The 269,724-nt window shown below is 40.2% G+C and overlaps 1 protein-coding gene, 2 long non-coding RNA genes and 1 other non-coding gene across 5 annotated transcripts; 3 read left to right on the plus strand and 1 right to left on the minus strand.

Annotated features, from left to right (window-relative positions):
- Positions 1 to 2,733: 2,733 nt before the first annotated feature.
- GPR158 (G protein-coupled receptor 158) lies at positions 2,734 to 192,437 on the plus strand. Of its 2 annotated transcripts, XM_068171752.1 has the most exons (12): positions 2,734 to 3,866; positions 18,050 to 18,155; positions 83,148 to 83,250; positions 90,514 to 90,731; positions 107,619 to 107,687; positions 137,547 to 137,656; positions 168,613 to 168,851; positions 179,754 to 179,892; positions 183,857 to 183,962; positions 185,881 to 186,027; positions 186,780 to 187,602; positions 187,729 to 192,437. In XM_068171752.1, exons 1-12 carry the CDS (start codon positions 2,995 to 2,997, stop codon positions 188,232 to 188,234), a joined length of 3,438 nt encoding a protein of 1,145 aa, XP_068027853.1. In that variant the 5' UTR covers positions 2,734 to 2,994; the 3' UTR covers positions 188,235 to 192,437. The 2 variants fall into 2 exon arrangements, with proteins under 2 accessions (XP_068027853.1, XP_068027845.1); XM_068171744.1 differs by having other exon boundaries at positions 2,736 to 3,866; positions 186,780 to 192,437.
- LOC137461955 (uncharacterized) lies at positions 146,916 to 159,217 on the plus strand. Its single transcript, XR_010993540.1, has 3 exons — positions 146,916 to 147,155; positions 157,093 to 157,190; positions 157,391 to 159,217. It is a non-coding gene; the product is annotated as an uncharacterized lncRNA (long non-coding RNA).
- LOC137484158 (uncharacterized) lies at positions 151,882 to 153,337 on the minus strand. Its single transcript, XR_011004772.1, has 2 exons — positions 153,005 to 153,337; positions 151,882 to 152,097 (listed from the first exon to the last, which is right to left on the minus strand). It is a non-coding gene; the product is annotated as an uncharacterized lncRNA (long non-coding RNA).
- A 5,677-nt stretch (positions 192,438 to 198,114) lies between the features above and the next one.
- On the plus strand, positions 198,115 to 198,188 carry LOC137465378 (small nucleolar RNA SNORD66). The gene has a single exon (XR_010994629.1). It is a non-coding gene; the product is annotated as a small nucleolar RNA SNORD66 (small nucleolar RNA).
- Positions 198,189 to 269,724: the final 71,536 nt, after the last annotated feature.

The raw sequence follows: 269,724 nt of genomic DNA on the forward strand, positions 1-269,724 counted from the left end.
CCTCATCCTCTCCCTCTGACTCAGAAGTGCCAGAATAGAGACCAAACACCCAGAGCAGACTGATAGGACAGGAAAAAGAGATGCTTGTAATGCTTGAGATTAATGGAGACTTCCAGCATCTGGGAGATGTGCACCAACCCATTTGGGACTTTGTTCCTGGCATACCTTTATGGGTTAAGAACTGCAGCTTCTGAGATGTTAGTGAAGGACAAGGGGCAGGTGGATCGGTGGGTGCCACTGTAGAAGGGTATGTGGAAGGACCATGAGGTGATCTTACCATGCAAGTACATCAAGGGGATAGTTGATTATCCTGAGAATGTGGCCATTGAGCAGGCCTAGTGCAATTCAGACAGGTATTAATAGGCTAAAGTAGGGAAAGTGAATTTCCAACAGGGAACTAACCTTTCCTTTACAGCAGCCCTTGTCTGTCAATAAAGAGAATTAGCCCGGGCACAACATTAAAAAAATGTGCTTATTTATGATGCCAGTGATATCTCTCCATGTAACAGATCCCACGTTAGTTTAGCTCAGTCCTGAGAGCTGCTGCTGTCAAAAGCCCTAGTTCTCTCTTATCCACAGCAAATGATGCATCTTTAGGTATTTGCTCAGATCAGACTTGGAAATACAGACTCCCTGTGCTGTGCTAAACTGTAAATACCAGCTTCTGAGCTTCTCAGTATAAGCAGTTTCTAAATAATCTCACAAACTATTCACTTGAGGGAAAGTTCAGTACAAGTACATTGTTCTTACGTGTTGAATACCCTCTTCAACTGCATGCAGCAAGAGACAATAAGAATTTCTAACTTTCTCTCTTAACCAACAGTATTATAATTATTAAAGGTGTCCATAGGTGAAGACAAAGTGCATAGCATCACTAGGATATATGGACTGCACATGTAATTTACATTTAGCTATCTTAGAGTGACTATGCCATCAAGTATCATTTCAAATAATTCTAAAATAAGATTATGCTTTAAGGAGCAGATATAACTTGTCAGTGGTTTAAAATTAGATCACATATTCTGCATAACTGAAATCTGCTCCTAGGATGTGCATGCACATGTGTATGGAGGAGAAAAGAAAAAAAAAAGTCCTCTTTTACTACTCTTTTCATCTGCACTTTTGAATTCCAAAATGGAATTTTATATTAAATGAGAATGGAATGTAGTTAGGAGATTTTGCCGTGGACCACCTCCTCCAAAACTCACCCTTTGCTGTCTCCTGTCACAAATCCCTCATCCATTAGAAAGACATTGAGCAGATGCATAATTCTGCATAAGAAAATGTACAAAGTTAAACACATGTTGAAATGTTTCACTAAACCAGATCCTTATTACTAATCATGATGGCTTATCTGGAAAATCATAACTACATCTTCTAAGCATTTGTATTATTCCAAGGGGGTTTCCACAGAGCAGGAGGAAAGCTGAGTGATCAGCCCGTGCTGCTTCGGCTCCACACAGGTGCTCCGAAGGTCAGTGTTAAAAGCCACTGGATTAAGGATTTAGTTTTGAAAACAGCTGTAGGAATTAGCACCTTGGAGTTAAAACACTAAGGGAAAAAAAGATCATGGTTACAGAACTACAACCAGCCAGCCACCGTAGCTGCAGGGAGAGGGAAGGTGGCTCAGCGCCCGTTCCGGCGGGATGCTCTCCGTGCCCGGGGGGCGAGGGCGACGGGCCCGGAGGTCCCGACGGCGCATTTGCCCATTCCCACACAAACGTCGTTCCCTTCGGCAAACGCCTCCCTCCTGGGCAGCCCGGCTGGCCCCACGCGTCCCGGGGGCAGCCGAGGATCAGACCGCGCCCCCTCCACCCACCCTGGAAACGCTGGAAGCGGGAGCGCCTTCCCCACAGCGGAACGCAGCCCTGCCCACGCTGCGGATCTGGCTGGAACTGCCTTCCTCCGCAGCGCCGGGCTTCTCCTGCTCCCCGCAGCGGAGGGGGAGACACAGAGCGGGGTATTTTGGGCACCTTGACCGCCCCCTCCTGCGCTCGCCCCGCGGCCGCTCCGGCGGGTCCCGCCGCTCGCCCCCGGCGCGGAGGCGCAGCGGCGCCGCCCCAGGCCCGGCCACCAGGTGGCGCTGCCACGCGCCGCGGGAGACCCCCGGGCCCGGCGGAGCCCCCGCGCAGTCCCCGCCCGCGACTCCCGGGCCCCGGGAAAGCGGAGCGGCTCCCACCGAGACGGGCGCCTGCACCGCCTCCGTCCCAGGCTGAGCCGGCTGCAGGTGAAGCCAGGTGCCTCGACGCCTCTCCGCGGCAGCAGCACCGCCTCTCCCGGCAGCGCACGGCGCCGTCCTCCTGCCCCGTGAGTGGCTGCCGGCTGACTGACAGGCGAGGCGGCCACATAGGGCGGCCGCTGCCTGGCGTACACCTATAAGGGCCGGTGGTGAGGAGCGCCGCGCGGTGTGGGGCTGCCCGTGGCGGAGCCGCCCGGTGACCATCCGTCCTCCTACGGCCGGGCGTTCTTCGCTCGCAGAGCCGAGCGCTGGCGGAGGCGGGCGCCTGTCCGCTGGCTCCCCGGCAGCAGCTCGGTCCGCCGATCCCCGCAGCAAGTGGCAGTCCCGCGCCACGGGCCCTCCTCTCCGGCAGCGGCGCCCGAAGGATGCGGAGCGGCGGAGCGCGGGCGGCGGCGGGGCGCCGCGGGGGGACCCGCCGCTGCGCCGGGCGCGGGCGCCGCCGCCCCTGCGCGCTGCGCCGGGCAGGAGCTCAGTGAGCGCGGTGGCCGCGGCGGGAGGAGGCGCAGGAGGGCTCGGCTCTGCTGTCGCCGGAGGGGCTGCGCGCCGCTCCGCGCCGGCGGCGGGGCTGTGCGGAGCCCCGCGCTGGGGAGGTTGCGGGCGGCACCGCCACAGGTGACTCGCGGGCCGGGGGTCGCGTTCCGCCCCGCTGCCGCTCGGACGCCTCTGCGCGTTCGCACCCCTGCGCCGCGGCCGCCTGCGCGAAGCCCATCTTCAGCCGCCTCGCCGTGCCGGCGCGACCGGCAGCACCGGGGGACATGGCTTTGCTCCGGCTGCTTCTCCTCTTGCTCCTCGCCCAGCGCGGGCTGGGGGCTGCCGCCGACCAAGGGCAGGCAGTGCGCAGCCGGGAGCGGGCGCTCGGAGGGAAGCAGCCGATTTACAACCACATCAAGAGCCGGGAGCCTCTGCCGGCACCGCGGAGCCGCTCTACAGAGAGCACCATCTTGGCGCAGCGGCTCGCCGAGGAGGTGCCCCAGGACGTGGCCTCGTTCCTCTACACGGGCGACTCCCGGGAGTTGCGGCGAGCCAACTGCTCCGGGCGGTACGAGCTGGCCAGCCTCGCCGGCAAGTCGCGCTTCACCTCGCATCCCTCCCTGCACGGTGCCCTGGGCACCCTCACCCACGCCACCAACTTACTCAACATGATCCTCCAGAGCAATAAGTCGCGGGAGCAGAACTTTCAGGAGGACCTGGAGTGGTACCGCGCCTTGATCAGGAGCCTGCTGGAGGAGGACCCCAACATCTCCAGGGCCGCTATCACTTTCAGCACAGAGCCTTTCTCCTCCACTCCCCAGGTTTTCCTCCAGGCCAGCAGGCACGAGAGCCAGGTCCTCCTGCAGGACTTGTCCTCCACGGCTCACCGCCTGGCCAACGCCTCTGTGGAAACGGAGTGGTTCCACGGCTTGAAGCGCAAGTGGAGGCCACATCTGCACAGGAAGGTCTTAAACACGGGCCCCAAAACTTTGGAAAACAGTTGGAAGAGACGGGAGAGCTTCACTGCTGATAAGAACCACATCAGGTGGTCCTCACCATACCTGGAGTGTGAGAATGGGAATTACAAACCCGGCTGGCTGGTGACCCTCTCGGCGGCTTTTTATGGGCTGCGGCCAAACCTTCTGCCCGAGTTCAGGTAAGAGGAGTGTTCTGCTTACGTTCTGTCGAGAAGGGGAGGGGGGAAACAGGATGGGGATTTGGTTCTGCCCCCCCTCTCCTAGGGAAGGGCATTCTGGTCTCTGGGTGACCTGATCAACCCCTGCCGCACGGGCTGCTCGGTCACACCGCACAGCAGCCTCAGGCCTTCCTGTCGAGCTGTGCCTTCATGCCTTCGGGAGCTGTTGCTCCTTCAAAGAATCGCAGTCGTCTCCGTCTGTAAGACAGCGTTTGCTTTACCCGCTCCCATTGGAGCAGGCGTGCATGTGGGTTACATTCCTAGTGTGCTTGTGGGGAGAGGCAAGCAGCAGCTGCCAGTTGAAGTTTTTCTGTGTCTGCAAGTGGAAAATGCTCACCGAGTTGTTATTTCTTACTATACTGCGAAATTGAACCTAGCTGGACCCCGACTAAGCTTTTAACCTGCTGGGAAATAACATTGTGCTGATAAACTGCTGCTTCTGGTCTCCAGAGCACATCCACTGTGGGGTGCTCGAGCCTGGTCACTGGTAGTACACTTGCAGGTAAATCAGTGCTGGTGACCTCTGTTCTGTCATAGTTCATGTGGCTATGACCTGAAGTGGCAGTAGGAGAGCTTTCCTTTTGCACCACCAGCTTTATATTTGATACCTGGCATGTGTAAAGATTTGCTTATTTTTATTGCTTTATATACTTCTTGTTGCTTTTATGTACTTTGCCACTGAACTGCAACTAACAGAGAGGAAGACAGAAAAAGGCTCCTTCTTGTATCTTTGTATTTTGACACCAAAGAGAGATTTGCTCAAAGAATGAGAGAAACCTGTGGAGTGTGAGATGGCAGTTTTTCCCCTAGCACTCCTGCGAGAGGTTCACAGGCAGCTCTGTCCAGTGGGGAATGTGCACTGCTCAGAAGCAGCATTTCTCAGGATTAGAGAGAAGCACAAGATTTCTTTTGTGCTATGAGTTACTAGTAGGTAAAGATTGCTAAGAATGTAGCAGACACCAAAGAGATTTTGCCACACCTAGGTGGCTAGGCAGTAGCGGCTGCGAATGCTGTTTCTCTTGGCTTAGTCTGAAATCCAACGTGATCAAAGAGATATGAGTGCAGTCAAAAATCCCTGAAAAAACCCAAAATTTGTTGAATGGATAATGGCTGCTTATTTCTCTGTTGAATTACTTTTTGCCCTGAAATTTTCACACTTATGGGGATGATAGGGTTAAGGTAAAATGAGCTCAGCTGTAGGCTGTTTGTTGCTGAATTCCTCTTGAGACCAAAACCCAGGAATAGGTCTATTGTAGAGCTCTTCTGGACCCTCGGGAGTCCAGAGAAGTCAGGAAGCTTGTCAGAGATCATTGAAATGCAATGTTCAACATTTGATGAACTTCAGGATGTGGATGAAAGTTAATGTAGGCTGATATTCTCTTGCTGGGGATAGAGTTTGGCAGAACCACTAGGCTGGAGGTGTGGCAGCCACAAACCATCTCTCTGAGAATATAAATTTGGATATAAAGTTTAGCTCAAAGAAGGTCCTATCTTGACTTAATTGAAGAGGAAATAAACCGATGCTTTAAAGAAAAGAGTCTAAAGCTCCAGTTCCAGCTCTGTGCCAGGATTCTGTGATGCCAGGAAGCATCTCAGTGGTGTAGGTTTCTGCTGTGGTAGCTTTGGTGTGCAGAACACACCAGGTCTGTTTTGGCATAACCCTGGCCAATCACGGCAACCAGTAGATGTCCTCCTGGATGCAGTACAGAGCACTGCCTTCCCTGCCTCATCTTCCCAGCCTCTGCTTGCCACGGGGGGGTCACTTCCGCTGAGGAAATAGAATAACCTGTTATAACTCTGACACTTCAAGGGGCATTCACTGAGCTCATCTTAGCTTGGAGAACCACTTCTTATTTAGAAGATCATGAGATGGAGTATGCTGTGCAAGTTCGAAGTGTTATGTTGCTGTTATACTGAATAGTTAGGACAAAACTAACAAAGATTTGTTGTATCAACAGAGATAAGTTTGTAAGCATTTCTTAAAAAATGGATTGTTTTTTGCCAAACTATTAAAGAAGCAGGTAGAAGAAGTAAAATTATAAATACATACACATTCTGGCAAGGCTGAAGGATAGTTCCTGTGTTGCTGATTTGAGGTATGCTAGATGAAAGATGGGCTTTCATAAAAGGTTATTACTTGGGATATTGAGAAAGCTTCTCAGCTACACAGAAAATGGTATGCACAAAATATGCTTCCAAGACTTGTAGTTTGTCTCAATATTTACAGTGTTTTCAATACTTAATAGGTACACAGCCTCAATGTGAATTTTTAAGAGAAAAAATCGTTTAAAGCATGAGGACATAATAGAAAAATGTAACATCTAGTGTGGAAACATGAATTGAAAAATATAACATGTAGTTACTGGAAAATTAGTGTGTGAATTACTAGAAGATGCCTCTTGAAGTAAGCTTTACTTCCTCTCACCATGAGTCTTTGAGTGAAACAATATTTTGAATTTAAATTCTTATTTAAGGCCCATATGAAAAAAACCCATGTTTGTTAACCTCCATCTTTTGGATCAGCTATGTTGGTGCTCCCAAAAATATATCTTTGAACCATCTGTTAGAAACATTTTTATGAATCAGTTACCATGCTCCTCCAATTTAGTGGTCTGGTGTGAAATCATTATTGGTAATTTAGTGTATACCTCTTTAATATTCTTCTATCAGTTTCTGTACTTTCTTTGCTCACATTAGGTTTAATGCACGGTACATTAGGGTGAGATTCATTCAGGAGCATGCTCTATCCATGAAAGAGAGTTCTTTCACATTACAGAAGGAAAAGCCCATTACTCCTTCTTGGTATCTCTTCTGTGGCAGTAACAGATGGGTTTGTTCATGTGGCATAGCAATGGGAAGAGTTTACTGAGGGCAGTACTGATAACTGCTACTGGCCATGTTCAGTGCACGCTGCTACTGCAGTGCTGTTGTCAATGGCATTCTGAAAGTGCAGCACAAAGCAGCAAGCTTTGTTCTTAACATTGTAAAGAGTTACAGTGCTTCTGGCCTGAGGATGGGAGTGTTACAGGCCAGGGGGCTCTTGCAAACAGCTCATGTGTCTTCAATTTCACCTCTCCCCTTCCCAAGAGATTACTGCCAGACTGCCCCAAGTGAAGGCCAAGGAGAGAATGTGGTTAAGTGTAGCAGTGTGGGGTTTAGATGGTGGCTGCTGCTGCCTATATCTTATTTCCCAACACTGCTATAGTTAAGTTGTCTTGCCATGACTAACACTGTAAAAAAGTACTGAGGTGAAGTGGAGAAACCAAAGGCAACTTGATTGTACTGATAAATGTCCTAGAAGCTGTTCAGGGCCGCATTAACCTAGTACAATGCCAAGCTAGCAGTGCTGGCTCTCTGCAGCTTCTTAGCAGGGCTTGCTGGTATTTTGTTGTCTGCGTTTGCTGGTCTTTCCACCCAAAATGCATGGAGAGAACATTACTGCTACCTGCTTGTAAGATGCAGTGTAGGCTCTCATTCAGAAATCAGGATCCACAGAGACTCAAAGTAATCACTTGATGGCTTGCAACTGAAATTCATGACCTAATGTGCCTAATCACTCTACTCCTGTAGTGCTGCAGGGGGTAGAGCACAGTAGCATCTGTCACAGATCTTCTGTGCCCCTCCTCTGCTACTGCCTATCCCACAGTCAGAATGAACCATATCTTATGGCACATGAGGACCCAACTGTCCTCACTGCAGCCCTACTGAGAAAGTGGAAAAGTGTGAAAAGTTGCGTGTTATAAATACAGTTTCTTTTCTAAAAATATTTTCTTGGCATCTGGAGAAAGAAATGAGAGGTCTTCATTGCTTTAGCAGTCCAGGAGACAAGTGGGAAAGGTCATGTCTTCATCTAGAAGAAAGATGACTAAATAGTCAGCTAATATGAGCACACAAGTTAAAAAAAAAGTCCTCCTGGGTCACTGAGTCAGTCTTCTGCTGTCACATGCCCACTTAATGTCATAAGTTGACAAATCTCCACCTTTAAGTAGGTGGGTTTCTCTCTTGACTCTTCAGTTCACTGCCATGCTGGACCTAAGGGTTGGATGACTTCTCCTGATTTCTGATCTGAATTTATTCACTTGCTGTCAGTTCTCATGCATTTATTCTGGTCCAGATCTGTCTTCCATCTGACTTAGCACCCTTAGCTGGTGTTTACTGCCCTGACTTATTTATAGGCAGTGGCCCTTTCACCACCTTTGTTTACTAGACTACACAAACTGGCTTTCTTTAGTCTCTGTCATAAGCTCTCTGTTCCCATGGTCCCTCTTCTCAAGTCTTGTTCCAGTATGGAACAAGAGCATGGTTAGTCAGATTCATGTGCACTGTTTCAGGCTTGTGCAATGACATCAATTATCCCCAAACTCTGATGAATGAGTTGCTGCTTTTGCAGTTCAAAATGTTCCCTTGTGTGCTGTTCCCATTTTCTTTAACGTTGTGTTGAAATACGTCCACATTTTGGGAGCTGGTCTTTGGTCTTGTGTGATTTCTCATTGTGGAGATAAGGTTGTCTTCAGGATCCGAAGCACTGGCTTTCCTTCCCCCTCCTACCATATTCCAGCAGGTTTTTTGCCAAATCCAGCACAACATTTACTATCTTTTTTAAGTTTTTTAGGGAGAATCCAATGGAATAAAGTCTGTTTTGGCAGAAAGGAACTAAATTAGTAAGCTGAATAAGTTTGGAGTGGTTTTGTTTGGTTGGTTTTTTTTTTTTTTTTAATTTTATTTTATTTTGAATGGAAACTTGTTCTGGATCACTTACAGGTAACTTCATTCTGAGTTTTGGCCAGATTTTGCTATATCCTAATATTTTCTGTCTTCCAGAGGTTTGCTCCTCCTCTCAGTTATTGGAAAAATATCCCTTGATTCAAAGATAATCTTTACTGCACAGTTAAATTGAGCTGTTTCTTCCCTAAAGGCAGTGTAATGTAGTGATTTCTTCTCTACCATTAACAATTACTTGGACCACTCCAGAGTTAGACTATGATGGGACTCTTAGTTAAGGAAACATTACTGAAGGCAGATTAACTTGTGGGGGTAGAAGTATTTATGAAAAATTAGTAATTTCTAAGGGATTATATATATTATATGATTTATTATTCTGCTAAATATTTCACAGCTATTAAATTGCTTGGTAAAAAAACCCAAACAAATGTAGACATGAAAAAAATAATTTTAAAAATGGGTAATTTTTTTTCTTTTAGACATGGTTTAATTTCTTCCTTTAATCCTGTTTTAGTTTCCCCCAATTTCTCTTTAGTCTGAGTACTGAGCTAAGAGAAAATTAATTTTAATTGTCTAAGGAGACTTTTAAATTTTTTGTGCCATTGTGATATGACATTAGTTGTATAATACAGAAAATATTTTAAAATTGTGAGGTTGACATTTTTTATAACATATCCTGGCCCTTGATTGAAGGTGTGGGTGGATTTAGAACAGGTTTCAAAAATGAAAAGGATTAATTTATTTTTTAGAATTTCTAAAAGTCTTGGATTTGTGTTCCTGAAAAGAAGTTAAAACAAAAAAGCCTTTTATTATACTGTGTGTTTGCGGAAACCCTCAGGATATTTTAAGTATTTTCTAGGCAGTTACTTATGTCCCTGCCAGCATTTTTCATATGAGGTCATGAATAGGGGTAGAAAACTGGATGCTAATGAAACATAGGAAAGGAACAATATGGATTTCTCTTTCAGAACCATGGTTCAGCTTTCCTCAATATTGGAGAAACAGAAGTGGGTCTTTGAAGAAAGAAGTTAAATATGGCTGTGAGAGGATTGAAACGCACACTGCATTCGTGTCCACAATTACGTAGCACATGCTAAGTTAAAAGGAATTTTTGTTTTTTTGGGTCAAACTTCTGTTTCCAACTCCTGTGTTTTCCACCCCCCTCACCCTTGGGCCAGACTTCCAGCACAGCAGGTTATCAAAGCTCTTTTGAAGGGGTAGACATGTGGCAGTCCTTACTATCTGAGATTCAGCTCCAGGACTGTCATCTATTCTATTTGTGAGTATGGGCTGAGATAGAAATGTTCCTAAATGTAAGAAAAAAAGTATTGCTGTGTTAGGTCAAATAAAAGGTTTCCATAGCCCTTCCTCCAAAAGCAGCTTCTGGCAGGTACTGAAGGAAAAAATGTCAAGTTAATGCTATCCTGGTTATGTCCAATTTACCAATGATAAGCAACAAAAAGAAATTGTTTTCTTTCAGGCTTTATCTGAATGACTGGATAGTAAGCATATATTGAACTGACCTTCATGATTCTTATCCATGATTTAACACATTTTTGTCTTCTGTAATGTAGTTTGGCATTGTATTCCATAATATATTTTCCATATATAATATATTTTCCATATATATTCCATAATATATATTCCGTTATAGCCATCTACTGTGGGTTCCATAGTTTTCTAGTTTTAAACTCACTTCATGAATCTAAATTCATTGGGGGATCCCAGATTCTTGAATGAATACTTTCCAAAATGTTTTATTGCATCTTTTCTGCATCAGCCAGGTTTAGTTGTGGGTTATATTAAGCATTTTTATCATTTGCAGACTTTGTCACTGGCCACTCATTTGTGAAGTCCAGCTTAACTTCCCTGCACGTGGAAGCTGATTTTTGTTTCATTGATTCTTTCAAGATTGATGAAAATAATTCATTTTTGTCAAAAGCTGTCTCTGCTCTGAACAATTTTTGTATCTTGGTTGTGTATTGTGTCAGAGATTCTACTTCAGCCTTCCACTTTCTGAGGTATTTGAAATGTTTTTAGTAGAGCATATCCTTTTAACATGCGGTTTCTAAAAATATCTTGGTTTTGTCTTACATTCTTGTAATTTGTATGTTCCTCCTTGCCCAGGTTTATGACTTTCAATTTTTTTTTTTTGAGGTTGGCTTCCACTTACTTTTGAGTTTTAAAATGACCTTGTTATCTTTAAATAAATCTTCAGGGTCACAGGATTTAGTATAGTTAGGCTGAGACTATCCTGTGTAGGATTCTTCTATTTCAAAAGCCCTTTGTGTTCCTAATGTATTTTCTTCTGTTGTGCTCTGTTCCTTTCTTTTCACCTGCCTCTCTGACCCCATGGATGGTAATGGAAACATTAAAAAAAAATGTAACCCTAATTTGGCTCCAAGACCTCTTTTCATAGGGATAATCTAATGTAAATGGTACTCTACCATCACTGACTCCTAGCATTCCAATACAAGGGGATGCTTTGTGACAGAGTTAAGATGCTAGCAGCAACTTGAGCCATCCTCAAGTGGAAAAAAAACCCAAGTAACTCCAAAGCATCCTCGCTCCTCAGAGTATCTAAGAAACTCTCTGAGTAAACTGCAGGGGTATCCCCAGGGAGGTAGCACTGCATGCTATAGATATGAAGGCAGATTTAAATTTGAAATAATTCTTCAGACAATAGAATTCAACTTTAAGTATTCTGCCCTTGTAGTACTGTTTCAAATGGCCTAGAGAGACTTTCTTTGCAGGTGAATCCTAATTTATGTGCCTACACTGCTATGCCTTACTCCTCAGTTAGGTTTATTTGTAGTGAAAGTTGCTTCCATTATGAAAATATTGAAAAGCAGGAGTCATGCTATGGCTGAGGAATTAGGGAAGTGTCTGTCCTAGTCGTAAGGAATTGGTGCTAACTCTGTGACCAGACCAAAATCGTGTCTCATGTCCCAGTAGCCTTTTGTGAATCTGGCTGGCTATGCATGGTAACAAGTTTAACAACGTCCACGTGATGCAGAATCCTAAATCTTAACTTGCAAAGGCAAGCTGAAACTGCAAAAGCTGCCGTTTGTCAGTAAGACTTATGGCTGAAATTCATTTGTGAATTTGACACCAGGGTTATTTTTGGGTGCTCAGTTGATGGTACATGGGAGGGGCTTCAGGTGTCAGGTAGTGTGTAGTATTTGAAGATTAATATTCTTGAAAGCAGCAACCTCCAAAATGAGAGTGGTCAGAAAAGGTATCTGCTCTGGAAACACTGACTATGCTAAATACAGTGTGTATCTGTCTAGGGGAGTGGGCATTGCAGATTTCTGACAGCCGTAGAAAGATTTTCTTATCTCCTTGTTTTCTGGTAAAGAGGACTTACGAAGGACAGCATGGAGGGCTGAATGAATATGACAGCAAGAATCTAAGCAGCTGTTTAGATGTGGGGGTGATGCCCACTTCAGTGTGTGATAACCATCCCTTATATCTAGCTGTGAGTGCTCACAATGCTTACAGGCACAAAAGTAAGCGAATAAACTTAGAGGGCAAACAGCGTGTTTAGCTGAGCTGTGATGACCTCTGTGCCAAAAAAGCTTTTGAAGATCTATAGCACAAAGATACTGTTTATCACCATTTAAATATTGGCAGGCTATGATTTTGTACAGTTCTGGCTTAAGCTGACTAGGAGAAAAAAAAATGTTCCTCCTGATTTTTTTTTTTTATGATGTAACAGTAGAGGCAAAAAAATATTCTGTAGATAGGTTTTACACCATGTTGTTACAATGAAATATTATAACTACTGAAACTGTCAAGATAGCTAGTAGTTTAGGAAAATAAGCTTAAATCAATTTCTGGCACAGATTTCAAGGCAAGCAGCATGCCAACAAACAGTAGTACTGGAAGTACAGACAGGCATTAAAGCCTCTTAAATCAAACCTCTGACCTGACAGAAAATCCTTGATGACATCATTCTTCAATGATTATCTTATATATAATTCAACTAATTCTTTCTTAACTGCGTGTTTAACATGGACATGCAATCCTTAGATATCTCTTTTGTGTTTGTAAGGACTGTAAAATTGTGGCAGGAAACACATATCTATTGTTTCAAGGAGATTAACAAAATATGCTTACCTGCCAGATGGTCCACAATTACCAGTAATATTTTTATTAACTTATGTGGCTTGTGTTCAGCCAGGCAGCATTGCTAGTGTGGATGAATGTGTTACGCTGACAAGCTGAGTCTGCTCTTACACCCTTGATATTTGTCTTGATTGCTTACACCAAGATAGCAACACTGCAATTATTCCCAATTAGTTCGATAAATATAACACAGGGAGTCGGTCCATATACATTCCAGGAGGATGTGTTCTTTCATATGTTCCATTTTCTGAACGTTGAATCAAAAATAACTTAATGTGGGTGGCTAAACAGGCTGTGCCAGCTACTGTATTAATCACAGATGAATTTCAGAAATGTATCATATTAGTGTGCTCTGTGTAATAGCAGTGGTGTGCAAGTCTGAGATGGTGTTTTAAAATGGATCTCAAATGAATGCAGTAGAAGTCTTGTACCATCATGATACCTTTGCCACACATGCGCTCAAAGAAACTTTGCTTTTGACAGAGCGGTATCCTCAGGCAGTTTCAGACCCTGGTACTGCTTCAGAACTGTGACGTTACTATGAAACATGTATTGCAGAGGTCTAGTGAAAAAAGAATAATACGCACCATGGGGAGAACCAGTTGAAATCCTATGGCAGCTTGTACCTGTCAGGAGAGATTGCTTTCCTGCTCCTGCACTGTCCTGTTTCTTCTTGCTGTAGATTTTCACCCCAGAAACTCACAAAGCTCTGAGAAAAGGGAAAACCAGAACAACTTAGCCACATCAAAAGTTTAGGCTGTGCTACAGAAGAGCTGCAGATGGGAGAAGAGTGTAGGTAAAAAAGTTTGCATTGAATTAATGAAGATTGTCTTTTCTGAAAGACAAACAGTCTTGTAAGAAAAGCTTTAGTACAAGAGAAGCATAAGGAACATGTGTTTAGTTTGAAATGAAGGAATTTTGTAGTATTTCTGGAAGAAGTATTATGAAAATATTTTTGAGCTTGAATGGTTTAATTGTGATCCTGATATAATTTAAACATAAATTGAAAGTGTATGGGGCCAGATAACCTGGGAGAAGTGTGGAGATTCTCTGAGCATGACTGTGATCATGATTATCTTGTATCAGCAATAGTATGGCCAGCAGGACCAGGGAAATGATCATTGCCCTGTACTCATCACTGGTGAGGTTGTACCTCAAATCTCTTGTTCAGTTTTGGGCCTCTCACTTTAGGAAAGATATCAACGGTGCTGGAGCAAGTCCAGAGAAGGGCAGTGGAACTGGTGAAGGGTCTGGAGCACAAATCGTGTGAGAAACAGCTGAGGGAGCTGGGGGAGCTTAGTCCAGAGAAGAGGAGGCTCTGGGGAGACCTTACTGCTCTCTGCAACTGCCTGAAAGGAGGTTGGGGTGAGGTAGGGGTTGGTCTCTTCTCCCAAGTGACAGGACAAGAGGAAATGTCTTCATGTTGTGCCACAGTACTTTTCCATTGGATAGCAGGAAAACTCGCTTCACGGAAAGGATGGTCACGCATCAGAACAGGCTGCTGGGGTTGAGTAACCATCCCTGGAGATATTTAGAAGATGTGGCACTTAGGGATGTGGTTTAGTGGTGACTTTGGCAGTGCTTGGTTAATGGCTGGGACTCAATGACCTTAAAGGTCTTTTCAATGTCTTTACTACTGAATGGAAAAGTGTACTTTGTGACAAAAGATGTTGAGAAGTCCAAGAACTACAGGCTGATCAGCCTCACCTCAGTCCCTGGGAAGATGATGGATGGAGCAAATCATTGTGAAAACCCCTTCTGTAACACATGAAGAGGAGGTTTGTGACTGGGAGTAGTCAGCATGGATTTCTGAGGGGGAAATTGTGTTTAACCAACTGAGCAGCCTTCTGTGTATAGATAGCTGGTGACCAATTGGAGGTCAGTCACTTTTGATATACTTCTGGTGGGCACCAGTTTGACATGAATCACCAACGTGTGCTTGTGGCAAAGAAAGCCAACAGCCTCCTGGTTGGTGAGAGGAAGTTTTGCCAATGGGTTGAGGGAAGTGTTTACCCAGCCAGGTGAGGCCCATCAAGAGTGCGATGTCCACATCTGGGCTCCTCAGCACAGGAGAGATGGATGTACTGAAGCAAACCTTGTGCAAGGCCACACAGATAGTTAGAGTTTGGAGCTTCTGACATACAAGAAGGACTGAGTGAGCTGCTACTGTTCAACCTGGAGGAGAAAAGGCTCCAGGGGCATTTTATGTGTAAGTACCCAGTGTAAAGAAGAGACAGACCTTTCTCAGCCTTATTCAATGAAAGGATGGAAAGCCCAAGAGGCACAAAACTGAAATACAAGAAATTTCTTTTAAACATCAGAAATCTTTTTTTTGGACACTGTGAATTTGGTCAGTCACTAGATTGGATTTCCCAGAGATGGTGAAGTCTCCTTTATTAAAGGTATAAAAAAACCCCCAACTTAAAGAGTCTGCTTTGAGCTGATTGGATTGATCACAAGAGGCTTCTTCCAGTGATAATTGCTGTATGAATCTGATTTTCACATCTATTTTTAACAAAATTATTGTATTAAAGAGCTTTCAAATGACGTAAGTTCTTTAATCAGTTCTGATGTGAGAGGTCCTGAAGTATATTCCTTTCTTTCCAGTACATGGCTCTGAGTGTTAGGATGCTTTCCTGCTTTCTGATGCTTGTCCCATTGGAACATGCCATGAATTCTCCAAATTGCAGTACTTCTGGTACAAAGCCATACTCAAATGCCTTCTCAGTGTACTTAATAACCCTAATTTCTCTGGCTTGTGTGTGTTGTCTTTCTCACAAGTAACCTCTAGGTAAGTTTTCTTTGGAAAATATTTATATCCGTTTTTTACTGGCATTTTGCTTCTACAGGGCTTGCTCATGATACCACACAGCAAACTCTCAAAGGTGTTTCTTCTCTTTTGACAGTGATTAGTTTGTCCTTTATTTGAAATCTCTACTTCTCTTTGCAGAAATGTTTGAGGAGGGAAAGGTTAGTTTCCTCTCCTATTAGTTAAAAACAAAATGTACACAAGGGAAAAACTTTTCCATGTAAAACTTTCCATTTCTATTAAAGCTGAATCATCACTGCTTTTCCTACTGTATAAACTGTTTTCTTTGGAGTAGTTGGGATGATGCTAATCCTTGATAGCTTTGCCAATGTGACTGGTGTATAACATGAATTAGGAGAGCAAGGAGTAGTGTTGGTCCTGGTCCTGCTGCCTGCTTTGTGCCTGTATGCAGCCATGGAGAGAGAACTCATTTGCAGAACAGGTCCTGTCCTCAGCCCACACCCTAATATTTGTATTAGCTCATGAAGGTCCAGAAAAGATTAGAAACCTACCTGGTGGGATCTACACATGACCAGATGAGTGATCTGTTATCTCTACTGCTATGGGCATCTGAATCAGGCACCTTCTTGCCAGGTTAAATTTGTAATCCCTGACATCAGCATTTTAAAGAGATAATCTGTGCAGTATGGCAGTTTTTCCTCTTGAGCTTATTTCTCACCCGGAACAAGGAAAAAACAGTTCCTTGGGGTACAAACATGGTTTCAGCAGTCCCTGGTGAACCTGCTGTTCAAAACAAGTGTACAAAGGCAAAGACTAAAAATATATCAGAATATTCCAGAGGTGTGGTGTGTGCTATTTTAAATTTAACTTGCTAGAACCAGCACTTAAGTATTTAAAATAATTTCTAAATGTCCCCAGCATTAGCTTTAGATTCTAGTCAGAAGACTGAGTGGGACTGAGTGCTCCTGTCCTGTCTAATTTCCTACTGTCTTTTTTATGTAATTTTCTCATGCATTCTTCTGGCCACTTATATGATGTATTTGTGTTTTTGCATTTACTATATAGTATGAAGATGAATGTCCAAATTCAGCTATTGTGGACTCTTGCTGTACTGGGGTCAGATATGAGGGAACAGTGTTGTCCTGGTTTTGATCAAGCTCACTCTTATCTTCTAATTTTGCTTGTACATATCCTCTCAAATATATGGCTTTGTAGCTATCTTGTTACTATTATTGTGTTATGAGCATTAATTAAAAGAGGGAACACACTTTGAGGTGAATGAGGTGCTTCTGAGATAGAGGCTGGGCCATGCCCTTGTTAGTTCACAGCCTGAAAGAAGGGAGATGGTGGTGTTTATAGTTGTGGAAGTCCAGACTGTGGAAATGAAAACATCTGTTCCAAGTGGCTGGAATGATTGACTTGAAAGGAATGGTATTCTAGATTTATGAAATTAGCACAGAGCATTAATCCACTATGAATGTGTTTGTGTAATGATTTAGCAACTAGAAGTTGCATATTGACATTTTTGTCAAGTCTGGACCACAGCAAAGCAGTCATAGAAGACATACTCTGACAAAATGATGCTATAAATGTCCTAGGTCATTCTGAACAATATGTAAATCTTAGGCTTTTTAGAAAAGATATAGAACTACAATCTTGTACCTTTCTTCTTCTGATGATTTTCAAGTTTTTTATACAAGAGAGTGTCAGCTTTGAAATTGGCTTGTTAGTTTTTCTTTCAAAAGAATTTTTGAGGTAAACTGTTGATGATGAAACCTAGAGATTTCTCGGTATAGGAATTACACAATTCAGATGGTCCTTCAGGACATGTGTGTGTAGGAAACTTTTTTTTTGGCTTCACAGACATCAGTGGTCTTCACAGACCTGCACTGGCTTGTGCAGCTTTCTGATGTTGTATCAGGTTTTATTGCAGGGCAAGCTGGCAGAGGTGTGGGGAGAGGGCTTGGATGCTTGCTGGAGGAGGATGTTAAGCTGCAGAGAAGAGGCCTGAATGTCTCTGGAGGCCGGGTTGTCTCTGGGGAGAGTACAAAAAAAGGCTTTTTCCAGTTGTTTTGGCAAATGGGGTTCCCTGGAGGAAAGGGGAGAATGTAGTTTTTGCTGGATATAGGGTGAGGTGCAGTGTCTGGTACTTTGTACTCAGAACTGGCTGGGAAGGTTGCTGGTAGAAAATAGTACAGGTCTTTCACTGTATTTATTTTGGGTCTTTGCTGCACAGTAAAATGTGAAGGGCATTACATTGTTTGAACATAAAACTTGTTCTTAACTGCCACCCTAGTCTTAATATGTTAGATTTACTGAGCTCTTGTCCATAGTACATCTCAGTAAAATAAAAATGTGTTTGTGACCATGGCTCTGGAAGCACAAAACTTTTCTGGTTTTAGACATTTTATCAAATTCTATATTTAGAAGAAAGATGTAGTTCTGCTTTTCAGGCTACAGCATCATAAAAAAACTTAACCTATTTCTGTAGCTGTGTTCAAGGCTGTTTCCTCTCTGTTTTCAGAGGTGTTGTCAAAGTCGACATCAACCTGCAGAAGGTGGACATTGACCAGTGCTCGAACGAGGGATGGTTCTCAGGGACGCACAGGTGTCATCTCAACAATTCTGAGGTATGTCTGTCCCTAAGGGACCTCACTTCAGTAACACTGAGCAGTGTTCTGTACTATAAATGTTATTTGTTTTATAGACATTGAATGTGGTTTGTAGGGCTGAAGGAATCTTTCTGTGTGAGGTGTTAGGGAATGCATGAGTTTCAGGAGTGCCTGCATTTCAGAATTATTGATGATAAAGCAGAAGCAAAATTGTGACGAGATAACAGTTACAGGGAAAAAGATTACTAATGAAATAATTTGAGGGTCTGCTTTGCAAATCAAACAATTATTTTGTGCTCAAAATCAAAATAGGATTTTAATGTCAGTGTCACTTTTGCTTGGACAACTTTGCAAAATGTAGTAGAAGTAGCTGAAATGCTAATGGTAATTATTCAGAAAAACATTTGATAGGGTGATACAGAATAACAGGCAGAATTGGATACTGTAATTCCTTCTTCGTAGGAATGCCAACATTTTGACAGAGCTGACTGAAATGTTTGTGCTCAGCTCCTTCCTGCTTCCCCTTTCTTCTGAAGGTCTGTGTCTGGTTCCATCTGTCAGCAAATCATAGCTCATTCGGCTTGGCCTGTCATGTATTCAATTAAACTTTTAAACAAAATACATTTTGATTTTTCTTTTAATTCTCTTGTGTAAAGGTGATTTCAAAGGCACCCATTTGTTTTCTGTGAGAGCAGGTACCTTGTGCACTTCTGTACATTTGGAAAGGACAATTAAAGTGTAGGGGAAGTTGACATTTGTCTACCAGAAGTCAGGAGATGTTTGCCTAATTTTCTGCAAAATTAAGATTTATCAAAGCCAAGCCTAAATTTAGAAAAACAGTTGGTTTTGATGAATTCAGCTGCTAACATTTTTGAGCAAGAAAAACTCAGAATTTTTGTAAACTTTTTTTTTTGTATTTTTCTTTGATTTTTTTCATGAAATAAACTTGAAATGCAAAATCAAGTCTTTGATAAAGACTTATTTAAGACTAAGTATTTCTGCAAGTGAAAAAATGTATTTCTGTCAAGTACTTTTTGACTTCTGAATTGAAGGGAATACTTTTTAAATCGCTCATGTTTCTTCCTAGAAGAAAATAGTGTTTCCCTTGTGATCTGGTAAACCTTATTTTTTAATCCGTTCTAGTTATCCTAAGTGTGATAATATACTTTGGAAAGTACTCCTCCTTCTCTTAATGTCTTAAGAGCAAAATATGTTAGCAGAGGGGTGGGATTGTAAACTGCATCTATACAACCAAGAATAAAAGGGAAAAAATCCAATCCTAGGTCTCTTGTGGTTTAGCCCCAGTTGGCAGCTAAGTACCATGCAGTCATTCATTCATTTCCCCTGCCCCCTCTGCCATGGGGAGGAGAATTGGGGAAAAAAGACAAAACTGGTGGGTTGAGATAAAAACAGTTTAATAATGGAAACAAAGTGCAATATGGTGATAACAATGATAATAAAAGATACTATTACTAAAATAAGGGATGGGGGGGGAAAGGAACGTTAAACCCAAGAGCAACCAGATGCACAATATCACCTGCTGACCCATGCCTGTCCTGTCCTCCAGCTGCAAGTGACCCTTCCTGCCCAACTCTTCCCAGCTTATATATTGGGCATGGTGTTCCATGGTGTGGGATATCCCTTTGGCCAGCTCAGGTCAGCTGTCTTGGCTGTGCTTGCTTCTTGTGCACCTCCTCAGTGGCAGAGCATGGGAAACTGGAAAGCCCTTCAGTTAATGTGAGCATTGCTTAGCACACTGGTGTTTTGGCTGTTGCTATCAACATTACCCTCACAGAGAATTCAAATCACAGCACTGTACCAGCTACTGAGCAGAAACTACCACAGTCGAACCCAGGAGAAGGTCCCATGGGCTGCTTTCCATACTTGTTTCATTGGAACCCACTCTGTGTGGAATAAGTGTAACTTACATAGCTGTGCAACAATATTTTCCACACAGTTTTTCTTATAAATGTTAATGAAATCATATTCCCTGTGCTCTCTCTTATCTACCTAAGAGCAGTTAAACAAATACTTGCTGATGGTTGAATGCTCTGCCTTGATTTACAAAGTCTGTCTCCAGCAGAGTAGGAAGAGAATGGAGATATCTGGATTTCCAGTTCTGCTCTAGTTAGACCCTCTTTGCTCACTTCAGTTTTGTTAGGTGACTTGAGTATTTACTGCAGCATAGCCTATGTGCAGACTTTTTGATAAGCCTTTGCCATAGTGAATTTCTGATTTGGCTCTGAAAGTGTTTACTGCATAGCCCATACCCTGTGCCCAGTGCACCAATACCATTAAACCAAAGGCATAAAGTTCAATATTTCAGAATATTTAAAAATTTTGGAAATACAGCTCCCTTCCCTAATGCTATGAAAAGAGAGAGTGACTTTATGCAAGAATGAGAGGAAACGACCAATGTTGTAAATGCAGGCAAATACAATGGGAAGAGATGATGATGTCTGACTCAGTTCAGAAGGCTGAATGATTTCTTTATTATAATTATGCTAAAATACATTAATATACTATATAAAGGAAAATACAAAAAACTACAAAACCTACTTGTTCTAACTCTAACTCAGCTCGTGACCCTCTGTCGAGAGTCCAGACACAGGTGGATTGGATTGGCCATCAGGCTCAAACAATCCTCACCAGAATCCAATCAAGCAATCACTCCAGGTAAACAATTCTCCAAGCACATTCCACATGAGGAAAACAAGGAGCAGAAATAGAAATTGTTTTCTCTTTCTTTCTCTCTGTGTACCTCTATGAAAAATCCTGAGAGAGAAATGTGCTTGCCACAGACCAAAGTTATGGATTAATCAAAATGCTTTTATAGTGGCTAAAATCCACTAGACACATGGCAGACAAAATCTACTTTCTGTGCTGTTCTGAAGTGTTTATTTTCTAAATAAAAATCAGTTGAAATGAGGGAGATAGAGGTGCATGGAAACATATGGTAAGCCAGTGGTCTGTATGTGCTAGACAGAAAAAAGGGAAGGCATGGATGGGATCCAACTTCTTCCAGAAAATAGAGACTGTTGTTGAAAGTACTGTATTGCCTTCACATAGTCAGGCACAGCGGGTATTAGGAGATGATGCTAACTGTGGCACTGGGATTTGTCTTTGGAAGGTCATCAAGAACAACCTGATTGTGATGGAATAGTTGTAGTGCTAGTCCTTTCTTGGAAAAAAATAGTGTCAGGTTGAGTGATTTAGGAATATTATACTCAAATATGCAAAATGCTAAGATGTACTAATCTTCCTTAAACTTTATCTGTCCTTAGATTTAGGTGTTCCTTTTGATTGGTGGATCTTAAATATCTTGCTTTATGTATGGTGCACTTGAGTACAAAAAACAGAAACAAAAACAAGCACTAAGAACTTTGGATTCCCCATTTTTAAATTGACTACCTAAATTCCTAATATATAGTGGATTTTTTCCCTGATTTGTTCTCTTTTGTGGACAGTACACATACATCCCTGATTTTGTAGCAACCTAGATGAACAAGAGTGCCCTCCTCTAACCACAGGGTAACTGGACACTGCTCAACCTAATTAAACAAGAAATTAGGTGATGCTTAATACAGGAAAGCCAAATTGCAGCCATGGCTAAAGTCTATTTCAATTGTTAAGTTTTTCTCCTTTCTTTTAATAACTGGATCAGCCAAAAAGAGGCTGATGGCCAGGTGTTATTTTTGTGAGAGAGTTACATTCTGCTTCCTGCCTTCTACCTTGACTCCCAAATAGGCAACAGCTTCCCCAAAAGGTATTGGCAAGATATTCGGATTCTCTGGGGCTGCAACAAATATGACAGGCAATATCTACAGAGTTAGAAATAATTAAGTTTGGTAGACCATAAAATGATGCAGACAAGTCTGAAATTAACAAACAGAAAAAGTGTAGTTACCCAATAACAAATGCAAAGTAATTTCATTGTACAGGCAGTGCTGGTTATGGGAGTAAGAAAACATGCACTTTTACCCTGTTTGAAACCCTTGAAGACTTTTACTATATTGGATTTCTTCTCCATAAACGCTGACAGCAGCTGCTGGCACTTTTAGTAACAACTTTAGAGTCCTTGTGGAGCTACCAGCAATATTGTCAAGGCTGAGGAGCATCTGAAGAAATCAGCTGGTGTGGCCCCTTGAGTTCAGCTGGATCCTTCCAGCCAACAGCGTCAGTCTGTGAACAGTGGCAGCAGACTCCACACTGTTCCCCTGGCCTTAATGAGCCTTCCAACAGCTTGCAGTGTGAGGCAGGCTCAGCTGACATCCCTTCGGGTTTTAACAGTATTCCACAAATGACAGTGTGCAAAAATATCTAGAGGAAATGAGGGAAGCAGAGTAAACAAGAAAGCTGCATTGCTGTCTGTATACATTGGCTGCATATCTGTGTTTGTAGAAGGATGCATAGGCCTACTGTGTGTTTATTTATTGTGCACAAACACAAAGCCAATTGAGAAGGGAAAGCAAATGAGCAATGCAGCCAAAATATTTTTTTTATTGTTTAGCAAAACATTTGTGTCCATCATATTTTATTATTCTGTATGCAAGGTTACAAGCAGCTGAACAAGGGGAAGGCAGGGGCTGGTTAAAAATAGAATTGTAATGGGGACTGAATTGGGAGGGGGGCCGAGGGGAACCCAATGCTTTCCAGGTTTTTCAAGCAAATGCTTTTCAGTGCCCTTGTCAGACTGGGAAAAGGCTATTAATGTGCACAGTCCGTGGGAGGGGAACTGTGGCAAGAGATTAGCATCTGAAGTCATAACCCACTGGGTCATACTCAGCGTCATTGATTTTGCTTATTATTTGCATGTATTTTCTGTCCTATCCTTTAGGAAAAGCGCAGTCAGAATTAGAAGAATTTGAAATCAAAGCTGTTTGGTGATTCAGTCTGAGTGAATGGGTTTATGGACTATAGTTAGCTTCTAATTTGGAAATAATCATTCTTGAAGCTACAGATTGCATTCAACAATGGATAGGAGCAGTACCCAGCCAGAGCAGAGAGCATGTCAGGATATATTTTGTCTTAAAACAACATCATTAGTGGTAGGAAACAAATACTAAATGCTATATCAAATCCTGGGCTGAAGGAGGAATCTAAGGCTGAAAGGGCAGTGACTCATTTCAGTATGCAGGTAAAGAAAACATAGCCAGCACTTCATGGATTCAGAAGCAGACAGGTGTATCTGCTCTTTCCAAAGGCTCAGGGTATTTGAAGAGCATGCAGCAGACACAAAAAACATTTTGGATGCTATTTTAAAAATAACTTTTGCATCATCTGTGTTCATGGGAAGAGTCCCCTTATGACAGTAAACCAGATCTAATCTGGCACTCCCCCAGACACTGTTACATAAAATGAGGTGGAGGTTTGTTAGAGTTCTCAGTGATAAACAAGGTGCTATGAAAACCAGCTTTCAGTTTAAGGAAGAGCCAGGTTGCTTAGCTACAGCATCTTTACTTTAAAGACAAAAAATTTAAATGAGAGTGTGTTTTGCAGGAGCTAATCTTGGTTATCAATGTTTTCTTCAAAGAAGAAAACCTTTGCAAAAATTCCTTTCATCCTAGTTAGAAGTCTTAACTTGAGCATTTAAATTCATCTGGGTCAGTTCTATTTGCTTCTGTTTTTCCTTCCCCCAAAGTTAAACCATGAAAAGGGATAGATGGTTGGCTGAATGATGTTGTCTGTCAAATTAAAATAGCCAGGAGATTTTTGGTTTATCTTGCATATGACAGATGATGTAGCATTACATCTGTTTCCAGTTCTTTCAGGTCCATGACTGCAATTTTTGGATCTTTCTCTGCTGAACAGAGATGTTCAGATGGTCCTGTCAGGCGGTGCTGATTAGTTGTACTGGTGCTTTTTCCCGTTGTGTTTGGGGAGGGAAGAGGTGAGGCCCAGAAGTTTAGTTGGCTAGTGGAACATGAGCAAAACATACCTGGTGGGAGCAAAGGGGAAGTTGCAGAGAGGGGGATGGGTGCAGGGAAGAGCTCTTCCCAGGAGAGAGATTTGAAAAACTGTGGCTGGGGCAAGAGAAGGAAGATCAGGGTGTATTGGGAGGCACAAAAAACCTTACAGCAAGGAGCGTGGGGACTGTAGCCAGGTTGCACTATTCTCATGGCAGACTGGCTGTGAATTGCCTTTCCCAGAGTAAAATGGCAGAAGGTGTAGCAAATCCAGGCATAAACAGAACACGGCTTCATTCAGAGTTCTCATTTGTTATCACTATGTTCAGAGGCCTGTACTATGTCTGAAAAATGCCTCTAGTAGCATTAAGCACAATTAGAGACATGCATTTTGATAAATACACAGCAATTTGATTTCAAAGCATCTGGTCCATTCTGTGAGAGATTTGATAGGCTTATCTTGTGAGGTGATGCAAAGACTATTACCCCCATTTTACAGCTGAACCACAGGCAAAATTATTATCTCTAAACTGATAGACTAGAATTGAAGAGGGATCTCCAGGAGTGTGAATTACCTTCTCCAGAGTTTGATTTCTGCAGAGAGGTGTGCCAAGCATGTGAGCTGAGAGTCCCCATGTGCTCCAGCCAGGGCTCAGGCCGGATCATCTTCAGAATGGGGTTTTGGTGTGCATCACAGCATGTACCCATACCATGCTCTAGATACTTCCAGCAAGACATAAGCATCCTGATATATTTTTGAAACTTGTGTTTGAAGAGCTTCATAGTTTACTTAGTGATCTTGACTTGTGACAGAATTTTGGTCAAAAATTAAGTCACCCAAACTCCTCTTAGATAAACACACTGTTGCTGTCATTGCAAAGGACACAGCTTCCTATGAACTGTGCAGACTCTGTTCTTAACTGTCAGTTTACCCAGGTAATTTACTGCAGAGTTTTTTTTTTTCATCATTAAAATAGGAAAATTCTGCTCATACATACATACTGCAGTTAAGCTTTTCCTTTGAAAAAGCTTGGGTTTTTTTTTTTTTTCAAGACTTGAGAAACAGTTAACCAATAGAAAAAAAACTTATCTTACTTTAAAAAAGCTTTTATCAACTGTAGTAACTGTTTTTCCTGCTTTCTTTTCATACTTCATCATACATACACAGGAGTCAAGTTTAATTCAGCCTAGAGAAGAAAGGTCATTCATTTTTCTATAACAAATTAAAGTTAGCTTGAAAACATATTAAAGTTCTCATGAAGAAAAACTGGGGACAATAGCAAGTGAATCTTTGCATTCAAAACAATGTACTGAATCACAATAATAACCTTAATGGAAAAAAACTAATTTAGCTTTATTTTTAAACACAATTTTATAAAACTAGACATTCAAAGACAGTCTTTTTTGTTGGTGACTTCTGTTAGGTGGTAAATGCTTTTTTGCAAACGAAAAATGTCTGCTTTTGGATTATCTATGCTTTTGTTTAAATCTCAGTAATTTGTATGACTTTTTCTTCTGGTTTGCATTTGCCATTACTGTAAACTGATGGCTATCAAGGACTGATCTCCTGGGAATTTCTTAGTCTTTACTAACCTACTTAGAATTATCTGTTTCTTTAATACTTTCTTGCCCATTGCTGTTTGAGATAATGAATATACTAAGCATCAGTACTAATATGGGAATGCAGAACATTTGACTTTTGTTCTTCAAATTTTTGAGTATTACTGCCTTTTTGTGTTTTGACTATTTTGTAAGCTGAGTTTCATCCTACTGCATTTCTTTATTGTTCATCTGTAAGGATTTTATTCTTTTTTCTATCACTGAAAAAGTAGTGAAAGGAAATGCACTTCTTCCCATGTATATAAAATTCCTAAGATAATTAAGATATTTATTGTCTTTGATTATTCCTTAACTTATAAAAGATGGTGAGGGAAAGTAGATACTGCTTAGAGACCAATCAGACAATATTTGTTATACTGTGTTGTTTTCTTCTTGCCACAGGATCAGAATCCCTCTGAAGTTAAATTTGGTGCCCAGATTTACCACGACTATTCTCAAGGCAACCAGTTTTCATTTACTTGCATGAAATAGGTAGTAAGATTTGCTTACTGAGCTCTACTCTTTTTTTTTTCCCACCAATTCCATCTAAACATTTTAATAAGTTTAAATATGGTTGGCTAGGGGAAAAAGTATTCATGAAGAGGTATAACCGTGCCTTCTAATTTAAGCAAAGTGTATCCCATATCGTTCACTTTAACCAGTTATAGTCTTGCAGTACATTTAAAAATAAAACTAACTCAATTGGCTTGACCTGAGAAACAAATTGAACTTTGTCTATAGCTAATAAACTGAAATATTTGCAACCCTCAAATATTTTTGTATGTTTTTATATTAACGTGTATTTACAGCTAACATGTGTAGGTGTGCACGTGTATGAACATCATATAAGTGTGTGTGTGTCTGAACATGTATATGTACGTGTACTTGGAGCCGTGAGTTACTTGGGCCTTGGCATAGAGGCATTCTGCCAGAGCAGCTTTGTGCTGTTACAGAGGCAGGGGGGGAACACTGGACCTTGTTTTGCACCTCACCCCATGCACCAGCACAGGCTGCAGGGCTGAGCAGCTGAGAAGCAGCTTTGTGCAAAAGGTTCAGGGGGTCCTGGTGGGCACCACGTTGACCATGAGCCAGCAGTGTGCTCTTGCTGCCAACAGCCTCTGGGGCTGCGTTAGGCAGAGCTTTACCAGCTGGTGGAGGCTTCCTCTGCAGGGCTGTGTCCACTTCTGGGCTCCTCAACTCAAGAGATTGGATGCTCTGCAGGGAGTTCAGCCAAGAGCCATCACAGTCATCAAGTGTGTGGAGCACCTGTTGAATGAGGAGAGGCTGAGCAAGCTGGGACTGTACAGCATAGAGAAGGTTTTGGGGATTTTCTCTACATGAAGGAGAGACAGACTCCTCTCAGGGGTAGTCAGTGACAAGGCAAGAGGTAGGGCTTCAGACTGAAGCAGTAAAAAACCCCTTTTTTTGATTACACTGTAAGAGTGGTCAGGCACCAGAGAAGGTTGTCCATAGACGTGATGGGGTGACCACCATTGGTGATGTTCAGAATCTGAATGTATGTGGCCCTGGGCTACCTGGTTTAGCTGAGCCTGCTCTGAATAGAACTTGGGACTGGATGATTTTCAGAGGTGCCTTCCAGGCTCAGCTGCTGTGTGATTCTGTGGTCAGCTGCTCTTTCATCCTTTGTATGATACATTTTTCCTGTCTGATTTATGTCCAGAAAACATGACATCCCTTCTGAGCTTTGCATTTCCACTCTGCTTTATTTATACTTGTGACAAGACTGTCTTCCATTGCCAGCTGCTTTTGCTCATCACTTTTTTCTTTTAAACTTCTAATAAGTGTGTGAAGATGTGCATGCAAATTTGAGAAATCATTTGCTTTAGACACTTTTTCTCTAACAAGCTCAAGATTTCTTCTACTACAATAGAAGAAAGGGAATCGGTATATCCAGATTCTTATTTTTTTAGATAATAGCTGTAAGCATCTCAACCTACTTTCAAAACTTCTATGAAAGTTGATTTAGTAGAGATAACATTAAATTTTGAATTATGCTGGCTTGCTGCTTGTGCAAGGTTTGAAATATTTTTATCCCTTCATATATATTATCTAAGTATCTAATGGTTAAATCTTTGAGTGGAGGGAAGATCTAAAATACAGATTTGGTGGTGCATTTAATTGGAAAACAAATGCTGCATTATAAATTGGGAGTTTTCCAAATAGACTATAAGGTATAGAATACTGTCCTAGAGTTAAAGGATTGCTAGGGCTGTTTAGTATATTGTTATAGGTTCTTTTGAAATAAAGACATTCTGATACTTGTTTTCATCCTGAAATGCAGTGAAGCAACACCAGTAGTGCATTTTCCTGAATTAACATTTTTAATAAGTGTAATTTTGAAATATGAAAACATGTATTTCAGGTAGCTTTTCTTGGAAATTGTATAATTTGAAAGACTGGTAAAACTTGATTTAAAATGTACATTAATCTTAATCCTTTCTTATGGGGAGAAAATGAAAAAAAGGCACTTGGAGAGGGTCCTGCTGTATGATAATGGCAGATGGCTTTGTGATACATACTGAGCATTTCTAGAAACCTGTCTACCAGTCAAAGCCCCCCCAAATGCATGGTTTTTTTTTTTCCTTCTTAAAAGGTTTAGAAACTTTTGATACCATTTGTCCAGTTCCATTACTAATCATATTTCTCTTATGCTGTTGGATATTCATGGTGTTATTTTAGCTCAGCCAAAGCATCTTATCTCTCTTCCAAGAAAGGAAGTCAAAGAAAGCAGCACTCCAGAACTTGTAAGCTTTTACCAGCCATGATAAGACTACCTTCCAATATATACAACACATGGCAAAAATTGGTTTTAAACATGTGAGAGCAAATATTTGGTCTGTAGAGCTTAAACTCCTTAATTCATGTTGTTCCACTGCCCTTCAAATTAAATACACCAGCTGAAGGAGGCATTTCTTGGTTGCTTACATATACAGAATTTTTATATGGATTACTAACATATGATACCTGTTTGAAATAATTATCTAAATAAAATGCTGCTGTCATCCTGATATGAAAGTTTGGGAATATTTTTGTGAAAAATGGTGAGACTGATTTTTTTTTTCTTTTTCTTGGTGGTAGAATGAATTTTAATTTTTAAATTTGGGTTTTCTCCATAATAATGATTGCTTTCTATGGGACCACTTTATTGCTACATAGTTTGTGAATAAAAAGTAATTCTCATGAAGTATTATTCAGTAAGCTACTTAAGGAAGAAATATTTTTGCATGTTTAATGCACATTTCAGTTATGTTTCTTTTCCACAGGTGACTGAGTGTTGCTTTTAATTATGCATAAGTGGATTATTCTAACTGCTTTCTAACTTTGTTTTTCAAAAATGGTACATTATAGCATTTTTGTTACAAGTGTAACCTAAAAATATTTTCTTCAGTGATTACATGACAATATGGAGAGACGTTTTGCATCTTTGTCATACTGCAGCAAATTTAAGTGTTTTGCCTATTTGTGTATCTTTGTTGTAACACTGCTAAATGGTAAAAATGTTGAAATACCTGTAATAATTGAGATGCATCAATTTCGAAGTCCTTACTTCTCATTGAATTTTCTGTAGACTTTACATTAATTCTGTGTTTGAATTTGTGTGTGTGTAACACAAGAAATGACTGCCACGGGTCACAGATGTGGGAAAGAAAAGGAAGCTGGTGTGGGAGGGAAGCACTGTGTACATCACTGGTGCCACAGAAGCTGTCTCCATAAACTGGGGCCGCAACCTTCAAAGTCCTATCCAGGAAAGAGTGATGAAGAAGAGGAAGGCTTGAAAAGCATGAATTCTATACAACAGCTGTACACTTACCTTTTTAGTAAGAGTTACATGAAAGAGTAGCATTGTTATTACAAGGGAAGAATACCTCACTTGCCCATTGTAAGCATCAAGCATTTGACTGTGCTCTTGCTTCACTCCATTTGTTTTCTCCAAAGATATAAACACTGTTACAAAGAACAGATCTTGTGTTTTCTGAGAGTTTTTTTTTTTCCCTATTATTTCTTGCCTTGGTCAAGTCCCAAATAATTTTGGGTTGCAAGTATAAGAATGTTTGTAATTATCCATTCAGATAATCCATAGCTGTATGACTTTATAGCAGTAGCTTTACATTAGTAATTAGTCTTTTAGTCTGTAGCATGCAGACAGTTTTCACTAATATTGTTTGAATCCTTGTTGATGCTGAAGAACAGAGACAGTAATCTGTGACCTTGGCAGAGAGGAGTGGAGCTGCTGACCTGTTGTGTTGGCCCTCACAACTCCAGCTGTGCTCTGTTCTGTGACCAGCATTTTTGAGTGCATCCTCTGTAGAGAGACATTTTAGATCCTGGAGGGAGAATGAAGGCAGGTGGGATATAGTCTTCCCTCTTGCAGCAAAGGCTAATCAGCTCACTGTTCAGGGGATAATTCTCTCTATCACCTTTCCAGGTAATACTGAACTTTATGTTCAGTTTAACCATCAGTATAAGCAACATGCTCTTAGTAAATACAGTTCTGTGGCTATGATCCAAATTGTTAAGATCAGTCTGGTTTCTGGCCGGCCTTCATTCTGACTTCTGGAGTACCTTTGTGCATGTTAAAAGGAGTCTTTTTCTGCTTCCTATTTTTAAAAGCATGTTGCCAACAATTATTTTTGCCTTTTGATACGGTGTCATAATTGGGACAATCAGACCGTTTTCTTTTTGCCTTCTCCCCCATCAAATCCCACAACATATGTTGCCTTTATGGAAAAAAAAAACCAGCCCCAAACAACTGTATCATTTTTTTCTTGAGTCTGCAGTCTTATTTTAATTTGCAGTCTCTAGTTAGCTTAGCTTTGGGTTTAGGTTGTATTCCTTGTTTTGGGAAGTATGCAGATGTAAATGCTGCTACCTGTGTGCAACTCTGCCTCAAATCTGGTTTTGTTTTTCTCCTCTCTAGGTTGACTACTCAGTGAAAGGCTTTGGAGCTGCAGCTTTTCTAATATTATTTATTTTGCTCTGATGGCTCTGAGTGCAAATATGTAGTGATGCTGGGGACATTTGCATTGTTAACCAGGAAAATCAAGTACAAATATAGTCAAACTTCTCTCCCTGGTGTTTAAATGCAGACCAGATACCTTCCTGGAAAACCCGTATTAGCCATTCCCATGCCACTGGAAGCCAGACAGAGGTTTTATTTGAATTAATGTGGTCTGTTGTTGTAGGTGGTTATATTATATCATCTAACACTTGCTTTTGTCTTAAAATATACAATAGAGTCTCAGAAGTGATGAATGACTTCATCATAGATATCTTTGGCCCTGTGCTGCTCCTTCTGGGGAGCTCCACTGGACTGGTTGCATCTCTTCCTGAAAATAGTCTGTAAGAAGAACAACAACTAGCTTTTGGATGCCTGCCTGACATTGGCAGTTTGGCTTTTACAGAGGAAATGCTACAGACACAAACTGAATGAATCTTCTTCAGGATAGATAAAAGAAACATCCCAGCTTTTTAAAAGCAGCTTGCACAGTTTGCTCATTCACCTCAAATCACCATGGCCATCTGTAAGGAAAAAGTTCAGAGTCAGAACAGTGAGCATAAGACTAAATTTTCTTTTTTGCTATTTTTCTCTACTTGTAGGAGGTAGGTTCTGCCTTAAACTACTATTAGCACTGATCCTGTGAGAGTTGACTCAAGAAACTGTACTCTGAGTGACAGGAAAGGGTCATGTATTGAAAAGTTGCTGAGTTGTCAAAACACCTAAAAATATTTAAATTGCTTCAGAAGTGACTGCCAAGTACAACCTCATTTTTAAATTACTGTCCTTATACAAGAATTAAGTTAATGGCATACCTTTCAGGGACAGAGGCTGACAGGGTAGTTCAACTACTGTAAGCTGTATTCATAAATATTTTCACTGAAGTAATGAGAAAGAGCAGTTACATTCCCATCTGCCTATCCCTTTTCCTCGGCTTGAATACAGTATACTTAGTTACCTTTTCTAGTCTGATTTACAGTTGCTTCTAGGAGCACTTACTTTTGTGACAATAAACATGTCTGTATTCCTTATGTCTGTAATGTAAAACCCATCACACTGTTTCCCAGTAAAAGTGGGCTTTTAAAGCAAGACTTCTTGATTTTTGTTTCCACAGCTTCGTAGAACTAGAGTAACTCTGGCAGAATACAAAATATATTCTTATTATCATTTCTCCTGAAGAAACATTGCTGAGGCCCTCCCTGTGTAGATTAGATTGTGCCTCAACATTCCAGAATATCAGAACTGAAATCTCTCTCATTCTGACAGAGACAAACAATTCTTTGGGGGAGAGGAATAGATAAAAACACTATTTTGAAGGAGTGCTGAAAAAAAATACTCATTTTTGAATGTACATTGAAAGGACCGATGCCCAGTTTGTCAACACACCCAAGCAAATTCTGACAGAGAAGCCATGTACTATTGCTTTGTACAACACATTTCAGCATCTTCTAGGTGACAACAAGAAGATCCTCTCTTAAGAAAAAGAACCCCTAGAATTCAAACTTTACAATAGTAAGTAAAAGGTGCTTTCATATGTAAGAAGTAATGACGGAAAGAATTTAGCTAGAAAAAAAATAGTATAATGAAAGATAAATGGTAGGAGCCTCTTCTAGATGTAGCTATTTGAGAAAGCATATAGTGATAATATTAACTAAATAAATCAGATGGGGGAAGAAAAGCCATTTTATTAAGTTTCAAATATGTAAACTGAGAAAAATGCAGTCCTATAAATGTAATTGTTTTTATTAAGACAAGTGAACCATTTTTATTCAGTAGGGCACTCTGTAGAAAGTTATTACACACAAATTAGAACTAACTTACATTTTAGACTAAATTTACTTGTGTATAAACCTCTATCAGGCATTATTTTTTATTAGTAAGTCCCTGGGTGTAATGCTGCTAATTTTAGATTAGCTAGAATGAAAGTAATGCTGAAATTGTCCTGTAATAAGACTTTTTTTTACCCAATAAATATAATTCTGCCATTACAGGAGACAAGGATTCCTCATCAATTTTCAGATAAAGCAGAAGAAGAAGTTGTTCCCATTGCAATGCTGATGAGGACCTGTAAAGTTAGTTTGTCTATATATGATCTCAGGATTTTCAACTCTACCATGTGCCTGCACCTTAAAATCCTACAGAAAAGTCACTATAACAGTCTGGGCAGGCCAGGCAGCCCTGCACAGCTGCTGGACCAAACCTTCTGAGTTCTGGTGTACTGAATTTAAGCACTATTTGTAGGCCAGAAATTTAGCAACTGATAATTTATGTTTTGGGATGAAATGAGGGGAAAAATATGCTATGGTTGACTGAGGTTGGCTGTAATTTTTTATGACAGCGGAGTAGTTTCAGTTGAGAAGCAGAAAATTCCTTCCCTACTGTAGAATGTCATAGCAGAAAATTAGCCAGAGGAGCCACAGAAGAAGTGTGTCTTTTTGTATTGAGGTGAATGTCATCCTTTCAAGAGTAGTTTAAAATATTAAAAAAGGAAAAGAAGAAAAAGAAAAATTGTGTACCTGCACAGGTAAAGTCAACAGAAGATGGTCTCGTCAGGTGTTTAACTTTTCCTCATTGGAGGGTGCAGCTCTTGACTTCAGTTTAGGACTGAACTTTTCACTGCAAAACTTTGCTGTTCTAATGATTGAACATTATCAAACAACCTTTGAGTTTGTAAAGTAGTGACAAAGACATTTGAGGGCATTTAGAAGTTTCCGGGGTTTTCTAAAACACTTATTTGGAGAGAAATTGCTATATTAAGAGTTCACAAAAGTATGTGTTGTTTGTGGGTAAAATGACCCTAAACCTGTTAAAATAACCTCTGAACCTGTTAAAACCCCTCTGAAATACCTTTGTTCTTCTTTCCCCTGTGGAAGTTTTCTCTGCCATCTGAGCACAAATGGACACTTGTCTGCAATCTCCTGCCTGAGTGCTTGAGCTTCACTCATTCAATCAGGCAGAGGTGCCCAGTGATTGGTATCTCCCTGGGGGCAAAATCACCTGTGCTATTTTACAGGCGTACCTACAACGCCTGGAAGTTCATTAGTATTCTATAGCATCCTGTGGCCTTTCAATGGACAGGAGATTCTGAGGACTTGCTTGGAAGAAGGTGGGAAAACCATTATGTTTTGGTTTTGCTCTGCCTGAGAAGTCAAAGTAGATCAAATAACTCCATTATGCAAACAAGCAATGGATGCATTATTCATCTCTGTTGCTCCCATTTCATGCATTTTGTATATGATCTATTTCCTTCCATTTAATGAAGAAGATAAAACCCCCTTGGTCCTGCACTAAGTAGCTCTTTTTTTCTTCTTCCCCCCCCCCCCCCCCTTTTATTTTTGCAATGTTCTTGCCAGTGCTGTGTGGTAAGAATGTCTAGTTAGGGTCAGTTTACCCAAAGTGAAAAGGCTGGACCTACTTTTAATTCATAATTCCAGCAGTGGATTTGTTTTACTGCTACAGTCAGTAATGGATACGTAATCGCATGCCTGGATGGAATGAGAAACACTTGATTTGAGAATTGGGCATTCTAAGAAAGAACCCAACTGAATTTCTTTATGCCAATGAGCATATCTTGCTGCTTGTTTCACACTTCACTCTTACCTTGACAGGTATACTTGAAGATTAATACTGATAAGCTGATAAAGGGTAACATTTTTCCCTTACTTACACAGGGTTTACTTGAAAGTGACTACACAGATTCCAAGGAACTGCTTCTGAGTTAGGCTGTGAATTCATCAGCAAGTCTTATGTTTCTGGGCTATTTCAACCTGAGGCATTGCTCTAGCAACTGGCATGTGTAAGGTGTTTAGTTCCCCCAAAAGTTTCAAAACATGACTCAGAGATTTTTAAAATAATTGCTTCTTCCCTTCCTTGCTGTTTTATACTTGTGCCTACTACCTAATATCTGTGTTCATGATTTTTTGCAGATTGTCTACATTCTAACTTCTACCCATCCAAACTCAAGATCTCAAAATTAGTCTGTGCTCTGGCTTCTTTATATGAGAAAAACTCAGTTTTATGTTTGTCCAACCATATTAGTGTATATTATAGATACCAAGGATTGAATTCAGAAATAAGAATTAAATTTGTTTATCCACCTGAAACTAAGTTACTTTGTCTTTAAGGAACTTGAAGAGCATTTTTATTTGAGGTGGTGTGTGTGTTACTGCTAAAATTAGGGAGAAAGATTTCCTGAACTGCCTTTATATCCAGGTCTATTGCAGGACCAAACTTAAGAATAATTTGAACAATCCAGTATTGTTTAACACTGAATATTAATGGCAGGTATGTGTCTTAAAAATTTCCAGTCCAGTGTTTTAATGTTCCAGGTGTTGTTTTGGACTTGCTTTTCCCAAGTATTTTTATGCTCTTTTTCTACTGTATTTGTCAATTAATCACTAGGTAGCAATACCAGTAAAGAAAGATAAGCAAACTCATATGTACGTGTAGTCTGTGAAGAGGCCATCAGGGCTTACCCTGTATGCTGACTGTACCAAGATGGGATTTTTATTTATGAACCATTACTATAATTAAATTACTTTTTTTTTTCTTTTTAAGTTTGTGTATTCCGACCAGAAAATGAGAAAAGGAGGTCAGAAAGCATGACTATAAATACACAAACTGTTTTAGGAAGCAGAGTGCAGCTCTTACGGACTTTGAAAGTTCAGTTCACTTCAGACAGGTGCTGAGCAGTCTAAATATTCTTTTTCTATGAGCGTAGTGAATAATTAAGGAATTGCTTTTCTTGGGGATTTAATTCCAATTATCTGTGTTGTCTTTAGGCTGTAGGGTAGTAAGACCTTAATGACCTCATTTAAAAAATCCCACCATGTTAGGAAGCAAGGCTTGAAAGCCTTGTTTCAGTATAACAGTGCAAACAACACAAGAACCAGCAATAAAGAAGCCAACAGTGAGGTTGACTTTCACCTTTAATTGAAGACTGACCTTGAATCTTTTCTCAGATTGGTTCAAGGTCCTAGGTCAGACCTCTTCTGCCCAGAGAAGTTGTGGATGTCCCATCCCTGGAAATTTTCAAGGCCAGGTTGAATGAGGCTCTGAGAAACCTGGTCTAGTGAAAGGTGTCCCTGCCTTTGGCAGCAGAGATGGAACAAGATGATCGTTCAGGTTCCTTCCAGCCCAAAGCCATTCTATGATTCCATGATCAGGAACACATTAGGAACAGGATAGAAGGACTTAAACCTCAATCATATTGAAAAGCCATCTTAATTTTCAGCACAAGCTTAAGTGCATTCCTGATATGAAGTCTGGCTTGGGAGTAACTGAAGAAATGAGTTCAGCACACTGTAAAACTCGTCTTCAATAAGAAAATTATACAAGAGCATCTCTTTGGATTTATGGGCTACCCATCTTTGTAGTGAATCTTTTATATTCCTCCAGGAGGAGGCTTGTAATACTTTCAAGGTTTGTTTGATAGGAAAAGATATTTTCACACTTCAGTAAGGATAAAAGTGACAAAAGTTTGTCCATAAGACAACTTTCATCTGCCTAGACCAGTTAGCAGCAGTAGCGAAGAAAGATAGGTAACACAGAATTTGGGGCAGTTTACACCAATTCACACAGGTTTCATGCTGCCTGGTTCGGTATAGGCAGCTGAGTTGTTCCTGGTCATGCTGAAGATATGATTTCCTGAGTGTTGTATAAATGCATATAGGACACCACATCTCATAAGTAATGTCTGAACAGTATGAACAATATCAAGAGGAAAAAACCTGAGGAAAATACCACAATGGACTGCATAGCCTGTCTGTGGTAATCAAATGGATTTGTCAGCATTTTTCTCAGTAATTGAACACTAAGTGATTTAATTATGTTTGACAGACACAAAGCAAGCTATTTTTATTTGAAGACTGATAAAGGTATACAAAGAATGCTGAGAGTGCTTATATATAATCTAGTGAGCTTGGTGAGACTCCTCAGGAAAGGAAAACCATGTTTAGGATTTCTTTCATGGTGGGGACAATAAGAGAGGTTTGAGGAAATCAGAGATGGGTTGAGCCCTGTGGCTCTCATTTGTTATCAACTGAGAATCTTTTCTGTCTTTTTTCTCTGGCAAAAATGATATCTTCCCTACTGAGTAAAAGTCACTTTTTTTTTGACTTGTCAGCATTGTCACAGTAGTAGAATTTATTATTAGTTTTAATAGACCAGAAAAAAATACTAGAATTTTCTTACTGATGTGGGTCACTGTCTCTACATTTGCTTGATAAAAATATGGAAAATATGAAATATGGGAAGCTTTTTATGTACTCAGAATGATGTGTAAATTGTATCACAGCTTTGTTGCTAGAAGGATGATGAATACAAATTGAATGAAACACAGGGCAATTTCCATTGCATTTTCTAAGAAAGATGCTTATTGCCCTTCTCTATATTAGTTACACCTCAATTCACAGGTTAATGGGTATAGCAAGGTGATATTAGAAAAAAGTGCTGTTTAACGTAAGACTTGCAGAATCTGGGAATCCTGATTTCTTTGTTACACAAGATAGTGTCTATTTTAAAACATAATTTTTATTTAATGAGAAATTATTGGAAGCTATTTTCAAGCTTTTTCTTTTCTCCTTCTACCTTCAGTCTCATGTCTTAGTAGTCTTCAGGTTTCTTAAAATATAGAAACATTTCAGGCTGAACAGTACATTTTACAAGGTCTGGTATTAGCTGATTCCAAGGGATTCCTCGCTGAAAAGGGAAAGAAGAATATTTACTGGGTGTTTAACATAAATAAGATCTATTGCCCTCTGCATCCACAGCTTGTCCTCATTAAGATCAGTTGGTTTGCCATTGGATAAAGATTTATTTTTCATTAAGGCTTCATAAGGGCAAGAAAAATATCTAGTTTTATGACTGTCTTTTTGGCTTCTAAAATAATTTATTGCTATCTATTTTTTTTAATGAATAGTGATGCTGATTTATTTCTTAGGAGGAATTGTTCTTATTGTCACTCTAGTCACAGCTAGCCTTACCTATCATGAACATTAAAAGCAGACTTGTATTTTAAAGTCAAAAACCCCTAAGGGATTCTACTATCCATTTTTACAGAAGGAATAGCCATATTCCATCAGTCTGCTGTTACTTTTATTTCAGATTGTTTTTCTCTTGTTCTCAGGAAAGTTTTCATGGTTGTGTTCACTGTATTATTGTAATAGACTGGAGCTGCTCTTTCACAGTCTCCTACCTTTGCAGGACACAAAGACTGTAAGTGTTTCAAGGTGAAGCAAACAGTAATCAAAGGCTGAATTACTGAGAGAATTAAAAATCACGGAGTGGTAGCAGGCATAGGGACTGAACAAGAAGCATTCTCATGTTATTACTGAAAGAGAGTACCCCAGGTTTTTTTTGCTACACCTTTTGTGAAACAGTTCAGTGCAGTAATTTCCTGAGGAAAGAAGCCAAAATCCAAAACCCACTTCTGCAGCACAGCTTCACACAATCACAGAATATGCTGAGTTGGAAGGGACCTGCAAGGATCAATGAGTCTGACTTTTTCAGCAAAGAATCCCTTGGAATCAGCTAATACCAGGCCTTGCAAAAAGTAAAATTTAGCCTAAAATGTTTCTATATTTTAAGAAACCTGAAGACTGCCAAGATGTGAGACTGAAGGTAGAAAGATAAAACAACAACAACAACAAAAAAAAGCTTGAAAATAACTTTAAGTAATTTCTCATTAAATAAAGGGACCCAAGAGTCTCACCATGTTCCTGAGAGGGAAATCCCCTTTTGTTTTTAGCTTTAAATTGGAAAATTACCTGTTTGGTGGCGTGGTAGGTTTTTCAGCAAAAATAAGTTTCTTATTCTGTATCTCCTGTACTATTGGCTAACTTGTGCTATTGATACTTGGTAATCAAATGAAGTTTGCCTTGTTTGTGAAAATGTGTTTCAATCTAAACTATTCAGCCTTTTTTTATCATGAAGTAAGTCTTCTTGAAAAGCCCATTTTCTGGCATTCAGCTCATTTTTATGGGTCTTTCTCTGGATTTACTCTAGTGTGTACCACTGATCTGTCACAAAATGTATACACCAAGAATGGGCACACATCCCAGAATGTGCTTCACCAGGGCTGAATTCAGAGATGATGTAATATCCCTACTTCACTATTTGATATTTTTTGTGCCATTATAGTCAAGGATTATGTTATCTATTAGTATTTCAGTTGAATGGAATGTTTGCCTTTGAGGTTTTTGACATATTTTGATTTAAAAGTGGATCAAAACCTATGAAAGAGAAATTTTAAAAAATTGATTGGTATCTTTGAATGGAGCCTTTAGTGAAATAGGAAGTGGTTTTCATACATTCTCTATGCATTGATATTTTAACTCAGCTTTTTTATGCTCTTGAGAAATTAGAATGTGAATTACATGCAAGTATAGTGTTTGTATATCTGTAACTGATATGAAAAAGTAAAAGAAATGGAAATTTGAATTGAACTGCACTTTCAGATCCATAATGCTCCAGTATTTAGCTAGGATGTTTCCCTAAGCAGGTGGAATCTGCTTGAACCAGCTGTAATTATTTTTTGATTGGCCTGTCACTGTTATGTCTGTTACATTTTGCAGCACTTAAGAAGTCTCACTGAAAATAGTAGGTGGCATAATACCAAATTATTTTACTTAAGACCCTTCTGAGGCAATATTCTACAATATAACTTGCCTAGGTATGCCTTTTCCTTAAAACTTTCCAAATATTCCTAATTCAGGTTGAACTGGATGTTGTCAGCTACAATGTGTTACTCAGAGTCACTGTGCAAGTGCTTCATGTCAGGTGTATTGAAGTGAATCTTGGATGAATTACCTGAAATCAATGAAGTTGCCCTCATGCACTGGATTTTGAAACTTAGAAGTGAGAGGAACCACTGGTTTTGTATCACTTCAGTTACAAAATTTCATTTGTCTGTACGGCACATTTGTAATTACTCATTTGGTTTCAATAAGGTTTCTATAAAGGTATTTGGTCATGGTTGAATTTCTTAAAAGTCATCTCTTACCAATTGCAGGAGGCAAGAGGTTGTTTCAAAAGTCTCTAGATGGCAAAAGTAATAAACTTATTTACATTATGAGCTTATGTAACTTCAATTTCTAATAATTGAAATGACTCAGAACATTTTGTTGAATAAAGGCAACCAGTAATAGAAGTCTATCCAGCAGGAAAGTATTTTTGAAAATAATTGATTGTTGCTTTTTTTTTTAAATAAATTAGATTATCATTATCCCCAGCCTTTAATTCATTCCTGTAGCAGTTTTTGACTTCTTTGTTTTATTTGTCCTTATATTTTCTGATACTTGGATGCTAAGACAAGATGCTACCTTTTAATTATGGCTTCATGAATGCCACAATATGATATTAATGTTGTCTCTTCACTCTTGCAGTATTCCCCTTTTGATTTATGTCAGGATTAACTCTGCTGTGATAGCAGTCAAAAGTAATTGGTGATGATTTTTGATCACTGATTTCTAAACATTCAAAAGTCCTTCACCGTTTCCTTCTGCTGATTTCAAGTTCAGTGGTCAGCACATTCCTGTGGATTTTCTGACGACCTGAACTTCAGTCATGTTCTGTGTAACTGCTTTCCCTGACACTCCTTCATCTGTTTTAACTCTTTTAGGTGTAAAATTCCGATTGCATGCTCTGGGAACCTCCTTAACTGGCCATGAAATTCCTATTTTTCCTAGGTAGTCTTGGTAGCACTTTTTCTTATTATGCCTTCCTTTTAGACAGTGGTTTTCCAAGTTTGACCCTACATTTTCTATTACATCAGGAGGAGTTTCCTGTATGTTACTCTCTTGTGAAAGCTTTTTTATATTAACTACTTATGCTAAGGAAAGAAGGTGACTGAATTTATTTATTTAAATTACATATTCTCAATATATAGCTGAGTTGCCTATCCAAGTCCAGTTTTCATTTAAATATCATAAGACTTGAGTAATGCTACCCAGACTGCTGGACCTGGATTTCTTGCTTCTAGGAGTTAATGCTTGTTATTCTTCACAACTGAAGAATTTTGAATCATCATTTTGGGTAAAATTTTGTCCTGCTCATAAAGGTGGGAAATGTTTGCATTGGGAAATGTTTCTGTAGCAGAAGGGCAGTGTAGCCTATTGGACAAATACTCTTTGTAATTTCTGCAATAGCCTCGCAGCATCAGCAACCACGGCACAGATGAAGCTTCATGTCTGTAGTAGCTACATGCCAGGTCTAGACATCTCTGTCTGGCTAGGACAGTTCTGAAAACAGAATATCCTGGCATCCTAATGGAAATGGTCAGGATGGTTTTGTGCTGTTTCTCAGGGATGAGATTTTCTTTCTGCAGACTACCCCCCCTGCCCTCCCTCCAGCTGCAGCTGTAGGAATTAAGTGGTTCTGAGGCTCGAATGTGAAATGTAATCACTGCCCTGGGTTATGAAACCTGCCACAGAACAGGTCCCTGTCACATCTACTAAGTGGCCAAAAGGAATACAGGGAAAAAATTTACAAATTGCAAACAGGAAAAGAAAAAGCACACGTATTTAGTAACAGAAGAAATGACTTTGTGTTTCTAAGGTTGTTCATTGAATGTTTGAATTGCCTCTAAATATTAGCTGTTGCTGTTCATTATAAATCTTCCTTGATAAAACTGATTATTGCATGTTCTGTGGCCTTTTAAAATTGGCAGCATTTAATTTTGAAGACCTACAAATTAATAAGGTCCTGCCAAATGACTGAGTCACTAAAGAGATGCAACATCTTGTTCCTGTCTGTTCTGTAGCCGTATCATCACCCTTTTCTTCTGTGTTAGAGACACCCATGCACACTTTTGCTTCAGTCAGTAATTTGGAGCATAGAGATCACAGTAAGTTGCTGAAGCTCCCATCAGCTTGAACAATTTAAGATCAGCAGTGGGAACAATTCACAGGCTGGTTAGGACTAAATCTTTTCTAATTACTTTTCTAGATATTTTGGCCCACACTCCAAACAGAGTAGTTCGATCACCATTATCCTAAAGATGCTGACCTGCTTCTGCCCTGGGCTACTTTTGTCATCCAAATTCTCTCTCTCTCCTCTGTGATACCGTTAAATAGTTCCTAAAGGCTAACTTGGTGGGTCAGAATAAATCTTGTCATAAACATAAATTGAAAACTATATGAAAAATGGTGAATCCTTTACAGTCTGTAGAGTTAGGACAGTTTTTCATCCTGATAGAACTGTTGGCCTGGGAGAAGCAGATCTGCATCTGTTAGCACAGAAAGGGTAGATCTATGATCTTCAAAAGTATTCTCAGCTTTTTCAACCAAGTTCTGAGAGTTTAATCAATTCATGTATAGTGTAATATATTTTGCTTTTAGTGACCATTGCCTATGTAAAACTAGCATTTGCTGAAAAACAGATGTTTTCTATGACTGTATTTTTTGTTTTTTTCTGGAAACCTGCTCATTGATATTTTTAGCCTTTTCTTGTCTCTGCACGTTTCTAATTTTTGCTCTGTTTTTTTGCCTGTGTCTAAACAGTTTTGTTACTTCCTGCTGGCTAATGGCTTCTAGTAGGAATGGCTGTTCCTGTAGTAATGGGTATTGATAGGCACTTTTCAAAACTTCAGGAAAGCAAATATGATCTACTTAGGCTGTGTCTAAAGTAACAGAAGAAAGATAACTCCGTAGAACAAATGAAGGCCTTTGGTCTTATGAAATTTTGTTTTCCTAGAGCTGATATTCTGCTATGCTGAGAACAGCAAAACCACTAATTTTATTTATTAATATTCATGTCTGTGCTTTCTCTGTTGAAATCGACACACACAAAATCCTTCAAGGCTGATCAGAGTTCAGTGCTGACTTGACTGGGGTAAAAAGTCTTGGTTCCTCACCCCTGCTTGGTATAGTACATCTTGTGGGGGGAAAAACAGTTTTCTTCTGCCTCCAGCTGTGTTATAAAAAATTGTGAATTGCCCCTTTCTGTTCACTTGCTTGGTGTCTGTCATTCTGAAAGCATCAATAATAGCTCTAGTGAAGCAGGACTTAGCCAAGCTGGAGAGTTAGTGAAAACACTACTTGAAATACATGTCTGGTATGGTAAACACCAGCAGAGCCCACTGGATAATGTTTGAAAAGCAGAACACACAATTTGTCATCAAGCATCATTCCCAAATTTAATCAGCTACCAAGAAAGTAAACAGACAATAATTGAAACTAAATCAAATGGGAGTAAAATCAGAATGAAAAATCTGAAGTTGTTCTTGTTACGAATGTCTGATTATTTTTATTATTTAAGCATTAAATTGAATTTCATGTTGATGAAACACATAGTGTGAGATGGTCATGAAATGAAGAGCCAAGTGAGATGGTGAGTAAATAGAGAAGGGAAGAGTTCTTGGGATTCCCTGGTGAACATATCTCTATTCTTGTTTTGTATTGGTGAAAACAGCACAATTTTTTCATTAGATGGATAGAGTCTTGAAAATTGTCTTGGGAATGTGCCTGATTTTGACTGAGGGGTGTCTTTAAAACAGTGGATGTGAAAAGGCATGGCTCTATGTGTGTATATGTGTGTACATAACACAGCTGTTGAAAATTTGCATTTTATTTTGGAGAAACAGTTGTTTGAAGAAATGTTAACAGAAAAGGGTGTTTATTCCTTTCTCCAAATTACAAAATGGAAAAATGCAAAAACATTAAAATTTAAAACATGGTATGCAGCAAAATCAAAGTGCAGCTTTATTTTCAAAATAGGTGAAGATCTCTTAAGTTCAGATATTTTTTAAAAACAGTTCTGTACAGTATGGACTGGGTGCCTACAGGGAATTTTGTGTATGGTGTGTAAGAAGTGCCTTGTTGGAATGGGGCAGGAATGCTCATAGTGGCTGACATCTGGCCCAAAGTGTGCCAACGTGTGCCATCAGACAGACTGTGCCTTTCCTGGGCTCTCAGGTACAGGTCACCTGAGCTCCCTGTGTATTCATAGCCGTGGTTACCTTTAAGCAGAATCTACTCTCTGTCTACCAGGATGATATGACATTAGTGAGTGCCTGTGGTGACAAAAAGCTCTGCAATTTTTCTTCTTGTAGGCTGGTTATTTTCTCATTACTTTCAGCTCCCTTCCTTGGGATTAGCTCTATATTAGTTAAATTTTCTTAGTCCATGTTTATTGACCCTCACATATTTATTTAATTGCTTGCCATGTTCACCTGAGGAATGCAGTTGGAAGGAATTTTCTGGTGAAAATATGTTGAGCATTTCTGTTTCTCCTGGGAATATTCTTTCAGCATTTATGCAAAATTCTTGTTAAGTGGCTGGATATAAATACACACTGGAGCATGCACATAACTCCTTTGAGTGTGAGTAATTTTATTGATTAGTCTGTTAAGTGTATATAATGTTGCCTCCCATAACTCCCAAAGAGGCTGAGAGACTCAGAAACAATTCAGGTGCCTCTCTGGCTGTGACTCCTGTGGCAATGCCTTGACTTTCTTACAAGGGCCCAGGCAGGCAGAGCCCTGCAATCTCTGCTACTGACTACAATCACAACCACCAGCTTTAATTGTTTGCTACAGCCTTTTGGATACAGCTCTGTCCCAGGGAAGAAAGGTCTATTTTTTTCAGGTTGTTAGGAGAACACTCTCCTTCATTATCCTTCTCTTCCAACACTTGTTTTATTACTGTATACAGTAAGATCTGTCTGGTGGCAAAAAGAGAGGGTTCCTTTGTTTGCTGAATAGTTCTGCACTGAAATTCCTTGAAAGGAAGCACTGTGGAGGCTAAAATTCACACATGTTCAAAAACTGTCTGGACACATGAAGGGAAGCAAAATCAAATGGGGATTATGAAATTCAGTAATATGGCCTCTTCCCCCTGAGCTGGCAGTTGGGGGAGTGTTGTAGAGGAGTGTCACTGAATATTAATCCAGACCATATGGGCTTTCCTAGTTTTCCTCCTGGCCATGGGACCAGACTGGATGCTAAGCATCTTGTTGGTCTGATTTAATGTGACTGTCCTGTCCTCTTGACAATTTTCTTTAAAGGATGCTCATAATGATGCCAGATGAGGTCTTTGGCTCTTTGGAACATAAAATAGGAGAAATATTGGCACAGTGTAGCTTTCTGGCTTTATGGAGAATGAGAAGGGTTAAAAACAGTAGTGAATTTCTCTCCTTTACTTAATTTTCTGAAGTCTCCCCTTGTTCTCTATCACCATACCTTACTGAATCCTAAACCTATGTTTTTTTTTTTTTTTTTCAAGAGATCCTTTTAAGAGCAAATTTTGGACAGGACACACACAACTGTACAGGGAGGTCTTAGAGGTGGAAACATTATAAAAATTCATGTTAAATTGAAAATCTACACTACAAATTGCACAAAAATACATGGGTAGATTAAGAAATTGTATCCTTCTGCTGAGTATGGATACATTTTATTTTTCTGTTAAGTCTGCTGCATATGTGGTTATCTTTTGATTGTCAATGGCTAATAGCTTCTTGAGTTCTGCTACTGTCAGCTTGTGCTGTCCCTCAAGCCAGGAGTGGTTCCTAATGCATGCCTGGCCCACTGGTCTGCTCATCTGGGGCTGTGCTGCAGGTGATACAGGCTTTTCCACACAACTCTGGGTTTTCAGCATGAAAAAACTGAGTAGATTACCATTTCTTCTTTTCTCTGCAGTTTTTTTTTGAGCTGCCTGTCCTGAGCTGGCTACTCCTACCAACAAGAGGCCCTAGTAACTTGTCTGCAGCTCTCACTGTATGCAGGTACTCTCTTCCTGGAGCTGAGCAGCACCTCTGCGTGATGCAGCTTTCCATGGCGAGCTGTGAGCTTGCTCTTGCCTTTTGGCCTCTACGATTTCAGGACCATTAAGCCATGAACACGATCCAGCAGCAGAATTCTCCCACAGATGCAGCACCTCCAGGAGCCCACACAGGTTTAGCTTTGCTAGCCAGGATCTTAAATTATAGTTCTTTTCTTACCCAGTATACCTCCCAGTGTATCACGTCAGGCAATTGCTACTTTTCATGCTCCATGTGCATATTTGTGCCGAGTGCAAAAAATATGGCAAATGTGCTCCTTTTATTCTTTCATATTTTATGTACACCTAAAGTCTGTAGCTGTTTCAAATTATTATGGTATGCAAAAAATATATACTGTCATTCCAGATCTAGTTATTTTCAATTAAAGCAACGTGTACAGCAGTTTAATTGAAAGAATTCTATTTTTTGTTAGCTTTGCTTACTCAACCCTGTTTGTAGTACAGGGATCATCATTATTATTTTAACTCATCTACATGTTTGTGCAATTACCAGTCTCTCCTCAGTGTAAAGAAGTTTTGCCTGTTGACATGTGCATTATATGTTATTTCAATGTATGAAAATATCAGACTGTCTGAGACCTTGCTGAGCTGTCATAGTAACATAGCCAAAAATCCCACTGCCCATGTGCTCAGCTGGCAGCATCCCTCAGACACTTGAAGTGGTTTCTTTGGATGAAAATGGTCAAAAGATCATAAGACCTGTGATGATTCTTGCAGTAATGCCAGAGTGGTGACAAATCCCTTCACTGGTATGGAGAGATACTCTGGGTTCTCCTATGATGTTGCATTTGCACTGTGTTTGAAAGGAGATTTGGACATGGTTTCTCACAGAAGCTTGGATTGGACAGTAACACTACAAAATATCGTTCTACACTGCCATTGGAACAGGGTAAGATTGTTAAGATCAAAGTATTAAATAAAAAATTCTTGGTTTTTTTTTTTTTTAAATCTCTGTGTAAGTACTGAAAAAATAGAGACTTCATATTTCATGTGTAGTGGTTCGCTGGAAAATTGCTACAACTTCTGTATTGTTTCTGTGAATTTTCAAAAGAGATTCTAATTTATTTTTTTGGTCAATTTTGAGAATCCTTTAGAGTGAGACAGAAAGTAGGATAATTTTATTTAACTCCACAAATTTAAATTTCCTCTAGATTAGGCCTGAATAGAGCCTTATATTTATCCCCTTTTGCTGCCACTGGAGTGTGATATCACAGAAGGACTGAGTGTGGACCCTGTTTACTTGCCTTGGTCAAATTTAGCCTTAATGACATTTTTTTCATTAAGTGGTTACTGCAGTGTAAAAGCAATGAGATAATGAGTGTATTGCAGTTGGTTACAAAGTGCTTTATGGTGCTGCTACAGAAAGAGCTTTTAAGGTATACTTGGAAATTCTTATGTAACCTTGTATCATTTATGCCTTTGCCAGAGTATTTGCTTGCTGTGAATTGTGAGATGTGGCCCTTTCATAACTGCTTCTGATCTTGCCTCCTCCCAGTTCAAATATAACTTAAGGATTCAGTATATAACAATTTTTCTAAAAAATTAAAGGAGAAGGTTAATGCTTCATAGCCTTTGAAATGTTTTCAAGCTATTCTTGGCTAGTACAAGGATCTGATTTCTATTTCTGGCTGCACTTGAATTATTGGTTGCTAATATTGCATCCAAATTGAAATAAGGGGAAAGGAAAGTAAAAATTTTATAAAAATAAAGTTATGTGATTTTAATGTCTGCTGTTGTGCCACTTGCCAGGAATAGAACAAAATGCTTTCTACCATTTGGTAATTGAGAATTGCTGTGTTCCATTAGCACAGCCAGTGTTCTGCTGCTGCTGGCCCGTGACATATTAATTTTCCCAGCCTTGAACGATTTTCTGTGAGGAGCTGTGGAAATTTGAGTTCACCAGATCTTGCAGTGTAACATTTAATCTTTGAGTTCTTCAAAGACATAAATGTAATACAATAAAGATTAAAAAATTACTTAGTATTCCTCTGTCTCAAAATAATTGCAGGTTAATAAAAATAAATATATTAATGTTATTGTAAGAAAATATTGGTGGGTTTTGTTTTCTTTTCCCCCATACAATCTAAACCTGATTGTTAATTTACTTTAGGGCTATGGCTTGTGCATACATGAAATGTTTCCTAAGTTTGGACTTGGATTAAACCAAAATTGAGAAACATGTTCCTATGCAAGAATGATGGGTGTTGGGATCAGTCAGGACCTGGTAACTTGATGAAGTGTGCCACCTTAAAATTGTTCAGGATGGAGACCAGTCTGTAAAGTGAAATTTTAATTTGGAAAGTCTAGGCCACATCAAATCACATGTCATGGCCTCAGCTGTGGCTCACCAATTTCAATGCCACTAAGAGAAAATACAAATAACTTGTCTGGTCACCTGCATAATTCAAACCCCAAAATGTCACTGAGTAATTCCTGTTATGGAGGAAATTAATCTATTCTAAGATGTAAGTAAAAGCTGTCAAGTCTGATAAATAGTAACTGAACTCAGTATCTTTGAGAGAAACTTACCTTCTGAAATTAAAGATTAATCATCGAGAAATTCCTTAGTTCCTTTGGTAGTCACTTTGTTACTCGTGGCTGTGACTAGCTCATACTCTGCTGTTGGGCTGAATGAAGAAGTTATTTGAGTGGATTAAATGTATGCTAATGCTGTCCTTTGTCCATTTCTGCCTTTCTCCTACTGCAGTTTTTTCACACTGTAATTCTCAACTTGGTGAAAAATACGCACAGTGATCTGAAATGGCTAAATCATAGTAGACTGAAGACTAGCAGGAAATAAAATTACCAGGGAAAAGACAATGAAAGGAGAGAATATCAACCATGGAAAGCACCTCATCCTGTAATATAGTGAATATTGCAACTTCTTTGCCAATGGGTGGAAGTGGTGTGTATCAACTGAGATAATTACGTAGTGGTGTTGAAATCACCAAAGTTGTTTAAGTTTGATTGAGAACACAATTTAGCCACTTACAATCCATTTTTAGCATATTACTCATATAAGAACACAAAGATGGGTTTAGTTTTCTGAACAGATGTTCTTAATGTTTCTTTGAGCAGTCCCATACAAATATTCTGTAACTTCTGCTCATCATGCAGGGTATTTCTTGAAGCTCTAATTGCAAAAATCCTGGATAGAGGGAGAAGGATGTTAGGTCTTGCAATGGAAGTGTGTATTCAAGAATGCCCAACCAACCTGTATTTTGAACTGGGAATTGTGGACAAGGTAATAAGAAGTTATCTTGTTTATCTCTTTTTTGATTCAGGAAGGCTTGGCAAGGCAGGATTTTGAAAGACACATCTCTGGCTTTTGAATTTGTCAGGAGTCTTCCTTGTCTGCTGTGCTTAGTTATTTTTACTTTCTCACTAATTCTCACCTGGCCTTTTGGTAACTCTTCTGTTAACAAACTGTTAATTTCTGGATACTGAGCTTGAGAATGTTTTGCAATAGAAAATACTTTCAGAGGGGTTGTTTTTCCTAATGTCACCCATCTCTGTTACACTTCTCTCTCTCTGAAAATCTGATTACAAATGAATGATCATGCTGTAATTCTGGTCTGCAATATGGTGACACCATTTTTGGTACAGCCAAGTACTTTGTCAGAATTAATAAACTGTAAAGTGGTTTTATAGAGATAACTTCTGAATAGGACATACTGCAGGTTTCCATAGATTTTTCCAGTCACAGCGCAGCCCAGCATCTAGGATATGAAAGATGTAGTCAAATATTCTCCTTTATCCACATACCTTTACATTATGTTCCAAATCACAATATAATCTAATTCTGCAGATTTTGTAGTAAGAACATTTTATAAAAAGTATTACTTTTAATTTTCCTCAGAACATGTTTACAGTTATCTATGTATTATGTATATAACCACTGTACATACTGTTGTATTCTAAGCTGTGTTCTTAAGCAGTGAAAACCATTTACAATTTCCTTTTCTTTCCACTTTAATATGACAGTGGTCTAGTACTTTAAGGTATAGACTGATGCCTCTAGCAGTATTTATTTATTTATATTCAAGCATAATGCCAACAGTTGTGAGTTTAGTTTTGTCAGCAGTGTTGTTTTGGAGAATTTAGATGGGTTATCCTGATCCCTGAATGCAGGGGGGATCTTTAGCATCCATGTGCTCAGCAGCCAGGGATAGGCAGAAGGGACTTAGTTTTATCCTCTTATCAAGGCTATAAATAGGTTTATAATGGAAACATACAGCCTTTGTGAGTCGAGGTTCGGAAGTAATTTTGGTGTTGAATAGTATTGATGCCTTATCATTAGACACAGGGTCTGCTAATTATGTCTGATTTGAGCTGTGCCTGGAGTGTCCTGTAAATGAGGACCATGAATTTTGGCATTTTACAGACGTTGTGGTTTATTAGAGGCATTAGCACTGCTGTGCAGCAGCTCCCATTTCTGTTGTTGATGTAACTCAGGATCTTATCAATTGCCTGAAGAACAGCTTGTAAAGGTGGGGTGTGATGCAGGCTATAAGTGTTCACTGTTCACTCGACATCTTTGAGTGAGTTTTTGCAGAGGGAATGACAAGAGCTAAGGAAAGAGCAAAGTTTCTTGCATAGGGAGACTGGAGGGCTCACAGATTGAGCCAAGACCCTAATCCAGGTTTTAGCTCCCGGAGCTGCCGAAGTTCTGTTTATCGGTTCTCCTTAAGAATATGCGTGTACTTGCTGAGGTTAAGTGTGTTTTCTAAGCTACAGTGACTCCATTGTTCTCCATCCTAGCCTTACTTTGCAATAGCTCTGGAAGTCTCATATAAGTTATCCTGGCTAATGGGAGAAATAATAGCAGAGGGACATGCAGTGACACTGAAGATGCTTAAATATAAAAGAGCACCCAGATTAGGGAAGAGCCACTCTGGCTCAGAAAAGTTGTGCTTTCTTGGAGTAGCCTGGAGTTGAGTCCTGGCTGTGCTGCCTGACTGCTCTGCAGAGAGCATGGGCAGGCAGCTCTGCCTCTGCTACTGCTTGAACCTTTTCCATGTGGTTTGCACACTGGCTGAGAACAGCATCATTGCAACCTGCTTCAGCGTGCCCCCATCACACTGTGACTTTAGCACTATAGTCAGGGAACCAGGGATTAATGAAAACAAGTTTTTGAAAATCTTTATGAGTTAGCATGCCAGCCTGGGTGGATGTGCTGGTCCAGACTGGCACTCTGTGCTGCTGTGGCAGCATTGTTTCCCAGAGTGCCAGCCAGCCTGTTTAAAGATGGTATCTCTGTGCTGCACTGCGTCCTGCAGCATCAACACACCCACTGCCTCCCGCTGTTTGATTCCTTCTGTGCTCAGGGAAATAGGACTTTTATAAATACAAACACACTTATGTCAGAAGATTTTGTGGATCTCTAATCAATTGTTTCTCTTTTGCAGACAGCCCTCAAGCCACTGATTCTAGTAATATATATCAGAAAAAGTAGCAGTATCATGCAGTCACATATATACACACAGATTAGCAAGTCGCTTCAGCTTGTTTTGTACTTCTGTTTTATGCTTTTTCTTCTAAGCTGCCTTTACCTGCTGCTTCAAGATAAGTGCTTTGTGGTGTGACCTCAAGCTCGTTTCTAAGAGGTAACCAAAAAGTATGGAAAACTGAGAGAACTGAAAGGCAATATGTCTGTGTCAACTGAAGTAGAAAATATGCAAAAAGATGGTCCGAAAATTTCTACTAGGCAGTGGAAATTTTGCTGCATCACGCCTGCCACAGATCTCCTAATGAAGAAGAGTCAGGGAGACAGATTGAATGTTTTGGCAGTTAAGAGGGACCGGGGACTCGGCTTCCTTCCCATGACCTGCTTCTGGAGAGAGCTGACACTTGGTCTGTTTGTCAACAGGGCTTTTTCAAGTGTATCGAGCTGAGGCACTCTGGAATCAGAACACACCCAAGAACAGGCTGCTGTAGAAAATGTTACCAAGATCTACAAATACCTTTGAGGTAGCGATAGAAATGTCAGGGGAGAGCATTACTCCACCTGCATCCATAGGAACACAAACAATTATCTGAATTTAAGTCCAGGGAACTGGCAGATATTCCCTAGCAAACCTATATATGGTAGACTGAAGTACTGCTACCCTCACCGATCTGTATGTCCCTGCTCTCGGAGACTCCTGCCACAGGGTGCTACCAAGAGATTGTGGCAGGTACATTACCTGCATCAATTTTCCATCCTGAGCTTTAATGCAAACCCACCTTTACCAGCTGATGATGATAAGGCCATCAGTAATACATCTGTGTCTGAAGCAAAATAAACAGCCAGGGCAGCAGTGGCAGTAGCAGCTGGTGCCAGCCCTGCTGACTGTCAGGCTAAATATTCAAGATAATTAACAACAGGTAGGTTCTCCAGGGAATATCTGCAAGACCTGTCTGTTTAGCATGTTTATGTGCCTCCTTTCCCTAGGAAATAGCTGAACACTGCCAGCCTTTTGCACAGCGCTCTGACTGCCCGTGCTTTAGGCATGTGCTGTAAGCTGTGCCTTCAAATGTTGATGTGGTCTCAGAAAAATGTCAAAATTATGTTGGGGTAACAGACTGCTGCTTTTTATTGAGGCACTGTGACTATCAATCTGATAGACTCCCAGAGTGATTCAGTCTGGAAGGCCCTTAGGAGTTAATTTAGATATTCCTAGTTTTCCCAAGTGAAATGTATTAGGTTTAACCTTTTTGCTGAGGTTTTAAGTGAAGCTACATTGCTTCATAACTTCAAGTCAAATATGGGGAATTGGAACATAAAAATAAATTTAGGGGAAAGGGAAGCAGGTTGAAGAAAAGGGATTTAGAGACAGCCATTGATGAGTCTAGTCCATGAGACAGTGTGCTTAAAGGACATTGCCAGAATAGCCATGGGTATTATGGTCAATTTGAAGGAAGAAAAATCATATTTCTAGTGTCAAATGTGGCAGCAAGGGCTGAATCTTGAAGAATAGAGTGATTCTAACACTGGAAGAACTCAAAGGGCAGTTTAATAAACAGCAGTGCAGACTCTGTGGGCAACAGTAAAAAAAATGAATGAGTCCATCTTTGCATTATTTAGAAAAGGAAACTGTTGCACATTGTGGTTCGCATAGTCTGGATCACATATGATCCATAGGTGGGAATTAGCAGGACTAATTCCTGGACTAATTAGCAGGACTGCCATCACATTTAAATTGTGACTTTAGATCTTTGTACAGTTTCTGATAAGCAGACTTATCATTTCTAGTTTATATGTAAATTATAATAAGCAGACTTATAAGTTCAAACTGTTTCAGATTATCCTGTCTGATACTTCCATTGTGTGAAGCACAGTCAATAAATGCCCAACTGTGTTTACATCTAAAAACATTGAAATTTGTTATTCAATGTGTCATATTTATCCACTTCTGCTGACAGTTTAATGAACTGCAGGTCTTAGAAGTTTTATTTTCCCCATGGTCACTCATGAAATCTTTATTAAAGGGCCAATGGAGTCAGGCGACCAAGCACTTCAAGAAAAAACCTAACTCCATTTAATTTCCCATAACAAGAAAAGGAGGAAGCTATGTATTAAATGGAAGATCTAGTAAATATGACAAGTCACCATGTAACACGTGGGTTTCTTTTCTTTCAATAATATACATATTGTCTCTTTACTTTTTGATGATACAATTCCACATCACTCCTTGCTCCTCCCCTCCCCCTGATTCAATCTGCCCCTATGGGAAGGTCCTCTCTAAGTTATATATTTGGAAAAGTAGGACAATTTCAATTCTTCCTCCCAGAAAGGTGCCTTCTTCTCAGGCTTCTGAGTCATCATGGCTGTGACTCACATGGCTTGCTTTCATGAAGATGAGTCACTCCAAATTTTCTGGCATTAAGACTTTCCTACTCTCTATCAATGTGTATCTGCTGTACACTGGAAATGTTCTGAATCACAGAGTTTAAGTAAGCAATAGTGAGGGGTAACAAATGAGAGGGAAAATCTTCAAGTGATGGTTTGATTTATCTTCTTAGGGGAGACAGGAAGTGGAAGAAGATGTTGGTGATAGGTATAGATTATTCTGGTGACATTAGCCAATGTTCTTCCTTGGACTGCCAAGTTCTGTGGACAGCAGTTCAGGAGACTGTTAATGAGACATTCTTTGCAAGTTAACTGTGAGAAAGGGATAGAAGAATCTTTAAGAGGCTGAAAAAGCTGATGTCTGAAAATAAGAAGCCTTTCTGCCTTCCAATAGCTGTAGGAAGCATGTCAGCACGTATAGCAAAAGCCAAAGTAGGATAATGATCATGTGCTTTATAAACTACAAGAGTAAATATTTACCATTTTTGTGAGATGGTATTTCTTCTCTTCAAAGGAGCTAGAGGAGAGTGGTAACAGCAAAAATGGGTTTTGCTTTGATAATATGACCACAGACATGCACTCTGAAAAGGCTCCCCAAAGGCGGGGCAGGTTGTCTCTTTGAATGTTCCCCTTCTTGCATTTTTCTCTCCTCTGTCCTTTTTTTGAATGTGCTGAAGAGCTTCAGGAGCCTGCAAGGCAAACTGAAGTAAAGCTGAGGAATCTTAGGTGGCTGAGCTCTACTTCAGCACTGGAAGCTGGGAGGTCAGAAGATGCAGCAGAAAGGGCACTGGGTTAGGAAGCAGATTTAGATTCAGTTCCCCATTGTATGACTTCTGGCAAGTCACAGCAAAGAGGTTTCTTCTGTGGTGCTGAGCTCCCCCTGCATTACGGGCAGCCTCTTTTTATGTTTTCCCATGGAACCTCACCATGCCCCACTCTTTTAATTTAAAACACAGCTGGAGGGACAGTTCCAGCTAGTTTCCTCGTGCTGCAATAGCTCAGTAATTAAAGCTCTCAGACAAGAAGAAGGAGACCAGATTCCAATATTTTCCTGAGTTAATATAAAACCACTAGATCAGAGAAGTAGCATGCCACCTGGCTAGTGCTGTTCTTAGGTGGGACACCAACCTTCTTCTTGATTTGTTCCTTGTTAACCAAGGAACCAAGATGAATCAGATGGGAGAAAAGGGTTGTGGCTCTGTTCTGGAGCCAGATGGTCAGAGACCTCACTAGATCTGGAGGAAACTTGTCCTTTTCCTTCTGCAAATGTAATTTCTGGGTCTCGTACAATCAATCTTTAATTGTGTTTAATAATACTTCAGCTACATGGCTGAGGAGCACTCTTACCTCCTCCTGCCCTTTATCTCCTGTCACATGTGCAGAGTCTGGTGATTAATGCTTTTTCTTGGGATTTATATGGTGATGGTTGAACGTGTTCAGACAAGAGGGACCTAAATCTATGTCTTTCTGTGTCCTGTGCAACTGCTCTACTCCAAAAATAGGTAGAAAAAAGGTGGAGGGTGGTGGGATGCTCAACTAGGCAAATGCAGCAGCTGCCTTGGGCAGGGACCTGCTCCTGTCAGCACCAACGTGCCTGCCAGGTCCAGCTGCAGTAAGGTCAGGAGTACTTGAGTTCTGCACCTTCCTCAGGTGTCAGCATCTGTTCAAAGAGTGTGAAGACCTGGTGAGGTCTTGTTAAGGGACTCTGTCAACGGACCAAGGGCCTTCAGTACTCTATGACCCAAGTTCTGACTTTTTTTTTGCAGGGAATAGGTGAGTGGGTCATTCATTGGGTTAGTAATGGAGTGAGTGTTAAGGCTGAAGTCCACCTGCCATTTTTGGATGTCATCCTGAGTGATAATGGATATGCAGAGCTGAAGGCTAGGGAAGATTATGTCACTGAGACCAAGAAGTTTTCAGACTTAATAAAGATGTTTGAGCTTCCCTGCAGTATAGTCTTTTCTTTAGAGCAACCTCTTCATAAAATAGCAGCAATGGAGCAAAGAAAGATCTTTGCTTGGGAATGTTTGTGCTAAAATAGCAAAACATTTTAAGTAATTTAAAAAATTACATAATTTTGATTATGTAACAGAGTTTGCATAGTTCTTTCTGCTATGTACTTGTTTTGTCATGGTCATATTTTGTAACGGACTTCACAACATTGTGGAAGATAATTTAAAGGAATTCAGTTTATTCTGAATTAAAGTTATTTGCTGAAACATGCATTTTTGTAGTTATTAGACTTAACATCCAACACTTCCAAACACATGCTGAATTTGAGTCAAACCAGTTGATAATGTCTCTTTAAATCTATTGCAGTGCTTTCATCAAACTAACTAGCACAATAGTCAGTGCCATGAAGAAGATTAAAATATTCATATTTTATGAGTATTTCAGAGAAATGCCACTCAAAAAGAGAAGTAGGCTATATCTACAGCACTATTGCTTCACCTATTGTAACCTTCTCAGGGCTTTTTTTTAGATAAAAGGAAAACTGCAGTGTATGATCACTGCAGAGCAGGGTCAGAGATCATAAGAAGTGGGAGGAAAACAATGACTTATGTTTGAGGGCACTTACTTCTTGTCACCTTGGTGCATGCCGTCTGATCATCAAGCTGTTCAGAGCGTTATTCAAAGGTTATTGTTGGAGTCATTAAGAACATATGAATGTCCAACAATTGTTTCTGGGTTTTGGGGTTTTTTCCCCCTAAGTGTTTTGAAATGTTGGCTGGGTGTTTCCTGTGTTTTGTTAACTCTGAAGGCTTGTGACAGCTGGGAGCCACACTGGATTCATAAGATATATATAGCATCCTTTAGTCAGTTTCTATGAATCCCTGTGAAAACAGCTTTTCTCTTTAATGAGAATAAAGGGAAAGGTTTGCTAGAATGAAATGCAGTAGTTGCCTGTTTAAAAATAAACCAGCACAGTGTGCATCCTAGAATATTTACAGGTTAATTCATCTATAAAACACCACTGGGAATAGTAGTTTAGCTCTAGCATTAGGTAAGTAAAACCAAGTGCAACACACCTTGTGTTTGCTAGGCCACACAGAAATATGTGGAGCAGTACTGTTGCATATAAATATATAGGAAGAGCTGCAGCTGGCTTTATCCATTGGCAAAGGCAGCAGCCAGGGACAGGGGTGACCTCCACACAAGATGTAGCTGGTGTGTGCAGAGGGCTTTGGGACCGTGTGGCCGTGCAGGGAAGCCAGCAGAGCTTGTTCCTGCTGCTGGGGCTGAGTGATGTCAGGGTCTGTGTGACTGGGAGGCTGAATGAGCTCCTGGTGAGCCCATGAGGATGGTGCTCCATTGCAGGATGCTCCTAGTCTGTGAAAACCTGTGGGCTGCTGAGCCCTCTGTCCTAGGGTGACGTTATGATGCTCATATCCCCAGTCGTGTGTTCTGTTTATTCTGGATATTCTATTCTGTGCCTTCAAGATGGGCTCTGAGAGCGAAGGCGGGAGAAGAAGAAGCACAGAGTTTGTTATCAGCCTGCACTCACTCCTCCACAGCCTGCTGGAACACAGAACTCCACTGTGTTGTCTGGGCATGGAGGGGCAGAACACCGTGCTCCTTTGCTTTTTAGTTAGTTTAGCTAGCTGCGGCAGTCCAAGTGTTCCCTGGACTGGTTTTCTTTCCCTTTGCTTGGATCTGTTCAAACCTGCTCCAGACTGGGAGCCAGGGAAACACCGAGAGCTCGCACTTTGTGGCCTACCAGGGCGTACTGTGGGCAGCAGCCTTTCCCAGCGCCGGAGGGACCGGTAACAGAGGCACCACTCACCCGGGAGACTTTCCGAATTTGTCATCCCTTCAGAGCGGCGAATGAGTTTTGTCATCTGGTATTGTTCATTTTTTTGTGCTGGGGTGTGCTTTGCCTGTTAAATAAACAGGTTTTTTCTACTTTTCTCTGAGGAAATTCTTCCCGAACCAACTGGGGGGAGGGGCCTTGGGGGTTTGCTTTCTCGGGGGAGCCCTTTTTGGAGGTTTTCTCCCAAATTTGCCCTAAACCAGGACACTAACATTTATTTTAGATTTCTCATGAGGCGACCTTTTTAGGACTATTTACACTATTTAGGACTATATTTATTTAGCAGTTTTAGAGGTGCTATTAAGATTGCTCTTCCTGGAATTATTTTCCATTTTTTATTCATCGTCTTTGTTTGTATGCCATCTTTTCTTGTTCATGCTCCTGTTTGGCTGATCATACCATGTGTGATCATCAGACTGCTTCAGCTGGCTTCCCTCACAGCAGTAAAAATGTGTGATTCCAATAGCATCTGCTGGGCACTTGTTTCTTTCTTCTGATCTTTGCTGCTTGATTTAACCAAAATCCTTTGTGCTCAGGCTTTAGCAGACTCTACCTCTTGAGTAGAAAACTCACTCTCTGCTAGTAGAAAACTCTTGTTTTCTACATCTTGATAGGATAGCTGTCAGGAGGATTCAGGAGGAGTGCCCTGAGCTGCACACCTTCCTTGCAGCAGCTGTTGAGACAGGGCATGAGCTGTCCCTGACTATGATGGGGTTCAACCAAGCAGATCTCAGTAGAAGTACCATTCTTAATACTTCACTATGCTGACTTCAGACACCTTACATGCAGCCAAGAGCCTGACTTCCTGCGCATGGCATGTGAGCCTGGGCTTTGTGCTCTGGATGTGCAGAGTCTTGGATCAGCTCACTGGCAGGGTGAGCTCCAGATCGACTGCAGTACCCTTCGCAGCACAGGCTGGAATAGGAGCTGGATCTTCATAGTTATCTGAACCATGAAATCATCCTGCAAACCCTCTAAGGTCTGCCTCACTTTCAGTGTCCTGCTCAACTACAGCAGCAAATGAAACAAAGGTTAATCAGAAAGCAGGCGCTGTCAGCACTGAGATTTGTCCCAAATCCAGGTCTACCCTGTGTCCTGAAGAAGAAGAGGCAACAGCCCTGGACTTGTACAATTAGAGACACTATCATGTGATTCTGTTATCTCAGTGTTTGCTGGGCCATCCTAAATTTCTCTCCTTGTGTCTACTGTGAGATAAACCAGTCCTATAAGGGTCGCAGAAATATGAATTTCAGGAGGTAGAAGATGTGATCAGACAAGCCATACTAGAAACTTCATTGCTATGTGGAAAAAAAAAAATTAAAAAGTCCAGATAATTTAGTTGGAAATGGAAATGGGATACTGCTGGATGTGATTTGTAATGGAACAATCAGTCACAAAATTCAGAGCAAGTAGATGTGTAATATTTATTGTTCATAACTTGAGAAAATGGTAGGAAAAGGAGCCAGTGCAGGGCATTCAGAAATGCAGCTAATGGCAGGGCTGTGAAAGGGCAGTCCAGGGAGTCTGCAATGGCGAGCAAGGCAGGCATGCCCCCAGGAGTGTCACAAGATGGCCATCAGGAATGGTCCTGGCATGGTGTACATCTTGTACTCCATGTGTTGGAAAAATCAGAAAACAAAGGGAATCACAAGAGGGAAGTGAGGCTACAGTTTGCTCCCCCCAGCTTTCCCAGGAGCAACCTTTCTGCTGATGTCCCCTGCAGAGGAAGGAACTGTGACTGAGCAAGGGGCTCCTGGGAGCCCTGGCACTAGGCAGGGCTGGGACTGATAACACCTGGTGAGTGGTTGCTCCTTCCCATCGGTCAGAAGCTGCGGCAGAGCTGGTCAGAGCTGGGGGCAGACTGTTCACAGCTCACGCTGTAGTCCCTTGAAATGTCAGGTATATCCTGTGTTTGAGACAGACTCATGCCTTCTGCAAGTAGAGCATTCTAAGTATGGGAAGATGATTTTTGTAGTCTAGAAGTGATGGCAGAGAGACCAATGATCTCTCATGTTTCCGTGGCCTGGTTTCCACGCTCTGGAATTACTGGTTTATATACATAATGCTACTCCTGGAAGTCCTATAATACAGTTGGTAGAATTATGTGGAATACCTATGAGTGACATGACTTGCTTTGCATAATTTGAATGAGCAGAGTTTCTCTGAAATATTTCTAAGGTGATGGTCTTGTTGCTGACACAAATTGCTCAAATGGCAGGAGACAAAGCATAACTGTGAAACATTGAAGAGTAATACTGGATTTCACTTTTATGGTGAATAACAGGATGGATAACAGCTTCTAATGGGAATGAGTAGCCAATAATGACAGAAATGATCCTGGGCAGATTGAAATTATTCCCATATGGTCTGGGAAAGATTGGTGATATCTATAAATATGCAATTAATCTTGTGAGGGAAGGAAAAAAGAAAAATAAAAGAAGGAAACCACCACTACTTGAGTAACCTTAATCTTGCAGTCTAAAGTAGTAGTGAAATGGGAAAGGAGTCAAATACAAACAGCAAAGATGTTGTACAACCAATTATCTAGTAAGACAAAAAGAAAACAGGATGCTATGAACTATTTTTCTGCAGAAATCTGCAGTGTCTTCATGTTGATATTGGTTTAAAGCATGTTTCAAATGCTGTAAGACAAGTGGTGTTTTACTACTATTTTTTTTTGTTCTTTTATTTCATGTGTACTAGTTAGAACTGAAAAAAAAACCCTGAAAAATTTACAGGTTTGTTTTAGAAATTGACTTTGTAGAGATGTTTTTTTTTTCTTGGTTTTCTCCACAATGTAATATTCCAAATTCAAGCAATCTCTGTTGGTTTTCTTGGAACATATTTGTCTCATATGTTCTGTACTCTTATTTATCTTACAAATATCCAGCTATTAGGCATTTTTCATTTTGTTTTCAATGTTTGCACCATTGTTTATTTTGGTAAACTGTTTAGCTGTTTATATGTGGGAGTTTAAATTATGGGAGATTCATTGAAGCTTTTAATCATTCCACAGTATCTCATGAAAAATACTGTGAAAAGGCATCAAATTTCCATTTAATGATTTATAACCATTCTTATGAGTGATAATGTATATTTGGAATGATAGCTATTTATACTAATAGAGAGTTAAAGAAAACATGACTTATTTATGAGAGCAGTACAATGGTCCTAATATAAGCACTTTATTCTAAATAAATGCTTTTTTTGAACTGTACAGCCAAGAATGAAGAAAATATATAAAATTTAAATCCTCTTAATAATAGTGACTTCTGGAGAAGTATCAGCATTGTGTGCTTCCAGTCCACATCCACTGAGAAATTAAATGAAAAATCATGTCATTCCCAGCCAAAAAAAAAAAATCCTTACTTTAGCTGAAAGTGTAAATACATATCTGCTAATTAGAAATCATATTAGAGTGTTATTGGAATTTCCCAATATACCAAAAAGCAAATTTTAAGTTCAAACAGAGAGCTAAGCACAAATCCAAATGCATTACCCGCATCTTCACTGGAAGAAGTAGCAGCATATAAATCAAAGACATTTTTAGCTGTCAGTAAGGATAATGGCAAAACCCAATAGTGATCTAGTCAACCTCAAACTTTATTTTTTTAAGTTATAAAGTAACCATAGTGAATTGACACTTGAATTCCTGATTTCTTGCTATTCATGTGTTTCTGTTCTGACCTTGAAACTCTTTCTTAGTGAAGGCATCTAATAATTGTTAAAACCCTGGAGACTTACTAAGATCAAAAAGAAAATAGATGTTGCTGTGTCCTAGACCCTGACTTCTATTTCTCCTAGAAATCTTTTGACACCATAGTTGCTTTGCTTGGGGAACAGCAAAGCAAGGTTCCTCATATGTGGGAGAAAGAATATAGGTTTCTTGCTGTGTGCTTGCTTTTAAACATAGCAAACCAGAATGTCTTGAATTGAATCCATCAGGAAAACAAGACTAGAAAGTACATTTTTTTGTTCATAAGCATTTCTCTGTAATCCATTCTCATATTATATCCATAAAGTTGCATCTGCAGCCTTGGTAAGATTGAGGACAGCCTGATTACCAAGGTCTGTCTCAACAAGGTGCAGCAGTCCCCAGCTGTGAGGAAATTTCCAGTGATTCTCAAATTTCCAGTGATTTTCAAATTGGTGTGATGCAGGTCAAAGCTGCTCAGCTTCCTGTAAGGCTACAAAGGTGGCAGATGATGGATCAAATGCTAACGTGTTTTTTGGCTGGGGGTAGGGCAGTGGTACTTACCAAACTGTTTAGGCTGCTTGGTATTATCTTTGGACACTTGGATTTTAGGACAGATTCTTTTATACTGCAGACGAGTGACCACCCTGGTTGGGAAGGGTTTAATGAAGAAACAATTATGGCAATTATTAATGTTTTTGTTTTTGTTTTTTAGGAGGGAAGGGTAGAGTATCTGATGGTGAGACTGTTGGATAAATTTTGCTCAGGAAGCTGGTTTCTGCTGCTGATAAATTAATTAACAATCGATAAGCAATTTGGATTGTATTATGATCCTTGCTTCATTGCTGCTTTGAAATGGTTGGAAATTATATTATAATTCCCTTGCTCAGAAAGCACATTTTGGGCAGTTCTCTGTATTCCAAAGTTTTGGGTAATTCTCTGTCTTTTCAAGATACCATCAATCAGTAGGTGGCCATCTTCTTTCTGTTGTTGGGTACTTGCAGCAGCTATTAGTGTGCTAATGTAATGACTTTTATCTGATGTACTTCACTCAAATGGTGGAGCTGGACAAAGGAGACATGCTCTTGATTAACTATAGTGGGATGACCCAATCTTCAGCCAGGGCAGTGCTTCTACAAAATGTGGAAGCTATGGTAGAGATTCTAAGAAAAATAATGTTTTTTTTTTCTAATTTCCTGAAACTGATAAAATGTAAAAGATGTAGGAAACTTCCATATTTCTACTGTCACTTTTCTATCCAGGTTACACAGTCGAAGTTGTGATTCCAGAAATCTACAAGCTCAACAGTAAAGAAGTGCTGAAATAGAGCCCTCTTTAATCGTCTTCAGTGTAGCCCTGGGATAAAGAGAATGTGTTGTGAAATTTGTCAATACATTCCAATATCACAGTTTTACTAAACTGGAAGTTGGCTTGGAAGTATTTCAGAGGTCAGCCGTCCTGGTTGCGTTGGGACAGTCCCATAGCTCAGTGGGTAATAAGCACAACAAGCTGGGTCTGTGTGTGACAGGAGTGGGGGGAGACTGTGTTACTGTTGGATGTATTTCTTTTGTAATTTTAGTCTGGATTCCCATGGAAAATATTTATTCACCAACCATGTTCTGTGACTGCCGGGTCATCTCACAGAAAATTTTGAGCCGTTTGTCAATATGACAGTGAAGGCACAAATATGTTCTGGTCTTGTGTGTTTTATGAAGAGAAAGGAGGGGAGGAAAGGGGAAGCTCTCCTTGAGGTGAAATACAAGGGGTGACTTCATGTGTTTCAGGCAGGAGATGCTGTCAGAGTCCCAGCCATGTGAGATGATTGAAGTGGAGCTCACAGTAAAAGATGAGGTACATCTGTTGAGAAAACAGACTTCCTTCATTGTACTGACTATAGGGATTTTTTTTTTTAGATGGTAACAAAGGCATCCAGAGTAGCAGGAGAGATGTTAAATCCTATTGCCAAGCACGCTTTATATAGTCTAAGTCTAAAAGCAGGGACTTTATATTCTGTCAATGTTATAAAGCACTGCACAACCTGCATAGGAATTTTTCAGAAAAATAATTTCTAACAAAATTCGAGTGACAAAGCTTTGTGCCAGCCCATGAGCTTGCTGAATTCTTGCTTACTAACCACAAAGGGTAGCTCTGCAGATTGCTTTGATGGAGCTCTGTTTCTCTGTGGCCTTTTGACGATTTGCTATTCCTATAGCACACAAATGGGTAGTAAAGTGTTACACAAAGCAGCATTTCACTTGTCAGCTGCACCCCTGCTGTTGATGCTTCCCTCTAGGGAGCCATTGAGTTAAATGCTGCATAGTCAGCTGGATGTATTTTTCTTCTCTCCCATGCAATGACTTCACCTCCTTACCTCCCAGGTGTAACTGGATCTGTCTGCATCAGCAACCTGCTTCTGATTTTAAAGAATGAGTTAGAATTTATGACTGTTGACTGTGTGAGGCAGGGACATTGGAGCTCTAGCCTGTTTTAAATCTATAAGACCAACTTTCTGTTGCAATCACTGCTTCTGGAATTAATTGTTGGGCTTTCTTGGTCAGTTTTATTTTCAATTTCCACAGTAAAAAGTTGAAAAACACAGGAAAGGAAAGGAGGGCAACACTACAGAAGAAAATTAAAACTCTTCCCTGTGACTCCTGAGAAATGGTGCAGTAGTCTTAAATGTAATGTTCAAATAGTTCTTGCAGATCTCCATTTATCGGTTCAAAAAGTATGTTGCTAAAAACTGAAGTATGCAGAACATAAAAAGGCATTAGGAAAAGAAGGGAATCATACTGGTTTGTTTGCTTCTCTGCTCTAGCAGCTTAAATAACACAGGCTGAATGCTTTAAATTGCCTTTGTAAGATATGTTTGAAAATTCTAAAGCAGTTATTTAAAAATATGTAAATCCTTTCATTTCTATGGAGATGAGCAGTAACAAATAATAACAAGTAACAACATATAACAAATAATAACAAGTGTAAGCTGGGATGCAGTGTATCTGAAGTTAAAAGCCTGTGCTCTCCCAGGGTGTCTGCATTTCCAGAGTGCCTGAATCCACGCTGTCCACTGTGAGATTCCTTGGCATTCATCTCCTAGTAGGCTAATCCTACACTGACAGCTTTTAAGAAGAAATCTTTTTTTTGTTCATTCTCCCTCAGCATTCAACATAACCTATTTAATGCAGAGGCAACAGCTAAAATAAAAAATAACACACTCAGCTGGTTCTCTTACTCTTAAAGCCAGTGTAGAAACTGAAGAAGTTGGACCACATGGAGCAATTTCATGTGGATTTACAGCAGCTGCAAGCAAAGAATGAGTGGACTGAAAAAACATTCTCAAATTCTGTCCCCAGGTGTTGTTTCTTACTTCTGCATGTGGTGCTATTTGCAGCACTGTTTCTTACAAAGGCCAGGTGGGAGAAGCACTTGGGATCACTTAGTGTGCTGGTGCTCTACCAGCCTGCATGCCTTGTTTCTATTTCCCTTGGAGCTTACCAGCTCTCCATTAGCAGCTGCTCTGATGACACACGAATGCTCTAAGTGTGATACAGATCTCTGGAGATAAAGTGCCTGGGGAAGTGGACAGAAGTTGTTTGGGGTTGTAGGGAGCTGGTTCATCCTGCTGGAGGATGCCCAACTTCTACAGACAATGTAAAGATGCCTTCTGAGTTGCTGTTCTTTTTAGATTGTGTGGTTTCTTTGCAAAATAGCTCACATAAACCTCTTCTTGATGACTTCTTAACTCTTGAACAATTCATGTGACCTGTGTGTTTGAGTTTGTCATTCATTCATTAATCAGAAGTGGTAATCATATCAAACTGGTCAAACAATAGAATTGAAAACAAGGGAAAAGTAGAAGTAGAAGCAGAAAAGTAGAAGCAGAAAAATATTCTGAAGGAAATTAAAAAATGGAAAAAAAAAGGTCAGCATAGTAATTTCTGCAGATGCAGCTTAGGACTGTGAAGATGCCTCTTTCTGAAAGGCAAATGCTCTAGAAGGCAGACAGGAGAGGATGCAGCACTAAGTGAATTCCCAGGCAGAAGCCTGGGAAGGGCATATCCCAGAGCTCAGAAATGCTGACACTGACTGCTTCCACTATCCTGCTGCCTTGTCCCTGCCTGCTTCTCCAGGCTGTGAGTTCCTTGGGCAGGGATCATGTGTCTCTGCCATCCAGTGCTGTCGTGAGTGCTATAAAATATTTCAGTGTGCTGGTGAAACATGAAAACTGAGAGGGCACCTTGAGGAGGGAACTGTGTGATAAAAAATGTAACGGGGCTTTTGGTGTGAGGAAATGGGACACTTAAACTATACCCTACTAAGTGTCACTTAATAAATTACTTAGAGTGCTGCCATGAGGCACAGAAGCACCAAGGAGGTGTGAACAGATTAGCTGCCTGGTAGCTAAAAGGTGCATTTGAGAGATGAGATGCTTTTTCTAAGGCACATTTAGACACTTGAACTAAAAGCCCAGAGATAATTATTTTACATTGTTCTATTGAATCTGAGACAAACTACTTCCAGAATAATTCTGAGTGCTGGAGCAGTCTCTGGGGATGGCAGATGCAAGTTTTGGTCCTTCAATACAAGAGAAGGACCTGCAATGCCTAAAGTTCAATGGTAGGTGTAGGTTCTCCTGGGCTTTAGTGCCCACTTGGAAATGACCAGTTCTGCAGCCATTATTGAATCAGTGTTTTAATCATGCAAAATTTAAGCTTTCCCTCTCCTCAGCAGTATTTTTTCACTGGAGTGGATTCAGACAGTTAAATAATTTAAATATGACCTAGACAATTCTTATTTTGCAAATAATATTTGAAAAGTATTTGCTCAGCCCTGACTTAAGGTAGTGCTAGAGCTTTCCTTCAGCCCATATCTCATAGCTGTAAGTTAGCAAAATAGAAATGGTGCCCATTTTTCAGTGGAGGCCCTGGTTCTGCTCTCCTCAGTTGGTAGAATTCAAGTATTTGTGATACATCCCTCACATGGGAAAAATTGGTGTCACATCTGCATTGCTGCCATCAGCACTCTCAGGCAGATCTGGTGCACATCCATGGGGTAGGGCATGAAGCAGTTGAGCATGACAGGAGGTGTGGGAAGGGTCTTCAGTTTGATCTGCTGAGGAGGATGACAGCAGGAAATGTGTGTGGATAGCTGGGCAGATGGTTCTTTCCTCCTGAGGAAGGATGGCTGTGGTCCCTGTGTCATCAGCAGGGACCCCAAGCAGGCAGCTGGGTGTGGGCAGGTGTCCAAACCCTCCATCAGGCACGAGGGGATGGGGAGCACAGGGGAGGTCAGGAACATCTGTGCTGTTGTCTTCCCGTGTACAGGCTTAACTTCTCTTTGAAGCTGAACGTTTTCCTCTTGCTCTTGTTGAAATAAATAATACCTCTCCCAGGCATGCTTTTTAGGCAGGATTCTGTCTGGTTAAACTGGGGAGGACTATGGACCACAGCTTTTGCCACTGGGTGGGACTGATGCTTTCAGGACACTTACTACCTCCTTGTGATCTACATTAAATAGGGCAGAAAGTAACATAGTGCTGTACTAGGTATTTTTTGGCAGAAAAATTGCTATTTGCTGATGGCCTTTTCCCAGTTAAATGCTGTTCAACTGCATTCTTGTAATTAATATTTAATCAGACACTAATAGTACTTTATGCAGAATTCAGATGTGCTGGTGAGACCTCGGTGCATCTCAGAGCTTAGAGCTCTGCTGCTTAGAGAACAGTTGTGTCTATATCTTAAAATGGTACATTGACAGATAGCTCTGCTTGCATCTCTGCAGTCAATGTAGAGTAAATATATTATAACCTAGGTAAACCTGATTTCATTTTGCTTCGCTCTATGAAATTTAACAACACTGACAGAAAAGTAAGAGCTTTCGGGGCTACAGTTCCTTCAGAAGACTGGATAGTACATTTAGAAAAGTATAATGATTATTGGAGTGGAACCAGCATTTACTGTTTTGTTTGGTTTGTTTATTGTTGGTTAGTGTTCTGAAAATTTTACATACAAAATTGAAAGTTAATAAAAAGTTTTCCTTTCTTCCTACTCCATTCTGACCATCAGATCTCTTAACTGTGCTATCGAGCAATGTGTCTTGATCTCTTGCTTTCTTGAGAATAAAACTTTGGACTGCACTGCTAACAGGAAACCTCAAAGTCAAGCTATGATTAAAATAGTCAGTGAAATCAAACTGAAAGCTACATGTGTACAATTAAGAGAAATAATGGGGAAAATCAATCCTCCTGGTGAAGAGAGTGTTGACATAGTAGGCACTGCCTTTCAGGTTTGAATGAGACTGCTTATAATGTTTTTCTTCAGTTGTCATTCAATGCAATGTTAATTACACTGTGGGGTTTCCCCAATGACATGTTTGTTGAGCTCTCTGTAAGTGACAAGATGATTATGTCTAAATGATTGGTAAATGTTTTGGCTTTGAGGGCTTAAATATTTATATAAATGATTCCTCTAAAATCTGAGAAACGCTTGACATCTTCACAGGATAACAGCTTTGTTACACACCTTATTTTAGGGTTGTATTTTATTTGTCTTGCTCTTTTTGGTAGTTTCTTACACCAGGAAAGCAATCATAAGAATCCAAGGGCTTATTCCAGTGTAAGTAGTAAATCAGGATAGGGAAGGTGACAGACTCTCCCATGCAAAGAAGGAATTTCTGGTGTAGCCAAAAGATATATGCAGCCATGACACCTACTTGTCTTAAAACAAATGAGGAGAAAATCTATCTGAAGTTAGTGTCTTCAAGTGCAGAGTGCTTCTTACTTCTGTGAAAGGGTTTAATAGAATTTTGCAAAGTTATTTTAAAGGATAAAATATTGAATCCTGACTGAAATCTGAAGTGTGATCCTAATGGGAAGAATATTCCAATTATTTTCATTTCTAAGGAGCTGCTGACACATCGAGTTAAGGAGATGTGTAAGGAATATGAATTCCAGAGTGGTTGCCTAAAAATGTTTAGTGACTTTCCCCCAGTTTTTGTATAAATTAAGAAGCATGTCTTGGACTGAATTTAAAAGTGGAACAAAGGATTATGTGAAGTGGGAAGGAGAAAGAGAGAGTTTTAACCAGCACAATTTCAGGTTGTGCAGGTAGGAAAACCTTCCAAGGCAGCAAATGGACTGTAGACAGGAGGGGGAGAGGGCAAAGCCAACCTGTGCTTTGGGGCAGATGGCATTTCCAGTCCAGCAGGCAGCTCTCATGAAAAATTAGTTAGAGCATGAAAAGCACAGTGGATTTACACAGTAAAGGGTGAGGGTGCTGTCCATAGAGAGATCTGGGTGATGACTGAAATGGGAAATTCTCACAGCTCAGGTAAGTGTTACTGCTGTGTAGAAACCAGCTAATTTGCTGACAGGGAAAGGGACTGGGCTGTCAGTTCTGGCAGTGAAACTGCTTTTTTCAGATAGAGTATTTTGCAACTTAATAGCTACTTTGGTTGTCTAAGTAAATGGGAGTCAGGCAGAGCACAAAAGGCAACAACCAGAAACTGATGTGCAGAAAGTTCCACCTGAGTATGAGAACTTCTTTGCTGTGTGAAGGCCATGCACAGAAACAGGCTGCCCAGAGAGGGTGTGGAGTCTCTCCCACTGGAGATACTCAAGAACCATCTGGTCACAGCCCCAATTAACCTGCTCTAGGGGAACCCACTTAAACAGGGAGGTTGGACCAAAGACTTCCAGTGGCCCTTTCCAACCTTAACTATTCTGTGACTGTATTCTGAGCCAGCTTTTACTGTAATCTCAAGTGATGCTATAAATATTCCAAAGGGTCCTTGGTTTTCATGGAAAGCACTCACAGAACTGTATAACTCTCTTCCTCCCTGAAAGTTCCCACAATACACTTTATTGAGTTCAAGAATAGCTCAGGGACTTTTTCCCCACCTGCTAACACTGAAATCCAGCTGTTTTGATAAAACTTGGCAATTGGTTGTCGCCTCAAGGTAAGTTTGCACTTTACAGCAAGGAGAGGGGCTTGCTCAAGCTGTGGTTTGAAAAGGAGGATTTAGGCATTCAAAAGTTTTAGGAAAGTATTCATTGATAAAGCTGGAATTTGGTGGGGACCTGGGAACTCATGTAGCTTAATGAGTGTTATTTGCTAATTGGCAATAGTAGCAGGGCTGTCCTACTTTCTCATGCTTCTGGAATCTGCTGGAAGCTGGTGTCAAAGGTGGCACTTAATGCAGAGGTGATCTTCATTCTTTAGGTTTTATAACTTCTTAACAGTCTCAACAAATGAATTTATATTAAAGAAATTGAATATAAATGAAAGTATAAAAGCAGAAGGAGACAAAGTGGGTTTGATTCAAGCATCATTATCCAGTAATTTCAGTGAGGTAACTGGAAGCACTGGAGTCACTGGAATTTTGGTTTATTTAAAATAAGGGCAACTGAGAATAGAATTGGATCCTTCTCATTTTCTCTTTCAAGTGTCTGTTGCAATTAACCTCGTGTGACAAAGACTGTATATGTCTTTTGTTCTGTGCAGCCCTATGCATATTATTGTGATTCTGAAAATAGCCACTAATCATTTCCTGAAGAATTGTTCTTTTCAATGAACTGCTGTGTATTTTCAGCTGCCTTTGGTATGCCACTAAAAGCTGGCTTGCCTTTCAGATATGTTTCCTCAGTTCTAGTTTGGGGTTCAGCAGCACAGGATAAAAGGCTTTGTTGGGAAGATTTAGAGATTACAAGAAGTATGAGGAAAATACTGGATGGGGTCCTTTTTTATATTAACTTTATATGGTTGGTAATCATGTGGATTTATATAATTCATATTTATTATTGTAAATTAACAGTAGTATCTACTTTTATTGATAAGAGATTAGTACAAGATGAGGTTTTTTTCACTCTCTGTGTGTTTATTTTGGAGTTTTATAATAGGAGTTACTTAGGATATTTGACCGAGGAGCCTGTGACATATTTCTAGAGAGAAAGACAGTTTTAACAATATTAATATTTTGCAAGGATACCTGGATAAAATTTTGTAAATTGCTACAGAGTGCAGGTGAAGGTAGTTTCTGTGTTAAATCACCTGTCTTGTAGCTGTGGAAACTGTAAGAGAAAAGGCCTGATGGGTGCAGTATATCCAGGCCCACCCTTCTCCTGTCTCACCTGTGACAGCTGGAGGCACTGGCACTCCCCTGGCTGCTGCTGGAGGGATGTGTTCTGTAGGTGGGGGTGTTTAATTCCCCACTCCCTTCCTTCCATTTGGACCTCACACAGGGAACTTCATTTTCACAAAACTAATCACTGACCCCAAGCCTATAAAAATGGTGGATTGTAATTTAAAAAGTAGCCAAATGCTGAGTGCATCCCAATACGTTGCCCAAATTTGCTTTAATTTGAATAGAATTAATTTTAGTGTCTGTAATTTGCTGTGTCAGTACCAGCATCACTACCAACATTAACTGTTTGAGTGGTTTTTTACAAGTCAGAGTAATTATAAGCAGCATAACAATCTCAAAAGATGGCAAAACCCAAGTACAATTTAGCTTGTGAAGTGACTTTCTGTATGTCACAGAAATAATTAAAAAATATTTACATTACAGTGAGCAAGTTACTGCTTTTAGAGCAAGAAACCTTTCCTTTTTTTTTTTTTTCTATATTTCCCTATGGGTATGATGCTGACTAAACAACCTGGTATATATAACTACTTCACCAAAACATTTCTTATGGTACAAGGCTGTATGAAATCCCCAATTTTGAGATGTCTTGAGAATTTGAAAGTGGCATCAAAAAAAGAAAGTTCCCCACCCCAGAGAAGCCCATAGATAAGGAAAAGATGTATCATCTACAAGACAAGTGAGAAAGAAGCCTGTAAATAACTAAAGGAAACATTTTCCTGGTGAGAGATAAGTAAGGAGTGCTAGTCACACTGACAGTCTGTGGGAGCATTTGTCCCGGACTGTGCCTGTTAACTTCTGAACATTTTGAACCTAACCAAGAACCTCCGAACTTGACCTGGAAGCTTGCAGGCTCTGCAGGGCTGCCAATAGAGAATACTTTGCTTTTTCCTCTGATGTTTCTGAATATTTTGAGCTTTCAACACCTTGCCTCTGGGTTTTAGGGTTTTCATTACATTTCTGCAGCTGACTCACTTGAAAGGTTGACGTGAGAGAGAGTAGGATTTCACCATAATCTTCTGCTGTAGTCCATTCATGCAGTTTTGTAATTCTATAATACAGTGAATGCAATCCTATGATAAGATAACTAAGACTGAATTTTTGGATATAGTTACCTTATTATGGGATTGTATTTACTGTATAATAGAATTACAGCTTTAGTATATAGAATTCAGAAACTTCCCAGAATCTGTGAAAAAATGACAATACATTTTGAGAGTTTGCTCAGACTCAAGAAAATTCAATAGAAACTCTTGTCTACCAACTTTACTGGTTTATAATTTGCTTACCATACAGAACCATGTTAAAACAATTTACCTGTGGTTTGTGTTTGTTTGTTTTAATAAAGTGAATGGTTGAGATAGAATTTTTCAAGTCTCAGGATAGAAATCTGGGAGACCCAGTTTGTGTCCTGTTTGCACTTTTAGAAGATTGGCAAAAATACTGGTCAATGTATTTGACCTAGCAAGGCTCTTCAGACTCAGTGGGCTGGTTCCTGGACTTGTGTCTTGCTTCATAAGTGTTTGAAATAGGAGTCTGTTGGAGTGAAGCAGTGGGGAGTCTGTGCTGTTCCTGGGGATGAGGTGGGAGGCTTTTCTGGGGAGCTGGGTCACAAGTCCCATGCCCTTAGTGATGTGTTGCATTTTGCAGAGTGAGAGATGAAAGGACAGAGAGGGGAAAGCAGTAACAGAAAACATAGTAGTAAGGTAATTTTACAAGCCTCTGTGTTATAATATTCTTGTTCTGGAATTGTAAACCCAGGAAACTATGAGCAGTATTTATTTATAAATATGAAACGAAATCTGATGCCTTTAAAGTGCAGGTTAATGAAGTTACTAACCAGAAATTTTCTGTCTTAACCTGTAAGTTGTTTCCTCTTCCATTGTGAACTTTACAACATCTATGTGTTACCAACTAAAATCTATGGTTTGGGGAAAGGACTTGGTTCTGCCTTGATTTGTCCCAGCTTCACTGGTCTCCAGGATTTTGCTAGTGGATAGAAGTGGTAACTGTTGCCACATCTTCAAGTAATTGCAAAATGAGAGTTAAGATGCAATGATAGAGAGCGAGGGTGGATGCCTGTGTGCACAGGCCTGTGTCACATTAAGGCTGGCAGGTCTTTGGTGCTATTTCTGTAGTGGCTTCCAATAAAAATGGATTTGCTCTGTCACATGGAAAGTAAACTTGACATTTTGTTCAGTCTGAGGCAAACTCTTCCAAGCATCCTATTGTCTACTGATCTTTATATGTCTACAGTGTACTGCTACCAGATGCTGTTTCACCATTTCTGAGAGCTCTGAAAACAAGAGGGACATTTCTATAATTAATAATGGAAAACAATTTCACTTTTAATTTTCATGATATCAGAAAAGATCCAGTTCATCATGCTTTGTGAATCAGCTCCTGGCAGCTGCTGAATAATAGAGAGAAAACTCCAGCTTGCTTTCTCTTCAGATGATGTACCATGTTACTTGTTATTCATTAAGCTCTGTTTTCATGCAAGTTCATTAAATAGAATTGGTGAGTGATAGGTACTGTACTGCCTGAAGGCTACTTTGATTCCTGAGTTTTAGTGTTACTCTTCCACCACTCTTCTTGCCAGCACTTGAGTAAGAAATAATTGCAGTGCAAGTAAACGTGCTGAATGTTCTGGCATTCTTAATGATTTCTAGGAAACTGGCTTCCAAATTTGCAGTCGCATGTGTTTCAAATAGTGTTATCAGTAGTTACCCTGTCAGGAGAAGGAATACAAAGTTCCAGAGTTTCTGGTTCCAGAGACTGTTTGATGCTTTGCTTTAGCTTCGGGCTGCAAGCCGGAACATTATTGTATATCTCTGTGGTGTGGCCATCTGCTGTTTGGGTTAGCAGGGAACTCATTTTGGGATTGGGCAATCTGTCCCAAGGTTTGGGACCTTGGCTCAAAAACAGGGCACTGCTGATCCAAGGGAAAACAGCATACTGAACAAATTGAAAAAAAAGTATATTTCATACTTCCAGCCTCCATTTGAACTTAACCATCACTTTGGAATGTGTGGTGTTATACATCTCAGAAGATTGATTAAATGTGGCTGCACTTCTGCGGTGAAGATTAGTTATACTATAGATTCATACAAGAAGAAAGCTCTCCTGGTTGGAGGTCTCACAATGCAGAAATCTGTACTTCACAAGAAGAAATCTGTCCTGCTTAAAGATCTCAAAACAGAGGAGGGCTGCTTCCAAGGTTTTAAGCCACCTTGGCACACTTAGGAGTCTGGACTGTTCCATGGATTCCCTGACATAGCAGTGTCCCAAAGCTGCTGCAGGGCTCTAGGACCAGTTAAGCTGTGGGTGATGTGCTCCAGCAGACATCATCTTAGAATTCCTGGGGATGCAAGAGGACTCTGTGACACAGGGACTCCCTGTTGGAGACAGGACAAGGGAGTATTTCCATTCCTATCGATATCTGGACACAACCCTTATTCTTAGTCTGAATGCTCCTTACAGGGCTGTATCCAAGCTCATGTGACACTGTGACCTTCAGAGAGCAGCTTTATAGTGTGTAGCTTCGCTAATGTTATATGGAGGAAGGTTGTAGCCTTGTATGAAGGAGAAGCTCAGCTTGGGCAGGAAATGGCAGTTGAGCAGAACAGGGAAAAGTGTCTTTTAATCACCAGGGCACAGGAATAACCTTGTTGGAATAAGTGCAAACCTGAAGGAAAAATAATGATGGACAGAGAGAAGCATCATTAAATATCAAAAGCAGCCATTTAGAATGAAACTTCTAAGGAATTTACATTCATGGCCAAACCCCCCCATCTCCAGAAGGCAATGGAGGAGTGAAATATGAGTCATCAAGGCTACATTGGCTTTGCAAAAAAGTAACAATCTAGATTTGAAATAAGTGAAGCAGAAGAATAGAGGAAATATTTTCAAGGTGTCTATCTAGAATATGATGGCTTCATTTATGGGGCTTGATCACCAACACTTTAGCTAGGTTTAGACCTAAAAGTGGGGACTTGCCTATGGAACGGTTACTACTCAAAATCAGGACATTTTTCTTCAAATCTGAAAAAGGTTGCAGGAAAAATGCAAGTATTCAGAGGAAAAAAGCAGGATTTCATTTTCCTGGCTGATCTCTGAGGTGTCCTGGATGAGAAGCAGTAAGCAACTAGACAGATATTAATTTATCAAGTTTGTTGCTGTTTCGTATCAGGTTGTTAAAACATTTTGTTTCTGATTTGTTGCCCAAAAGTTTAACTGTCTTTCCCAGAGCATTTTTAAAAACTCTTGTGCTTGCCTAGTGCTGAAGAAGAGGTGGAATGAGCTATCAAATAGCTGGCAAATAGTGGGTGCTCTGTTTTCATGGTGCTCATGGGACATGCAGCACCTCTGTGGGACTTGTGCCTCATAATGAGTAAGTGTGCAGCTCCAGGCTGTGGAGATCAATGTGAAGGTGTTGCTGTCAAGTAGTGGGATTTGGAGAGGATCTTTTTCTGACAGCAACAATATGGTGCTTCTTCTCACTGTGGGATTGAAAGCAATCAAGAATAATCTGTAATTTAAAAGAGCTCAGATCATGGTTAAACTCAGAAACTGTGATCTGAACTTTAATTCTGAGGGACATTCCAACCCTGAGGATGGGAGACTTGTGCCTGAACATGGAAATATGCTTGACAGGTAGAAAAAAAAATATTCTGATAGTATCTTATAAGTAAGATTAACTTACCCGATGAGTTGACACATTGTCAAACTGTAGAGGCTGCAGTTCAGAATAAAGCAAAAATAATGAGAGGCTGTTGACCAAGTTGTGGACAGAGCAAGCACTCTGATGCAAGATTTGGCTGTCTTCTCAAATTAAAGAAATGTGCTTTTAAAATGCATGCTGCTGATGGACAGAACATAACAGAGAGTTTTATTTTACCAATGGCCAGCAAATAGACAGAAAGACTCATGCAATTAATTATGTTAGAGTCTGTTCTGTAGTAGAAGATGGTGTGTCTTCATTCAGGTACTAGGTAGGCATTTTCCTTCAATTTCTGTCTAATGTGACATCACTATAAAAGAGAAAAAATGCTGTAAAATTGACCAAATATATTAAAATCGGAGCCTTTATATAGCTGTCTTCTCAACCAGGTTTCACACAAAATCCTCAAGTAGAATTTCAGTAAGAATTTATTTTGTAACTAGGAACACAACTTCACCCAGTTGGACTCAACTCAAGGCTCCAGGTAGTCTTGAGTAGTCAAAACCTCTGGAAAAGTAGACCAAGTCCTAAAGATGGGCTGAATACCAAGGAACAGGAACATCACATTATTATAGCCTGGTTTCCTAATATATTATCACAGATCACAGAATAGGTCAGGTTGGAAGGGACCACAGTGAGTTTTCTGGTCCAAACTCCCTGCTCAAGCCAGGTTATTCTAGAGCACATTGCACAGGATTGTCCAGATGATTCTTGAGGGCTTGCCCTTGTTGAATTTCAGACAGTTCTTCTCTGTCCATCGCTCCGACCTGTCGAGGTCCCTCTGAAGGGCTGCACAGCCCTCTGGGGTATCAGCCACTCCTGCCAGCTTTGTGAACTGGCTGGAACAGAAGAAGTCTCTGCCCCTTCATTCAAGCCATTCATGAATAACTTAATACTGGGCCTGGTACTGAGCCCTGGGGGACCTCACCTGTGCCAGGCCTCCAGCTACACCCTGATTATCACCTGCCACTGATGATCACCTCTCTAGGACCTGCCATTCAGCCAGTTCTCAATCCACCTCTCTGTCCTCTCATCCAGTCCACACTTCCTGGGTTTGTTTATGAGGAAGTTATTCAGTTCACTGATGTTTAAGATGGCACCGGTGCCGGCTAAAGCTTTCCTTGTGACTGTGGCATGTTCAAAGAGCATTCTCTAGTGTCTAATAAAAGGTATGTCCTCATGATGTAGTCTCCCCCTCAGCAGGGACACTCAGAGGGTGTCCCTTCTCCAGGAAGATGTTATTTTCATGAAGCTTGTGGGAACTTAGCAAGTTTCTGACTCCTGCTGCACTGTCTGGAACCAGGCAGTAAGTCCAGAAAGTGACTGTGGGCTGGGAAAACAGACACAAAGTGTTGCAGATCTTTTCAACGTGGTTATGTATGTATTGCTAGTGTGTGGAATCCGCCTAAAAATCACGTTTTAGGAATAAAGAAGTAATTGAATGGTTGCTAGGAAATGCAATAGAAATGACAGATACATCTGCTGGCTAGGAAATGTTGGTTTAACAACGTTGTCCATGTTAACTCATTAAGATATCATGCACTGTTTTCCACCATTTTATTCCCCTCCTTGAATTATGTGTCTAAATTACCTACTGATTATAGCAGCTATTTGTTAGCTTTTGGATGAACCACAGGAATTTTTTTCCCTTTCCTGCTAGCAGGGCCAGCAGGCTGTCCATGCTGGAAGCACTTCAACAGTGAGACTCTTTCCAAAGAATGGTGCAGTCTCCCGAATGTTTGGCTGTGCCCTTCTGTGGGATGAGCTGTGCAATTCCTGTGCACCCCCACCTCCTTTTACTCTTTCCTATTCTGAATAAGTTTTCTGTGCTTAAGCACCACAATTGTCTTGATGATTTACTGGGTTGGATTGGCTATTCTAGTATTTCCTATTGCCCTTTGGAAGAAAATGTGAAAGTCTGGTTTTAGTACTGTAAATAAATATTTTTAATAAAATTTATAAATGTGTAAAATGGATTTCAGAATGGAAATAGTTTGCATTGTCATAGGGCCACTAATTTCATTTATTGGCAGAGATAGGCCAATTGAAAATTTGGTTAAAAATTTATATCAGTACATAATACAAAGTTAGGGGTTTCTGCATCTTCTGTAGGGATCAGGAATAGATACAGCTTTCCTCCCCTCCCCCCCTCCCCCCAAATGATTTTGGAAATGACTCACATTCTTGCAGATTTTGGCAAGCTTTCTTAATCCCCTGTCTCACTGTGTGGTTCATCTTTCAGGCAAACTTTGCAACAGTGGCTGCCAAGCTACAGATGAAAGCAGAACTAGCTGACAGAACCAGAGGTAAAGGACCTCTGTGTGTTTTGTCATATGACTTGACAGCTTCTGGAACTGCAGATAATGTTCGATATTTCCAGTATTACCCATGTGTAGAGCCTGGAATTACCCTAGTGACAGGAAAGAAGGAGTAGAGAAGCAGTATGAGGAGAATTCTCTCTTAATTAAGACACTGAGGAAGTGAACTTTGCTCTAAATGAAGTTTTAACCTGTGCTAATGGTGAAAAATATCTTAACTCATCTTCAAAGCCAAGGATATCTGGCCCTGAGAAAGTGCCTTTGAATTAATTACACTGCATTATTTAATGGCTATAAAATTCTCAGTCCCTTTGGTGTCTGTTAACAGGTTCCCCTGTAATTGCAGTGCAGTTTTCTAGGAGAGGAGACACTGTAATTTTATTGTTTAGTATGTTAACCAGAAATAAAGTTTAATGTGTTCTTAAATGACATTCAGGTTATCAATGTCAATTCCAGACTATCAAATAAAAAGATTTTTATTTTTAAAGTAGTCTGATGGTAATTTGCACAGGTGTTTTCAGCAATAATGAAAAATCTGCCTTAAAATATAATTGCTGAGAACCTATGAGTGTCCAAGCTACCTATCCTCTGAAAAATGCTGTAATTGTTGTACTTTGAATTGTCTGTAAAGAATCCTGACTGTGAGAAGCTTAGTTTGTAAACTGACCATGGGTTCTCCATGTGCAGGACAGCAGCTGTTGATGAGTTTTCTTCTCCTTAGCCCCACATTGGCCCCCATGTAACCTGCTTTCAAACATTAGTCAAGTAAACTTATTCCCTTTTCACCATTTTCCAAGAAGATACTATGATTTGTACATATTTCTGAACTCCTCTCTTCATTTCTTTGCAAAATGCTCCACTTCCACCATTATTTTTTTTCACTAGCGCTTGCATGTTTGCAGTGTTTGTCCACCAATGGGCTGATAACATCATCATCCTTGAAGACAAGGAGAACCAGAAGGGAGTCAATCCTGTGTGTCCTCAAACACAAGCCTGATCACTAAACTGAGACACATCTCAAAAGAGGTTAATTAGATGTTAAAGACTCTACAGTCCCATACTTTTAGTGAATGACATTAACTTTTCTGCTCATGGTTTGTCAGTAGTTATGTGTCACTTATTATTTGTGTGAATGAGCTGAGGCTCCTGTCCATCACTATTTATTCTCATCCTATGCTTAACAAAATCAGAATAATGAAAAAATCAAATTAAAAAGCACTGAAGAATTTTTAGCAAAGCATCAAAGTATAAAGACAAATATTGCCCTGACAACTACCTTTGCTCTAAGCTGTATCAGATCAGCTGTTGCAGTGCTTTGACTGACTCAGATGTTATTCTAAGTCTCCTGTTGCTGGAAAACACATTTTTAACTTGAATATAAAAAGTAATTAACTCCACCAGTGCATTCAGGAAGGAGGAGAAGAGCTACAGGGGCCTAAGTAACCCTGCAGCAGAAGTATAGAGTGGCCAACCCTGTCCTGTCTCTTTGAACCAAAATGTTGTGTTTGGAAAGTTAATGAGTAGTGTGGTTGACAAACTGGTTGCCTCCCAAGCTCTCTGGAGGCAAGCAGGGCCTTCCAGGTGATGCACAAGGTTCTTGGACATGTGGATGTGCTCACTGCTGGCTTGTGAGGCTGCAAACACTGTAACACAACACTCTGGTCTTGAAGGGTAAATGAAGTGAGAAAAGACAATGGGTAAAGCCTTTTCAATGACAAAGCTGTCATTGAAAAGACAAAGAGACTTTGGCTTTTATCGTCTTTATTTTAAAAAACTCTTAAAAAATTAATTAAAAAATTATTTTTAAAAATGTCATTAATTTCATTAATTTTTTTAATTTTAATTTTTAAAAATTTCTTATTGCTGTGGGGAGATTTGTTTGGTTTAGTGTTTTGTTTTGCTTTTTTTTTTTTTTAATTAATGAGTGAATGTGCTTCACTTGAGTAGTAAACAGTATCAGAAAAATCATCCTGGGGTTTTGCAGGACACCAACCTGCTCCAGCTGCTATTGTGTGCCAGGTACAAAATTACTCTATAAAAATTACTCTATTGCATTTTCTAGAAATCCCTTATGTGCTGCCCCTAACCAGGACAAAGAAGCATGGGCTGACTTATATTATCTTTGTTAAGCTTCATTTATCATGACATTGCTTTTACTTCATCCCTTCAACAAGGAGTTGACTTTAGAAAAGGGAGTCATTCTCACTGTTGTATGCATGTGGAAATACAGATTTTGAAAGCTGCTCTTTGAAAAACTTGAAGTACCCAACTCAAGGCTGGCTGTAATTTTAGTATTTTTTTATTTTCTTAATTTTTTTCTTATATTGTAAAATTACTGGTTTGCTCCCTGTGCTCCAGAATGCCACAGTATGAATTTGTTTAGTCCTTTATCTGAGTTTCTAAATTGCATGTGGAACACGATGCCACATGCTTTCTCTGAAGTTATTTGTTTGTTTTTGCCCTGTTCTCCCCTTCTGGATGTCTTGCCTGCTTTGTGTGTCTGCTGAATACTTTGTCACTTGGTTTCTGACTAATCACATCTGATGAAGGCCTTTGTCTCTCTTGTGCCAGAAGATTTGGCTCAGACTTCCAAAGCAAATGCACAGGTTATTTGAAGGGTTTATTTTCTTTCCAACAGAGGTAATCTTTATTGCATTAGATTTTACCAACTTCGTCCTTTACAACAAGCAGCATAAAATTAAACCAATACAGACTTAAAAAAAACTGGTTTAGATGTTGTGTTTAAATATGTTAGAATTTTGTGTTGATTCAAAAGCTATTTGTTTATATAATAATCTCCAGATAAATATTCATGGAATATCTAAGGTTTTTTTGAGCTGAACATATTATTTAAAGCTTACTATAAAAAGCTTCAGAGTCATTACATTATACTAATATTGTAAAGCTGAAAATATAATACCAGGGAACAGACAAGTGGAATAAACACACTCTGTGCATTCTACAGACACCATTACTCTCTCTTTAGCAAACTTGATGATAAAGCTGATCTTAACTGTAACCAAGCCATGTATAAGAACTGGAAGTTAAAGCGATACAAATTCCATTTAGGAGTGTGGTGTCCTGAAGGGCGTAGAGGTGAAGGATCACTCAGTAGCCACCTGCATCTTTCACTGTTTGCCTCAACACTGGCTGCTGGCACATAGGAGGTGTGATACAAGCCTAAATGGAGCTTCTGATCCAACCTAAGGTAGCTGCTTTTACGAATTGATTAAAGTATGATTTTTTTAAAAGCTGATGACTACTGATGAGATAAAAATACTCAGGAATATGGTGGGTTTATTCCCAGAGCTGTGCTTTCACATTTTTAATGAAATTTGAAACCAGGTCAGTTTTATGCGTCTGGTTTTTTTGCTTATGTGGAAGCAGGTATTTTCCACACATCTGCTTTTATTCAATGCTAAGTTCTATATGGATCAAATCTTAAGTAACTTAGCAGCAGATTAATATTTTACTGGCTGTGTCTACAGAGCCTGTTGTGCATCACTCAGTTCCTGTGCTTCCTGGGTTCCTGGGGCTGAAGCCCACAGCCAGTTCTGTGGGCTGAGCTACTCCAGCTTTGCAAGGCTTGGGCTCAGAGTCTCCCACTGGGGCCACTGGAACCAGGTGCCACTTGTCAGGCCAAGGCCAAAAGCTGCTTGCTTGTGCCTGCTATGTGTCATGTAGATTCACCTACACACAGCCAGGAAAAGCTTTATCTGTAAATAAATGTAACAAACAAATCTGGACTTCATTTGCTAAACTCTTTTCGTACAGCAGAAGACAGTTTATTTATTGGCTTTTTCACCGTAGTATTTGTCACCATTGGTTAATAAAATATAGCTTGTTAGATCTTTTGTAAAAAGAGTGATTTTTTTTCTTTCCAGAGAAGGTATTTTTTCCATTTTTGGCCTCATAGTATTTAGTGTTTTTTCCCGCCTAGGTGCTGCAATTTCTTTTAAAAAGTCAGGCTGTAAATAGTTCTGTTTCCGTGCAATGTTGGACACAGTAGAATTTCAAAGTTTGAAATGGCATCTAGAGGGGTCTAGGCTTTTTTCTGTCCTTCTCTCCATCGTCCTGTCAATATGATATTCTGATCCCTTACGCCTTTGCCTGGGATCATGTGGACTGCAAGAAACAATTTGACTGATGGTTTTTAAGCTGTATTACAGCTGCCAAATTCTGGAAAAAAGGATAATGTCTTAGACCAGTGAAAGATGACAGCATTTGAAGTATTTTGTCCATTTTCAAGTTCTAGACTGGTCAGAGACAATAAAATAAAAGTTACAGGTTTTTATTTGGTATGAATATTGAATGTTTGTGAAAGATTCATCAGTAAAACATTGATTTTAATGCAGAACAGATTCATGAGCCTGCAGCATAGTCGATACGAGTAATTCTGTGATTCTATAAATTTGTTCAGTGGCAAAGGATTATGAATACAGTACTTGGGGTGCTGCAGCATTCACATAATACAGTGGGAGCTACTTCTTTTCTTCCTTTTCTTCAAAAAAAAATGCAGTCTCTACAGCAGCATGTACCTTGATCCTAGAAAGCAAGGAGCCAGAACGCAGAAGAGAATTTTTATCTGAAAATGTCTTTTTACTACTATAACTATCTTTCTGTGCTTGGTTAAAGAGGCTTGGCTGTCATTGGACTTGCACACACTCTCATCCCACTTCAATTTGTCCTGTCCTCCACCCTGTCAACAGTCACATTTCTGCAGGGTGAAGATAAAGTGTGAAAAAAAAAAAGTTTTGGGCCTTTTCTTGCCTTTTTTTTTTTTTTATTTCTTTCATGCTTATACAAAGGTTGAATGAATTTTCAGTGCTCTTGCATACCAGTTTCCTACTTCCTAATTGTTTGCAATAGCACTGACATCAAATTGGCAAAGGGTGGGAGAAGAGATGGTGCTGTCTGGAACTGAGGCAAAGAAAAGCAAAGTGGCTTCCCCAACATCAGACAGAATTATGTCACAAAGCTGAAATTTGAGATAATAAGAAACTCTTAGCTTTTTTTTTTCCTGAGTTTTTCTTCAGTGTCTACAGTGCAGACTGTTCTGTCTTGGTGTACATTTGATTTTTTTATACTCAGGCATTTTTTACTGAGCTCTGCCCTCTGCATCTTCCTCCCAGTCACAGGCACTTGAATATTGAAGCATATCTTAAAGTCACAGACAGTCACAAATAAGTAAAAAATATGGAGGTGAGAGGACAGAGGTAGTTTTAGTTAAATCATTCAGTTGGTCTTTGGGGAACTGCTAATGTCTAGTTCATATTCATGGTGCACCTATGCTATAGGTAGCCATCTAGTCTAGTAGTCTACTTTCATTTGATGAAGTGAAACAAACTGTACCGGGAAACATCATTTTACAAGTGTTTCTACCTTTATGTTGCTGGACTGTTTCTTCCCTCTATACTAGGCAAAGTCCATTTGATGTACAGAAATTTTCTGACAGTAGATGTTCTGTCATAGTAATAAATTTGCTGTGGCTGACCTGATGTCAAGACCAAGCAAGAGTGAAGCTAAGTTTAAACAAAACTTGATTCACATATTGCTACCTTGAAAAATTACAAGATATTTTAAAAATATAGGGCTCCTGTTGACATAGATTTTTTCTCTTTCAGCCAGGTCAGATTTATGTCTGCAGCCATTTTCTCTAACAAGCAGTTGTCTTTTTCTTAGCTGGGCTAGCGCCACTTTTCTGTTGCTGTGGTGGCACCATCATGTGCTGCCAGCAGAAGGTTGGGGCTTAGCTGCAGGTGTTCATGTTCTTCCTCACATAGTGTGAGCTCCAGCTGTCTGAAACCCACCTGCTGTGTTGGGGAAAAGTGCTGGAAACCCTTCAGAGAAAAAAAACAAAAACAAAAACAAAAACCAAAAACCCAGCTGTCTAATGTCCTGCCTAGATCAAATGTGCAAGAGTCAAATTTGTCACTTGGTCAGTTTATCAGTGGGACAGGCTTGATTAGAGCTGTCTTTGCTGTTTGTTGGAGATGAACAGCAAGGCAAAAAAGCTGGAGTGATACATGACTATGGGAAAAGCTGCTGAGGAGATACTGTCAGTCTGGAAAGAGTGCCTGTTTGTTCTTGGAAGTCTGTGCAGAGTGTCTTGTAATGTTTTTATGCTTGAATGTACATCTGAGTATACAGTTGTGTGATCATCTGCATGACTTTTCTTTTTTTTCCTTTCTCACAGTGCATGCCAATTAAAGGCCTTGGATTTGTGCTTGGAGCCTACAAATGTATTTGCAAGGCTGGATTCTATCATCCCAACATCTTCTCAGTGAACAGCTTTCAGAGTAAGTGCCTTTGCTTGAGTTAAAAAAAAAAAGAACACAGAGCTAGCATTAATAATGCAGGGCTGCTTTTATCCTCGTCAGGGTTATACAGTAAAATCCCAGTGGTTTGCAACTCCCTGATTATATAATCACTTAAGGAGTGGTCCTTTGGTTTGTCATTCACGATACTCTTGAGGATCCTGTAAAACATACCCACTTGAAGAATATTTGATTTGTAAATAAATTAAAAAACATGAAAAGAAGCCTAGCTAAGGGGAAATAGACATTTCTTGCATCTGTGCTCATTCAGAGTATTCTGGAAATTAATCTACTCATTTTCTGTTTAGCCAGAGGAATTTAGAATGCCCTAGCCTCTGGCTTTGTGCAGGCTTTAATTGTTTTCATTTTACTTCATTTGCACAGGAGAATTCAAAGGAGTGTCCAAACTCTTAATACATGCTGATGCGGTAATAGAGATGGTTCAAGCCTGGGAGTCTGTTTGGCTGGATGTATGGATAACGTACATCCTACACATGCCCAGGACACATACTGTATGGTTCTTAGACTGAATTGCCCACAACAGGAGAAACAGAACTTGGTTGATATTAGGGAAGACAGACAAAATGCGTGCCCAAAGCTGATGTCTGTTACTGTCATCATGTGACCAAATCTCTGTATGGATTTTGTGCTGAAATTGTTGCAGTTGTACTGATAGAGCTCAGGCTGCAGTCACAGGTGCAAAGCTGCTGCTTGGAGGTGTAACAGGCATCCTTCTCTACCTCCTGCTTTCAGGTTCATCTCATGCCCAGCTTCTTTGCACTGTCCTTTAGCCAGCGGTTCATGGCATCAGCTCTCACTGTGAGATCAGTTTGTGTGAGATATCCAGGGAATGGCAATGAGTAGCTTAATCCAATCTTGGTGCAGGTCTGTGTCTGTTATCTCATGCCTTGTGTGAAAACAGCTGTTTCTGTTTCCCAAGAGAAATACCTCTAGTACTAATCATCATTTAATTTACACACAAACACACACACACACACACACACACACACACACACACACACACACACACATATATCTGGGATATAATGTCTCCTGTGCATATTTGTGGAGTAAATAGCACAGTTTGTTCAACAATTTATCTGCTGAGGGTTTCCCCTGTCTTTTCATATGGTAAAGTGTTGCAGAAGGCAGCCTTGTGATAGTGCTGTTTCTCTGGGCTGTGTGAATCTGTTGCTAGAGTAAGGAGGATGTTGGTTGTTCCTGAAGTGCAATGAGTTCTGGTGGAGTTAGGATTTAATTCCTTGAGAAAGCATATAAAGAAGACTTCATACCAAATGCCATAGAACACACACACAAAATTGTGACTAGAGATCAAAACAGCATTGATCATTAGGGATGAGATTAACTTTATTTCATATCAGTTGTGCAAAATATATGTGCTTGGTATGTGTTAGTCACCTAGGTTTCAACTGCTGTCAGCATCAAGAGCATGGCTCCCCTGGAGAGTGATTTGTCTTTAGATGGAAAAAGCAATACCTCCATCTTTTCTCCATTTGCTATAGAATGAAGAGCCTTAAAATGGCTATTTAGCTCCTAATAAAGTGAAATTTGTCTTAAGGAAGTTTGCAAATGCTGATATTGTAGAATGTAGGGGGCCAGTTTGATTTGAGCCTTTGTTTCTGTGAGGTCACCTGAGTTTTGAAATTGTAATGAAGAACTTTTTTAATTAATCCAGCAACTCCATCTGCCAAGTTGTATAGATGATTTCAAAAAGTGAACAGTGAGACTGGAAATTACTAAAGTAATGAGAAAAGCCTGTAGTTCAAAGGAAACTTGGCCCTGTTGCACAGCTGCATTCTCTAAAAAGAAAAGAGGAAAAAATTATATGGCTAAAATGGCTGAAGTATGTATTTGGTGGTTCAAAGTGATGTTAACATAGGAATTCTAGATACGAATTCTGCAAGCAATTTTGACAGAAACTGTCTGATCTGGAGATCTCTTTGTGGAGCTAGGTTGGTGAAATCTGATGATGAAAGAGATGAAACTGAATAGAAATGTTAATCATTTAGAAAGTATTCCTAGTGGAAGAAAATAAAGAAGCAGCAAAGATTTGCAGGTCTCAAGATATCAGAAAGAAGATAAAAAAAAAATTACCAGCTTTGTACTTCACTCAATTGAAAAATTGGATTGTATTATGTCTTGAAATGGGAGCATTTCTCAATGGTGCCAGGATTTTGCACAACAGCAAAATATGGATAACTACAGTTTCACATTGTGTCTGAAGTATCCAGCTTTTGAGTGGGGGAAAGGTTCTGCTTTCAGCCCAGATTAATGTTTTGTTTGAGTCTGAAAGATAACTGTATAATGCAGCTTTGCTGGGAATTTGTACACTCCACACAGTTTATTGGTTCACTCAGTGGGAACCTGCAACGTGACATAAACAGTGTCTGTGTAGGAAAGATCCTGCAAATCACTTGCTTTCTTGTCTTAAAGCAGCATGGTGTTGCTGCTCCCAGCAAGGCTGCACATGTTGCAGGTTCCCAAAGAGCGTGTGGGACAGGGGCACAGCTGGAATTCAGGCTGTTCTCTTAATGAATAAGAAGCCAGGTAGGAGGGCATTTCCCTCCCAAGTCTGCGTTCATTCTTCAGAACTGATGGAGCCAAAATATGTAAAACCTTTCTATTTTTTCTGCATGCGTTAATGAGGATCTTGGGTACTAGAAGGGGACAAAGTTATTACCATACTTCCAGGGTGTCTTTTGAGGTTAGGAATTGATTTTAGAAAAAAAACACATTTCTTGTACATAGGCTGTATTAACCTATAAGTACTTGAGTATGTGGTTATGCACTTTCTCCTAATGGCTCATTTTTAGGTAGCACTATTAGTATAGATAGAATAGACTAACTGATGATTACTTGTATTTTAACATTCCTGTAACACCCTTACACCCTTCTCTAAAGTACTTCTCTGCCTTAAGGGGTAATATGGGGTTTGCATTGAAAAATCTTTAGCAGAACAATGGTGCTTTGTTCAGCCTTGAAGTTTGCCCTTTAGCAATGCATCATCCATATACTGCAGAAATTCCCAGCTCTTGCTGTTTGGATGTGGAACCTGTCCTGCTTGCACCAGAAGTGTTTTTTTCATCTGAATATGGGACTTTGCTGTCTTTAACACTGCCACGATTGCATAAAACTTTCCAAGAGGAGTTTCCAGTTCAACAGGAAGTTTCATTTTTTACACCTGCTCTTTGGCTTTGTTTTGTTTCTTCAACAGAACCTGCACATGCAGATCTTTGCATATATGAAGGTTGTCACCGACTTCAGTGATCCCTTTCCGGGGTGAGGCTTATGACCATGGCTGATGGCCAGGTTTTGGTGCCAAAAGGTCCAATTACATTCTCACCAAATTACTGCAACATCACTGATGCCACTGGAGTGTCCCTAATTTACTCTGTTATAGAACAGGAGCAGAATCAGTCTTTTGTTCTGCTCATTTTGCTCAGCATGCACTGTGCTTTCTGTGTTCATGTGCTGAGTTCTGAGTGGAATGCAGATTATTTGGTTTGAGACAGAGCAGTCCCTGCCCTGGCTCTCAGCAGTCTGTGGTGCCATTCTCACTTTGCAGGAAGGTCTCAGCTGGAGATGTTGCAGCTGCTGAGGCATCCCTTGCGTGGCAAAGTGTCCTTAGGAGAACTGAAGCTGATGAAGAGTTACCCTCAGGAGAGCATTTCAAAAACAGATGGGCCAATCAGACAGAAAAATAAGACTGGGATAGAAGAAAGAAGAGCTAGGAAAAAAGTATGGTGGAGTGGAAATAGCTGAAACATTTAAGCTTTTTGTTTTATTATACTTCATGTTAGTTTGTGTCCCTATTCCTATTTTCTACCTACTGTGCTCGATTATTTTCTCCTTCCTTTTTATCCTTTTTTTTTGTTATTTTGTTTTATTTCTCTTCTTCTTTTCTTTTTTTTACACCTTGCTTATTTTCAGCTTTAACTTCTGCAGCAGTGTTTGCTTCCATCTCATTTGTGACAGTGCTGAAACTGCTACTGCCTTACACAAAGCAGGAACAACTTCTTGTCCATCTACCTTACCATGTCTAGAATCTTTTGACATCTTTTGAGGAGGAAAAATTGTTTTTATTCACTGCAGGAAACATGCAATTCCAAAGTACTGCTGAGACAGGACTAGGCACAATGAAACGTCTAGCAGTTCTGTTAGAGGCACTCCAGGCTTGGCTTGGGCTGTCTGTGTCTTGAACTGATGTTACGTTGACTTTGGAGAGGGGACAGGACCAGACCAAAAGGGTAGAAATGTTCAACTATGCATTGGGCAGCTGTGCCTTGAGACATATAGTTATGGCAAGGGTGTGGGTGGACAAGATCCCTGTCAGTGGTATATATAAGGAACAGTTCTTCCCCAAGAATTTGTTTTAGAGGGTCTGAAAAAATTATTTCTTTTTGTCAAGGAGAAATAATAAAAAAAAAAACCCAAACACATAGGAATTGTTAATTGTTCCTCACTGCATTATGGGAAATTTAATGTATATCCAATTTTTTTGATCTTTCTTTTATTAGCTATAAGGAACAATCACATGGAATCACAGAATCCACTAGGTTGGAAAAGACCTCTGAGATAACTGAGTCCAACCTGTAAGCAACCCCCACCTTGTTAATCAGACCACAGCACTGAGCACACATCCAGTGGTTCTTCAGACACCTCCACCTCCACCTCCATCTGATTGTCAAAAAACATTCAGAGAAAAATCAGTCCTGGCTGGCAGTGCAGACAGTGCAGAAGAGGTGCATCAGTGATCTTCCTTTGAATACAACAGACAATACCACAGAAACAATAGATTGGAAAAGACCTCTGAGATCACTGAGTCCACCCTATGACCAAACACTGCCATAGACTAGACCATGGCACTGAGTGCCATGTCCAGTCTTTCCATAACTCCTTCAGGGATGGTGTTTCCACCACCTCCCTGTGCAGCCCATCCCAGTCTCTAAACATGACACCAGACACATCTAAAGAAAAGCTTGCTATTGTGCTATGAAGTCATATTCGTGGGATATTCACTTCAACATGCAACTGTTTATTTAACTGTTATCCCTGTAGTATGTGATGAGCATCCACATGAAGTCACTCCCACATATGATTCTGATAAGAAACTGCTTGCTAAAATGGAATATAGTGTATTTGCAATGACTTTCAAGGTTGAACATTTCAGAAATAAAGTAAGTGCATCAAGTTTAGAATCATGCTAAATTATCAAGCCATATTCAGATAATATTTGTGACAAGTCGTGTCATAACTGTGGGTCTTGAACTATATTTTTCTGTGTGTAAGTTTTTATACTGCAAGTAATTTATTTAGTTGACACAATAAAAATATATTAACAAATGGTTTACAGGGCTCAGAAATGTGAGGTTTTAAAGAGATGGGCTAATTGAAGGGCAGCTGTAGAAATGAGAAAGGTACAGATATGTGGTGGAAAAGTAGGGTGACATGAGCTTAAATGTTGAGGAAATGGAGTGGAAAACTTGGACAGTAGGGAATGCACTCTTGGTTTGGATATGGAGATGGGATGTGGGAGACTGTGACTTCTGTCTCTGGCAGAGGATAATGTGGGTCTGTTGCTCTAGAATTTAAGAAAGCAGGGATCTGATGTTAGATTTGGAGAAGGTGGTTTCTGTTAAAGCTCTTGGAATGATAATGTACTGAGGTCCATGGGTGTGTGCTCTGAAGAGAAGTTCCAGTTCTAGAATATCTTCAACATTAGTGTTCCTTAGAGGTTCTCCATCTGCTTGGTATGCCCAAGCATGGTTATTTTCCAAGATTTCCATTCCTACCTCTCACAGTCTGGGTCAAAAAAGTACAAGAACTCTTCTTGCTGACTCCTTGTATCTAAAAATCTGACTTCCAACATTAGTCAGCACTACTCTGCTATATTCAGGTTTCTGACATGTTAGTTCAGAATAGAGCTCCAAGGAGAAATTCAGGAACTGCATGAGAAATACCATCCTGTTCTCTACTCACTCTGGGATGTGGGAGTGAAGCATCCTACACTGAGGACAAGGAGCATGGCCTCTGTCCTTTTCCCAGGCTTTGCCTGGTAGCAGATGTGTGCTCATGTGCATTTGGACATGGATTTGAGAAAGCAAGAAGTAATTACCCTTGTAGAAAACCTTCTGCTTCAATTGATTCAAACTAAAAGTCTGAAGAGAGTTGCATAAGACTATGTGTATGTGCAGCACAGATGGAATAGGTTGTCTCTTGAAGGACTCAGCAATGCATGATTTACTACTTTCCCTGACAGAGAAGGAGAATTTTGATCAAAGAAATTGAAGCAGTTCTCTAGAATTGTGAAAAGTGAGAGGAGTTATCACACATTGTAACGCACCCATTGATTTGGCTTCAGCCACATTTTGTTGTTTCTGTGAGCTCCTAAGGCTGTCTTGCCTATAAGAAACATTTTCAACAAGTTATTTTTTTCCTTTTAACTATACTCTTTTTTACCCCCTTTCTCTTTTACCTTTTAATTTTATTAATGGCCTGTAGGGTAAGCAGCCTTACAAGAGTTTATGGGCAAGTGTTATAGATCAGAAAAATTAGGAATCTTTCTGTGTGTGCTCTTGATGGGTTCACATTGATGGATGAGATGTCAGTTCAAGAGTCATTGATTTTCCTAGACAAAATATGTGTGTCTACTTCCTGGTGTGCTTATGTGAACAATAGAAAACTATACTTAATCTAAGTGCACTGGTTTTGCTTTGGGAACAGTGTAGTTCAATCATGCAACAGCCTGTTGAACAAATGTTAATTAAGAAGGTTTTAATCTAATTTGGAGCTCATTAATTCACTAGATATCATTTTTATAAAATTGAGAACAATCTGAAATGGGATCAGAGCTTGTAATATGAACATTAGGTAGTTAATGGGTCCGTCCTTCATCTGTCCGTGTAAAATCCATTCCGTATTCCCAAATATTTAATGTAATTTTTTCCTCATTCAAAATTCTTCATAGAATTTCCTGTGCCGATTTAGCCCACTTTAAATATAACAGGAAAGCACTTGATGTTTAATAAGCTCACTTTCCCTCATTGGTCTGCATTTTCTGAATATTACAAAGGGCGGTTTAGTGAGAAAAACAGCACTGGGCAAGCTATTTTGTAACCTATTGAGAAAGAATGGGAGGGAAAGAAAGCCCAGCAGAGGACTGGTGATGAACTCCCCATCCCCTACAGCTAAAGGTGTCTCCCTTCGCTCTTCTGATACTTTCAGGAAAGGATGCAGAAAATCGCTTTTCTGGTGGTGAATTGTCAGAGGAAGTCTACACCTGCCTACCCTGCAGAGAAGGATGTTCTTTCTGCACAGATGATACTCCCTGCTATGCACAGGAGGACAAGTATTTACGGCTGGCTATCATCTCCTTCCAAACGCTCTGTATGCTGCTGGATTTCATCAGCATGCTGGTGGTCTACCATTTCCGCAAAGCAAAGGTAAACCCGCGGGCTTTACTTTATTGTTCCTCCTCACCGTGTGGTACGCGCTCGTTTATCTGGGTTCTGTAGCTTCCCATTTTGAGGGTCAGTTTCTCAGGCAAGAAGCGCAGCTCAAGGGGAGGATGGGATTTCCAAACAGGAATGTTTTCCTGAATTGTTTATGTGGTTTTAGGGAAGAAGAAGAAGAAAAAAAAAAAAAGCTGAGCAATTTGTGTCTTCCAATGAAATATGCTTGCATTTATAGATGTTCAGCAGAAATCAAGGAAACTATTAAGTAATTTTGGAAAATCAGGCCAATTAATTATGCACATATCTAAAGGGAAATGGGGTTTTTAGAAACGTGGAATCTTGAAAGTCTCTGCATTACCACTGCTGGGAATGATGTTTGGTTTCAATATATTTGAGTGACTAGATGGAAAATAATTATGGCAAAGAGAAATCTTTCTGAATAATTCTAGTTCCTAGATAGTTTAAATGTGATTCTATGGTTAAAGATTATTATTGTTTTCACTAAAGCAAGAGTATACTAAGGAGTATCTGCAAATTGTTGATGCAGCATTTATGTACTAAGCTAATAAACTTTCTGCTTTTACCTCACTGAAAATCTGGTAACATCTCTTCGAATCTCACTGTTGCTTCAGTAAATGCAGAATATTCTCTGAAACTTCAAATTTACTAAAAAGAAATTAACTGGAGATGGCATATATTCACTACCTACATTTGAGAAACCTAGGTGTGCTCACAGTATGCTACATTATTGAAATTAATATCTTCATCCACTTTCTATAACTAGATAAGTATTTCCATTTTGGTTTTTGGAACACTTGATCCTACAGTCTTCCTGATCCTGCAGTGTCTGTGTTACAAATGCGTGGCTCATTTTGAAAGAGTTTAATATCCTGCCAGGAAATCACAGAACGAGCAATGACATTCCTTTTTTTATCTCTTCTGTTTCTGACAGTGTCTTTGTATTTAATGATATTATATTAAATGATTCAAATTACAGACTTAATTGTATTCATAAAGTTTTTTTTTGTTATGAAAAGTTTGTTGTAGACATCTGTTTAGTTGCTTGACATTAACTTAGCAGAAGAACTTCATTCCAATTTTGTGAGGTTTTAATCTGGTAATGTTACCCGCTTTTAATGTCATAAACAACATAATGGCAAGCATTTCTTGTGAGTGAAAACTATTTCTAGACTTAGAAAGTGATATGCAGCTATTGCAAGCTGGGCTTGACTTCTTTTTTACACACCACAGTATTGATTGTTTTACAGGGAATATTTATATTTTCTCACAAATAGGTTGAGAAATAGTTTTCTCTCTTGCACTTGTACAATTGCATATGTTCTGATATAGATATCTTCTAGAGTAAAAAGATATATCTTCATTAGACATTACACAGGAATCTTGTGCTTCACAAAACCTGCTAGTGATGAAAAGCACATTTTTCCATTTGTGATGATTAGTCAGTTCTCCATAGTAGTCTATGAGTGAAGAAACACATGGAATCCAAATCTTTAATACCAAAGCAATACTAAAGTTGCATATACACATCTTTTGTTGTCTCTGAAGTGCTTTTCAGTCATTAGGAAAAAGTTTGTGCTTTATTTTTTTTCCAGATTCTCTCTTACCATTCGTAATCATGACATATGAATGAGTGAGAATCAATCATAAAACAAAGCATTCTTTTTCCCTGAAAGAAAGAATATGCTTTTGAGACATTGCTGTTCCTTCAGTTGACCAGAGATGGATTCAATTACAGTTTTGGTTCTTTACAGGAAAGTTAACTTTTCTCTAAATGTGTATCTCAACGGAAAGGGGGAGGAAACATGAGACAAAAGAAATAATATGGTGATTAACAAACCTTTCCATTATGATTGATGTTTTCAAGGGAGAGAAACTGATAGATTTTCCATTGCTTTTCATGTCATTCAGTTGTGTTTTTCTTAGATATTCCTTTAGTGGTTTTTATCTTGTTTGTACAGCATGAAAAAGATCTTGTGTGTTTACCATGACATGAGAAGTTGTATGAAGGGCAAACATTCTGAGAACAATGAGTATTTGCATAAGAAAACTGCTAGTTACATTGGGAAATGATGGAAATTTGGAGTGAAGGAAGAAAAATAGTAGTTTACTATGTACTCTCTGCCAAGGAGGTAGAATCATGAAAATGAAAGAACACATAGTGAAGTATATTCAAAATATCTGCCCTTTTGAGAATTTCCAACTGTTAGTGAAGCAAACCACAGTTAGGTTAGTATATATGTCTGTGATTAAAGTTGCTGTGTTAAACTGCTCATTTCCATTGTGCTGTGTGGGAGTCAGAGAAGAGCATTTCTTTCTATTCTCTCCCACGTGTAGCACTACAATATTCAAATGGTTGCAAAAAATAGTTTTGAATGCACCATTTTAACAGAAAGAACAGCATACTGCTACTATATCAAGAAGCAAACTTCAAAGTGTTCAAGGGAGCAAAAGATGGGAGTTGAAAATAAAAGATGTTAAATTAAGGCCCTTTCAGTGCTGAAAGGAATAAAGAATAGATATATGACATTTTTATCTGTCTGTTGATCAGTAAAATCAAAAGGTAAACGGGATCAAGTTACCTCTTTGGTAAAAACGACTGCAGAAGGCTTCTCAATGCTTGTACTTCATGGGGGCTCCTGGTAATTACTACCTTCAAAAAACTAAGGTCCTGAAAAGTTAAGGTCTGCCAACAGAAAGCACTTGGGAAGAAACACCCCAGGCACCTTGGCAGTGATTTATAAAAATTCACAAAAAGAACGATAAAGGTTCCTAAGCATCCTTCAGTTTATGATGGAAGTGACATGACATTTTTTTGTCTTAAAAGAGGTCAATGTATCAGTAAGAGCAGATGCAGATCATAACTATTTTAGGGAAATTAAGAAATACTTCAGCTATTCAGATCATACTGGTTGAACTTTTTATGACCAAGCAGTACTTACAGTGGAAAATTGCCATCGGCCTAGTTTTGTCAACAGTGTGGAATATATGTGAGATCCAAGGCAGTTGCTGAAAGACCAACCATGGGTGAAAGATGGAGCACTGCACTGCCACAGAGCACGGCTATGAGAACAGAGACCTTTTTGACAATTACTGCCCAAGTGTTACTGAAAAAATGTGATGATAAAACTTTCATTTTGACACAATCATTATTACTCACCTAGGCCGTAATAATAAGACTCTACAGAGAACCTGGTAAATACCAGCTCGTGAGTTCCCATGCAGATCTTGACAAAATGAATGGTAATAAATAGGCAAAGCCTATAGCAAGCCAGAAGACCGGCTTTTAAAAGCCAGGCTTCTCTTTAGAGGGACTTTTACAATTCTCTGAAGTTGTAAGTCTCTTCTTCTAGAACTTCTTAAGGTTCCTCTGAAGACTCCTCTTCAAACTTCTATCTAGAAAACTGCTGAATTATTAATTGTGTAATAAGTTTACATTAATAGCAATAGAGGAGCAATGGAAGATAGGAAATGTGACATCTGTATTTATAAAGACTCCTTATAATAGTGACAAGAACTAAAGATCAATAGATCCAACTTTCACACTTTGAAATTCAGAGTAATGGTAATAAATAACAGAACTACTGGGTCCGTGGGCAAATGTGGGAAGTGGGCTTTTGTGAGAATGTGATGCCCTACAAATGTATTTGTAGCTCTGTGAAGGTGAGTTATGAGCATGTGGATATGAGAGTACTTCTTCCAAAGTCTGCCACCAAAAGCTCTTAAAATTTTGGTCTCAAGGGACTAGGTGAGCTGCACTATGTGTAGGTAACCAAGGGGAGGCAGGAAATATGTTATAAAATCATCTACAGTAGTGAAATGTTGATGTGCAAAAATAGATATATATTCATGGTTCCTCTTAGGGTATCACTAGAGGGATTAAGGATCAAGGGATCTCTCAAATGTTCAAGGAATCTCTCAAATGTTTTTTAAAAAAGAAGTAGTTGCATTACAAAACTTTTAGTTGCTTTGTGTCACTCACTGGCAAAGAATGTCACAGATCTCACAGTATAAAGCAATTCAAATAGGAAGGAATCATTTCTCTCTATGTATATTTCTATATATGTTTCTATATTTTTGGGTGTTTAAACACAGTGGTTTTGGTGAAATATCTGATGCTCCAAGGTCATAATTTTATTGTTGGAAACTTGGAGGATAGATCAGGAAGGATTATTCTCTGCTTCCTTAATAATGCAGTACAGGCTGTGAAGTGAGGTAGGACACTAGAGTCTAAACCAGAATGTCTTTTATTCTTTTGGTAAAGTGTCATTAAGTTAGATTTCATGTCTCTTCTTGAAAACCTTGTAGTTACTTATGTAGACTTGCACATTTGATAGGTGACAAAACAAAATTCAGCTTGTTCATCCAAAACACAATTGATCCAAACTACTGGTACCATTGACCAATCTGACCATTGCCAACTTGTAAATGTAAGTGCAGAGTAGCGACTTCAAGCAGTCATTGAAATTGGCCAAAAGAGCAAAATGGAATGGCAAAAAGATACTGTAACAAAGCTCCAATCAATGCTGTGGAATTCATTTGAGGCTTTGTCAAACACAGGTAAAAGTGACTCAGCAGTTCTGAGATCAGCTCAGCAGTGACATTATTTGAGTGCAAGAGTCATAACTGGAGAAAGTCACAGGCAGAAAAGGTGGCCCATTGCCAAGAGAAGGAAGAACTCCAAAACGATAAGAAGAAAAGAAATTTGGAAGAAGGCACAGAAGGAGTAGAAGAAGTTAAACCACTAGTGAAAAGCTTTGTAGGGAAACATAGAAAAAGCTGAAAATATAATAGATAAAGAGGAGATGCTACTGCTATAATGAGAAAAGACTAAACATTTCAGCAGGAGAGTAAATGCGGGAAATGTGCCAAAGAAAGAGAAAAGGGGAAAAATTATTCATGGCTAATACAGGAGGGAAATCAGATGTGTCTGTTACTTCAAAGAAATTTTTCTGTGGACAGCTCCCGTGCCAATCAGTAGTGAAAGCTGGAAGCCATGAACCTGGTATTGACACAATGTGCAAGAGGCTCAAAAACTCAAGGGAGATGAAAATTTGTGAAATCCCATCAGAAAAGCTGACAGCATCTGACAGCACCAGTTTAATGCCACTGAGGGAATTGTGTGATGAAGCCTGGGAAAAAGAGATCTTTCCTCAATAGTGAAAATGTTGGAATTCTATTTTGACTGCTCTGACAGAGTGACTTTCCTGAATATGACCCTGGAAGGTGGTGAGGCTTCTGCAGTGTCAGAGAAGTAAAGGGACACTGGATGCAAAACAGGGAACAGGTCAGTACTGTTGGTAATCGTGTTATGTGTCTTATCAATCACAAAGGAGTCTGTAAATGAACAGTCTCCTCTTATTTCCTTGGTTTTCAAAGGCTTTGACAGAATTTGAGGATCTTGCAGAATAACTTTCAGCCTTACCAAGTCAGATTTTCATGGCTGTATATAGAGGTGCAAAACATACCCAAAGTTGAACAACTAAGGAACAAAACAGCTCAAGGTGATACTAGCAAGCATCTTTATGTGCTGTGGCATTACTATTATTTAATAATGCAAACATCACTACATAAAACATGTCCAAAAAGTGTGAGGCAAAGCAAACAAAAGGAGCTGTTTAGACAAGGACAGAAATCATGGATATTAAAACAAATATTCTCAAAAATGAGAAGCTGAACAGTGATTTTGTAAGAAAAAACATAAACAAAATAGTAGCATTCATCTGTGTGAGCAGTGCTGTGTGGACCAAGGGAGAGCTCAAACAGGGAGTGACCAGCAAAGCTACTGGAAAGAAACTGAACATTTAAATAACTATGAATAAAAATCAGATTTTTAAAAAAATTCAGAGTTAACATAGGGCTACAAATACACCAGAGCCTTAAAGCGAAAATCAGCTGCATTGTAATCATGTTTTTGTAAAAGTACTGGACTGTGGAAGGACATTACCTGCAAAGAACCTAAAAGGCTTAATAGTTATAAGGCTGCCTTTTCAAATGAATCGGAAAGAAGAGCTGAAAATAACTGACCTTTGCATAGCAGCCTACCACCTCAAACAGGGAGCTCTTGGGTAGAATGCAACTGCTGTGAGGAATTGCAAGTGCCCTTAAGAAATGCCAAGAACCTCTACTGGCAAAGAGAACAGAGAAGTTGATCTCAGCCATAGAGTGGAAGAGATTAATTGCTACTTTGTGATGGAGAGATGAGGGTGTGCTGCCAGCCTTGACTCATGCTAGACCTTTTCAGAAGAGGCTTGTTTGCTGGGAATTCTCATTGAAGCTAAAGGCTTCAAAGTAGTAGCACTAAAGCCAAACTACTTTGCCCTCATCTCACCATCTTGTGGTGCTGCCAGGTTCTGGAAATAGGGGAACAGAGAGCAAGCATGGGGATCTGGTCTTTTGATCTTCCTGATGCACCTGTGGCCAGCGTCTCTGGATGTAAATACAGCGTGTCAAGGTAAAATTGGTAGTAGTGAGCACACTTGGAAAAGGTTGTTTTCGGCTCTGAAAAATAGTGGAAAAAATACTTAGAGCAACACAGTAATTTGGAATGGTGTTGTCATATGGCATTAACAATGATGTGATAGAGCCCATTGGAATGAAGGGGTTTGCCCTGTTCAAGACCATTTCCAATCTCAAATTTTGGAAATTTTTAACTAAATAACATTTTATTGTACTGGTCTTCTCAACGCCTGCCCTCTCCAACCCCCCTTTTATGAACATTTGGGAACTGTTGGAAATACAGAAATATAAATACTTTTAATGAGAGGAAGAAAATATGCATCTTGAACACCGATCAAGGTAAATAGAGGTAACAGGACCACACACCTAATCATCAACAGGAATAAATAATTTTCCCTCTCTTAAGGGAAATGTGGCAAATAATAGAGTACAGACTGTTTTTTTATGGTTTTTATTCTGTCAAATACATATTTTAATTTTGGAGTTCAGGGTGGCTAGATACACTCTGCCACCACTATCCCATTTTTTTATTTAGTGTAAATATATTGAAGTGTTCTGCTAAATATGATTTCAAAACTGTGAAGATAGTCCCTAAACAGTGCAATTTTAAACACTGCATAGAACTGCACATAGATGGAAAGACAACATGCAAATTTATGCTGTAGTTCCCCTTTCTAATATTGAGAAATCAGGAATGTCTTTTCTCCCTTACTGCAGCCGCAATAGGATACAGTAATTCAGAATGAGGTAATCACAGGCTATTGATGTGTGATACATCTTTAAATATTAAAGCATGCTGGCTTTGCAAACATACCTCTTTTTCTAATGTAAATCAGCCAATCCTTTTCCCTTTTTTTGACTCCACAGTGGCATCTTGATGTGCTTATGCCTGGATGGCTTTCATCTTTGGTGCACATTCTGCTTTTTTCTCCCTAGACAACAATTTCTGACATTTCAGCTGAAGTGGAAACTTGATAGAGGGAAGATCTTGTGCAGATGGAGCAGCTGTCTTTACATGCTGTGCTGGTGGGCATACCTGATAGTTCACTCAGCATATACACATTCAATGTAGTGCATTAGATACCCTTTCTTCATCCTATCCTAGGATGAACCTAATTTCTTGTGATTTCTCAGGAAGTTTATTGTAGTCTTCAGGTGTGCAAGTTTGAAGACATTGCTGATGTTGTTTTCAAAACTGTTGTTTTTAGTGGAATCCTCATTTCCTTTGTTTGCATGATGTCCCTTCCCATTTTTCTGTGTACTTTAGATATGCCTTAAGGGATGCTGTACTTTCTTGACTCCCACATAAGTAACTTAAGAGTGCCATATTGGCAAGATATGAAGTGGAGAGGCTGTTAGCCTGCAGCAACAGTTGAGTCTCAGGGAGGATGGAGTTCCCAAAGAACTTCAGGGCTGCTGGAGTTCCCAAAGACAGTAGGCATGGCTGCAGTGTTTGCAGGGTATTGTGTATATTCACTTCATATGGCCAAAGATTTCACATGAATATGTATCTGCATTTTAATACACAGTTTAGAGGCATCAAGTACTTGTGAATAGAAAAATAAATTACAGACACTTTAGGCCTAATGAAAACTGAAGTGTGAAGAAAATAAAAATCTAGATATGAAATATGTTCATTGTTTTCAGTTCAGCCTCATAAAGAAGAGCTTAAAGAAGAGCAGGGTGGTAGGAAGCAAAAAAAGGTGCTCTACTCCTAATGGACGTGGTAGGTCATAAAAATGACTTTTCATCAATACTCAGCAGTAGCTCTAAGGATTCAAAATCTTCTGCAATCTTCTCTATATAACTTTACATTAAGCCAATACTTGTCTCTACAAAGTTGAATTGTACAACACCTTAGGGGACCCATCTGGAAAACATTAATGGCTTTTCAAGGAGTGTACTGCCTTCAAAGTGATGTCAATCAGCCATGGATTGTGACACATTTGCTCCACTTTGACATTGAAACTGATTCCTGGCCTTTGCTTTCTTAATCTTGATGTTTTGCTGCATAAGACTTTGTGGACTGTTAATCATTGTTACCTTCTGTTCTACCAGTATTCAACAAAACTCTGCAATACAGAGCCCCAAAGTTCAAATGAATGGAGCTGGTAATGCACTGTCAGTGTTGGGTGCTGGCAAGGATATAGTTGTCAACTAAAAAAAGCTGTAGCAGCCTTGAAAGCCTATGTTCATTTAATTCTATCAGACTATGAGTTCACTTTAAAAATAAATTATGAAAAATTAAGTAATTGAATTCTTGAATTCCAGCAAATATTTTCCAACAATGACAGCTATTACCTCATAGAAGAGTTTTTCCGAAGTTGTTTCAAGAGTCATCAATTAAACTGAGCAAACTGCTAAGATTTTTGCTTGTCTGTTACTCTCTGATTCCTGCTGAGTTTCATATTTATAAGCCTTATAGGGTATCTGAGTAGACTGAATGGTCTGCCACATGGTAATAATCTTTCCCCACTGATTCTTTGATGCAGTAACTTTGGGACAGTTGCATTTATCTGGAGTTTCATTTTGGTTCCTGAATGGGCATTTACAGATTTGCTGGGAAGAGATTTCCTATTGTGTCAGCAGAATAACGGTGACATTATTTATTTATCCTGCTATTTGTCTTGGAGTTGTATCCTGCTATGAACCTTCCTTGTACAATCGATAGCAATAGCAAAGTCCCTGGTGGCTTTCATGAGGTCTTTGGCATGCCTCCTTCTCCAAGAGAAGACTTCTGTCTGAAGCAGACCTTTCTTTTTGTTTTAAGGGTCTAGTAGTAAGACCCTATTTTGATGTTGAAAAACCAATTTAACTAAGGAGAAGCTCTCATGCAGATGAGAAAATAGGGTTTTTTAGAAGTTTTACCCAGAGAGAAGAAAGAAGTAACGTAAATTAAGAAAAAGGGAAAGAAAACACTGGAAAAAATGAGAACTTTCAAATAGTTGAAATAGTAGGAAAACTCTTGCATTTTTTACTGCATATATGTAACTGCAAAACTTTTAGTTAATGGTAGAGTGTTCAGAGAAATTTCGTGCTGTTCTTAGTATTTTGGTTGTTTGGTTGGTTTTGGCTATATCATGTGGTACAAGCTGAACACAGATCACTCAGACTAAAACATATTCCTGTTCTTCATTCTTTTCCTCATTTCTTTGGGTAAAAGTTGAAGGTTTTTAGGAGCAGGCTCATGCTGTCAGCTTCTCAGTAGAACTTTGTGCTATGAACACAGTCACATTGCTTTTTGCCTTCCTTGTTACAGCCATGCCTCCCCCTGTCTGGAATAAAATCATGACATTTTTCTCTGACATCTTCTTATCAACTTCAGTATAGCAGAAAAGAAGCCTTGATCTCCTCCCGCTTCCCTCTAGGACATCCCATCTGCTGCTTTCATAGTTACTGTAGCAACCTGCTTGTTACCAAAGGTCGTTTTGGACTCTGGAGATCTCTGTGTCTCTGGCTATGTCTAAGCCTTGCTGAACTCCTTCTGAGCTCCCTTTTAATAAATGTTTTCTGCCAGTCTGCAGCCCTAAGTTTGTTGTCTCAGCTTGGTGTCTTGTGTCTTGACTATTGCCGTGTCCTTTCAGCTGGCCTTGGCAGATGTCTGCTCCTGTCTGTTTGAAATGATGCTGCCCATGATTTACTGCTCTGCCACTTTCTGCTGTCCTCACTGCATCTCCCTCTTGACATCATACATGAGCTGTGTATCTCTTTTTTTTTTCAACTCCCACTTGAGTTTTTTTCTGTCTCCTAATGCTATTTCTCTGATGCAGAAGTGTCAACACCAGCCTCATCTTGTTACCTTTTCCAAAAAACACCCCTTGTTCACTTCATACTTTCCTCATGCTTGGTGGAGGCTTTTTGAGAGCATCCTCTGCTCTCCATATTGTGTCTTCAGATTCAAGTGCTGACAAAGTATTTGACTTAGAGTGGGATAATGATAGGCTGGGACTAGCTACTAATTGCTAGCTCTGAAATGTGATATTGCCTTGTTGTTCCACTGTTCTTCTCATCTGCCCTTATCCATATGCTGTCCCTTGTCCTAAACTCCTAACTTTGTGCAGATAGCACAGCCATTTTAACTTATTCCTTGTGCAGGGTCTGCACTAAATGAGGCTTCCCTGGGACTGGGCCTTTCAGTAGTACATTGGTAGGAAGAATAATTAAGTTATGCAGAGCAGTATTTCCTTCAAAAACAAATGTGATTTTATTTCAGTGAAACATACATTCCATGATCTAAATATAATGAGAGATTACTTAGCTTAATAAATTCCGAAGAGCTGAAAAATCTCACCATTTTTGGGATTAGGATTTCTCAGATGCAATCATAAGGTATTAATTTGGAGTGGTTTAGCATTTGGCGCTTGTAAACTAAAAGTGAATAAAATAAACTGAAGTTGGATGATAAAATAAACCTTCCGAAGTATGAGGTTTTGACTGATCTGAATTTATTATAATGATTTTCATCTATAGTTAACTTGCCTTCTAAGTCATGAAAATAATGAGATTTTTTTTACCTCAATGAGATTTACTCTAATGCTTCTCACATAATTTTCAGTTTGTTTCCTCTGAGATGTTATGAATCTTGAACTTTGCAGTCAGGTTGTTTCTTTTATCCTTTTATCATAAACTGTTTATTTCTGTGTGATTGTACTACAATTTATACAGACAATTTTATTGAGCTGTGGTTTATCTTCTGTAATAGGTGAGGCCGTGTTGAATAAGAAAGCTGAAATATAGTTCAGGTATTCTGAAACTAAACAGACCTACCTCCTGCTCGTGAAATTTGGTTTCCTATTTCATCAGATTTTTTGTGTATTCAATTTAATCTCTTGGTGATTAGGCAATTATCAGTATTAGAGTGCCTTTTATTCTTGAAAGTAATGTCTTTGGATCTTCATTTAATTTCTATGTTAATTGAATGCATAACCTGGTGAAACAGACACTTTAAGTGATCCAGATTTTTGATGGTTGTCATTGTACATATTCATATTTTAAATTAACCATAAAGCGGTGAATAGACAGAAATTGAACTAGGGTATTTACCTCATTACTAATTTTCTTTGATGTATATATTCATCACTATTTGATGAGAAGCAGATGTCTTGATCTAAGCAGTATGTCCCCAAGGAGTTTCTGCCCTTACAAGAAAAAATGTCCCTGGGACATTAAACATTTTTATTGTGAGGGCTCTTCACCAGCAAATACTTTTTTCTCAAATGTCTATCTTTTAGGTGGTGTAGTGCAACTTAGATTCAGCAATGGCCATGTTTCTAAATGCAGAACAACTTACCTTCATCATGACAGATTTTGTTACTTGTATAATAGAAAGGATCAAGGGCCACATGAATTGAAAAATAAAATATTTGGGGATTTCTTGGATGCCTGAAATCTTGTGTACTTGTAATGAAATTGCTTTATGATTAATGGCCTTTACTTTTCCTGACTTTTTTTCAAGTAAAAAGTAAATTTAATAATTATATTCTGTTTGAGCTCAGCTATAACTAGTAATAGGGAAAAAATTGACCTTCATGTAAGTCTTCTTCAAAGGCTTGAAAGGGAAATGAAAGAACATGAGGATTATATCTATTTGGTTTAGGAATACTGCACAAAACCTGCAAATGCCAGAAAATTCTGACAATTTGTCAGTACAGTTGAAGTGGCAGCCTGTAAATGTAGGCCTGTTTTTGGAAAATTGGCCTTTGCTGTGAATATTTCTGTATTTGAAATCTGTATTCTATTAGGAGGCTATGATTCAAATAGGTTAAAAGTATTTGTTAGTGTGAGGAAAGGTTGAGCAGGACACACAATTTCCTCTTCCTTATTTCACAGAGAAATTTTCAAAAGACATATAACTTATTCTCCCTTGAATTGAAGAGTTTTCCCTGCAGTTAGCTGGGAATGAGTTGTTTGAATTTTGTACCTCAACCAACAATAATAAAATTAAAGCAAATCCTTGTTATGGAATTCAACATTTATGTTTTCATGGGTAGTGGTCCTCATTAGTCCCTGAATTTATTATCAAGACAATAAATAACTTATGACACTGCTGTTATAGGGTACTAACTGAGGATTCAGAGGACTCTTTCAGTTGTTTTATGCCCATTCTTTAGTCCTCAGTACCCCTTTTCCTGATGTGAATAGTATTTGGTTATGGTTCCACTCTTTTCTGGAACTCTTAATATCAGTGTCTGGGAACTGGAAGTCCAACTTCTATCTCTTAACAGAAGAGCCAAACATCTTGCTATTGCTCATCCTTGGGGGCAGAAAGAAGAATCTGTGCATTCTATTTCTTAAAAGCAAGCTTTGAGATAAAATTTCTGAAGTTTAGTTTTTCTACACAGCTCTTTCATTAAGAAAGACAACAGTGTCTTTGTGTTTGGGAAAAGTTATATGGCATAAGACAGAGGAAAAAGCTCATGGAAATCAAGACAAAAATATAATCATACTGGGAAAAATATTTTTTGTAAGGAAGGTGTATTTTAGTAAGAAAAGCAACTGGTAATAAAACATTTCAACCAGCTCCACTTCAGACCACGTATTTTCAGCTTGACAAAAATCTCTTCTCACTTCTTTAATATAGTAGAAGTAAAGAACCACCTTTTATTCCCACGAATAAAAAGAATTTGAACAGGAAGGGTTTTCAGAGAAGTAAGAGACAAATTTGGCAATATAGTCCTGTAAGGTCTCATCACATCTTCCACGTCCTCTTGTGCAGAGTGGGATGGATCTGCCAGACCTGCAGCACAAGGGTCCTCCTGGGAGCACTGCAGAGAGAGCACGTTGCCTTCACATCTACCTTTAGCTACACTTTTTATTACACTTCTTCTGAGACAATTTGCATAGTATTTTTTCTAGTCTCCTCAAATATATCAGCCTAGCACAGCAGAGCAAACCTGTGCCCATTCTCTATATTTCCTTCTCTGCCATTCTGTCGTGTATCCATATGTGCTTTCCAGTTACACATGGAGTGTAAATACACTTTCCAGTTTAATAAATATGAATGTATTCGAAGTTGAGATCAAAAAAAGAAGTATATCTGATTTTTTTTTTCTCTAATGGTTTCTGATATGCTTTATTTATCTGAAAGGCAAGCTCACATTCTGGTGAAACTACCTTTGTAAAAGGAAATTTTCTGTAAACCACAGCCCTCTTTGGTCATTCTTTATATTACAGAAATGGCAGAACTATTTAAGAGAAGTGAAAAAAAATCAAAATATGCCAACCTTTTCCCCTCACTAAGTTTCCATGGTACCATGCTCATATAATACACAGTGACATGTGGCCCTGGAGGAACCTGCAGTCTTCCTGGACTGACACCAAAAGTCTACAGTTAATTCAGTATTACACTGTGTAGCTGATACAAGATGACTTAAATTTTATTTTGGCTTTTATTTTTTCTTTCTCCACTATGAAAATACTCTGACACTCATATCTCTGATTTATGTGATGACATTTAGAAATTCAGTGCTAATTAATGTTGTTGTATTTCCTGGATTGCTTAGGACCACAAACAGGTGAAATGTAATATCTTCTGTGCTTATTTATACATCAATTCCGCTTTTGTTTTGTTATGCAGCTTGGGCAGCTACACTTTTTAAAATTTCCCTTGTGCAAATAATTATTTAACATTTATTTATGGCCCTTTAGCAGTGGCCAAGAGGCATGTATGACTTTCTTATGGGATTTTTCACAGAAATGGTGTTACTTTCTGAGATTCAAGGATACAGAATGACTTTATCTCAAAGACTACAAATGTGGTCTGGATAGAATGGATGAAGGCATGAATCAGTCCTTCAGAAACAGTACTCTTTGCAGACCTAGATAAGTGTGTGGTATAGGTAGCTACGTATGAAAGTTAGTATGAAGCCAGAAACAAATAAATTGCAGTATTACTTAGGTGTCAGCAATGTGTAACCATTGAGCAAGACAAGGAAATCCAGAAAGGACCGTTCTACTGACACAAATAGGTAAAGATGGAAATGAAACCCTGGATGGGAAATGAACACACAAACAAAGTGGCAATAAGCAAACTGAACATAAGATGAACAGCCAGAGAAATAAATAAATAAAACCAAAATAAATGCCAACAAGCAAGGCAGATGCAAAACACCCCAAGCAGCTGTTAAAAAGGAAAAGGAAAAAAAAAGAAAAAGCATGCAAATATTACACCCAAGTGGAAGAAATTCCCAGTGCACGAAATTTCAGGGCTGTGTCCTAAAATGCCCTAATTTATGGGAATTCCATCAGAAAATTTTATTTGTGCAGCCTGTATAGGTGGAGACTTTGGGCTATCATCCATTTCCTTTCTTTTGCTCATTTTCAGAGGAGGAAGGAGCAAGGGCATTTTTTCCTGAGGCATGTGTGCATATTCACTGCTGTGTATGTTGCAGGTGGCCATAAAGTGAAGCGTTTGTGGTCCAGCCCCCAGCCATGCCTTAAGGACCCGTATTTGCAAAGTCTGTACAGTGGAAGATTCAGCTTTCAGTGGGAACACTATTACTCACAGACTTCTGGAAATACCTGTATATCTAATAAAATATTTTTTGTAAAATAATTTCGAAACATTCTGCTTTAGTTTGGTTGTCTTCTCTTTAGTTAATTCCTGTTATTAAAGTTTCAGTGCTGGATAATTTTTTCTTCCTGGACTTCTTGGGCTATAGTGGTCATTATGGAAGAAATAAAAGTATTTTAAAATCAAGTGTTAAAATAGCTCTTTTTCTTTGCAGTAGACAAAACTAATCATTTCAAAAATGTAGTTTAGGAGAATTCTTATACTTAATTTACAACCTGTTTTTTTATTTTCGCTACACTTACATAAAAATAGTTGTACTATTTTTGCTTGGAAGTTTTGAGCTTTTCTTCATCATTGTGGATAGCACTCATCTCTGCTAGAATGTATATTCCATTTGCCAAGGAATCCTGTTTAGAAGAGCAGTGGTATCTGTAAACATTAGGTGAAAGTATAGTCAAAACCTGGATTCAAGCCCATTTTGAATTCCAGCATTGCTCTGTAAGCCACACTTCTTTTGGGGCAGGAAGCAGAAGCACATAGATAGAATTTGCAGAGAATGGTCCCTACAAGAACACAGGTAAGAAGAAATTATGAGATAATTTATTGTTATGGAAGAAGAGCTGGAAATGCTGAAGTTCTTTGTCCCAGCAGGTTATCTTATGATCATGCTGCCCAGAAACAAGCTTGATAACAAAAGACTGATCAGGATGTGAAAGACTTGTTTAGAAAAGAATGTCCACATGGGAGTTGAATGAATTATAGATGTTTTAGTTAATTTCCATCTTCTATATATGGAGCTCATTTCAGTTGCTTTTGTTGGTCATTCTGGTATATAGGGATGCTTTGTACATAATAAGAAAAGAAAATATTTTTTAGTGGCTTGAGTATTTTTCAGTCATGAGAGTCATGAGCTCACTGACCTCTGCTTTGTATGATGTTGGAGCCACTCATGGAAGGGAGGTCACTGGTATGATAAAAAGCATTATCCCACTTCTCAGGATCTGCTTCTTATTGGCCTCTTCCCTTATGTGACTCAAACCCAGTTTCTTGCTAAACTAAAGTTGATTTGTCGTGGTTGTTCTCTGGTGCTCACAGCCTTTGCACCTGGGGTGTACCTTGCATATATCAGCAAAGCACTCCTGCTTTTGCAATGGTCAATTCTGAGTCATTAACCCTTCATTTAGCATTTCAGTTTCTCACAAGGGTTGATATTTTGTCTCTAAGATAAGGCACAGTTGCACATAAATCATCAAACTTATTGGAATACACTTTGTATTAGGAAAAGAATTGATTTTTTTTTTTAATCTTAAGATTTAAGAAAACCATGTTGGTTTTCTTAACCAACATGTGGTGAGGAAATGGTGTATAATTTTACAATCCTGACAAGTTAATGAATCAACATCTTTGTACAAAAATTTCAGGAAAAGTAAATGCACTTGCAGTCTAAGAGCGCACTATATTTAAGAAAATTGTAGATTATTCGTATTTATTATGGAGGCTAAGTCATTAATATTAAATAAGCAAAAATAATCTAGGGACTTCCAGAAATTTAAACAATGCAGAACAAATTCTGCAGTTAAATTCTTGTCTGTAATTCCTGTGATCCCTCAGTCTTGACACTTGAGAGCAAATTTAGCAATTTCAAATCATATCCCGGTAATGTCTGTTGAATAGGATTTAACATGGGGAAAAGATATTTTAATTTTAATTTTGTAAAACACAACCATTGTAATGGGCCTGTGATTTAAAGAGTGTGGAGCATGCAAGCATGACAGACAGTTTAATAAGCATTACTATGGAAGTGTTACACTTACAAAAGTGAAGGTACCTTTATGAAAATGGCACACAGAATTTTCTAATATTTTGTGTTGGTTTTTGTCTTCTAGAGTATCAGGGCTTCAGGGCTGGTGCTGTTGGAAACCATTCTTTTTGGATCACTTCTTCTGTACTTCCCAGTAAGTCAAACTATAACTTTTTAAAAAAATTGTACCCTTGCTGACATTTTAAAACATTGTACGAATGACTCTGGTGAAAATATAAATGTAAAAACGATTTATTAATTATTAGTTTAATCAGACTACAAAATGTGCTGTGCTCTTCAAATATTCTTAAAAACACTCATACGTTTTACTGTATTTGTAATAATTCTCCATTTTCAATTTGATAAAAATTGCCAGTGGTTTGATTGGAAGTTTCTGGGTGTTCTGAATTAAGATGAGATTTTGCTTTGAAAGACAATACCTCTCCAATCTATGGTATGGGGTCAAAAAACAAGGTGTGTAAAAGGAAGACACTGATTATACCAAATATTTCTCTGGAATGTCCTATAAAAGAGATTAATTATTTCAGTGCATTTCTGGCATGAATTTTGATGTTTCTAAAGGTATGTGACATCTTCAATACCATGTCTTTGGGAAAATTAGATGGCATTACCCTTATCCTGTAAGTGAAAAAAAAAAAAAAAGTAATTTCATAGTCACGTGAGAAATATATCACAAAACTCATAGAAATATGTGTCCATTCTCTTTTCAAAAGTCCCAGAAAAACGGAGTTTGTTAATTGCCACATAAACCCCAAGAAATGACTAGAAAAAGCAAGACATCAAAGTGTATATTGAACAAAGTTGATAGAAAGCATACAGGTTGGGAGATAATCAAAGATGGAGTTGTGGACTATTTTAAAATATGTTTATGTTCTCTTTCCCTCAGTAGTCAGATTTTTTTTGCTTTTACAAACCATCATGTATTACTGAAAGTTGAGCTGGATAACAAAACTTCAGTAGCTGCTGAGCAAGTAGGAAATAAACTGCAGTAGAATGTTTGAAGAATACTATAAATAAACACAAACCCTGGTGGAATTTTAATACATTCTTTTTTGAGTCGTGTGGGCCTTTCAAGTTCCAAAGAAAAAGTGTGTGCATTTCTAGTATACTTTTATGTATTTTTTCATCTTTTACTTTGCAGAAGCCAGGGAAATTAAAGTTTTTGGTTTATTCACGTTGGACAAAAGTTTTTTACAACTTGCAATAAATGCATCTCCCATGAGTTCTCAGAGCTTCTTTCATATTTCTTTTCAGTGAACAGAACAGAAAGCCCTTGCACTGCTTGCTCAGCTGGTGCAGTGGAGCATTTACAGCATTCATAGCGTAAAGAATTATGCAAGGGGTTTCCTTTCATGGCTGTCTCCTCTTTGCTTTCTCAGAGAACCCTGGGGCCAGGTAATGGCTTCCCCAGGCAGGTGCTCAGTTAGAACCAGTCAGTATCTCTGCAGCCTCAGATCCAAAATGTGAGAAGCCTCATCATAGCTCATCAGAATTGTGTGTGCAGCCTGCTCACCTGTCACCCATTCTTCAGTTCGTTTCCCGGTTCTTGTCTCGGTGCTCCATTTGTTGTACTTCACGAAGGGCGAACGTCCTTTGGTGGCTGGCTTCAGGCTTCAGGTGCTCAGCACCTGGGACACTGAGATACTGCTGTGGAAAAAGACTTCTCTCAGCAGGTGACTTGAAGGACCATGGTGTTGCATGCAAGAGCTGGTGACCATCCACAACCTTTAAATGCAGAGGGAGAAGAAAGGAAGTGGTCCTGGGAAGGAGCAGTTCAATAACCAAAGCATCCCCTCAGCTCTCCACTGACATTTAAGTCCCTTTTCCTTTTTCACTGACATCAAGGATGTTAAATGTACAACGAGTGCAAAATGACAGTTTGATGTATTATGAGGAAAAAAAATTTTGCTGGAAATTCCTGATTAGACCATGTCCCTGATGGGATGCAGATACTTGACCAGAGTTTATCTTTCTATGCAAATCTCAAGCTCCTACTATGTAAAACTGTCAACTGAGAACACATTCTATTAGAAATGAATAGGCAAAGTGTGGCTTCTCTCTTCTAGCAGTTTTATGTTCCCACGCTTTTTGCTGGGGCACTCTTCTTTCTTATTCAGGGAATTACTAATCAGGCTGTTACTCCTACAGACTTGGAAAAAGAAAGAGAGCAATTCTATCATTTCTATTTTAAGGGTTTTAGGGGAGGGATGTAGCAAATGTGATAATGGGAGGTCCTTTGCATTTTCAGACAGAGAAATTAATCCTGATTTCACCAACCAGAAAAATTGCCATTTTGTAAAATCAAAGAAGATCAGAAAGATCAGCTTTCCAATATTCTTGTCCCTCAATTCACTACAAGGAAGTTTTCATCAATTTCTGATTCAGGGCAAGGCAGCGAAACAGTAAATGTGTGAAAGCTATAAGGCATAGTCTTTTTAAGAAAGAAAAGCTGCAAGGTGCGAATTGTGAGGGGTGGGTCCTTGGAATGTGAACTCTTGATGTTTTGCTGTACATGGACAGAATCTAAATGTGCTCACCTGCTTATTTTGTGGGAAAGAAGCACAAAGCAGAGCAGAATGACACAAGAAAGAAAACCTGAGCTTTAAAAGAGTCTTGTTTTCACCAACTGACATTCACACACCTATTCATTCATAGCAGGGTGTAGAGTATATGTTATTAATATATGTGTTGGTCATAAGTCATGTACCGACAAAGCAGATTTTATTTTTCCTGGCTCATATTTATTTACTCCTTCATGTTATTTGGTGTTTTTATTTGCTTTCGAGAAGAATTGGAAATATTTTGTGACCTAGAGATGTGGTTAAGGATGTAGTAATATGTGCCCAGAGGTCATTGTTTCAGCTCTTTGATTTGGTCCTCATTTTATGCTAGAGGAGTACATTAGAGCTCTAAGACTAGTTAATACAGATCTCACATCTTATACACCCAAATTAGGCTGTGTTTTCCACAGATAGTACAAAATGTGACTTAACATGTGTATTGGTGTTTGTAAGCACCACTGCAGTAGGGTCTTGTATTTTAACATAAGGCTGTTTTCCTTTGGTGTCATCTCTTCTTCTATTGTGATTTGGAATGTAAAACTAAAAAGCTTTGCTTTCACAATCAACCTAGTGTGGAATTACACAGCTTGGCTTAGTGCACGTAACAATGAAAAGATATTTAGGGATGGCATTTCAGTTCTAAATAATTGAAATCTCTATTCATTTGAGGATTCAGTGAAAAATTACACTCCTGTTTAAGAAACAAAATCCCCTTAGATTTTCTCAACACTGCTTTAAGTCTTTGTCATCTTTGTTCTCCACTCTTTTACACTTCCCTAATTTTTTCTTTTTCTAGATCTGTTTACTCAGTCTGGCTCGGATTGTTTTGAGAGCCTTCAGCATACAAATTTCACTGTATCTAGAAGGGGTTTATTCCATCTCTGACTTTCCCTACCCTCCAATTAAATGAAAACCAAAACATACTTTGTTACATTGCTGAATTTCTTTCACTAATTGTTGTTGTTTTCATGCCTACATGCAGTAATCTATTCATAGTGTAACATCATTAATTGAAAAATAATATCACCAGTCAGCTGCTTTTGGTGAGAAAAACAGCTGTTACAATGCCCTTCTAACCAAATGGGAAGTGCAAATTATGGTCTCCACCTAAATTTATTATTCAAGTTCTGCTATACTCATGACAACACTGATCTTTCCTGAATTATAAGCAGACAGATGAGCTTTGTCTATTACAAATGCTTAGATTTTTCTCAGAAGTTGCTGGGCAGCTCACATTCTGAAGCTCTCATTTCTTATATTTTCTGTAACCTCATAGTAACATCTCTAATTTGCCTTTAGCCTTTCCAATTATCAATGGATCTCCTCCAAATGACCACTAGACTTTCTAAATGATTTTGTTTATATTTCTTTGTTCTTAGATTTTAAACAGAAAACCAAAACCCAACCGTCATATGGATGAGTCCCTTCATTTCTGTACTTGGCATCTGAGGGGAGGAATCTCATTACTTTCCTTGTCCAGAAACTCTATTTTGAAACCTTTAGACCTTTCTCAACTCCCTGTCTTGCTAATGCTTGGAACACGCTACCACAAGTTTAAAGACTCTTTGCTTGCTACAAAGACCTTCAAGTAAAGTGGAAAGTATCATACTGTTGTAAGAGAGTAGCCTGTTAATTACATTATAGAGGTCAGATCTCAGGTGATTTTAGACATCTGTAATGGGCACAAGTTGAAAAATAGGAGATTCTAATAAGATATCAAACTTTTTTTTAACTGTGAGGATTTTCAATTACCAAAACTTTTTGTCCAGAGTTTATGAAATATCCATATTTGGAGGTGTCAGGACTTGACTGGGCCCAGGTCTGAGCAATGTGACCTAGATTTGGGCAGGGGGCTGGACTAGATGACCTCCAAAGCTCCCTTGCAAATGAAATTCTGTGAGACTGTATTTTCTTATGTATGCATCCATAGCTGAGTCAGTCATCCTATGCTCACCAAATCCTGAAGAGGAACTGGGCCTTTCATGACTTGTTTTAGACTTGGGACTTGAAGATGAAGTGCATCATGGCCAACACTTCAGGGACTATAAATGAAATCTGAGGTACTTGCCTCAAATAGTGATGAATTCCACCCTAGGCAGGTAGGATTGCTTGATATATGAAATAGTTCCCATACTGCTAGTCTACATTGATTGAAACTCCAAAATACATACAATGGATTGCGTGATATAATGATATGATAGAATTTCTACAGTGAGTGATTAAAGTTAAATGAGTATGATGATGCAAAGACCAAGGGAATAATTTCTTCTCCATGTTCTTGATATAGCAGATAAAAAGTACTAGATTTATATTCCAGCAAGTGAAAGTTGTTAGACAGTGAGGCTGAATCTTGTAACAGTGATGTCAGCTAGATCATAAGATGGATTAGCTTTGGAGGCTGCAGAGTATCTTTTTAAAAACTTTATGATATTTTCTTTCACTCTTCCTTTGGCTGAAAAAAAATCTAAATTCATTACAGCTTTCCCCTGTTTTTCCAAACTGCAAATTAGAAAAAGGCAATATTGTTATCAGTATAGAGAAATGGAACTGTGGGTTGGGGGGCATTGACTTCCTAATGTTCATGAAGAATTTCAATAGTGAATCCTGGAATAAACTTTGTGCTCAAACATCTTGTTGCATGTGTTAAGTGTTAAGATCTGTTTCTGGGGTTGTCTTACTCCCTCTTTCACACTCAAGCTAAAATCACCTACCCTTTTATGTTACAAGAAGTAATAGAAAGTGGGGAGTCGTGGAGCTTAGATATGGATATGGAGGGTTTTTTTTCCTCTCAAATGGTCTGTATGTGCATTAGCATGGAAGAAATGAGCTGTGAAGTCTGGGAGCATGAGACCATGGTAGGTGCATTAGTGATAACAGTCCTGAGCAGAGCAAGGTCACTGGAAAGCTCTGTTTTTGACATAAATGAATGTGAAAATAGAACACTGCAAAATACTCTCATGCATTTGTCCCTCAAATAAGGGATGTGTTACAAAAGCACAGTTGCTGTTTATTCCATACATATTGATGTGAACTGACGCCAACTGAAAAATTTGCTTTCTCCAAGACATTTAGCATTGCAAGTCTGCTCTGATACCCCAGATGTTTCAGGTTGAGTCTTTGTCAGGATGTAACCCCATTGCCCTTACAAAATAGTGTTTAAACTTTTAGAATGAACACTCATAATTTTATTCTTGTTCAGGTAAAGAACACACCTGTCTTTGGTGTTCATGTCACTGAAGTCCAAGGACACAATGTAAATATCTGCTCTAAAATAATCACTACAGATTTTCGCAGTACTCTAGGAAGGGGTCTTTTCATTTTATTTGGATCACAGGGGATTAGATATCCAGCCAATGCAAAAGGCAGAATTTAAATACCATGTTGCAACAATTTTATATGTATGTACATTGTATGCTTGGGCATAGAGGTGAGGGAGCCAGGCAGAAGATGATGCAGTAGTCTGTCTTGGTCAATGTCCTTGTCAAATGAACATAAAATAACCTTTCTGGAGTTAACATGCAACCAGTTATCCAATACCTTTATTTGAGAGCCAGCTTGCTTTAAATGCAAAAAGCAGAAGTCAGCTGATGTAGCCTCTGCATTACAGGCTACAAAGTACAGAAACCTCATAGGTACATAGCATTACAGGCTACAAAGTACAGAAACCTCATAGGTACTGGAAACACTTGTGTCCTTGCCCTGAACCATGCTAAGAAAAATGTTTATGACTGTTTTTACTGATAGGAAGCAAGCACTGAATATTTTCTGCATTTTGAATACATTTATTTTAAATGTCAGAAAAATAAGATACATGTGATAATTCTTCATGGTTCTGTTGTCATTAATCTGCATAGCTATCCTAAAAAATTTTGGCAGCTACTGTCAGGGAGATAGCTAGAGTCTGTTGTATATGTGATTATCCACATTAAGAACTGTAATTAGGCAGAGCTATATGTCTCTTGATCTTAGGTACATATTGGCATCTCTGTGTATATGACAAAAGTTTAGGGTATTGGAAACTCAGGCGAGCTATGCTAGAGCATAGTAGAGCTATGACATCATAAATTCTAAGAGATTATTCAGGTGGAGTTTGGTGAGGAGTACTGGTGTATGTTCTCTCTGCGTATGTCTGTGTGCTGTGCTCCCAGGTTGCCTTAAGCTGGAAGGGACCTCAGGAGGTCTCTACTCCAACTTCTGCTCAAAGGAAAGTCAGCTGTAAGACTTTATACGAGACAAGGTTACTAAGGGCTTTATTTTTATATGTCTTAAAAACCTGCAGGGATGGAGACTGCCCAATCAGGCGGTGTGCAGGCATGCAGTAAAGTCACATGGTTGTTTTGGATAGTGATAAAATAAGGGATGTTGCTGGAACACATCATGGGATTTATACATGGCAGGCTGAAGATAGGTCAGGTACAGGTACTGATTTTACTATTCTTTCACATCTTGGACTCCCATGCTCATCCCTGTGGCATTACTTGTGATACCATGACAAAACTCGATCTTCCCCTTCCATGGATTTGAAGGTGCAGTAGGTATTGCAGAGGAGGGCATTGCTATTTTTGCTACTCTGAAAGCTTCTTCTTGAGAACTAAATTCAAAGGTCACATTTGTCAGTCTGGGTTCACTGAATAGCCAAGTATGTTTGTGAAGGGCTTGACAGTAGGAAAGGACAGCAGCCAGTGACCTGAGCCAACTGCCACATTGGGTTTTCGGTGACCCTTTTATTTTAAATTAATGTCTTGCACTGCCACCTTGCAGGCACTTATGTGGTACAGTCTTGCCAGCCCTTCATTCAGAGAAATTAATCTTGTAGTGAGGGGAGCAGAGGAAGATCTTGTGGTCTTTCCTCCTTACTCATAATTCCACTGAAGTAACTTTCATGAATAAACTTACACATGCAAGAATTCATAGATAAAACTCTACATTAATATACTCTTTCCAAAGAAATTATGTAAAACCAGACTACAGTCCTGAAAAACAGTGCACAATTTTGAGTCAGGGGATTTAAATTTTTTTTTGATACAGCTTGACCAGTAACACATACATAAGTTAAAAATATGCTACATTTGAAAATTGAAAGTGTGGGGAACTCTTTCCTGATTACAAAAATCTTTGAAACAAAAATTATTAGAGGGTAAAATGTGAGTGCATTCAAATGAAGGAAAATAATGCTGGGACATATTCACAGTATGTTCCTTACTAAAGCTGGAACCATGTTCTAATAATCCATCCTCATTGCTCTGGTCTCTAAATCTGAGCCTTTGGGGCTTGGCAAGCACTCCAGCAGGAGACCACAGCAGGGCCACTTCCATGCCAAAGAATTTCTGAGGAACCCCTGACTGAAAAAATTTAATCAGTGAAAGCCTTCATTTGGCCCACTGTTTCTGCTGAATTAGAGTTAGAAAACAGGAAGAAAGTATTTTATATAACTCTTTTATGTTTAGTCTTTTATATATCTATTATATAATTCTTGTTGGGTCTCAGTGCATATAAGCTAGAAAGGAATAATTTTCTCAGCCAAACGTTTTGATGACCACATTGATCATTTGGCAAGTGAACTGAGTCAATAGCAAGATGCTTGGAATATGTTTGAATTTTACCCTAGTGACTTAAATTTATGAAAAAAATTACACATGAAAAAAGGTGCTCTCATGTATTAGTTCAAAATATGTGATAGAACTTTTACAGGAAAGATATTGCAAGACAGAATATTACATTTTTATTAAATTGTAAAAGCAAAGAGGCAAGAGGTTTTGATAGTATAGATGAGCCAGGATTGAACTGTTCCAGAAAGGAAAATATTAAAAATTTTAGTCACCACATACATTTTTCAGTAGGGCATAGCCCTTGCATCAGTGGTTTATCTTCTCTCATTAGTTTAACACCTGAGGGACTGCATATTGGTGGGAGATAAATTTCACTCATTCTTTTTCACTTATCCAATGTCTTTCAGTGAAAGTTGGGGGCATGTTCCTTTTTTCCCATCAAATGCCTTTTCTCTTTGTTTGTTCATGCTTTCATACCTAAGATCCAAGGAACAGCACCTATAGTCAAGTGAAGGGCCTGTAGGCTGTCTTTAATCTTGCTGGACTTGCTAGATTCAGCTGTTGCCTGCTTTGTGGTTGTTGTGATCTGCATCAACAAGAATCTGAAGCAAAATGAAAGCAGAAGCAGTTCATGCTTGAGCAAGATGAGTCAGATAAGCTGATACTACCACGCTGTTTCGGGGATGAAATTGGGTGCAGTTGTAAACCAATGCTGTCAGAGGAAACTGGCAATATAACTCACCATGCCTTGGAATATGAGGTTGAGATAAGACATTGACCAGCATAATATGTACAGGTGAGTGATAAAATATGATATCCTGCCTATATCTTCCATGTCACTTGCCAGACTACTCTGCATCCACAGAGTACAGAGAAAAGACAGAGTCTCCATCTAAAAGCCTGTTCCCTGTGAATAATACAGGAGCTGAATTATGGGGTTTTTTCTCCTTTGGTTTTTCTTCTCAGTCTCTCTTCTTTTATGTATGAATGTACTGGGTATTTCCTAACCATCTACTCAGATTTTAAGTGTTGCACCATGAAGGGTGATTAATGGTTAATGATTAGGAGAGATAAGAAATTCAATACATTACAACGGAGAAAGAGAAGAGTTGATGTTTTTGGAAGAGATCCTTAAGAAAGGAGATTTCATCCATCAAAGATGAGGCTGCCCATAGCCATTCTACAAGCTGAGAACTGAGAGGATGCAGGCAATGCAGGCAATGGTGTCTTTATGGTTTTTAATATCACCTCCTAGAAGTTGAGCAGTTTGCAGGCAAAAGTTTCACAACTAGTTTCACAACTAGTGAAATCTTTGCACTGGAAATTTTTTACAGAATTATAATACTGATAATGCAAAATTTTTATTAATGTGTATCACTTCTAAACATATCCTTTCTAAACTCTGAGTTAAGAGATCAATGGAATTTTAATCAGTGCTTTTTAAATAGGAAATTAGCTTTTTGCTTGTAGAGAGGAGCTGGAAAAAGTAATATAAACACTTATGAGAGTACAGAGAAGTTTACAATACAACATATAAGTTGCAATATGAAATTATCAAAACACATCAACAAATACCAGTGAATTACAGAATACAGCTATTCTGTATTTCTGTCAGGATTGATAACAGAAGAGTTGTTTGACAAAAATATCAAAATTTTAGTTTGCCAGGCTTAAAAAAATGAAGGGTTAGGGGCCAGCAGGTCAAAAATTTGCCATGTAACTAGCCAGATGGATTTCTGAAAATGAGACATTCCAACAGCTATTGCCTGGGTCTAAATCTACATCACATCAAGTAGGGAGAGATGAGATTTCTGTTCTTAAAAGTAACAACAGTACTGCAGATGCAACAAAAGATGTTCATTAGATCAAGCAAGTAGTCATCACAAAAAGCAGCCTTTTCCTATGTGATACAAGCTTTCTTATTTCTTTGATATAACTCTGCTTATTAGAATCACATACAAAAAGCACTGTTTTCAGCAAACAGTGTATTATACAAACTTTTTAATTTCTAGATTTTCTGCCTTTGTGGAACTAAGCACAGATCTGCAAATATATGCAAGTTTGGAGGAAACTATTAGGAAATATCATGTCCTTCATAACCAATATACAGTATCCATGTGCTGATCTCTCTGAAATCTGAATCCAAAGTAAATTTCTTGTAGTAGCATGATGCCATGCAGTAAGTTCTGCACATTTTTGGTGGTGGGGGGGGAAGCAAAGAGAAATATGCCAATTTGATCAAACCTCTTGTCAGAAATAGATGGCAGGATTTCCAAGCTAAAAAAATTTAAAGGAATTCCAAGGTAATACATATGGACAAAATACCTACAGAAAATAAAAGAATGAAATTAGTCTTTCATTGCACAAAAGCTTGTAAGTGGAAGAAAATAACATTTTATACAGTTTTCTCACATATAATTACGTGATAATTTATCAAACTTAAATTATTTCAATCATTCACAATTTTCATTACTCTTTGCTATTAATATTTTAAACAAGCCAGGATGCCAGAACCTTATTGCATATGGTTGAATCAGTAAAAGCAATGTAAAGAGAAAAGGAAAAAGAATGATAGTGAGAAAGTAGAATAGAGAACTTTCCCCCGAGAATTAAAACACAGCAAAAAGTCCAATATAGGAACTGGAAAATTAATCCAAAATTGAGCAACCAAACAATATAGAAATTAAAACAAGACACAAATGACATCTTGTACCTTTATACAGTCAGGACTCTTATTGTCATGACTACATGTTATAGAAGATATTTATAAAACCACAGATTGTACATTCAGTGCTTGTTCTTTGCTTACAGTTATTTCTCACTACTCCTTGCAAGCTTTCTTCTCCTATCCTAGAACACCACTTACATAATTGTGGAAGATAAATCTTTTATTCTTTCCTTTTGCTTCCTCTGTATTGATGTGTGGTTTCTCATCTCATATTTAAATTATGAACCCTTTGGTACAGGGATGTTTGGCATTGCTGCACTGTGCACAGCAAGGTCCTGATCAATGAGTAAGAATCACATTACAAATGACTGTTACTAATAATAACAGTGAAAGTGTTTAAAAATATTTTATTAATGGTGTGAGCAAGGACACAGTTAATGGTGAATTTCTTGTATCTTCAGAGGACTAGAAGCATGCAACTGTTTTTAGAGAGTATAGGTACTTTATGAGAATAATCTGAGAATATTTGAGTTATTCTTGAAAAGATTAAACAATAAAATTACTAATAGAAAAAAGCCTAATACTGGTTCCACGAGACACTGTTCTACTAATTTCTATGGAGCTGCACCCAACTTGTATGAGAAGACATGCATTAGGATGATAAACAAAGCAGTTGGAAAGAGTAGAAGAAAATTCATTGTGCTTAGTAGAAACCATCAGTCTGTGGGATTTAAGGTGACAGAGGGAATAGTGGAAATGCTGGCAGTGTGAAGGGGCAACAGCTAGAAGAGGTCCCAGTTTTACTCAAATGAATATTTCTGTCCTCTTCTGAATAGACATGGCATGTTGAATTTGTCAATTTTTAGGAGCCTGACCCAAGCTGAAAAGATACAGACTGTCCCAGTGAATGCCCTCAGGCATTCCATATAAACTGGAGCAGTTCTGTTGGTGTGGGTAGACACCAGGCCAGCTTCAGATTCCTGAGCTGCCTCACGGGGAGCATGCCTTTACACATAAGGGACTTTGGACTCTGTCAAACTAACCAGAGATTTAAAACTGCTTTTCCATGGTCTGAGTAGGGTTACTCGGTCCCTTGGTTTGGCCTTGCCAACAAGACTGGGTCATACACATTGCCAGCTGAAGAGGGCTCAGAAGGGAGTTAGGTGTTACGTACTTTGGCACCAGCATGAGTTGGGAGGGTTCAGATACACGCTAGATTAGACAAGGATTTCGTGACTTACAGCAGCAAAGTCTCGAAGCTTTAGTCCTTAGACCCCGTGGCAAGTAATGATTTCCGGGTTGCTTGTCTGGTTTTCTGTTATATATTGCTGACAGTAGAGGGTCCTTGCTTTGTATGTCCTGTGTGAGATTGACTCAAGGCTGGTGAGAAAGGCAGTGAGGCAGAAAGCAGGCAAAAGTAAACGTAAGCATTTACTTGGAATACCTGGAAACTTTATCAATGTCAGGGTCATTGGTTGTAAAAGTAATCTTGAAGGGTCAAATGCATTGGGAAATGCAAGCCATAGTCACAGCATACACACACTTAAATTCTGACATATTCTGAATACGTTGCACTGGTGCACGTGGGCAGATCCACCACAAAGGTCAAGTGTGTTCCTTGGGTCTGCTGCAGTCTTGGTGCTTTGTGGTGGAATACAGGTGTGTTAGGAATTTCTGACAGGAGAACATTCCCTATGCTGCTGCCATGGCTGGCTGCCATTCCAGCCACAGTGCTTCATCTCTGACAGTGTTTGCTGACTGAGAGGTTGTTAGAAAGAGGTTTGGGTCTACTTTGTGGTGTGTACAAAGTTTGGATAAGAAATATTTTTTCATAAAGGGATCTTAATAATTCTTTAACTTCTTTTTTTCTATTAAATTTGTATTGATACAGTTTTTCCTGTATGATCAAGGCATTTTTATCATTTTCTCTGAAAGAAATGTTTAAACCTGTTACATGTATATCATACAGGGATACTTTTTGTATAGCATATGCTGGTACTTATGCAGACTGTGATGAAATTATACAGGAAGTGTAAAATAGATAGCTAAGAAAGATGTTAAACCATTATAGAGTGTCCAGAGGAGAGCAATGAGGATGGTGAAGGGTCTTGGAGGGAAGCTGTATGAGGAGTGCCTGAGGTCACTTGGTTTGTTCAGCCTGGAAAAGAGGAGGCAGAGGGGAGACCTCACTGCAGATACAACTTCCTCGTGAGGGGAAGAGAAGGGGCAGGCACTGATCTCTTCACTCTTGTGATCAGTGACAGGACCCAAGGGAATGGCCTGAAATTGTGTTAGGTCAGGTTGAGGTTGGATATTAAAAAAAGGTTCTTCACTCAGAGGGTGGTTGGGCACTGGAGCAACTCCCCAGGGAAGTGGTCCCAGCACGAGCCTGGCAGAGTTCCAGAGGCATTTGGACAATGCTCTCAGGCACAAGGTGTGTTTCTTGTAGCTGTCCTGTGCAGGGCCAGGAGTTGGACTCAATGATCCTTGTGGGTCCCTTCCAACTCAGCATATTCTGTGGTTCTGTGATTCTGTGACTTTTAGGAAGAATGGTAAAGGAAGTTATGGTGGCATAAGGAAGTCCTTTCCACTTTTCCTTAATTGTGCATAAGTTGTCACATTAGTCAGAGTCAAACAAGACTGCATATATTCCAGTGGTATGTTTTTGAATATATAAATCTTGCTTAATTGGTTAACAACCTATTTTCCAGCACATACTGGAGTGCTGTATACAGAGCAAGTATTCCTAATGTTCAACTCTCTCTCTTAAATTCTTAATCTGACATCACCAGCATGCTGAACACTTGAAATGTGGGGTTTTAAAAAAATCTGACAGGGCTTGCTGGCCCCTAGAGTCAGCTCATCCTTTTTTCTGCCTTTATTGATGGCATTGCCTTGAAATCTGTAGAGAACTAATCTATAAAATTCTGTGTGGTGGGCTATTTAGTCAGCTATTTATATCCATATTTATTAAACTTATATCTACTTTCCAAGCCTTAAGGCATTTTTACATCTTTGAAATCATAATCAACATAAGTTACTGCCATAGTGGCAGACATTCTCTGTTCAAGTAATCACCAATTGTTGCTACAAGAAGGCAAAATGCTGTCATAACAAGTATTTTAAAACCCTAAGGAGCATTTTTATTAACCATTAGTTCAATGTAAGGCTCTGTTACAATATCACATATGCTCAGTTTTTTGGAGACCCAGGAATTTTGAAAGATAGCTGAATCAGAAACATACTCTAAATGCTTAGCATGCAAGTCTTAAGCATGATTAATAAGCTAATTATTGCCAACAATAATCTGCGAATTTCAGATAAAGAAAGAATACATAAAAAATGAAGTCCAAGAATATATAAATAAATAAAAAATTCCATTTTAGCTGCTCTTCATTTAACTTTTCTGGAACCAAAACACATTCCAAGTTACTAGATTTGCAGGACAAGAAACTTGATCTATCTTGATCCTGAGCTGAGATGTCTTTATATGGGCTGCAATTACTGCTGTTGGTTGTGAGATTAACAAATACTAAGGAGCACTTATTTTCTCAGGCAGGATATTTTGTCTCTTTAGGATAAAGGACATCAGTGCTTACTACATTTGAAAAGGAAACCTATAGCATATTATATTTTTCACAAGTGTTTGTGAGCTGGGCTAACCTGTTAATATCAAAAGCCTTTCATATCAAATGATGTAGTTGTAGTTGTGAAAGGCATTCATTTCTGGTTTGACTCTCCGGTGTGTATAGCAGACATCAGATGTGATCAAGAACTTGTAGATGTGAAATTGATAACTAATTATATTTGATACCATAATTAGTATGTGTTACTGTTAATAATAATAATAATAATAATAATAATAATAATAATAATAATAATAACAACGGATCAGATTAAACAAGGAAGTTGACAAAATGAATTTTTGAGACAACAGTAAAAGGGAGAAAAATTCTCAGTTACTTTCAACAAATGCAAGAAGTTTGGAACCTTGATCTAACTTCAAGTAATATTTAGTCTTAAATCATTAAGAAATAGGTTAGAGAACAGAAAGAAGTTGAAAAAAGTTGAAAGCATTCAATGTGAAAGAGAGAAAACTATATTGAGCACAGAGAAGTCCCCGTTGCTAAACACTGAGTGCTCTGTTGGTCTAGAGATCACAGCAGACATTCTTGGGATTTTGAGTTATCTTGAGTTATCTAAGCAAGCTCAAAGAAATGTTCTTTTTTTACCCTCCATGCTTATCTTTCATAAAGTAGATGACATTTTGTAGCATGATACACTGAATCTGCTAGGTTTATTTCCTCAGACTGTTTGAAGTAATGCATTTTTCTCAGACATGTCACAAGCAATCCTGTCAAAATCTGCCTGAATGGATTTGTTTTAAATCATAAATACTTGTGTTATATATAGTAAATGTTCAAGAACCTTGAAGAAAAAGAAGGTCATGGCCTTCTGAGTACTCACAGCTCCACAACTAAATATGAGTCTTGAAATGTTTGTTTTGGGCAGTCTCACATATGGGGTCTCACCACTTGGTTGGTTTATCTCATTGCTATGTCTCCATCTATCTTAGCAGATAGACTTCTCTTTAAAAAAATTGCTGTGTTTCTCCCTGGCCCACTGGAGTCCAGCTATTTTTGGTTTCACTTTGCCATCTCATTCTTAGTTCTGGTAACAACTGTTAATTTTGCTCTTAAATATTTTGCCCTTCTACTTTTATGCTCTTTTTATTGTACAGTTGTTTATTCAACACCACATGCATCTTGGTAGGGAGGGTGGAGAAGGAAGTTCATATAAATAAATAATTGCAGTTAAATGCAGAGGACTGCCTAGCAATGAAATGCAGTGGGATATGTCTCTCCTGCTAGAAGGTGGGCCTTTTCTTTGATAAATCAGTTAAATGTTTGGAGGACTCCCCCTGTGTGGAGTGAAAGGAATGGAGTGGAACATTTGAAGAAAGCCTCCTTCTGCTGTTTTGTTATCTGTTAATGAATGCATTTTGTGGACTGTGCAAGTGAGCTGTGCCAGGAATGCAAATAAGCAGTTTTCTTTGGGAAAGCTGCTATTTCTAATGCCTTGTTTTTGCAGCTGCAGCAACAGGAGGGAACCAGCAGGTTGGTTATAGGTATTTTGGTTGGTATCTCTCAAAGGAGGAGACCAAAGATGCTTGAATACTTTAGCCATTAGTAACGAACATGTTTCCTCATACACCTTCGATTTTTATCATGGCAAGTCTTTTAAGCACACAACTTGCCATTGGGTAAGCATTGCAATCACAGATTGCAGTGCTCAATTTTGGTACCTTGAGGTCAAGTGAGGTACTCTTTACGTGAGAGGGCTGTGTGCTCAGTCAGGGACACAGACAGCAGCACACCTGCTTTGCTTGCTTAGGCAGCTGGATGTCCTGGAGAGAGAAGGATTTGTGCTTATCATCTGCCTAGTTTTTCTGCATGGGAAAACATCTTCCTTCACCAGGGCTCCAGACTTGAACTCCTTCTTCAAGTGCACCATGCAATCTTCACTTTCTTACCAAGTGCAGGTGATAAAACCCCCAGCCTGTAGACAGCATTTTTATTCAATATCCCACTTCTTAATGTTTTCCTTCTGGATGTGACACTTGGGTCTTTTCCCCTCTCTGGCTCAGAAGACACAAACTCATAGCACCTTGAAAAAGGTTTTATTGATTTGTCTCTAGGATTCCATAGCATGGGAGATGTTCAGCCTGTTGTGGTGATACTGTTCTATTTCACATTGCTCCATTAAGCAGCAGTAAATGGGTATAAGCACAAGCATTAATCCAACTATAGAGCTGTAGGAAAGGTGTTGTACCCATTAGTTAGATTACATATTGGTTAAAATGGGGTGACCTGGCTTCATAACTGCTTCAGGGAATGGTTAAGTTATTTTTAGGTATGAGCAGAAAGTAGCATATGGGCCTCAACTCTTGTCACTGAAAAAACATAGCTTGAATTTGGTTGTTCTCCAGGTTAAATCATTCACTGTCAAGAGCTTTCCTCAGAAACCTGCTAATTGTTGCACTGTAGACAGGTGTGTTGTTTTGGCTAATCCCAGTGAATTTTCAAAATAATAAAAAATTGCTCCTCTGAGGTTTTTTCCCTTATTCACAATTAATTTCTTTATAGTTAATGTATATGTTTGAAATAAATGGCAGTTACAATCACATTAAACAAACCCTAAGCTACAGAGGGAGCATAACACAGCAAAACAAACTAGGAGTTCTGTGGTTGTTCTGAGTGTCTGAGCTCAAATCTTTAGGACCTGAAAAGACTTGATATCATGTGAAGAAAATTAATCCGGTTTTTAATGATAACTGAAAAAGACATTAAATATCAAAGATATGCTTGTCTAATGCAACCTTACACCTCAAATGTTTTTTTCGTGTCTCTTTCTTTTTGAAAAGCAAATTGCCCATGTCAAACAATTAAGAATTAATTCATCAATAAGTGCATTTGGTAATGCAGTTTTCTGGAAAACCTGAATTCTAGAAAGTCTAGAAAATGCAATATGAAAATGCAGTATTTGGAGATGTGCCTGTTATTCCTAAGGGATTTTACTGCTGCTGATGAGCAGTTACACATATTGTGGAGGTGTCATGAAGCTTTGTTTCCAAGAGGAAGAGAATTTACTACCCTTAGTTTCTCCCAGTTAATAATTTCACATTGTGCAACCTGATTCCTCTATTTCCTGCATCATTGCACTTCAGACTTCTGATCAACTATGCAGTGACCTCCACAGACTTTAAAGTTTTTTGAGTGTACACTCAACTTCCTGAAAATCTGCTTCAAGATTCATCTCTCCTACTTTCCACTTCTGTGCAGTGTTTCCAAGGGGAGATTTCTGTTCTGAGTTGTTCTGTTTAGTTGGTTGCCACCTACATGTGTTGAAGCTTTTGAAGACTGCTCTTTCAGAGTTGAGTATGTTGTTCTCAAACTCTTAAAGAAATATTCTTCTGAGGTTTGTAATGAATAGTTCTTCTCAGGCTCCTCTCAGTCCATCCAATTTTGGTGCTGATGCATTGCTTGAGATTGCTCCATGACACCTTGTATGCCTAATCTTGAGATTTCCATTTTAGGACTTTTTAATTTTTCTTCTGTAATGGAAATGTCACCTGTCCATTAAGAACATGGCCCTCAGTTTGCTAATATTTCTATTACTTTCTATACCATCTTATTTCTGAGTTTCTGCATTTTTCAAGAGTTGCCTTAAAATCCACGAAACATAACTTTTGTTCTAGGTCCATTTCATTCCAAACCAGTTCAATGTTCTAAAGTTCTTTTCTTTCTTTGAGACACCCAGTTTAGAATAACAATAAATATTAAATTAGGCTAAATAGTTCTGAAAGTTTTTCTAGCTTGTTCTCTTTTCTAGTATATCAGAGTTGAGGGATGGGCTTTACATGGTCTGACAGGTTACTAGGTGCTGCCTGCACTTGAGAAAGAGGAAGCACTGAATACTCTGAGTAAAACTTTGGAGTGGCTATTTGCAGTGCAGGGATTTTTGTATTATTATTACTTTTTTTTTAAATTAATTTTTACTCTGAACATCACATTTAAGTGTAGGCTCCCTTTAGTCTGTGGAGGGAAGTAGGCACCTCTGGAGGACAGCACTGAGGAGCCTGTAGAAGGATGATGTGGTCTGGCTTCTGCCTACAGTGCTCCCCATTGAATACAGAGGGAGCTTGGGCTGTCTTGGAATCTAATGATTCACTTGTCTTCCCTGGCTCAGGTGTGTAGAACATCTGCTCCAGATTCCTAGTCCCAGTAGAAATAGCTGGATTATAATATCAAACCACCCTCTTTGAATGTGGTGAGGAGAGTGAATATAGAGAGTAAGACTTTCTCACATGCTGTGTGAAGGAGTGTTTTATGGCTCATGGAGATGCCCTGTGAATCGTTCTGAAATAAAGTGTATTTCAGGGCTGCTTAGGATTACTTGAGACTGACACTGATCTGTGTTGCTTTTCATGAAGCAGAAAATATTGGCACAGATACACTCAAATTATGCTATTTTGGAATCCATGTTCTTTAGAATCAATGAGCATGAAAAGTAACTAACTTATTAAAGAGAATCATGATTTTACAAGCAAAAAAGAAATCACAACAAATGCACCAAATCTATTTCTGTATTTAAGTGTATATGTATTCAAATATTTATACAACCATGGGATTAATTTATGCTGTTCTTTAAAAATCACCTGGGTGGCATATGTGATTAAAATAAAATGACAGAAGAACCCGATCATCTTGAATATAGAAATTTATTTTGCTAAATTTGATTTAATTTCTCAGTTATATATTTTTTCAATATCTGTTCAACACTGTGTAAGTATTTTTCATGCATAGACTTCTATTAAACATTTTTTTCCCTTTTGACTAGGCCAAAAAAGTATATGCACTCTGGCCCTCTTAGCCAAGCAAACTGTCCAAACAATTCTTTTGGAAGGTAAAAATAATCACATCCATATGATTTAAGAACTATAAGAATGTCTTCCTACTGGGAAGAAAAATAGTGTTTCATTCCTATTTCCATACTTGCTACTATGGAGTGAATTTTGAGTTTGCAGATGTGGCTGGCTCCTTCTGGACTTCATTAATTACCCATAATGAATTAATTATGTTAATAACATAATTTGCTTGATATGATTAGCGTAGATTGAAGATTAATGTAGATCATGCCAGCAGAGTGTGTCACTCATTTTTGCAGTTCATCCAATTACCGGTAGCTTTGGTTTACCTAAAGCAGATTTATCAGACAGACATCCAGTCTTTATTAGGGAACATGAGAAGATGGAGTGTTCCCAGCACTTCTTCTGGAGGCTGGTCATGCTGTGGTCTCTGGCTTGTGCCCACTGCTGTTGTTGTTACAGGTGCATAAGCTGAAAATGAAAAGTCAATAGTTCCAGCAGAGACGTCTGCAGTAAACTAATCAACAACTGCTGGATTGAGATGTCCAGCTGGTATTTTAGTGGAGAGAGTTTTCTAAATTGCTTGTTGTCAAAATAAATACCAACAAAATTATCCTGAGGAGGAAAGCAGACAATTCTGTCCTGCTCTTTGCTGTGGTTTAGCAAAGTCCAGGTCTGTCCCCATTACCTTTTCCAAATAACCATCTTAATGGTTGATGTCAATAACAGTCCTACCTTGACTCATGAAACTGCCAACATGTAGTTCAGAGAGAGCATTTGCAGCAAGGAAGGAGGTATTTCTGAAGGACCTAAACCATCAGAGAGCTTTTTTTTTTTCTTACAAATTTTGTGTTAAATACTTCTCTGGCTTTGTTAGATTAAGACAAGGAGATAAGTATTTTTGGAACTCTAAATACTGCATGTTTTCTTTTCCCCAGGTAGGAGTCACTATTTGGAAACACTCAAATAACACCCCCCCCACACACACACCTTACTCTGTATATTTGGAGGGATTTCAGCTATAGTGTAACAAGATATAAAAGTCTTTGTGAGTCTCTTTTATGACCTGTGTCTTGCATTAAGTATACTTGACAAATTACTCTGAATAATTTAATCTATTATATCTTGATTTAGCTGCAGCTCTTGCAAGATTTATTTTTAATATAGACTACTTTACCATTATGTTTTCAAAAGATTCCTTTTCCCTAAAATCACAGATGTGGTCTTAAAATTAATTGTTAGATTGTCCTTGGTTTTAATAAAATAATGAAAATAAATATCCTTAAAACTATTATTAAAATGTATCAGTGATTTGGCAAATGAACGGGCTGAAGAGATGTTAGGGTTTAGACTTTGTTCAGTTTGTTAAAATGTTTCTCTTTCTGCTTCTTTGGTTACCACGTTTCTTTTAAGAAAAGAGGCAGTAATGCGCCCAATAAGTTTAGGATTTTTTTTTTTTTCACATGCGAAGTAGGTAAACTAGGACATTCAGTTGACTGTTGTGATTTACCCAAGTGGCGTGTCACATGGAAGAAAATGTATCTGAACAAATGAAAGGAGCAATTGGATTATAAAAGTTAACTGGCAGAAGAAGCAAATATTTTAGAAGATATTTTCACTTTGCAGCTTCCTTTGATTTTCCACTTTTAAATTTTGCACCAGCATGAACAATTTTTGGTGTGCCTATACATTGCTGAGATAAATCCTCTTGATGAAATTATTTCTATTAATTTTGAATTATGTTTTTTGAATGTAATGCAAACTATGAAAATAGAAGCTTTGAATGATTAAAGAGCTCAGCCTCTCTGTATTTCACTTGTGCTTCTCTTCTCAGCCTTAGTGTGCATGAAGCTGGAGCCCTGAATGCCCCATCTTCTCATCTCTGCTTTTAGTTGCTGCTGGCAGATCACATTTAATAATCTTCACTTAAAATCTGACTATTTGCTTGATCAGGAAACCCACATTTTCATGTATCTTTCAGTATTTAACTGGAAAGTAATTGAAGACCTTTTTGGATAAGTTTAAAAACACTGAATGAAAGAGTGCAGAGCATCAGTGCTATATACACTGCTCTTAGCACTCTTTTTGAAGACAGGAAGACATATTTTTTAAATATTTGGGTAGTTGCCTTTCAGTGAAGTCAACAGCTTCCAATCTCTTACTAGCCACTAAGTATCTTTAAAGTCAGATCTATTACTACGCATTAATTTTGTGCTTTCAGGCTGTGGTTGGTGACCTGCATGAGTCAGGAAAAGTATTTTGCTCTGTACACAGCTAGGTAGATTCTGGTAGGCTTTAAGTTTTCGAACACAACAGTTATTGTTTTTGAAGAATCTTGTTTAAACTTGAAGAATCTTGTTTAATCTTCTTTAAGCACATTTTAAACTTTCTGAGGTAGTGTCTTGATTTCAGTAGAAACTTCAAACAACCAGCCAAGTCCACTTCTGGCCAGTTCAAATGTCTGAATTACTGAGATGAGTCAACTTTCAAGTCCTCAGGGACTGACTACTGAGGCTGTTCAGGCTACTTTTAGGGTAACTGTATTAAAGACTGTGAGGTTGTCAGGAGGGAGCAAACATGGGTGTGAGAGATAGGCACCTACCAAAGACAGAGAAATAGCTGGCACATCAAAGCACATGTGTAAGAAGGTCAGTTGGGCCAACCAAGCTCAATATTTTTTGGACTCCCTGAAAAGTATTTATTTGCTTCTTTCACTTTATGGTACTGGTGAGTTAGAAGCACACTTGAGTGAGAACAGGGAAAGCATAATGTGCAATGCAGACCTTATTTTCTCTTCTGCCTTACATGGAACATGATTCAAACTAATAAATTTTTTTTTCAGCCTGGATTTTTCAGTGTTAGGCACTTTGTTCATTTTGCTACACTTAGGCACAGTCTCAGTGGAACTTCTGAGCCTCAGAGTCTTACCCCTGTCTTGTACTGCTTCTACAAGAGCATCCAATAACTAGCAGTGGTCAAGAAGACACCTTTCTTGGACAAACATTTGCCTCTAAGCTACTGGACTTTCCACCTCCAGCACCTCGGTGCCTATACCCTCTTAGACTGGGAGACCTCATACTTCCTGAAAAATCATGTTTAGTATCTCCACTCCCTGGGCCAATACCATTGAAATCTCTCCTTGTATTTGAGAAGCTTGCAGCTGAAGTTAAATACTTTATTCCATTACACTGAAAATCTAAGCATGATCTCTGTGTTTGGAAATAGATGCAGAGAACATACATGATAATCCAGTGTTTCAAGGTAATTTCTGTTTCTCCTCAGTTCCTCAGATGGTTCCCACAGCAGCCTGGGGTAGAGATCTAGTCCTCTTGGTAATACTTATTTTTATGTTTTGTTTTTCCCCAAAGAGGGTGTAGACCTGGTGTGCTGTCTTTCTTTGTATCTCTTTTCTCTTGTTGATTGTGAGTTGACACTTGGAGTACCCTTCAACCCTTAGCATTTATAACCAGTTCAGCCAGGGCATCAGTTGATGTCTCTCATAAGCTAATGAACTGTTTTGTGACAAAGTCCTGGATTCTCTACTGTAAAGTCCTCTTCTCTACTATGTGGGCCTTGTTGGGCATAAACATTCATTTGTTGTGATCAAATCTATCTACAGAGTGCAAGCATGTCTCTTTTTAAAGCCATTGTGGATTACATGTTAATTTTTTATTATTTGATTTTAGAATACTGGTAATTAGGCCAAGGAAATAGGAACAGTAAAGCTGGATCATTAGTAAGGCTTAAGCAAAGGCTAGAATTTATGGTGAAGTGCATTTTCAGGCCATGTGTTCAAGCCACTTATAAATAAATATTTCCAGAGCTGGTAGGATCTGTGGCATATCACTTTTTTTCTTTAAATTGGAGGAAATACATGACAGCATCTTGAAAATCATATGGATGTTTATATTCCTCAAAATAACCTTTTCAGGGTGTCTTGTCAATAATTAATTGAGATCTCCCTTATGAATACAGGAAGGAAAAAAAAAAGAGGGAAAATAATTGAAGATATATCTGTAAAAAAACATTCTAAGTATGCAATCTTTTGTCAAACCAGAATGATCTTAAAGATTCTGTTTGCTTGATCTCCAGTTAAATCTCTCAGGGGGCTAAATGAGCTCTACTGTAAAATATGTATTCCATAAAGAACTTTAGAGATCTGTTGTTACTGCCTGATGGGGATGAATCCATAGTGTAATAAAACCTAGTGATAGCAGAGCATTCTGATTAATGAAGTTCTAGAAGTCTGCCCTTTTATTTTACACTGGTGCTGGTGCTTATGTGCTTATACTGGGTCATGGTCTTCCAAAAAACTTTACAGGCAAGACATGTCTTTGCTGAAACACAGACAGAGGTTTAATATGTATTAATAGATATTATACAATAGGCAGTGAAAGAAACACCAATATCTACAGTTGAAAATATAGTGGGAGGGGAAAGGGGATTTCAGTAGGCAGAATTTCAAGCTGGACTTTGTAGAGGTGATGAGGAAAAATTTGTCTTCTTTTATGAAGAAAACCAGAAGATTTTTCTTAAATGGCTGCAAGGATTTTGCTTGTGGCATACATCTCACCTGAAATGCATTGCCCCCAGCAGCACACTGCTTCCAATGTTGTGTACTGGGAGGTTGATTCAGTTTCAATTCAGAGGCAAGAATAAAACCTATTGAGTAGTTACTGTGGTTTTGTGCAGCAAATGTGTGCTTTACAGAGGTATTTGAGCTAATGATCCCATGCTGCTCTGCTTTAAAATGGTGAGATTTGCAAGGATAGCAGGGTTTGATGGTTCTGTGTGCTCACAGGCCTATTATAGTAAGATGTAATGTCTTAAAAAGCACATGTGGCTTAAAAAAATGGGATGGAAATGGAAGGAAATGTTCTTACATAATTAGGCTAGGTATCTATTCAGCTGTTATCATACCTCTAAAATGTTGTGTGTGTAGCTGCACTGGAAATATTTGTGACTAGCACAGGGCTGGATAAGGAGCTGTGCCTTCGCTAATATTTAAGCAGATGATCTGAGCTGTGACTCATGTTTCGAGCAGTGGTGCCCATAGAGTGCACAGGCTCATGAACGCCTTCATTCATCCCATCTGTTGAGATGGCACTGTGCCCACAAACAAGTGGATTGGTCCCTTTCCTAGGAAGCGTAGTGCCACACTGTTATGATGGCAAGCTTATCTAACATTGCAAACAGCATCTCTGCTGCAGGAAATCCCTTATCAGCGTTAGGGCTGAGGCATTAATAGGTGACTTGATGTACCCTGGAGGATATTTGACGTGTTGGAAGAAACTACTGAAACATGGCAGAAGGAGGAAGGCTGCCCATCCCTCAGCATGGCAGGACACTGAGAGGAAGTGTCTGATGGCTTGTTGCATAGCAGAATTGCCTAGAGACAGCCCTAGACAGCTGTTGCAGTCAGGCAAGGACAGATGGTGTTGGGCAGTGGAACAGATCATATGGATCTCTTCACAGTATCTCCTTGATGCTTGTTAATGGAATTAGCCCAAAAGGCATTATCTTGAATGGCTGTGTCATGTCCTGCATTGAACTGTGCAGAGTACTTGCAGAAAATTCTGAAGTTCAATTTAAAAAAGTGGATAGTTTTCCTGTAAAGTCCTTTGGTTTAAGTGAGCACAATTTTAAGACTAATTTGGTTATTTGCAAATGAGAAAAAAAATATTACTTTGGCATCACTTTTGTCTAAAGTGGGTGACTTGCACCTCAGATCCATCAGCAGATGATGCTGGTGCTCAAATTCTAAGCTCTGAATTTCATTTCCATTCATATAACATGGATAACATCTCTGTCCACAGCACTAGGAACTAGATGATCTTTAAAGATCCATTCATTCCAACCTAAACCTTAATATGATTCTACAACCAAGGGCAAAAAAAAGAAGAGTTGAAAAATTCTTTGGGGTTTTTGGAGTTAAGGTCCTGCTCAATTTTTTTTTCTGTTTAGTTTTAGCATTTTTGGCACTGGCAATACATGTATTTTTTAAAGCTCTTTGGCTTCTAGTCTCTTGAGACATTATGGTGTTGCCCATTTCCTCTCAACATGAAGTATAGCAATTTGATGATTGTAGAGGAAGATGAGTTTTTGATCTATTCATGTGACTTCTATGGCTTAAGAATTGAAGTAAAAAGTGCTTGTCTTAAATACATTACAAAATTGTTACAGCTGGCTATAAAGTGCTTGGCTTAGTCCTCCTAATACAGAATATTAATTGACATATAGTGAAGCAAATTCCCTAAAATAAATGCTGTAGTGCCTTTCTAGTCAATGGACATGTGTACTTGAAGCCTTTAGGCCAAGCTCCTGTCCAAGCAGCTGCAGCTGAACTTTCTCAAGGTACTTGTTTTTATCCCTGGGTTATGTGTGAAACTTGCATTAGTAGGCCTGATTTACTAGACCCCTTAAAACAGTGTAGGAATAAATTATATGTTTGATTTAGGCAGACTGATTCCCAGTCACTGCACCCTGGGGAAGTGCACAGTATTAAAGTAGTTTTGCCTGGATCTAGTGCCAAGGTGAAGGGCAGAATTAACCATCTTTTAATGTGCACAGTAAAGTTAACCTGAAAGACAAAGGAGCATGTTGCTATGCACAGTTTTGCTCATTATTAATATTATATGGCTGTAATAAGGTTTTTTTTTAAGAATCTTTCTAAATGATGTTTATCTTTTAAGAAGCAATGGTACTGAGCCTATAAAACTCATCAATTCTCATTTTTTTGTGTGTGTGTGGACGAAATCTGTTATGTTTTTGAATGTTCAGTTTTTCTGTGTTAGGTCTCTTTGCACTTTTACTTTCCTACCTGTTTCAATGAGGAAAATTTGCTGTAATGTGTGAGCTGCTTTTATTGACTTCAGCTGTTGTCTTTAGAGAGTGTGTGTGTGTGTCTGTTCTTCATGTCAGATGAATAACTGAGCTGGCTGATCGCTGTGTCAGCAGGTTTAGTCCCTCTTCCATGTCTGCAATTCTCCAGCTCTAAACACACTTGACAGTTAGCTGGTGACCTTAGGAAGTCTTTTCATATCTGACTCCACAAGTGGTAGCGTGACTACAGGAACAATGTTTTGGCAAGGATAGCAATAGCTTAAACCATGTTGAGTTTAAAAGCAAACATCTAAACCTATTTGTCCAAATGACAAAGACGAGTCACAGTTTGTGAAGTCTCACGCACAGCTGCAGTAACTGGGACATGAACAGCCACTGTTTGGCTTATCTTCTAGTTTCCAAATAATTTTCCCCAGATCTTTTTTTTTCAAGTGGCAGAAACTGATGTCTAGTGCATGCCAGAAGCCGGCAAAACTGATGATGACACATTTCTTTGTGTACAGTAAAGATGTTTTGTTCCATCCATCAGCAAAACTTCCCAGCATTTTTAAGAAGATCATAGTCTATTGCATCGTAAATGTAAAAAGAGAAAATGAAATATTGTCAGATTTTTGGTGGGCAGGGTAGTCTTTTAGAACTGAGGGATTCCCTTGTTTTGCTGAGAGCAGCCTGGATGTGTGGGTGAATCTGGTGCTCATCCTAAGCTCCTCACTTGGAGCTCAGCAACCTTTTGTTGCACATTTGTTGTCACTTTAAGAAGACTTAGCTCTGGGGATAACACTAGGGAATTAGGGTTTTGATAAGGTAGAAGAGGCTGATATGAAACAAATCCAAGACTTCTCTGTGTTATGTTCCTCTTTTTTTTTTTAAATTTGGTTTGCTTTTGTTGTTGTTTTTTATTTGGTTTTGTGGTTTGGTTTTTTGTGGTTTTTTTTCTTTTTTTGTTTGGTTTTGTGGTTTGGTTTTTTGTGGTTTTTTTTCTTTTTTTGTTTGGTTTTGGTTTTGGTTTTTGGGTGGTTTTTTTTGTTGTTGTTGTTTTTTGGTTTTTTGGGGTTTTTTTTTGTTAGGGAGAATGAGGATTGGAGTGCAGCAGTCATACTTTGGGCCAGATTCTTTGCAAGAATTGTATTCCACTTGCATTAAAAAATTGAACAAGGCTTCCGGGGCAGTGTTTCTGTAGCCCCTTGGCTCCAATCCATTAAAGATTGTTCCATTTTAAAATTGTGCCTCTAAAATTCATGGTGCTTATAGGAGACGTAATTCTGACAAGAGCTTAGGGCAGTCACCTGAACCTCCTGGTGAACCCTGATGGGAATGGGAATGACATATGCTTAGAATAGCCTTCTGCGATGCCTAAGAAGAAAGCAAAATGTACATATAGCAATTCTGGCTCTTCAAAGCTTGGGTCCATGACAGACCATGTGCAAGAATAGGTAGAAATGGACTTTGTGAAGGCATTGTTACAATTCATCATCATATAAACACAGTAAGATCCAAAAGACTCAAACTTGGATGAAATCTTACTTCTGCAGTATCTTTCACCACAGGGTGAAGGAGCAGTTAAAATGTGTCTATTTCAAATGGGAAAATGAGAACAGTTTTCTCCAACAGAGCCTTGCCTCTACAGCCTTCACGGTGAGCGGTCACACCAGCTCACACCAGGCTGCATTTGAAGTGGTGGTTTCTTGGCTGATATCTAGCCAAATGCCTCAGCTGCTCATACAAATGATTCAATGCAAATCAATGAGATTTTCTAGACACATGCAGTTAATGTTTCAACAAGCAGCGGCAGATGAAATTGCTGTGTCAGACTGCATGGCAGAGAGAGCTGTTGCCCTTGTTCAGAAAATTCTATGCCTGGAGAGTTTTCAGACGTTCTCATTTCAATTATCCAAAAAATTCTGCTTTCAAATCAACTTTGAAATGTTCAGAGTCTCTGTATGCCAGTCTTTTTTTGACATTGATTTTTTTGTTTGGAAGAATCAAAGATGAAACATGGTGTTTTCTACTCCCCAGCAAACCTCAGAAGACAAGTTACTGCTACAGACTTTGCTCAGATTCTGCAACTGTCCTAATCTAGATAACTGTATATTAGGATAAGAGGTCATTGCTGCCATTCAGGTCTTTCTGAGAAACATTTTGCTGGATGCTCTATTTGCCCAAGCATGGTCATGCATATGTGGATGCATTTTGGCTTTCCAGCTGATTTTCCAAGGAGAAAAGCTGCTGCCTTTCCTACATGGACAGTTTGTCAGAATCCCAGAAAACGTCTACATTGAAGCATGCCAAATCAGGAAAAAGTTTTTCACCCAAAGGATGGTTGGGCAGTGGAACAGGCTCCCCAGGGCAGTGGTCACAGCACCAGCCTGACTGAGTTCAAGAAGCATTTGGATAATATCTCAGGCATGTGGTGTGTTTCTTGGGGTGTCCTATGCATTGCCAGTAGTTGGACTTGATGGTCTTTGTGGGTCCCTTATAACTCAGTACATTCTGTGATTCCATATCAGTCTAATAACAGTGAAAAAAAAAAGCAGATTAAATTTTGCATCACAGTTTGAGTCAGTAAATCATATTTTTAAAAGGAATAGTTTGATTCTGCTGTATAAAAAAGCATTCCTGTGAAGCACAGCAGCTTCCATCTCTCTCAGCCCACATCTGCCATTTTTGCCCCCACTCTTCTAAAGAAGTCTATGTCACCCAAAGGATGTAGTCCTGGGCTTTTGGCCAATATCCTGAACTTGAATTCCCACGCAGTAGAGCATTTACTTAGGAAAATAATATGTGGCAGCCAGTAGGCACAATACTATCTCTGCTGCCAGAATGTACTGACTGTAAATGAAGCTGTGACAGATGGCCTGAAATGTTTCAGTGCTTGCTTTCTCTAGACCAGGATTACCTAATTAATTTTTACTATGGTGCATTGGGTTGTTTTACCAGGTTCTGGTCAGACACATTGAATGCATGGGATCTAAGTTTGCTGGACCAAGCAGGGTCTACATGTATGGTAAGGGCAGTTTTACAAAAAATTCCTGGAACAGCAGGCTCCTGGTGGGACCAGATGAGTGGGAAGGAATATGGGATCAAAACCAGGACACCAGGGACAATGTCTGCTGGAATGAGAAGAAATGGACTCCTGATTCAAATTGTGACTGAGTTTACTGAGCAACCCTGTTTTAGAGAAGAGTAGTATTTTACTTGATAGTGAAGCTTCTATATGCACTATACCTACAGAAGTAGCTTTCTTTTACTTCTTATGGAGTGTTGTCCTTGTGCATGGTCCTCGGTAGACAGGGCAAAAGGCTGGTAGGACATTTTTTATTGTGGTTAGAGAAATACATAGGTGAACAAAAAGGTTATTTTCCTTAAGAAAGTGGTGATGCATAGGGAGATTTGATATAGCTTAAGTGAAATATATGGTGAACAAAGAGTTAAATGTGTCATAAATATTTCATATTTTGGATAGAAAGAGGCCAGTGCAATAATTCTTAGTTTGGCAGAGAAAAATGAGCAGCTATCATTTTGCTAGGTTTATTAGGAGTGACTTTGAAGTGTAACCTAGTAAATACAGCCTATCAAACCAGAATTAAACCAGCTGCATATCACTTGAATTGCTCAAGGAAAAAGTCCTTGTCTGTTCTATCCCCCTCTCTGGTACATGTTTTCACTCATTTAAGAAAAGTCAGTGGAATTGCATTTAAAAGTGTTGTCACTTCACAGTCTGTCACAGGGCTTTTGCCAGCTCCCTTCAAAAAGGAGTTGGTGCTTAGAACTGTGCCAGCTGGTTGATCTGATCATCCCAATGCTTTACTAGAAAATCTAAATATACAGCAGTACGAGCTGAAATGTGTCTGCTGTCCTGTTTTGCAACTATTCTGCATTTGAATGAAGAACTACTTTCTCATGAAAGCAGTACTGAAGCTCTCTCTATCTTTCTGTTCTATAGGTTGTCATTTTGTATTTTGAGCCAAGTATATTTCGCTGTGTTCTCCTAAGATGGGTTCGTCTTCTGGGCTTTGCTACTGTTTATGGAACTGTGACACTCAAGCTGCACAGGTATTTCACATATTAATTTCCATCTCTGTGGGAGTATGTGCAATCTGTGTGGGTACTTAGACAGAAGAGCTGCAAATATTATCATAAACAAGTGTCATTTCTGCTTTTAAACCCACCATGTATTTCTTCTCAATTTTCCTGCTCAAATTATATGCTACTAATCTGAGTTGAGAGCTATGAATCCTGACAGGATTTGATGAAAAATATATATACATTAACTGTTAAATTGTGCAAGAACCCTTTTCAGAGGAGGTGAATGTGTTTTCCTTGAATATAAAAAATACAGAAGTATTCATAGAGTGTTCAAAAGTTTCCCTGTGAAGTGTTCATAGAGAGATGCTTTTGAAGTGTTTAGACACAGCAATGGTGGGTAAAGCAATAGACCATGGTGTGTGTACTTACTGTGTTTTCTTATGGCTCTTAAGTCAAGGGCTGTTTACTTCAGGCAATCATAGCAGACAAACTACACACTCACAAGCATCTGTACCTGCCAGCAAAAATATGAGGCAGATTCTAGGTTCCATGGTGTTGGCAGTGCATTCACATGTGACTCAGAGATTTAGGATTTAGAGGCTCAACTTAAATTCCCACTTCTACAGTCCCCTTAAAAATTGAAGCCTTTTCTGTGTATGCTGGATAAAATCCTAATACTTTCCCCTATTTAATGAAAAAAAATTACTGGTACATTCTGTAAGTATCTTTATTCAAGCAAAGAGACAAGCAGTATATTGATACCTGAACATATTGGATGAAGTACGGTCACTCATCTTTTTGTCTTAGTTTCATTACTGTGTTGGCATGTTAGATAGAGGAGGTTTGATGTTATGCTCATAAACTGAATGAGAACTAAAAATATCTTGTGTTTCATGATGCATTATTGACTTGTCACATATTATGTGGAAGCCCCTGTTTTCCCATTTAAACAGAGCTCCTTCTTGCAGCTCCCTTTAATTTGTGTCCCTGGTTACAAGTGTACACTTAGTGCAATAGAGCCTCGGGGGTGGCTCTTGGCCTCCCCTCGGCACCTTGGCTGTGCCAGGGAAACTGCTGCCCCACCCCAATTCCTGTGTGTGCCCCCCCACTCCCTGTGTCTCACCCCCAATTCCTGTATCTGCCCTCCAATCCCTGCGTCTGTCCCTCCAATCCCTGTATCTGTCCCCCCCTCATCCCTGTGTCTGCCCCCCTCATCCCTGTGTCTGCCCCCCAATCCCTGTATCTGCCCCCCAATCCCTGTACCTGCCCCCCTCATCCCTGTGTCTGCCCCACGTTGGGCGCCAGTCTGTAGAGAGCGTGGGACCCCAGGACGGTTTGGATGGATGAGAGATCTCTGAAGTTAGGTCTTAGAAGATGTGGTTTATTAAAAGGGGTGAAAGGCCCTGCTTGGAGTTGCCAGGCACAACTCGTGGCATGCCAAGGGAGAGAGGGAGAGGGAGAGAGAGGGAGCGTGGGTTCCAGGTGAGGGTCCCAGGGGAAGGTCCAAGAGAGCGTCCGGTCCCTCCGGCACACCTTATCAGGGGGCTTCAAGGTGGCCTGAAACAGGACTTGGGCCAATGGGGTCACAGATACCTGATACTTCAGGGGAAGGTTACAGGTGTGGGATGAACCATACATTGGGGGTGAGACAGAGCATTCCATTTGACCTTTGGACCTATCTGCAGGTAAAGGGCATTGTTTAATCAGAAAGGGCGATTGCTTTCAACCTGGCTATACTATTGTTTTCTAGTTATTCAGTAGTCAAAGTTTGTTATTTCAAATCTAGTTCTCATCTCAATGTCTGTATTTTCCAAATCTTTTGCCAGGCAATCATATTTATAAGGTTTTCCTATTTCATCTTCCCCAACACTTAGGCTAGTAAACTAATTGTAAAATGCTGTGTCTGGCCACATCTTTGCATTGAAAATGACCAAGAAAATCTCACACCCCCATAGTATTTTCTGGGTTGAACAATTTCTGACACAAAAAGTAAAACAAGTGGAGCAGTAGAGAAGAGAGGGAGCTGGTGACTTTGCTTGGATGCTTTGTTATCTATAGCTCAGATAGATAAAAAGCCTGAGACTGTAGGTGGCTCATGTCATTGCAGTCCTGCGATCCTAACAGGTTCTTTATATGATTGTACATGATGTGAAGAAGTAGCTATCCTGACAGGACAGTTGATCTTCCATTCCTATTAAGTGAGGATAGGCTGCAAAATTGGGCAGAAAATCTTCTGCTTGCTCATTCAGCGGTTTGGTGTTACTTGGCACCTGTGCTGACAGGGCCAGCAAACAAGACAAAATTTAATAAGAAGCCAAGAATGCACTACATCCTCATCCTTGATCATCACAAAGCAGTGAAGTGTGGGAGGAGGTCTCGGAAGAGATCTACCAGGATTACCATGGGAAACTACTGTGGTGTAGGGGCATGGTAATAAGATTCCCGCCGTTCCCTATGTCCATCATTTGGTGCACCCTCCCCAGTTAATGTCAGTTAAGCAATGGTACCATCCCAGGTTCTGGAAAGTTCTTTATTCTAAGTTCTGTTATTGGTTCCCTCCTTGTAACCACTCCTTCCCTTATCTCCCATTGGTTTGTACTATCCCTATCCCTCCCACAAGATCTTACCCCATTGGAGGTATGTACCCCGACCCCACCTCCTCTCTCTCGGATATAACCCCTATCCCCTCCTTCGGGGGGGTCTCCGAGGGCTCCGGTCACTCAGACCTCGGAGTCCAGGCACTCAGGGTAGCTCCCCTCTCAAGAGGTTGTCTCCCTTTGCTCCTTTTACCTTTTCCTGCCTTTTCCTGCCTTGAATAAACCTCTGAGAACTGCAGCGCTCCGTGTGCCGACCCGTCTATTTGGTGGATTCGAGCTTTAGTCATCTGGGGCTCCTGCAGACCTACGACCGGCGGGCTCCCCCGCGGGACCTAGGTCCGGGACGCCACAGTGAAGGATAGCAGCAGACTGGACTTTACTAATGGGACAGCAGCCTGAAGGCTGAGGGAAGTGATCATTCTCCTTTACTCAGACCATATCTGCAATGATGTGTTCAGATGTCAGCAAACTTAGATGAGTTCAGTGGAAGGCCACCAAAATGGTCAAGGGCTTGGAGCACTGGTCCTGCAAAGAGAGGTTGAGATAGCAGGGCTTGTTCAGCATGAAGAAAATATAGCATTGGAGGGACATAACATGAGCTATCCAACACTTACAGGAAGGTGAAGCCGGGTTCTTTACGGCAGTGTATAGTGGGAGAACAAAAGACATTGACAAATTGAAATAGGAGATTTCAACCTTATGCAGTATGAATGAATATCAGGGTCAATGTTATATGAGGAAAGCATTTTCAGTGTCAGGCTGATTAAGCAGTGCAGCTGGTTGCTCATGGAGTTACTTGGAGGTTTTCAAGACCCAACTGGATAAAGCCCTGAGCAACCTGGTCTGGATTCATGGTTAACCCTGCTGTAAGCGTTGGCTGCCCTTCTGAATAATTTTGTATTTCTTTGTGTAACACAAAGAGGGAAAAATCCTATTTAGTATGTTAATCTAGAATTGCTTTGTCTAGGAGTCTGTCTTTTGTTTTCCACCCAGATATCCTGACCATTCCTTTCCTACATTAGTGATATTGTGGAATTTTTGGTTTTGAATATCTCAGTCCCAGAGTATGCCTTGCAAAAGATGTAGTTGAGTTATATATCTATTTTATTATACACATTCACAGCAGTTATGCTGTTAGGAACAATGTGATGTCAATAGAAAATTGGTAGAAAATTTTGGCAGATCTAATTCAATCCACAGGTCTTACAAGGTTGAGGAATGGCTTATTGCAGACATCACAGATACTCCTGACAAGCACTAGTTCCCTCCTGCAGCTAGGCTATGTCTTGCCTGGGGGAAGAACCAATTGCCAGCAAGTAACTTGTGATTTTTCTTAGTTAAATGGGAAAACCAATATTGTGTAAAGGTAGCTATTAATGATAATGAGAAAGCCTAATGCTATAGTTCTCAACAAATAAGATGCTTTGAGTAGCACTGGAGCGTGAAGGTTAACCAAAACCAGGTAGGAGTCACTAGACACGCCTGGGGCTTTTGTAGCTTTTAAAATTTTCCTGTAGCTCCTCACTTCCTAAGGAGGTCTCAGAGGTTTTCTTAGGGTCAAGCATCAGGGGGAAATCAGAAGAGAAGGCAAAAGCAGATGCTTAAGGAAGAGTAAAAGAACAGGGAAGTAATGTACTGATTCATTTTTTGAACACCTGTCACAGTCAATTTATACAGTGCCTCATCCTTAATTGCCTCTTTCTTATTCACTGTGCATTTTTAAATAACAAGCTGATGTTTATGGGGGTGGAAGGATGGGGGCATGGAAATGAGCTTAATTTAAGAAATCTAGCTGAAGAGCTATGAACATAAAATACAATACTTTCCTTAACAATGAATTTTTCAAAACAATTCTCTCAAGAAATAATGATGTTTCAAATGTAACCTTTTCAGTTTAAAAGAGCTGATGTTGCACCTTTCAGTAATTTCTGTAACTGAAGACTCTCTGTGTTCTTTTTCAAACCCTGTGTTTTATAAACAGGTTATCTCATTATTTTTAATAGTGTGTGAACTTCTCTCACCTTCATGTCAGGATTAATACAGAATCCTTAATTCTGGACTAAAGCATAAGAAAGAAACTAATTAACATAAATACGGACAAATGTATGCACTTGTGTGTGTATACATAGGATAGTTTTCAGAAATTTTAGGAAAAGGAAACCCAGGAATGGGGTCTCTAGTTTATGGGAATCTCCATTTCTGATATTAATAAGAGAAAGAAAGGAGAGTGGGAAAGTGAGGAGAATGAGAAGGTATGGGGAAAGTGATTTTTCAGGTTTCAGAAATATGACAATGACATAATCCCTGCTGTTTTGTAAGCAGTGATGGTGGGATGGGAGTGTTAGTGGGAGAACAAGATGTTAACACTATGATGCAATTCTGCATTTCATCTAAATGCTGTGCTAAGATTATATTGCTGTGCTTTGCCATCTGGTACAGTTGGAGCAAGTAGTGGACCTTCCTACAGGTTTTGGAGGTGGTAAAGAATGAAGTAGAAAAGCAGTGTGGGTAGTGTGCGGGTGTTTAGAGGCATGTTTTATTGGGGGACATGGATTAGTGGCTCATTTGGCAGTGTTAGATTTATGGTTGGGCTTGATAATCTTAAGAGTCTTTTCCAGCCTAAACAGTTCAATGATTCTGTGGTTCTCTGGGCTGTGGTTCAGTATCTTACTGAAGAGGACACTCATGCTAGCAGAGAACCCAAAGAAGATGTCAGTTTGCTTCTTGAAGCATCAGTGGTGAGGACATGGTGTCCTGTTCCAGCCAAGACAGGGTTAAAGTTAGCATCAGCTAGGAGGGGTACAGCCAGGACCCTGGGGTTATTGGGTATTGCCTCACTCCATGTGCAGGGGGAACCATGGGTGGAGGATGGGTGGCACATGGGGACCACTCACCTGTGAATTGTTTGCCTAACTTGTACACTCTGGTTTTAGCATTGTTTGTTGTTACTGTTTCTTCTCTTATTTCATTGATGTTTTGCTAAATTGCTCTTATCATGTGATCTTTCCCTTTTTGTGCTTTCATTTCTTCTCTTCATCCTGCCACAGGGGAAGTGAACAAGCAGCATGTGGTCTGGGGTTTTACAGTGGGAACATTAAATTTGGGAATACCATTCCTAATCACAGCACATGGCATGTAGGACCTCCCCTAGGTCAGCTAGGGCTGGTAAAGAGGATAGAGATGACCTTGTCTAAAAGTGTTTGGTGGGAATGTGGTGCAGAAGGGGGCAGAAGGTACCTTGTGAGTTGAAGCCCTTACGGCTGGATTATCGCATGGCCAATATTTCACAGGTCGTAGGGCCTGTAGTTGACAGTTCCATAGTGCCAATACGCCACTACCCAGTGGTTCCATGAAATGGGACACTGGTGATGAAGCGCTGCAGAAAGAAGTTTTGTCTTCGAGAAGTGGTTACTGTGTAACTCAATTTAAATTGGCAAGCAATGTGACATGAGCATCATCTGTAGTGGTGAACCACCCTGTTTTTTTGAAATGAGTCAAGCCCTCGTGGTTTGGTTGGTTGAGCACTCAAAAAAAGTGGAGGATTTACTTTCTATTGAATGATCCTTTTTTCTTGTGGATGGTGAGAGTGAAATGCCTTTAGACAGATGCATTCACTGTTGGATTTTGCTGCTGGATGTGGTCCATAATGATTTCTGTAGTTGCTATCTCACATGAAACGTAAGGAGGAAAAATTGTTTACAAGGCAGATGCTACTGTTGCAGAAACGCAGTGTACAGAATGCTGGTCTGATACTGCCTTTGTTGAATTGCCATTGCTTGGCGGTTTTACTGCTTTAACTGCAGTAAAAACCCATTGCTTGGGTTTTTACTGCTTTAGCTTGACTCACAGGATTTCAGTGTTTGCAATACAGGAAAAGGAGTGGTTTGGTCAAGCTGTAGAGATTTTTACACTGTAGGGGCTTTCTATAACTATTCCAACCATTTGTCTGTCTCTTCCCTAGAAATTGCATGTTTTAGCACCTGATGTTGTATGAACTGAGTCCTACAAAGCTTTGTGAAAAACAGTTTTGGGCAGAAAACAGATCTTATGCATGCTCACACAGAGCAAAGGCTGAAACCCACAACACCAGCAGGTCCTTCTTTGCCTGGTCTGTCCTGGGTGGTCAGTGGACACACTGTGCTGGTGGCTCCCACACTGTGTTGGTGCCTCAGGCCTGGCTGCTGGAGAAAATGGCAGAGAAATGAGGATTTTAGGGGCTGGGTACAGAGTAAAAGGCTGTGAAAGGCTGGGGGATGCAGGTTAGGGAGGGAAGAAGCTGGGCTTGCTGAAAAAGTGTCCGCACATACAGTAGGAGTTCCTAAGGAATGAAGTTTCACTAATTAGTCATGGAAAAATCTGTTTTCTTGTTAGCATGCCTTAACCCAATTAATTAATTTCATGAGTATAATTCATGCCTCATGTCTGCTGCAAACCTTTGCTACTTTGTTTACTTATTTTTATGGTATACAACAAAACAGGGCTTTAGACAGTAAACTCCATATAGCATTCTTGCATGATGCACATTCAAGATTAAATTCTTATTTTCGCAGTTCTTCTAGATTAAATGAGTCACATTGTTGCGCTGTGTTTTTTTTTCTCAATAAAACCTACATTATTAAAATCCTATTTAGCTCTTTTGTATCCCTGCCATTCTCAAGCAATATCTAGCCTTTAACTAGACAGTATAATGGTTCAGTTTCATATTTCTGAATACTTTCTTATGTATAAACTAGCAAAATGTAGCACAGCTGTTAAAAAACAGAATTAATCTTGATGGGGCACGATGTATAAGTGGGACTAATAAACATTGTCTTAAAGCAAGAAAATCAGCAGCATATAATGTATTTAATAGGGCACTGGGATTCTGGAAAATATTCTCATCCATACTCCTATTAATATTTAATTTGTAGAAATTGTTGTAGATACAGCTGTATAGTTCCATGGGCTGGTGTTTTAATCACCTTAATGTAGCCAACATTCTGCTATATCATAGCAGACTGAGTTTGGCTAGGAAAGTTCAAAGAGAAGATAAATTATCTGGTGTTTTAATATTCAATTGCATTGTTATCATTATTAGAAAAAAAACAGCAGTGGGTTGGAAGGCGCTTTGTAAAGATCCACAGGTATCACAAGACCTCTCAGATGTCTTTTGATGGCATGCAAGAGCACCCTGGCAGATATTGTGAGAAAGGACTGGTTTTGCACATCAGGTTAACATGGTAGCAGAAGGGCTTCAGAGCTGGAAGTGGAACCTGTCCTTTTCAAGGATATCCAAGTGTAGGACCTCCCTCAGGTAGCAAAATTTTGTGCTGTGAGGCAATACCTTCCAGGTAGGTGTGCATTTGTGCATGCCTTTGCAATACCAGTAATAATAGCTCTAGAGACTGGTTTTTCTCATTACATGGGAAGGATTGAATTGGTCAGTGGAACAAGGTATCTCTGGTGGGTGGATTATTGCATACAAGAGAAACCAGGCATTACACTGCAATACTTGACTTATAGCTATTTGTGGAGGAGCGGGATGAGGGCGTGAAGTATGTGACTCACAGACAGGCTGATCACAGTGGAAGCAGAGATTTGTAGATCACATCCACTGATTGTCAGTGAAGAACCATGACTGGAGAGGAGGCTTCTGGTGGGCTACTGTGAAGGATCAGGAGTAAGCCTGATACTATTTAGCATTTTCAGTTGCAATGAACAATCAAGAACACAATGATTACTCACAAAATTTGTGGATAACGAAGCTTGGTGAAATAGTAAATTCTGTTTCAGAAAGCCTAGTAGTGAAAAGTATTTTTTACTAGAATCATGGAATATCTTGAGTTGGAAAGGATCCACAAGATTCATCAAAGTCCAGTGTTGCATGCCGGGTTGGTTCGGTTAGGGATTTTAATAAATGTTAGTTAGTCAATTCTGTGTACCCCTATTTCCCCCTCACAATCTTTTGCTCCAAGCTGTCTTCCATAGGAGCTCTTATATGTCAATCTTATAGCCACCCCCTCTTCATTCCTGAAAGGTCGTGTCAGTCACCCCACCTCTGCATTCCCATTTATCCCAGAACGCTGTACCCACCGCTCTTATGTTCCTATAGGTTGCCGTGGTCCATGTTACTCCCCTGTCGTCTGTCCCCATTGGGTGAGGGGGGCTTCCACCCCTGTCTGCCCACCCCCTATTTAACCCCCTGTTCCCTTTGTCCAAGTCACCATTTTGCCCACACGTGCACCTGGGAACGCTGCTGCGACCACCGCGGCAGCCACACAGGAAATAAACAGTTCTCAGCACCGTGGGGCAGAGTGTGCCTTCTCTCTCCCTTTGTCTCGTCTCAGCATGCAGCTACGAAAGTGGCCAACCCATGTGGAGGCTCAGCCCTAGAGGTCCGCACACGCGGCGGCCCCGGTCTCACCGGAAAGCAGTGTGCCTAGCCAGGCACCCCCAGCTGCCTGGGACTGGGGCAGAGAAAAACCAACGCCGCAGTCCAACTCCTGCCCTGCACAGGACAGCACGAGGAATTCCACGATGAGCCTGAAGCATTGTCCAATCACTTTTTGAACTTAGACAGGCTTGGTGCTATGACCACTGGCCTGGGGAGCCTGTTCCAGTGTCCAACCACCTTCTGCGTAAAGAAAGTTTTACTAATATCCAGCCTAAACTTCCCTGACACAAACTTAGGCCGTTCCCTTGGATCCTTGGATCCTGTCTCTGGTCACCACAGAGATCAGTGTCTGTCCCTCCTCTTCCCCTCACAGGGAAGTTGTAATCGTGTCTCCTCTCAGTTTCAGACCCATGAGCCAGTTGCTTACCCATCACATGATGTGTTTATCCAGCTGTAAGCTGGACATCTTGTGCAGAAGGACACTGTGAGAGACAGTATTGAAAGCTTTGCTGAAGTCCAGAAAGATTATATCAACTGGCTTTCCTTGATCAACTAGGTGAACTACCTTTTCATAAAAGGAAATTGAGTTTGACAAGCAGGATTTTTCCCTCTTGAAGCCATGCTGGCTCTGACCCATGACTGTGTTGTCCTTCAGGTCCTTCAATAACTCGCAGAATAATCTTCTCCTGAATTCTACCAATCACTGAAGAGATACTAAAAGGCCTGTAGTTTCTAGGGTCATCCTTTTTGGGACATTGGCACATTAGCCATCTTCCAGTCAACTGGGACCTCCCCATATTCCTAAGACTGTTCAAAAAGCATTACAAGAGGCCTTGCAATGAATCATCCAGCTCTTTGAGTGTTCTTGGATGAATCCCATCAAGCCCCATAGACTTAGAGGGATCCAGCTGAAACAGCAGATCCTGTAGTAGTTCAGAGTCAACTGGGAGTTTTTCATGCTCACAGCCATGGTTCTGCAGCTCAGGGCACTGGGACCCTCTTAGCCCATCATCAGTGTTGCAGACAGAGGCAATGAAAGCATTAAACATCTCTGCCATGTCCATGGTGTTATTGTCTTAGTCAAAGAGATGCATTTGAGTGCAGCCAAAAGGCAAATTATAACTAGGGACTATTTAAAGACAAAATGGTATGGAGAATAGGAGGTTAATGAGTAGGGAGTTGATTTTACAACATATTTGAAACTCGTAAAAATGCAGTATGCCCTGTTCTTGAGATGCATTTTTAAAGGAGGTACACAATAGGTGGTTGTGGTTCAGAAAGTATTTGAGGGCTGGGAAAATTCTTGATACTGTGGAAGCTAATCTGGTTTTTAGATCCACAAGAAGATTGAGAGATGACTTCTTCTGTGGTGTATAAACAAGCAGGGAGAGGAAAAGTAGTCACAAAGGACTCTTTAATCTATTGGACTGAGGTTTATATGATCTGGTAGCTGGAAGCCAGAGCCAGAGCAATTCAAATGAGCAATCTGGCATACATTTTTCTCAGAAGGGTGTTTAGCTATTAAAAATCCAAATAAATTGGAGGAGCAATGAGAAATTTTTTGTGCTGTTTTCAGTTCTAGACTGATTTCTCTCTTGGAAGATTCTGTAGTTAAATATTACTACAAATGGCAGGAATTTCAATAGGAAAATGTAATGGTCTGTGTTATACAACTGATCAATCTGCATAATTTGACATATAAATGACACAATGGTACTGTTTTCTAGAGTGTACCCAGCTGCTTTGACATTCATTATTCCTGATCACTTACTCTAATGTAGATCTTAAGTACTGGGGAAACCACTCCCTGGACCAAATATTCTCACATGTTAGTTGCTCTTTTCTGGATTTCTATGAAGGCAAAAAATTGCCATTATGTTCTTGAAGAATTGAGTATCTGATCAGTGGTAACCAATAACTGGTGACATAAAATGCTGTGTTGCTCTGCTGTAACATACACACGAGTAAAGCTCATTTAGCACTGTACTGCTCTGCACATTGGTGAGTTATCCTCATAGATGCTTTTCTAAAAGAGGCACAAGATGCTCTAAGAATTTTACATGCAATATATTGGATCCATGATCTGACCTGGAAAGACCAAGATAATGTTGACTTGACTGCTTGAACCTTGGGAATGCATACACAGTAGGTCCAGTAGAAAGCTTCAATATTAATTTAGTTGTAAGTATTAAGCCATTCCTTTTAGAACTAATCTGTAACATTTTCACTTAATATTCAACACCAAAAAAATTTTATTAAAAATTAAAACTGTTTTTCTGCTCTAGAGTATTACAGCACAGGACAAGTTTTGGATGTTCTTGAGTCCCACCTCCTTTGTGTGCACACTGTGAGCCTCTGTTCATACTTGCATTTACTGTGTATGGTTCAAGATGGAGCCTCTGTTTCTGGCAAAACTAAAAATCCTAGCTGTTAATAATCAGTGTAAAATTTTGAGTGCCTGTTTCCAGTGTGTGTATTAAATTAGCTGGGAGTTCTCATACTGAGCTCCATTACTCAGGGGTCTCTGAGTCTCTTCCCAGCCATCAGCAGGGCTATGCTCTATTGGTTCAGGGCAACACAGCTGTCCTGGTGGAGCCATGTTCTGCTCTTGGCTCTGCTACAGCAATATCTGTTCTTCTTCTGACATCTTGAGCAAAAAAATCCTTTTCCCCCTTCCTGGGATTTTGGGGAGATGCCACCTGTTCCTCTCAAGTGTGCAATGGGGAGGTTACAATTTTGTATGAGTGCAGGGCTGCTGGTGGGGAGGCCCCTGCTCTTGGTAGGCTGTGTCTCAAGCACTGGCTTGCACAGAGTTGTTGGGAAGAGTGGTCACTCTTGTGACCACAAATCTTACTAAGTTTTTTGTTTCTCCTTGCCTGCCTTTTTATACAACCATTAAGCCTCTCTGACTGGTATCAGTCCTCACCAGTGCACGTGTTCTTATTTTCACCATTCTGTTCTAAAAATGTCAGGCACTGGCAACCACGGATTCACTGGTTCTGTCTTGTTGCTGTATGTGGATCAGGGCCTTTGTTATAGATGTTTTTCAGCATTTCTTTGATATTATTTTCCACTGTTCACTTGTGAATAATGCAAATAGGCATTGCATGTCTGAAATCATACTTCAGTTCAAACGACATACATTCATGGCCTCTAAACAAAGAGGAATGTCAGAAGGTATTGTGGCAATTTCACCAGGGCTAGTAACAAGAAAGTTGATATGTATAAGGATGTATGGTACCATTGTCTTACTAAAACAAGACTAAAAATCTATGAACTGTTTAGTTCCAGATGCTGCAATCAAATTTGTGAGCACATTTTTGCAGATATTCTGTTGTTCTTCTTGACATGCTTTTCTAGTTTTTGCATGTGACAAGCTTTTAGAACATTTTTCATGCTACTGTTTTGTGAAGTTATGTATTAAAACTTGATATATTAAATTATTTTTCTTACACCATGTATTTTTTAGTTCCCCTATGGTTTCCTTCAGTCTGTAATGATCATCATATATTCCTGAGATATTTCTCTAGCACCTCTGAAATCACTCTCTTGTTGGCTTTGAACAAAATTCCATATAGTGCTGAGAGGCTTGAAACTGATAAAAGAGTTGGAATTACACTGTCCCAGCCATCCCTTAGTAAAAGCCTTAATTGCTTTATGCAGGATCTTGCCTCAGCAATAAGTCTGCCTTCTATCTTAGACTGGGCAGGCTTTTTTTTTTTTTCTTTTAAATCGGATTAACATAATCCAGCTCTGGACTTTGCTTCTCTGTACTTTTTCAAATACTTTGGAGAATGTGGCTGCAATGACCAAATCTCAATTCTAAGTTTCTATCCAATTTGCAAATGCTACTTTCCTAGTTGAGAAAATGGCCTGTGTGTTGCTCTGGGATCCTTGTAGGGTGTGATAGTCAAACTTTTGTTAAAGTAGCAATTGATGGCTTCTGGTAAGCTGCCATTGGCCTGTAAGGAGCAAAAGCCCATTTTTGTTGATTGGTAAACCGTGACACTGTTGTACCCACAAAAAAGAGTCATTGACTGGTTTACCATGGATGAATGTATGAAAACAAGTTTGCAAGAACATATAGTAAGTACTGTTCAGGTTTGTCTCTGGCTCAGTCTCTTGTAATGAAATTTTGTCAGTGCGTATCCTCAGAAATACTGGATGGTGCTCAGTTTGTTTGCTTCCTAAGATGTTGCCTCAGGTTTGGAAACCCAGTCAACAAAATCCTACTGTTTTTTGCATTCTTTATTGAGATTTGCACTCAGATGTGCTGCACAGCTGCACCATCAAGACCACAGATGTGAGCAAGGCACAAAATCCATGCTGACCATTCTGTGTGTTTTCATGCTCTTTTTAATTTGGGTGGCAAACATGATGGTGATGCCCACTGATTATTTATACTTGTCTAATCTTTGTTTCTGTGCTTGCTGTTTCTCTCATGTGGCATTCTGGTATTTGTTTATCTTTGCTCAGAACTCTTAGGTCTCATCAGAGAGTCTCAGGATCTTGGACAACTATTATAACTGTCCTGGAGTTCTTCCTGAATGGTTTCTGTGCTAACAAATGGCTTTTATGTTTTTGGCTGAAAATTTTGGTTTGCCAAAGATAAACTGTCTTGCCCAAAGGCAAATGTGAGTATGTGCCAGGCATAGAAGCATGGGGCAGGTCTACCCAAACAAATGCTATTACTTGATTTTTTTCCACAGGATACAACATTGTGTGGGTACCTAAAGGCCATAGAAACCTGCAGCAGTGTGCCAAACACAGATTTATAGAATCATTTATGTTGAAAAATACCTTTAAGATCATTGAGACCAACCATAAACTTAACACTGACAGGATCACCACTAAACTATGTTCCTGTGTGCCACACTTACACATCTTTTAAATACTTCCAGGGTGGGTGACTCAACCACTTACCTGGGCAGCCTGTTTCAATGCCTGACAATCCTTTTCAGGAAGAAATATTTTCCTAATATTCAATCTAAACCTCCCTTGGCACAACTTGAGTCCAAACTAAAGAAAAAACCTGACTCTTAACCAATAGCTGAGGTGTGCATCTCACTAACATAGGGATGGTGCTTCCAGTCCTGATACTGGTGTGCTTTTTTGCTAATGCAGCATTTCTGTGCCATACGCATAATACGTCTCTTGAAGATGAGAGTATTGCACAATTGCCTTAGCACTGGCCTAGTCCATGTCCTCCAGGTTTTCCCTGATTAGGGCACCCAAATATTTCTTTCAAATTCGTCTTTGTATTTAGCCTTACAGAGGCCGGGTTGCATATTTAGCTGTCTTTATTTCCCTTCTGAAGAACCAGAACAACCTACTTCCTTGCTCGTTTGTCAGAGCACCAAGTGATTCTCTCCATTTAAGCTGTTGCCCTGTGGCAAGCAGCATAAATCACCATAAAACTATAGGTCATTTGGACTCTTATGAATGTGCTGTGTTCTGCCAGGATGTTCCTCACTTCTTTGTTCCTTGCTTCTCTAAAGCTGAGCAAGACCAAGAATGAGGCAGGCTATTATCCTCTTAATTCATACATATATTTGTTGGTAAAAGCTATAAACTGAGTAATTTCCAATTATCTATTTATCTATGTGCATATTTAACTTGCCACCTTACAGGATGTTTGATCACTAATTAACTGTGAAACAACACTTATTTTACATTAGCTGTACATTTACTTCGAGCACTAGGCATTATTTCAGCTACCATTTTGACTTGTGAGCCCTAGATCACCTTAAGCTTAATCTTATGATACTTTGTTGTTTCATTCATCACTCCTGTGGAGCCAGCAGCATTGCTGGTTTAGTCCTGTGCAGAGTGTAAGAGCAGGCAGGCTTGTGTCACTCTTCAGTCTTTCTTCCAACAGGCATAGCTCTAGGTAAGGCATCTTTTTCTTGAAACACTATGACCGGTGTTTGAAGGATATAGATGTCTTGTCTAGCACCGTCAGGTGCAGTACAGTTTTATGTAGATTTTTTCACTTGCCTTTTGCCCCACAGGTCTTCTGATCCCAAGTTCTGTTTGGGTAATTTAATCACTAGACAAATTCTAGTGGCTGTTTGAAGGGCTAATTTTGGGATCCCAGAAATTCCATTCTGAGTTCTTTTCAATTGGATGTCAGCCACAACCAGGTCTGTTGCTCAGTTTCTCCACCTTAAATGACAAGACCAATTCTTTCTTATAGGTACATTACAAACTCTCTTGTCCTCTCCTTCTTTGGGCTGTCTGTTTGAAATACCACTCCTGTGAAGGAAGTCCTGCACTTTGAAATATCAGTGCAGCAGTTCTGTAGCTTGCTGCCACTGTCTGTGCCTGCTGCCCACATCTCAGTGCTCCTGCTTGCACATGCACAGCTTGCCTGGATTTAACTCCAGGCACCATGAAGCATTTAACCTACTGGTTGAGCTGAGAAAGGTAGATTGACCACGGGGCACTGAGAGTTGTCTGTGTTTCATTTGTTTTCCTCCTGCAGTGTTCAGAAATCATGCAGAGCCAAAGTCTGCTTTACCCAGTGGGCACAATCCGATGTTGTGTGGCAGGAGGAGCACAGCCACCAGCTGCAGCAGCTCTCTGCCACACCTTCCTAAAGATGCAGATCCCCTCAGCTGACTAACACCTTGAACAGAGTCACAGGGCGGCCAGAATGTACTGTCTGTGACATCTGCAGTCCAGCCAGAGTTCACAGGCCTTCTGAGCAGAACCAAACAAAAAACCCAACCCAAAGCCCTTGAGACTTCAGCTGTGAGACTTTTTTGTAAGAAAAAAGGTAATATTTATAAATCAAGTCAATGAACTGTGTAGTTGTTTTCTGCACCTTTTTACTAGAAGTGTAGTGACAGTGACGTAGTAAAGTCACTGACAAAGGTCATTCTGCAAACCCAAACAATACTATTTATCTCAAATCCCAGAGGGGTTTCCTGGGTGGGCTCATCAGTTTCTGGAAAAAACACAAGACTGACAAGAATAGCAAAACTGAGTACCCTGAAAGATATTGGAAATCAAACTCAGTGAGACAGGTTTTGTAGCTGTCGTCTCAGAATGCAGTGAGCATTGAAGCTTAGCTGTTTCCTAGGCTTGCAGCCTGGATGCAGCCCTAGCAGGCTCGGGTGGATGAAGAGCTGGCAGCACGCCCTGCCCTGGACAGCCTCAGGTTTGTCATCATGCATCATTAGCATCAAAAGTCAGAGGCATCAATGTCATTTGCAAGACTTATCAGATAGAATACAGAAACCAAATTATGTATCAAGACTATTTTCAGTGAAAACAAAGTGTGTGTTCTGCTCCTTTTTGTCTCCATGCTCAGACCAGGCTTTTTTGTTTTATTTTCATCTTCATGCTACATGAAACACCACATTTAAGCTGTTTGTTATATTCAAGAGTCCAAATCTGTTTCTTGTGTTGCATGGATGTCACCAAGTCTGAACTTGAGTCAATGTCTGACTATTAATTCAAAAGGAGTCTTATTAATTCCCCTCCTTTTCCCCCTGTTTTCTTCCTTGGGTTATTTGTTCTGAAGCAAGGTCATTGCCACTGCATTTCTTAGCACTATTTGATGTGTCTCTAATTGCAATATTTATTTTTAAATTACTACTCTCTAAAAAACAGCTTCGTTATCAACACTTCTGATGTGTGTGTGACCACAAAAGGAAGATGGGACTCTGCCCTTAGTTTATCTTTGCAGATATTATGGAGCTTCAAGCTTATTGCATTTTACTCCCATTTTGTTCAGTCCATGTTGTTGGCAGTAGGGTCTCATTGCTCTAGATTACCTGTGGGTAGATTGCCTGTGTCTGTATTTTTTACATCTTTTACATTTAATTTCAGTGAGAATACAGGAGTGTTTTATCTATCTCATAGCAATCAACTGTTGCTCTTTTGTCCTGAAAATTGTGACATTTAGATTAGCTTTCATTATTCTTGTTTTTCTTGACAACTAAACCTTCAACTGCAATTTAAATTATAATTCCTTTCATTATTTTATGGTGAAAACAGAAAACAGCAGTTTATGGAATTCAGCATGTCAAATGATGCTATTTCTTCCTCTATGAGACAAAACACAGAAGAGTTAGTATTTCTTGCAATTGGCTTTTTTAACTTGAGTATTTTATTGCAGAATGACAAATACAGAGAATGTTTCATTTATTTATTGAAGTTGTATGTTGCAGGGATGTATATATAACCATGCAGAAGAGTCTGAGTAATTGCATTGCCTTCTTCATTAGAATGGGTGATGGTACTGTATAGTAATAAATTTGAAAAATAAAAGTGAAAATGTGTACTTTAATGGGCCCCTGAGAGCATAATTTGTGATGCTTTGTAGAATATTCAGTCAAAGCTCAGAAGAAGATCATAGAATGAGCTATACAAAAAGCTTCTACTGTTGAGGTTTTAAAACCAATACAGTTCTAAAGCATATAAAATCTTAAGATTTAAGGTCTGATTAAAAAGCTTGTTACAGAAAGCATACTAATAAAATATAGTTTCTTCCATCTATACATCTGTGTATCAACTGCACAAAGCTTACAGTCACAGAAAAGCTGAGGTTGGGAAGGACTTCCAGAGATCATAGAGTCCAACTCGCCTGCTCAGAGTAGGCTAAGCCAGATCAGAATGCTCTGAGACAAATGCAGTCAGATTCTGAATTTCTCCAAGGTTTTTCTTAGGTTTACATGGATTTTCCAGGATTTCAGTTTGTGCCCATTGCCTCTTATGTGGACATAGGGCACCACTCAGAAGAGTCTGGCTCAATCATCTTTACTCCCTCCCATCAGGTATTTATATACATTGTTAAGTTTCTCCCTGAGCCTTCTCTTCTCCAGGATAAACAGTCCCAGCCCTCAGCTTCTCTCCTTTGTAAGGTGATCAAGTCCTTCAGTCATCTTTGTGGCCCTTCACAGGGCTTGTCTCCAAGATGTCCATGTCTCTCTTGTACTGGGGAGCCTGGAGCTGGACACAGCGCACCAGCTCTGTCCCACCAACGGTGAGTAAAGCACAGGATCACCCCCCTCAACTTGCTGAACATGCTCTGCCTGGTATGGTCCAGAAGGCTGGTGACCTTCTTTGCCACAAGGGTACACTGCTGGCTCATGGTCAGTTTGATGTCCACCGGGATCCTCAAGTCATCCTCTGCAAAGCTGCTTTCCAGCCAGATGGCCCACAGAATGTGCTGCTGCATGGGATTGTTCTTGCCCAGCAAGTAATTATCAAGACATGCAACTTTAATTATTTTCAGAAAATTTCAAGTCAGACAGACATTCAGAAACCAGTTTCCAAGAAACTGTAGCTTCCTCAGAAGTACTCATGATAAACCTAATTAGCATTTTTTTCTGATTGCCACACATACTGAGAGTAAACATAGTTGATTGAGCATTTACCTGGCAATAGATCATGGAAGCTTATTAAAGAATTAATTTTCATCAGATATTGCTGACACTATACAATGATTCCGGACTACTATTCTTTAGATATCTTATATATGTTATATATTTCTTTTGTATGTTTTATTTTATATGCCAAAACAGGGTTCTTTTGTGTGCTGTGTACTGTGCTGCTTGCGCAAGTCAAGCTGAAGCTAATCCGAGCACAGGAATCCGTAGGGATACATTTTATCAGGTGTCAGTTTTATACAACTGGGGCTTTTTGACTGCTGGATTTTCTAGTTATTTGTCTTGTTACTATGGTATTATAAACTGAAGAAATGCATTCTTCTCCTTCTTCTTTATTTGACTTTGTTCTGACCAGAATTTTTTTTCTACTTTAGCTGAGAAACTGTTTTGCACATACTGATATTCATTTTCTTACACAGGCACTTGTTTTTCCATCAGGAGAGGTGTTTGGCATACTAAAGCACCTAAAAATTCTATTTTGGTCTGCTTACCCTTACTGTAGATTTTTTTTAACCTAAATTTCTTTGTGAAGGAAACAAGTTCGGCAATTTGTCAGGGAACTCGTGACTCTCAGCTTGGTTATGAACTAATGTCTGTTTGTCCTCTGCATCATCTGTATTTAGAAGAAAAGACAGGAGTTTGAAGTAATGAAGGTTTGGAACCTTTGTCGTTGTTGCCTTTGAGAGTGGAGAATATAAAATAAGATGACTAGCAAAGCAAGGGGAGCTCTGTAGTAGTACTGCAGCCTCTAATAGCCATCGCTGCACCTCTGTATTGATAGATTAGAGACATATTTTATATGATGTTGTTCCTTCACGTTAAGTATCTCCTGAGATCCTGGAACTTGCAGCAGTGAAAAACATGAAGCTTCTGCGGAAACCTTTACTATTTAACTTCATGTTAGATTTTCTATTCTACAGAGGGTCACTGCTCCTCCATGCCAGCAACTGGCCTCTTGCTTTCCCCTCTGTAGGAGATGCTGGACATAGTCTGTTAACTCACACCCCAACTGTACAAGGTCCTCAGTAACCTGCTGTCATTGATCTGGCTTGGATCAGAGTTGTGTCAGAGAATTTCTCAGTTTCTCTCTTCCAGCCTTGGCTATCGTGTGAGTTAGTGAACCAGAGCTGTAGTAACTCCCCAGATGCCTGATGAGCTTTCATACCCCTGCCAGCATTTTGACTCCATTCCATGTAAGCTACTCCAGGCACACATTTACAGAGGAATATTTTAATAATGACAATATTTTATAACATGGAAATTTTATTCAATGAAGTTAACATTGTTTATGGTTTCAATTTCTACTGGTGTTGACACTGCTATATCTTGTGACAGGTGGAGATGTTCCTGATTTTATCTGTTATAAAAGTGGTTTGAATCTTATCTTTTGCAGGCAAGCTGAAAAATAAACTTTCCTTTCAAATATGCATGAAGGCCTTAGCTATGATACCTGCAACACAACCACGAGATAAAGTTAATATTTATTCCACAAGTGGAAGGAGAACACAATGCTGATAAAGAGCTTCTTTTGCAGTAGAGTTGATACAAAACACTGCTGCCTGTCAATCACATTATAAATTGGCAAACATTTGTTTTATTAAATTGGGCACAAAACTAGCAAAAAATATTATAACTAAGTAATGCAATTACATGTTTTTCTGTACCACATTTCATTAACTCCTGTCAACTTAGCATCATGTAATAAGGGTGTTGGCAAACCAGCACCTCTTCTGAGCTCTGCTAAGTACAGCAGTCTGCACTGTGGATCTGAGGGAAGGATTGTGTCCAGTGGGTGTGATTATTACTTTTTCTCACACCTAAAGGAAGTAAAATAGTCAAGACAAGTTCTTTCTGCTACATCTGAGCTGTTTAATTATCGGGCATGGCAATGAAAGTATCTAATTGTGAGAGCACAACTCATCAAAGACTGGACCTTTCAGTGTATCCTCCTCCTCTGTCCTCATGGTTCAAAAGAAATGCATATTTACAATTATCAATGAAGTGATAAGATCAGGGGGATAATGTGTTTATAAAGTGAACATTTAGATGGCTTCATTTGGATATGTAAAGATGTACATGCTTCTGGTCATTCAAAATGGAAGCAATTTAGCCAGTTTACAGTAACTTCCAGCACTGAAACACTCTGACAGAAGTGAAAGGACAAAAACACATTCCAAAAGATAAAAGGGCATAAAAACGGTGGCTTGTTGTGGTGTATAAAGACAAGACAGGCTCCTGTCCCTTTGACTGCTGATGTTTGCTTGCTGCATCTTTAATAATGAATTGCCATTTTAAAGTAGTGTGTAAGAACCACATTGCACAGCAGAAAAGGAAGTAAGTGCTTGCAAGTAAGTCTGTGAGGAGACAGTTTAGTGCAAAAAGATTTTGTGTATGGTGCTTTAGTCAGTGCTTCACAGATAGAGTTCTTTTCCTAGTCTCTTTACTGGATTTTTTTCAATGCAGTATACTTAAACCAATTTATTTTGAAAAATACTTCTCTTGAACATCCTCTGGAAATGCAGCTGGACCCACAGTCAGTGATACCTTTCCACTGTGTGCAGCTGCTCCTGCAGGATCCTCTTCTGAAAAGACAAAGAGAAAACTCAGAGAATCACATTTGCCATGTGATTAATGAGTCAATCAGGTGACTTATTTTTATAATGGTAAACCTCAAAGCAATGAGATGCATCAGACCAGAAGTAGCAGTGCTTGTGCCTAATTCTTGATTCTTGTGCCATGCTCTTGCAGTGTGTTCTTGATTTGATCTGGCTTCATGAATTTTGAAGTTGCATCAAATTCTCCACAATCTTTTCTGTTTCTTTTGGAATTTTGTTTCCAGATTCCTGCATCTGCTCCAGGGTTCCTACTGTTACCTGCGGCTGTCTCCCAGATCTGAGCTTGCTCAGCAGTCTGTGGATAAACAGAGAAATAGCACTTCCATCAGAGAAGTCTACTGACCCCATTGTTTCTTAAAAAGTTGTATCTTTAATGTCTTACAAATATAGATAATGCCAGACATCACATGGAATTTGAAGATCCACAAGAAAATCTCATAATCATGAGAAACTTTATAAAGGAAACACAATTTGACTTCCAAGGAGAAATCAGTTTTCCTGCTTTTCATCTCCTATAACTGGAATATTCAAGAAAATTATTAGGTCACTGAAGCTTCTGTGATGACAAATCCAAACCCAGACTCTGTGGTTAGATCTTGTAAATCAATGTATTTGCTCCTTCAGAGCAGGGTTGGGAAGCTCCTCCTTGCTGGGGATGTGGAGACCGTGCCTGTACTGGTCTGTGCATTAATGGGGATTAATGCATTAATGACATCCCAGGGATGTCAGCCATGAACTGTCAGCCATGGTGGAATGAAGAGCTACGTCTGCCCTGCAGGATCTCAGATGCTGCTCAAGAAAATTCAGTAGCATGGTTGTGTGATACTATTAGAACACTATTAAATTATTTTAAATTTTGTTAAAACAGCTAATAAGACAAAAGAGATCACACAACAGCACATTTCATTTTATTCTGCTTTAGTGTAGAAACTTGCTATGTAATTAGAACTAAAAATAAGTAAAGGAGGAGATATTTTTAGTGAAAGCTTTTTATCTTGTTCAAATCCACAATGTAGCACACCCAAACTAACAGTTACAGTATCACATAACCACTAGTGAAGTAGGATACAAAGGGTAAAACAACTTGGTGTCTGTCTTTGAACATGAAAACAAAAAATTTATCTGTGAAATTATGATTGTTTTCCTTCAGCTGCCAACTACTGTTTAGTGCTGTTCTCAAAAAACAAAGTATAGTGATCTGTAAATATGCTATGGATATATAGTTCACTCCTGAATAAATGACTGCTAGCAGAGTGAATTATAATTCACTCAAGTCCAGTAAGTTTTTATTAACTATTTTTTGATCCAGTGAAAAGCCTTAGATGCTTTTTTGTATAGTACCTGAATAAATTATTCTAATACATTTATAGAAGTGGTGAAAAACATAGTACAGCTGCAGTGGATTGCTACATCTTTATTAAAGAGGCAAGTTTTCACATCATGCAAATGGACCAGAATATTTATCATCTTTAACTTAAAAGGAGTGAGGTGGTTTGGTTTTCTGGCCACATTAAAAATGCTGGAAAAGTACTGTCTTTTTAAAGTGGGGCTTATTCTCCAACCAGAAGTACAATGCTTGCCAGTGAACCTAAGGAGGAGAAGAAATGAAATAAAATCACAGAACATTCGGAACTGGAAGGGACCCCCAAGGATCATCAAGTCCACCTCTCAAGTGAATGGCCCATGAGGGGAACAAACCCCATCCTTGGCCTTATTAGCACCATGATCTGTCTACATCAATATAAATAGCCACTCTCCAATTTACTTGAGTTTGGATTTGGGTTTTATCCATTTCAAGACTTTCCCTGTTTGTAGTATGACATTGTTAAGAACAAAAGTGCAAGCTTTGGCATGAAGTTTTGCCCAGCTACCTTATTGATGATGCTAGAAAATGCCTCTGAAAATTGAAAAGGTTGTTGAAATTGTGTGTGAATGTTTTCAATGGTAGAGGAGCAGTGTAAGATAGAGCAGCACTAACTAGGAGGGGAATTTTTCATCCCAGCTGGTTTTACTCGTCAGCCTTTGTTAACTGAAACATTGTGAGCCAGGTTCATGAGGGGAGTTGCTTTTGTACATTCAACTCCACAATAGTCTGTGAAGCAAATTTTAGAATTAAAGCCTTGAAAATGTTCTTGACCTGTTGTAGGAAAAGATTACCAGGAGGCAGTTCTTGCATCTTTTTTCACAGTGTAAGCTTCCTGATAAATACTGACCTTGAGATCTTTTGTACTGCCTTTTCTTAAAGTCTTTGATAAGGGTAAAGAACTCAATGGCTTTCGATTTGCAAAAAAGATAATAACCACTTGATGAATTTTAAAAAGCAAATAATTAACTTAGCCAGACCTTATATAGGCTGGAGTTTTGGTCCAAACTACTAATGGCAGGAGTCTTGAGGATCTCTGAAGTAAAGTTTTTGTCACAAAATTACTACAAATCTGAATGAAGGAAAGACTTCAACAAGATTGGTTTGCTTATGGAGAAAATTGTCTGAGGAGCTGACCTCATTTTTCACTGAGTGAGGGATGTGGTTATTTAAACATATCTGTCAGGAGGAAAGTATTGAAATGGCTATGTTAACCATCCAATAGCAGACTTGAAAAGAGATGGCTTTGTGCCTATCCCAAGGACTTGGGATTTTCAGAACTTTAGGCATCTAAAAGTGATGTAACTAGGTATCTAAAAGTGATGTAACTTTAAGCCCAAGTAGTTGGCAAAGAGGAGACATTAAAGTGTTCAAGCTTGGATGGGACTTTCAGCAACCTGGTCTAGTGGAAGATGTACCTGCCCATGTCTCCAGGGTGGAATGAGATAATCTCTAAGGTCCCTTCCAAACCTAACCATTATGTGACATATCACTGCTAGTTGTCTGGGGACAGATTAATGGACTTTTTATTTCATGGCTTACGGTGTGCTCTGTAGCAGCTCTGTCTCACTAGAGTTTGACAGTGGAGTGTCAGACATTTCACTGGCACTCTGTAGTTCTGCTAATCTCAGCAGGATTCGTGGGGGTATTAGTGCAGTAAGTGGTTTATCAGAAGAGATAATTAGCACAAAGCAGATGAGGATTTAATAAATAAGGAGACTTGGTCTGCATCACTGAAACCTAGTTACGTGACATGGAAAATCCCCTTGTTGAGCCGTCTTACCTCTCAACTCCCCAGTGCTTAATACATCCATCAGCACACATTCAGGATGGGCAAATTCTGTTGAGGAGTGGCCATTTCTGATGAGACCTACCTGGATGATATGGTGATATAAATAAAAGCACTTCAAAAAGCAACACAAACACACACACAGGGAGAAGCTTCAATATCTCCTGCAATGGAAGCTGGGAGGCAGTTGGAACAGATGCAGGCAGCAGGGCAGTGAGCTGGGGAGCAAGGAGGCACTGCAGAAAAGCAAAGCTCAGCTGGTCTGTCAAAAGACTCCAGCTGCAGTTCTTGGAACTGGCTGCAGGCAGAGAAAGCTTTTTGTTCTATAATCCACCAGGAAATTGAGCTTTTCTCAGGTGGGAATTTAGACTTGCAAGTGAAAGGAGAAAATAAAACCTATGAATAGCATGAAAAATGTCAGAATCCTTGTCTACATTTAAAGAAATAACATTGTTTGCTCACTACAGATTGGCTTACCCACAGATTGGCAGAAAAAGCTACTTCAAATGAATAAATTTTCATCAAAGCAAATAATATTTTTAGACCTTTTCTATGTTATTAAATATGCAAGAATATGTTAGTCCAGTGCTGCTTACATGGGAGTGAGTGAGTGAATGAGTGGTTCTGATTGCAGTGGGAAATCTATTGTTGTCCTGTAGCCTCCCAATACCCAGAGCCTTTCCTTGAACTGCATGTGATTTCCCTCCCACCTTCCTCAGTCTGCTCAAACTCCTGGAAATTATGTCAGTGTTTATCCAGAAAGGGAACTTTCATTCAAGCACTGTAGGATTACCTTTATATGTGTAGCATTAAAACTAATAATCTAGAAAACCACTGTGCAGAGTAGGTTAGCATTAAGCATGACACGTCTCTTTGCTTACTATAGGTAGATTTTACCAGGCACTGAAGTAAAATACATCTTTCCAGCTTGTTATTCTAGCCATACGTTATAAATTTATATTGCATTAATTTCCCACAATAGCAAATCACTGTAAAACTCTAGGGAAGATGTGAAGGAAACTCTACTTTCAAAATCACATTTTTGAAAGTAAATACAATTTGTTGCAGAAAATGTTTCTGCAGCAGAAACATTGCAGAAAATGTTTCAGAAACAGCATTGCTTCTCCCATTAATCAATACACAAAATTATCTGATTGAGAAGTTTTACTGTACCATTAAGATATCCTCACATATTAATATTGTCATTTATTAAACACAGACCTCCAGGTAAGGATTTGAAATCAGGTACACCTCCAGTACAGGGGAAACAATTCTGCAGCATGATCTCCCTCTCTGTGTTTCCAGTACTATTGGTACCTGTACTTTACCTTGTAACTATGATACCATTAGTGGCCTCAGTGTGCAGACCAGCCTTCACAGAATCACAGAGTGGCTCCGGTTGGAAGGGACCACAGTGGACACCTGGTTCAGCCTCCCTGCTCAAGCAGGGTCATCCCTGTGCTCTAGCGCATTGCACAGGATTGCATCCAGATGGTTCTTGGATATCTCCAATGAGGGAAACTCCACAGCCTCTCTGGGCAACCTGTTCCAGAGTGTGATCACCTGCATAGTGAAGAATTTATTTCTTCTGTTCAGGTGGAACTTTCTGTGCATCAGTTTCTGCTCGTTGCCTCTTGTCCTCTTGCTTGGCACTACTGAGGAGAGCCTGGATCCATCCTCTTGATACTCTTGATACCCACCCTTCAGATACTGACAGACACCGATGAGGCCCCTTCTCATCATCTCTTCTCAAGGCTGAGCAGGCCCATCTCCCTCAGCCTTTCCTCATAAAAGAGATGCTCCAGTCCCTCAATCATCTTTGCAACCCTCATCTGGACCCACTCCCAGAGCTCCATGTGTCTCTTGTACAGAGGAGCCCAGAACTGGACACAGCACTCCAGATGTGGCCTCACCAGGGCTGAGCAGAGGGGCAGGATCACCTTCCTCAGCCTGCTGGCAAGCTCTTCCTAATGCACCCCAGGACACCAATGGCATTCTTGGCCACAAAGGCACACTTGTGCTCTGTTACCCCTTACAAAATCCAGTGCATTTGGATGGGTTAGTCAATTCTTCTAAGCATTTATTGTCTTTCATGGCAGTGTTCTTGACATGTATTTGCTATTACGAATTTCTTTTCTGAAATAAGAAATGTGGGAGATTTCATGTTTATACTGTAAGGTGTTGCATGCGTAGTGTGAAGGAATTGAGATAAATTGATGGCTGGCAGCGATATGTGGCCAAGTTTGCTGGCTACACACAAGATGGGGGCTCTCAGAAGTATCCATTCACCCACATAATTGCCAAAACTTAATTTTCTAGTTGTTGTATATTTTCACTGGATAGGACATGATGCATATGATGCGGGTCTTGCCCTGCTGTTGTCGGGCTGTTGACATGGCATGCCTCTCAGTCCAGGTTTGCTCAGGTTTAGTGTGGTCAGAATCAATAAAGCAAAAGATCGTCCCAAAAGAGTATTCTCTTCAGTGGTACACTTCTAGTTTGTTCTCTGTTAAGGTCTTGAGAAATCACTTGGGAAGCAAACAATGACTAATTTGGACACTTTCAGCTGGGAAGTTGTTTAGAAAGCTGTTCATTTCTCAGTTGGGTTTTATTGTTTCCAGTGAGAGCCAGTAACTCATGGTATGAGTCTATCTAAATATAATTTCTGAGGTCTTGGCCCTTAAGTGTTGATATTCTTTATTCAGTCATCTTTCCTATTGTGGAAATTATACCTGCACTCAGTATATGTGTATCTGTATGTGTCTGTGTATCGAGTGTGAAGTGTAGGTACTCTTTTGTACTGACATGGTGCCATACATGTCCCACTGGTACCTTTTCACTTTTAGGAGAATCACATCAGTTTACTAACTCAAAGTGACTAGTGGCATATTCAGTGTTAGTCCAGAAAAGTAGGTAGGACAAAATCCCTGCACTGTAGGAGGGCAATATACTTCCAAAGGGCTTGACCCATTATCTTTCTGATGTAGCTTTTTTATCATAATAAAAATCACCAGTCTGGAACAGAGCAGTTTGACAGAATGCCTCAGTTGAGTCACAAAATGACAGATGCTAGAAATAAACAAACTGTGCCAGGTCATTGCTGTCAAAGCAGGATCCTTCACCTGTAATTCCTGCTGTTTATGCAGTCAGTGGTAGTTTGGGGGCCATCTTTTTGTTGATATGACATGAAAACTTAATATGGTTTTATTTCTTTTCTAAGGTTACACATTGCATCTTAGGATATAACTACAGCAGCAGCCATATGCTTCACTTGATGTTTCCAAGCTGGCAATCCCAGCCAGTCCACTTGCAGCATCACTTCCCTTCCCAGCTGCTGGACTTCCCTTGGCTCTCAGGGTTTGCAACCAAGCCCTCCCCTTCTCCATTTATATGGAGCCAGGTACCCCAAAGAAAATCCTCAGACCATGTAGCTTAATTCTTCCCAGACTTGATGGTGCAGCCAGCAGTTGGGAGTTATGTGCTGTGGTCTCCAGGCAGTTCATTCAGCCTGAACTGCACCTTCTGTTTACTCTGCAAAAGGAATGGCTATTGCATATCAGCTTTAATCCTGGCTGTAACTGTCTGTGAGTCAAAGCTTTGCTTGAAGGCAGCTGTGTCTTCCAGAAAAGCAGGTAAAACACCTTGCACTGTTCTGTCTGATCTGCCTGTAAACAGAGCTGATGACATGTCACTGGAAATGATTTTTCAATTATCCAACAACAGTGCAGAAAAGTGAATTGCATATGCTGAGTGGTTTTAGGTAGGAGTATAGCTAGAAGATGCTGAGGAATATGGTTTTCTCTTCTGCTTTAGATCAGAGACCATACGTCTCAAACAGACCCCTGAGCTTCTACCGGGGCACTGACTGGCACTGCCTGTAATTTTGGCTGTAGATAGGGCAGAAGGAGGAGTCTATCCAGTTTGCCTTACTTGATACTCATAATTAAACTTTAATTTGCTCAGGAACTTGAATCTGCTATGTCTATATTCATAAATTAAGTAGCATCTGAGAACATTCCTGGGCACTGGGACTCCCTCCTCTGTCCTGCTGAATTGTAATGCTGTTCTCTACCAGCTGGCTTCAGTGCCAGGGATGACCCAGATACCAGTAATCAAACACCCTGTGTTTGCTGAGGCAGTCTGGTCTCATACTACAGCAATTCAACTTTTTTACAGTGAACTTTGATTGTATGAGTCAGAGGTATAGGAAAGATAATGACCCTCCAGTCTGGTGAGATGATGTGTCCTTGGGAGAGCAACTCCTGGGCAGTTGTCTCTGCTTTGATACATGTTCAATAATACACAGAAGATGAGAGCAGACAGAGCATGTAAGTCAGTGTTGAGGTGGTGAGCAATGAGGCTTTGGATTCACATTGTGGCAGGAGAATGAGGGAATTGCAACTTGGGAGCTTGTGTTCTGCTTGACTGCTTTTATACCACAACCTCTGAAAAGGAGATTTGCAGCATTACTGATCTAATGCAACTTTCTTTACAGCTTTTCAGAAAAAGAGTGTTTGAGAAAAGAAGCGTAAAGGTTGGCTTACATTTAAGCCTACAAGTCCAAGGTAGAAATTATTGTGGTGGAGGATGCTTATTTTTGTGAAAAAGAGGAGAAAAAAAGAAATGTGAATTGATCTAAATTGGAGAGGGTTTGACTGCTGTATTGCAAAATATTATTTGTTTCATTGTGCTTAGGTAAATAATGTAACAGCAGCCCACACATCTCCCTTAGAAAGCTGTCTCACAGGCAGCAGTTAATGAACTAGTAATGAAAAAAAATCTAATGGGTTCTGCCTTATTATGCCCAAAATAGGCTCACATGTTGACTTTCAGCAGAATCATCAAGAATTTACTTTGGAGCCAAAATACAAAAAGTTTCTAATAGTTCTCAGCTGGTTTGTGTGATTTCTCTAATAATTCAACATTCATAAAAATGTGCAATGAGATTTTTCTCAAATGACAAATTATAGCTGTGAAATTTTCCAGTTAATTACAAAAATAATACATTTTTCTTCCCTTCAGAGAAGCTAACTATTTACCAGCATTCACAACCGGGAGAAGGAAAGCCTTTGCTTCCAGATTTTAGAAAAAAATCAGGAATTTAGTGTTTAGAAAATGAGGGTTCACCAGTGCTGCCCTGAAACAGTAGTGCTGTGGCTGAGCAATGCAGAGGGAAGTAGCCTGCCTTGCCTCTGTGGAGTTTTCTGTCTCTCCTGGATGAAGTCTTTGGGAGTCTGCTTCCAACATAAAGCACTTAGCATCTGTAAAGGGAGAGCAGAACATCTAACAGACAGGGGAAGATCAAAATCTGTGACTCCCTGTGGAGTGACTGTTGGGAGGGAAACAGCTGAATAATGTTGAACATATTCAGATCTCTGATTTCACCTAATGCACACTGTGAAGGCTGTGTTCGTAGTCAAATGCTGATTCATTGTTATGGATGTGGAAAACCTTTTGTGCTTCTTCCTTTAAGACACTGCTGTATTAGTTGTTTGAGAGGCAGCACTGCTTCTGCCTTTTCTCAGACAAATATAAGCATAAATGTTAATCTGAAGTGTGATTTTGTATTGCTGAAAAGGCAGGCCTGGTTGTAGAAGGTCTTGGGAGGTGGCTTGATGCTTGGTACACTGAAATAATTTAAGAGCTGATAAGAGCATTTAATAAATAAAATATAGGAAAAAAATAATCATGATACTGAAACCTCAATGAAAATTTGTCTCTTCTTATATATACTGGACATGCTCATGCTCAGGAGTCAGGAACCACTGAGGTTTTGAGGACAAAATCACTGAAACAGTTGAACTCTCTGCTTTGAAAGACTCCTCACCCCAGTGTCTAAAACAGCCTTTAAACTTCAGCTCTTCTGCTTCTAACAGTCTGGGTACATAAAAACTTCCATGATAGCCTTTCCTCAGTGCTCAACCTTGTTAGCTTAGCAGGGCCAAGGCAGGAGTGCTGCAATGCTCCCAGAAGATGCTTCTGGCAGATCCCATGGTGCAGGCAGCACAGAGAGATATTTTGTGCTACATGAAGAATCAAACTACTCCTTCTTCCCAAGGGGATTTCCTTAAATTTCGGTTGTTCTCATGCTCCTAAGAGGAACTTTTTCTGCATTGGCAGGTGGTGATGGATAGAAAATGCAGGTGCTATTTCCTTCAACAGTTCTTGTGGGAGTAAATTTATCCTGATAATAAGTGCAATAATTTTTAAAGTGTTAGATGTTCAATAGCTGTTATGTGGTATAAGTTCTTGATGTGTGCTGTGGCTTTTCTTATGTTGGTTCTGTCCTAGCTCAAAAAACATGTTGTTGCCTCTAAACAAATCCAACCCCATTTAATTAGCAAAGTGCCTTCCATAGTTATTTCTATGATGAGTAGGTTATTGTCTCAGGAGCATCAAACTCAGTGGGAAAAAAATCTAAGTGTTAATTTGTTCTCTGGAAATAGCAAGATTGGTGATGAGCAGACAGCATCAAAGCAGAATAAAATCTCACATACATGATTGCTGGCTTATGGAAATGACCTTTCATCTTTCAAAGACCGAAGTCTTCCACTGGGAGATGGAATGTACAAAACAGCTTGACAAGACAACCTGTTAATGTGTGTCTCTAACATAAGCATAGCTAATATTTTCTATTATTGCTACGTAACACACTCTGGGCAGCAATCAGTTCCATTTAAATATGATTAATATGAAAGTAATAATGTTCCAAATTTCATTCTTGTACATACTGTCAGAGGAAAGACTGTTGATTTGTTTTTTAAATAATCTGGTACTGAAATAAAATGAAAGTCTAATTTCTATGACACTACTACTGCTCTTAATTCTGCACTGTCTGAATTTTTCAGGGTTTTGAAGGTATTCCTGTCCCGAACGGCTCAGCGTATTCCATATATGACAGGTGGGAGAGTGATGAGGATGCTGTCTGTTATTCTTCTGGTAGTCTTTTGGTTTCTCATTGGCTGGACTTCTGCAATAACCCAAAATTTGGAGAGAAACATTCCACTCATTGGTCAAGGGCAAACATCTGACCATCTGATCTTCAATATGTGCCTCATAGACCGCTGGGATTACATGATGGCTGTTGGTAGGTTAATTTTCTAGCTTGTCTTTAATTTCTATAATAAAGCTTGGTTACCTTTTAATTTTTCTTCTTTTAGAATATCTTAAAGTTTTGTCAGACTGCCTAATATGTGAGAAATACAGCAGTAAAATATCAGCATATAGGTTTTTTAAATGGGGTGAGAAGTAAAACAAAATATGCTAACACTTCTATGACTTTCAAAGGTTTGTAACTTGGATTGTAGTAGCAAAGTGATGGATGCTCAAGACATTTCATCTTTAAAGGCAGAAGGAAGAAGTAGCTCTTCTACTATTGGAGCTTTTCAATGGTTCTTCTACTATTGAAGTGAGAAATTGTGACTAATTTAATCAAGGCTTTTTGATTTTGCACCACAGAACTGGGCAGTGTTCTTGTGTGAGAAGGGAATGAACTTCTAACACTCATTCATAACCTTGCAGAAATTGGTATCAAAGTACAGGGAACAGGAAATGAACATCAAATGTGCCAACTTGATGTATTTGTTAGATGTGCTTTCAGTGCATGGAATAGGCAGGAGCTAAAAATGACACCCTGCAGAAGTCATATAAAGCAGAGAAAGGATTAGTAATTGTTTCCTTAACTCTGTAAGAAACAGTGTGTTCCCTGTGCCCGGGTTCAGCTAAAGAGTGTGATGTGCTTTCTCCCACACAGTGCTTCCACCTAGAGCCAGTGTTGTTTGTACAGCCCAGGCTAGCCCGGGCTAGCCACCCACTGTCTCAAATACTTCAGTGTTTTGAAATATGAAATAAATTCCTACTTTTCTGCCCTTTCCCTGCATCTCTCATGGACATCCCACCAACAGAGCTCTGCTACTGAGGATTAGGGAGAGGTAATGGTGGTTTCTCCACATGAGAGTGCAGATGAGATGGACAGAAGTGTTTTCTCTGAGACTGGTGTACAGAAAGTCAGTGTATGACAAAACACTGCTGCCATCTTCACAGAGGAGCTTCCATGGCTCCAAGGTGCCCCTGTGCTCTGCTTTCCTCTCCTGTCTGTAAGATCTCAGAGGCAGTCTGGCACAGGGGTACCCCATCTGTCAATATGCTCACCAGTAAGCCATGCAGAGAAGAGCAGAAAGGAGCATGTTTTGAAGTGCATCTCAATTTGGGTCCTTTTTGGTCCTTTTTGCCGTAATGGAATAGTAGTATTGGCAGAGATGTCGTAAAATTAACAAAAAATAAGTAAATGTGAAACACTTGATGATGTCATCTGCACTAACCCATTTTGGATCAAAATTTCGGTGCATTTGACAGTGTAGTTTTATTAATATTTTGATAGTGGTGGCTTTTGCATAATGGCAACAAATGTTTTTAGTCTCTGGGTTTTATAATTCTGGTGGTGTAGGGATTAATTCAGATCTTAATACCCAATTCTGATCAATTGTATATTTTGGCAAAAAATTATGTAAGTTGCTGTCTGCCAAGTTTTGAAAAAAAGTAAGGATTTTTTTTAAAGTATGTTTACATTTAGAATAGTTTTTAATGTGTTTCAAAATACACTCGGGGTAGTAGAAGCAAAGTGAGCTCTCGAGCCTGGAAAATAGGGCAGAATTTCTTTTGTTCAGTCATTTTGTCTTCTTACCCACACTACCCCATACACAGAATTATGCAATTCTTCAGCAAACTATGCAGTCATATTAGTGGTACCAGGAGATGTGCACCTACAAGATTGTAATAACGTGTGGGGTCTATATATATATATATTTATATGTGTGTATCTGTGTGTGCATGTGACTTCAAGATTTTTATTGCTAATAGTGGCCTGAAAAGCTTACAATTAATAGGAACTAGTCCCAAACTAAAGATACTCCATCTCAGAAATGTGTCAGAAGCAATATCCTTAGCACAGAATTCCTTTTATTCCTATGGCAGCAGCCTAGCAAAATATAATATTTAACAAATTAATTGATAGATTCTGCTATTTGATTTCAAATGCTAAAATAAAAATGGTGGATGGTAATTTATTAAAGGCTTGTTATTTAATTTAATTTTTTCAGTCACATTATTTTATATAAATCTAGTGAGTGCTTTGCAATATATTCTGTCATTTGTAGCCCTTGCTGGAATATTTCCCTATTTCACTTGGCTGTCAACACTTCACTGAAATGCAGACAGGAAATTTTCAAGGTCACAGATTAGTGAAGTGAGAATTAACAAGGCTCTGCTAGAAAGTCATAATGAGATGAATCCTTTATGCTACCAGAGATTATTGGAATTGGGATTTATGAAGCATTTCCCATACTAATCATGCTACTTAGACTCTATCTCCGGAGACTATTATTACAGTGAATGTTTTATATTTACATTTCCATTAAGTCTAAGAGGATGCTCTGTGAGAGATGTAGGGACTTATACACAATGGTTATCACTGTTTCTAGCATTGCCTCTGTACGCTGTGATATGCTGATGAGAAAAATTAGCATTCAGTAAATCTTACTTTATCTACATAATGTAATGTAAGTTGCTGTGTATTTTCCTTTGGGTTTGTAAGTTAGAGTGTATTTTCCTTAGGGTTGCATACTTGTGGGTAGCTTATTTGTTACTTGCCTTGTTCTTTTATTTCCTGTGTGTTAGTTTCTGCATCCCTTTCAAGGTCAGGGCTTCTGTCTCATTGAAAAGCCATGGCATGGTTGACAGTCTGAGATTACAGAGAAAGACCTGAGGCCTTGAAAATACTCACCCACAAAGCCTTTTTCCTATGGCCTAAATATATTCTATACCTCTACCTGTCACAGTCAGATTTTGACTTAGAAACAACTCCAAGTGATAAACTTCTGCTGCCTCAGGGCTTGCAGTTTCACAAATCAAACTACTATTCTTTATCCTGAGAGGAAAACATCCTATAAGTGTAACCGATATTGTACCAGGATTTAAAAGAGCTTCCCAGAAACTGGAAAAAGAGACAGTATAATAAGTTTAATGAACAAAGCCCCAGGGAGGAGCCAAAGGCAGGCAGAGAGATAAACATGCATGCACAAGCACAAACAAAAAGCAGAGGAGAAATATTGACAGGTGGATGTTCCTGACTTCAACAGGGCCAGTTTCACCCCAAATGGGTAGGCAAGTTTTTAAAAGTCCCCCATACATTCTGTGTGTGTTTTTCAGTTTTTATTTAGACCAGAAGTGAATGACAGGTATTTTTATACATATATATATATATAAATACAAGGAGATGTATTTCCCCTGCACCTGTTTGGTTTCTGGCTGGCAGGAGCAGTGCTGCTCCACTGCTCTGAGCTGCTGATGTGGCCCACACATGTGCAGGTCATGCTTTGGGTCTTGGGCATCAGGAGGGTTTCAAATATGAAACTTCCTCATAATTACTGCACGCTCTCAGCCAAGAAAAGGAACAAAATGAGTATTTTTGGATTGTTCCCAGAAGAACTCCCTACCACTGTTCATTTGTTGATATTTAACATACATAATCTTTGCATCTAAAGAGGGCATGAGGTGCTACGACAGGTTCTGACAAACTGGGCATCAAGACTGCCTGTACAGTTTTGAGCTAGGGCATTGTAATACATCCTTATGAGGCCCTTTTATTAAATTTTCTACAGGCCCTCTGCTGCATTCAATGAATGAGTGATTATTATTTCTTATTGTTATCCCCATTTGATGTGGCCCTATGCCATATTTGGGGTGTGTTGTTCAGAGCATGCAATGAATAAAGAACTGTTCATTTCCAAATGGGCATTTTTAAACATGTTCCCCTTAGCATCAGTGTACAAAGATTAAAGCCAAAATTATCCATTTTCAGTGTCTGTCCTGAGACATTGAGGGACTGGTTTTTCAGAGTACTGTTTATAGCCTCCTCTGTGGAAAGCACAACCAGGAGCTGCTTAGAATTCAGCACTGGTGTGGATCTGGCTTCATTTCTCACATTAGATACTCAAAAAATATATCCTGTAAAAATAGTGATCGCTTGTGAAAAGCTTATTTTAAGTGATAAGGCCAGGGCTGTATAAAATGTTTGCAGCAGAAATAGAAAAAGAACAGTGTTTTACAAAGTACCTTCAGCTCTGTCTCTTTCCTGCTTGTAAACCACTCCTCCTGCCACCCTGTACACCTCTTCAGCAGTCCTTCCACAGTCTGCATCATCAGCACGGTGTGCAGTTTTATGGCACTCATGTCTAGGATAAGGTAAATCTGGAAGAGGATGAGGGGCAGCACCAAAGATGGGGAGTGCTGCTGGAGCCCCCAGGTTTAGCAGTTTGGGTTGCATTAACCCCTTCAGTAACGTTACTTTTTCTTGTTACCTGTTACATGCTAAGGGAAATCCCATATCCTTTACTTAGGCATGATTTCTACAAAATATTTCTGCTCAGGAAACCATGTTTATGTTGCCTGGGCCACATGTTTGTGCATTGGTGAATGCCATGTTTAGTTGCTTCTGCAAGTCCCCTGTGGTTTGGGAGAGGCTGGAAGATGTTCTGACTTCCTCTTGTCTTTGCACCACTCTTTTTGGAGTCCACCACTGGTACTGCTCCAAATCTTTCCAACACTTTAAGTACCTTGGATGCCATTGGCATTTGCTTGCATCCTTTTTAAGATGTGAGAGAAGAGGCCCCACACTCAGCTGGTTTTCAGCTGATCCAGTTGTCCCTCTTTCATCCACACACAAGTGAAGAGATTGATGGGGCACATGGTGACAAGAAGAGTGTCCACCTGACTTTAGTAACAACAGTGAGCTATGGAAATTCATGAGGCAGGACAGCCTTAATTCTAGAGGAAGTAAGAAAATGCTTGAGTATAAGGGCTAAAAGAAGTGCAGAAATGAGAGGAGCTCCTAGAGACCTGAGACTGGCATGTGTTTAGTGCAGTGAAGCTCCTAGGTCTGTTGCTCACACTCAAGTCAGTGAATATGTCTCCACTGCCAGCAGAAGCCACCTCTAGGGTACCCTGAAGCCATGGTCTGCATGGCCCTTGCATCACTTTGAGTAGACCTGCAAGGCAGTCTCGTGATGGTGTGGGGGACAGAGTATGCTGTGCCTCTCACCAACCCAAGGACCCCACTCTTCTCTCTCAGCCTTCACAGACACAGGCCATGGAAGTTCTGGGAGGAAAAAAAGTCTGATTCTGGCACCATCAATTCTTTTACCACAAATAGCTCTCTTTATTGCTGTGCATAGCTAATTGAAATGATGCTGAGATATGGTGGGAGACAGATAAACCTCTGGTAATTTATAATTTGCTAGGAATAACACTAAAGACTTGTAATCACAGTTCATTGAAATATATGAAAATCCTTTCAGCTGAAGAAAAAAGCTTCTCCTATGACATGGTGCAACTCTCCAGGTGGGGAGATTGGACACAGCGATGCAGAAAGAGATTGAGTTGGCTGGCAACACAGGAGCAATTGAGGACACAATTTTTTTCCAGTTTTAAAATGGTGCATGCTCAGCTCCAGCTGGCACCCTGAGTGAATGAACGGATGGAAGAGCTGCACTTCCAGATCCATAGCTCACTTCATTTCAGTAAACGGGATTTAAAATGTAGTGAAGTGTGGTAGAGAAATAGATGAGTCGTCGTAGCTGTGTTACGGATGTAAGTAGAGTGGTAATAAGTAATTAGAGTTTAAAACCTGGGGAAAATGGTATAATTGTTGGAACAGTACTATTTTACCAAGAGTGTAGAGTTCAGAATACCAACTGAACTTAGGCAATTCACAGCTTTAATGTCACCATCCCTGGGGAGCAGTGGCCTGGTTTTGGCCTGTAGTCGTGCTTTTTAAACAAGTGTGGTCAGACATAAAGCTCCATAGAGAGCCATGAAAATGGGCTGTAATTTTTCAGAGCTGTATTCTTTTTGCAAGTAGCTCCTGGACAGCAGAATGCAAGTGAGCACAGGAATGGGTGTTCTGGCTCCAGAGAGCCCACAGCCGTCTTTACCAAGGGGCTGGCATGAAGAAGAGAATGAAGAGAAAGGCATTTCTGCCAGGGTAGAGGGCTGAGAAGCAACCAGGACAGTCTGAAATAATTCACATTCCTCTCCTGACCATGGCAGGAAGGAAACCCACAGTTTAGGACTTAAGCTCTTTACAAATATGGGAAAATTTATTTCCACTGTTGTCCTGAATAGCAGGGTGTCATTATCTCCATTTTACACAGGCAGAGCTGAGGCCCAGTGAGATTAGGGTTATATGGTCCATTTAATATGGTTGTCCGTGTTGCAAAGCCTTTGGCTCAGTTACAAAGCTTAGTCAAATATATTTGCAACATTTGTATGGTCTCACTGGCTACAAATACAGCCCTGCATGCTTATTTTTGCTTCAAATCGCAGCAAAAATGTGTACGAGGCACCCAAATAGCAAAAAAAAAGCTCACACTTTGCAAAAAATGAGGACCTCTGCAAAGTTTGGATTGAATGGAGACCTCAAATGCATTTATTTTCATATTCATAGAATATGAGAATACAAGCCTGAGGCACAAGCAGAGTTAGAAGTCAGTTGTGCATGTGTGCTAGACCACTTTCCCCCCTTGCAGTCTTTCCTGTCGTTCATTAGACATCCAAAAGTCATTTGCAACAAATTGCAGAGCCTTCTTCATCAGGCAGCCTTGATTAGGTGAAGTACAGACATCTGCATAGCAGGAGTGAAAGCAGCAATGGATTAATGTGGGGATTTGCTTCTGCACAGAGCAACACAGACCTCTGCATGCTTAGCAAAACCTGGAAAATACATTAACCCAGATATTTTGAGAAATTTGATAAAGTCAGTAATAACAACCCTAAGTCCATCCTTTTCTGTAAAGCAGATACATACCATGAAGTGTGGATATATATCACTGTCCTTCATTATCAGAAGATTCAAAATATGAGCACTGGCCTAAAAAGATCTCAAGTGAGTGGACCTGGCACACTCTTCGTTGTAACAGAACGGTGGCACTGGGTGAGTCTGGCCCAGTGTAGTGGATGATCAAGCTAAGTGCTCCAAATTGCTTCATTTTCTAAAAATATAACCAGCATCATGAAGACAAGGAAGAATCCTGATTTTTAAGCACCAATGAATATACTAAGCAGGTTGATCAGATAATGCAAAGACCAGATAAAAGGTTCTGTGGATAAGAAGTAGGTAGTGACTAAGAAGAGAGATATTTAAAGACTAATTCATTTGTGCACATGACATATTGAGGTCACTTTACATTTTCATCTCCTACCTTCCATTCATATCTGCATCCATTTATACCTTTAAAGCAACTGTGCCTTTTCTTAACCTCTTATCTATCAGAGATTTTCTCTCAAATCTGAATGCCTGTTTTGGACAATTACTGAGTAACTACTGCAAGGTTTTTTCAGAGCTCGTTTATGTTTTATTGTTTTGACTCTGCATTTTCTGTCCAGAGAACAGTTGACAGCTCTCTCTCCTAGGAATTTCCATAACTTTTTTTGGAAGGGGAAAGGAAGATTTTTTGGACTTTGTGCTTAATATGTGGAATGGGATAATTTATAAGCCTTGTGCTAAATCATAGGAACAAGATCATGTGTTTTGAGCCTTGAGTTTGCTCTTGATATGTATGCAGTATGCTAAGATATTCCTTTAGTGGTCAGAAAGTCACTTTTCCACACAAGACTTCTAGTGGAAAATTATTCAGCAAGACAAATAGGAATTTCATATCACATTTCACAGATTTTGACTATTAAAGATATTTGGTGCAAAGGAGTCACTAGTGTCCCATAAACAATCTAAGAGAGACATTAATTATCTATCTATCTATCTATCTATCTATCTATCTACCTCAATCATTAGTTATATCTTTGTTATTCATTGCAGTACATACAGTAATATGTTACCTTACTATACATTACATAACATATATTACATTATATATATTATATATATTATATATATACATAACATACATTAATATGTTACCTTACTTTATATTGAGAATATAAAAAGGACATGTAGGAAAAAAGTACAGCAAAAATTTATAACACCTTCAGATTTTTGTTGCAAATTGCACTAACCATCTGTAGCTAATTATAGGAAATTGACTTCCCCCCCAAACACAGATTTTACATGATACATTTGATCTGTTTAATTAGTGGTTTAGATAATAAATCGGTTTTCTATCAGTCTGTTTTGTCATTGCTAATGAAATTATTGTAATGTTGGACTTAGCAAGTAAAGGAACTCTGTTATTTTACCTTATGTTTTAAGAGCTCTTCCATGTTTGTGTTCCATACCAGATGTCACAGTAATTATTATCTGCAGACAGGAATGCCAACTCTGCTCTAAATGTAAAGCTTTTCTAAAAGCATTATGCAGTGAATGGTACAAATTACTGTTATGCTCCAGTATATTAATATTTTGAAATTGCTTCTTGTCTTAAGAACTCCTTGTAACTATGATTGTTTAACTGAAAACTGAAATTTTCAGAATTAATCAGATCTGGAGATCAGATGTTACCTGCCTTCCTACTTAGCCCAGCTAATTAAAATGTTTGGGTTTTAAGGCTTTGGGTTTTTTTTTTTTTTTGTTGGTTTTGTTTGTTTGTTTGTTTGTTTGTTTTAATGGAAGTATGGTTTCTTCCTTTTCGGTTGCTCTGTATGCAAAAAAAATTGAAAACCTCAAAACCCACTAATTCAAAATTACAGCAATTTTATTTTTTCTTCTAAAAGTAAGCTAAAGTTATTTGACAATTAGCTCATCTATTCAGTTCTGCTGCTCATGTTGGGGAGCAGGGGAAGTTTGGATGAAAAGCAAAATGTGAGGAAATAGGCATTGTCTAGCATGTTAGAGGAGCCCTGCTGAACAGTGTTCATATGAGAGATTTCCATAGGAGACAGGACAGCAAGATATACTGATCTGGCTTTAGGAGCCTAATTCCAGCAATTTTCTGTTTTTCAATTTCTTTTAAATCATTATGGAGCAATTAAAGCCATAAATTACAGTCATTTGAAGATCAATACATTTCAGTGCCATGGTTCTGCATATGTGAGGCAACTACCTAAAGAAAAAACCCAGACTGCTAAGATTTGTAAAAAACCTTTACTCTTATTTCATTGAAGCCAAATTTGTACTCCACTTGGTCAGGAAAGAGCTCAGGATCAAGATAGCTTTGTAAGTCATTCTGTGCAGGAGTTTTAAGAAACCAGAATGATAGACTTCATTTATAGCATAGCTAATTTTCTAGAAATTAAATGGAAGTAGCAGCCAGTTTGCCCAAGTTTATGAGTAATTTGGGAAAAACATACCTGCATGTGTGCTTTTGTTGAGCTCAAAACCAGGCTGGGACACACAGTCTCAGAAGATTCATACTGAGATTTTTTTCATTTTGACACTCAGTAAGGCCTCAAATCAACTTAGTCAATAGATCAAAAGGCTGATTATTGTTGAGGAAGATCACAAAACCATCAGTATGGATGGATTATGCCCCTTCAGATGTTTGGTTTATGTAACTGGTAAGACTGCTGGGTCTATGAAGGATGTGTTCTAGTAAAATTAGGATCTTGGAGATAGGACATATATTTTTCATTAAGAAATGTGCAAAGTATTGTTCAGAAATCAAACTGAACTCTTGTCATTGCACAGAGAGATCTATGTGACTGAATTAATTTTATCCAGACTTGTCTTTATTTATTTTAGCTGGAATTAATAGCAAAAGTAGAAGTTTCAAAATGGTATAACAATATATTATAGGTAAGTTACAGCAGTCATGGACTCCTAAAAGTGGAGGAACTGGAGGGCGTGTTCTAATGAGCTATCCAGTGCTGACATTATATTTTAGTCTGTTGTTAATGATGGGTTTCACAAGCATTTGTGTCATTACTGAAACCAGACCAGCAATTATTTGCTGACCACTTCCACAGGGTGATGTCACTGATCACCAGGTTTAGTTACAGTATAGAAAATTTGTTGGCAAAAAGAAGCCTGAATAAGAATTCATTTTCTATTATACTGCATTTAATTGTAGTTTCTGTTGCAAAAATTCAACAAGACAAAAGCAGTGTATGAGTAACAATGGGATCACAGTTTCTGAAGCTGGTCTGGAGCAGTGCTGGCAGTGCAGGGGTCTAACATGGAACTGCACATTACTGGGTGATACTCAAACACTTCCAGCCACTTCAACCCAGACTGCAAGGCAAGAGGGACTGGCACCAGCTCTATTCAGAACTGCATGACAGAGCTGTAGGTTTTGTTTCTGGGAGTTTTTTTGAGGAGGTTAGGAAATCATTCGTATCAAAGTCAAAATGATGTCACATGAGGCTGTCCACTGGAAGCTGAAGTCAGTGTACTGCTGGATGCTGATAGATTCTCTAACTGAATAGTTTAGGCTGATACAGACACCCTACTTTTTCTCCTTTCTTCCTTTACTCACTTTTCTCCTAAAAGAAACAAATCATTGCTTTAAGTGCATTAGACCCTCAGAAGTGACTTGTCATATTATGGGTGCCAGCAGAATTAACTGTCTTGAACAGGAGACTTTTTTAAACACAAAATATCTTGTTTTATCTAAGTTATAAACCTTTGAAATGAAAGTGTTGTCTTAAAAAGCATATAGTTTGGTCATAGCACTATATCTGCCTCTGTACAAAGAACCAGAGCTACAATTAAAAATCTTTGTTATTTGAAGTGATGTCAGACTTCTGTAGTACCGATTATAAAAGCAAGACATTTTTAGACACTGTCTCAAAGTTTGTCAATTAAAAAACTGAAATACCATGAATGCAAAGGTTTCTGATGTGGAAAAAGATGTGTGAAATTAAAACCAAATATTTCATGTACAGTGACAATATCCAAAAGAGTTTGACTGCCTATGTATGTACATATATACATGTATATTGTCTTTGCATAGATACTCACACATACAGAAGATACTGTAGTGCTTCAAATTTCCTTCCATCTATAAAACTAATTGCAAATTATTTCTTTTTGTTCTTCTCACAGCTGAATTTTTATTCCTCTTGTGGGGTGTTTATCTCTGCTATGCAGTGCGGACAGTCCCATCAGCATTTCATGAGCCACGTTATATGGCTGTTGCAGTTCACAATGAGCTCATTATCTCTGCTATATTCCATACAATTAGGCAAGTGATCTGTAGATCTAGTAATTAACCATTTATCTTTCAGGTTTCATATGATGCAGCTTAGAGTGGGTGAATGGGATAGGATGCATAATGGAAGGTCTTATAAATATTTGTTTCTGCAAATTAAGTGCTTACTAAACTTAAAACTGTTCCCATGGGATCCAAGAATATGAAATTTTATAATTAGGGTTTTTTCAGTATAATTAGATAATATTTTCTTAGATCATAGTTCAGTATATATGATAAATTAGGTATAGCAAAACAACTGTCTGTCTTCAGTCATCTACATACCGCTCACTGTTTTGTATCCCTAGAGAAACAGCAGGTAAGAATGTTGGTTTGTATGAATTTTTGCTGATGTGTAACAGATTGGTGAGCTGCAGCTATATGTTAAGATTATTGTATTGGTTTGGGCATGAAGCATAGTGTTTTATATGCTGACATAAAAAAATCGTTACACATATGATGTTGTATCAGTAATATAAAGCCCATGTTTCTTCTAAAATCTATAATAAGCTTTGCATTTCATACTTGTAAATTATTTGGGTAGTAACAAATAAATAAGGCTCTCTGCTAGAGCTTCATGAAAATTTACTAAATCTGGCTTTCCTACAGATTACCCTGTAAAAATGAATCTGTCCTAGAAAATGAAAAAGAGCAAGAAAACATGAGTTTCATCTCATCCTGTAAAAACTCTTAAAACTTTCTTCTGTCATTCTCACAGTCTGCTTCTAACAGACTTTATCGACTAAGATAATTTTGTTTTTTTACATTACTTGATTGACAGAATTCAAATACTCTTCTCTGTTCCTTGGTCTGTCTTGGCACTAACATTTCTCCTTGTCTTCTTGATTTTTGCTTTCATGTTTTTTTCTGAGTAAACATCAGCAAAGCAAATCCTTCATCTCTGTTCCTTCCTGGTGCTCTTTTCTCTTATCATTGTTTTACAGTTCACTGCATTTTTCAGGCATGCCATTTTATTTCCTTCCCTTTCTCCTAACCCTGTATTTCAACACCCACATACACACAAAATCTATACTCCCTAACACAAACGTCTGTAAAGTTATTGTTTAAAATCTTTATTTGATGGCAGCATTTTCCTTTTCATTCCTGATAGATATAAAATTCACTTTGAATACTTTTGAATTTATTAGAACCAATATGAGGCTTCTCAGTCAATTTTTCCCCCCTTAATGTATATTCCTAAACTGTGTGTTGAGCCATATTAGAAGATACAGTTCAGAGGTATTTTTGTAGGCTGCAAGTTTCTTCTAACAACAGAACAGGAGGCAAGTAACCTTGGATGAAAGAAAGGGGAAAAAGGGAAAATGTAGCATTTTAATGCATTCCTTATGAAGGAGACACAAAGAGATTAAGTCTTTAAATTTGTCTTATTGACAATCCTGTGCTTGCAGCCTAAGGTCTGCTGATCCTATTCTTCCTTCTTTTCCTTTTTTTTTAAATGTACATTTTGTATTGATTCTTTCCCATCTGTCTGATATATGCTGGTTTGTTGAAGAAATATTGTGTAGTGTTTATAGATAAGATTGAAAAAAATATACAGGATCCCTCCTGAGATTATGTCCATTTCTGCATGCACAACTCTTAATCCATTTCCTTTTTTTTTTCTTTTTTTTTGCTTCCATCTTTCTTCCCTGCCAAGTTCCGGATGCAACTGAAAGGGTGGAAATGTAAAATTTAGATTTATATGACATACCTGAATTTTCATGAAGTTGAAAATAGTGGAGCCTTGAAGGACACCTACAAGGCAGCCATCCATTTTGAAAACTCCCAAAGCTCATAGAAGATTGATGTGAGCACTAAATAAAACCTTGAAGTGTTTGCATTTTGTTTTACTTTGAAAGTATTCCCATTTCAGAAACAGAGGATTCTGGATTATCTTCAGATCATCATAGTATTAAATTCCTGCATTTCTCTTTCTCTTATATTACTGAGAAACCCAAAATTTATATGGAAAAAAATCTCATTCAAATAGAAATCCTGTCTTTGCTAGGGCTGAATGGCTACTACAAATATGATTTTGCATTCAGAGGCATGGTATGGCATAGATACCTTAATCAGTCAAGGTCTCCAGCATAAAGCAAGCAAAAAGCCCTTCACAGAATCTGAGGATTTGATCTGTTGAAGGTTAGCCACATGCAGTGGCCATCAGGATGTGGGTGCTTTCTCCTGTCTGTCTGATGGATCTGGCTGCTGCTGGCTCCATTGCAGGTTGAGCAAATCCACGTTGAGGCAGTCACACAGCACCTGGCTGGCCACAGGGGTGAGTGCAGGTCCAACACACACAGTCCTGTTCCTCCTCTGCAGCTGGGCCTGGGCTGACACTTTGGGTCTTCCCAGGGGCTGTCACCCACGTGCTGCATGAGGTTTGTTCATCAATTGCACATGCAGCATGCAGAGAGTGGTATCACACATAGCAAAGATTTAATGAGGAGATGGGAGATATATCAGGTACAGGGCTCTGTGATAACTTGCTTACATGTCACTAGCCATTTTATCCCCCCCTTCTACCCCCATCATTTCCCCCATCTACCTTATCCTCTATCTGTCCCAGTCCTTGTCTTCCAAATAAACAACCCACCCTCACAATTTTATTCCTATTGGTCACAGTTTTCCTACATCTGTACTCAAATTTGGCATTTGTGACACCATTATCTAGGTAATCACAATCTTGTCTGCTGTTTATATATGTTTATATGGTTACATCAGTGCCACTGACCTTGCAAGTTCTGCTCCCTCAAAGGTCCTTCAATTACCTGTGAAGTTTGGCCATCTCTCAAATGACTCCCTATTAACCACCTGTGAAATCTTGCCATCCCTTACAGCACTGTCTAAAACTTTTGTTCACTTTTTGCTCTGTTATTTGTTACATCCATCAGTTTCTCATGTCATCTTCATCAGTGCAAATGTGTTGAGTTTGCTAAGTCTCAGGCCTGAGCCTCCTCATGTTCTCTCATGCCCCAAAACAACAGGAAGCCTCTAGGAATTAATTAATTGGAATATTTTGTTGTGTTCATAAAACATTGCATTTACAAAGTATTAAACAAGTAATTATGACTGTATTATTACAGCATGTAAGCCAGCGTTTCATGCCAAACTATTTCTGTTAACAAAAGCTTCTTCAAAATGTGCATCTGTGAACTTGGATAAGTTGCAAATGTCATTTCTATCTGAATGATTTTTGTAAACCTGGAAATTGCAAGCCAGCAGTACATCCGCTCATCCGTTGCACTGCTTACTGCGCCTGTCTTTGGGAGCTCACTAAAGCAGACAAGCCAAGCATGCCTCAGCTTTAACTGCACTGCTTCTTCTACCTCTCCTTTAGAAAGCTCAGCCAGGAGCTGTTTTGTTTGAGAAGTTGAGTCACTCATTTCCAAGCATTCACAGGCTCTTGGATCCCGCAGCAGTGAGCTGGGCGGTCCTGCTCTAAAGAACATTTCTCTGCTCCCTGCTAAAATGCATTTCAGTTCAGTTCTTCCTTGGATGGCTTATCAGCTGTACTCAATAGCTGTGATCTGTGGACATCCTGTGTTTATAAAGTGCACTGCAATTCATCATAGTACATGTGCTTAACCTAAAACCATCCCTTCAGCTCCTTAATGTATGTAAGCTGCCATAACTCAGGCCAAAGCAACGGTGACAGTATACACAAAACAAAAAGACAGCTCAATAGAGTGAGAAATATGGAATAAGCAGTATAATTTAAGGTCTGTTGTTTCTTTTATATTTTGGTTTGTTCATTGGGGTTTTTTTTCAGTTGTTTTGAAATTTTAGTATATATGGAAAGTGTGTGGATGTAATTTTTAGTCTGTATGAAAGCAGTATAGAACACAACCAGTTGTGTTTGGCCATTCAGTGAAAAGAAACCTAAGGAATACTAAAGATATTAAATCTAATGCACTGGAGAAATGCAGTGAATTGCAACCCTGAATTCTATTTTCAGATTCATTCTTTCTTCAAGACTTCAGTCTGACTGGATGCTGATGCTGTTCTTTGCACACACACATCTGACTGTGACAGTCACTGTTGGGTTACTTCTGATCCCTAAGGTATTTGAGTCTGCTGTCTCTTTTCTTTTGCCAAGACAGAGGAAGATAAATGTTGTCATGCAGAAGCATTTCTGTGTAAATCTAGCAGCAACTAATAGAAAAGGAGGATGTAAAATTTGGCTATTTTACCTTGGAAGCTGTATTGTTTTTATTTTTAAAAAGTATATATTTTCAAAGTTTCTTTCAGCTTTCAAAATTCCAGGAGTTTAAAATACTTAAAATGTTGATATGATTAATACAAGAAGGAAAGAATCCTGCCTAATTGTACTTTTTTTAGGTATTTGTATGACTATGTTGCTGCTAGAGTTAGCTGAGGACAAATAATTTAGGCAAGGGCATAGAACCACTGGGATCAGGAGGCTGGACTAGCCATGAGATGGGGAGGTAGGGATTTAAACCAGGCAGTTACAGGCTGAAAAAGGAGAACCCTTTGCAAGTCAGAGGCTAGGACAGACAGATGCTGCACACTGGGAGGAGACATGACCATGGCAGGGAGCCAGGAGCAGTGCTGGGTGCCAAGAGAGGGGTGTGGGGGCACAGAGAGATGGTGATGGCAGGAGTCAGGGAAGAGCACAGACAGGCCCCCAGGCTGCAGCCCAGACACCTCCTGGAAGCCCCAGTGTCATCTCACCAGGGGCAGGAGATCTGCAAGTGGCTCCTCCTGCCCCTAACAACAGTGCCCAGGAATGGAGTGGAACTTCCTTCTTAGGACAGTACCCCAGCAAAAGGAATGACTTTCTAATGGGCTTCAAAATTACTAATCATATTAATCAAAAACTCAAGAGTCAAAAGAGCAGTAGAGGTGAAAGCTACATGTGAAGAAAGAGCATTAAGCAGTTCAGGTTGATAGAATTTTCAGGTTAATGAAGCTGCTATTCCTGCCTTTTTCCTGTGTGTCAGAACAGGGTATGCTGATGACTGTCAAATATATGTACATTGAACAGTCGTCAAAAGGGACCCATTGATGTAGCCTTGTTTTATTTTAAATCACTTTTCTGGACTTTAGCAATAATCTTATATCTTCTATTTTATATTCATGCACTTTATTACATATCTTCAGAGATATTACATGTCTTCAGAGGTGAATTTTTAAACTAGCCTAGAAAATTTGTTGACCTTTCTGAAGCTGACTCATAACTACTGATCAGCATTTTCATTTTTAGCTTATTATCTGTGTTAGACTGCACAGACTTTTCTTCCAACATACCAAAGAATTCAGAGAATTAAGATTCACAAGGTTTAGTTCTATTCATAAAGTCCTGAAGACAGATGACTATGTGGACAATAGTAAATTCAGATGAGTGAATCAATATGAACAAAACAACAATGACAACCTCACTCCAACTCCTGCTTCAAGGATCTGGTGAAACATAGAAGGAAATAGCTGTCTGCTTTTTCATTAGTTTCTTTCTTTTTTTTTTCTTTTTTTTTTTTTTTTTTTTTTTGTGTTGGTTTTTTCCCCCACCTTATGTCTTCCTTTTCAGGGTTAGGATCTAAAATAGGAGAACTGCTTTCTGCAGGATTATTAAAATGTATATTGTATAAAATAGTGTCTTAGTGATTTAGCAGCCTTATTGGAAATAATGTTTGAAATGTATTTTCATGCCAGCTTAATTGAAATGCCATATAAAGAGGGTCAAACAAGTATCAAAATAAGTAGGGATTTTTTTTTCCTTATGCAAATCTCTAAGTTTTATCATGTTAAGCCATCATTAATAAGAGTTCCTTCCATAAAATACTGAGACTCTATAGGACACTACTTAAGTCAATGAAGCTTAAGTAATGTTTTGAGTTTGAGAATCATGTCAAATCTATACAAGGGTCATTGTACAATAAAAACTGTTGTAAGCTCTTACACTGATGTTGAAGTAAACTTTTGCACTCATGGCAACATTTTTTTTGTGAATACTTATTGCAGTTTTCACATTCAAGCAATAACCCAAGAGATGATATAGCTACAGAAGCTTATGAAGATGAGCTTGATATGGGTCGGTCTGGATCCTATCTGAACAGCAGTATCAACTCAGCATGGAGTGAACATAGTTTGGATCCTGAAGATATTCGGGTACATAGAACTCATTTAAATAGTATTCGTTTTCAAGAACACTTTTTCCTAGAAGAAAACTCCAACTTGCATGCATTTGTTTCTATTTGCAGATTTCAGCTGAAAAATGCAAGCTTAGATCTTTTATGATTGTTGTATCAGGTCACGTAAAGTCTCAAAGTTAACTAGTGTGAAGAGATGCTGCATTACTAGTTAAAGTAAAAGTCATAGTGGTGGCTAAGGAGGAGGAATCATCATCAGCAAGAGCTGTTACTCAGTTTACACAGATTCTTTGAATTATTTTGAAGTGCAAACAGTTTTTGGTTTCAGTTTAATTAGTCATTTGTATGTAACATATACATAAGCATATGTAACTATAAAGATAAAAAATTTAAAACTTGATTAATGAAGAAAATTACTTTATTCTTATTTTACATGATTAAAGGCCTTATATTCTGAGAACAAAACACAGCTAGAGAGTTCAGCAGGAAAGCATACACTACAGCATTGTGAAATCTGAAACAGCATAAATGAGTATGAAGTGTGCATGCTGTGGAAAGTAACATGTTTATGCACGAGAGTTGAACTTTTTTTTTAAAGAGGAAAAAAATGGGATTCAAGTTGATGGAGAAATGGCATATTCAAGAATCAGAAAAGACAGTGAAATGAGTTTAATGCCCTTTTTAGAGCAATAGGTCTTGTATTCATCAGGCTGTTTGTTTGACTGTAGTCACTGTGTAGATACTAGTTTTGCCATTCACTTTGCTTTGCAGGATGAGTTGAAGAAACTATACGCTCAGCTTGAAATCTATAAAAGGAAAAAGATGATTGCTAATAATCCACATCTCCAGAAAAAAAGGTGCTCTAAAAAGGGCTTGGGACGCTCAATAATGCGGCGTATTACAGAAATCCCTGAGACAGTCACCAGGCAGTGCTCCAGGGATGAGAAAGACTTGATGGAGCACAGTGCTGTGAAGAACTTGGCCACACTGAAGAAAAACCCACCAGATTCCACAAGTTCTGCAAAGCCAAAAGAAGATACTTTGAAAAACAGAGTCTTTTCCTTAAAAAAGTCCCACAGCACTTACGATCACGTTAGGGATCAAACAGAAGAACAAAATGGCTTAACTACAGAAAGTGCAGAAGTTATAGCTTCTGAGAAAACACTTCTGGACTCCTTGAATGGTAGCAAATTAACCAAAAATGCTCCTGAAAAAGTTGAAGCTGTCTCTACTGAATCGGTCCCTTTAGTGTGCAAATCAGCAAGTGCGCATAATTTAAGTGCCGATAAGAAGCCTCTGCATCCAAGAACATCTGTGTTACAAAAATCCCTCAGCGTTATTGCTAGTGCCAAGGAAAAGACTCTGGGACTAACGGGTAAAACACAAAGTCTAGAAGAAAGCACTAAATCTCATAAATCTCAGCAGAAGGGTAAGGAGGCCAGCAAAAAGCACTCAGCCTCCGATAAAGGGGAACATAAGGATTCCCACCGGAAAAACTCTACCCAGTCTGAGGAAACAAAGAAAACCCATAAATCTGGAATTATTAAACAGCAAAGGGTTAGTCAAACACCTGCAAATCCAGACACAGGCCCAGGTAAGTCTCTGCACAAGGACAATTTCAACATAGGAGAAGTTTGTCCTTGGGAGATATATGACCAAGTTCCTGGTCCTGTGCCTTTTGACTCTAAAGCTCAAAAACATGTGTCTATTGCTTCCTCAGAGCCAGAGAAAAACCACCCTTCCCAGCCAAAGGGGAAGACTCATCATAAGCTGAAGACACCTGAGGGGTACCAACAGTCAAATCAAAAGAGCTCAGAGAATGTGGAAGCAGCCACTCAGGAGACACAAGAGCAGCAGATCTTTGAAAATGAGAAAACTCAGTCAAATTCCAAGTCCCAGGTTTCTCCTGGGCTGAAGTGTGAGAATGTTAATAGGTATACACCTAATACCCATGCCGGGGAGCGGGAGGAGACGCCCCAGAAAACAGCAGGAAAGGAAAACCTCAATAAATTGGCTGAACAGAGAAAAATTGCCTCTTCTGAGGGAAATGTGCTTTCATCTAACTCCCATAAGCCCAGTAGTTACGTACAGCAACCTTTAGCATCTCGAGCTGAAGTCTGCCCTTGGGAGTATGATACAGCAGATTTACCAAATGCAGAAAGAAGTGTAGCTTTATTGAACACCTCTGCTATAAGTGCAAATAAAACAGCAGCACCTCGAAAATAAGAGGCTTTTGGACTGAGGAGAGTAGCAACATTGAGAAGACAGAAAACAGGAAAGACAGAGGGGACTTAGGCCAAAAGGATCTGAAAATTCCTAAGGAGCATTGCTTAAATCAAGGGAATCAGCACTACAAATATGTAGGAGTTAAGCAAAGTAAATTATCATTATTATTGTTATTATTTATATGTTGAGTGCCAACAATGTGATTAGCAGTGCCCAGAATACGGTCCCTGCTCCAAGGATTTTATTGTGTCAATGAAAGAAATCTGCCTTTGTGAAATCAATTTTCTTTTAAAAGAAAAAATAATAAGATGATAACAAACGCACAGTGTAGATCTTAACCAAATTATTTCTGGATGCTGTAACTGGCTGTAACTTGCCCTTGGAACTTTAAAGATCCAGCAGAAGTGGGAAACAGAAAATGTCCTGATGGCAAAAAGGGGTACCAACGAGCAGCTTATTAAAGTGATGATTTTTCACTTTACATATTTAATCTAAATAGCACTGCTAACTCAATGCATCCCAAGAATATTTTATAAAAGGATTGCTTTCATTTTCTTATTACTGTGTGTTTAAGTACATTGTTGTGTCTCATATTAAAGCATTCCAGATTGTATAATTTTTGCAAATAACTCTGATATTATGTGACACAACAACATATTTATGCAATCTGCAGATACTGTCTTCTAATTGCAAGTTAAAATACCTGCTGTAGACCTTTTTGTTTATATATGGAATTGCAGTAATCTTTCACTGGCTATGGAAGCCATTATTCGTACTGGGAAATTATTTTGGGCTTTGGAGATTTTTTTTTCTTTCCTGTAATTTATATAGTGATTTTTTTGTTTATTATTTATATTTATAGTTTGATACTGTATTATTCAGGGGTTTTATATGCAGTAAGTTATGCACTTCCCTGTTAATGCTCATAGACTTCGTTAGTAGTGGAAATTCAGTTGTCTAACTGCCTATACTGGTAAGACAATTTATCTAGGTTTTTTGTTACTAATTGGAAAACATCATCTAAGAGACAAGAAATCTTACTTTAAACATCAATGGTGATGATCTTGTTCAGTATTTCATACTGAACCTATCCTGTTAAATAAGCAAGAATGACAATGAATATACCCCAGAAATTATCACATGTTTTACTAAAAGCAGACAGCTCTGGGAGGTATTTTATTTATGGAACAACACTGTACTGTTTATCCCTGTTGGCAAACCTCAAAAAATTTGCTCTTGGAGTGAGGAGAGAACTCCAAAATATTACTCTTCCCCCATATATGCAAATGTAAGCGATACTGGGAACAGAAATGATGGCATCTCTCTCCAACTGTCCAAAATGCTTTGAGTTTTTTTAAATTTATATGTACATTTACAGTAAAAGTTAGTGTTTGATACAGTGCTACTTTTCAGCAATAGCTACAGTCCTCATCGTGCATATGAGCTTAATTCATAGATGGCCCATTCACAACTTTAAGTGTTAGTGACAGCTCACCATCAGGGCCTGAGGACATGTTGAACTCTTCTGAGGAGTATCAGCAGTAATTAAACAGCCCCAGCCATCTCAGTGCAGTACCAGTAAAGTGCTGTTCACAGGAATTGGCTGTACGTAGTGTACTCCAAAACAAAGACAGCTCAGTCCTAAAGAACTTGTGCAATTTGAGAGAAGTGATGGGATTCGGTGGAAGAACATGAAATGTGGATGATTGAATAGAATGTGTTGTTTAATATATATAATATATATAAAAATAGATATTTATATATGTTTAATATATATATATAAATGTCATATCTAATACACACATGCACATACACGTATATAGTATAAACTGATTTTTGTGGCATCACAGAAAAAGTGGCTTAAGATTAAATGCAATGAGCAGAGGGACTTAGACAACCTGGGCATGAGGATCTTTCTGTCCTTCAAAAAGGAGAGGAGACTATGGGCATGTCTAGACTGACACATCAAGATGGATCTGATTTTCCTACTGCCGCTGCTAAGCCCAAACCTGACATGTGCCAACACCTGAGCCAGCTGGGGACAGGTGCTGTCTAAACACGTTACCTCACTTACAAATTCTGCTCATTAGCTCCAGATTAAATGACTGAACTGCCCCAGCCAACCTGGTTATCCAGGATAGTGCTCAGTTCCACCATGGGGATGTGCTGACTTAGGTCTTTACTACCCTGGGCTTATCTGACTCTCCCACCCCTCTTTTGTAGGGCATAATTATGGTCTAGGAGATCTGACTGGGACCCTTCAATCCAGAATCCCTGTTCCACCCATGAAAGGGAGTCAGGCATAATAATCTGTGTGTTTTGGACATCACTGCACTCACTTTGCACACACAAGGCCACTGGCATCCTATGTGCAGCCCAAATCCAGCTCTGTCCTTGGTGTGGAAAAGAGTTAAGACCTGATGTGCTCAGATTCTCCCTTCCCAGTCCCAGATACTCATGGAATTTGTCTGTAACTTGTCTTGTCAGCTTCAGTGGGACTTGATCAGCTTTGCTGAGAGAAAATAACCCTAAATTTCCATGGGAAGAAGTCTATCCTAGGAACAGAGCTTTTTGGGAGGCCTGCAGGAGCACACTGACCCTGTGTGCAGAGAAATACACAATTTTAAACCTGCTGAAATGGTGACAATCTCACACCTCTCCTATCCTTGAAGGGAAGTTCTGCAGTCTCAGCAGTGGTTTTTGGGATTGGGACAGGGGGACAGCTTATGGCAGGCTGCCCTGGCTCATTTACGGGAGCCCCGCTGTGAGGTTAGAAGCAGACATCCACGGAGGGATCATGGAAGGAGATCTTTGTATGTACTCACTGCCTCTTGGAGACAGGTGGTTGCAAGGAGCAGGTACCAGCCCTCGTGCCCTTGCTCATCTGGCTCTCCATCCTTTACCTCGGAGCTGAGCAAGGCCACACTGCCCATGCCCTGCAGGAGCCGTGTAGGGTGCCTTGTGCACCAAGGACGAGGGGATCCACATTGGCAAAGTGTCCCCACAGTACCACTGCCCCTTGTGTTCCTGGCAGGATCAAGCCCTTCGTGCATGACTGTGTCTGTGCCACTGCTGTATACCTCTACTTGCTCGGTTTCTTTTCCCTTTCTTTCTGTTTGGAAAGATAACTTCATTAGAAACACAGAAACAAAGGCCACTCCTTGGCTGGTGTAAAACAGCCCAGCTGCACAGAAAGCAAAAAGCAATGGCTGGTTAACCAGGGAAGGCATTGGCTTGTATATTCTCATTTGGTTTAGATTTCTTTCGTCCTGACCTTTCCCTCACTTCTTAAAAACTGTCTGTTGTGGTTCTTTAGGCTTATTGTAGTCACATCCCCTACGACTGACACAATTGGAAAACTTTCCTTTAGAAAACAAAAAAGCTTTTCCCAGTTTATTAAGCAACTAATCTTTGGGCTACAGATTCAATTGGGACTTAAATTATTTCACATTTAGAGAAAATGAGGGGCCAAACTTCACTCAACTATCCTATTTCACTATGATGCTGCTAGAAGCATTGCTTAATGAAGACATACTAAGTTAGACATAAATATGTTTTGTACTTCATAGATTTTTCTCCACCAGCATATATTGACTAGATTGCTTAGATGTCTTTTTCTGGAATTTCATTGTCATTGTTCAGCCAAGAGAAGTGCAACTCTAGAGTAAAGATGGTATAAACATGTTCTCTAGCAGATCTATTAAGAGAAAAGAAAATAAACATGAAGGTCACAAACATTTGCTAGGTTGTCCTTCTAAATGCATGTGCAAGCTGCATTTCTCCTTCATTTCTAAGCCATGGTTTATAAGTAATTAGATTTATACCAATCTTATTAGACTTGTATAATTTATGCAAGATTATGCGCTTTAAAATATAAATCAGTACATACCTATCATCAGCTTTGGTGGCATCATAGACCTGAAACCAGACAAGACATTTATATTTGCTCTCCTTAGGCTTTTGCATGCATATGACAACAGGCAGGCCTGAGCAAACACTGCCTTTGACTTTTAAAATTTTAGCTACTCCAAGTTGTAGAGCATATAAAGCTGTAAGTCTCTTCACTTTATAATGTGGTTCTTATGACAATGTTATCTGGCAACCAACAGCATCCACCATGAAATACTTGATAGATTTATGTTGTAATGTGTTGCAGCATGTAAATAATGTAACTTCTCTGCAATAAAGCACATTTATATTAAATCTGTCAGCAGGCTTTTGTGTTGTGATTTTCTGAAGCCATTATTGATCCATACTGAATGGGTTTCCCATCAAACTTGTAAAGTAACTATCTTTACAGCTTCTATGATCAGATCATGTCGTTATCATTTTCTGGATTTTTCCTTATATTTTCATCAGAGCAGATATGTATGTTCAGGATTTCATGTTAGGGAAATAGCTCTGTGTTCTCAGTGGTTGCAATTTTGAGGTCATAATTGTAGAGTCCATTCTATATTCTTTTGAATGTAATGGTAACTGCAATGTTAGAAAATAAGGGGAAATAAATAGACCACATTTTACAATGTCATTGTAAAATCCTATAGCTCATCTATACTGTGTGTGCACATGCCTGAATTCCTCGCCTCAAATATGTGTCTAACAGGTATAGGAAAGATAAAAAGATGGGAACAAAAAGGATGAGAGTCAGAGAATGGCAGCTGTGTAAGTACAGCTTGTTTACCTTGAGAGAGAGAGAGAGACCTATAAAACATTGTGAATAATTCAAAGGTAATCAGGAGTCTGGAATTTGCTGGATTTTGTTGTGCAGGAACTGTAGAACACCCAGGGTGGCCATCATGCAGCAGCTTAAAATAATTAAGTTTTCTTCTGCATATGTCATAAATAAATTGTAGAGCTCATTCTAATAGCTCATTTTGATAGATTGCTGTGCATATCATGGGTTCGAAAAGCATTGGACAGGTCATGGAAGACAAATCCATCAAGATCTCTGAACATGGTGGGTAGACCTAACTTCTATGGCTGATAAGTAGTATAATTCTCTTTGCATAATCAATTCTGACAACCCAGTTCTCTCACCTTAATCACCCATTGCTCAATACAGTGCTACATGAACATTTCATCCAGCACAACCTCTGTACATTCTTATGTCTGCATAAATACAGATAGTTTAAGCTCACTTAGTTTATTTTCAGTTGTCATCCTGGTGGTTTTTAATGACTGATTACTGATGTACAAGTCCAGGTAGATTCCTGCATGGGCATATGTGTGTGTTCACATGTACCTCTCCCAGGGTCTCCTGGGTCAGAAAGCTGCCATTTGGGTAACCAGTCTGAGTCAAGCTGTCAGGTGTAATGGAAACATGAGATGGTAAGAAGGGAAGGAAATTACTTACATTCTTTAAATGAACTGTGTACAAGTTCTTTGAAAGCAAGAAGTCCAGATACCAGAAAAATAGGGCCTGGAGATTTTTCACTGTACTACCTCAGGGTGTTCAGCTCAAACTGAGGGCAGCTTTGCTCTCTCAAGTGCTGGGTGCCTTTTGAGCCCCACTTCTAAAGTTTTCACTGGTTTAAAGAAGTAAGGAAATTATTTGCACAGTTTTATGGCTTTGGAAATCATCCAGAGATGTATTTTCACACACCCTCTTGCTTCTCCTGTTATATTTCTTGAGAGGAAAGTGTGGTTGCATCTGCACAACCATGAGAGGCTGGGGTGGGGGGTATCCCATCATCAGCCTGACACCCAGGAACAGGGTGTGGAGAACACAGATGGGCACTTCACAGAGGTGCACGGTGGGAGGAAGAGAGATACAGGCATGGGCTCGAACAAGAGAGGCTCAGAATGAATACTCAGAAAATTTTTTCACCATGAGAAGTCAAACAGTGGAGAAGGTTACTCAAAGGTTGTGCCATTCCCATCCTCTGAGCTTTTCCTGGATAAAGCCTTGATCTTGTAGCTTTGGGCAGCAGGTTGGATTGGAGACCTCCTGAATGATCCTGTCATCCTACAAAGAGTGTTTGCTACTAGAATTTACTCCTCCCATCATCCTCTGGAAAGCCTGTAGGCAGATACCAGGCAGCTCCAGCTCCTGCCCAGGAGCACAGGACACACATTCATTTATACCATACATACCACTGGGCAAGCCCTCCTAACAAACACCAGCTGCTGAAATAAAAAGGTATTTGGCTTTTCCACTGACCCCACAGCCCAGAGTTACCATGGTAACAAAGTGACGAGCAAAATAATTTTGTTTAGAGCTGGTTGGGAAGTTTTCCTGCCTGTGTTTAGTGCTGCAGAGTTGAAAGAAACCCTATAAAAATTGTATTTTTTTCCCTAATATATTGAGGATTTTTTTTTAATGTCAGTGCTGGATTGGATTCTGAAGGAAACATTAAAGAAATTCTAAATTTTGGGGAGTTTTGTGAATGCGATTCTTCAAAAAGGCAGTTGATTTGATTCAGGGTTACAGGTCTGCCTGCCTGTCTGCAGAGAAGTTATTTCAAGCTGAATCTGATTTTTTTTACAATAAAATAGGATTTCTTGACAGGTTGAAGCCAACTTTTTCCAATTCTGTAGGAGCTTTTTCATCAACTTGGAAATTAGCTTCAGCAATGGTTGAAATTTAGTAAAAGATACTGATTATTTCTCTGCGTTGGCAGGCCGTCGTCATGTTGCACCATTCAATCTTCTGGTTCTTTTAACTCCTAGAAGATTAAACATTGTCTCTCCATTTATGCAGATGATTTTCTTTTTTTTTTTCTGTTTCATTTATTTATGAGTTAGCTCTTTTAGTCACTGAAAGTGTACAAACAAATCAAACCCTGGACATTTTACCATGAAATTAGTGGATTTTAGGTTTCTGGATATATATGAATTAGGTTGAATTTTGCATTGTGCCAAAGCATAAAAAAACATCACATTGGAGCCAAAATAGCCATATATATTTTTGAAATGTGCATTTATGATCTTCTGTACAATATAGATATACATATCTTATATAGAAGAAGGCACAGAATCATTCCTGCAGCCTTGTAGCTGCAGAAGGCAAGGTTTTCCAGTAGACAAGTAGCTGCTTTTAGAAGCAATTAAAAGAGAAAATTGCTAAGCCTGCATAATGGGAGTCTTTTAATGAAATGCAAACTGCTGTGTGTCTTTTGGATCTATGGGTATAAAATGTGTGTGAAGTTAGGGCTTGCCTGTGCCTTTGCTTCTTGGCTGTTGGGGAGATGTTCAGAGGAAGAGCAAATGCAGATGTCTCTCTGGTCCCACCACAGCGTGGGTTGTCGTGCCCACATGTGTGACCTCTTGCTCTCCTGCTTACAATTCCCCTGCTGTGGCCTTTTTTAATGATGCTGAATCATGGAGTAGACTTTAAACCTGGTTTTGTCTGATCTGCTGGGCAAACACTCATGGTGGTGGCTCCCTGCAGTACCTTTCCCCCTGCTGCTCTGCAGGGGTGACAAGAGCAGTGCCCATGAGTGGGTTTGGATGCTGCAGGGTTGCCAAAGCGGGGCAGGGTGGAGGCTGCCTGGCTGTTTGAGCACTGTTAGTTGTACTGCTTGACAGATGATGTTGGTAGGGAGTTTAGACAGACTGCAGTACTACAGATAAAAGCCAGGTTGATTTGACATACTTCAGTGCTAAAAATAGTATCATATAATGATGTCTTTGTCATGAAAGTTTGTTTAATCTGCAGGGAGTAAGAACTGTGTGCTTCCAAAGCAGTCATCTTGGAGACATCATCAAAGGAAAATCACAGCAGCACTGGAGAAGCCACCTGTCCAGCTCTGTTCCCACATCATGTTTTATGACGTGCTTGGCAAATGCATAGCATTTGTGTAAGCCAGCAAAATTGGCTAGTGCTACTCTGTATGCAATGTATTTTATGTTTATATTCCCTTTAATGCTTTTGGTTCACAACATTTAGGTTTCACTTTGTTTATAGCAGTTTTGTTATCACTGTGATGATTTTTTTATTCTTTTACAGGAACTTGCTAATAAACTTGATTTGTATTTCAGCTGCTCCATTGCAAGGCCAGCATTATCCCCACAAAATTATTTGTGTTTGAAGTCTGCAAGAATAGTTTCACAATTCATGGAATTTTCCTTCAGAAATAGTTAAATATTTTAAAATATATATTTATTTTTATTCTGATTAATTATTTACTCTGTTTTCATGACCAACAAAATTGCAGTAAGTAAGAATTGGTAATATAAAGCTACATTCTGGACTTTTTAGGTGTCATTTAGATGCATTTTTCCTTCTAGGATTTAAGATTAATTGTAGATTGCAATTGCATGACCTTTCCATGCAACTGCTTGTTGTCTGCATTACAACTAGAATTGCAAAGTCATATTACAAACAATCATTGCCTAGGTAGGGATTGGGTTTTTTGGATTTGCTATCCCATTCATGTATGACAATAATTTTTACACACAAGCTAAATTACTTGCTAAACTACTTGCTTTGGTGTTTTATTCATTGCCTTGTAAATGTAGATAGTATTCTTAATTCCTTGGGAACAACATTATAATTCAATATAATGGGCAGGCAGACATCAATCAAAAATTGATGAGATAAAACTGCAAATTCTCTATTTTGTTAAAAATGTGAGAGTGAAAATGTGAAAACCTTGGCCTCTCTGGGGAAGAAAACAGAACAAAACAATGAGGATTTTATTTATTACTTTCACATTCAGAACCAATTATTATACTATTAAGGAGCTTAGAGAAAACTTGTGCATTTCTGATGATTGATCAAATACTGCTCAGTACATTCCCTCTATTTAAAATACTTGTGATTTCAGCTGAAACAAGTATGCATCTTGTAGTTCTTGCCCCAAACTCAATTTTTGCTAAGAATAAGTATTACCCAGTGGGGAGGAATTTCAACAGAGGATGCAGAAACCACATATATATAAGTTCCATGCCTGCTTATGATTTTTGGGTTTTATACACTATTTTGTGCTGTTCCTGCTTTTACCTTGCAGGAAATTGCCTTTTTCTAGAAGTAAATTATTTGGATGTTGTTCAAAAGTGTGGGCATGTTTGAAGTATCAAGCAGGTAGGTTATAAAAGGAAATACATTTACACAAAAAAAACCACTGCAGCATTTTAGGGATTGCTTAGGCAGAGCTCCCATTTTTCTCAATATCCAGAATTAATTTTGCTTTACCAGGAATGAGTTATTAGAGCCAAACAGGAAAGAAAACTTTTGACAGCATAAACACCTTTTCAGCCAGACTGGGATGGAGAGTCCACAGGCTCATACAAACTAGGCCAGTGAATAAGCTGGCCTGTGTTAAGTCAGGATCCGGTTCATATTCATACCAGGGAAACAGAAACATGCTGTCAGCAATCCACCTGATACAAAACTCTTAAGGAACAAAAAAGCATTCATCATTGCAAGAGCTGCCACTGCCCCTTCACTTCCCTGCTTTCCAGCTGGTGGTCCCACCAGGTGCTTACTGCCCTTTGTCACCCTGTAGGTAGTACAAAAGACATTTTCATTGAAAATGTCGCAGTGGCTTATGCTTGCTTCTGCTCTCTTTTCAGCCAGAGGCCAGAAGCATTGTGCTGCAAACTAAAGCTCTTTTCAGCTTTTTCTCCTGGCTGTTCAGCTCCCTTCAGCTCCCTTTAATCACCTTCCCCAGCTCAAGTCCTGGGCAGATGGCAGCACTATTATCCTCATCTCCTTCAAACATTCCACTTTATTTTTAAAAAACATGCTTACCATACAGACTGAGGCTATCCTTGTGAAATACTTAATCCCTGCCCCAAACCAGGACAAAGCCACACACATCCACTTTTCTGCCTAGCCATAAATTCCCAATGTAATATTTGGCAAACCATTAAGGGGCACATTTTTTACATAGGTACTGGTCTGGCTCCCAGGCTCCCTAAATCTTGATTTTCTGTCTTTGTGTGAGGAAGACCTTTGTGTCTCCTGTTTGTGTGACTGCTTCCTACTGATGGGAAAAAGGAGCAGATAAAATCTTACAGTCTTCAGGTACCTTTGGTAGCATTAAGAAACCCATGTATGGAACTGCTCCTCACCTTCTACATGAGAAAGGAGTATATGGTGTTGAATGACAGTAAAAGGTAATTCACGAAGCAGGTTATTATCAACTTTCAAGTTATGGAAACTTTGTTATTGAAAGCCATTTTACGCTGTGTAAAATTTCCTCATGGCTCTTTAATAATTTGCATTTTTTCTTAACAAAACAGATAAAACCCAGATGAACACAAAGCTGAAGTGACCTGACCTTTTCCTATATGAAAATGAATACAGTCTCCTGAGTTTTTTAGATGTGGGAAATGAATACTTGTTGGTTTTAGCACTAGTGCAGGAGTTTTCCAGAATTCCTCCTGCCCACCTGCACAGCTTGCTGGTGCTATTGCAGCATTCCTGAGTACACATGAAGAGCAAATTAAAAATACTCCTTGCTTCTTCAAATACTATCCAAATGTCACAGGGAGGATCTTGAGTATTTGTGTCTCTGGTACATCTGGTACAGTTCTATATGTCTGTTTAATTTCAGCAGGTCTTCGCCTCTGTTCAATTCCACGGAGCCAGGTAAACTCAAATAAATTATATCAAAGGCTGTTCCTCTTTACATCCTGAACTAAAATAGCTGGGCTGTGTTAAACAGAGCTGACTCTGCTCAGAAGAAAAGCAAGTTGTGGCACAATGTGGAGATCAAATCTGTTGTAAGCAGCCAGTTTGTTTGTGTTTAATGTCACTGTGACAGCTTTCATGCATAGTAAGTCAGATCTTGAAGAAAGCTTTAGGTGCATTTCCTGATCCTCCTTTCTAGAGTTCTCTACTGATCTTCCTCAAGGGCTGCATTTTCTCCCCCTCCTCTCTTACAAAGAGTGATCACAACAAGCTCATGTACCAACACTGGCTCAGATGCACAGATGTCTCCTAGACTTGCATATTTCTTTTGTAACCTCTTTCACGTGCCTGATGTACAGCTCTTGCTTGGCCTGATGGGAGCTCTTCTCCTTCAGGGGGATTTGTCAGCTAAACCTTGCTTCCAAGTAGGAAACTGAAAGCAAGAGACACTTAGAAGCCCTAAGAATTTAGGTGTTCTCAAAAATCTTATTTTCCCCATCTCTCCCACGTGATTCCTTGTCTTTTATTCTCAGCTTCTCCATCAGACACAGAAACTTTGTGTTACAGTTTTCCTCTGCCTTTTCCACTAGCTCTGTGTTAAAGCCTTTGTTAAAGCCCCCAATTTTTTCTATTCTTTCAGTTTCAAAATAATTTCTGCCAGCAAAAACCATGTGCTCCATTCTGATATCCCAAACATTCATCACCCCTCACTTTGACATTTGCTCTGAATTCTCTTCTCCCCATGGACACATGTTTTGCTCCAGACACTGCTGCCCACCTGAGCAAACCCCCCTCTGCCTCATCCTCCCCAGTCCTTCTGAATTCCCTGAGCAGCACAGCCAGGAGTGACAGCATCATTGCATACATTTAGGTTGTGCTGGGAACTGTACAAAAATGCACAGGCAAAATTAAGTGCCAATTTTATTCTTTTTTTAGTCTTTACAGCCTACGATTATGGAAAGACAAAGACAAAAGCAAAAGAGGAAGATGGATGACTATCACGTGAGTATAATGAACACATCACTGACACAAAAAAAAATTCCTCAGTTTTTCAGCTATATTTGCCTATTAAGATATTGTTAAAGATCCATAAAGGGTATTTTTCAGGGAAAAGTGGAATACAAAAGAGATAAAAATAATTTTAAATTATTAAAATTATTCTATTGACGAAACTAAATTCTGCATGTATCCGTACTGATTCATGAACCAGGAACTCTACAATAATGTAGGAAGGCTCCATACTTGTTTACTTACATAAACTACAGATTCTTAAGAGAATTTTGTATTGACTGATTTTTGTATTGATTTTGGATTGAATTCCTTTTTCTAAATGCTTTGCTGACAGCAGTGTAGCCATGTGCACAGACTGCTGCGTCTTTCAGGTCCAGCTCCCAAACCCATGATTTTCCATTCTTCGGACCATGCTGGATTAGGATTTGCTTTGTTTAGAAAAAGCTATTTCAGTGGCAGCTGGCTGTAGCAGGGGCTGTGGTTCTGATAAATTAATCATGCTGAAGGACAAAGTCTCTGCTGCTGTTCAGCTGTACCTTCCAGACACATCCTTTGAGTGTCTTGGATTTAGTACTGAATGCTCCTTTGTTACTATTACTACCAGGAGGAGGAGTCCTTTGACCTTGCTGCTGTTGTCCCTGTGCTGTGTAACATTCTGATGATACTTTCATACACTCTGCTGTTCCCAGCTCTGTGTAATGCCAGACTTCTCTGCCTTGTTGCTCCTAACCAGATCAGCTTTCTGGATGAGGTACTGCCTGTTTCCTGCTACTTTGCAGAGAATTTAATGCCTTGCTTTTTGGAGTCAGTAGACACCTTTTATACATGTCATATAAGTATGGTTGTGGTTAGCAAGCTGTCCATTTAACTGGACATTTTCTCTTGCATGGAGCCCTACAGGAGGCTTTGATGTGGACTGCAGTGTACAGTCTACTCATTGAAGGGTTTTGTGCTCCCTCAGTGTCTGTGGAAGACTCAGCTTCCTCGGGGGTGTATTGCCATGGTTTGGCATTGCCAAAGAGGGATTCTGCCCATTTTGGTGGCATTGTGTACTGGCAACTCGATGTTTCTCTTGCCTTGTGGTTCCCAGCAGCAGATGCTTTTGGGTATGCAGATGCCTTGAATGAATCTCCCCATGTGGAAACCTACATGTAGGTGATTCTGCTTGGGGCCCTTGTATGGCCAGTGGAGACTTACTCAGTATATTCCATGCATTCAGTGGTGTAATTCCTTTCATACTAAAGACAGTGCCTAAGGGAGGTAGTTGCCATCTATCCATTTTCTGAGGGAGATTAGGATGACTATCATCTCAGATTTAGAGGTATCCAAGATGTCTCATACTAGGTGAGATGTGGGATCCCACATAGGATGTGATTCATCCTGTATTGTATATATTGGCACTGCCAATGCCTTAGACTTCTTTCCAGCCTCCCAACTTTTCATCAGGCAAGGATAATTCAAATGCCTGATCTTACATCACTGGTGACTGTCTGAGTAAGGCAGAATAGACACAGGCCAGAAAAAAAATCCTTCACCTTTAAACAGAGCCCATTGTACCTGATAGTATTCAGTACAAAGTGGTCATGTGCACAGAAATAATGCTCTTCTTATCATTAAAAGGGAGTCTATCTTTTGTGATCTCTCAGACAAGTTGAATAGGGTTTTCATGAAATTGAAGTCTGTCCATTTGGGTACTGCTCACCCTGTTTATTGCACACTTTGTATGGTTGTATGTGTATGTGTGCTGTCATTTGGTCCCTTGTGCCCAGCGATTGGGCACCAGCCTACCATTGGGTGATCACCAAACCCCCCAACGAGTTCAAACAGTAATTATTCCACTCTTTCTGCAGCAGGGAAAATGTTGTGCTTTCTGCAGTAAGAGTCGTCTGAAGGAATAAAATGTAATTACAGTTCCACCTAGAGCTTGGTCAAGCTCCATCTGTCTTGCTGAGATGAACGTTACAGCTAAAGACTGTGCCAGGAGCTGATGTGTAGGAGTCTGCCTGAGTTACCAGCCTGTTGTCTGCTCCTTTCATGAGTGTGCTTCTGTTACTTAGTGGCAGTCTGATAGAAGCCCAGCAAAGCCACAGGCAGTTTTTCCACTGACTTAAGTAGGTTTAAATTAGGCCCCACAATAAAAATTCTCTCTTTAGAAAACAGGATATAACAGAATGGTGAGGAGCTGTGAGTGGCTTAATCATTACATTTACTCAGCTTTATGACTAATGCCTGTGTCAGTTAACAAGTTTTATTAACAATACAGTGACCTTGAAAACTCTCTACATCTGACTAACTCATTCTCTTTTATGACTAAATGCTCTCTATATTGATCAAGGATGTAATTGAAATGATGTCATGTAAAGTGACTGGAAGCTTAAAATTATTTAAATAATATGTGGATTGCAATTTCACTTGAAATTGATATAGTTTTTAAACATTGGAATAACACTCTAAATTAAGGGAGTCAGCATACTATCAGTATCAAGTAAAATGTATGCATATAGTGAGATGAATATTAAGGCTATTAATCATAGGTATGAAGTGTTAGGTAGTACAGTATCATTCCAGCACTGGAAACCATTAAATGTGGATATGATGAATTTGGGGTCTATAATTTGCACGGTTTAAAATCTGTATGAAACTGAGAATGACCAACCATGAAGTGTATGGATTATAATGCTAATGTTGTGGCAGGTCATGCTTAATATGAGGTGAGGCTTTAAAGATGCTCCATGCACAAACAAGGGCAGAAAGCTGGACAGCTACTGTGAAGTTATGAGGAGCAGCTGAGATTCACTGTATCAATGGTGAGGGTAAAAATTGTACATCATACTCCAACCCACTCAGAGATCCAACCACCCCTTTGTTCTGCCCCTGAAATGTCACTTATCACCAAGGTAAATCAGCACATCTACTTAGCCATTTCAGTTCTTTCTCTTCCTCACAAACTTATATGCCATAGCACAAGTGTGATATATGCAGTGTGATCACACTTCCCAAGATACATAGCTGGTCTGCTTGCTGTTGAAGCCAAGCTTCTACACCACTCAACAAAATAACATTCTTTCTTTGAGAAATGAATATCCATACATTTCTCTGTGCATGAATGCTGAGGTTTGCCCTGCATTATAGCTGCAGTCCTTAGCAACCATCAGTGTAGTAAACTATTTGCATCAGTAATGCACCATGGTTGAGCATCGTGATTCCATGTTCCCCCAATGACCTCACTGACTCAAGAAACAGACACCAGAGCCACCACACACAGGTGAGACCTGACCTCCTTCCAAACACTTTCTTACTAAAACCCTCTTTTAACCCTGCTTAAATGTGCAAGGACAGCTCTCCCGTGCCAATGTCTTCATTAGGGAATACAATAATGGCTCCAAATGTTTCTGAATGGCAGCAGGACTCCACAGCTTGGGGTGTGCTCTGTCATCACAGCGCACAGAGAGGCTCCTCTCACCTCTTTAGCACATCTAATGTGGGGGGGTTGGCATCATGGCCTGGTGAAGGGGCTGAGCCCAGTGCAGGAGGTGAAATGGAGCTTTCTGTCCAACCTGCTGTACAGATCGCAATGGGTCACCGAGAGAACCCCCTTCACACCACATTCCAGCCAAATCTGCTGGGAACCAAGAGGAGCCATGATTTTCATGTGCTGCAGGGGTTGGGGAAAAAAGCAGCAAGATGGAGAACTCCATCATGAAAGATGTGTGGGAGGGATGAGGGAGGGAACTGTGGAAACCTGGAATCAGCTGTGGAATCAACTTACTTTGCAAACACTCCCCAAAATAGTATCCATCTGAGTAAGAGCCAGCATCTCTGTGAGTCTCCCTGGGTCCCCTTTACAGACATAGAGCCAATAAAGTTGATCAAGTCTGGGACACAATTAGTGTCCTCTTAAACTCCATATCTAAGACATCAAATTAAAAAGCCCCCAAAATGTCTTGCAAAGCATTGGAACAGGCTGCCCAGGGAAGTGGTTGAGTCACCATTCCTGGCGGTATTTAAAAGATGTATAAATGTGGTGCTTAGGGACAGGGTTTAGTGGTGGACTTGGCGGTGTTGGGTCAACAGCTGGACTTGATCCTAAGGATCTTTTCCAACCTAAATGATTCTGTGATGGTATTAATTTCTGTCTTGAACATGAAGGATGTCAAGGTTCAAGTTCAAGCAATAATGCTGACCATGTGCAAGTCTAAAGGTTAATTGGGGTAAAAGCCCCATTGTTGTGTTTAATTAGAAAGCCACATTTTCTTCCCAGAATCCTGTTAAACAGGATTACTACTCAATTATGAGTAAAAACTTCTTTGTATGTCAGGTTTGTCAATAACTGCAATTGCTAAGTTTCACTGAATTTTAATGGGTATGCTGTATTTTTCCCCCAATATTCCAGAATGATAATTATCCATTTTTATCTTATTTTGAATATGCTTGAAACACTTCAGAGAAGTTTGTGGGAGTCTCAGGTTTGCACCAATGCAAGTAGTTTGCTATCAGTAGGTGAGCAAAGTCCTTATTCTTCGTGCTGTCCCTGCCTGCAGTCCCTCACCGCCTGCCTGCTGGCCACCCCGGGCTCTTCACTGTGCTGCGCTCTGCTGCCCCATGAAGGCTGCTTTGATTTCAGCCTGAATCCATCTGGGAGAATTGACAGTAGGTGGCCAGCAGTGGATCACAAATCTCTGCCAAGAGTCTTCAAGCTCTTGTACCATACTTTCATGAATAGATAACCAAAATGCTCAGCATTTTTTGTGGAAAAATATATTGTGCATGTGTTTATATATATATTATGTATATACATATGTGTGTGTATATATAGATGTATATATGCATTTAAATACACACATAGGCAGACAAATAATCATATACAACTATATCCAGCTATCCCTGATTTATCTCCTAGGCACTGCCAAAAGACCCTGACATATAAGAGCAGTTATTTTTTTAAAAATCCAACCAGAAGTTCTAAAAGCAGGAGGCTGGTATTTTCTTGTTATGCAGATGTATTCCATCACCACTGTAGCTGCAAATCCATCAGGCTGCACCTTTCTTCAGAGATGTTGACGCAATACTCCAGAATTTAATTGATCAAGTGAAATGATAGTCAGTCCATGTACATTGAATAAATGCTACTTTGGAAAACTGTGACTCAGAATGAAGTGCTGTTGGGGAGGTTTTCTATCCACTAAAGTGAGTCACTATGGAGTGAACTGCTGCTTTTTGCAGGCAGACCTTTAGACAAGAGACTAAAATATCAAGAAGCTCTGAAACATCAGCCTTGTTCTAGAAATCCTTTAATGTAAAAAGAAGCCTATCTACTCCAATGTACTCTGGCATGAGATGCTAATCCAAGTGGGCATCTGTCTCAGTTTATTTGGTCATATCTGGCAGTGGTTTTTTCCAGAGTAGACGAAGGTTCTGACGGTATTAACCTTCCCATTCAGAGGTTACCAGTGTACAAAATGCATGTATATTTGTACATTATTATTGTAGATTACTGTAGTATTGCAGCTCTGGCCTTGATTGATGCTGAGAATATAGGATTAAAAAATTAGGATTGTAATGAACATGGTTAAGGCTCATCATATGTGGCAGCAGCCTGAAGAGAAGTAAAATGTTTAAGTTACAAGAAAACCTGTAGCAACTTATGGATCCAGCCTCTTTTTGAAATCTAAAATAAGAGCATTTTTGAAAGTAAAGCAATGCATAGCTAAAATACCTTGGAAACCCCAGCTCTGCCCCTCTAGCAACAGCAATCCAACTTCTTCTTTCTGACAGAGCTTCTCCAAAATATCTGTACTTTGAGTGGACACACAGTGTGTTGCCATTAGGGATGGACTAAGGAGAGCTGCAGAAATAAAAACCCTGTTCTATGGAGAGTGTCATTATTGCTTATTTGGTTTTTTTTTTTCCAAGCTTAATTTAAAAAATCTGGGAAGAGTGACTGCAGCTTGGAAATCATGGCAACATCCTGGAGCATTGCCATCTCTTGTTTGACCACGTGTACATTATGAATTCAAGATGCTCCTGCTGAGGAAAGGTACAGCAGTACATTGCCATCAAAACATTCAATGGGATGGCATTTTCCAGCAGCAGTATGAAAGGCTTCATGAAAAATAAACCTTAACCATCTCAAGTGAGGGTGTCTGTGCTATTGTCCTGGCACAATAAGCATCCTCTGTAGCTTAGCTTTTGCCCTTTGATATGCTGCTTTCAGAAAGGCATAAAAAAGCTTCCTGTAACTATTGCTGCCATCTCCCACTAAGCCAGATCTCTGTGTGGCATTACTTCTCTTCCTCAAACTTAGGGCTGAGGAAGTCAATGATGCTGAGAAAGTCAACAATAAGATGAAAAAGTGATCTTAAAACTGTGTCCAAGAACCATTGTTTGCTAGGAAGAGAGCTGGAGGGGCGACTTCACTTAGGTTTTGCACCTCTGTGGTTGAATCAGAGAGAATGCATTAGAATGCATTCCTTCCCTCTCCTCCTCCTCCTACACCCTTAAGTAATAATGCAGGAGGACATTTGAAATAAATAGTTCCTTGATAGAAATGTGTATCTTTAGTTTCCTGACTTAAATGAAGGGACTTTATTAATTGGAAAAAGATCAGCTTTTGTTTACATGAATTTGTATGAAATAAATAGCTGCAAGGAGGACCATAGAACCATGAATCCTAAAGGCTCAAACATCAGAGGCAATTAAAACTTTAGGCTTTGCACATACTGAGAGAAAGAGTGGCTATATAAAAATAACTTTGAGGAGGATATTTCCACGGCAGAGAAGCAGCTAACTCCTACATGCAGCAACACATACATGCAGCCTACTTTTTGTCAGGAATGGATTCCAGGGTCCCAGGGGTCCTGTGTGAATATTGTCACTCTGCATTCACAGCTTCACACACAAGAAAATCCACTGCAATGTGCCCTTAATCCTTTACAGGAGTCTGGGAAACTCAGCCTGGACTTTGCTACATTTCAGAAATCTTCTTAAATCCATGCCCACCCCACTGCAGGTTTCATAACGACCCCTTCACTGCTCAGGTGAGTTAATTCTTCTCATCTCCTCCTCCTTTTCCAGTAGCACTCGTCTCTGGGAAGGAACAATTCAGGCAATCATCAAAATCTTTCCTTCATGCAGAGGTGGATATACCTGGGTAAGTATCTAGGCCGCCTAACAATATGAAACTGCACTGTTCCAGCCCTTTCCCACACAACTGGGGCATCACTGAGTTAGCTGCTGAGTTTTCAGCATGTCTAAAATACTCTTCTACAACATTCTTTCAAGGAAAAAACCACAGTAAACACTTCAGATTCCTAGTCTGATTAAAGTATTCATTGAACTCTATTTAAATCAGGTGCAAAACAACAATATCTCCAACACCAGTGACTATATTAATTAGTAAAAGATGATATTTTAAGCAGAATTCTCTGTGGGAGGCTCATTTTCCCATTAGAAACTTCCTGATCTTTGATTATTTCTCCGTCATCACTGGTGTTTATAATTCTCCTCATTTGCTGAGAACATCATTAATATTATGCACCAGATAGGTAACAAAGTGACTTTTAAAAATGGTAAACTAATTCACAGTAGGAAGCCAGAAGGGTACCAGGCTGTGGAAAAATCTGTAAAAAGGATCTCCAATTATGAGGCCAGAACCTCACAGCTATGTATGTGGCTGTGTATTTACAGCTGTCTCTTATTAATTTATTTATTCTTTCTCTGAGCCTCAACTAATGTTACCCCCTGTGAGGCTGTGAATGCATTCATATGTGAATGCATTAACAGTGGGCATAAACTAAGGAAAAAATTCATCCCAGCATGTTTCCACCCAAAGATGTGATAAACTTTGATTATTCATTAGGCAAGAAGGAGCAATAGTAAAAACTGTGTTTTCTTTATTTCTCTGTAAAATTTTTACATCCAAGTTTGAATCTGAAATTTTTTTCTGTATGGGGTTTGTGTATATTTCAGGTGGTTTTGTTAAATGAATCTTCCTGGAGCACCATGATACAAAGCACCATGTTACAAAGAAGCACTTGGTGCTCTGAGAAATTTGGGATAGAAAGAGATCCTTCTTATCCTTGGGCTTTCCACTTGGGTGTTATAGCTTCCTTCCTCTCCTTCAATAGGGAGCACCAAAATTCTATAAATACTATGTTTGGGTCATTTGCTGGAGAAAGACAACCTGGAAATACAATGTCTCTCTTTACCATGGCAATTACTGTAAGTCAAAACATGACCGGTAAAAGATGTGAGACCATTTTCTCACTCAAGATAAATGTAATTCTTAATAAATAAATAAATAGTTTTTACAGACAGGAATAAAAATATAATGTATCTCTGATTTGCAGTTTTCTCTTTTTAAGTCCTACTAAATAAACTATCTGTATAGACAAATTATATTGCACCTGTGAGGTCAGTGAAAACGTACAAAATAGGTTGATGAAATTCCTTTTATTTTATGACTCCAAGAGTTGACATGGATATTATCTTCAGAAAACAGAACATAAAATATACCAGTCAAAACTATAATAGTGATTGGAATAATAATGTTTAATATGAGTGAGCCTTAACATAAAAACATAAATACACCTCTGACTGAAAGTTCTCAGGAAAGAGCCAAGTGAAGAATCCGAGAGGGAGAACACAAATAGGTTGTCGTTGCTTTCATGGGTCATTACAGAATGAGCAGCCTGTCAGCTGGTAGCCCCCACTCACAATCTCTGTATCCTGATGTTCACTCTCCTGTTTTTCCATCCTGCTTTGTTGTGGTGACCAGATTTTAATTTTTCTGGTCACAGATTGACGATTTGTGATCTGCGAAAGCAAACTCCCCGTGCAATCTCTTACGCTGTTTTCTTTTCCATTCTATGATTCTTCCTAATCTAATTTTCCCTGTTCCCTTCCCACTGCATGCTGAGCAGTAGGAAAGCCACTGCCAAGCTGGGGCCCTGCCTGTCCTGGGAGGTTGTGGAGCCTGGAGGGCCCCTCAGGGAGCAGAGGAGCTGCCACAGGCCACCCATGATCCCCCTCAAGCACCTGGACTGCAAACCTAGTTTTTAACTGGCAGAACTAATTCAGATTAACACAAACTCCAATTATTCCTGCCAACCACCACCCTCTGCAAAGCATGTCCCACCTCATTGCTCACTCAATTTTGCTGCAGTAAGGCTTCCTGAACTGTTCTCCATTTCTTATATTTTAATGTAAATATTTTTGGAGAGCAGTGTTACCTGCAAATGATCTCATTTTATTGTACTTTTCCCACAGTACTTATTAAGCAGATTACATACGACTCCTGTAGAGAATATTGTAGGTTTACCTTGTGCCTGGCTGAAAATACATGTATTCTGATTGTTTTATTAACTGCAATTGACTCAGGTAAAAAAAAAACAAACAAAAAAACCCAAACCAACAAACTTTCGTAAGAGAGCCACCATTTTTCTTTATCAAAGTTCTGGCAAGAACCTCCTGATACCATGACTACCTAACAGTTTCACCACTTCACATTAAAATGATTGTTACAGTGAGTAACAATAAATAACCCTGGGTGATGTATGTTTTTTCCTGAGTTATCCCTGTTTGTTAATAATAAGGACAGACACCTGTGGCTTTCTGTTTCCCTACTACAGCCACTACATTTTAAGAGCTGAAAAAAGCAAACTGAGAAGTGGGAGATCCCAAAAGCATGGAGGTGTTTAAGCCCACTGCAACTGGGCTGTGTCCAAAGTGAGACTGTGAGCAGACGTGGTGCACAAGTTGCAGACAATGATTCAGATCCTGGTGATGTAGGACACAGTACTGAGCATAACACAATGCTCTAAGGGAACAGGTAATGCCCTACCCCTACTAAATACAGCACACGGTATCCAAAATTCAGCCATAAGTGTATAGTGGTGATACTTGATTGAAAACATGCAAGATATACAAACCAGGACATTTTTGTCAGTCTATTTGTTCTGCATTTTTTGCCATCTGAATAAAGCAAGCCTGAAGGGGTATCCTGTATGAAAAACACTGCTTGTCTCGAAAGTTCAGTTCATTAAATCAAATTCTGACCTTTTAGAATTTACGCTAGCTGAGCCTTTCTGGTCCCTGGATAGCAAAACTGTTGGTCCACAGATCTGACTTTTTCATCATTCTTCACCTTCCTGACCATTAAATAACCATTCTTGTTCTTGAAGTGTTTTCTGAAGCATCAAAATGCATACAACTAAAGGGCATCTACAAAGCAACTGGTGAAACAACATGACTTCAGTTCTAAAGGAATTTCGCAAAGTAAAATCATTCCTACAATCACAAATTTCCAAATCAGCACAAATGCATAATTGTAAGACTATCTGCACACATTTATAGACACACAGATATTATATATATATATATACATATATATATATATATATACACACACACACTATGCAAAAATGTATATGTAGCCATGTGCACACTCAAGCGGATAAGACATGCTTTAGCTGGCTGTGCTGGCTGTACTGGGGCCCTCACCTGAATGTATCATGTATCTTTAACTCCCGCCTGAGATGAACAGATTGCTGGCTGAATTGAGTCTTTTTATAGCACTAGTCCATGGGGAAATTCTCCAACAAAAATGCTTTTCTGATCACATTTGCAATTCATATATGCTAAGAACAGGATTCTATTAATTGAACACTGAAAAACATTCCTAATTATTGCATATATTATTAATGCCCTTCATGCTTCTACAACAAGCAAACCAGCAATGTTCAGTACCAATATACGCTCTGAGAATTTTCTCACTGTGGATTCTGTGCAACTGCTCCTCAAATGGTTATTTTTCCTAAGGATTTCTACATTTAGATGACAAATCAAGCTTCTCTAATTGCCAAATTGTATCTGCTCCTTCACCAAGAGACACCTTACAGAGTTTCTGAGTCAGAGTAACCAGGCAACCCTAAGCCTCTAGACTAGGAGGCAAAGGAAAATGTGTACTCCTACAGCAAGAAGAAATTCATTTCAATCTCTATTCAAAAATTTGTCATAATAGAAATAATGTTTGCTGTGACTCAAACATTTCAAAGGGTGATATAAATCCTCAAGCTCAAGATGTCTCAGTCAGAAGCTGAGGAGTTTCTTTTCATTTCTCCCAGTGCTTCTGAGCAAACTGGAATCCTGGCAAGAGGTGGTCAGACAGCTCTGGGTCTCTGAGCTCCAGCATGGTAATTTCTTTTGATTCCTGTTAACTATGTGAAGTCATACCAGGGAGATACCAAGTGCCAATCTGTTGTTTTTCCTGGGGAGAAATCCCCTGATGGTCCAGTCAAAGCCAAGTCTTTACAGTGCAAATTTCTGCTAATCCCAATCATGACCTTCCACCAAGGCGGGGTTGGATTTGTAAGCCCAGCTTTGCCCTGACTCTTTGACATTTATCCAGGGACCTGACAGAGACCACAAAGTCATATTTATGTATATATATATATATATATAGTCTTGGAAGGAGGAAAGGACCATCAGCAGTGGTCATGGTTCAAAAGGTGGCACCACAGGGCATTCCTTGTGGTGCTCCCCCTTCCTGGGGAGTACTGCCTCTTTTGTGGGAAGTGCAAAGAAGAATGCTGCCATGGCTTCAGCAAGGAAAGCAGTAGTCTGGAGGGCCAAATATTCCATGGTGATTGTGGGCATGTCCCTCTCTCAGAGCATCTCCCACAGCCAAGCAGTTGGGAGACCCAGATTAAATCCACTTTCCACAGAAGCAGCAGTTTAGGCCATCAAACCCCTGTCCTGATTGCTTCTGATCAGCTTGGCTGTTGGATGCTGAGTGCTAAAATAGCAGCAAGTGACAGATACTCCTCCCCCCAGCTCTCCAACCTTCCCTTCTCTAAAAGGATGTGTGTGCTTGCTGATGCCCAGCCTCCGCCCTGCTCCCTCTGGGGAGCTTTTCCCCCACTTGTGGCTGTCAGTGAGGTCTAGTAAGTCTCTTTTGCATCAGTGACTGTGGTTTAAAGCCTTTCATCACTGAGCCTAAAGAAATGCTCTACTGCCTTTAAAAAGCTGACACAACACCCCCGGATTATTCAACAGCACTTAGGCACCACAGTGTGCCTCAGGTTCAATAACACAAGACCATGAAATGTCTCAGCTACACTGCAGGTACACAATTCCCAGGGAAGCAATGATTTGTGCAAGTGAACATCAGACTTCCTTTACCTAAAAAGGGAAATGAAAACTAAACACTGGAATTATCTTTGCATAATATGTGTTGCATTTAGTAGTCTCCTGTCTTCAATGCTGGAGAGTTACCTTATGGCAAAGACTTACAACAAAATCCTCTGTGACTATTACTCCTTGCACCTGTTTGCAGGTCTGTTCTCTCCCTGGGGGGTACAGGAGGGAGAAACAGACTTTGGTGGTCCCTCTGGTACCCTCTGACAAGGCTCTTGGAAGATATTCACAGGTCTAGGAAGAGACTTTTCTCTTCTCTTCCCTCTCCCTCTCCCTCTCCCTCTCCTCTCCTCTCATTTTCTTGTAGTATTTTCCCTTTCTTCTCCACTGCTCACCTTGCATCTCCTCTCTTTTTTTCTTTCTCACACAGATCCATCAGTTTCTTCCAGTCACTTGCATGCTGGGCACTGGCCAGGGACTGACACTGGTGCCTCTGCCACAGAATTCAACATCCTCACAAGGAAAGATTCTGCTCAGAGCATTTCCCCTCATGGTCCCATGAGGTGAGGAGGAGGAGGAAGAGGAAGAGGAAGAGGAAGAGGAAGAGGAAGAGGAAGAGGAAGAGGAAGAGGAAGAGGAAGAGGAAGAGGAAGAGGCCAGGGCCCCAGCCCTGGATAGCAACCAGCTGCATGCTTAACCTTGGCCATGGACCTAGCACCACTGATTTCACTGGAACATACATAGATATTTCCATGATTTGCCACAGGTAAAGGTGTTTAGATATTTGTAAAAATGCACAAGTTAAGGCCTTAATTGACCATTTGTTTTAAGTAACGCTGTTCCTGGATTTAGACGTAGTTTGTGGCATAAAGGGATGTGACTGGGCCTCATACTGAGTAATTTTTGATTCGTGCCGTTGTTAGAAGCGTATTGGATTTCTGTGTTGAAGTGTTGGGGGAAAAAATCACAGCATGAGAAGCGCTGTGATCCTGGTGCCTGGCTCGGGGCAGCCTGGCCGGGCAAGGCTGCACAGGGCAGCAGGGCGGGCAGGAGAGAGGGGAACATTCCAGGGGCAGAACCGAACGATGGGTGAAAGACGCGGGGGCAGTGCCGGGTTCCTGCAGCCGGGCGGGACACGGGAGCGCGGAAGGCGCTGGCAGGGGAAGGGCTGCCAGTGACGGGCACGGGGCGCTTCCCTGCAAACGCCCGGGCACGGCAGCACCGCGCAGCGCCCCGGTGCCATTCAGCACCGAGCCCTGAGCGCGGAGGCCGCTCCTGGAGGCCCCGGGGGCTCGCAGGACGCGCGGTGCCGCCCGGCAGGCGGAATTCGGGATTTTCGGGAGCCATTTAGCACCGAGCCCTGAGCGCGGAGGCCGCTCCTGGAGGCCCCGGGGGCTCGCAGGACGCGCGGTGCCGCCCGGCAGGCGGAATTCGGGATTTTCGGGAGCCATTTAGCACCGAGCCCTGAGCGCGGAGGCCGCTCCTGGAGGCCCCGGGGGCTCGCAGGACGCGCGGTGCCGCCCGGCAGGCGGAATTCGGGATTTTCGGGAGCGCTTCCAGGCCGGCCGCGGGGCAGCGCGCCCCCTGGTGGCGGCTCCGCGCTGCTGCCCGCGCCCCTCCGCGCTCCTTCCGCTCGCACCTTCTGCGCAGCAGGGCCCGAGCGCTGCTTTAATAAAGGAGTTACGGGCGGGGAAATCCATGCAAGATCTACACTGATTTGTGCCGAACACCTTCTATCGTGACATTACATAACTGTTCATCAACTCCTGTTTTGCAACTAAATAATATTCCCCCATTTGTGTAGGTCCCGATACGATTCAAGACTTTAAAAGAGGTCTTTCAGTGCCAGTTCAGTGCTTAATTAGGCATTCACTCAATATCAAACTTCCCCAAACTATACGATCAGAGTAACAAATCTAAAGAATGCTTTATCTGCAAATGTTCTAAATATTTGACATTTCTTAGTGAAATCTGCTGGATTTCTGTGATATGCAGCAATCATAAAAGCAGCTGAGTCAGATCAGTATGTATTTTTGATAACACAGTCTTTTACCTGTAATTAATTGCAACGGGAAAAGTTCCCCCAAGTGGTTTCCAAGTCTACTGCAACATAAAGTAAAAGACACGGATGGCAGTGGAAGGAAAAAAAATCCTTTATTTATATGATGGTTACAAAACAGTAGAAAAGAGAGAGGCAAGGTAAGTAAGTGAATATATAAGGTGCTACACAGTATTTATGCCTCTTCTCTTTATTGTACTGCCCAGTTATTTCCAGGAGACATTTTGGTAATCAGAATAAAAGGAACTGCCTGTGCTTCCAGGACAGGTGTTTTACACCTCGGTTTTAGGTGATGAAAGAGCAAGTGGAGCAGCCTCCCCGAGGGCTGCCCTTAGCCTGCAGAGGGTGGGCACAGGCACTGAGAGCAGCCCTGGTGCAGAGAACTGTGTGGGCAGCACGTCATCACACGCATGGGGCAGTCCCCTCTGAGCAGGCATGGGATGGGAAGGGCAAGTCACCACAGCATATTTCTGGGTTTGCAAGCACTGGACAGCAAAGGGTAAAGAACAGGGAAAAAAACGAAGGTGGGGGCTTAAAATACTCTTCTTTTTATCCTGTGAGCAACTCTGTGAACTCCTTGGGCTCTGCTTGGGTGCAAGGCATGTGAGGCTCAAGGGACTTCATCATGCGAAACAAAGCTACACCATCTATAGCTCATGTTCTCGTGCCTTCTGAGACCCTCCAAGTAAAGAATGACAACAAAAAAAAAGTTTAACTTTCAGGATAATGTGTCTGCAAACAGACAAAGTCACATTGGTTGTAGGCAGTGGGAGGATGGGACTACTTAATGAAGTCGGTCTAAGGTATGGGCTAACAAGCACCACACTTTCCACCCCCATAAAATCATCTTCTCCAACAAAAGTGGATGCAGATGGAAAAGGAGCAGTATCTATCTAAGTGTTATATGCAGCTCTGGGGGCTCTCATCATAAAATCAGAAGCTGGCCTTTGTCAAAATGCACAGGGTAAAGGAATGAAAAGTAGAGCAGAGACAGTGGGGATGTAACAGCTGGGACACATCAGCCCCTTATTACTTCCAAACTCATCCTCTTACTCCAAGAGGTCATTTAGCCTACAAGTTAGTGAGCACAAATTTAGGATTGAAAAATGGGGGATTTAATTTTAGATAAATAGCCAAAGTTTTGATGCTAGGATGCTGATGGCATTGAGGTGCCAGACCTTGCTGGGGCCCCCATAATTCTCTCAGGTTTTGCAGGTGGCCATGCCTTACCATTGCTGCAGGAATGGCAGGTGAGCAGGAGACAAAATACAAGCTGCAAATGGAAAATGGTCCCTGGATAAGTGAGAAAAACTTCTCAGAGTCCTAGAAAACTTCAGCCCTATTCCTGATAGCAGCCAAAGAAGAAAATTAAATATTCAGGAATTAACAGCAGGAGAGTAGTAACTAAAAGAGGCAGTGCCACATGCCACAGTGTAAATACTGTAGAATTTGGAGCCACCTTCTTTCCCCACACTATAGAAGCATAAAATAGGCCTAAAAAGATATTCTTTAAGATGATCAGTGTATGTAGCAGCTACTGTTTGAAGAGAATATCACTGAAAACATTAAGATCAAAGGGAGAATCACTAGAACATTTTATAAGTGACAGATTTTACAAGGTGAGCAGTTATTCAGCAGGGCTACAACAGTTGGGAGTCATTCTGCAAAATTTGTGCACAAAAGACTTAAAACAAAATTGAGTCTTTAAAAAATTTTTTATTCATCCACTGTGGGAACGACAGCACAGGAGAGTGGAGCAGCAGCCATTGCTCCTCCCCATGGCCAAAGCCCTTGGAGTCACATATATTTTCTTCATATTTGAAATTCAACCTGTGGATTTGGCACTGTTTTTCATAGTGGCAGCTGTTTCTCTCATAGCTATTGCATCCTCAAAATGAGAATGTTTTTAATGCTGTAAAATGGAGAAGGGCAGGTTTGGGTGGCAGAGGCGGCCCTGGCAGAGCTGCAGGGCTGCTGTCAGCTGAGCTGTGCGCAAGGAGGAACTAAAACTCATTATGTGAGGTGACAGGGAAGCCCAATACCTTTGCAGTGTGAGTTTTGGCCCCTCCAGGAAGGCAAAAGGAGACAGAGAGTTCAGTGAGGTTCCAGATGATCAGGAGATGGTATTTCTTAGAGCTTCAAGTTTTCATCTTTGAGCAAAGACCATGAGACAATGTGCATTTCAGTCATGCTTTGAGGGAGAGAAGTGGGTTAGGACAAGTTCATCCAGTTACCTCTGAAGTCGGGTTTTCACAGAAAATTTATGGGGAATATTCATTTTCCTTCAGTCTGCCCTCATAGTCATACTCCAAATCTGCTTTTGTTGCAAAGTAAATTGTTCTAAGTATACCAATTCTTCCTCCTTCAGTCGATGTGCCTCCCTATGAAAAATTGTCCCCTGACCTTGAGTTGTTGTAAACCGTATCATGAAAAAGAGACCCCAAAATGTGGTTAAAATTGCATCAGTTATTTTCATGTGGTAGGGAAAGAGCGATGGAAATATATGTTAGTTTCTGGGAAGGAAGAAATTAGATACCAAGTGGCAAAGGTCTCTAAATTTTCCATGCACATGTAATTTAGAAGGCAATATAGTGATAAAATAAATATAAAAATACTTATTAGATTTAATTTCAATATAAAAATCAGGAAACATATTAAGCATCACTCCCTGTTTTTCATAAAGAATACCTCTATTACTCATCTCAGAAAAAGAGGTGCGTAAATCTTTTATGCAACTAGAATAAAGATTGTGAGATATTTTATTCAAGTAAAGGTCTATGGAAAGAAACCAGACAGCATTGACATACCCTAAAAGGATATGTTTAACAAATGCCCTCATTGCAAGTAATTCAGCTCAAGCTGCGGAGCTGTGCATGGAAGTCTGTGCTTGAGCAGCCATAAAATCAGAGCCTCATTTAGGCTGGAAGGGACCTTCAGAAGTCCAATGTGTGGTGGCAGGAGGGTTGGAGTGAGCAAATGTCAGACACAGCACAGGAATGGAAATCACAGCACAGCTGTTGATCTTGTTCTTGGTATTCTAATAAGATGTTGCCAAGGCAGATCACAGCATCTTTCAATGAGTTGAAAGAAAGCTTTCACTACGAGACATTCAGCTGAGAGCTCAGTAAGAGGCCAGACTGAGATTAGTCTAAACCACAATTTCTTAACTTCATATTTCATCCTTATAAATTCAGATGCCAAACAAGAATACTTGGATATAACAATTTTAAAAGGTCACTAAACCTCCACAACATGACAGCTACAGAGACAAGCAGTTATGTGACAGGGCAAGCACTGTGGATGTATGTGACTGCTCAGGAGGGTGTGAGGTGTTCCCTAAAACCAGTCTCCATTGGTCCATGGGGAGAGAAGTGAGTAAAACAAGTTGTGCTCTAACACACGTGTTGGGTACCTGGCATGGGAGAGCATCACAGAGCGTCTGCCAGGGGAAGGGATGTGGATGCCACAGATCCCTTTGGCAGCTGCAGCATCTCCCTGATGTCCCTTTAATTTACATTTGAAATGTGAAATATTTCTACTCTGGATCTGGGGAAAATCATGACACAGTTATGTGCCATCTTCTGCTCCTTCCCATTTTAGTAGTGGGGAAAAAACCACATTCAAATAGCAAAAAATTCTAGTTTAGAAGGTAAAGTCTAGTGAAATCTGACATGGTTTTGTCATAATAACATGTGAACTTGCCTCTTTCACTCTTGTCATTACAGGTGGACATCACTCTCATAAGGTGATGGCAATGTGTTTTGGTAGCACTTCTTCCACCTTCTTCCTCCTTGCAGGAATGTTACTTTGCCTCCTGCTGCTGTGATTGAAAAATTTTAAATGACAAAGCATCTGTCAGGTCCCCAGAATTGCTGTGACTCTGGGCTCACACCCCAAGGTGGCATTGCAGCCATGGGGCTCCCAGCAGTCAAGAGAGAGCACTGGGCAACCCCTCCCTCCTGTCCTCCCCAGAGCCACTCTTAAGGAACTAAAACATGAGTGAAAATGTCTTATTTTTTGCAGGGAGAGGATGTTTTCCCTGTCCGTGGGTCAGCAGAGAAAGCCGTGGAGGAGAGAGGGAACCTCATCTGGACAATGAGTGGCACCTCAAAACAGGAAGCCTCTGTGGGGAGGGGTTAGCTACCTGTGCTCTGCAAATGCCTGCCTTAGGTAGGAGTGAATTCTTAAGGATTGTCTTAAGCTACTGATTTTTCACTGAGGTAATTATTTCAGGTGAAATATTTGCATTTTAACTTTCCTAAATTAGACAAGAGAAATCTCAGGGACAGACAGAGAACAGCACAGGAACAGACATGGACATGACAGAAATACCAAGGATGACTGGACAGATGCAGACAGCAGCTTGAGGTTCAAGACTCTAGAATATTTCTTGTCTTTCTCTAATATAACTTAAAACAGGCTACAGTATTGCTGTAACAATAGCAGTGCAGGAATACTCTGTGCTGACACTGACTCTATTTTATTTCTGTCTTTTTAATGTCTGAAAAGATTAACACTAGGGCCATCAGAAACTAGACTTTCTCAAAAAGATGCAATTGTTCACATTTTGATCCACTCAAAGAAAGATCCTTTCTAATGTTTGAGAAAACACGAATAATCCTGTGTCCAAGAGGCGGGGCAGAGTGAGGAGGGAAGGCAGAGGAGCCTGTGTGGCTGTGGAAGGGGACAGGGCTCTGGCCATTCTTCCTGCTATGTCTGCCCACGTTGCCCATTGGCAGAGTCAGTCCTGCCAGGGATTTGAAGGAAAACAGCCAGTTCTATATTTTCCGCAATTCTCATCAAATCCAACTCCCTGGCTTTTTCACAGGAGCTAACAAACTGGTGACAATGTAAAGAAAGATCTTTGACACTGCAAAGAAATTACTTTGAAAGACACAGAAACAAGTAGATCACAATGTGTCCACAAGCCACTGTACAAACATCATTTGACATTGCTGCTTGAGCTCACTCATACCCCAGCACAGAAATCCATCCAGCACCCACTGTTGTCAGCAGGATTAAAGAGCTTGACCTTCTATGCATTTTCTGACTTCATCTTTTTGAGGTGTAGATGTGGATGGAGATGAAAAGTTTTGCTTTGTTTGAAAAACAGACCCTTGTGAGTGCATTCTTCTTAGATACAGAGCACATCTTTTTCTACCAGACCAGCAATTCCTGTACCTGATACCTAGATCCCAGAGTCAAAATTTCTCATTTCCAAGAAAGCAGGGCTCCATCACACATAATGGTTATTTGGGAAGGCAAGAACCAAATATCCCTCCTTTCTTCTTTTTTACCTCCAGATTTTATTGCTGAGGACCACTTAATTCAGTAAAAGATATCCCTCTGGTCAGTTAGGGTCAGCTGTCCCAGCTCTGTCCCTGCCCAGCATCTTGGCCACTGCCAGCATATTTGCTGAGGGAGGAGCATGACAAAAAGAACAGGTATAGAAGGTATGCATTTTTGCAAGCACGATTAAGAAATTACCAAAACGTCGGTGTATTGTCAGCACTGTTTTGGTCACAAATCCAAAGCACAGTCCACAAATCTGGACTGCTACACAGGAAATAAACTTCATCCCAGCCAAAATCAGTACACATGGAGAGGACATTTGTGATACCTACAGTCCCTGTTTATGGATGATCATTCACACTTTATTACCATCACTCAGCACAAATTACAATTTGCAGGTTGCCCACTGAGGCATTCTGTAATAGACAAGCAATGAAATTGCTCCATTGGTTGCTCCCCTAATCCAAAACTGGAATTTAGTCAATTGTTACAGTGCAAGCTCCCCTTTGTAACAGTCAATGATAACATTATATAGACATTTTCTTCCTTCGAAAATGTAGCATGGCCTCTGAGAAACTAACAACACCACATCTTCCTACACTGACTGCTCTGAACAGTCACAAACTGATAGTATATGGATCTAGATTTGTCCTGCAGAAAGCCAGTCTGGCCAGCTCAGCATTACTTCCTCAGGAGTGTAGGCAAATTTACTGATACAATAAACCAAATTAGCTAGGAGGCATTTAGCCTAGTCTGGTAGTAAATATAAATTGCCCTGAAAGCTGACACTCATCCCAGAAATAAGGTCATGCATATTGGAAGCTGCCTGCTGTCAGGTACAATCCATAGAGCCTTTTTGGAGAAAACATTCCTGCTTTACATGTCTTCTCAGAGCCAGACAGGCATTTATGCCATCACAGCACACCACTACCACCAGTGGGATCACCAGTGGGAGGGGATGGCTGGTGCTCCTGGGCGAGCAGCAGCAGGCCCGCGGTGGCCCTGCAAATGCACACCCAGTCCAGCTGTGTGCACACTGGGAGCCCTTTGCTGGTGAGTGAGCACCACTGTTCTTCTGCAGTGCACTGCAGGCTTCCCTGGGGACCAGATGGAGTCTTAAACTGGTATCAACCAAGTGCTTTCCATTGGAGTACGTACAAAATGGAGTCCAGGCCACTTCAGTGCCAGTTGGTTACTGACAAAAGAGCTAAACAAATGTCAGGGAAAGAGAAAGCCATGTTAATTACATATTTTTGAAGGCTCCTAAAAATATATAGTATTTTACAAAAGCCAGGAGGCAGAGGGGTGACTCCCTGTGAAAGCACCACAGTAGATGGCAAAGTTCAGTAAAAGACTGAAAATTATAGAATTTTCCTTAAGCAGCATTTTCTCTGCTTAATGTTTAAATCATTCTGTTAACCAGTTATTTTCAGCATAAGATTTTGCTTGCTAAATGCTAAAGCTACCCAGCTAATCATGTACGTGCTGAGTTCAAAGATAACTGCACTTGTGGCTCAGATGCAGCCTCAGGCAAGCACAAGGCCTTCATTTAACCAGTGCAATGCCAGAAGCCCTCACTGAGCCAGGGAAGTTAGCAGGGATGTCCAGGAGTGTCTTAATCCTTGGAGGGTCCTTGGAGGGTCCGTTACAGCCCCAGGTGGAGGCACAACAGTACAGTGTTTGTGAAATCTAGGCCCTGCAAGGTTTCCAGAGGAGGGGGAACTCTACACATCATCCAGAGTGGGATTCTGCTTCTGTCTGAGACAATGAAATGTAGGTGTAGCCAGTGAGATCTGGCTCCACTAATTTCAGCTGCATCAGGATGAGGGAGAGCAGAGGTGCCTGACCCAGTCCCAGGGCCAGATTCCCAATTAACCAACGTGGCTGTGGGCAGTCTGGCTCTTGGAGCCTGAGAGGGATGAAGCCCATTCTGCCAGGGAAACCAAATCCGTGACAGCCTCAGTCACACCCTATGCTTCACCAACATTACTGACTTCTGCTGCTGTAATGTGGGTTACAAGCTTAGCTCACAGACATATGTGGATACAGATATACATTACTCTCATGCTGAATTCAACCACATGCAAAGACCCAGGTAGTCAAAGACAACCAAGCCACTGAATTCCAGCTTAATTATAGAGCTACTTGCAAATTTAGGAGAGGATAACTGGAACAGCTTAATGTAACATCATAAAAGATGGGGAAACTCTTCTTAGAGCTGCAAGGCTTCTTTATTTTCCCTCAAACTAAGAATAAATAAAGCAGTTTCTTTCTGCATCGAGGAAATCTAGAGGACTATGCCATGTGTTTTCTCCCTTGCACAGCACAAGTCTGATCATGATTGCTTCACCTGACATTGGGATACCCTGCACGCAGTGCATATTAACCTACTCCCAATGCTGTGTGTCTATCAGAAGACAACAGGATGAGCTCTTCTCCTTGGCTGACCTTCTCCTTGATGCACCTTGTCACAGTTTGACGCTGGTGCAATGCCAGCGCCCCCATGAAAATTCACCTCCCCAAATAAATGCTGTGACATGTGATCAGGAATGGAGCAGAGCAGGCCCAAGCTTAAAAACAAAGGAAAAAGAACTTTATTAAGCTACTACTATGATAAAAGACACACACTAAATCCAGAATGAAAACCCTCCAAAACATTTCTCCTCCCCCCACCCAAACTCCAGCAAACCACAGTGAGACACAACTTGGACCCTCAATCAAGTCATCACCCTTCAGATAATCAATACTCAGTTCCTCAAGGGAGAGAGGAGTCTCTCTTGCACCACAGACCCCCCAGGAAACACAGTTGCCGCCTCCTATGTTTCCATGTCACACATGGCAACCGCCCGGAGAAGAAATCTGCCAGTGTGACAGTCTCCTTTCCGTGTCACAGTGCTCTCACCACCGTGCATGGACAGACTGCCCATAGGGCTCCTTTAAGGATGCTTTGCCAAGGACCAAAAGAAACAACAGTTCAGCTTCTCATTTTGGGACCACAGTTTCCCCCATTTTCTTCCTCCCCTGGGGCCAAGGGTCTCAAGAACAGAGATCATCTTCTTCCTGAAGACAGAGGGCACCACCACACCCTCCTCAACTCTTCTGTGTTCACTCCCCTCCTGTGTTGGTAGTTGCTGAAGCAGGTCTCTTGGCTCACCATTGCATCTCCCTAAAAATGCAGTCTCTATTGCAGGAGAAATTGGTTCAGTCTATGGCTATCAAGAAAAGTCCAGTCACAAGCCACTCCATCATCTCCTTCCACCAAAAAATTTCTTCTAACATCTCAGGTCCCAGACTGTCTCTCTTCTACTTCAAATTGAGGAAGAGTAATATTTTACAAAGCTTTCATTTCCCAGAAAAGGGTTAAAAGTCTCAGACTCCCTGTACAGCTGAAATCTCTGCCCAGAACTCCAACTCCCATGGCTGGGCACCTTCCCCCCTTTTTCCTCTGCCGGGCCGTTGGCTCTCTGTCTCTTTCCCTCTGTAGCAGGGGGAACAAAGGCATCTCTGTTTCTTTCCACCCTTCCATCCACAAGGGGCCCACCCGGTTCCAGTCCTTCTGCCCCTGGCCTACCTCTCCCAGGCCACATGGCTTCCCCTCTCCCACCCAGCCCATGGCTGCACAGCACTCTGACCGGAACCAAAGAGAGACAGCTCCCCTAGGAGTTCTTGCTTTTAACCCCCTGTGTTCTCAGAGACGTGTCCATGCCTTCAGTGGTCACTCCAGGTGCCAATATCCAAACCAGACCACTGATTGGACTCCAGGTGACCAATATCCAAACACTGATTTGTTTGACCCTAACTTTCTGAAAAAATTCACTTCCGTGTCAAACCGCAACACACCTGCACCCACAACCCAAATTGCAATTGGTTTCCTCATCAAAAGGCTGCAGAAAAAAATGAAATGAAGGCAGGCTGCTACACTGAGGAGATGCCAGCATGGCCATAACACTGTTGCCAAGTGAGTGTAAGTGATCCCAGCTGCAAAATAGACTAGCTGGCTGTTAGATAATCTTTTTAAAGTAGCCTCCCCCCTCCCCCCCACCAAGATATTAAATTCTATCTCATATCTTAAATATGTTTTATGCTACCACTACGATGGAGCCAGCCTTGTTAGCTTTTCCTTTTGACAGGCTGTGTCGAAGCCCCAAACACAAATACTGTCTGCCGTGCTGTGCCTCATTTAAAAATAATAACTAAAAAAGCTCCACCTTAAATGTTTGTTCCTAAAATTGGTGCATCTCTGTGCAAATGCAAAGTAGGTGACTAAATGTTCTAGGACATGTGGCATGGTGACAGTCTAAATCAGGTGCTGTAATCACCAATTTGCTTATCCTTATGGGTATCCAATCTGAGCGAATCAACATCCTGAACTGTGCCAGCTGTGAGCATGGGTGCCTTGCAACTCTACAATACAGATTTACGATGCATTTTGGTTTCCTTCTTGTACTCCACCAGCAGGTGTATAAGCACTGTCCTTGCTGTGTGCTGTCACTGTTCTGATGGCACTTACCCGTTTACTCTTTGGCCAAAGGTGTATCACAGCAAACCTGTCAGAGCTCGGTCACATTATACACGTGCTCTTGGATTCCTGAGCAGTGAAACTGGTGATAATCACTCAAAGCTCAACAAACTTCCTCTTCTTAAACTAGGCAGCATCTGCTGATATTTAAGCAGCATCTATCTGTCCACTATATCCAAGGCATTTTGCTTCAGGCTTATGGATGCAAAGGGAGGAAAGCAGAGCCAACTGCAGTTATAACCACTCATGAAGGTGCCAATTCTCCTTCCCCTCGGGCTTGGGAAGACATGTGAACTGTGAGGTTTCAAAGACCACTTGCACCTGCTGCAGCACCCAGCAGAGCTGTGAGAGTGACACTGCACCACGAGCCATGGACATGTCCCCTAGGGCAAGGGCAGCACTGCCTCAGCAGCCGTGAGACCATCCAACCAGCACAGGGTCAATTAACTCACAGTTACCTAATAATACAGGTTTTATAAGTTGTGGATTTCCACTCAGCTAATCATGACGGGCTGGTCATGATTTACTGAAAACTTCATTTCACTCTGACTAAGAAATAAAAATTGTAAATTATTGGTATACTTGAGGGTACTCTCAGGCTTATCATCTTCATTCAAATGCTGACAGGACTTAATGGATGCTTTCCAAATGAACAGAACTTCAGGATAATTAAAAATGCCAAAGGAGGGAAAGTTACCAGTGGTATGGCAGTTACTTAGTACAGATTAGTTAGAAATAGACTAACACTTGCACAAGGCTGTATATGCCATCCAGAACATAAAACTCATACTTGGCATGTAAGTCACAACATTTGAGCATTTCAGTCATTTCTGTAGCATCAATAAATATTTTGAAAGTTAAGTATTGAAACATATGGTCTCATCTTCCAAATCATGAGAATGGAGCTCAAATACTGCAGCTGAGGATTTGAAAAATTATTTTTTGCTTAAATTTATAAGATAAAGTAGAAACTGGATACTAAGGATGCCCCTTTTCTTTAGGAACTGAGACTTTAGAAGAACACAAAATATTAAAGGAAAGCTGAAAACTTGGCATAGGCAGAATGCTACATAAACAGAAAGGTAAAATTGTACTAACTCTGCCAGGCTGAGCAAAATGCTGTTTTGCATAAAGCAGATTAAATTCTTTTCTTTAAGTCTTTCATATCCATCTCCTGTAAATGTGGAAATGAGGTAATCTATTAGCTCACCACTCACTGTGACATCAGTTCCCAGTTCCTGCCACCAGCTCCAGCATCCCACACATCTCCCTGTCAGCATTTTACTGCCCTCAGACACTTAACAGCCTTTCTCATTAAGAGTCAATCTATTACATAGCTGCCATGGAAACTTGTGGTGAAATATCTGTTTATGCTTGAAGAGACTGGGGCTTCAGTTTGTTCCCCTGCTCTGCAGTGCCTGGTAGCTTCCACAGGGACCTCCCAGGATCATGCACTGCCAAAGCCAAGGACTTTGTGGAGGTAAAGCTGCCTGGATAACATGGCATTTCCCTCTGGGGAGCTTTCTTCTGGCCAGCAGCGTAAAGGAAAGTCCTTTTTGTGTCATTCCACCTGGCATGTCATTTGGGCATCAGTTGAATGGATTCATAAAGTCACAAGAGCAGTTTCTGTGTGACTTGAGGCAGGCAGCCAGGGAAGACGAGCTCCCACCCTGGGGGGTGGAATCTGTAAGCAGTAATAGCATGTCCCCTCTGTTGTATGTCTGGGTGAGGGGGAGTGCTGATATCTCATACTTTAATCAAAGTCAAAGTCCCAGACAACTTAAGCTGCAAGGTCTGACCCACTTTTCTTCTGACAGCTCTAAAGGACTGCTTTGAAGGCTCACTTGCACTGGGCCTGCCCTGTGCCTACAGCCATAGCTCTGTGAGGAAATCTCCCAGCCACTCTATTTTCCCCAGCAGGTAAATTGTAAAGTGAATATCAGAGGTGGGACACACAGAGGCAGTGTCCTCACAAAGTTATGTCTCTTTAGAAGTAGAAAGGCCACTCATATGGTCTCTGATGAAGAAGTTCTGCTTATGAATTCCCAAACTCCCAAGGCTGGCTCTCCCACCAGGGGTTATTCCTAGAAACATTCAGGAGGAGATGGTGGAGAAAACATGTGCAGGAAGGGAAAAAACCTATACTAGGATGTGACTTTGGTGTCAGGGTGTGCACTGGCCAGCTACCCACCTGCTCATGATTCCCTGTCCCACACCAGGCGTGGTGGCCTGGCTGAGTACACAGTGAAGCTTGGAGCACCCTCCCAACTCAAACCTGCTATGCATAATGGTTGAACTGATTTTGGCTGGAGGCGGTTGGATGAAATTACATTGTTTTCTACTGAGAAAATATTGACATGAGTTTGAAAGGAACTGCCTTTCAATCATCTCTTTGAAATGTTTGGGAGAGGTGTGACCCATGTAGTACCACTTCCTTAGGACTATGTGTCATGGCAGGAGCAGTCCTATAGCTGTGTGACCTGTCTTTATCAAAACATGCTTCTACCAGCTCTTGGAGATGTAGGATTGACAAATATCTCAGCTTTCACCTTTTAAAAAATAACTGCAGTTGTGAAGACAGACATAAAACCACAATGCAAGAGCAGTCTGTAGGTACAAAATTAAAAATACCCATCATGCTTCCACTGTAAAGGGAGTTAGTTCATTTTCATTTTTGTCTGTTAATGAGATGGTTCAGAAGTTTGCAGCATTTTCAGGCTCAGAATGACTGGGAGGGGACTCTGTTCCAGCAAAGCCTGGGCTGCTGAAGTGAAGCCGGTGAAGGCAGTGCTACTAATGAAAGTGAAGGTTTGCAAAATCAAGCTTTTAAAATGCACATAAGCAAAACAAATGAGATTTGTAATCTTTTCAGGGTCTCTTTAAGTAATTGCCTTTTCTGCAGTGACTGTCATCTATCCTGCAATGAGGCAGTGCTGCCAATGTAAACAACCACCGGCATCCACCAGGTCTCCAAATCCAGACTCTCAGAAATTTCACCTGCATGAAATAGTGGCGTCAGTTTTGGGAGCCCAGCCTGCCCTGGGACTGCACATCACGACAACCCCAGCACTGCTGTTCTCTGGTTGAGTGCAGAAATGCACTTTCTAAGTACTTTATGGCACCAAATGTCATCTTAACTACATTGAGATGAAGATTATGGATCATTTCTGTTAATTCTAATACTAAGACTTGTGATGCAGAGCAGCAGGAATATGGAGGCATGGGCTTCTATTTTCACCAGGAGTGCCCGCCCACCTTGTCCAGCCAGCACTGCCAACCCCTATAAGAGGAGTCCAGATCCCCATGCACCCACTGAGGCAGATGCAGTTGTAACTTTGGCTCACCCTGTACTTACAGCTCTTACTTAGGAGAAAATTATTTTGCTTTTTTAGCAACTGGTTTTGAGGTAAGTTTTTCACATTTCCATTATATTAACAACTCTCAATTGTTTGTTTCTAATGCAGAACCCATTTATATTTATGAAAAGGAATGTGTCAGAAAGTACCAGCAAATTGTACCAAGGAAATCTCAAGATGGTTTCACCAGTCATTATTATCATCCTGTGAGGTCAGGAGGAAACTGGTTTGTTTAGTGACACATTGTTTGATTTAGCAGCTGAATGACTCACACCAAATTGAAGATTTGTTGCTACATTGAATGCTTAATTGCAAAGATAAGCTGTGCTGTTAGTTCACAGATAGTGTGTAGGCTGAGATGAGCAGATGCCAAAATTGTGAAGACAATTGCTGAAGTTTAAATTACAAAGTCTGAATTGAAAGCTGTGATTAAAAAAGGACTGTTCCTCATTAATCACTATTTAGGTTTTCCCCTCTTTGTTTCATTCTTCACTTCGACAGCAGCAACACTATAGAGAGGACCTGAAGCAGAGCTAAATATCAGCAACTGATTTGAATCTTGCTTACATGGATCCTCCACTTCCACTATGTAATTAAGACCAGTAAAGCTACCCAGGTGCAAAAGTAATCAGGATTTTGGCTTTATTCATTCATTTATTCTGAGATGGCTTGACAGCACACAGATCCCTCCCATCACCTCGGTGTCCTGTGCTTGTCCCAACAGGCACGTATGTGAGCATCACGTGAACTGTTCCATGTAATTACTGAAGCTCACTCCTTCCTCACTTGCTGTCTGCTGCAAACAGGAGCAGCTCAGCTGAGCACCCAATATGAGCGCTGGCTCATGAGTCACGGTGGCAGAGTCAGCAGGGTCATGGAAAACCTGGGATGCTGAGTTGGGTGCAGCTAGAGCCCTCCTGCTGGGGTTGCCCGCGGCTGGGTAGGAGGACAACAGCGGGGGGAAGAGCCACTTCTCTTAAGAGTCAGTTTTAAAAGTGCTGGCAGAGGTAACCCTGTTTCTTACCTGGGAGCTGAAAGTCTGGTCTGTGTCCTGATGTCCTTGGGGATTTAGAAGGGAGGTGACAGAGATGAAGCTGTCTCTGGAGAATCAGCTATGTATGTTTAATCTTAACTTTTCATCTGGTAAATCCAGGAATGACATAAACCTTGGGGGCAGGAAAAATGTGTTTGGTTTCGAACAGCAGGTGGAGGCAGAGGGATTCGCCACAGTGGGTTGGCAGGACGAGGCTCCCAGTACCCTTGGGGAGCCTCGGGCACCAGAAATGGCCGAGACACCCCTGTCCACGATAGGGAGGACAAGGACTCTCCCTCGTTGCTGCAAACTTCTTGCTTTGCTTACCAGCAGATGGGGTAATGTCTGACACCAGTAGCAGCTCGAGGTATAAAACAGGAAAAGCTTAACTATTCACGAAGGAGAACCCGGATGCTCCCCGCTTTCCCCCCGCCCCCGGTTTGAGGGCTTGCTGCCGGCTGCTGCCCGCTCGGATACAGACGAGCGCATTCGCTGTCTAAATCAGGTGCTGTAATGTCGCTGTGGCTGACAGAAGCAAAGATAAAATTGTGCGGTGCAGTGGTGCCGTGGCTCCCGCCGACGCCATCAGCGCCGCGTTTGCAGGGACGCTGCTGGTGCTCACTGCTGGACCACGGAGTGCAGCGCGGGGTGGCAGCTCCGCATCCAGGTGCCTCCGCCACGCAGTGTCCTTGGGTGACGGGGCGGGATCACCCCGTCCTGCGCGTCGGGAAACGTGTCTGCCACAGCACTGCCCGCTTTTTCTCTTAGAAGACACTGGCTTAAAAATGCCCTCTGCATTTCCCGCGGCCCAGGGGAGAAGGAGCACGCGGTTCATTGCCGTGGCTCCCCGGGAAGCTGCAGCACGGCCGCCTGGCTGCTCTCGGCGGCGTGGCTCGGCTCGCATGCTAACCCCGCAGCGCGAGTTTGGCTCCGGGGAAACGAGAGGAGGTATTTGAACAGGGTAAGCACACAGTGAGAGCTAAGAGCAGAAATCATCGATAAATAAACCCCAAAGCTGTTGGCTGAAATCCCATTAAATGGGCGCCAGCAAAGGTGCAGGCGTAGGTTTGTGATGCTGTCGGCGCGACACTGCGTGGTTCGTGCCAGAGCCCGGGACAGCACCCGAAGGGAAGGCGACGCGGCTCTCAGTGTGCCTGCCTGTGGTGACAGTCCCTGACTGTCACCATAAACCCAAACCTGAGCGGAGATGGCAGTGCCCTTCATCTGCAGGGGGCACCCCAAGCACACCTCCTTGCTCTCATCACACCCCACATCAGAACTCAACAGCTATCGTAGTTTTATGGAAGTTACAGCAAATAGTATTTATTATCAAGACAAAGCCAGCAGTTTCCCATTGCCTCGGGGAAGATTAAATAAGGACCCATGAGTGGGATGTAAAGAAGCAAAGCGATGATTTAATTCAGAAATCATGGGTCTGGGGAGCAAATTTCAAAGCAAAGCTTTTCCTTTTTCTAAGCGGGAGTAGGACAACACTGAGTGAATCATCACTCCCGGGGGAAAATAGGAGGGTGAAAACCCTCCTACCTCTCCTGTGAAAGCGCCGTCTGTGCCCAGTTGTTCCCGTGAAATAACAATATTGGCTGCCGGGCTTGTTCTCCCTTGCAAATAGATTAGGCTGCTGCGGTTTAAGCTTATTGGAGATATCGCTCTCAAATCCCAGGATTACCTTATCAGCAGCAACCAGATGGAGCATATCAGTCGTTCCACACCTGTTGATTCTATATGGGAGCCAAAAAATTAATTGCTTAGAAATGTAAAAGTAAAAACCTAAAATTATGGGGGGAGGGGGTGAGGGGGGAAGGGGGGAAAAAAAAGATTAAAGAGAAAAAGTGGGGAGGGATGGGAATTTCTTGCCTGATACTGGTATGAGTGTCAGCACATTTTGGAGGATGTCTTATGCGGCATCTGATGCAGTTTGCAAACGCAAGAGGATGGAGACCCCAGAGAGCAGGTATTTTAGGCAAGAAATACCTATTTAGCTGCTACCAGCCGTATTTAATTTGCATACATATGACTCGTGGAGATAACAGCAAATGCAAAAAGCTTTCTAAAAGGATGCTGCACAGGGATGCTGGCAGCTTCCCGCTCCCGGGGTGCCGCTTCCCCGCCTCGAAGCGCTCCCAGCGGGAATGGGGCTCCCCATTCGGAGCCGCGAGGAGGAGCTGCCGCCTCGGCTGAGCCCCCGCGCAGGGCTCAGCCACGGGCCCGTGTCTGTTCCCGGCCTCCCTGTGCTGTGGAGCGTGGAGGAACAAAGGCTCCCAGCCCGTGACAATCTCCAAGCGCCGGAGCCACGAGCGTGAAGCAGATGACATCTCCACGACTGCCACGGGAATGTGTACAGTGAAACAGCTTGGGAAGCAAACACATGAGAGAAGGATCAGGCTTGTTCCACCTTCTGTAAATCACTAGTCAGATTTTGAATGATGGGAATAATAGCATCAAATCAGAGGAAAATTCATACAATGATAAATATTAGAAAACCTGATATTTTTAGTGTTGCCCTCTGTCCTGAGGAGTCCCGGAGCTGGGGACGAAGTGAGGGTACAGGGATGTTTCTCAGCTCCCTGCACCCGTGGGGCAGCATTGCAGCAGTGCAGGAGGCAGCGGGGTGCGATCTCACCCTGCCCCAACCTCGCACGTCTCTCTGGGCACTCTGCAGGCTGCTTCATTTTATGCACATAATGTGATTGCAGCTGTGCCTGTCAGGTTGGCGGGCTGTGGCCGGGCAGGCAGCGCAGCAGCCTCGGCTGCACGGCAGCCCCCGATGGCGAGCAGGGTGCGCTGGAAGCCCGGCTCGCCCGCGGCTGCGGGGAACATGGGCTGGAGCCCCGGGGCACTGCGCACCTCCAAGGAGTGCCCGAGGCTGCCTGGCAGGTACAAACCTCCTGGTGGCCATCAAAGTAAGACCTAGAAGATGCAGCTAGTGTGCATATGCACACACTGGGGAGACAAGTTTCCTGCCTTTGTCACTGTCGGTAGCAGTAGCCCCAAGACGCAGGTGGTGGCAGAGGTTTGTGCCGTGGAGAAATGGAGGAATTGCCTATCACACCCCAGGGAGCCCCACTCAGAGCAGTTACTCTATAATGCCTTATTTTTAGAAATATATTATAATTTCGATTCCCTGAAACTAACTTTGCATTATTCAGGAATTTTGCTTGTGCTATATTAAATGGCAGCAGTCTTTCCACACTCCTTTATTTATGGATAGGAAATTAAAAGAGTGCTGCTAGAAACAGCCTGGACTTAAGAGTCTCCTTTCAATTTGCACAGTGCACATTATTCCTCCTTGTTTTAGCATAATTTTTAATTAAAATTGGCAAATCTCTTAGGCCAGTCGGCATTCATGACCTTTAGCCCAAAAAATGTTAACTCCTCACTGGAACAATTAGGCATTTATTCTCAATCTTTGTCTCTTCTTTTGATTTTCTCCCATTAAGTGATACAGGCAACTGTCAGAAATTTCTTATTCTCCTTATTTACCCTATTTACACTTGCATGACCTCTTAAGAGCTCCTTAAGAGCAGCTGGACTCTCACACTTCGCTTCTGTACAGAAGTCCACAGCTGCTGTCTCATTGCATGGACCAGTCATGCTGGGAAGGTCAGTGATGTCTTAAAGTCAGTAACTATATATGTCTATAGAAGTCTGTCGCTTGAAGTGGGTGTGGGAGGGAGAACACTTTACAGAGCTGAACTATTTTCATGCAAATAGAGGACCACTTTCTCAGCACTGCATTTCGTGTCCTGTCATATGTAACAATTTTGTTGTCTTCAGTGTACCAGATAAACCTCTGGGAGCTGGAGACTGAAACAGAAGTCTATGTAGCTGCCACTAACAGATTTTTTTTCCCCACAAGCTGCAGCACTGATTATGAAATAGCACCAGAAGCCTTGTTGGGCAGAGCAGTGCCCTGTCCATACTGCCAAATTGTTGGGTCATCTCCTGCATGTTTCAGTAGGGCTATTAAAGGCTCTCCTGATTCATTCCCAGACCCTGGATGGAGATAGCAGAGCTCCTGATGGGCAGTTCGGGGTGAGTCACTGGGTATCGTGTGTCTTTTCTGGCATTTTCAGCATTAGGGAAATATGTAGAAAGTTGCCTCAAAGATGATTAACATTGGAGTGGAGATCATGTAGAAAAGGTCTGTCTACTGGTTCACAAAAAACCTGCTGTAGAAGTGCCTATACCAGGAAAAATGGCTAGGAATCTGCTTGTGTGACTGGTCACTGAAGGTTTCTGCAGTGTTACTCGGCAGAAATAGATGCCTAAAAGCCTTTACCTACCTCACCTCTCTCTTACAAGTGTTCTTTCAGATGGGATGAATCACTTTCCTGGAATTGCCTGTTCCTCTTCACTGACTCTAAAGAGAGTTATTTGTCTTCATTTGGCCAGCTAAATACAACCTCAGGCAACCAAAGGGGAAGAAAAAAAGAGCTTTTTCCTCTGTAAGGAATAGTGTCCGAGTTTCTCACTGACTCTCAGTACAGCAGGTACAGGAGATTTAGGGTCAGTCTCTGCACCCTCTGTAAGAGTGGAGGGAAGCCGACACCTCCAGGGTAATCCTGATTTATGGGCAGCACTGCCCTGGCAGTGGCCAGCTCTCTGGGCTGCACAGAGACAGCACCAGATGCTGCTGCTCCACAGGCAGCTCACACCTCTGCCCCAACACTGCTGCAATCAGTCCAGCCAAGGTGAGTTGAAATAATTCCCTGGAAATAGAACAAATGGAAGAAAAGAAGCCCAAAACGACTGAAATCTATTGTGGCAGTTCTGCCACACTCTACATCTACCACAGCAGAAAGCAATCCTTTATGGAAGAGATGCCTCTTGGAGTGCCACAAAAGGACCTATAAACACAGTATAAAAATAGTCATCAAAATCTGAGTGAGAGCCAGGGGGCTGCACAGGCTTTCTGTAATTTCAATCCTTGTGCAGAAAAGTTGTGGGAAAGAGATGCATATATTTATGTACTAAACATTATCTGTCAAAAAGATCACAGTAAGATTTTTGTCTTTTATGAAACAACAGTGACATCCAGTGGTACTGTAGGTGTAGCCAAGGAAAGGTAAAGCTTTTCACCCTGGGACAGGCTCCCTCGTCCTCGTGGGAGGCTGGCAGGAGGCAGGCAGCTCCAGCTGCCCACTGCCTTGAGCAACTCCTCTGTAAGGAATGAACCTGCAAAGGAAAAGAGAGAAAGAAAAAACCGGCGTTTTTCAGAGCACGGAGTGAGGACACATGCATTTCAGAGGCTTTGTAACACCACACAGAGGTAAAAAAAAAGCAGCCAGTTTTCAGAAAAACAACATCTTCATGTCAATTAAAGTCTAATTCCATGTAAGCAAATGCTGCATCCTATGAAAAACCTACTCCCAGGTACTTAATTTCACTTACTTTAAGACATAATTAAAATTGCCTTTTCCCTTTCTTTAATTTCCCTCCCATTTTCTGTTTTGTGTACTGATTTATAACCTTCTTTAAAAATATTGTCCTTGGGCTTTCTCTCTAATCTCTTCCAATTCCTCCTTATTTTTCTACCATTTAGATTTGGATTGGCTCAATTAAATTTTCTTTTCTACTTCTGACTGGTTCTCTTGAATAAGCTCTCAGGGAGCGTCTGCCTCTTTCTGCTGTCATTCTGATTTGCTTGCTTATCGCTTTCCATCGATTTTCCTGTAGGATTTCATTTTAATGCAATTTACAGTGTCAGTAATCTGGGTCGTTTCTTTTAGTTAGATTTAGATTCCAACTAATTTCCTTTCCATTGACAACTGTCCAAGTCGCTCCGTTTAAATGATTGTACTCACTCAGTCTCGGCCACGCCGTTCCCGTTCCAGCTGGGGCTTGCTGGCTCTCCCTGCTGCTGGCTGGGAGGGGAGGGGAGGGGAGGGGAGGGGAGGGGAGGGGAGGGGAGGGGAGGGGAGGGGAGGGAAGGGCTGGATGGCTGCGAGATCAGGTGGCAGGAGGCAGGGCGTCCGAGGCAGACACCCTCCCCACCCTGCCTTCAGTTTTTACTTGTGCCCGGAGCAAGCGGTGGGAGCGCAAAACTTTCCTCCGAGCCAGCACCCCCGGCAGTGTCGATGCCGGGTCCCGGCGGGTGCAGGAGCACAGTGCCAGGGACACTGGATCGGAGCATCCCGAGGGACGCCAGCTCCAGCTTCCCACTGACGGACACTGATGGGAGCAGCCTCTGTCTGCATGCCTGTGCCACTCCTCGGCTTTGTCGAGGAAGAGTTATTTGCCAGGGCACATCTAAAGAGCCATTAACTAATGGTGTGAAGCCAATACTCAGTAACAAAAGCATTTGAAACCCTCCCCCTCATCCCTGAACCATAATGCATGCTCTTGTTTCCAGAGTAAAATGGTCAAAATTTGTTTGTCAGGCATGAAGCTACAGCGAGCTGTGAACACTCTTCTTTCCCGGGTAACTCCAGGAGGTATTTGTAGCTGTATGATGTTCCTTTCACTTTTGATTTCTTTCTTTTTCTTCTGTCTTATTTTCTTTTCTTGCATAATTCACCCATCCAATTCCTTCCTTGAAATGTAAATGAAGAAGCTGTTTCATCAGATCTGTATGGAAAATTATAAATACTCTTATCTCTAATAGCCTAACCACACATTAGGGAAAAAAGCCCCCTACTATAACATTTTTTTTTCTCAGAAGTGTACTTCTTTATAATATTTAATTAAAGATATAAAAATAGTCTCTCCAGCTATTTTCCAATAGATCTGACTTGGCTTTCTTTTGTGGAAATATTAGGAAAATTATTAAAAAGGAATTAAAAAGTAGTTGTGCTTGGAAGCATAACTGCAGTTTTTAGTGCAGCTTCCATTGAATATCACCACCACAAACCTCAGCTGAACCTATAAGAAAACATTATGTGCTCTTTCCCTGCCATACACCCATCTTTTGTCCAGTTGCCAACTGGCTTAATCTTTCATCAGCAAATAATTTTCACTTAATGAGAATTTACTCTTAAGTGCCTTTTCCCTCAGGAACACACACCTCCCCTTCATCCAGCATGAGTCTTCCTATGCAGATTGCAGTGGTTATTGGAGCATGATGAGCCTTATTACAGATATTGATTTGCCTTAGGCTGCTGCCTGGACAACTATTTGCACTGAGCCACCACGCACAAGGATCTGCCTTCATTTTTCATGGCTGCTTGTTTTCCTCGTGGGGGCACAGGCAGGCTCACCCTGGTCAGCCCCAGTGATCCTGCTCTGTGCCTTGGGAGGACACACTGAGCAAAGGCAAGGTGGAGGCTGTGATGGGCTCTCACCTCTCACAGACGGTGCAGGGTTATTTTTAGACCCGCACATCAGACACGGATTTGACTGATGGGAGCTTGCTTTCAGCTGCTCTTTCTCTCAGTGAGTTCTTGAAGCAGCTGCGTGCTGCTCCGCAATGACTCTTCAGAGCCAGGAGAGCAATGGCTGCCTGAGCACTGGAGGAGGAAACTGGAGAGAGAGAAGAAGACAGCAAGGCTAGCACCTTGCTGTAAACATGGGCAGGGTGAAAGTCATTATAAATATCTTCAAGATGTCCTGTAGTCTTCTTATCATGACATGGGCCCACTTCTTGCTATAATCCATGCACTTGCCTAACTTTTATCAAATGGCAAGTCCCACCAGGATCTAATAACATTCAAAAACACTTGAAGGAAGTTGGACAAGCAGTATCCTATTATTGTTCTGCACCTCTGCATTGATACTTGCTGCATTGCACATTAAATGTGTAAACACTTGCCCTTAAGGTATGCCTCACTTGTGAGGAAACTGTTGCAATAACACCCTGAGCTGTATGCAGTTCTGGGCACAACTTTCTGAGGAGCAATTTGAAAACAAAGTAATTTCCTTCCAAAAAATTCTCTGAGAGAGATGAATCCTGTTTCTTAACTGTCTCTAACATCACACTGGGTCTGGTATTCATGTACCTGGAGGTCTTTACTGAAAGTGCTGTTCAGTACATCTGTTCAATGTTTGTGCCTTCATTTTTTTTTTTTTTTAAGGGCTACAGTGTTATTTGCAGTCTCCATTTTTCTTCTTTCAAAGGGGAAAAATGAGCACTATTGTCTTGTCTGGTAAAAGATGAAAGGAGACTTACTCTAGAAAAATTTTAAAATCATGAGGCCGTTTCTCTTTAATAGGGTGTGTTATAGCTGTGCTTTATTCCCTGCTCATCTCTGCTGGTCCTCTGGTCTCAGCTTCCCAGACTCTGTGGTCCCGTGGATGAATGAGAAGCATGCCAGGCTGGGAACAGGGAACAGCTGCCTGCTCTGCAGGCTTCTTTGGGCTGCACTGTGGTCCCTCAGGCCTCCCCAAGCTGTTGATGCAGGGAGTGAGGCTTTCACATGGGGTGGGACAGATCTTTACCTACACCTTTCTCCATGGGATACAGAAGCTGGGAGAGCCAACAGCCCCTGCCCTAGAGTTCTGGGGACACAGCAGCCAAATTAAACTCCTAAAGTGAAGATAGGTCTACCTCACACATGCCCTAAAAACACAGAGCTGCCTTCCCTTCTCTGTTGTGACCAATATATCGAGTTAGGACATTAGACGTAATTAGTTTTACTGCTGCATTTGCAATCAGTTTAAAATTATCAGCTTGAGTCTGTTTGTTTGTTATCAATGAAACTATCCAAGGGTCTGAAAGTAAGTGCAAATTAAGAAATAACTGCAGAGGTTTATAGTTCAAGTCAGGCATTCTCCTTGGGGATTTGGGGCTGATTAAAAGATACCTGTTTTCAATCACCACTGCACCCTGATCCCACCAGCACTTGTATGCACACAGTCAGCGCTTACATTTTCAGAAACGACTAATGACTAATGGTCATTGAAGTTTAATATGAAGGAATTGCTATCTGCCCGCACACACCTACTATGGTGCCTGAAATCAGACCTCAGAAACGCAGACTTGTGAGGCCACTGGCTGCTTGGTAAATACAGGGCAAAGTGTGTCTATTGTTTTCAGATATTCAGCATACACATTTAGTTCCTTGTATTTCATGAACAATTTGCAAAGTAGGGTAATAGAACCATGAGGAAATCTAAGATGCAGAAGTAGGTATCTGGGCATTCAACCCTGAGTAAAGGAGGTGTTTTCAAAGAAATTTTCAGTTTTAACTGACATAATTTCTATGCATGCTCCCTTAAAAATTTCATGTTGAAGGGAAATTATCTGGACAAAGACGATCCTGCATTGACACAGAAACAAAAGGAGTGATTTCATGATGCTTGAAACGACAGTGGCTCTTCCAGTGGAACTGGATGGGAGCAGAGCTGGTGTTTGATGGTTCCCGCTTCAGTGCAGCTCACACGGGCATGCAGCTCTGTTACCATAGCACCAGGCTCTCCTGCAGCACATTTTCCATCAAGTGCTGGTTAAGATCTTTTTTCTTAAATCCAAGAATCCAAAGCAAGTGACATGTTAATGGAATGTCTTCAAAAGAAAATATACACTCTGATACTATTATATTGTAATAAAAATGCGGAATCTGCAAGTTTCCCTTTGATTTTTCTGTCTCCTCTCTCTCCAGATTTTGAATCATCTTCCATCAATGTACTATAATTTCCACTAGCTGGAGTGGAAATTTGCCATGAACAATGGAAAATGGATAAGAGAGTAAATATAGGTGCTCCATCTTAGCACAGCACTCTGGATTTTGTTTCTTATCATGGCACATATTATAGATACTGAACAAATGGATGGATAGTAAGGGTAAATCCCTATCCAGTCTTGGTCCAAGACCAAATTCAACATATAATAAACAAAGGAATGGCAACATGGCAGTAATGCCTCCATATATTTTCAGCCTATGGCCTGGATTTTGGAGCTTCATCTATTTTTGTGCATTCTAAAAAAAAGAAGCCTGATCACCCTGGATCCCTCAGTCCTGAGTAAAGAAATAGTCACTTTCAGAGCACTTCTGATCCTATTGCACCAAGAGATAGCCCAGGATATTGATGGTCAGCCAGGTGTTGTTATAATTAAATAGGATAATTTAAGCCCCATGTTTACAGTTTTTAAGTAGGGAGAGATTTTTAAAAGTGTTCAGTTTATGTCTCTAAGTCCAGGAAGAAGTTCATCATTTGCAAATATCTAAAAGCATATTTTTTAGCTCCACCAAAAAAGTTTTGACTCAATCTATACATTTTTATTGGATTATCTGCTCTCATAAATCAGTTTCTTCTCAGTAAGTGTCAGGAAGGTGTATCACTGCTGTCTTCCCATAAATTTAGTACCTTTTAATCAAAGAAGGAAGCTTTTTATTGTAGCAGGCAGCTTATAAAATGGCTTTTACCAAGCTGAGCCACTTATTTGTAAGCCTCTCTATTAGGGAGTTACAGATAAGCCATTTGAGAACTGAGTAAGGTCTGATGGCTGGAGACCAGGGGTGGTTTCCAGTGATACTGATGCAGATTTAGAGCAACTGCCCTGGAATTAATAGCTGGATAGATAAAAGCTGAAAAGTCCCCCAGCCACATGCTCATCTTCCTCAATGTGCTGGTGTTTCTTCTCTAGAGCTTCCTGTTGCTATGAAATATTTTGTTCAGATGGAAACAGGAACAACACTTTGTTTTTCAGCACCCTTTTAATCTTGCAGCAGGATTAAAATGCTTTTTGGTTTAATGCTAATCATATGCCCCCTGATTTTAGAGTGGCCTGGAGTTCCTCTAAATGGTTCGTGTGGCGTGACAAGGCAGCTTCTGAGAGGATTAGAGAATTGTGCATGTCATTTAAGGTCAAAAAGACCTCCCATTCATTGTTAAAATAATAAAACTTCTTTTCCTAAAAATTCTGTCTCCCTGTAAATATAATAAATAACAATAATAACAATAACAACAACAGCAGCAACAACAACAACAACAACAACAACAATAATAATAAAGTTAGGATATATTTTGTCCACTTCAGAGGCCTTGCTGGTAAGGGAAGCACCCCACATGTGATCAGCAGTGATTACTGTGTACTCTCACTGCCAGAGGGGGTGCCCTGAGGTACCCCCAGCCTTTGTTCCTGGATGATAATCCCCTCTGGCACCCCGGTGTCACCAGCAGGGCATATCCCAGGCATGGGGATGGTTTCCTGTGGGACTTCTCCCTTCACCAAGTTGGGATAGTGGTATTTCTTTCATGTGTTCCTATTTCCTCTACCTTGTTTTTCCCCTCAGGCAAGGCCACTTGAGAACTTGGGTTCAGGGTTGTGCAAACATGAATTCAAATCCCCTTAAGGACCACAACATTTGTCTGCAGATCTACTGTACATTTTGAAAAGAGTTATTTTGCTGACATAGCCTGTTAACTTCTTAGACTCAGTTATGAAAGATAGACTAAATCACCTTGGAGAATGAAATTATTTTCTTATAAATTAGCCCTTGCCACTTTTCTAGTTGATAAATTTAGCAAACTTTTCAATATCTATTTTTAACCATCTTTTACATTTAATTTTAGTTCATGCAATATAGCATGATGCAAGATATCTGAAGGTTTGAAGTCCTTGTCAGCAGAAATGATTGGCAGCCTGAAGCAAAAATAATTCATTATAATGGGAAATTATAGAATAGATTAATTTCTTTTTACATTCAAATTATTCTGGGGAGGGAATTTTCTATGCTGGGTTAAATTCCTACTACCTTTCCTCCTGCCTCCTCTCACTTCTCCCACACATGTTTAGGTGGTTCCTACTGATATTTTTACTGCTTCTTTATAGCAATAGATATATTTTCAAATGTTTGAGTGTTTTAATTTGTCCCAAGAGCAAAGGATCAAACAGTGAAAATAACCTTACCTATCTCAGTGCAATCTGAACTGATCTCCATCTTAAAATAGGTATTCTTCTGAGGCATATTAGCTTTATTTAAAAACATTTCATTACGTTACTTGATTTGCAAATTAGTCATTTAGCATTCAAATCTTGTCTGTGGGAATATGTTCCATATAAGATCAGATAAAAAGTCCTGACTTGGGAGAGAGACATCTAGAGAAGGTGAAAAGGTAGTGACTGTTTCTCACTAAAAAGCAACAAAAGGACATTAAATGACATTTCCAGCAAGTCTCAAAAGATGAAGCAATTTGCTACAGAATCCATAATGAAACTGTGGAATCAGTTGCTTCCACAAAATGCCCAATGTGGATACTTATGCAATGGTGGGCACTGGAGATGTGGCAATGAGCTCACTTGAGCTTTTGTCCAGCTCAGCCTGTTGGGTCTTACACTCTCAGGTTCCTACTGTGTTTCTTACCCTACATCTAGAAAATTCATCTAGTTTCAGATTAATAGATAACAAATTCATGCTAATCCATGGATATAGTGGGAATTCTTGCTGTAGATGCTGAAGGCATAACTCCTTCACTCCATGGGGGCAGGACACATAAGGCTCAGGACAACTTCCTAGTACTATCCTCATGGCCCATTCAGCAAGTGAAAGATTCACCTTTTTGTTTCTTAGCCCTCAAGGAGACTGATTACACTCAGATGGTAGATGGCTTTTTGAAAATAAGAAAACAGAAGTTGAATAGACATGCACCAACACTTTGGCAGGGAAAAATGTTTCCTTTCTGTGCCAGTCCTTCATTGCCCTGTCAGGTAAATACACTGCCTGCCAAGGAGATCTACTTCTTGCACATAGACAGAAATATGCAAATCTTCACCACTGGGTTCCAGGGAAGGCAATAGGAATGAAGCAACCTGGACTTGAAAAAATCTAATCATGGTCAGACTTCAGATTCATGTCTTTCCTCTCCCTTTAAAAAAGAAAGAATATATCTGTGTTTCTTGCAAAGTTATGCCTGAAAGCTGCTGGCAGTGTTTTGCATCCACTGTCACGAGCAAGCCCAAACCCTGGTGAGGGGAGCGTTGCACAGCCCCAGGATGAGGCTCAGCAAAGAAGCCCAGCTCAGGGCTGCTCCTCCCTGAGCTCTCTGCTAACCTAGCTTGACCATGGAGTTCAGGTCAGGACCATGGAGGAGGTCAGCTTGACCATGGGCTCAGGTTAGAGCGTTGGAGTTCATGACCATGGAGTTCAGGTCATGTCCTCAGTTTAGCTAATCCACAGATGCACAGCTTGGAAAAGAAAAAGAGGGCAAAGAGCTTCCTGAGGTGCCTTTCATAGTTGACCCCCAAGAACAGGCAGTGATTAATGCATCCAAGTTTTTCAAAAAGTGCTGTCTGATAACATCACAAATGCTCCTACCCCCAAAGCACTGGAGCAAAGATAAACAGAATTTCCTTTATTTCAAGGGAAATCATGCAGCTTGGTAGCCTGTTATAAGAGAAATAAAAATTTGATCTTTTTGATTCCTTGTGCCCTAATGACATAGAAAAATCAGACTTTCCAGGTGGGTCCCACTTCCTTAGGAGTCAGAGTGTGCTGTGATTCTCTCCTCCCTCCTAATTACATCAGAACTTATGAGTAGTATTGATAGCTTTTTATACATACAGCTTATTTGTGCATTTTTTTTTTGCAAGGTTAGAAGAGTATTTGACAGCACACAGGAGGAAGTACCTCTGTCATTCTGTGGCTGCCCATGATGCCAGTGACCATTTGCTCACCAAACAGAGAGGATTGCCTCTTGTAGAAAAGAAAGTCAGATAGTGCAGTGTAGAAAGAAGCTCCACAGCATTTCCCCAGCACTTTGGCCTTTAGGACTCCCTGAAGGATCAGTACACATCCATTTGTTGTAACAGTGGGAAAGATAAAATCCTGCTTTATGGTCACCCTAATGCTGTTTTTCTAGGCTGATGCACTATGTCAAAGTCAGGCAGCTTCCTATGGCAGCACTTTGGCTCCTTCTGATTGAGTTTTTTGTCCCCTCCATCTTGGCAGCTCAAAAAATCAGCTCCATTTAATTTGAAATAAAGACAATGGATGTCAGCACTGAAAATTTCTAGTCTTTGAGAGGAGAAGAAGGAGTCAAGCAGTTGCCACGTGCACAAGCCTTCTGTGAGGGCTTTTCTTAGACTCAGCAGGGAAAATGAGATTCGGGCAGACTGTGTAATCAGTGATTCTTTCCAGCTCCTGAAAAAGGGCAAATAGACTTAAACATCCAAATTAAAACATGCAGCTGAACGGGCTGTGAAATACAGTACCTACAAAGCTAGCCTGGTTTGGGCTGTGCTCTTTGCAGAGAATGTGGCTCCCATGCATGAATAGCTGTGAGGAGAAAAGAAAGATAATAGAAGACAGCTGTGCAAAATAAATACTACTTTACTTCTGTTTTAAGAATAAGATATCTCTAGGCTCATCTAGAGCTCATCTCTAGAGTTTGTAACAGAGGGGTATTATTTTTTGTAAATGAAAATGTCAGAAGTCGAATGTACAGGTTTGTGAGCTTAATAGAAATGGTTTCTGTTGTGATGATAAGCTTTATATTCTAGTCACGATGCATCAGCAGTTTATTCTGGAGTTCATTCTGAGGAGGTAATGACTAGGAAAATGACAAAGAAAACTGTTACTGACCATTAGTGAGCAATCACTCTGTCATATTACCAAGATAATTTAGATAAATATGGGGTTTAGCTGTCTCCAAGGGAGACGGGATGCTGATATCTTAGATAGTGCTGCTTTTTAAAGCTTTTCCATTTGATGAATATATATTTTTGCCTCAAAGACACAGACTAGTTCCCCATATCTTCCTGATGGAAATAGTAATAGCTCATTTCAGTGCTGTCATCTTTGCTCAGTTGTGTAAAGCATGAAGCTACCGAGTTTTGCAGCAAATATGGAAAGCTCTGTTTGGAAACATAAGGTATTTAATAAATGAATGTAGAGTATACCATGCTTTTCTTCAATTGGCTTCCATTATTTTAGCAGCTGCTAATTATGCAGTGTTGATATTTAGAGAAAGAGTAACAGATTTATCTGTTCCATCTGGATAATCAGGCTTTTAGAGCATGTCCTTCTACCAACATTGGACTTAACTCTTCCTGTTTCTTTTTTTCATCCTGAGGCCATATCAGGTTAAATTAAAAGGTGAAAATTTCAGTTGAAATAACTAGACAATTTTGTTCTAGTTTTTAAAACTAGTTTCACTGTAGTCATCACTGGCATAAGATGGCTTAGAAGGATCTGCATTGGATCAGCTGGATATTAAGATTTGGATTCATAATACACAGTCCAAAGACTTCCAAGATCCATCTGCCAGCACTAGGTTTAAGCACCCGGTATAATATGGGTTTTTCCATATTGTACATCAAATACCACATTTTTCCACAAAAGAATATAGTTTTGCAGGAAAGTTTTGCAGCAGCCAGATGATTGCTCAGGTCTAAAATCAGATATTCAGGTGCAGGGGACACAGAAAAGCAGAATTTGCACTTTGTACTTGCAGTTGCACTATACACGTGCGAGGAAATCCTGCCCAGCATGTGGAAGTGCTTTAAAGCCACTGCTGTAAAGAATTCAGTCACCATTGTACCCACAATCTCCATATGTCCATGAACAGCCCCAAAATGGATGTGCTACACATCATTCTTGGCACGAGCCACTCAGCTCCTGTTCCTTAATCTGAGCTTTTGTCTTTAAATTGATTCCACATTCTTGAGCATTGTCAAAGTGATGAGATCTACCTGAAGTGGAAAATATCCAGAGCCAGGACCAGAAGGAGGTGCAAATCACCCTGATTCACCTGCAAGGACATTAACTCTCCAGGCACAAATGACAATTTGTATCTTCAACTTCAGTAATCTTTTAACTAGGGAACAAACTAAACAAAAGAAGGGCTCAGGAGTCTATAGAATTGATGTTGCAATAGGCTCAGGATCAGAATCTGCTACTCCTGAACTTGTGCTCAATTTTTCCCTTGCAGCATGATGCTTTGAATCAATTTAAGTGGCACAGCTGTTGAATTATAGAAGGTCAACATTAAGTCAATGGATGGGATGTGATGGAGCTGAAAGGACAGAACTGTCACAGGGTATTGTCAGATGAGCGGACTGGAGATGCAGACTACCATGTCTTGGAGTTTGATGGGACAGAAACGATACCTGTACAGTGCACCTGGTTTAATTTGGGATGTAGAATAAACTGCTACAGGCTTTCTGTGGGGCTGAGACCTTATGGGGCCCTCTCAATCCATGAGAATAATCAGTAGCCCTTGGCTGCAGTCCCCATTCACACAGTGCCCTGGAATAGGGAGCCTTCAGTCTCAAAAAACTACATTATTTTTGCAGACTTAAGTCATGATTTCCCAACCCTTAGTGTCGGCACTGCTGAGTGAGAGCAGATAAAACCACTCCAGCTAAACATATACTCAGCAAAATAGTGAACTAATTTTGGGCACTTGGACACAAGAAATTCCTCTCTGTTGCTCTCACCCAGCCTGGTGGGATTCAGTTCCTCTGCCTGCAGGCAAAAATGAGCCAATGAAAGTATAATTAATAAAGGCTAAATTATCACCATTAATGTATTGTTCATGTAATTCACTCAGTTTGCTTACTCTGTTGTTTTATTTTACTCAGGCCAGACTTTCCTGTTTTTTCAACATATTTTTAGCCCAGCAGAAGTCATAGTGGATGCCATGGCTATTTCCATAGCAACAGGCAGTTCTAAATCTTGATTAGGACTTCTTGGCAGTGCTGTTTTCTCAATGTCTGTTTTTTGAAGAAGGAAGCTTTAGTCAACCACAAACCTTTAAAGAAGACATACACTAAGAAAACAACTGTAAGTGGATATAATTATTTTCTAGAAAAGAACACCAGAATTTAGTAGGATGTGTTTTTATAGGATTTTTGAATGCAGAACTGTAAGATAACATATATGCTAAATATACCACACAGTATGTGGTTCCAGAAGACAACTAAAAACATCAGCCTCAGGAGAACACTTGTTTCTTCATATTTAATCCACGCACTTCCCCCCATATGGTGTGTCACAATGCTTTGTGTCTTTCTGTACAATGCATTTTTCAAGTGCTCAGGTTCCTCTTTTGAGTCACATGTGTTTTCACCAAGACTATCTGGCCTTTAACCAGGGACCAAAGGGAGATTATATGCTTCTGAAGTCAGTAAGCAGGCACTCAATTTTGTTTCTTTGCTTTTCCCCTCATCTCTACTTTTCTGAATCTTTCAGCCTCTATGTGTTCAATTCACTGGAAGTACAGCTCTCAAAGGGGTTAGTGAAAGAATATATACTTGTTATGCAGTCAAAAAACTTGTGGCTGAAGTTGCTGATGAACTGGCATGATCTCTGTAATACCGTGTAAAGGTTTCATGTGCTTTCAGATTAATCTGAATTAATCCTAAGAAATAACAGAAGAATAGCAAAGCCCCAGTGCACTTTCTGCAAACAGTAGCATAAAGGCCAGCAATTATTTAATTTGGTTATCTTATACAAGCAAAATTTTTTCATTTATCCTAGCTGGTAAATTAATATGGGCATGATGGTCCTTCAGGTTCCAATCAGTTCTGCGCTGGCAGATCGGAGCTGCAGAGCTGGGTCAGTTATAAAACACCAGTTTTGACCTCTTTGTCAGGCTGAACGCTGCAGATTAACTTCACAGAAAGTCCCTGTTTGGTCACTCTGATCGCTGGTCAACATGTTCAAGCCTACCACAGATGGACAAAACATATAGATATGTATCTCCCAGACAGACCCTAGGGGGACAGCAGCTACCACAGGATCCACTACGGCATGGTAAGACATTTGTCACTTTACCACTTTTTCAATTCTTTTCTTATATTTGTATTTAAATGATTACTGAAAAACGTGGGAAAGTGAATTTATTGTTCAACACTTTTATGACAAGAGTGGTAGCAGTGGCCAGATCACAACCACAGGCAGCCCAGGGCCTTGCCCTGAGCAGTACCCAGCAGCTAGAGAGCAGTAAAAGCACAGGGCAAGCTTGGAATAAGCTCTACCATTCCAGCCTCTGAAAAATTATACCTCTGACACTTTTTGAGAGAGAAATAAATACATGTTTCACTTTGTCAGTGGATTTTTCTTTGTGGAATTTATCTCATTGGTCCTGTGGAAATGACACTTAGAAGACATAATGCTGCAGCAAGGAATAGCAGTTTTACTCTACATCATGGGGGAAAACTCCCCTTATTTGATTTGTCTATGAATTTTTCATCTGAAGTCCATCTACTCTTTCCTCACTGTTATGTTCACCTTGTCCAGGACACTTGTGCTCTTAGAGAGTAACTCTTTCCTTTATTGTTAAGCAAATGCATTCTAGTGTAATTGATGGACGTTGCATTATATCCATAGCCATCCTATTTCCCTTTCTCTAAACTTCTTCCAGTTCCATTATGTTCTCTGTGGGCAGAAATCTGTGGACCAGAACTACCTAAACAAGTGAAATTCAAACACATCATGCATTGCTACAGAGGCACAAGCATGTTCGCTGGTTTGTTCTCTGTTCCTTTCTTTCAATTTCTCATGTTGGGTGCATTTCTTTGCTGAACTTTGAGCTTGCAATTTTAATATGGTACTTATAGCCCAAGTTTTTGCTTGTCAGGTTATACAAGTTTTCATTGTGCTTTATCTGAATTCAACCTAATTTCCTATTTTTTTGCACAGTTCAACATCACTTTTACATTTTTCTGCTGTTCTTAACAGCAACCCTAGGTTTTTTTTTTTTTTTTTCTTTCTGAATAACTCTGTGTCATCAGCAGACCACATCACCTCCCTGCTCATTCCATTTCCAGGTTGTCTATGATTATGCTGCACCACTCACCCTGCTCATAATCATCTCTACTGTTAAAACTGGTCACTTATTCTCTTTTTTGTACCATGAAACCAATGAACATGTTCAGGAAACCAATGAACATGTTCAGGCCAGAGCCATCTTTCTTCCTCCCTTGCAGCTGAACTACTTTGACAAGCCCATTGTCCTGTAGTCATCCAAGAACTTTTGGGTGCCTAAATTCACGACACCACGTATGTCAATGTCTAGATCTATTGATGCTGGCTGGAAATTATCTGATCTTATCAAGTTGTTGCAGTTTGCTTTGTCCATGTTTGCTCCATAACTTTGCTTACTGGCAAACTCATGTTTTTGCACATGTCTAAGTGCCACTAGCACAGCCCGATGTCTCGCAACCAGGACCTGGAGCCAGGTGGGCTGGGGCACATGCTGTGCAAGAGCACTGATGGCAAAACAACATGAGCATTACCAGGGCTCCCATTTCACACCTTTCTCATTTTTGAAAGTGCTTCTAACATTTGTGCTTCCATGAACAATACGGATACAGTTCCTAACACGCACTTGTTCATTGTTGACTACTGGATAAGTTATTTAATGAATACGGTAACTGTCATGTTGAAAAAAGGAAAAAGGTGTCATGTTTGTAGACATCCCTACAACCACCATCACAGCCACTCCTGCAGATACCCTTACAGACTGCCCTGCAGCCTTGTACGCCCCAGCCTCCCCACAGCCACACACAGCTGAACAGACAGTGTGTTTCAATATGGGAGGAGGGAAAACACAGACTGAAACAGCAACAACCACTGCCAGTCAAATCACCCTCCAAGCTGTTATACTTCCCTGAAATGGTGATGCTCTTACACAGCCTAGGGAGATTTTTTAATTGGTGTTTCTCACAATACCTTTATTCAGGTGGATACCTGATAGCAGAGAGGGACAGACTGTGCTGATGGCAAAATGTGGCTGTCCACCAGTAGCTGGGGAGAGACGTGACATAGAGTTACAAGTTAAAAAGCACAGTCTTTATTTTCTTATACTTTTAATGGCGAAAACAATTTGATGTTATATGTAGTAAATGACACTTAAACATTTTTGTTTGACACTACAAACATTATTTTTGTAAATGACACTACAACATTATTTTTGTTTTCTGTCAACACACATTTCCCCCACAAAGTCTTTATTTTACAAAAACAGGAGGAAAATATCAGCCTTCTGCCACAGTTTTCTAACATTTTGTAGTCAGCTGCACCATTACATGCCAACCCTTTTTTGAGCAGGGATTCTGGTATATCATAGCCGATGTTTATATTCTTGCGATGGTCTGTTTGGGGATTGAAAATCTACGCAAGATATATGAAGTAAAAGGATCTGTGGGAAGTAAATGAGTTCCCATTCTTGTTGAATCATGCATAAGAGAAGGTCACAACAAGACAAAATAGGGTCACTTTCAGATAAAATATATGCAATAATATCAGCCGAGATTTTCTTTGATTAAAGATATCTTCTAGAGGAATTAAGCGATGTTATGAAAGTGATTTCCAAATATAGTTGCAAGATAACCTTTACTGCACTGCTTTTATGGTTATCAATTAAAATACATATCCCCATGAAATTTAATATGTCAGTTGTAATAGCTTTGTAAATCTTAATGTTCTTCCATCTGTAGTTCAAGAGGTAAATTCATGGCAAAAAAAAGAGGACATATTCTTTCCTGCAAGGGAGTATCTGGTACTCCACAGGCATGCCAGATGTAAATAAACATAAGCTTTTACACATACTATGCACATATATGCATGTAAATACACGAAAACAAGTTAATAAAAGACTTGTTTTTCTTTCAAATGTGCTGCTTCCGTGGCACTCTTGTTGAATTACAGATTAGTTCTGTTATTTGGGGGAATATGGTTTCTACACTGATCATATTTTCTTTTGGCCATAAGTTCAGCATAAACTAGACAGGCATTGATATCTAGTGCACTTTAAACAAGAGAGAGAAATTAATAAAGAAATAGGTGTCATTATTTGCTTAGGTTTATGTTCAAAAGACAGAGTCCTGAACAAACCAAGCTACTGTTTTTGGAGGACTGCTCAGTGCCCAGTGTGGTTTTCATGGTTTTGGTCCCTCATTTCCTTTTGCCTACCTGGGCATTTCAGCCCCTAGGGGTTAAGTGTGGCCTCCTAGCCCCACACATTTCAGATGGGGCTGGCCTCCATCTGCCTTGCCAGAGCTGCTTCTGTCCACTGTGTTTACTGACAGGAGAGTCAGGGGACATGGTGGTGTGCTCCTGTGCTGCCTTAGCAAGTCCCCCTGTCTCAAACTACCCAAGGAAATTTGCATCAATTTTCCCAAGCTGTCAGAAGGTAATCCTAAAAAGGACGTCTGTGGCAAAACTTTAGAAAAATTCAGCATACACCAGAAAATACGCTTTTTGAGGCAGACACAATGTAGCAAGTCCAGTTTTATTGCTTTGCTCTTCAGTAAACTTTTATTATTGTGTTATCTAACCTGGTGTGCTGGTTTGGGATGGGGTGGAGTTAATTTTCTTCACAGCAGCTGGTACAGGGCTGTGTTCTAGATTTGTGCTGAACACAGAATTAATAATACAGAGATGTTTTTGTTATTGCTGAGCAGGGCTTACACAGAGCCAAGGCCTTTTCTGCTTTTCCTATGAGCACACTGGCAAGGAAGTTAAGGGTGAATGGGAAGATGGGAGAAGACACAGCTGGGACAGGTGACCCAAACTGACCAAAGGGATATTCCAAACCATATGACATCATGCTCAGTATATAAAGCTGTTGGGAAGAAGGAGGAAAGGGGAACATTTGAAATTATGGCATTTTTCTTCCCAAGTAACCATTGCACATGATAGGGCCCTGCTGTCTTGCAGATGGCTGCACACTTGCCTGCCCATGGGAAGAAGTGAATTAGTTCCTTGTTTTCTTTGTGTGCACATCTTTTGCTTTCCCTATTAAACTGTCTTTATGCTAACCCCTGAGTTATATAGGTCTTACCCTCTCAATTCTTTCCCCGATCCCTGGTGGGGGAGTGAGCGGCTGTGTGTGCATGGTTGCTGACTGGGGTTAAACCACAACACCTGAATAGGACAAAACAACCTCTTTATGCTCAGTGATCCCATGCATTTAACTAATTTTGCTTTCAAAATGCTGGTGGGGACATTTGTTCTCCAAGACTTGTGTCACGGACATGCCATAGTCTTAATTCAAGCAATATACAATACTCAACCATTATCAAACTTGTTTTAAGTTTTGTGAGCTGCTGAACATCACAACCATAAATTTTATGGGAGCATTTATCCATAATAATGCAGATATCTCAGGCAAATGCTGCCACTGTTATGACAGAATCTTTTATACTCATAGAGCCTTAGCAGATTTACTAAGTTTTCTTCCATCAAATCTTCACAGTTTACTGTATGTGACAAGTATAAACCCAGAAGACTGACCCTTCATAAATGCCAAGCAAATATAGCAAAATATAAGCAAAAACATTGCAACGCCTTTTGCAAACACATCCGTCACTCATCTCCCAAGGCGTTATTGCAGCTTTGCCTACTTCTTGTTCTCTGTCTTCTTTGCCAGGTTTAGGATTGTGTCAAGCCCCAAGTGAGTGTGCTCTGCTTGGCCTACTCTTCCAAAAATCATCTGCTACACTTCAATAGGAAAAGACTATTTGACTTTCAAGCAGTTAGCCTGCTTCCTTCAGAAGGTGTCCTGGCACATCTCAGTATACCTTCACTAGGCAATAGTGAACTAAGATGATGCAACTTCTTTCATTTTGCATGCTAACCTCAGACCCCAGGTACTTTCTTTGACTGTATGATTTTCAGAGTTTCTCTCCAACTGTAAGAAATTACTTTCTACTAAACCAAAATCTCAGCAGATTTTGTCCAGCCTTTGGTTTTATAGGAGACCTCAATTCAACAAAATGTTCACACCAAATTTAGTCCTAAAGTTGGTCTCCTTCAGCCTGATGGAAATGTAAAGAGCTGATGGCACATGTTTTATAATAAAACATGACAAAAATCAATCTGTTCAGTGTCATGTTTGACTTCTGGATTCTGATCTCCCAGATGGCATTGATTACTCTGCATCCAGCCATTTAGTATCAATCTTTCTGACATTCTGGGGTCTCCATATATAGAGATATCAATGCTCTAATTTATTAGGCTGACGTTTTCTTCTGCTATGAAACAAAAAGAAAAGGAAGAATTGAATGCCAGTGTTCATCAGAATAGTTATTTCTGATTCATTCATTGACTATCCAGAGCATAAATATAGTTGCTTCATGTAGGAGCAAGAAGTATTGCTTTTAGCTTTGCATTTAGGGAACAGATCATTCAATTCCCATTGCATTTAATTTTACCATAGGGAAAAACTTAATATGACTTATGAATAAAATCATTATAATCATGATTATTGAGCAAGAGGAGAATAAAGTTTGCCAGGAACCGAGCAATTTCAATTCATTGGCTTCATATTCTATTTACTGAATAATAATGTCATTTGGAAAACAAATGAAGACTAAGAATAGCCTTGCTAAAGAGAAGACAAGAACTGCTATTTAGCAACTTTTTATTTCAGGTTGTTAGAAATAATATTCTGTATGCTTCAGCATTTCTAGTGTTGTAAATATTTTTCTTTTTACATAACTGACTTAAACCATATTAATCCTAGAGATTAGCCAGATCCTGCTATCATCTCAAAACTGATTAAGTCAAAGTTCATATCAAAGTGTCACGCTATTGGCCATGGGAATCACAAGATGTGATTTTTCCTGCTTCTTGAATGCTGATTATTATCAGAGTCAAGGCTTCTCCTGGACTGGGGCATTTCTGTGCCATGCTAGTGGTTGTGCATGCACATCACCACTGTGGTTTGACCAAGAGACTGCAGTTTAAGCAAATCATCACCACCTATCATGCAGCGTAATCTGACAGCCTGCAAAGTGTCTCCCCTTAGGATGAAACAGAGCAGAAGCTGGGCTCGGCAGGAACACCTCAGGTGATTTGATCAGCCCTGGGTGTTTGGAGACTTCCCAAAGTGGCCACCAACTGTGGGCAGCATGGAAATCTGGCCCTCAGCACCCACTGCTTCTGTCATGCCACTCTTCCTGCCAAGAAAGAGAGAAGTTATCTACTTATTCCTTATGTCAGGAAAAGGATGTAAGATGAGAAACTGAAGGTATTTTGAGATGTAACTGGTAGGAGTAACAGGACTAACAGACCAGTCTATTGTAAGGGCAGAGACCGCTGCGTTTGCTGTTGTACATTGCAAAGGAGAAGGATCCCTCCCATCATTAATGTCTGAACTACCCATTCATAACATCTGCAAAAGCTGGAGGAAGCAGGGAATATATTTCAAAAAGAAACAAAAGATTTTACATTTTCAAGTGGTGGCAGCAAGGACACTTTATATGTAAAGATTTGTTCCATGGCTTATTACTCTCCCTACTTAAAAAAGGTTTGATTTCAAATCTGCTCAGTTTGCTGAGCTTCAGCTGCTCACCTTTGCATCTGTCAGTCAGCTCATCCTGGGTTGCTGCAGGACTGTCTTGTTGAGGCTGCCCCATCCATGCATCATCCAACTCATCCTCTCCATGGCGCTCAGCCATGTTTGGACATGGTTTGTTGCTGCACTCCTGATCTTTGCTGTGCCTGCCACATGCAACACTTAAAGTTCTTGAGGAGAAAGGAAGTAGTCTGAGGATTAAACTCCTTTCCCTGAGCACCACAGCAAGAGCAAAGGCAATGCTTTATCTCTGCAGGTGAATAGACAATTTCCGAGCTGGTTCACCAGTACAGTATCCTTGAGGCATTGTTGGTCCAGATATCTGGAGCAAAGCAATGCATGTAGTAAAGAAATTTGTTTTCCAGGTGCTACCAAAAAGTTCTGAGACATGGGCATGAACTCAGACCCACCCCAGCCTTGGAACTGAGGGCTGCCTCTGTGAGGAGCTGCTGCCTAAAATGTATAATCCCTCTGGACTTTAGCATCAGCATCCACAGGTATTTGTAATGTAAAGTAAAGGTCAGCTCTGTATCTAAGAGATTTAAAAAAATCTCTTAAGTTAGACAATGGTATGTTATACTGGTTTAAAAAAAGCGTGTCTTACCTGACATTTTCTCCCATAAGGAGAAATAACTTTGAATGAGGAGGGGTGTGTGGAGGGAGGAAAGTGTCATTCTTATGCCCTGTCTTTCAAAACATGTATCCAAATAAGGTTAAATTGCATAATCCTACCCAGGATAATTGCTTGGATTCTAATAAAACATGTAAATACGGTAAAGATTAAGATCCTCTTGTCAATAAAGAATTTGAATCTTTAAAAGTTCACACTAAACCAGTGGGAATATCTCCTGACAAAGGCGTTTCAGTTTGGCAGGATGACATGACTGTGGCTTTGCAGTGGAAGTCTGGTGAAGAAACAAACTGCTGTTCTGCTGTTCCTCCAGCATCCTCCTGTACACATAATAATGTCAATTAGCTGAAGGGTTTGCAAGGCTTTCACTGCTGCTGTGTACTCATTTCAGTTCTGCAGGCACATCTGGCAGGGTCATGCTTCATTAACACTAAGTGGTAACACAGAAATAGGTGAGAAACAAATGGAGGAATATTATTTGCCAATATGAAACTGCATCAGTCATGTTAAGACAGTTTTAAATTAATAGCTATTATCATTTTTATTGGAAAAATGTATACCATTATTAATATCTAGGAAAAAAAAAAGTAAATAGTTCATCACCAGGAATATGCCATGCCTGTTCATTTTGTATAATATCACTGAGCTAAGTCATAACCCTGAACTACTTTAACAAGAAGTAGCCCCATTTATTATAAAATATTTGTATTTCAAGAGGTTTTAATCCTTTTTGTGTGTTTGGGAGAATGTGGGATACTTTACTTTTTTTCCTGTTCATTTGTATGTTACAAAAGACCAAATATATTTTTCTTTTTATAAACAGGATTATGCCAATGCTGGACAAAGGCTTTGTGAAACCACTTGGTATATGGCAACTATTTTAGCTCTTTTGTGAAAACTTTAAAAAATACAAAGCTCATGGGCCTCTACATCCAGTAGATGCTGCTGGATTTCCACAGACTACAAACTAGCTGAGCAATGAGCTCTTCCATGCAAAAAAGTTGCTTCCCAAATTCAGTATATCATTAGTGCCACTTAGCTACTAGCAAGGCTGAAACTCCTCAGTGTCACTGGGATCAGTGAACTGACTCTGCATGATTGTATTTCAGTAAATAATAAAGAAGCAATTTAAGGATAAGTTTGTCAGGGAAATGCATCAGAATTTTATTGTGATGATGCCTGGCTTTGGGGGAGTCACAGAGTTAAATCAGCAAACAGATGAATAAACAAATCTCAGCTGACTGTAAATGCAAAGCAGTGGTGTGCAATTGATAGCCATTCACCCAACGGCGCTCCATCCCCTTTACTTTCTCAGCTTTAACTGAAGTGCAGGTATCTCACCTGAAATGAATAATGTAAGGATTTATTTATTGCTACTAGTAACATAAAATTAACACTTTTTATCTTTAAAGTGTTTGCAAAGATTAACTAAGTAATCTTCAGCACTTTCCATCATATAGCCGAAGTAATTTAAGGTGATTTCTAGACCCTCAAGACAGAATTTACATGTATTTGGAAAAATTTAAGGGTCTGCAAGCAGTTCAGATTGATTTTTAGAGAAAACTGTATTAAGTAGGGTGATATCTACACACACACAAGTTCCAATTTGATTTTGTGAACTTTCTGTGTCCTTAGGAGCAACTTTCAGAACCCACAAAGACAAGGTAAGCAATTGCCTGCATTGGTGTGAGGCTGTCACCCAGCCATGGCCCTGCTGCCTGCTTTGACTGTGCTGTGCCCTACAGCGCTGCATGGCAACTGCTGGCATCGAGGAAGGAAGATGCAAAGACTGGCAGAGAAGCAGTTACTTTCAAAAGATCTGGATATATTTTCCCAGAAGCACTTACTGCCCTCTTTCACATAGCAGCAACAGCAGAGCAGTTGTGCTAAGGACCCTTCACTGTTACTCTTTCTTCATTCTGAAACCCAGCCTTACCTTTATCCTCATTCTGTTGCTTCTCCAATACCATCATAGCCCCTCTCCCTTAAAGGAGGATTAAGCAATTAAATTTGCCTGTACTGAGATTGTCAGCTATGTTGTGTTTCATTCTATATGCACCCTGTGCTTGTGTTAGCAAGACAGAGAAATTGCATTCAACAAATAGACCTTGTTTGGGAAGAAAAAGGACATGGGAAAGGCAGCAGAAGGAACAGAATTCAGAAAAAGTTCAGAGTAGAAATTGCATTTTGGTGCAGGTTCAGAGTCCCCTGATTGTATAGCAGAGTAAAGAGGGCAGTGAGACATGGATCACACAATTGTGTCATACCTCTTTGGTGGAACTTGACATTTCTAATGAAATACAAAGTGGAGAAAGGGACTTTTGCAAACGATGGAGCTATTCATTTCCCAAAGTGATCCTGAATTACTCAGTTGTATCTCAAAGCATCTTCAGGTTTGGAGATACAAGGAAGACTGCATATGAATTCCCTTCTAAGGGAAGTACCTGTGCTGCACTGAAACATTCCTTTGTCCAAGAAATGGACAGCCAGGAGGGATGCCAGAGAGGGTGGAACATGAGATAATTCTGGAACATTTCCCCAGAATATGGGTGTATTTCAAAGCAAACTGAGGCAGCTGCCTTGTGTACTGGCTTCGATACCTTGATTGCAAGCATCTATCACTCCATATAGCACAGCTGTGACACTGAGGGAAGGACCTCTTCATTCAAGTGTGTATCTATTTAACATCAAAATGGAAGCAGTCAGATTTCTGCAGTGTGAAGCCAAACACACAGAGAAGGGGAAGCCCTGTACCAGTGATGTTCATTGAAATGAACATCGGCCAGCCAGTGCCCTGGACCAGTACACCTGCAGTAAGTCATTGGTCCTGTATTGTCGTAATTAGAGAGTCCTGAAAGCCTCACACTGGCTTTGCTGCAGGATGTTCCCTTTGGTTCAGAGCGAAACCATCTTGTTTGGTACATAGAAGAAAAAAGGAGTCTTGTGAGGGAGCAGGAGCACAGAACAGCTGAGGGATAAGGTGTGACACTTGCTGGGTCACTAAGAGAATAGACATGTCATGAAGTGAGCAAGGTTTGGTGCCATCCTCTGCATGGATCCGAGACCATGACAACTTTCAGGAGAATATTCTCTAAACTATTTATCACTAGCTGGAAACCCTTTTTATTTTTTTTTCTTAAAAAGCATTTACATTTCCTCCACCCACACAGAAATGGAGTGAGAATGATGCTCTCATCTGCTGAGCCATATGCTGTTTCCAGTCTTTTTTATTTTTTGTCTAAGTGAATCTTCAAGTATTTTAAAGAGCAAGGAGGACAAAAGCACCTTTCACAAGGATAATTACCTAATGCACCTGCATCAGAAGAGGGCCTCATATTTGATTACTTTAAAGAAGAAAAAGAATCCAGTGACAAACAATGGAATTATAAATCTATTATTTGGGAACATGCTATGACAATAAATCAATGGCTGTATCCTCAGTTCCATTTTCAGCCCCTGTAAACTTCTCAGTACCCCTTAATTGGTTGGATTCTCTTATTGATTTTTACAGCTTGCAGGGGTCACTAAGGTCATAGAGAAGCTCTCTCCTGTGCCACTCTGTGTTGCCACCCACTGTGTAATAGGCCTCTTGCTACCTTTTAGAATCCTAACTTCTCTCTTTCAATATTTGAAACAAACTGTCAAAAATTAGCATTAAGTATATGAGGAGCTCATTGTCTGTAAAATGCTTGATTTTAAAATAATTTTGAATGTAGTAAAATACTACAGACTCTTTCTACTGGAATTTTAGGATGACTGAGTTTACTCATTTCAATATTTATGTGTGGAAGAGAGACAAACAAAATTGGAAAAAAACCCAGACAAATAAAAAAAAGAAGTAATTATTCAGAACTCAGCGGCTGAATTACTGCTCACATTAGATGTAGGATGGTGTACCTCCCTCCATCATTTTCATCACCTGCAGGGCCTGCTAATAGACATTAGGAAGGTCTTTCATCTATAGAAGTGCTAATAGATGCTATTCTAGTGCTGTCCATCATAACAAATTATTATAATTTGCAACACGTCCATAGAGAGATGGGAACAATTCAAAAATTAGTAATTGAAATAGTGTGGTGGCAATTAAAACACTTGTGGTTAGCAGCTGCTTCCAAATTACTAGAAAGGGGTGTTTAAATAAACAAGGGCTTTCCTTTACCAGAAGGGGCTTGTGTGTCAAGTAGGGTTTGTGGTTCCCTTTTCTAGTATCTGGGCATCCAGCATCAAATGGAAGAGTTCAGCTGCATGATCATATTTATACTTTCCCCTTGTAAAGAGTTGCTTTGGGGCATTTTTATGACTGGGTGTCCCCTAGTAACAAAACAATTAAATTACACTGAATAATAAACTGCCTTCTTAACCTGTAATCCAAATACAGATCTTTTCCTTCTAATACACTTTTTCAAAGGTCTTCCTTATGTATTCTGAGATTAATTCTGAGACTGTCTTCTAAAGAAATCTGTTTAATATTTAGACCTTCAAGGTGATTCCTGTTTGAAGGACAGGATTTGTCTGAACTCCCGTCTATGGAATTGCCTTCAATCTCTGAGGATATGCAGAGGAATAGCCTTGCCAGCAAATGCTGTATCACTGGCAGGTTTCCTTTTCTGATTAGTCTAGGTATTTCTCAAATATAAATAAGACATCAATAGGAAAAAGATACAACTTTAATCCACTTAGTTATGTAGGTACTATTATTAACTGACTAAATTTCTCCAGAGCCTGTATTTTCAAGCGGAATTTCAGCAGCAAGGGACCAAGGTGTGAAGGGGCTGGGGCCAGAGTTAGCTGTGGTGCAGGACAGAGGGAGATGGGGGAGGAAGAGGAAAGGAGAAGCGTGGTGCTGGCTGTGAAGGAAAGTGTTTCAGCACTTAGGTACCAGTGGGAGGGTGTGATGGAAGGGCAGGTGAATTTGAGAGGCATGTCACTTGTGCCCTGTGCAAGACAGGGCAGGCAGAGAAGGTTGGTACAGGATTATATTATATTATATTATATTATATGTCGGAACTCACCCCTGGTTGGGGTGACCCGTAAAGGTGGAAAAGTCTCTCCTCCAACCCGTGTCTCCAAAGAAAGACTCAGTAGTCTTCAGTCGTTGGGTCTCAAGGTAGTTTATTGTATGTTATCTAAAAGATTTCTCCCTGAGCTGCTGCGGTCCGTTCAGCAGTCAGACAAAGGCACACTCCCACACCCAGGGGCTGGTGCCTTCTTTTATATCATACATTACGTGTTAAATGTTTATGGTTTTTCCCCAATGCCCATCACCTATATTGAACAGTGACTTCCTACTTTAAACCAATCTGTGAGTGCCAACATCACCAAGGACATGGAGGTTAGGAAGAAGAAAGGAGGACAGGGCACACCCAAGTCCCTCCATCTTAGAACTTCTGACCCCCATGTACAAAACTCAGACCCCTCTGTACAAGGCCTAAAACGCCCCTGTACAGCACTCAAAAATTCTTCCTTTCACTTTGTGACTACTTTTACTATAATATCTAAACCTTTGTGATTTCTTGTTCTTCCTGCAAGGTTGGTAAATTGTTCCATGGATCAGGTTCAAAGCCACAGGGGTCTGTGGCTGCATTCCAGGGTCTCAAATGCTTCTGACCTGGGCCCAGATCATCCAAGAGTGTCCAAGGGACATTCTGGGTTCTGACTATTATATTATATTATATTATATTATATTATATTATATTATATTAATTATATTTTTCTGTCATTCATGTTTCCAAAGAGAAAGATAATCAGTGAGCAAAGATGTTTGCTGACTTTTTTGCTTGTGACTCTAATGGAGAAGATGTTTCCAGAAAAAGCCAAAAGAGTGTATTAGATCTAGAAACCTAGTTTACTTCACTTTAGACATCCCTCTTTTTACCCTCCTGCATAGAAAGTGTACTCATAACATGCATCCTAGGCAGGAAGGTTTTGCTGGTTGCAGTTACAGACTGAGAGAGAAATGTCACTCAGAAGCATGTTGACAAAAGGCAATTTTCACAGTATATTGACACGATGATGCACTAATAAACTATTTTTGGTCTGTTTTTTTTGTTGTTTTTTTTTTTGTTTGTTTGGTTTTTTTTTTTTGGTTTTTTTTTTTTTTTTTGTTTTTTTTTTTTTTTTTTTTGTTTTTGTTTCTATAAGGAAAGTCTGGATAGGAGTCCAAGAGAGAACTTACATAAGAGAAAAAGAAAAAGTAAGAGAGAAAAGCCATTTTATCTCCAGGAACTGAACACTGTCAACTAAGCTATCAAATACAACAATGTATTTTAGAAATGTTTTTGTTAAATTTTATATACCACTGAATAGGACTTGCCTCCTGTCAATAAGCATCTAGAGGGGATGAGCACATGCTCATTATTTCAGAAAATAGAAGTATTTAGTAAAAATTTCATATTACACAGAGGCAATACCACCTATTAGTGAGAAATTAGAACTGGACAATGTCAACTTGATAAGAACCACAGAATGGTTTGTGTTGGAAAAGACCTCATAGATTACCTAACTCAACCTCCCTGCAACGATCAGAGACACTTCCCACTAGACCAGGTTGTCAAAGCCTCATCCAGCCTGGCCTTGAACACTTCCAGGAATGGAGCATCCACAGCCTGGTCCAGGGTTTCCCCACCATTACAGTACAGAATTTCTTCCTCATATCTCATCTAAACCTACTGTCCTTCAGTTTAAAGCAATTCCTCATTGTCCTGTCACTACATGCCCTTGTAAAAGGTCCCTCTCCATCTTCCTTATACCCCCACTAGGTACTTGCAGGCTGCTATATGATACCCTGGGACCCTTCTTTCTCCAGGCTCAACATCCCCAACTCTCTCAGCTTGTCCTCATAGGAGAGGTGCTCCCAGCCTCTGATCACCTTTGTGGCCCTTCCCCGGACTTGTTCCCTTCTTACGTAGTATGTTTCCTTCATGGCATGTGCCAGTTACTAATTCAAGTTAATGGAAAAGAAAGGTAGTGGTTTCTCAATTATTTGAAATCCTAAGACTACAAGTTTTTCTTAAAAAGTTCTCTTGAATGAAAGTCTGCAACTACATTATGCAAGAAGTCATAACCAAATGACTGGTGATCTCTTTCTACCTCTAAAACACATAATTTCATTTGCAATCTGCCATCTGGGCAGAAGTACCAATCCATTGGAAACTTCTTCGCAGGTGTAGGAGTATTCTAACACACAGGTTTTGTTCATTTTATGTCTCTCACACAACTCTTCAAAGCCTTGAATAATATTTTTTCTTGAAACACCCATCTTTTGAGCCACACAATTTCAATTTCCTCTCTAGGCTGACATCAATTACCCTATGGAAACTATAGAACAATATTTACTCTTATGGGTTTCTGTATCTTTGTCTTTCTTGGCTATTACATCACTGATATTTGCACATGCTGAGATCTTTCCCAGCCAGTCAGCAGTAACAGCCCCATTTTCTGTCATAGGAATAGTTATTGCACTCCTCACAGTTTATGCCAGAAGGAGTCAACTGTGCTAATAGGAACCTTTTATTTGGTTTTTTTCTTTTTTTTTATTAATATGAAATAATGTCTTATGTGATAAAGTGTCAAAGTAATTATTCTGTGCTTTTTCATTTGTCTTATATCCTTCCACTCCTTATCATTGATTAATGAATCTCATAGACTTTTGCCTTTGACTTCTTTTTTCGCCATTTTTCATATTTTATGAATCTATGCAGATCTGTGTGATAAAGAATTATCTATGTCAGCATCCTTCTACATCTGCTTCTTTCAAAAAAATCACTCTATTTGACTGGATCTCTGCTTACCCTTTTCAGAGAAGGGGTATTCAAGCCATCTCTCACTGATGACCTGCTTTATGTTGGCTGCAATTAGCATAGCCAAGGAAAAATCAAAGCTCTAATATTTGGAGTTAGGGATTTTGGAGGATTTTTTACTTTGTTGGTAGGATATGTCTCAATCTGAAGGTGATGTCCCATTGCAGCTGACACAGCATTAAGGCTTTGAAAATTTCAAAGGAAAAATGTTCTTAATAACTATTTTTGTTTATTACAGAGTGCACAAATCCTGCTGATCTACTGGTCCTTAGGGGTTCCTCAGACAGTGCCGGAGAGGCTGACTGGGACCTGTACATCAGTCACTGGTAACTGACAGCAGCTGTTTTCTAACTCACTTCACATGCTGAATTTTCCAGCCCCACAGTTTTCTTTGCCCATTTCCCTCCTTTTCTGGATGGCAGATAAAGACTTCTTCTTCTCAATGAGGGTCTCCTCTGTTGTGTCACTGGCCCTCTTTCATATCTTCACAACAATAACAGCTGTTACTGTGCCTGCTGTGCTGGGGTTACCTGGTACTTGGCAAGACATGCATCACCACAGGACATAATTTTTTTAGAACCAGCTACACCATGGCACAGGCTTCCACCTGTCAGTCCCAGCATCTGGACAGTTTGTATTGCCTGGGATTGTTCCCCAAAAATATTAAAGAAAGGATTGGAGTGAAGGACTTCTTACAGATTGAAAGCTGAATAAGGAGCAAGAAGCAATCACTAGTGTTTAACAGTCCCTTTTTAATAGGAGGACAAGTGTGGACCAGTTCTGGACTAGTTTTGTTCAACATCTTCATCAATCACAGTGAAAATTCCAAGTTTCCTAGTGGACAAGTATCCAACCTAATTCTTACTAAGCAACTTCTGTATCATCCCCAAGCCTCAAGCTGTTGATTCATAATTCCTATAATGAAGAGTTAGCAATAAAAAAAAAAACTTCCTATGAGGCTGACATTTCAGTTCCTGTGAACCTAAGATGTCTTTTATGTCCACCATTGATATGTGGCTGATTCTGTCAAAAAAGAGAAATAAAAAATAGTGAAGGATTTTGTACAGTTGTAAAGGAGCAGGAACATTAAAGACTAAGAAAGTAAATCCCAAGGTCAAAAGCACTGTTGTCATCGTACAGTCAATGCTATTTTCATCCACAGTATTTCTGTTAAGAGTGTACTTCATGTGATGCTGTAGGAGTGATGTAGATGTTCTTCATACCCTTGAAAATTCTCCTCTGCACTGCTTGGAAGAGGATCAGGTACCTTAGTGGATGGATGGAATCAGGAACCACATTAGCGTCAGTATGTATTTCAGGAAGCAGACAGATTTTATCCAGCAGCAATGTGCCAAAGTCCTTCAGAGGCCACACTGGAAGAGTGATAAAAGATTTCTCCCTCTTATTTTTTAATAGTCTGGGGAAAGTATTATGAGCCCAGATGTCTAAGAGAAAAAAAAATGAGCTTCCTTAGCAAAACCCATGACTTTAGTGTTCAAAAACTGGTGGCTTCAGTAAGGAAGATCTCAATTCTGATTCAACTCGCAGATGTCCCAGATTTTCTCTTACATCTCAAAACATACACTTAAAAACCTGCCACCAAAAACTTACGCTATAACACAGATGGAGAACCTGAAGGACAGCCCAAATGTGAGATGGACATATCTGACCTGTGTCTGCCACCTCTGTGCAGGAGGAAGCAGAGCACATCTAATCAGAAGACAGATACCTTGAATCTTGTATGCCATGTCCCAGGGATCAGCTGTGATCCTTGGGAATAACTGTTCATCATGCCATAATAGATAGCTGTGATCTATAGCTGTCACTGTTGTTTTTCCCAAATGCCAATCAAAGAAATCATACAATTCATAGGAATCTGGGGAATAACTGCATGTGTCTGTGAGACAGACTGGACTGACTCTAACTTGTTTTCTTCCCTGCATCTGTCATTGCAACTGAATATCAGTAGGGAGATCCAAAACTCAAGATTGAGCAGTGCCCTAAAAACTAAAAAAAAAAAACCAAAACACCAAAAACAAAACAAAACCCCAACAAACACACAAAAAATGCAAAATCATTGCCTGAGCTTCTGCTTAAAGCCAGGCAGGCTGCCAGTTCCTACAGAAAAGGAGATTAAGAGATGAGAGAATTACCAAGTTCAAAGGTAGAATGCAACTGCAAACACTGAGCCTGATTCACTGCCTGTGGGTAAGCCCAGTGTGAAAACCAGGGAGTCAACCAGCTTCTAGTAGAGACTTTAAGTATTTGACTGTATAAAACGAACAGAGGTTTTTGCCTAAATGTTTCTGTGCCTGTTCCAGTGTACTGCAAATACTGTTCTCAGGCTTAGTGGCAGTATGAAATACTCAGTGTTTCCTTCCAGTGAAAAAAGATGTTCATACCAAGAGTGACATCATCACCCGATGCAAAGCATTGGAATCTCTTACTTTGCACAAAGTTGCTTCCCAGATTATTGTTTAATTAATATTTGTAACTTTTATCTGGATCAGCCACCACATTTCCATACTCCATGGGAAAGTCAGTGTTTTCACTCATGCCATTTCACTTACCTTTTTTGCCCCTCCTTTCTCCCTACAGTAGTCCAAACTCACCATTCCCATGTTGTTTGCATTGTCCTTTCTGAGCAGTTGGCCTCATCAGGTTTGGACCTTTCCTTCTTGACTCTGGGTATCTCCCTGGTACAGTACAGACCCCCTGAACTGTGCCATGAGTCTGTTGCCCATCTGGTAACTGCCCTTAGGGTAGAGCTAGCCTGTGTGGAGGAGGGGTTCACACTCCCCATTGGATGTGTCCCTAGCTGAACTGGGATGGAGGATCTGATTTGCTCGGATTTTGAGGAGATGTATACATACCAGAGCAGGTCATACTTGGAAATGAAAGTTTAATGATCAGCACCAATAAGAACAATATACATTACATGAAGAGGTGCAAAGTTTAAAACGGACCATAGGATGACCAGAGAGGAAGATGGAAATGCTGGGACTGACATGTTTTGCCCTAGACATAAGGGACTGAATTCTCCTGAGCTGAATCCCTTGGACGAACTTTTGTTAATGTTTCTTTGTTTGAAGGCAATTTGACAGTTCAGAGGAAGAGGACAAAATAGAGGATAATGACCAAAGTTTGTGGCAGGAGAAGACACTCAAGAGTGTAAAGAGAAAAGCTCCCAGAAGCCAGGATATCTTTAAATTGCAAATGCCATGAGCAGATATTCTCAGTAGCAGATTACTACTGCAGTCCATACATTAACTTTTTTCTGTGACCTGCCACATCTAACACACTTTGTCAGCAGTGTGGGTTATTGCTGCAGGCCATATTTGCTGCGGGGCCTGTCTGTCCAGGACTTACAGAGTGGCAAATTGAGAAATCAAAGGCAGGCATAAATGCAGATTCAATCTTTTTTTAATCTAGAGCATATTTTGTACTGTAACATGAAGCACTTCAGAGCCAGCCCCTCAGCCTCGGATGTCCATGGGTTTTAAATCAGCTGACCTCCACTGGCACAGCCTCAGACACATCTCCAGGGTCAGCACATCCACCAGACCTCTGTATTGCACAAGATATACAGGACTTGATGGCAAGGAATTTCTTCTGGCCTGGCATGACATGAATCACTCTGATTAATATGAAGGAGCTGGGGACACATCAGAAAAAAAGAGCATTGTGAGTACACTGGCCTGGGGAATGGGCAATTTCACGTGAGAAGTGGCCAGACAGGTGCCAGTCATCAGTTCTGTGAATATATAATGGTTGGCTGCAACCCAGTACATTTGTACAATTTTAAAAAAATCCAAAACATAGTGTGGGTTTTATTTATGTCTTCACTTTTGCCTTACTATCAGAACAATATCAATTTATTTACACAATTATTTTTTTAACATCTGATTTTTAAATGTGACATCATCCATCTCTGCAATTCTCTTATCATCACACTTTCAATAATCTGTTTCTGGTCTGTTCTGGTCTGCCCTTTCCATCCCTTTCCTTCAAATGAGAAAATGACAGTATTTTCCTTCCTTGTTCTTTCAGTAGAGAATGATAGAAACTACCAAAATGTTAGTACATATTTCCATGCCTATATATGTGGCCAAAATATTTTCTTGCTGATTTCAAAGTCCTCAGCAAAAGTCACTGCACTCAAAATGGCATACACAGTACCTAAGTAAAATGGTTTCAAAGGGCATGCTTGTATTATATTCATATTTCAAAATGATGCAGTCATTTCACTGTATCATTGACAGCATTAGATTTTTCTTTGTGTTTCCTAATGACACACTGTGACATGGAGCAAAAATATTGGTTTAATTGCTTGAAAAAATGTTTTGAAGTTTTCAAATGAAACATGCAGTGCAGGAGTTTATAAAACCAAGCTTCCTTGTATGATCAATGTATTAGTGATATTATTGATTTCTGTAGAAATTATTTCTAGTAGAAATTTTATAGTCATATTTTTATTCTACTAATTAATTCAATAGTCAGCTGATATCAAATTGGTTCTCTAGTGATTATTTCTTTCTCTGTAGGGTTTATGAGATGAGCTTGATGATTTGATATGATTTTCTAACCCACATTAAGCTGACTATGAAATTAAGGAGTATTGCTGAATGAGCCAGCCAAGTTTTAAACAATTCTTAAATCTCATTAACATTTGAATTGACTGTGCATTGATGAGCTCAGATAAGACATACTGCATCAGGATACTTAGGGAAATGGTATAGAATACATGCATTATATATATATATATATATACATACATATATATATATAATTTTCTGTAAGTATAATTTATTTATATATCTATATCTATATCTATATCTATATCTATATCTATTCGCATACATAAGATATATTTTTAGGGGGACTGGGGTAAATCATTACTTGAAGACTTGTGTTTTAGTAGATTTTCTCCAAAGATGGGATGAAGAGATGAGTTCAGCAATTGTATTCCCTTGTTGAGGGATTTTGTGGATCTTCTCCTGTGACTAGAAGTCAGAGAGAAAATATCAGAAGGTGTACCTGGACAGCCATTCCCTCCTGAACCTATTGGTAGCGTGGGATACGTGACAGCCTGTATGAAAATCACAAGACATCCCAGGCAATTTCTTCCTCCTCACATGGAACAAGAGGTAGCCCTAGAAGAGACCCCTCTCCAAATGCTACAGATCTCCACTTAATGGTGCTTCCTGGAATTATCTCTGTCCTGTCCAGCCTGCTTTCCTGCAGCAGCTTTTAAGGACCAGTACACAAGTCTGTGCTGTGTTAAGCACCTTTGGCTGGCCAAGAAACTGCAGACCTTACAGCATTCATCCATGACTGTCTCTGCCAGGTTTGTCTACTGTAGTGCAACTGTTTTAGGTCATTTGCTGAGCAGTGCTGCTGATGGAGGGAACATCAAAAGCCTTCTTGCAACATTACCTCAAATAGGTATGTGTTTTTTCTGTGATCTCTCTCGTGTGTGTTTATACTGCTAAGAACAATTAAGTTCCCTTCTATATAGAAAAGTGGTATAGTGACTCTTGGTATTGCATGATTTCTGTGGTGTCTCTGGCTTCCAGTGCTAATCAACTGCCTAGAATAATAAACAAGTACCTATTTAGATGAGCAGGGTTTTGCACCCATTGCATCAAATTATAGGCAAAAAAGCTTATGACTAGCTAATATGCTTTACAGTGAAAATGTTTGCTAATGCCAGTGTGTGGGAAAGTAAACTCAGTGTACTTGGAGGCTTAGAAGTGAGTCACTTCACTTATTAGCAGAAATAAGCACCCAGAAACTGACTACTAAGCTGCTCTGATTTTCTTTTACTTGCAAATATTCTTCCAGGCAGGCCTAGAAAACTTTTGACATTGTACAAGTTAAGTGTACAAAAAAAGAGAGGCATAAACAAGGCGTAGCACGGTTCTTCCTGGATCTTTGCATATATCTATGTCTGCAGAATTTGGCTACTTTTCAGAATTCAACTTTCCAGCAGGGCTTGATCCTATCAAATCTTTGAAAGGGGCAGAGTTCCTGAGGTCACAAGCTGACCCAAAACTGGCAGAAATGGGGCCATTTCCTCACATTCCATGCTCCCAGCTCCTACCTCACACTCACTCACAGGCTGAGTGCCAGGGGCCAGGGCACAAGCAGATGGGTAGCTGTGGCTCTATTACTTTTCCAACCTTTCATTTTTGCAGTGAAATTGAACCCCAGCAACAGCACTGATTCCTGTTTATGGGGATTGCCCTCTGCTGGGCCAGGACAAGCCGGGCTCCCTGCACAGCTGGGCTCCCTGCACAAGGAGCCAGATCATTGCTCCCCACTCACCACTGGCCATAAGCTCCCTTGCCATCTTGATGGTCCTTGTCTGAAAAATTATTCCTAATGGCACCAGGGATTTCTAAAGCAGGGCTGCCTTTCATTGTAGGAAAGGCTCTTCAGGTCTTGACTCTTCTTTCTTCCACTCACTGGAAAAAAAAGCAGAGAGGGTTTGACAGGGCAAGCCCATGCACTTCATAGCCTGCCATGCCCCCTGAGAACCATAAAATCATTAAGGTTGGAAAAGATCTCCAGGATCATCAAGTCCAACCTTGATGATGAGAGCCACATCCAGTTGTTTCTTGAACATTTCCAGGGATGGTGATTCTGTCATCTCCCTGAAGATCCCATTCCAATGCTTAACCTCCCTTTCAGGGAAAAAATTCTTCCTGATGTCCAAAATGAACCTTCCCTGGCACAGCTTGAGGCCATCCTCTTGTCCTGCCACTGGTTGCCTGGGACATGAGACTGACCCCATGTGGCTACACCCTCCTTTCAGGCAGTTGTAGAGAGCAATAAGGTTCTTTGAGCTTCCCTTTCACCAGGCTAAACACTCCCAGCTCTCTCAGACTCTCTCACTCTCTAGACCATCTATATAACTCTATATAACATCTATATAACTCACTCTCTAGACCATCTACCAGCTTCACTGCCCATCTCTGGACACACTCCAGCGCCTCAATGTGTTTTTTGTGATGAGGGGCCCAGAACTGGACCCATGACTTGAGCAGCAGTGCTGAGTGCAGAGGGGCAAGCATTTCCTTGGTCCTGCTGGCCACACTATATTTTATATAGTCTGGGATGCCACTGGCCTTCTTGGCCCCTTGGGCACACCTCTGGCTGAACATGAGAAGTAGATTTGTTCATTTCATTTCAGAGGTTGCAGGGCCAAAACTGCATCCATGTCTCATGGGTCTGGAAATTCTAGTGATGTAGTAGATAATGTCTTCTGGTAGCCAGCTGCCACCACAGCCCTTTCAGTGCACTTCACACCAGCTGGGGAAGTCTCCATCTAGGAAACTCTGGCTTAAATGGGTGAATGGGTGGCACAGCTGTTTAAAATGCTTTCTTGCGTATTGAGTGTCAACATGTTTCTGTGAAAAGGCCTGAGAGAAAGGGCAGCAGGGTGGAAGGCTGCTCTTTATCCTGATGGTCCCCTCCTGTTCTGAGGAAACCTGTAGAGGAAGAGGAGACTGTGCCATACCTTGGGGCCATGCAGCCAGCTAGGGGATGGAGGTGTTTCCCAAACACCTGCAGGCAGGGCATGGGGGCATAAAGACAGAGGAGAATGAAAAAGTCCTGCAAGGAAGCCAAAGTATTGAGAAAAGTAGGATTCTGCACTACAAGAAACCACTGAAAAGTCATTAGGTGGAGAGTGAGATGCTGTCAGACCCAGCTTCTCTTGCCCACATGTTTGAGGCTGAGTATTTCCTCCAGAGTGGAGAACTAAGACAAATGCTGTCTGTCACTTTTAGTTTGGGCACTCAAATGCTCAGGCTGATAACTCCTCTCCTGGATGCATAAAGGTCTTTCTTCCTTTCACTGCGGGTGAACATAAAGGGACATAACTTGCAGGAAACGAGAATGAAAAATGACCTGAGACCAATGTGTAAAAAATTAGTTTGAAATTATAGAAATTATCAATTAGTGGTTCTGAATAAGAATAATACAGCTACAAAAGGAAACAGGAAACATACAAATAAAATTATATGTCCCTGGTGATGACAAAACCTATGCAGTCACTAAATGGTCATAGCCACTTTTTAGCTTCAGGTGTTTCCAGAGACCTTATATAATAATAGTTTTATATTTATGATCTGTGGCATTATCTCTAGCTGCCCGGGCTGGTTCTTCAGACTTGCCTGCATAGGTTGTGACTGTATCAGTTCTAATATAAATATGGCCAGCCTAGGTTAGTGACTGAGTGAAGGCGGCCAGGATCCTTCAAAAAAGCAGCAGGTAGCATTCTTCCTTCTCTGTCAGTCTGATGTAGCACCTTAGAATAGTATAGGAACATCATGTTACTATCCCTTTAGTTTTACAAACAAAGGAGAGATACTTCAGGCACTGTAGAAATTTGGGGTTGTCTGTGATTTCTTACCATATATACCTTTGGTATATGAAAGGATCGTTAGGCTCAACTTCCCATTTTGTCTTTGCCTGATTGTGTCCTATTGTAGTAAAATGTTCCCTGCAATTTCACCTGGTCATGGTAATCTGCTGTGTATCTGAGTATGAACTGTAATCAGCCTCCAGGAGTTACACTAGCAAACTCTATTTCAGATGTGGCTAAAGTGATTTTTCTTGCACATACGTACATTGCAACTTGCCCTTGGCCTTGTCCCATCTGCAACATTTAGACTGTTAAAATATTTCACACAGACCTATTGAGCTATGGGCTCATTTAGTACTTCACTTAAAACAATACTGTGGGTGGCCAGAAGTAATTTCTTGAAATACAAGACACATGCTACTGTATGATCATTACAGTTTCCAGCCTGTTTCACATCATTTGCCAGGTGTTAGCTGTAACCTGCCCCTAATGCAGAGCATT

This window comes from Anomalospiza imberbis, chromosome 1 (genome assembly GCF_031753505.1).
Source record: "Anomalospiza imberbis isolate Cuckoo-Finch-1a 21T00152 chromosome 1, ASM3175350v1, whole genome shotgun sequence".
NCBI lineage: Eukaryota > Metazoa > Chordata > Aves > Passeriformes > Viduidae > Anomalospiza > Anomalospiza imberbis.

Coding starts and splice junctions, on each gene's coding strand:
- GPR158 (XM_068171744.1), top strand. CDS start 2,995: ATGGCTTTGCTCCGGCTGCTTCTCCTCTTGCTCCTCGCCCAGCGCGGG. Junction 18,156..83,147: donor GTCATCTCAACAATTCTGAG/GTATGTCTGTCC, acceptor CCTTTCTCACAG/TGCATGCCAATTAAAGGCCT. Junction 168,852..179,753: donor GGATTACATGATGGCTGTTG/GTAGGTTAATTT, acceptor TTCTTCTCACAG/CTGAATTTTTATTCCTCTTG.